At 37.0% G+C, this 231,212-nt stretch overlaps 2 protein-coding genes across 8 annotated transcripts in view; one reads left to right on the forward strand and one right to left on the reverse strand.

Moving 5' to 3' along the window:
- The first annotated feature begins 2,267 nt into the window (after positions 1-2,267).
- Positions 2,268-144,986, forward strand: LOC149798373 (la-related protein 1B-like). 7 transcript variants are annotated; one of them, XM_089963526.1, is made up of 20 exons: positions 2,268-3,094; positions 38,188-38,252; positions 58,118-58,171; positions 63,405-63,591; positions 83,336-83,530; positions 88,755-88,913; positions 96,326-96,464; positions 98,265-98,409; positions 100,517-100,712; positions 102,873-103,039; positions 103,474-103,598; positions 106,260-106,473; positions 110,620-110,755; positions 112,868-113,046; positions 113,658-113,779; positions 118,925-119,070; positions 119,512-119,656; positions 123,063-123,172; positions 125,809-125,933; positions 129,246-144,986. In XM_089963526.1, the coding sequence occupies exons 1-20, from the start codon at positions 2,809-2,811 to the stop codon at positions 129,690-129,692; spliced, it is 3,342 nt and encodes a 1,113-aa protein (XP_089819652.1). In that variant the 5' UTR covers positions 2,268-2,808; the 3' UTR covers positions 129,693-144,986. The 7 variants fall into 7 exon arrangements, with proteins under 7 accessions (XP_089819652.1, XP_089819655.1, XP_089819656.1 ...); XM_089963529.1 differs by having other exon boundaries at positions 83,336-83,437; XM_089963530.1 differs by having other exon boundaries at positions 83,336-83,425.
- A 46,094-nt stretch (positions 144,987-191,080) lies between these two features.
- The window catches only part of LOC149798374 (heat shock 70 kDa protein 12A-like), a 45,254-nt gene continuing 5,122 nt past the window's right edge, over positions 191,081-231,212 (reverse strand). The window contains exons 3-7 of the mRNA XM_089963534.1: positions 221,264-221,370; positions 214,811-215,155; positions 202,877-203,101; positions 195,623-195,749; positions 191,081-195,049 (exon numbers count right to left, since the gene is read on the reverse strand). Coding sequence (XP_089819660.1) covers positions 193,998-195,049; positions 195,623-195,749; positions 202,877-203,101; positions 214,811-215,155; positions 221,264-221,370 — 1,856 coding nt within the window. The 3' untranslated portion in view covers positions 191,081-193,997. The remainder of the gene's footprint in view (positions 195,050-195,622; positions 195,750-202,876; positions 203,102-214,810; positions 215,156-221,263; positions 221,371-231,212) is intronic.

The following is a 231,212-nucleotide window of genomic DNA, read 5'->3' on the forward strand; positions in this document are numbered from 1 at the left end:
ATATATATATATATATATATATATATATATATATATATATATATATATATATAACCTGCATTTTCATTTAATAAAATCCAAATTTTACCCGATTTACCTACAGTAATAAATAGACAAAGTCTTTCATTAGTATGCATCTTTAAACCGACTGTAGATGGTTCATTCATTATTCACGGGTTTTTATTTACTGTTATAATTATCCTCAGGGACGTAGCTAGTATATGATTGATGATTAGGCATGTTGAACGGCGAAGCCTCGAACTGCTAGAGGAGTGGGGTGTGTGTGGGTACGGGGCAATATTGTTACAATCTAGAGGCTCTGAGATAGCATTTCAGGCATCTTGTTGAGACTTTGTGAACCTTGATACTGTTTTAATACTGTAAAAATAAAAAGAAAACATCAAATTCTTATGAACAGACTCAATAAAATCGAGTTTGCTACTATCTTGTTCGTGTTTTCGCTTCTAATGAATCCTCTTTTCCGTATGTATTGTATTATATAAATATAGATTTCATATCGGTTTCGTGAGTGAAACTTAAAAAAATCGTCAAAATTCTGTGTAGGCAGAGGCAGCTGCCTTGTAGGCAGCTACGCTCCTGATCATCGTTAATATACTGTTCAGTTGTTTATCTGCCCTGTTGAACCTTGCGACTTTACCGAAGTGAAACATAGTCATTCATTTATCAGTTTGTCCAATTTGTCCAAAGCAAAGTTCAGCTATTTTGAAAATGTTCGGCATTTTGGGACATTTAAAAAAAAAAGTAAAACGGAGAGAATTACGATAGTGACAGATTAACAACATTCTATTGCACACAATTGTTTCCTTAAAAGAAAAAGAAAAAAATTAAGAAAGACACAGCTCAGTGAGTAATAAGTTGATTTTATTTTAGAAGTGGTTCAAAAAATCAACGTTGAGTTTTGATAACAGAACATTTTACCCTAAGGTCATAATTTCACCTGAAAACGGTTCGTTATTTAACAGAACATTAAAAAAGGGTCAGTTTTTAACGTGAAATTTTGATCACGTTGAAAAATTACCGACCGGGTCAGAATTCAACGAGGGTCAAAATGTGATGCTACAGCCGGGTCGTTATTTAACAGGACATTTAAAAAGGGTCAGATTTCAACGTGAAATTTTGATCACGGTCGTTGAAAAATGACCCGGCGGGTCAGAATTCAACGAGGGTCAAAATTTAACACTACACCGGCACTGCTCATAATAACCCACAATTGTAAACCTACAACGTAATGTTAACTACCGTATGTTCCCCAATCACCCCATGAAACTACTACTGTAAAAAAATGTGTCAGTGAAAAAACGATCAAGTTGTTAAAAGCGAAAACTAGTGTAAATTTATCTAACAATGGTGCACATTTACATTTTTTAGTGTACATCTTTTGTTACATGCATGGGCTCTCGTTTGGGCAGTCACCAACCCACTCCCTCGTTTTCTAAAAAAAATCCAGTGTGCTGAATATAAATAGTTGCCTTTGATTATGGTTTTGATAGACCTCTTCGGATTATAGCTTCTCCACCCCACCCCACCCCCATAAAAATTTATGCCGACCATGAGCGCCCGCAGATAGCGGCGGGGGCAGCCAGGGGTGTAGTGCTTAGGAACGGCGTTCCCTTACTTTTTTGCGCGTTCCTTACTATCTTTTATATTGCACTCGACATTGTATCCCACACCGCGTCTGAATAACAAGCGTTTTCTCACTTCCTGATTGCGTTCTCTCGCTTCTTTATTTAGTACTACAACATGGGGGGGGGGGACACTCCATGGTTACATGAAACTGTTCCGTCTTACATATGAGTGTGCAAATTGTCAGCTATGCAGCGCAGTAATAATGTTAAACGATAGCAAAATAAATAAATATTGGAAAAGTTGATAGTTCTTTTACTTTCAGAGATCCCCACGTAATGCACAACACTGAAGGGATGTCAAGCATATTGGAGTCAAGAGTAATGTCAGTGTGTTGCAACACAATCATAAATATTAATAAATACACCATTCTTCTTGTTCAATTGTTGGATATTTTAGATTTTCTATCCTTATTTTGATCCCTAAAACCGTTTAAGATAGTGTGTCTTTTTTTTATTCTATTGGAATGGCAGTACCATTTGCTTTGGGCAAACAAGGTATGTTGCTCTGTATCTTTAATCCCATATCAACAAAAAGCATTTATTTACCCAACAATTTTAACTAACCAGATCACGGTAAACCCTGCGGCCTCTATTTCACTCACACATGCGCACTGGCGTTGGAACAGTGTAATGGCGACATGTGCTCGTTTGGACTGTGTTGATCTTTATAGCCAGTGGATGTTTCTTCTTCTCTCCCCCGACAGTTTACCCGGCAGTTTTCGCATTATTTTATTTCTAACTCAGTAATTGTCACGTAAGGTGTCTCCTTAGGAACTGTGTAACATAATACAGACCAAAGGAAATTGTTCTTGACGCAACGTGGCTAGAACAAACCGTCAACATACTGGAGGTGTTGCAATCATTTCCAAGCTTTGTTAATGCTAGTGCAGTTAGCATAGACGACCAAAGAATTTTGTATTTTAATGTTTTAGACCAGGTGTCGATATTAAATCCGCACTTGTGACAATATAAGTGTGTAGGCAAGTGTCCTTTGGTCTTTATTTAACAAAGTATAGCCCAACATCTGGCCTGTTGTTTTAGGAAAACTGATGCAGACTTGTTTATCAAGAACTGCATTTCGTTATTTTATGATAAGTATGATTTGTCATAGACTTTGATGCCAGGTATTAGGCAGTAAGTTTTGTCAGCTGTGCATTTGGTCATGGCAACAGCTTTGACCAGTTCAAGTCTCCCAGATGCAACAAGGACCATGAGTGAAGTGCAGCTTGTTGATTGTCCTTCACCAGAACAATCCACATCTCCAGCAGAGAATGACGACAATCTAGTGAATGGACCAGAAACAAATTCCAAAGCTTCATCAACAAAAGAAACTAAGGAAAAGGTCAAAATCTTTGACAATAAAAACTTTGTTGAGGCGCCGATCCCAAAGACGAACCCATGGAACAAGGGGAAGCCAGTACCTGAGAGAACCCAGAGTTTGGAAAAAGGTAAAATGCCGAGAACAAGAAGATTCCAGTTATTATGTTCATTTCAGTTGGTCTCCATAAGTTCTTTGATGCATTGATTACTCACTGGTCTTCTGCAAATTTTAGATAATTGCTAGTACTACATGTAAGACCTCGATGCTGATATTTATATTTTAGGTGTCAGGGTCTTGCTGCCTAACTAACAACACTGTGTAGTGTGTTTTAATGTTGACTAACATCATGTCAAAAGCCAAATTTTCAGGAATATCTCACAAATGGCAGCTAAAATGACAACGCTTTTCTACAAAGTAAAGTCATAATGTTTTAGTCAGACTTTACTTACTCTGGTGTCTTTTCTCTAATAAATTTAAATTCTCACAAAAGAAATGGACCGGTTTTCAAGCTTTCTTGGCTTACATTTCAGTTGGCTGCAAAGCAATGAAATCTGGGAATGTCGAAATTGGGTTAAGTAGAAATATTATTCTTTAATGAAATGAAAAAAAATTGGAACTGTAAGCAAATTTTAGTTTTGTTCAAGAAACATATCCCCCACGTGGACCTACTTGAACATACTTCGGTATACCTCAACTACCATCACATTTTAACAAATTAAAATGTATGTCAACGGAACATGAAAATGCATCCATTTGCTAGTGTCAAATTTTCATGCCACCAGGATAACAGCTGCACAGTAAGTATATTAATTACATATCAGTTTGTGGGAGTCTGTTGCTATGGGCTGAAAAGTGTGCGAGATATTCCTGAAACCTTGACTACTCGTTTTGATGTCAACTGACATTAGAACACGCTATATAAGCACGTTACTTGGATAGTATGACATAGCACTAAAGCAGAAATAACATGTTCTGTTTTACATTGTCGGACTAAGATAATTGAATGATATGGTTTTGAGGCTCTCCCATTAAAGAATGAATAATTTTAGATATTTTGTACCAAATTGACACATGTTGGAACAAGATAAATAAGGAAATGAGAAAAACCTTAGGGGCCATCCATTTAGTATATGCACAAAAATCAGGCAAAGCTTGACTCATCCCTGTACACATGCATACTTTTCACACATCCCACCTGTGTATGTATGTTTGAAGCACCCACCCCCCAGTTCTCTAGAACTGCCTATATTTAATCCATGCAGAATCCATAAAGGATTAATATTATCGTGTTTAATAAAACAGTCCACCAACATTGTCTGGCTACATCAAAGAAACAATCTGCTTAACTTTAAACAGTTTGTCTAGTGTCCACTAAATTTCAAACACTGACTGAACCCAGTTGAACAGGTTACATATTAGACAAAATATTATCGAGGTTTCATTCACTCCATACACAGGCATATGCATTTGGGTTAGCTTCCTCCATGCTTATGTACTAAATGGATGGCCCCTTACAGCTGGGAAGATCAGCTACCTAATGAATTAACATGGGCGTTTCTTGCTCTCATGTATTGCACATCATGTCAACCAACAAATAAAATGGTCATTTTATTAGATGCATTTGTAAATAGCCTATCTTCAATTAAAGATAAGGAATACATGCCACTAAAACACTTGTGTGTTCATTAGTACTTTCAAGACTGGACTATTGTAACTCAATTCTGTCTGGTTCATCTCAATATCTCCTCCAGAAACTTCAAAAAATTCAAAACACAGCTGCTTGGATCATACTTAGAGTACCACGATCAGAGCACACCTCCCGCTGCTCTGTACCCTACACTGGCTATCCATTCGATCCAGAATCAAACACAAAATTTGTTCTCTGTGCTACGTTTCACTGTCGGACTCCAGTCCAACATACCTATCTGATCTCACCCGTGTGTACACACCAGCAAGATACTTAACGCTCCTCTTCTGACAATCGTATACTCATTATTCCCACTATGAAAACAAAGTCATATGGACAGCATTCTTTTTCATATCAGGGCCCAGCAGCGTGTGATGAATTGCCCACTGAACTTAGACACAAAGACACAGTGATCACATTCAAGAGGGCTCTCAAAACTCACTTATTTCAACTGCAAGAACAAACTTAAAGACCTAATAATGTTTCCTACCTGAAATATTCTCAGCATGTTTTTTATTTTTTAATGTTTTTCTAATTTCATGGTGTTTGTTTTTGTAATGATATTATGTATTTTTATCTTATAGGTGTTGTCTAATGTTGTAAAGCACTTAGAGCTTCTAAAGATTAGGCGCTATACAAAGTCCTCATTATTATTATTATTATGTCATCAGTCTTTATCGGTGTTTTTGAAATCCATTCTAACATTATGCTTTTTCTGTAGCCATTCCGACTTTATGCTTTTTATGTAGCCTAGCACCATTTTTCTGGCATCTTCTATTGCCTTGTTAAAGTTGTATGTTTTGAGCTCATTCTCAGCTTGGAGGGTGTTGACTCTGTTATTGACGGTTAAATTGTTTAGTTTTGGGGTCTTAGAGATTAGAAATGTCATTTTTGGTTATCCTAAGTTGAGATGCCACCTTGACAACTGTTAAAAACATCCGTCTCAGTCTACATGTATTTGGACAACATACATGTGACAACCATTTTCCTATACAGCCCTTATTTCCTTATGGTCACCTCATAAGGCATTTAACGCTTTTTACTACTTAAGATATTTAATCTGAATTAGTTGATTTTTTATGCCGCTTGATATATATTTTTTTTATCATTCTTTGTGTATGTGTTTTGCATTTTTAATGTAGCTTTTTAAAAAAGATCAGTCATATTGCAATGTCTGCAGTGGCAGTTTATTGTGATGTCTAGCACTGGGGCACGATGCTGCAGACATGTAGCACGATGTCCCACCCAGTCACATTATCCTGACATCAGGCCAACCAGTTCTAACACTAACCTCTTAATGCTGGGTGCCTGGCAAGGCAGCTGTTTGCACCATTTTTAGAAGTCTTTGATATGACTTGGCCAGGGTTCAAACCTATGACTGCCCGCATCCATGGTGGATGCGCAAACCACTAGGCCACCAGAACAGTCTCATTCTTTCTTTGTTTAATGGTGGTAATTCATATTCTGTGTAGTGTAATGCCAGGTGTTTACTAGTGCAAGTTTCTTTGGTTAGAATGGTGGTGGTTGTTTTGTGTTCGATGCCATTTCTCAGTATAAGGTTGGTTTTACATGGTCGCCAGTATAATGGTGGTGGATGAACCCAGGAAAACCTCAGAAGAACCACTAATCCATGGAAGCAACTGGCAAGATTTCTCACATAAACCGGAGTTGCTGAGACTTAGACCCATGCAGAGAGCGGTGAGTTGGCACTAATTGATAAAGCAAGTGTTTTTGATGACTTGGCCACTTGTGGCTCCTTGGTGGGAATGGATATGCAACTTGAGTTGTAGAGCTAACTACACAGCATCCTAGTTAACATTCTGTGAATTGTTAAGTTTTATTCTTTTGGTTTATTTTGTTTGTAGCATTGTTCTAGGGGTAAAAAAAAAAAACACCCATAAATTTACATGTATAATCTTTAAACTTGACATCCTATTTACTGAAGAAAAAAGTACCTGCTTTGTAATGTGATGTTATAAATAGCCAAGTATTCAATCCTGATATTATTAAAATAATGAACATGTTTATTGCATTTCCATTCTATCCTTCTGAAAGTGAGGGACTCTGCTCGTCTAGAAAGTTTGTTGAGAACCTTGTGTGTGTGCGAGACAACAATACAAGCATAATTTTCTGAATTACTGCATGGAAAAAAAAAGGTTATGTTGTTGGGTCTCCAGGTATTATGGTGGGGCTGCATCATTTTCCTGGGAAGGGGTCTTGGGCTGCAACTTTATGAGTCCTGTGGAGAACCCTGATTAAATTGAATTTCTACCTTTTGGAGAAATGTTGCGGCAAGTAAACTTGGTCTGGTTTGTATCGTCTGTGATACATTTATACATTTGTAAAGTGCATAAAACCAGTAGAAAACTCCGGAAAGAACCACTGACCCATGAGAAGCTGCTAGCAAGTTTTTTCACATGCACATGTTGGCTGAACTCGAGACTCGAACCCATGCAGACAGAGGTGAGATGGCGGCAGTGATCATTACTGGTGAGCGCTTTAGGTCACTCAGGGCACATTCATGTTTGTCCATGTAGTGTTCATTCTCATGTTGGTCCATATAGCAATGTCCATATTGATGTGCTGGCCATATTCATATGTTGGTACATAACATCTTGGTCAAGTCAGTGTATCCCCTAGGGGTGCAAGACTGAGAGTCAAAAATCTCCTTGGTGTTAAAACTGGGGGTCAGACTGAGTAAAAAACATACATTGGTATCAAAACTGGGGGTCAAATTAAAAATTTGGGGGTCTCTGAAGTGCAAATGAGGGTAAAGGGAAACACTGAGTCAAGTGTCTTTGCTCCACCAACACATATCTGATTTTTTTGTATATTGTTCATACTTGAAATAGGCAGGCGTTTCTGTCATAGATTGAAACACAAATTGTGTTGTATTTTGTGTACTTTCACCATTAGGCAGAGCATTTTTACCGATTTTGATCTGCACCAGCTGCAGTTACCAAACTTTGTGGATGGTTTGCACTTGTGATGAGGAAAAGCATATCAGTACTGGATGAAAAGGTCAGAAATTGAGGTCACTGACTGAAAGAAGGAACATGGTTACCACACATTAATTTTAGTTATATATCAGTGTTGCACTTTTGTAGCACAAGATATTACGCTTCCCTTCAGTTAATGGCTCTGTGTCCCATATCTTGCTCTTGGTGTGCTTTTTGGGTGCTCATTTTATTAAAAACATTTTTTACATTTACTTTTTTGGTACACAGTTATTTGTCCATTTGACACTTTTTGTCCACCCAGGTTTGGGTAACAATTGCACACAGCTCACTGGATCCTAGGTTCATGACTTCCACATTAAATACCTAGACCAACCTGGATTGCTTGCACTTTTAGTAAGAAGAAACCTACTGATTTGGTAGTGAAGTGGTAATAGGGCAAGGTTAAACTGGCGTTTGTACAACAACAGTAGCTCAACATCACAGACTTGGACCATACTTCACAGATTTTTTGGTTAGGAAGAAGCCTATTACTCTGGGGGTCAAAGGTCACCAAGTCAGAAAAAGGGTTAGCATGAACAGTTTTTGAAAACTTTCCCAGAATTGATTTATGCATCTAATTGAACAGGTTTAGCCAAGTACTTGAAGAGCTGAGTACATTTTATATACTAATCATTACAAGATACATAATGTTAAATTTTTTAAAATAAAAGAACTACATACCGATCTAATTTAAAACCAGTGCAGTATGAAACACATTTAAATCACCATCAGCGTGTGGTTTTGTAAACATGGTGGAGGAGGAGGTGCTATTGGTGTATCATATTGCTTGGTTTGGCTCAGATTTCTTGACAATATATTGCCTAATGGCTCAGACATCTTGGTTTCATCATGTACTTTTGGGGTGGGGGTGGGGGGGGGCACATTCAGACCTCTTCTATTTGATTTGGGTGTTCTTGCTTTGATTCTCTAATTGTTCTGTTTTGAGCCTAAGTTATATATCAAAACAAATTTGTACACCCCGCAGGTATTACACCTATATGCTGGCTTCCTCACTCAATGTGACAAATTTCTGTGATCCATTGCCATGGATCAGTTTTGTCTTTTTTATGTACATGTATGCAAAAGTTATGTTATATTTTTGTATAAAAAAAGAAGGCATTTATGTAGATCAGATCTGTTATGAATTACCGTATTATTTGTCATTTATTATAAGATAAAAAGGATGAAATTATTTTAGGAAAATATGAAAAATTTGTTTGCCATGTATCAGCATACCATAGGCTACACATGATGGTTACTATAACTGGTGGAAGAAGAAGCAGAAAATCCCAGTAAGAACCACTGACCCATAGGAAGCTACTGGCAAGCTTTCTTACATTGCCACACTGGACAAACCCATGACTCAAATGAACAGAGGCGAGATGGCAGTGATTACTAAAGGCAAGCACTTTACACCAGTCAGACATCCAAGGTTCTGACTTACCATTTGTTGTATGTTTTCAGCTCCCACCATCCCCACCAATTTATTTGTTTATCATTTACTACCACCAGGTTCATTTTACTTACCACCAGATTCATTTTACTAAGTCATTTCTGAAGTTATATGTTCACAATTGGGGTGGGGGTTCAGTGACTCGGTGGTTAGAGTCCTTGCCCTGTGGCTGCAATGGTGCAGGTTTGAATCCATCCATTGAACCAGCCTGGGTGTCCTTGGGCAATTTTCTTCACTCCAAATGCCTTGGCACTAACAAAACTTGTGATGATGTGCTAACAAGAAGCAAACAAACAAAAAACATATTGGCTTTTGTGTCAAAGAATTTAACAGATTTATAAGGAATTTATAAGGCATACAAAAACTAATAGGAATGTAAGTTTACTTGGTCATATGAATCAAATATTATTAGCATAAATTAGTGATATTTTCCCCAAATTTATCATTTTTTAAAGTTTTGTTGGCATTTGTCTTTCTTGTACACAAAATTACATTGCATTGTTAAATATCTCATTAGCTTGAGAAAAGTTAGACGGGCTTGGATGTGTAGTTTTTAATTGTCTAAATACACAATATGATTTATTTGTCATTTGGTATCTGATTCTAAATCACTTTGACATCTCAGTCTTTGATAGATTAGCCTTCAAGTATTGGCTATTCAAATGTCGATCACTAATGCCTTAGCTGGTTGTTGTGGTTATTTAGTATATATCTACCCCTTTACCGTGGAGCTTCATTGCAGCGCAGATGTGGAAGGTATTAACTGCTGGGTGAATATCTAAAATAAGTGAGCTGGTTGATATCGGCAGAACAGTGGTGCATGTGATTCACTTGCAGAGCTCTATGATTCATTATGTCCTTTTTTTGCCACCACAGCTTTCTTGCCAAGCATTGGCTGCCTTCAGAAGCCCATGAACCAGCTGAAATTCCTAGTCTGTGCTAGAGATGAGCAAGATAAACTTGACCTGTTAGAACCTGGCATTTGTATCTAGCTAAATCGAGGGAAAATAAATGGGCAAAATGACTTTTTTACCATCACAAATGACCCTCTGATATTTGGACAGCCTCAGGGGTGATCTCTCCCTCCGACCCTAGAATTGGGAATTTTTCATCCCAAAATTAGTATTTTGGGGCATTTTTAAATATAGGCTTATGACCTGTAACCTCCTAAACTGTGAGACTCGTACTTTTCATTGCAGTCTGTTTTCATATGCCCCTATATAGCAAATAAAAATGAAAACTTTGTTAAAATGAACATATGTTGGAGAATTCCAATCCTTGCATTGTCAATTCCAAGAGGTGAATTGGGTGAAAATGTCAAAAACTGTTCTGTCATTTCATCCAAACAGGCCCAGAAGGTTTACTTTGCCTTTCATTGATTCCACTACATTACCCAACCCTGTTTTGTTTCAGTACAATCAAAACATCAACTGCAGCATCAGACTACCCTTTTAAGAAGAGGGCAGAAAGATGGAAGAAGGTGTCATTTGCTCTGTAGTCAATTTTGGTGCTTATTTTATACTATAAATTACTACAGATCTGCCAAAAATTTAATGTTAGAAAAAAGTGAATTTTTTTGGTGCCTAATATAAAGCAAATTACAGCTTACTGGATGTATCCAGGTTGATTGTTAATAAAATTAATCATTGTATCCATCATATGTAAACAGATAAAAAGGGATCTTCTGCTACAGCAGATGTTGCCAATGGTTGACTATAACCGTTGCCTTATTTTGTTCGTAATAATTTTAATAATGTGATGTAAAAATACACCAAAACGTTAGTCTCAAGTGACTATTTTGAACTTTCTATGCATTCCAGTTTAGAGGTCAAGATATTAGGGTCAAGATTGGACCCTGACTTGTTGAGATTAAATGTACTTTGCAAGCTTTTGCATGATTGTGATGATTTCTGGTAAGGAAAATGGTAAAATTACAGTTCTGATCTAGTAATACATAAAACAACTGTAGATAGAATGAGGCAAAAGTTCTGGCCAGCACAGAGGTCTCGGAAACGCATAATTACATGTATTTGGACAGCATTTTTTAAATCTGGGACACAGAAAATCTGTGAGGTGGGAGTCCTCCGTACGCAGCCACCTGCTTTGTGGGAAAATGTGTTGATCAGTTAGCTGAGCTGACATTTACAATGACAGAATTCAGTGACTGAAACACCCCTTGATGTAGATATTGCCATCGTAAGAGCATGTCAAAAGAACATGATGCCGTAGCTGGACAGCAAGTTTAAATGCTTTGACTGGTGGCTGAGTGGGAAAATGTACTGATGTTTACAGTGATTGAATACAGAGGCAGGAAGACCCATAGATGTACATGTGGTTATTTATAAGAGTATATCAAATAAACAACTTTAGCTTTCATTTTTGTGTTAATTTCCAAATGTAGTGGAATAATCAGTGCATGTGACCTCAGAATCAAGACATGTTGAGACTTAGACAAAATGCCACAAAGTATTGGGGGGATTTAAATGGAAAACTTACGAAGATTGTAATGAGATTCATTAGAGTGCTAAAGCTGCTAGAATGTAGGTCAGAAACGTATGGGTCATTGCTATGTTGTGGAATTCGTGAGATGCGTTGTAAGGTCCAAGTTGTTTTCTGACTTTACACATATTTGTGAAAATACAAAAAAAGCAGCAAAGCAGATACTATTTAACCATTGCCTAAATTTACTACAAGTACGTAGACAAATAAATAAACCATAAATTTGCAATCCTGTCAATGGACTGTTGTAATGAATCTATATTGAAGTGAGTGATTGCATTACGAAACCTCTCCTTCTAAAAATACTAATATATGCTAAAAAAATAAATACACCCGTGTCTGTGTTGATTCTGTAGGAAAGAAAGGTTTAGTTCATATACCAACTATAAAGGAGACATATATGTAGTTTTATGCATTTTAGTGTGTTATGTATGAATGGTTACGGTAATGTTTTATCTGCAATGAAGAAATGAGGACGAACAGTACAATCTGAAGACACGTGTGCATTTTTTGCCCTCATGTACATGGTACAGGGGTTGTTTCAAACAGGTTTAGAAATCTTTGAAAGTGCCATTATTGTGAACTTTTAGAAAGTATAAAATAAGTAAAAGAATTTATAAAAATTGATTAAGGGTAGTTGATTGAGCATTTTTACTAACTTGAAATCACAGTAATATTATCTGGTTACTCAGTTAAAATTTGTTACAATGTAGTTTGTGTTATTCTCTTTTAGAGTCATTTTGCCAAAAATTGTCTACATGAAAATAAAGTGTTGCTTAAATCCAAGGTTAAATGCAAATATGTATACCGGACAATAGAGGGCTTAATTCAAATAAGAGAACATATAAGTGTGTGTGTGTGTGTATATATATATATATATATATATATATATATATATATATATATATATATATATATATTGCATTTCTTGCTTTGCGTCCACTTCTTCCTGTTGAGCTCTCACTTCTCCCTGTTCTGTCCAAAAGGAGAAGTCACTTCTACCTGAAATTAAAGTGTAGCTTGACCCTTGTAGGGGACTGCATTGTTTGCTGGTGGGACTCCTATTTTTACCAAAATGGGAGTCCTGGACTCTAGTTTAAAATCCTAGCAAGACCTCTGCCAACATAACTTGCTGACCAATTTGGGATATTTCAAAATAAAGATTCTGGGACCGCCAACAAATTATGGGATCATCAGGTGGCCCAAGTATAGTGGAATCGTTCCTGAGCATTGATCTTGAGATTGATTATTGTATCTGAAGAAATTATCAGTCTCACTGAGAGATATCTTCCTTTATACTAATCAAAGTACATGAGATTAGGGCTATTGCTTCATCTTTGAAGTTTCTTAATCATTCTTCTCTGGATGATGTTATAAAAGATGGTCTCAGTCCACCATCTCTTTTGCTCAATCGTTGTTACATGACCACAAGGTCAATTCATCTTTTGCATTAGGCTTGAGTGTGTCAGCCCAGCCCAGCAAGTTGCCGAGACAAGTGATGGTATGTTTACCGTGGCAGATGCTCATCAGTGTCGATCAGGACCATTAAATGTCAGCAAAATAATAACAGTTGTATTACAGCTACAAAATGTTGTTTTTGTTATGGTGATAAAACTTATTTTAATGTAATACCTGTTTATGACTATTACAGTGGTCCACCTCTTTTAACTCATTTGGTCCAGAGATTTTTATAATTTTCACCTGAAATTAGGGGTTGGAAACACATTTTGGAGGTTAATTCTGAATGTATCCAAATACATTTGCTTCAAGATTTTTTCATTTATAATGTTGCCTAGTTGGGCTAGAATCGCTGTTTTTTCATTGACTATTTGAATCGCGCATGTGCAGAAAGGTAAAAGTTGGCATTTTTTTGTGTTATTTTTGCTTATGTGACCCATCATTTTTGTTTCCTGGCCACTTCTTAATCTCAATCCCCAACTAATCCTACTTTATGCCTTAGATCATGGGCCAAAAAGTCATAAATCCTGACACAAAATCCGAATGTTACAACTGGCGGAACTTTTGTTAAAAACGTGTCTCAAAATATACATTCTTCTCTCTGCATTTTGTAGTGTGAGTAGAAAGTCCAGATTATTTGGTATCATGTGAGAGCTACATCTGTCTGCTTTTTTGTAATGCCACCCATTTTTTTTTGTATTTCAAATGACCTTGATGCTACAGAGCTCTGAAGTAGGTGTACAGCTTCATCATGCCTACAGGCAGAATTGGGGCTGAATGAGTCATGGCCACTCCTTCCACAGCATGAATGTGGCCTTATAAGAGCAGTGGCCTTTATAGAGGGGGATCACATAGACATGAGTAATACCAAATATATAAAATACGAAGGTCATTTTTAATATTTAATGTCTGGTGATACAATTGATACTAATGTTATTTTTTTTTAAACAATCATAAATCATGGTACAAAACCACCTTAACAATAAAATTGGGGTTGTAACTATTCCAGCACATCATTGATTTATAATAATAATAATAATAATAATGACCTTATTTAAAGAAGGTAACACAATTAGCTAAAAACTAATCTACCTTGAGGCCCTCATACAAAGGAATTTATTTATTTAAGCTGCATCTCTGAAGCCACTGGATATATTGGGTTTGGAAGAAGGAAATAGAGTGGGCATTTCTAATCTCAGCTGGAATACTATTCCAGAGCAGAGTTCCAGAGTATTGGAAACTTTTTTTAAATAACTCCTTATTTGGTTTGGGAATTTTATACTGTTTGGTAGACATGGATCGCAGGTGGGGAGTATTACCAGGTAGCCTATACTGGAATAGTGATTGTAAATATTCAGGAGCACTATTCTGAGATATCCTGTACATTAATTTGGCTTTTCTCGAACAGATTCGGTCTTTAATAGGTAATATTTTTAACCTACCAGCTAAACTTTCCTTGCTTTCTTTCTGGATTGATATTAGCCCAAATGCTCTTTTTTGAAGATGTGCCAGCTTTGCTATGTTTTTATCATTTGAATTACCCCATACTGTACTACAGTAGTCCAAATAGGGTTGTATGTAACTGTTATAAAATAGTTTCCTGTGCCTTTCAGGGAGAAAATGTCTTATCCTACTGAGAAGCCATAAACTTGAATTGACTTTTTTACTGGTATGTTTGATATGTTCAGTCCATGATAGGTTATTATCTACCAGAACACCAAGTAGCCTATCATGACAGACTATTTGCAGATTTGTATCCTTCCATGTTAGACATAGTTCACCACTATCAAGATTTGTCCTTCTTTGCCGTGTTGAGATAAGTAATATTTTAGTTTTACCAGTATTTACCACCATGCCATTACATGTGCACCAGTTTTCCAGTTTGTTTAGTGCATTCTGTAAAGAAATTTCGAGCTCATGCTTTCTGTTTTTGATGTCTGACAATGTTGTGTCATCTGCATAGAGATCTGTAGATGATATTGAGTCTCTTAGTAAAAGTGGTAGGTCATTAATAAATAAAATGAATAGTAGTGGACCTAGAATTGAGCCTTCATTTTCCTACTCACTGCAGTTGAATGTATATTGATAATGTTTCTTTGCATTTTTCTGGCTTCAAATTTCACATCAGTGATCTTTTACTTTAGACAAAATGGTTCTTTCTTTTTCCAAAAGACCCTGTTTACCACATAAAAAGTAGATTGAAGCTGTGGGATTGAATAGGGTGAGGGAGGGAAAGTTCTAAATCCCGTAGAAAGCTCAATGGTGCATATGAGAAGAGGGATAGAAAGAGCATAAGTAAAATATATTAAATAAAGAATTCAGTACAGTAATGTTACTGCAGATGTAAAATATTAATGTTTAAAATAATCAATACATTTTGAACATGCAGAGTGTAGCCTTTGATCAAACTCTTTATTTAGCATTATTATAACCAATATGAACTTGAGAGGATTTTAAAAAAAAGAAATAGGAGGTATTACTCTGGGACATTTATCATTTATAGGTGTATAAGACTGTAGAATCAGCAATAATACATATACCTTCTTTACCGTATATATTGGGACACAATAAAATAAATTTTTCCTATCCCAGAACTTACCGTGAAATTTTTTTGGATCAAGGTATATGTTCCAAGACTTAAGAAAAGACATAATTTTGTGTTGAATTTGTGTCTCCCCCCCCCCCAATGGTACAATAAAATAGATAAACAAAACACTTGTGTGAAAATATGAAAGAAATTAACCTTGCATTGTTATCATTTATTCCTTCGTTTTTCATCATGCGAAATTTTTTAAAGAAAAATATATCCACGAACTCTATATTTGTAGCAGATGCCAGCTGGCATATACATCATTACTGTAGTGTGTATCGCTTATGTCAGATAATAGAATCGCAAATGAGACGGAAATATCACCCAATTGCTTGAAGGCTCCTGCCATTTACGCATGATACATTACAGGGTGTAAAACGACCAAGATTGTATTGTATCCATGTTACCTAGAGGATGGTGTCTCGCAAATAAAAATCATTATTTGTAAATGCATTCGCTGTGAGTGCAAATGATAATCTTTTTGCTAGCATGGGTTACAGAATTATTATTAAAGCAAGTTATTGGTGTGTTTACTATTTACCCTGTAACCATCAGTGCCTCTTTGTATCAATTATGATTATATATGGCAAACAAATAGAAGCCCAGGTAAAAAATATAAACACATCTGGCAGCCAGTAATAAACTCAGTGCTTAAACTTATCGACAGAATATTCAATACAAATGTTATTTTATTACAAAGTAAGGTAACCCAGGAAACTGACTTTAGATACTTTTAAGTGTGCCGTTGTTGTGTTTTTTCTAAATGAAGTCATCCAACATAAGGAAGCCAACTTTGGTTCCTTTGTATTTTAAGTTTGCCAAATAATTTTTTAGCCATAGGGAAGCCAGCATTGATTCCTTTTTACCTGTATTAACAGGAATTTTCAAAATAAATTGATACAATGGAACAGTTTTGAAAGCAACACAATCTAGTGCATTGTGTACGTGTATTGATATAAGGCTGAACAGTCAATTAGTTTTCAATAGTTTCATCTAAATGTTCCCTATCCATAGTTTATAGTGTTTTATTTTTGACAGCAAGAAGCAGCTACTTCATCCATTATAGGTGTCAAATCATAGCTAAGGGGAAGTAACAGCGTTGTATACATTTGTTTTGAGTAATTATTGTTTCTTCTTTACACATGATAATTTTTTTGTTTTTGTGTGAGTATAACTACTTTTAATCATGTAATGCAAATCTGATGTACATAGAAAATTTTTAAAGTCTGGCCAGTGACCTTAACTCATTCGGCCCTGATCCCGTCTGTAGGTGTGATCAGGTTTCTGCATTCATTGGCCGATCCCGCCTGTAGTCATGAATTGTTTGCTGCATTCAGTAGCCGATCCCGTCTCCAGGCGTGATGAATGTATGTTAGATACAACGTCTCTGATTGGTTAGAAATGGTTTATTCCAAGAACTAAACAACTATTAAACCAATCAGAAATGATTTTACTTTATTTGTGGAAATTGGATTTGTTCAGAAGCAAAAGACTAAAGTTTGAGAGCGGTTTTTCTACACGTGTTCTGTTCATGAAATATCGTAAATGATGGCGGATGGAAGAGTGATTTTTGATGAGAGCAAAAATGTGGAGTTTCTCGGGTTTGATCTTGAAATTATTGAGCAAGCTGAGGAAAGATATGTTCAGCAGTTGAATATTTTGTGAGATTTAGATTTGGACATAGAAGTTTCTGAGATTGAATTGTCCGAAGATGATGATGCTGACAGCGATGATGACGGTGTTCTTGCAAATAAACGTTGCACATAAGTTTGTAAATGCTGTATAAATAAGTTGTGAAAGACTTCGACAAATAGGTAAAAAAATTACATCAATGTGTTGACAAATTCATTTGAAATAAATGGTGAAAATTTCGTGGATTTTGTTTGGATATAAGAAGAGAAATTAAGGTAAGAGTGAATGCATGTGCACAATGTTTTCAAACAGGTAAAAACTGTGGGGCACAAGCAGCTAGACACAGCTTTGTGCTTCTGAGGCATATCAGCAGAGATACTAATAACAGTGCTGGGGTCGAATGAGTTAAACCCACAACATATTCAATCTTCAGGATATCAGTATTTTCAATACTTTGATTGCTTTCACATTTTTCTGCTTCAGCAAGTATTACCTGTTATAGGCAAGCTCATTTCTGCCATATGTACATACACTGTTTAAACACATCTTAAAACATTTAAAGGGGAATAGTTTACAATTTAGGCACCATGGGTTAGGTAAATAATGCTGTAGGTATATTTCATATATATCCCAAATCATACATGGACAGCATATTCTGATACTGAAAACCTGGAACATGATCATTAGAGTTGGCTCCCTTGTTACATTGCCTGTGGGAGTGGTCTTCAGTTGTCTGCCTGTTAATGTGCTGTAATCATGATGGACTGTCTGACTGCTTAATGCACCATATGGAAGAGAAAGCTGACATCACTTCTCACTAGCTGTCATTCCAGGTAACACCATCTTGCAGTCTGGAACAGTTAATTTGATTAATTAACATTAATTATTGCATTAGCTAGTTATATTTAAGTGAATTTTTGGCACATTGTTCAAAGAAGCATAGTCATATACTGTAGTTACATGTACCTGTAAACACACTAACCTAGGACAAGACTTGTGGCTTGCAAGTTTGACATATTACTGGCCTCCTGACATTGCCAGAAAAGGAGTTAAGTTTAATTTCTTCTTCTGAGATAGACAAGTGTATGGATAATTTGTAAGTATGTGACTTTACCGTGTACATGTGGAGTTTCCTTATTGAATTGATATAATTTGTCACTTTTTGACTGATGTCTTCAATATAAATTTAGTTGATGGATGAATCTGTCAAGAAGGAATCGGATGAAATAGTCTAATTTGTCTTGTCCTCTTATTTCCCAAATTTTTTATTCTGCAAGATTGGAATGTTGCTCTTACTTTTTTCTGTGTGTCAGTCTGTCCATCTGTTTATCTTGTTTTCTGTCCATCACAGAGCTAGCTCCTGGGCTGGGCATGTTTTTAATGTAGTTTCTCAACAAGGATTTGTTTTTTCAGCTGCCCTGTTTTGCACGGAAATTTCTTGAAAATTACCAAGAAGATGTTATATTTTGAGAACATTGTCTGTCGTTGTTCTCTTAAGCTTTTGAAATGATTTTATTTATACTTGTTATGATGGTGTACATGTGCAAGAAGTTTTTTAAAAACTTTTTTAGCTGCTTCACACGCTGCTTTAAAGGAGTAGCTTGAAAGTTTACTTTTGAGAATAAGCGTGTCATTCTTTTCTTACCTTACTTGAAGGATTTTTAACTTGCACTTTATAGGGTAAGTGAGTTTGTTGCGGATGTTCAACAGTCACTGTTGTATTGCCTGTTGAGCTGGTGTAATCCTGATAGGTGATGTAATCCTGATAAATGAACTGTGTGCTCAATGCACCATATGGAAGAGAAAGTAGACATGATTTTGACTGGTCGTCATTCCAGATCACACCAGCTTACAACCTCAAACAGGGTAGGTTCATTTTAGTAATTAACATTAGTTGTTCTAGATGGATTTTATTAAAACTTTGTGGGCAAAACAAGTGTGTGGTACAGATGTGCAGTAAGGTCTTGTATTCTTTTTTTCTAATACACCATATTTGGGTAAATTACTTGCAATATGGTCCAGTTTTTGTAAGCCAAGTTTGTAAAACAGATATTCCTCACTTTTCTCTCCAAGCCGTTTTACAGAAGACTGTTCAAAAGAGCGTACCTATGATAGAATAACTTCTGTTAGTTAATAAACACCATTTTACAAGCTGAAGTCAAATATTGGAAACTTTTATATCAATCCATGCTTTTGCAGTTGAGAGAGAGTGCCATGTATTTTGAAAGCTTTGGGTCGGGTTGTTGTGCTTTGTTAAAATCAACTTATGATCTTTTGTATGGAGTCAACATTTCTGCCATATTAAACTTATTCCTTGTTCATGCTATTCAGGGTGGTGTAGCGAGAGTTGCAGGATGAGATGCGGCATGCAGTTTAAAAATTACATGGCTAATAAAATATATCATTTGTGCATGTAAAAAGGGGATTATGAAAATCTTGTATATTAAATTGAGTAGTGTTTTAACAGTTGGTGAGCGAAGCATTTGTTCTGATTTTGGCTTTACTTTTTGTTGGTGGCACATGGTGTTTTGTGGAAGTTTTCAAGGTAGGAATTCCATATGTACATTTTCCTGAAGGTACCTAAACCATTGTATGAAATAGATGTGTGTGCATGCAGTCCCATTTGTGGCTTTGTTTTTGTATCTGCTTGCAGTCCTACTGTGTCTTGCATGTGGTCCTACTTGTGTCTGCATGCAGTCCCATTTGTGGCTTTGTTTTTGTGTGACTGCATGTGGTCCCACTTGTCGTTTTGGCTGTGTCTGCAGTGTTTCCCTTTGCCATTATATGTTGGAGACTTAACACCCCACCAGATTTTAAATTTGGGATGGCATAGTAGTGCCCAATATACCCTAAAGGTAACATTAGGTTTCTTTATCATCTGTTGCATTCTACTTTAAGCAATCTAACTAAAAGTTGTTGGCAATTGATTGGTCAATTTTTGACAGGCACTTTCAACACATTATTGTGCCATGGAAGTGGGATCTAAGTGGCTTCACAAGGATACCAAGGCAGCCAAAAGAACAGTTTTGTTATGTGTTTTTATTATATAAATCTTGATCATGTACTTACTGTTGATGTATCAATCAGGGTTGGTGGATTTTTACTAGTTCATGAATGCTAATCTTGGACTTCATGTGTTGTTGTGGGGGTTTAACGCCATTTTTCAGCACAAGATAGGCTATACATGGCGGCCAGTATTATTGGTGGAGGAAGAACCCGGGAAAACCCCGGAAAGAACCACCGACCCACGAGAAGCTACAGGCAAGCTTTCTCAAATACCCACATAGGCCGAACCCAAACCAATGCAGACAGGTGAGATGGCAGTGATTTGTAACGGTGAGTGCTTTGGGCCACTCGGCACATCGAGGCACCTACTTGATGGGTTTGAGATGGTTAAATCTTTTTGTGTTCTGAGCAGGGCCAGTTAATGCTGACAACCACAGGCCTATGAGATAAGTTACATTTCCATATGTCATTAGTTTTATTTCTTTATGAGTCCCAGTTGATTTTCTGCCATGCCAGTTGAATTCCGTGTGAGCTGGCCCTGTTGGTCACTGGAAAAATGTTGTGTTGACCCCTGTCTGCCAATGGAAAAATACGTTATGTTGACCCCTGCCAGCCACTGAATAAATATGTCGACCCATGCCAGCCGTTGGTAAAATGTTATGTCGACCCCTGTCTACTGGTAGTTGGCTATTTTTATTATGTAGATTTTTATTTCAGTAATGGACAATGTAGATATAAAATCATTCAGTGGCAAGCAGTTGTTTTGGCTACCATATATATTCACTTATTAAACAAGCCCAACTGCAAACTGCAGAGACTCAGATCATCTGTTACATAATGTACCAGCAGATCTGGATCTGCATTTTGTTAGGAGTAATCAGTAGAGCAAACAACATAGACCCTGATCTGCAGGTGCAATATGTTATGGCAGATCATGATCATTGTTGTTTGCAGTTTAACTTGACTATACAAGTATACTGTATACTTTTACACTACCTGTCCTACTAACCGGTAAGTAGCAGGGGTATATCTTATACAAATTTTACAGACAAATCATAAAACATATGAGATCCATTTTAGAAGAATAGTTGATTCTGCAGTCTAGGTGATGGTCAGAACAAGTGTTCTGCAGTCTAGGTCATGGTCAGAATGAGGAGTCTTTGCTAAATCATTAAATTAATCTTGGAGACAATTACAGTGTAGTACAAAGTAGACATAATGCAATTTGGGGAGGGTGGGTGTGGGAAGAGGGTTTATTTCTTTGATTTCAACAATCTTGTTCACTTCTTGCTCCACTTCCTTTATAAGGGATTATTTCAGGGACTTTCAGGAGCCTAAAATAGGTCCCATGCCCAATGTATCCCCAATTCCAATGTACACCATTGTGTTGACATGCTATTATTCATAAATACCCAATGTACATTGTTTCAGAATCACTCTGACTCTTCTGATACTTCTGAATGTTTTATTTGCTCAAGGTTCAACCCTTTTTTTTATATATAAAAAAATGGACATGGACCTTAATCCCAATTTCCTTCAGAAGAAAAGCCCCTCCCTGTGTATAAATGTAGCCATTTGCTTTTCTTTTGGATTCACCTTGAACTAATAAAGGAGCTTTGTTCATTACCTTTTGTTCTCCCATCTTTCTAGCACACACTTATGTATATCAACAATGCAACACTACAAGGGTTACTACACACTCATAAGATCTTATCTACCAAGAAGTTATTATTAAACACTTCACTAGTATTACCTGTATTAAGTATAATATCTTGTCATATGAACTTTACATGCAGGGTACACATATGACTAGTGTAGTGTCTTTATGGAACGAGGGCCAAATACGACTTGTGCCTTATGACCTTGACCTTAATGTTTCACAAACTGCCATAGATAAAGCATGGGAGATGACAGATGTTGTAAGCCACGAACATCATGTTATTCATCTCACTTCTGGTCATGTCTACAACATCTTTAAAATGGGTATATATAAATATGGCTATGGGTTTAATTTGGAGTTGAAGAGGTTTTGATGTGGCTTTGTCATTTTTCACGACAGAAAGCATGCCAATGGTTCTATTACTGTATAAAAAAAGTCAGTAATTAATAACACAATAAAACTTAAACTGATGTGTAAAATCTTATTGCAGATTTTGTTAGTAATTTTTTTTTCCTTTTTGGAATTGCTTTGGCATATCTGGAAACTTTTTTACTTTTTCTTTCTAGATCTTTAATGAATAATTGCTTGAACATTTCACCAAATCACAGACATATGATTTGAAAAATCGAGATAAAAAATTTTCCTCTTTACACATAAGGGTGCTCAGTATCAAGCTAAGTTTTCTCTTCCTCATCATGTACTGACCACAGATTGAAGGAAGAAAAAAACATATAAGTGAAATCTCAGTATCTATCCAGGTGTTATGCTGGACACAAATATTGGCCAGAATGACTTCACTCGCTGGTCTAATGGGGTGAAATGTTGCACATGTAGTGGTTTATAAAAAAAAAGTTTTTTGCTCACATTTTGATGAAATTACAAATTATCATTCATTTATGATTTTAAATAACCATATCTGACTAAAAGAATGATTTCTATTCTTTTCTCAACTTTAATTTCATGTGTATCATGATACATCAATGTATTGTCACACATGATGCAGTCTGTATCATGATACATTGATTTATTGTTACGAACACAATGCAGTCTCAATTGGGATACATCAAAGTATTGTCACCAACAAAATGCAGTCTGTATTGGGCTACATCAGTGTATTGTCACTCATGATATAGTCTGTATCGGGCTACATCAGTGTATTGTCACATGATGCAATCTGTATCAGGCTACATCGATGTATTGTCACAAACACAATGTAGTTTTTACTGGGATATATTGATGTTTTGTGACAAACACACTGCAGTCTGTATTGGGATATATTGATGTTTTGTCACAAACACACTGCAGTCTGTATATATTGATGTTTTGTCACAAACGCAATGTAGTTTTTACTGGGATATATTGATGATTTGTCACACACGTGTTGTTTTTACTGGGATATATTGATGATTTGTCACACACGTGTTGCGGTCTGTATCGGGATATATTGATGATTTGTCACACACGTGTTGCGGTCTGTATCTGGATATTCCAGCAGTAGAACATGTGACTCTTTGTACAGTCAATTGTCAGATGCTAGTGTTTGTTGAAAAGAGGTCAAAAGTACATCACTGATTCAGACTTTAATTGCCTATAAATATTATTATATATGTTCATGTGCCACTCTGATATTAAAGACAGTTTGAGATAGAATGTGTTTGTTAATTATTAATTTCCTCTCTCATTTCCAAGAACATTACCTTCCAGACAGATTCAAATGAGACATTACTCATCTACATTGAAAAAAATTAAAACAGCATTTTGTCATTGCAGTTCATAAAACTATTGATACATTTTATTTACTTGTATATGCTGTTGCTGCTTTTATTCATTATGTAGGTGTAAGTAATAGATTTATGTTAATTATTATCCAGATAATAAAAGAATCATCAATTAAATATCAGAGTTGTTCATCCTGTTATGCGAGTTACAGTTTAATGACAGCAGTGCTTTGACAAACAATATTTGGCAAGTAAAACTGACAGTTATCTTCCAGCTGTTATTTTATAGAAGGTGGGACTAGACCATTGATCCGTAACAAATTTGATGTGAGAATGAAGCATTTAAAATTGGGGGTATTTGTACGGTAGGATTGGCTGTAGACCATCATGTTAGTCCTGTATCATTGTATCATATTGGCTGAGAAGGTAGCACAATGTCAGTAGGTATTATTGAACCGGTACTTCTCAAGCTGTTTTGATACTTTCCCAGAAATACAAAGATCCATCTATCGCTAATGTTTCTGCAGACAAAATTTCTGTTATTTACATGGTGTGGATATATCATGTACAGTTGTTGTTAATTGCCTAATATAATTTATGAGTATCTGCTTGGACCATAACTATGACATAGCTTCCTTTTTAAAAACATCAAGTGTCAAGGTCGCTTACTGTCAAACACAAAAGTGATTCTGCACAACAACAGTCTTATTTATTTCAGACCTGAATCAATTTTTGTGGATGTCACTGACTGAAAGAAGAAAAATGTTTTTTTCACAGGATGGTCAGTTATTGACCATGTACTTTACGGATTTAATGGATGACTTAAAGATTGGGCAGGACTTGATCATGTTGATTATGGTGTCGAAAGTTAAAACAGTCTAGGTCACTGACAAGATTTTAAAAAATGATTTGGTGCTTGCACTTGAAGAGTTGCGATATAGAAGAGGCCAGTTAGTTTTGAAGTCAAGGTTATAGTCTTTGGGGCTGGACAAATTTAAATTTTTACCAAAAGAAATTGATTTTTATGCATGATTGTACTGTTTCATGCCTAAAATTGTAAGTTTTACTACTGAAAACTGCAAGATTCATTTTTGAGGCATAATACAGTATCATTGAGCTAATAAGGATGGGTCCGGCATTGGAATAGATGAGTTTTTTAGGAGCCATTATTTAAAATCAGATTTTTATTATACTTATTAAATAGACCTACATTTGTGTCATGAAGATCTTGTATGATCATGAGCAAAATTTGTGCAGAATATTTTTACGACCTTGCATCAGTCTTAAATTATCAAGAAGTTGCACCAGTGTTACAAAGTAAATCCGAGTGTAATGATGAGGTAATCATGTATCCTTGGCTCCGCTTGTTATAAATGTTAACTGAATTCCAACAAAATTTTGCTATGTCTTGGTAATTAAGTTTACATTATCATTGTCATTGACGGGTGTTTTAAAGTGAGGTCTTCCTTGCCTCTGATTGAGTGAGTTTGTTACCAGTCTAGACCCAGAGGCTATGTGTCATCCAAGTGGTATGGACTTGGTAAATGGGTTTTTATTGTCAAAATTTTGGATGACTTCGATTATGAGCAGGGTCCTATCTGAATTATTTTATCATTAGCAATGAAATGTTTTATCAGGATATGGTAAAATAGGTCAGATGAACATGATATTAAGTTTGGGAGATAGTTTACACGGTCGTATTCTTAATTCGTAACCTGCTTAGTGAAATGGTCAACTCTGTAGTTACAGAAGTGGGTGAGTTATATTGTGAACATTTGTGTCTCTTATTTCAGCTCCTATATTTCAGCCCTGATGCTGCAAGAAGGGCTATGTTTAATATGTCAAACTTCGTTATCTTGGGAATTTTTTTATTGTTTCTTTCTTGAGGCATTTCGTTTTATAGAGTACCATAGTGTGCTTTCAAGCAGGATGTGTCATTATGAAGAGATAAGTGCTTCAGGAACTTTGCTCAAGTTATGTTAAGTAAAATGCAATATTTAGAACACAAAAAAGCTAGATGGATAGATGTTTAGAACACATAAAAGCTAGATGGATAGATGTTTACAACACAAAAGCTAGATGAATAGATGTTTAGAACACACAAAAGCTAGATGGATAGATGTTTAGAACGCATAAAAGCTAGATGAATAGATATTTAGAACACATAAAAGCTAGATGAGTAGATATTTAGAACACATAAAAGCTAGATGAATAGATGTTTAACATGTAATTATTCAGTTCTCTTATTATTGTGGCATATAACAATAGTAACCTGTTGTCAGATATATGGAATATATGGATCTTGAAGGTAATATCAGTGAAAATTTAGGTTTAAAATTACAAGTCAGAAATTTAAATTTTCTGGGATCGGAATCCTTAATTTTAAATGTCTTGTTTCCTCCATAAAACTGATATTCAGATAACAGTTTTGACAAAATTTAAGTAAGGAGTTTGTATTGTCAAGATTATGGATGGGTTCAGTAGTAATAAAGGTCTGATTGGTGGACTGACCTCCTTGGAAAGTCCCAGTTCAGATCCAATTTTGATGAGATTTTGAATATATGTTGATATCCTTTTAAACATTAATGATGATGTACGCATGTTACTGAGTTGATCGTCTGATTGGCTGAGCTTATTACCAGTCTAAAAGAAATTTCTTACCTGATTTTTGGCAGACTCAAAAATCAAAATGTGGGCTTACAGCATCATGATCTTGAGCAAGAGTCATTTGTACTAATTAGGTGATGCTACCTCTGGTTGGCTGAGCTTGTTGCCTCTGTAGTCTGTATTAATGATCCGATTTTTATATGCCTGGCATTAGTCTAGTGTATTATTTTGTGATGTCCATTGGCAGGTTTGGTTTGTGCACAATAACCTGAGTTGCCAAACATCGACAGTTGCCAAACTTTATGGATGGCATGTGCTTGTGGTGAGGAACTTTAATAGAAGAAATGGTCTTCTCATGATTTCCTGGCAATTCAATTTGGCCAGTAGAGCATCAGTTCCTTCAAGGGATTCTTGTTATATCGAGCAAGACCTATGCATGTATATGAGGTGATCTTGGATTGGATGAGTTTTATTTAATACTTGAGAACCATTTTTTGGGATAGGCTTTTTGATCAAACTTGATACATAGGCCTACATGTATGCCATCAAGATCTTTTTTGAATATGATCATGACTGAAATTAGTGCATAACACTGTACCTTGCATCAAATTTACTTTACGCTAATAACTGTATTTTGGATCTGATTTTGATCCAACGTGTCTTATGTTATCAAGCAGTTACATTATTGCTATAAAGATCTCTGCATAATAATGAGGTAATCATGTATCTTTGGCTAAGCTCGTTATAACTATGGAGAGCGAATTCCTACAGGAGTTTGCTCCATTTTGGTAATTAAGTTTACATAAATCAGTGCCATTGATGGATGTTTTAAAAGTGAGGTCTGCCTTGCGTCTGATTGGCTGAGTATGTTGCTTATCTAGAGTAGCTCTCGTAAAGTTTGTATGGACTTTTATCATCAAAATCTTCAATAACTTTGATTATGAACAAAAGCATGTCTGAATAAATTGCTGTATCTTTAGAAATAATTTTTATCCAGATATGGTAAAGTATGTCAACTGGGTATGATATTATGGTTGGGAGATAGTTTCATTGTGTTCTTCATACACATGCTTAGTGAAGTGGTCAGCTGTGAAGTTATATAAGCAGGTGAGTTGTTTTAGGACCACTTGGGTCTCTTGTTTTCAGCTACTGTATCATTGGAATTTTTTAATTGTATTTTCTTGAGGACATTTTGTTTTATAGAGCAACCTAGTTTGCCTACAAGCAGGATATGTCAACATTGTAAAAGATAACTATTTCAGGCTGCTCAAGTTATACTATTAAAAGCAATATTTAGAATACATAAATGATAAATGCATAAAATAATCATTTGTTTCATTATTATTGCGGCATATAACCATAGTAACCTATTGTCAAATATATGGATCTTGAAGGTAAGAACAATGAAATCTCAGAATTCATAACAATTTCAATTTATAAATTACAAGTATGTGATTACATTTACTGGAAAAGAATCTTTGGAAATCAGGATCCCTAATTTTTAAATGTGTTATGTTTCCTCCTTGAAATTAAAAACTACTTTCCATGGTTCCATTTGGTGTTTTGCTTACCTGGTGGCATTTCTTTTATCTAGGTACAGTGCAACTCCACTATAATGCGCCCTGCTGTAACGCGAATTTGGATATAACACAGTTGTGGCATGGCTCCTGAAATTTTGTATATTCATTTGTACATGAAAAAATATTTTTTGTTCAAAGTACATGAAACCGTGAATAACAAATTTATTATCATTATGGGGAAGAGATCGCGTATGAATTCAAATTTAATATGATTGTGGCGTGTTTCCTGATATTTTAAATACATGTATGTGTATATTTCTCGTATGGGGAAAAAATATTCGAATATAATACGATCGTGGCTTGGCATCTGAAATTTAATAATTTCATCAGTTTCTTGAAGTGTTATGCCAAAATAAACATTATCGGAAATGTTACTTGTTACTGATCCATGAGTAAAGCCAGTAAGTCGTCTTTGTGATTGTCTTCAGTTAATTCTGTATACCATCGTTGCTCAAACAATAGCCGACATGTGTTTCTTTAAGTGCATACACAAACAAGCATCAGACAATGCATTGGTTGATAAAAGATTCTCACAATTTAATAAACATAAAAAAATGAAAGCTGCCAACATGTTTGCTGGGCTTGGCAGTGTTATTAGATGCAATCAGTTGACCAGTAAATAATGTCCACTTTATTAGCTGGAAATTGAAAGGGTATGAAATTGTACATGCATTCAGCTTTTTTTAAAAAGTGACTCGTGACCGTTGCAGGCTTACTGCACTTAGTTCTCTGGTTTTACATGGGTATGGTGTTCGTTTATAAACTCGTAATTAATTTCTTATTTTTTAAAAAATATTTTACCGTTATGGAAAAGCAAGTTCACAAACACAAATCATTCTTTGCACTTTGCGCCATGATTAGTTGAGTAGTTTTCACACGTTTCTTTTGATAGTCACAAAATTTGAAGTAAAAGTTATATGCACGCTGAAAGCATGTGTTGATTTGTAATTATTCTTGTTGTAGTCATTCAAATGAATAGGCGTACAAGCGTTAATTATTGGAAATTTGCAATGGATAAATGTACACGGAAACGCATATGAGAAAACTTGAGCAGTATGAAATTTATACTGACACCATTCATAGACCCTGGAACATAATGAACTGTACACGTGCTTCATCTTTCTTAACCTAATTTTGCTGTTAATTTTTCCATTGAATTCAGACACATAATGATGTGTGACAAAATTATTGAATAGTTTAAATATATATGTAATTTTTGCAGTGGAATTACATATTTTATGGATTAATTTCAAGCCCTGATGGTACGATATCAGACGGCAAGTAAACGGTGTTGTTACTCTGTTCATGCTATATGTAGATGTTGAATTCAGATACAATGATCAGAGGAGAAAATGTTGAATATTGTAAATCTGTGTGCAGTTTTTCAATGGAATTACATGCATTATAGATGACCTGAATGCCACAATGGCACGATAGTAAACGGTGTTGATACCCTGTTCATCATATACCGTAGACATGAATACATGTATATGTGCCAATGAGTTGTTCTCTCAAAAAAGTAAAATACTGTAAAACCCTGCATTAACGCGACCCCAATATTAACGCGATCCATTTTTGTGGACCCCAATTATCGTGTTATAGTGGGGTTTCACTGTATTGCAGAGATGTACATGTGATGTTGTGTTGGTCATGTATAGGACAAACAGCATACCTTCTGAAGGGTCAACCCTGCCAGTGTCCACTCACTGTGGAACAATTCTTGTGGAGTGTACCAAATTGCAGCTTGAGTGATAAAGTTTGTTCATGTGAAGTCAATTAGGGAACTTGTATACCATATGAGAAAATCTTTTTTGAGAGGATGCACATAATTTCCCTTTAATTTCCATATTGTTTAAGTACACAAATAAAAAAAACCAAAAGCTCCAAATTTTTCAGGAACACACAATATGATCATGATCTTTATGATTTATTGCGTTCATCATTTCTTGGGTTCGGCCAGTGTGGGTATGTGAGAAAGCTTGCTAGTAGCCTTGTGGGTCGGTGGTTCTTTCCGGGATCTTCCCAGGTTCTTCCTCTACCATTTATACTGGCCGCCATGTATAGCTTGTCTTGTGCTGAAAAATGTCGTTAAATCCTACAACAGCAGCAGCAGCTACATTCATCCTTTAGACAAGATTTATAATCCAGTTTATGTCAGTAAAAAGCAAAAACAACTTTATCAAACATCAGAAAAAAATGATCTGTAGCTTAATTTATAGGATCAGAAAATGACAGATTATTTTAGAGTATGACAGTTTTTAAAATACGGGCCATTTATCTACACTGTATTGAAGATGTCATTTTGAGTGGCTGTTGGTGACATCAATAAAGTGATGCTATTTTGTCACGGTTTTTGTGAATCTATCATCCAGCACCACCAAGGAATGACATTCTTCTTTGAAGTCAGCCGATGTATTTGTTAACAAAGGTCAGTCTAGAAGTACATACACTTGGTTCCAAACAGGCATTGAATGGTGCTGACCTTTGATGGTGGTTTAAGGGGTGATGTTTCAAAAGAATATTAACTTCTGAATGTTCCAAACAGGCATTGAATGGTGCTGACCTTTGATGGTGGTTTAAGGGGTGATGTTTCAAAAGAATATTAACTTCTGAATGAAAAAGTTTCTTCTTGTAACATAATAAGGTATTGTAAAGCAGATAAGACATTAGATTTTATATTTAAAAAAAAACAAACAAATATTGGACTTCTAATATGGACTGAGAAAGAGTGAGGTTAAAGTGATATTTTCATGTAAAATTGGTTTATAGCATTATATAAAGTAAACCATAACATTTTTATTTTCTCATTAATTCCATGATGCTGCATACAGAATAGGAAGTCCAATGTTTAGCAGACATAGCTATGACAAATTTTATTAATACACTACAAGCATTCCTTTTATTAAAAAAAATGCATCCTCCATATTTTTGATGTAAAATGAGTTTATTATATGCAAATATGTGAGTATGCATTGTAATTTTTAAATTTACGTAACCCATGACTTCATTCTTCAGTTTGAAAAAATTACATTAGAGGGTGTGCATTGCAATTATCTTCATTTTGAAAACCATCTATGGACAGACTGTTGATACTGCTTTTTATTCTGGAGCAAAGAAGCAAATTGCTGCTTAGCAGTGCCTTTTTAATTGAAATTTTTAAAAATGTAATTGGGTTATTAACCTGCTATTATTGTGCTTTTCTTAACTTTCATATTATTTCTGTTTTAGTTGTATAGTTCAGTTTGGTCATTAACATAAATGAACTAAAAGCTTTAGAAATATAATAGATTGAGAGTAACAATATGTACATGACTGCATTGGTAGCATGTGTCACATGTGAAACATCTGCCTGCTATGTCCAGCTCATGTACAGTAATTTAAGCTGGTGCATGCACAAAATAATGACAGAGAATGGTATTTACAGCTGGGTATTGCTGTTGCCCAGTTTTCTACTAATTTCAGTGATAGTAAAGATAACATTATCAAACACAGCTGATGTGTGCAATTTTATGACACCTGACTGGCAAATCTTATTCAACATATTAACCAGGTGTGAATTGGCTCCTGGTCTGTACTGAAGGAATATCCTTTCAGTACACAGTACAGATCTAGAAATCAACTTTGATTGATTGATTGGATGATTGTATTTTTACAGCACATTAGCACTGTTTGGCTATTTAGAGCCATACAAAAGGTTATATGTAGGATTAATTAAAAGTGATAAAAGGTTTCTTATCCACTAGTGATAAAAAAAATCAAGCAGTTAAAAGCAAAATGATAAGATGGTAAAGGTAATATATAAAACTTCCCAATCAACAGGTAATGTAAATGGTATATGTTAATGAATATTTAGGTGAAAAGGTATTGGATATAAAGGATGGCATATACATTACATAAAGATGCTCAAGGTGATAGCATAAAAATTATACTTTAGAATAACTGTTTACTTCTTTCAGGAATTTTTATAATAGAAGAGATGTTTATTTTATCAAAAAGTTACTTCATGCCATGCACATTTTTTTACTGATTGCATGTAGGTTGGAAGTCGAAACACTCATAATGTGCTTTACAATGGATGGTTCATTGCAAGAAACGCACTCTGGTGGGTCTTCGCCTTTAAGCATGTAGGAGTGGGTTATATAAGTATGGCCAATTCTAATTCTTGAAGAAACTTTGAGATTTTTTGGGGAGTGGCACATGTGACTCCTGACTTAGAAATTAATAGAGGCAGTGATAGTCCTAAAGGTTTTTTGTATAAAGAAAAAGTTAGACTAACTTAATTCTGAGGAAAAAAAGAACAGGAAACTTGTATTATATTCGGAGTTCTTAACACATTAACCCCTGGAGGTTTTTGTCGTTTTCACCTGTAATTTGAGTAGGAAACACATTTTAAAAGCTATTTCTGAATAAATGCTAATAAGTCAACTTCCAGGTGATTTTCCAATAACATAACGCCTAGTTGTGTAAGAAACATCGTTTTTCATTGGCTGTTTTGCTCGCATGAGCAGAAGGGTAAAAGTTGGAGTTATTTTTTATTAACGGACCCATTATTTTTGTATAGAGACCACTCTTTATTCCAAATGCCCATCTTATCCTACTTTTTGCAAAGGTTCATCTGTCTTTTTGCGGTTCATATCAGTCTGTCTTAGATCTGAGACCAAAAAGTCTTAAAATCCAAACACAAAATCGAATTCCGACCACGGGCAAATTTTGGGTAGAAAAATATCTGGATCAAAAACTGACATTTTTTGTCTGTATTTTGTTGTGCAACTAGATATTCCAGATTATTTGATATCATTGTAGCTACATCTGTCTACCTTTCTATAATACCACCCACTTTAGTGTATCATGCATGGCCATATCGCAAGGGGTTAATGTGTTAAAGAATGCTTCTGATCCTATTTTGATCAAACTTGTTAAATAGGTCTTTAAATGAGATTATATTATTCTGGTCAACTGGTTTTATAATAAATGAGATCTTTGCATATTAATGAGATGACCAGTCTGTTACCTCTCTAGATCTAGAGACTACATGTCTCATCCAATTTTTACAATACTTCATAAATGGGTCTATATCATAATGATCTTGCTGTTTGGGAATTTTTTTTTATCAGGCTGTAGGTCCAGTCAACATATCAAGTTTGGGGGCTTATTTATGTAAGTGTTATAAATCTGCTTAATGAAGTGGTCACCTGCAGGCCAGATGAGCAATATCTGGCAACTTGGGCTTCTTGTTAAGGGTTTAGTATATCTTGCATGATTAACTGTTGTTGAACATTTCACAAAGATTGTACCTAACCACCTTAGCTGGTAAAAATAAATGATTTCTCCTGATCATTAATCAAAACTTGTCATGTATTTGTTCTGACAGCTCAGGAAGTACATATTAACATTTTATATTTATTGCTTATAGCCTTTAAGCATGTCTGAATTTAGCTGAACTTGATTAAGATATCCAGGTAAATTTTTCTGTGAGATTCATTTATGATTGATTGTTGAGATCTGAGATGGAAAAATAAAAACGTCCAAAATTGTTACAACAAGTAAATGTGGACAGCTCTGGTCTAGATCTGATATTTCATTAGGTTCCAACAGGTTTGGATCGACAGTAATAATTCTGCTTTGTAAATTCAAATGAACATTGAGTTCATGATGCTATGTAGGGTCAATTCTAGAACTCACATTTAATTGTCCCCTCCATTTGATATTATTGGGGTGGGTGGGATTTAAGTTTTAAAAAATATCGTATTTGCAGATATTTTGCATGATCTTTACACATTTGGTTGGATTTTATATGCTTTTTTTTATACGAGCTGGCCTGAATCGTGCAGTTGCATGGCCCAGAATAGACCCAACATTACCATTTTATATATGATATTGTAGGTAATATAAATTCAGCAAGTAGACAATTTGTACATGTAGGGTAATGCTAAAGTAAGCATATGATAATGTCAGATTATGTTTTACTGAACCTGTCAGACATTGTATTATTTTGAAATGCTCTGTGATTAATTACATCCATGATGTGTTATGAATTGTTAGGTACATGCACTGTGCAATCTGCTTGACAGATAATGTTAAACTATTAAAGCAAGAATTGCATGTTTGCTTGTGGAGTTCTGTAAAATGTACTTTTTCCCCCATCAACAGCTCAGCAAAAGTCAAATTGCATTACATGGCTCCCACTTGTAATGTTTGGTAGGTGTGGATCACATATTTCATATTAAAAAAATTAACTGAAAAAATAGGCCCATATTTGCCAAATGAGACTAAAATTGCTTTAAAAATTGGAAAATTAAACCATGAGATATATCTTGTTTTCTCATAAATAATGGTGGTTTGTGCCAGTATAAATTAAAATGAAATTCATCATGGTGACCATCTCGTAAATCTTGTAGAAGTTGTATCTTTTAATTACACTGACGCTAATTTAAGAATTAGTTATTGCACATGAATATTGGAGATACTAATAGCTTCATGAATAAATGGTATTGAACTACTAGAAATTCACTTTGCCTATTAGAGTGACAGTCCTTCTTTTGTAGATGTTGAGAGTGTGTGTCTGATTTGGATTTGTAACCTAGCTTTAACAAGTTTTCCATCATATCGCTAAGCACTGGGGCATCATGCCGCAGACATGTAGCATGATGTCCTACCCAGTCACATTATCCTGACACCAGGCTGGCCAGTCCTAACACCAACCTCTTAATGCTGAGTGCCTTGCAAGGCAGGTTTTAGTACCCTTTTTATAAGTCTTTGGTATGACTTGATCACTGACCCATGAGAAGCTACTGGCATGTTTTCTCATATCCACATTGGCCGAGCCCGAGACTCGAACCCATGCAGACACAGGTGAGATGGCAGTGATCGTATTGGTGAGCGCTTTAGGCCACTCAGGGGCCCCTGCTAAATGTTTTGTAGGTATAGTTGTAGTCTGCTGCATTGTTTTGTGGCTATGATTAATTTTGCTGATAGTGTTAAATGAACTTGGTAAGCAAATTTCTCTGTTGGATGCTATCTGCTGGATTTCAAAAGCCAGGTCAGAGACTAAACCTTGTACAGTCAAGAAGTGCTTCCCTATTAATGCAGACAATGATAAAGTCACTTAGGATGATGATGAAGATGATGCTCCTTTGGCTCATGAATTACAACTGGACATTGACCCTGTGTTCCTTAATTTTTGACAGTGATGTTCCTGTTGGGGAAAATTCCAAAAGCAATCAGGCCAATGATGAAAGCGATGAAAATGATGATGACAAAGTTATGTTCTGAGCCACCTGGCAATGATATGACCCACCCCAAAATTTTAGAGTTTAGAAAGAGATTAAAAACTTTAGTGATTGCAAATGATGACTGCTATTTGGATATGCCATTAGAAACACAAATTTAGTAAATTTTCATAACTGCATACTCTCTATCTCTGTTTCTTCCTCTGTCTGTCTCTCTCTGTCTCTCCCTCTCCTGTAAGCACTCTGAAAGAGATTTTTCACGTCGGCAAAAGCCTCAGTAAACCGGAAACTCTAAATCAAAATTCAGTCTCAAGGGTGTTCAGTATTGAGGAGTTTATATATATATATATATATATACATATATATATATATATATATATATATATATATATATATATATATATAAAATTGTTATTCTGCTTTTCTAGATGTTCATGTGTACACAAGTAATTTCACTTACCTCTTCCTATACCATTAAAGATGAGACCTTAAACCACATAATTGGGGGTTGGTGTGCAGACATGCACATAAGTTCTTTTAATTTGAAATAGACACTAGCATTTGGGCAGAGGTAGTTGGGATCAATGGTTATTTATGTACATACATTCAAATTTACTCCCAAATTATGAAACTGGCATGTCTGAGAATTTGTAAATTATTTATACAGGGTCAACATATATAAGAAGTTTTATTTTGGACCCAAGTGGTTTTTCATGCCAAATTTTTTTGGGTTTTGTATATTAATTTTAAAAAATCTTGGGTTCTTAGTGGTTTTTTTTGTGCCTGTTTGTATATTTGTAGTTACTACATGTATTTCAGTTTGTCGATTAACCTCTCAAGGGGGGGGGGGGGCTCATGGCTCAGTACTTAATGAATACAAAAGAACAAAACTATGTAGATAATAAACAGAAATCCTGTCAATGTTTAAAACAAAACCACCTGCACGAGCACAAATCAAAGACCTGTTGAGATCAATCATTTGGACTAAACATCAAAGGCAGCAGAGGCAGTCAAGAAAACTAAACTAATTGGTTATTTAAGTACATGTGTATAATCATTCTAAATGACGATCCATAAAGTTGCACCATCAATTACTTTCTGATGACCATGATGTTAACACAAGGTCTTAAGAGTTAATAAATTCAACTTTGGTCAGTTTGGATAATGTCATCATTTCACTCATGAACCCTTGGTTATTGCAATTATTTACCCGACAGACATTTGTGTGTACCATCAGACTTGATTGATGTGTGGGTGATCCAGTCATTTTTTGAAAACTTTGAGCTTTTATACTCTGCAGTATTTAGTGTATATAGCTTGTGTTTCATTAGTACTTGTGCTTCAAAACAATAGTACAGATAAACATTAAAGCATTGCATTTTCATGTACTAGTATCATTTATCAATAATTATTCCTTTCATTTTCAGTAATACTTGTTTTCAAAATACCTTAATCCTTTTCTCCTTTTTCTATATCCTTATGTTACAATATGTTCATTTAAGGCAGTGAGTGGAAATAACACTACTGGTGACTGAATGGATAAGTGTGCATCGAATAATATAATATGCACTATAATTTATTCTCTTTGAAGAGTTAAAAGTAAGATGTGTAAAAGTTAATATATTCTTACCAGATGACTAAAATGATGTTGAATGCTTTGTTCATCTCTACAAATGAACACAGTAAGAAAATTGGGGGGGGGATGCAGGATGGCTTTTTTATCATGTTTGGCTCAAGGAGTCTTTAAATTCATTGTTATGGGGAAAATCCATGATGAAAAATTGGGAATGATATAGTATATTCAATTTTGCTTGTGAAAATACAAATCCAGATATATGGTATTTGACTACTATGCACCTGCCACAAGATTATGTGCATCATTTTATAATGTTATCCATTCATCTGACTTTTCCTTCTCTTTTTTTTTTGTTTGCACAAGATAACTAAGTTCTCTACCATCTGTCATTTATTTGTAAGTAGTTTGCATTTGGATAAGGAAAGAAACCTATTTCTGGCTCAATGTCCAGGGTCAAGGTCATGTGGACTGAAAGAACAAACTTTTGCCACAGTCAATAGGTCAAAGGCCAGGGTCATGGATACTGCAAGAAGACAAATATTCTGCAGAAAACAACTTCATGTTGGGCATATGATGTACATAACACATGGTCAATCTCCTATAGTGTACTGTACTTGTGCAAGTCGTACTGTGTGTTCCTAAAGAAACATAAGAACAGGTTTTGAGTGATTCATCTTGTTTGTTTGCCATAAATAATTCATCCTGATCACATGTGAGCCATAGGTTCATTGATATTTGCTTTGCGGGTATTTTATTAACACACTGAAGTTCATGGGTGTAATTTATCCAACAAAGGAATGTAATCCATATAAAAAATAATTTAACAATTGCCCTGAAACCTCCACCCCACCCCCACCCCCATCTGCCCCTCCAAAATGAAATGGAAGAAAAAGGATGTTGGCGTAGTTGATTGCAGTGTCCCAGTTAATATGGAATAAGATAGTGATACCATTAATATTCATGAAACTGGATGGATACCATTAATATTCATGAAACTGGATGGATACCATCAATATTCATGAAACTGGATGGATACCATTAATATTCATGAAACTGGATGGATATCATCAATATTCATGAAACTGGATGGATACCATTAATATTCATGAAACTGGATGGATGCCATTAATATTCATGAAACTGGATGGATGCCATTAATAGTCATGAAACTGGATGGATGCCATCAATATTCATGAAACTGGATGGATACCATCAATATTCATGAAACTGGATGGATACCATCAATATTCATGAAACTGGATGGATACCATCAGTATTCATGAAACTGGATGGATGCCATTAATATTCATGAAACTGGATGGATACCATCAGTATTCATGAAACTGGATGGATACCATTATTATTCATGAAATTGGATGTTACTAACAAAGAAAAATATGATGCCAAGGCATTGATCTGGCTTTATCTTATTAGTGAATTTGACATGTGCTCTACATCGACCTATAATATAGTACTATAATGTCTTGTACAAAGTCAAATTAATGAACCTTTCTTTCTATTTGCAGAGACGAAGACAGACAGTGCAACAGTTCTGAAAGCCAATGTGTCAAGTCCACCTCCGAAAGAAAAGGTTTGTGCCCCCCCCCCCCTTTCGTGTTTATAGCTTTGGCAGTAATGGTAAATTGAGAAAATTGGTACGAGTGTGTATGTGTGTGATTTGGATTTTTAACTTAGCTTTAACAGTTTGTCAGTATATCACTCCTGCTGGGTTTGAAAATAGTATACAAGGGCAGCTCCAGGATCCGCTACCCTCTGAGGGATCCAGGTCCGACATGCATATTAGTAAGCTCAAGGAATGTCTGTTTTTTGCATGAGAATGAATTGAATCAAACTTTACTTTGTATGTACCATGGTAAAAATCGCTTTTATATTCAATCCTCTAAAAAAAAATTTTTTCAAGTGTTCTTGAACTCATTCAGCCCCAGCACTGTTATCAGTATCACTGCTGTTACGCCCCAGCAGCACTAAGCTATGTCTAGCTACTTGTGCCCCAGAGTTGTAACCTGTTTGAAAAATTTTGTAAACATCATGCACATGCATTCACTCTTACCTTAATATCTCCTGTTATATCCAATAAAAATCCACAAATGTTTCACCAATTATTCCAAATGAATTTGTCTACACAGTGATGTATTTTTTTCCCCTGTTTGTCCAAGTCTTACACTATTTACAAAATTATGTGCAGCATTTTTAGAAATATCATGTCATCAGCCCTTAATATCATTGAAATAAAGCAGGAAAATTTAATGTGATATGGTTTGAAACATTTTGCACATAAATTTACTTGGCATTGTTCACATCCAGTTGTTGGTTCCGATCGAACTTTGTTCATTGAACACATGTTGCAGGTTTTTTTCTTTGGCATGACCACTGGCCAATGTTGTCCTTGCTGAAGCAGGGGTTGAACTTCTACTTCTCTTTTCCTTTTACCTACAAATCCTCCAAGTATTTGATGTGCAAGATTCATTCTAAACTCCAAGTCGGTTCTAGCTCTTTCCCTGTTGTTTTTGTTGATGATGATATGGTTCCGCGATTCTTTCATCAGCAGATATGAATTTACTACTGAAATGTTGAAAAGGATAAAAAAAAGACAGGTACTCCCACCATTTGAAGGACTGTCTACAAGTGCTGTAAGTTGCTCACATTTGATCTGCATGGTCAGTTTTAAAGGCACATATTGCTTAACTCTTTCAGCCCCGATCCCGTCTGTAGGCGTGATCCGGTTTCTGCATTCATTGGCTGATCCCACCTGTAGTCGTGAATTGTTTACTGCATTCAATGGCCAATCCCGTCTCCAGGCGTGATGAATGTGTGTTAGATACAATGTCTCTGATTGGTTAGAAATGGTTTATTCCAAGAACTAAACAACTATTAAACCAATCAGAAATGATTTTACTTTCATTTGTGGAAATTTGAATTGTTCAGAAGCAAAAGGCTAAAGTTTGAGAGCGGTTTTTCTACACGTGTTCTGTTCATGAAAACTCATAAATGATGGCGGACGGAAGAGTGATTTTTGATGAGAGCAAAAATGTGGAGTTTCTCGGGTTTGATCTTGAAATTATTGAGCAAGCTGAGGAAAGATATGTTCAGCAGTTGAATATTTTGTGAGATTTAGATTTGGACATAGAAGTTTCTGAGATTGAATCGTCCGAAGATGATGATGCTGACAGCGATGATGACGGAGTTCTTGAGGATAAACATTGCATGTAAGTTTGTAAATACTGTATAAATAAGTTGTGAAAGACTTCGATAAATAGGTATAAAATTACATCAATGTGTCGACAAATTCATTTGAAATAAATGGTGAAAATTTCGTGGATTTTGTTTGGATATAAGAAGAGAAATTAAGGTAAGAGTGAATGCATGTGCATGATGTTTTCAAACAGGTAAAAACTGTGGGGCACAAGCAGCTAGACACAACTTTGTGCTTCTGAGGCATATCAGCAGAGATACTGAAAACAGTGCTGGGGCCGAATGAGTTAAAGCCCAGTCTTCATGAAAATCCAATCACTGCTTCATCAATGGACACCTCACGATGTGGGTTGTATCAGGGTTCATACAGTCTTTGAAGGTCTTTGAGAGTTTGGGCAAAAAGAGGTAGCATCTTCAAGGCCTTGAAAGTTTGGGAGAATTGAGCAGATTACCCTGAGGTCTTTAAAAGTCTTTGAAAATTGAAATAAGCCCCAAAATTTTAATTTCTTTACATAATCACAAATAAAATTGTCCAAGTTTGTTATAGTCTGACTATGCCAACTTGTTTGTTTGTACCCCCCCCCACCCCCGATTGATTTCAATAATGGAAACTTTTAATGTGATAAAAAGTGCAAGGAACTTAGTCAATTCATTCAGTGATTTATAATTTTTAACACCATCATCATCTGCACGTTTCATTCTTAACGGAAGTTTTCAATATAATAGACGGACATGCTTGAGATGTTTCTAGTTCCTGGACAAGTCCGTTTTCAGCAAAGGGATGTGTGCACGACTACAGATGTACATACATATGTTGTCTGCTTCTGATATTTACAATGTCGAATCAAGCAAAGGAAAAGAATGACTACAACAAATTTGCCTTTCATGTGGATTTAACAAGTGATGTAATTTCTATGTTCATGTGTGCAATGGGGATATAATTCCAAACTCTCAACGTTATGGTAATTTACAGAATTATATGGCAGCTACTGAATAGGATGAATTATGTCATTATGTTGTCTGATGGAAATAAAGTAGCCCATAGTGTACACAATATAGCGCCATGTTATTATGGAAAGTCTGTTAAGCATGTAAGCTCCAGGGGATGCCAGTATTAGTGCCTTTCTCATCACAGTCAGGTTATTAATTATAAATCTTAGATTCAAATGACTTAGTTTTATGCACATTTTATCACATTAAACGTTTTTGTTATTGAAATCAGTAGGGAGCAGGTGTTAACAAATGGGAATGTATAGCCAGAATATAGTAGAGTTTTCCTGGTTTCTTTCATTTGAGGACCCATTCAGTTTCATTGCTGCCACAATAACAAATGAGCATTTGTTTGGCCATCCGAAGTTGGCCTTGGCGGCGGCTTCAATAACACATGCACTCTTCATCAAAGCAAGCCGGCTACACCCTTTATCAAAGGAAGTCAGCACCATAACCATTTTCAGCACTTTTTTGTTTTCAGTTCATGGTGTTTGTTTTTCGTAATAATATCATTATATGTTTTTAGGTGTTATCTAATGTTGTAATGCGCTTAGAGCTTCTAACGATTAGGTGCTATATACAAAGTCCTCATTATTATTATTATTATTATCATTATTATTATTATTATTATCACAAATAAAATTGCCTAAGGTCGTTAGATTTGGATGTAGTCAGTTTTCCTGCCTTCTTTATTTTGATGAATCGTTCAATTTGATTGGACGAGTCCATCAGCTTTGGCCAATCAAAATGTTCATTACACTAATTCATGATTTTTTAAAACAAGACTGTTCGCCAGTTGAATTTTGGTTACATTGAACAAGCACTCACTCTGTGTAGAATGTGTGCAAAAGTAACACATGCTTGAGGATTCAAAATTTGTTCAGTCGATTTCTGTCTTCAGTTATGTTTCACCACTAGTTTAAAAATCCAGGTGTTTGCTCTTTCAACGATGTCTGGCTTGAACAAGAAAAATACAAGGAATGCCTGAAAAAGGATGAAAAAAGTAAACAAATGGTGTTTTGTACATTGTCAGATAAGAAAAAGGAAGAAGCACAACTGCATAGGGTCCTCAGAATTATGTCAGAGGCAGGAGGAGAAGCAGAGTCCTGATATGATTTAATATTGACTCATTATGGAAAATTAGTGGATGAAGTTACCAATCGGACAATCATCCCTTAAAATGCTTTAATAGAACCGATAACAGCCTTGATGAAGTGTTTTATTCCATCCTTTCCAAAAGAAAGGAATATGTTGAACGTTGGAATGTTCTACAGAAAATGTTGTCACATGGGCAGGCAACAGTAGAGTGAGGATTTTCTGTCAACAAACATATGTATGTTGAGAACCTCAGCAGAGAAAGCCTTAGAGCTCAAAACTAATTATTGACGCAATGATTTTCTCATTGTGTCAGTGATTAGCCTTTGAGCTCTGAGGCTTTCTCTGCATCTGCAGGTGGACCTTTGGAAATCATCATTAGCAATGAAATGATGAGATATGCCTCCTCTGCAAGACATAAGTACCTATCTGGATAAGAAGAAAGCAGAGGAGGAGCATAAGGAGAACATCAGAAAAGGAAACAAACATGGATGAAGTGGAAGAACATAGAGCCAAAAATCTGCTTCTTGAAGCTGACATTGCCAGCCTACTTGCTTCCTCTGTTCTGAAGGCAGAAGAAGCAGAGTTACAAGGACTCACTGTACTTGTCACAGGGTCAAAAGAATAGAGGAGAAGATGACAGTGGTGGCTTCTCTTTCCAAATGATTGAAGAGAAAAAACTGCAACTATAATAATGCATTTAAAGCAGTGCTGATGTCTGTTAAGAGAATAATTTATTTTGTATTAAATCTGATGCACAAGTTACATATTTCTGATCATTATAAAGCAATTTTAGGAAATCAATTATAGTTTGAATTTCATCATTAAACAGTATTGTAGTATTTTGCATTCGTTGTTTTCTCATATAACCTGTATACAAAATTTTAGATAAAATAGGTCTTGGAAATCTCTGTTTGTGGTCTTTGAAAGTTTGGGAAAAGTCTTTGAATTTATCATTCAGAGTTCAATATGAACCCAGTACATTCTCTAGTGCATGTGTTGCGAATACACTCCAATATTGGTCAAATGTGGGCTAGTTTGTTGTGACCAGGTGTTCTTTGGGGTGGGTTGTTGCTGGTGTCATTCCAGTGAAAATATTTCTGTAGATTTTCAAATCTTGCTCAACTAAATTTAACAAATGAAAAAAATCAGTTTCTCTTTTTTCCTTGTCCATGTTTGTTGTAGATCCAGGATTTGGTCTACTAAAATCATCGATTTGGACAGGCCGAAGGTGATCGCTCCAATCTGCTAGATCCACAAGAACTCTCATCATTGCTATCAGCATCCTCTCAGTCTCAGAAACTTTTATGTCCGAATGAAAATCTCTCAAAATATCCAACTGCAAAATATATCTTTCCTCTGCTTGCTAAATATTTTCAAGATCAAACCTGAGAAACTCCTCATTTTTGTTCTCATCATCATCAAAAATTACGTCCGCCATCATTTACAATTTTTCTTGAACAGACTACGTGTAGTGAAACTGCTCTCAATTAGTAACCCTTGGTTTCTGAACAATTCATATTTGCACAAAGGACAGTAAAATCATTTCTGATTGGTTTAATATTGGTCTGATTCTTGGGGGAAAAAAACATTGCAACCAATTTTAAACATTATATCTAACATACATTCACCACAATTGGAGACTGGATTGGCCATTGAATGCAGTAAACAAACCACGACTACAGGCGGGATCGGCCATTGAATGCAAAAACCAGATCATGCCTACAGAAGGGAACGGGGCTGAATGTGGTTGTTAGTCATGTCCATTGGATTTGAACCACGTGTAAAGATAGTTTTAGTGTTTTAGTCAGCAGCTAAATTAACGTCATGATTTGAGTACCAGTCACACAATTATGCACCTATATTTTGTATTAGGTATTTCAAGTCTCGTATCAGACAATGTGCACATATAGTACGTATATTTTTTATTAAGTATTTCAAGTCTCACTAAAAAAAAAAGCTTTAGGTGGAAAACTTGAACTGTAAGAAGGCAAAGTTTTTTGAATGAGATTAGACTTTAGGTCTTGTGGTTCTTATATGCTTGGAGACAGGCACACAAATCCAGAAGCAAGAATAGCACACTCGTACTCTATTCTATACATGATGTCCTGGTATGACTGTCTTCTACACAACAAAACACTGTACACTTTAAGTAACGTAAAATACCTCTGTTGACATTTTACACTACAACCTTTAGAGACAGATGAACACTTTTTCCATTTCTTGGAAAACGGGGAGGTATGATTGACGTTTGACACATAGCTTTTATGTCCTGTGGTGAATATTGCAAGTCCCAAACCGCTGACTACCACTATTTTCAGTACCTGTCATTTAAATAAGACGCACTGCCGTGTTTGACCTTAAATAAATGGGCCTATTACATGTTTGCGTACATGTTGCAGGTTTTTAGCCAACAAGTTTTTGATTTTTGCCGTTTATGTGATAAATATACCTGGATTTTAAATTATGAGGTCAACAAATGAATATTTCAGGGAAAAAAATCAGACTAATATTGTATGTCAGCTTGAATACTACACAAATAAAATGCCGAGAAGACTTGTATAGGAAAAAAAATGCAATTTATACTGTCTAAAACAAGGAAATTTAGCACCAGTAATCATGCACAACAGAAACCTAAAAATCGTAAGCTAAACGATTCAACAAAACCTAGGGTACAAGTTACATTATGAGTTTCTTTTTGGCATATTCTTGGGAGAATATTTAGTAAATTAACTATGATGATTCACGCTATAGAAAATTATTTAAGTCCTTGAGAAATAGAAAAGTCACTACAAATTGAAGCTATTGACTGTCAGTGGGGAAGTATATCCAAATAAATGGAATATTCATGGTAGGTAATAAAATATTGAAACGTAATAGCTTGTACACTTCAGTAGTAATCATGCACATGCAGACAACAGTGGTAATCCTGTCACACGTGTCAAAATCGGCTGCAGCAGGTTGTCATTATTTTCACCATAGTAATTGTGTCAATCACTGAGTTACAGACATTGGTTCATCAAATGATTACCATACAACATATTTTAATGTTAAAACCGAAACAATAGAAGAGATTGACCCCCAGGCAGTTCAAACAGAGGCAACTGACCTTTGATCTCAACACTGCTGTTGGCACATTGACATTGTTCACACACATGAAAGAACCATGGAAATAATGTTTTAACTTGTTGGGACATGTTTTGTACATAGATTGGAGTGGATTCTTTTATGTCATGTCAAGACTTAAACCTGTTATGTTTATATGTGTAAAAGAGTTTAATTTAGTTGACTGCCAGTAAACATACAAAATCACAAATATGTATGTGGCTGTCACTCACACAGTAACTACGTCATCTTGGCTTAATTGGTTCTTGTTGTTGTTATGGGGTTTAATGCCATTTTTCAGCACAAGATAGGCTATACATTGTGGCCAGTATTAATGGTGGAGGAAGAACCCGGGAAAAACCCCGGAAAGAACCATTGAACCACGAGAAGCTACCGGCAAGCTTTCTCACATATCCACATTGACCAAGCCCGAGACTCGAACCCACGTAGACAGAGGTGAGTGGCTTAATTGGATTGTTTTGTGTGATTTTTGTTTTCCTTGATGCTGAAGCATGTACCATTTCACATAGAACATGTCATTACTATGAATAAGTTGACAACAGTGTGTTGTACCTGACATTACACAGTAGGCTGTTTGACTTGTAATGGTTACACAGTAGGCTGTTTGACTTGTAATGGTTACAAACCATTCCTTAACCCCATTATTTACCTCCGAAAAATAAATTTGTTAACAGGATCTCTGATGTAAAACTTTTTTAAATGAAACATTGTTTCAAGTTTATTTATTTCAACACTGCACAGTTCTGTAGTTATTCTTGATCTTATAAAAGCAAAATTTGTATATTTCCAAATAGTATATATACAGAGCTGCTGCCAGAATGCACAAATGCAGGAATCTTGGTAAAATATATAAATATATAAAATGTACATGGCACAGTATACAATTATTATTTTTCTATTAACCCTTAAAAAGCTTGCCTGGACACAAGTTAAGCCACTGGTAGAGGTATTGTGGTGCATGTGACATCCATTTTTTTCTCTTCAGGTTTGGCAGCAGTTCACATATCTGGCCACTTTGGTTTGACATGAATGATTGCTAATCTAAATTTGATTGGCACCTTGGACTCTGGAACAAGCATGCTATCGTAGTTTGAACCTTGCATCAAGAAAGTTTTACAAATACGTGTTTATAATACAGGCTATATAGAACATCAAATTGGCTGCTTCCCATCTGGGTTCATCTTAAGATGATGTCATTCAGCAAATAATGACTGATGCTAGTGACAGTGTCAGTGATTTTTAAAGTTAATGAACTATATCAGATTATTGGACTGGGGGGGTGGGGAGAGTTTTAATGAATAAACCAGTGTGTGATTTTGAACCCCAAAATGATGTTGACTAAGAGTCCAATGTATGTACTTCATGGACAAAAACAGATGGCATGCAGGTCAACCACCACCACCCTTTCAGTCTTATTTCCAAACTAAATGTAGAAAAGGTAGAATGCCAATCCCAATTAAAATATAAAAGTAGAGTGCTGTCTTCTGATCTTTGCCCTGCAGGATCTTGTGCTACAAAAGTATAATGGCCAATATGGTTCAAGATAAACTGAATAAATAAGAATCTAAAAGGAAAGATATTTATATGATCAACATCATGTCTTGAAAAGGACATGATTGCATTGATGGACCTTACAAAGCATTATAGGGCATAATATTTGGCAAAGCATGGATTTAATAAAGTGTAGCTTTGGCAGAGCTAATGTTAGTGAAAAAATCTTATTTTGGAACACAAGTAAAAAAAAATTAAGACAATACCTATGTGCTGTGGAAAATTGTACGTAACAATCAAGAACAATTTCCCATCTTGTTCAAGCTGGCTAAGCTAGCTATGTATATGCCCCTCCAGACATCTGACTGTAAAAGAGGGATCTCAGCACATAACAGTATTCATACATGGGAAGGGCGCAGATTAAGCTCACAGTCAGCTGATCAGAGCCTATGCAGCTAGAGGCAACATCAGTAATATACTTAGATCATATACATACAGTACAGCATATGTAACAATGGGATGAAATAGCACAACATTCTTAAGGATATTTTACCTTATTTGGCCGATACACCAGAATTCACTAAAGATCTGCAGATTGAATTGTAATTAAAGACACTTGTAGCACAGAAAACAGTTGGTAGGTTGAGCAAGACCACTGTCTTGCCTTTAAACGGTTGTCAGAAGTACATTGAACCTAGCAAGTAGATAATGAGAAGGGACAATTTTGGAATCGTTTTGAAAGACATTGTTTGGTTATTATATTATGCTGTGTACATGCTTACAAATTTTGGTAAACATTGCAGCTTTATTATAGATTTTATTGTCTGCCATGTAAAGTTGACATGTTTTTTGATGACTTGGGCTTGGGATGAACCCTATAGATTTTGGGCTTAAAGGTAAAGGTCACAATGTCTGAAAGAAGGAAAATTATTTCTGCAAAATAACTCATTCACTACCATCTACAGTTAACAAACTGTAGATGGCTTGAACTCTGGGTAAGGAAGAACCTTGTGGATTTCAGGGTCATTAGCTCAAAGGTGAAGCACACTTAAGAAAAATTTTCTGCACAATAATTTTAGTTCATCATCATCAGCCATGATAACCAGACTGACTGAAATAAAAAAATTTAAAAAATGGTTTCCACACAATAACATTAGTTCTATGAATGACATACCTCAACCACACTTTATGGATGCCTTGCACTTGGCATAAGGAAGAAGCTATTGCTTTTGAACATCAAGGTCAGTGACTAAAAGAAGAAAAATGGTTTCTGCACAATAACATTGGCTCTACATTACAGATCTGGCCCAGACTTGGTGGATGGCTTGCACATACGATAAGCAAGAAGTCTGTTGAATTCAGAGTCAAAAGGCAAAGGTCATGGGCACTCTTATTAAAAGAATAAGTTTCTGTTCAACAGTTTTAGTTATATGCATAAAGGACCATTAAAGATAGAACAGGCAACGACTGCATTTTTATTATTCTGTAATAAAAAACAAATTAGAGATTTAAATATTACTGGGCATAATTTTCAACTTTGCTTTGCTCAGTGAACATGTCAAAAGCAGCACTTTAATAAAAATTACCTATTAAATCAGTTTTTTATAAAGTGAAATTCGTGTTATAGTACTATCTTTTAGTTCGATTTAAGTGTAACTATCATAAATACAACATGCCCTGTTGTATCCGAAGATGATATATGTTAATCTTCCATAACAGCAAAGTCTGCAAGCATTTCTGTGACACCCTAATTAAGTGCTGATGGTGTTTTGATACCGGGTTTGCTCAAGTATTTGCTGTATTGTTGCAATGAATTAAAAGCTGACCTCATTGTATTACCATGTAAATTGCATCTTTTGTATTAAAAAATGGGGAATGGAATTAAAAGGCATGCAAATCTTACCTGCATAAGAGGTAGCGGCCAAGTGTCAAGTCAACTCATTTCAAGTGATCAGACTCTTACAATTCTTTTGTTGATGTAATATAATTAAACTACCTTATATTAGCATACTCATTCACAAATGCTATTGCAGATAGCAAGACGACCAAGCAAAATGAATACTTGATTGGAAAAAAAAATTTGTTGCACTTACATTTTATTAATGAGAAGTTTATGGGTAACTTGTAGTTCCTGAATTGACATTCAGAGATTTCCTGAGGGATGAGAAAAACTTTGTTACATGCATTGAAATCATGGCATCAATATTTGACTAATAGTGCAATAAAAAAATTTGGCATTGATGGCTGTTTCACTGTCTATTCGCTATCTAATTGTAAATAAAGGAATCTTGTTTGATTGTGAATTCGAATCAACAACTAGTCTGGTTCCCTGCTTCATATGCTCCTCGAATTGTATTCCACTATGGTAAAGAACAAAACGGGGAGCATACGGAGTAGGAAACCAGACTACTCAGCTAGGACATAAAGCTGTGATGCAATACACATGAAGGTTGTTGAAACCAGTCGGAATAATGTTAACAATCTCTCCATTGGTTGAGTATGTATAAAATAAAGGTCATGTTTACAGAACAACGAATAACTTATTAGGAAAAGCATTTTATTGGCAATTATTCCCAATGCAATTTTAAAATGAGTATTCAGCCATTAAACAGTTCAGTTTGCCCTCCCCCGCCCCCTGGGGCAGTTTTCTTGATATCTAGCAATGTCATCATTTCATATTGTTATGGAGTTCCTCTGTAACTCGCTCTCTCTCTTACAGTTTGATTCATGTTTTTGGACACCTTTGTGCATGAGTTGTCAGGGAAGAGGTGTACTAAAAAGCCAGTGCTAGTGGCAACAATGAATATCATAGTGAACTGTTTGATGACATCTGTTCATTGACATTGGGAAGTAGATCAAATGAAGACTACCATTTTTATGTGTGATATTTGTATTTTCTAATGGGAAGTGACTGATACATGGATTTTCTAACAATGTGACCTTGACTCAAAGTCACAAAATTTTCATATGTACAGTATTTAATGCATTTTGGATTATATACACAAATGCATGTTGTCAGTATACAAGCATATTTCAGACATGATTTGTCTTCATTCATTCAACATTTTTAGTGTTTATTTTCACTCAGTTTAAATCCATTTAACCGACAACTGGTCACAAATTTCACTTGTATACATAATTTGAATTTTTTTCTTTTTTCCACTTCTCCCCGCAGCACTTACCATGACATCCGTTTATCTCAACAATATTACCTTGGTCCCAAGGATGTCAAGATAAACAAGTAGTACTGTAGTTGATAAATGGGCAGGAGATGTCCATGCCATCATTTTGACTAATCTTTGTATCGACACATAGAGAATTACCTGTACTGTGCATTTTCAATTTCAAGGATTATTTCATTGAGTTTTGTGTTGTCCTTGTGAGTATATTCATTTTAATTTACTTGTTTTCATCTGCCATGTTTGGACAGATCTTTTTGTGTGTCAGCGTGGACCTAATATTATTTAAAGAATGCCTGGACATTCTGTTCATAACCCATTGTGGGAAGAAACTAATAAATTTAAAGCTTGGATAGAGCCTTCCAAAATAAAGATCAAAATGCATCAAAGCTTCATATCAATCAAGATAAGGTTCCATTATATCCATTATTTCATTCTTTTCAATGAAATCCTCTTCCCTCGTGGCGGTCTCCCTGAATACAGCCTCATTAGTTGTCATAGACCTTGTCACATTGTTAGGTCAGGAAATTTGTAATGCTTGGTCTGGAAAAGGTCTAGAACCTTTTTTAAATTTGTGGCAGGAACCGTGATGAATGAAACTACAGCAATGGAAGATAAAACAAAATTTATTATATTGGGGACATCACATACACTAGATATATTAGTGAATGCTAAACTATTTTTTAAAATAATTATCATCAGTTTAAATAATGTCAAGATGAGATCTTTTTTGTATCAATTAAAAATTGGATGACCATACTGATAACATTTGTAAAGTACTTGTCATCAGAAAATAGAAGTAGAATCAAGAAATGTTTACCTGCAGAAAACTTCAATATTACAGAAAATTTCAATATTACAATTCATATTTCTTCCAGTTCTGATTATTGTTCCATGTTGTAGGGAAACTTGGCCAGATATTCAATTCATTGGGTTTGTTAGCTTAGAATAGGGCAGCTTGTGCTGTTTTAGATGCAGCTATTGATTATTCTACAATTAATGCATTGTTATGGAAATAAAATGGCTTACAGTACGTGAAGGATTGATTTTCACCTGGCAGTGTCTACATGGAGCTGGGCTAAATTATGGTATCATGATTTATTTAGACCTTACTCAACACTTGGCTAATTCAGGTATATAAAAACCTGGAACCTTCATACACTGATATGAACAGTGCAATTTAAGAAAAGCTTTCAGCACTCTGGTACAGTTCATTGGAATAAGCTTCCATTAGCAGAATATATTGCAGTGTTTAACGACCTCTCCGGTGGCCTAGAGCATCCACCTTGGATGCGGGAGGTCACGGCTTTGAATCATGGCTGAGTCATAATAAAGACTTACAAAAATGGTACTAACAGCTGCCTCGCTTGGCACTCAGCATTAAGAGGTTACTGTTAGGATGCTACATGTCTGCGGCATGATACCTCAGTGCTAGGCATCGTAGCGATATCACTGAAAAATTGTTAAAACTACATTAAAAATCTAAATCACACACACACATACAATGTTTAACATCGCTTTGGTTTCCATGTAGTTAGTGTGTCTACCTCCGATGTGGTAGGTTACAGGTTTGAATGACAGCCGAGTCATACCAAAGACTTATAAAAAATGGTACTAACAGCTACCTCATTAGGCACTCGGGATTAAGATGGTTAGTGTTAGGACTGGTCGGCCTGGTTTCAGCATAATGTGACTAGGTGGGACATCATGCTACATCTCTCCCTCGATAACTTGAGCACAACAGGGTCCACAAACATAGACCGCACTATAAGTGAGGCGTGAGTTACCGAGGAACCTACAAAAAAATGGGAAAAAATCTCTTTGACATCAATAAAACCATGGGGGGGGGGGCTGTTTTATGGAACTGGACTGTTTATTGACTGAATCATCATTTTACAATCATGTTGATAATGTTTAATAATGCGCTTTTTCTAATGAAGTTGTTCGTTATTCTGTTTAAATAACAGTTATTTTCAGAATGTCCAACATTTGAAAGATTGTTCCTTATAATTGTTTTCAATAACCATCACATGTACGCAAAAAAAAATCTTTGTATTACATCGCTTCTTTTTGTTTTTTTGATGAGTCTGGTTCCCATAATGGTGTTTAATATGATCCTGCCAAATCGGAAGTCCCAAGAGTAGGGAACTAGACTAACTGTTGATACACCGCCAAACAAGATTTCTTTTTTACAAAAACATACGACATTTATTTCATGTGAGAATCGTCTGCATTGAAACTCAATTTTTGTATTGTTCAGTTAGTACAATATTGATGTCGTGATTTCATTGGAAGTAATAATAAAATGTCTTATCATCCTTGAGTGCCAGTTCACGAATTCTCTGAAACTCGCTTGCCCACAGTGGAATGTGTCTGTGAAATAAAGCTCTTTATGATAGGAAGTATTCATTTTGCTTGGCTGCCTTGTTATCTTTGATCACAGTTATAAAAGAGCCGGTTAATTTAAGGTAGTTTATGTAACATACACAGTAACATTTATAAGTGTTTGATTTATCAAATAAAGTGGTTCACCTGACATACGACTGGGGCTGCTAGATTTTAAGTTTGTTGGATTTTCATTCCTTTTAACTTTTCTTTTATTCCACCTCCTTTATTTGATTCAAAAGACATAATTTACGTGATAATACAAAGGAGGCCATCTTTTAGATCAGTGCAACAATACAACAAATACTTCTGGAAGTCAGTTATCAAAACACGGTCAGCACTTAATTAGGGTCTCGGAAACACTCTCGGACATAGCTGTTACGCTAGATTGACGCATTTCATGTTTAATTTCAAGAGAACACATTACATTTATGACAATTACACTTAAAAGGAACTATAAAAATAGAACTAGAACACAAATTTCAATTGATAAATAATTATTGAATTTCTATTTATTAAAGTACTGCCTCCACTTGGCATAAGTGACATTTTCAATGATCGAAATTTCCTTACATACCATTAATTGCAGTGTACTAGGAATGTTGTTTGGAAAGAAAATGTAAAAAAATTGTATGGCCTATTTTTAAATTTGATATTTCATAGTGTTGATAAAAATGTCCAGGTTATATCTACTGTTTTACGACGATAAAACGAGCGATACACCGTTACCAATTTTGATCACAATTTTCTTCAAGTTCAACAAATAGGGATCAATTTTTGGGGTATTTTCTGGTTTAATAAATGGGATCTACGCCTGACCCCGCGTTATAAGCAGGTTTGCGAGTTATCAAGGCGGGAGTTATTGAGGGAGTGGTGTATATGTCTGTGGCACGATGCCCCAGTGCTAGACATCACTATAAACTGCCACACTGCAGACATAGCGATATGACTGAAATTTTTTTAAAGCTACATTAAAAATCTATATCACACACACATAGTGTTTAAGAAGAGATGACATGAACATGTATTGGTAATAAATTATAATAGAATTTATTATTTATAATACATATACCATAAAGATTCCTAACTAAATAGTAACTGTTAACTTTTTGTATGATGTACATTATTGTACATTTTTGTAAGAGAGCTTCAAACAAAGTAGTATATGACAAAAAAATGTCACCCCTTTGAATAAAGTAGTACAGTATTATTCACCTTGGAAGGCAACTACTCTTTATGGGCAGAAGTTGGTCATGGGACTTGACCATTATGCTCAGTTATTACCTTGGGCGTGCATTTAGCGGCTCTGCTGACACCATTTTATATAGTCATGAAACTTGATAGGTGTATTCATATTAAAAGGTACCATTCACCATATGGACAGAAGTAGATTACACTGACCTATTGTTGTCATACCAGTGTTTTTACTAAGAACTTGATAGGTATGGTTTTTCTTAGATGGTTCTACTTGCCAGTGAAATGTAGGTCACAGTGACTAATCCTTCTTGTTCTACTGACCTTGCAAGCTTTTTGGATTGTACTATAATATAAAAAATATTCATGATGTCACAATTTTTCTAGATTTTGTTTTTGCCCACCCCATCCCCCAAATTTAAAGACCCAACAAAAAATGAACCACATAATGTTGAAGGCACCTCTCCTTTTTTTATTATGCTTCATTCCTGGAGGTCAACAGAGATATTTTATAAATTATCTGGTAATCAGATGTTAACTTTTAAATGTGTTTGTTTTATTTTAACTCTTAAAAATAATTATAAAGCATTTTATATTGTTCCAGTATACACATTTATAAAAATATCAGGCAGCTGTAATATTCACCTACTGCCTTAAATCATTACTATCTTTTGAGATGAGGAAGTTATTGCATCTAACCACCCTTGCACAGAATTGGAGGTCATTTGGTTGGTGGCTTGCTTATTACTGTACATGCAGGGCATTTACTAAACATTTGCTGCCAGGTAATTTACATCCCAAATTCTTCCAGGGCAGTTGACTGTATTTTCTAGTTTCAGTACTACTGTTGTGGAGCAACTCTAAATCCCCATTACTTCAAATATCTGTACCTGCTAATGTACTTGTAGTTTTATGTAATGCCCTGTATACATGTCCTTTTAACAGTTTTGTCTTTTAAAGTTCTGTTTTGTTAAGAGTTATTGCCCCTTTTCTGTTACATCCACTTCTTAAGAGTCCTGTAACAAGCATAGCTCAGGAACCATTCCACATAGTCCATTATAGTGTTGCGAGTCCATTATCTCACAGCCCTAGATGTACCCTTAACCCTTTACCTCATAGAGCATTGTGACAAAGTGCAGCTCGCTGTACATAGAACACAGGTTACCTAGTCGACCGCATACGCATAGCTTGCCTGTGAACTATTAAGCAATGTAGTGTATGTTACGTTTAACAGCAATTTTAACCATTTTACATTTTTGGTACACATCTATTACATGTGGAACAATTTAAGAGTAAAGTCCGATTGTTACAGCTGTGTAATTATTTATCACGGAAGAATTTGTTATGTGCTTTAAAATCTGGAGAGAATTCGTTCACCGTCAGATCAGTGAGGCCGTGTGACCAACCGTAGAGCTGCCATTTCTCATACTCGAAATTTACAAGTTTTTCATCTGTGTCTACATCACTAAGTCACCTAAATTTGATAATTTATAAAAACTAATTGCAGCCTATATCAATATCAGAGCCTTTACCTAGGTTATTGAATCTTTCATAGTTGTGATTCTAATCATGAAAACTTCGTAAGTACTGAATGAAATCCGCGACCGCCATTTTGGAGAGTGGAGATTACGACCCAGTTACTTTAAATAGCAGATATCGACCAGTACATAAACAGTGACCACGTGATCTGACGTAATTGTCATTCACAGAAATGAATGTAGTATCTAATAAGGGGTTTTCCCCGAAGGTGGCGCTACGAAAACCGGCTTAAAATGGCCGTTGTTTACAGCAGACGTAAAAAGGCGCTTCTATGGGACTTTTGTAGAAGCGTCAATAGTCGCTTCTATGCGACTTTTGTAAAGGCGTCCAAAGACGGTTGTATGAGGTAAAGGGTTAATGAGTTTTGTCTTGTCAACTCCATTTTGGAAGGAGTTACTGCACTTGACAATTAAATTGTTATCATTACATGGTGTAGTGCTTATAACTACCATAGTTTAAGAACAATTCCACGCATTCTTTTGCTGTTTGGGATAGACATTCTTTTAATGACTTGTTTGAGCCAATTATGGCCAAAACAAAATGTGTTTCCTATTGCACTGCATTTAAAATCAAGGTTAGTCGGTAGGTAGGTGTTTTTATTTATTTTTGTAACAGTATATATTATTATTATTATTATAATGATTACTATATATACTGTGCTAAACATATCAAGTACTGGGCTAAACTGGCTCAGTTAGATGCACAAATCATATTTTGATTTTTTTAAATATAATTGTTCTTTTTTCTTCTCACCCTGGGTGAAGAAAGTACTTGGGTTGGCAACAAAATCCAGGTATGGATGGCAGACCAGAAAAACAGTTTGTTTTGCCTGATAGATTTAGTCTTGCCTAGAAGAGCTGTTGGCCTCCAGGCTGCTTGTCCTTCTGAATTTGACTTTATTGAAAGTTCTAGGATTTGGACAAAAGCTTAGCATGTGATTTCAGATTGTTCAGACATTGTGCAGGTTTGACTGAAAGAATCCATGAAATTTTCAGGAGTTATGGCCCCTAATTGTAGATCACATTTATTCTGAATTCTGCAGCAGTACTTAATTATGCTTGGTTGGATTCAATCAAATTTACTATGCAACTTTTATATTGATTACCCCTTCAACGTGTTTTATTTTCAAGTGTTATTTTCAAGTGTTCACTATTATCTTCAAGAAGAGTTGCCTTTCCTCCTGAGTTGGCTTTCCACATCTTGACTTTACTAAGGAATAGTGCATTTCTGCAAAAGTTATCATGCACTTTCTTCTTCATAAGACTTTGAATGAGTTGAATTTCCATCATTCCCTATCATCAAGAGTTACGGCTCCTGAATGCCCATTTTCTCACAACTTGTGTTTTGGAACAGAAGTTTTTGCGTTTAAGATCCAGCTGTGCAAATTATTATGGGGCCTTCTGCGATGCACCAGTTGCTACAATGCAAACTATAATTATTATAACTAGTACTGTATATATTCACAAGTCCAACTGCAAACAGCACAGACCCAGATCTGCCATTGCATAATGCACCAGCAGATCTGGGTCTTTGCAGTTTGTTAAGAGTAAACAGTAGGACAAACAACATAGACCCTTCTGCAGATGCATTACGCTTCAGCAGATCAGGATCTGCTGGTTTTCTTAATAGTTTGATGTTACTTGTAAGCAAAAGTACAAGTAAAAAGTATTTCCTTAAAAAGGTATTAAACACTTGATGAGGTGCCACATAATGTAGGCACAAATGCTTTCTGATTTCTGGATACACATCATGTATATTTTCATTAATGTGTTTACAAAGAATTCACATGGTGTCAGTGTCAATAATTTGGGAGAAATTTTTATTCATACAGAGGTTGTTAATAATGTTTCAATTCATCAGTTGTTTTTTTACTGAATCCTAGCTATGAATTCACTATTCAGACTTGATGCAGACTATTTAAATTTGACATAATAGCTAGTTCAGTATTGCATTACAATGTTGCCTAAAAGACTGTTCCACTTAGCTGCTGTACAAACTCTGAATCTATACATATTTATATCGAGACTAATGCATTGTGTACATGTTGGGATTCTGTAACTAATAATGACATTTTGAAAATCAGCATGGGATGAGTGTCATTCATCTTGTCATAAAGAGTTCTAGCTTATCCTGGTGAAGTGAAAGTGGAGTAGGTGATCCAGATGTTTGTGTCCAGTGTTTTGAAAATGATTACTTGCAGCAATTTATGGGTAGATCATAAAAAGTAAATACATGATGGTGAGATCATTGTTCATTTTAGGCTTTATGATTGTGCTGTTGACCCTATTCATTGCAGGTGCAAGAAATGGTGCCCACATATTGCATAAAAAAGAGCTTAGAAAATAAAGTTAAAAAATTTGTTTCTGTTGGTTTTAAAATGATTGAATTGAGGCATCCATTGCTGGCTTACTGGATAAAGTGCACTCTTCTCCAAATAAAGGCAAGACAATCTATGTCATTGGCTGACTTAAATCTCTTATTGATTTTGATTGGCTTAGATACAAATTAAGAGGACAGGGTTGATAATCATGGATAGAAAACCAAAATCAGAGAAGATAAAATCATCAGCAAACCACTGCTACATTTATTCACCAATTAAGAATATAGGGAGGAAAAAATGTACGTGCAGGATGGCAATGACGAATTTCAAATTCTAGCATGGAAAATGTGTGAGAGGGGATACTAGTAATGAACCTTATTTTTTGAATAAACAAGAAATGGGTTTGGATATTTAAGACCCTTGGTAAGGGCCAATGAATCCCACTTTTTCCATTTCTGGAATAAACCGTGGTTGATGCATGCACCATCAGGTATAATCAAACATGTGACATGTTGCGACTAAAGATCCAACTTTTAATATCTCATTTATAATGAACCAGTCAATAATCATTTTCATATTAAGACTAGCTGTCTGTTGGCTGTGTTCATTTGAATGAATGAATTTATAATATAATGTCTTTTCCATTAACATGCCCTAAAATACAAGTCTTTATTGATGCATTAATGCTTCATTAATCTGATGTTCAAAATCATCAACTTGTGCGTACAACAGATGTACGTCATGTCATTAAATGTTATTTTGCCATCTCCTTTGATGATGACATGATTACTGATTGTCATGTCATTAAATGTGTTATTTTGCCATTTCCTTTGATGATGACATGATTACTAATTGTCATGTCACTAAATGTATTATTTTGAAATCTTATTTGATAATTAGATGATTATTTATTTTCCATTGCAGAATTCTGGTTCCTTGAGTGATGAGAACTGGCCAGCCTTAAGTGAGGTGATAGAGGTAATTTACACGCTTAAATGCACCATGAAAACATGATTGCCGCAGTATAGTGTACACCCAACTAGTAATAGCATAAACCCAGATCTTCCATTGCATTATGTGACAGCAGGTCTGGGTCTTCATAGGAACAGATTTGCTGCTGAATTAGCCATACTTTTTTTCACACATAAAATATATTCTCTTAAAACTTCTTGTCAGCATGTTTTTCCTAAAATTAATTTGCGTAATTTTAACTAAATGATTCATTTTTGTTTGTTATCACTGCTAAAATTCTGGCAATAATGAAAACAAATAGAAAGATTAAAATTATGATAGAAACATCGAAATATACTGCAAGGAGTGCTTTTGCTTTCATCAGCAACACTGAATTTATCATAGCATACTCCATTTTTATGGTCAAATTGAAAATTTATTATAGTACACTTCATAATTATTGTCAGACTCAAACTTTATCATACAGCATGGTCCATATTCATTGTTACTTTCAAATTATGATTACCTTGAAAATTTATTATAGCACACGATAATGACTGTCAAATTCAGACCTTATCATAATAGACTTTATAACCATGGTAACACTCGAAAGTTGCCCAGGCAGTTGTTATCTTGAAAATGAAAATATGTCTAGTGCATGATCCTCCTCCCCCCCCCCATTTCAAAATATTGCATCCTCTAGTAAATGAAGTGCAGACTTGAAGTATGTGCAACACAACATTCTATCTGTTTAGTCTTGGCAGGACTTGATGTAATTCTGCTCTAATTGAAACTGATTTGGTTTCTGTTTCATTTTATTGGGGCCTGGCACTTTTGATCAATAACATTTTCTGATTGAAATACTAGAATTTCTGTTGCTCTGTTATTTTATGTCAAAGCAAATCCAATATTTATTTGTACTTTGGCATTGGAGAAACTAAGTGATATGTTAAAAATCTATTGTGGCCAATGGTAAAGATATATCCATATATCCCTAGCACAAATGAAGTCCAGAATTTTTCAGTATTATTTATACTACTAGAGTCCATAAGTCTTCACGCAAGTTAAGGGATTATGACTAATTGCTACTTTTAACTTCTCACATGTTCAAAAATTATTGTTGATTTGTCTTTTGTCACTTGTCAGATGAGAAACCTTGAGACACATTTATAGATGCCATTGCCATTTGTTCCTGCCAGCAAGATCAAGAATGTAGTTTTGGTCTGATGCATGCTTATTCATGTCATTAGAGGCAACTAATGGAGACCACCATTTTGTCCTGGGATACATTCAGCAATAAGGTTTTGCTAAGAAAGTCTTATATATTTAATTTTAAGAACATGGTTTATATTTTTTAAAAGTTGAATTTGTGTATCAAGGATTTTGCCTCTCTTGCTTTATTATGTAACTTACTCTGGGTTATATAATGAAAATTCACTTTGCTGCAGTAATTTTTATGATCTATTGGTTATATACTAGAAGAGCTTATGGGATGGTCTTTGTCATATATCCATCCATTACCTCAAGTTTGCTATTACTCTTCTAAATTATTTGGAAGACTGATATGAAACTTTATATACTCGTTGATCCCATGGGCTGGGTCAAGCATTGGCAACTTCTTCCAGGGTACAGGCCAGACAAGTGATTATTAAAGCCACATCCTGTATTTTTATTTATTTTATAAAACCTATTTTGGCCTATGGTCCTAAATGAAAATCATAATTCTCAGACATCCAGTGTGGGTACTGTGTCCATGTTGAAAATCTTGCTCATGGGGTGCTGTACAGATACTGTGTACTTCAGAAACAGTGATAGGTACAGAATTGTACTTCCAGAAATTGTACATGATCATACGACATGGCTACCTTGAATGGTTGCTCCAACATGCTCCAAAAAATCGGCCTTAATTAGTGAAGCGGGTTTTGAAAATGGAGAATGAATTTAGCCAGAGAAGGACCAGCTTCCAAAAAGACAATTATTGAATTTCAAAATATATAAAAAGTATATTTTAAAAATAATTATTGACTTTTTTCAATTTACCTTTGAAGTCCACTAACTGAAAATGACCACATTGAGCTGTTTTTTGATAAGTGCGCAGCTGAAGTACGGCTAAGCTGTATACTGTATAATCCAAATTGCATCCTAAAAGAACCCATAAGATATCAAATAGCCAGTATAACTAGTGACAAAAATCAGGGATTTTCTATTTCTTAAAAAAAAAAAGTAACCTAATGCAAAATATGAAACTGTAGAGCACCACTTATTATCCTAGATGGCTGGTCATATTGATACTGTACTTTGACCAAAAGATTTACCGCTATGGTGGCCTAGTGGTTAGAGTGTTTGCCTCAGATGGGAGAGGTTGCAGGTTTGAACCCTGGCCGAGCCTTACCAAAGACAGAAAAATGGTTCTAATAGCTCCCTTGTTAGGTACTTAGCATTAAGAGGTTAGTGTTAGGACTGGTTGGCTTGGTGTCAGGATATTGTAACTGGGTGGGACATCATGCTATTTGCGGCATGAGGCCTCATTGCTAGACATCACTATAAATTGGCACACTGCAGACATCATAGTGATATAACTAAAAAATTGTTAAAGCTAAGTTAAAAATTCAAATCACACACATGCACCAAAATACTTCTTTGATGGTCATAAATGGAAACTGCTTGTCTGATGGCCACTATCACAGTCATCTAGAATTTTTTTTTTTTTATTGTTACTCCATCAACTTCAAGAAGACATCTTATGATGTCTTATTGATCCTGAATGAAGTCATGTTGGTCTTGAATGAAAATGGTACCAAACTGCATTCACCACAACAGCTAATTTGATATCTTGTTATTGCTGAACAGCATTGGTGATGGTTTCAACACTGAAGTTGAAAGGAATTTTAAAAATGTATTAGCTGCACTGGTAAATGATCAGACAAGCTTATGGGATGATATGTTGTCCATAATTTGTCGTCCACTTGTTAGCACAAATTTGTTACTGCTTCTCCTCCTAAACTACTTAGATAATTGCCTGGAAACCTTAGACATTTACTCCATGGTCTAGTTGGTCATAAATACAAATGATTCTGTTCGGACATCCAATAAGAGTGCCACAATGGCCATATTGAAAATATTGTTCTTGCTACACCTCGTGAATGATGGTCATATCAACATTGGGTTTTCACTGAAAGACTTCCTATGATGTCATACTGGTCTTGATTGAAAATGTGGCAGTTATTAAATCCAATATGGCAACTGCAGTGGCCATCTTGAAAACTGTGTTGCTAATCTTCTACATTGATGGTCATATCAACACTGACTGACTCCTGTGATATCTAGCTGGTCTTGAATAAAAATGGTGATGGTCTGAAGTCCAGTATGGCAGCCATCTTGAAATCTTATTTCTACTCCTTACGATGTCTAGTTGATCCTCAGTAAAACTGGTGCCAATCTGATGTCTTGAAAATCTTGTTAATATTGCTCCAAAATGGATGGTCCTGTCATCATGGGGTTTTCACTAAAATACGTGTTAAGACATGTAGCTGGTCCTAAATGAAAATGGCAGTTATTTTAAAAATCTTGGTATCACAACTCTGCTTAACCAAAAGTCATGTTGCCATAGGGTTTTCACCTGAAAACTTGTGATGTCCAGTTGTTTTAACTCTTTTACCTTTTGCTAATTCTTATATACTACGCTATTAATAGCCTTGTATCCCCAGAGACATATATACAAGTTGCTAACAATACTTTCTCTGTTCCTGTTGGCTAAAATATGCATTTCCAGCCTAGGTCTTTTAAACCCCAGAGACATATAAACGTTTCATATTAAAGCTTTACATTGGAAGCAGTTGCGAACATCAGTCTTTTTAACAATATTTAGCCAGTGAAAGTAGTCCTTTCATAAAATGATGAAAGCATTCTATTAGTAGTTCTGCAGCCGGTAAGCAGGAATTTCCACTGAAAATGAGGTCAGCTGTGTGACATTGAAACCAAATGGGAACATTAATGTATTCAGATGATTCCGGCTAAAGTTTTGAAGGATTTGAATGTGGTGGTATTGCAAATGACGTAGACTTTAATGATCAGATTTAAGACGAAGGATCAGACATTAGTTTAAGTCCAGTTTTGACCCTGACATTTCAGATTTATCTGAATCTGAGGATGAAACACTTGAATCGTTGGAACACGTAGGGCCAGAACATTTGGACAATTTTACAACAGATTCGATGCCAGCATTTCACTTAAGTGAAAATGCAAGAGAGATGGATTTCTTTTTACAATCTTTTCCCAAAGAAATATTCCAGTCATTGGTAGCTAAAACAAACAGATATATAGTGAGAAGTCTGATCTGTACTGGTCACCTACTTCAGTTTGAAGGCATTTCATGGACTACGTGTTGTTTTTATTATAATGCAAATTCAAGAACTTTAGCGAGTGTTTAAATTTTTATTTTCTTTAAATTACATAGTTTGCTTTGGAAAAGATTGATATTTAAAACCTAGACATAATGAGCACTAACTCAAGTAGCTATTTATGATGCCCTGGTGTTTAGCCTACAAACAGTGCTGTACCGCTCCGGTGGACTAGTGGTTAGAGTGTCCGCCTCGGATGCGGGAGGTCATGGGTTCGATCCTCGACCAAGTCATACCAGAGACTTACAAAAATGGTACTAACAGTTGCCTCGCTTGGCGTTCAGCATTAAGAGGTTAGTGTTAGGACTGGTCGGCCTGGTGTCAGGATAATGTGACTGGGTGGGACATCATGCTACATGTCTGCGGCATGATGCCCCAGTGCTAGATATCACTATAAACTGCCACATTGCAGACATCATAGTGATATGACGGAAAAATTGTTAAAGCTATGTAAAAAATCAAAATCACATCACATCACATCACAAACAGTGCTAGAAGGCTGGCAGCTTAGCAGGCTTCTGTGCGACAACACTTGGTACTTGCAGAAGGTAAGGAGTTAGATGAAAATGTTGCCAATCTGACATGCAGTATGGCTGCAAAAACAGCCATCCTCTACTAAATGCAATATATATATACATATATATATATATATATATATATATATATATATATATATATATATATATATATATATATATATATATATATATATATATATTGCATTTTTTGCTTTGCTTCCACCTCTTTATTCTCTAAATTCAGCTCTAACTTCTCCCTATTGTGTTCAAAAGGAGAAGGCGCTTCTCCCTAAAAGCTAAAGTCTAGCTTGACCCCCGTTTATGGGACTCTTTCTTCTGTAGCAGACTGTTAGAAAGCCCCCTCAGATGAAGCCACCTGTAGCCAGTACTGTAAACTCTACTAGTAACAACACCGGTTCCTCCTCCCCACAGGCCTCCCTCAGTGACTCGGGCGGAGATGATTCTTCAAAGGAAAACAAGGAGAACACCTCTAACTCTGAAGATGCTCAAAAGACACCAAAGAAGAAAGGTAAGAGGAGGCGTTAGAGTCATTGTTCACAAAACTCGTTCATTTAATTGCATTTTTAGGCACAAATATCTGGCACCATATTGTCAGTTTTATGTGACCTGTATGTAACGCAAAAGTTGGTTTGTGATGTGTGTCTCTGTCTGACATTGTCCTGCATCCATCATGTTATCCGTGCACATTGCTATTTTCAAATTCTCAAAAACATTTCAGTCAGGCTTGCTTAAATGTAATGCAGGTCATGCTTTACCAGCTTTTATTTCATGATGCCTCCCCCAGCAACAATATGACTTCCTTAGCAACCAAAATAGAACACCTGTTTTATCATTTTGTCTAAATTATCTTTGCTAATTTGGATTAGATCCTTTAGGAATGTTTTGAAAGACATGCTATTCTAAATTGTTTCTATGGTGGCGGCTGTATATTCTATGTGGCTTCCTTAACCAGTTTGAAAACCTTTTTATTGGTTTTCTTGAATAGTTGAGCCAGTTTCAAATAAACTTGTTATGAATGTTACTTTTCAATGCAGTATCAAAGATTGTCTGCATTGATTCCTGAGCGGTGTTTGTAGCTTCCATAGCAACCATATGGGTAGTCTTTTTCAAAGTCTTTGCCAGACATTTTAAGCTAGTTTCATTCAAACTTGGTAGGAGTGTTTCTAGCGGCACACTCTTTCAAAATTTTATATTGGATGACTCCTTAGAAATTAAGTGGAAAAACTATTTTCGACACCTTTAGAACAGTCGAATCAAAATCTAGGAAACTTGGAACATTTTAAACATGATCTTTTTAAAAAATTTGTTTACGGTGACTCATAGTATAGGCGTGGTTTACATAACCATATGGAAAGCTTATTTTCAGAATATCTGAGCCATTTATGTCAGGTAGGAACTTTTCTTTTCTATCTGAATTATGTTTGGGATGGCTTCCATAGCAACAGTATGGCTTTCATAGCAAGCATATGGAAACAGTTGTGACACTGTCTCTAGAATGGCTGATGCAGCCTTGATCAGTAACCACTCAGTACTGTATTTAGGTTGGCTTTGTAGTAGTTGTGTGGTTTGTATAGCAACTACAGTGGAACCACGTTAATCCGGACACCTTCATTCCCAGTGAATATGTCTGGATTAATGAGTTTGCAGGATAATAGAATCAAGTCCATCTTTATTTTGCGATGTCATCATACTGTACACATATGTGAATTTGTTAATTGTACATGTACTGTATATTCACTAATGCTTTAAATGAATTATGACTTGTGTTTATCACATTTTGATTTGTTATGTGCAGTTGGTAAACAACAAAGAGACTTAATGACACACTTGATTTATTAACCATTTATTATGTCAAAAGTGTTGACAATTTGATCCCATTGTGTTTATTTAGTTATTAGGCCCCCATCGGTAGAGGGGAATAAATCAACAATTTATCGATATATCGATGCAATACCTTTGCTTTACTGATACACATATTAATGCAAGAGATGGAAGATCAGTACAAAACAATACCTATCTGCAAGTTATTTTAATCTTAATCAGTCGTTAATAGTCGTTTGCCATGTTAATTAAATTGAGAATTTATTGGAGACAGCTGCTCTAGGCACAGGTATAAATTTTTATTATTAAAAACAAAAAAGACAATAACACTAACTTGCCTTCTACAAAATTAACACAGTGACATGGTTTGTAAATATTACACCCACCAATGCCATGCTAATTATTTTATCCCAACAGCTTTTTCAGCACAGAGTATACATTCCAAATGTGTTTCACAAGAAAATCAAGTACCTTACTCATTATTTATTAAGCATTTGTATATGAAAATCAAAAAAATATCCAGGTGACTCCAAGCAATTGTAAAAAACTAATGTTCTACTTTTGTGCAGAACACCTAAGCCATTTTCTATTGACTTTGCTACAAAGGGTTTCTTGAGATAAGTTCTGTCAAAGTTTTTTTGTTCTTGGCTGCCTTTGCAAACATGAAAACCTATTTTGATAGCAGTACAGTGGAACCCCGCTATAACGCGCCCCGCCATAACGCGAATTCGGATATAACGCGGTCGTAGCATGGCTCCCGAAATTTCGTATATTCATTCACACATGGAGAAAAAAAATTTGGAGAAAAGTAAAAAAAACAAAACAAGAAATTAACTTCATTTTGGGCATGAGATTAGTTGTGACTTTTAAAATAATATGATCGTGGCTTGGTTCCTGAAATTTGAAATTCATTTACGTGTATTTTTATCGGACCGTGAAAATATTTGTTTAACGTACGAGAAATAGTGTGTAAAACGTTTATTATAATTTGGTGGAAGAATTCGCGTATGACTTTTAATAATAAACGATCGGAACTTAACAATTTATCTAGGTTCTTTAAGTGATTTTGGAGAAGTGATCGTGTATGAATTCTAAAATAATACGATATATATAACGTACGAGAAATAGTGTGTACAACGCTTGGCTTCTGAAATTTATCAATTTGAACAGGTTGTGGTGAAGCTCCGTATTCTACTCTAGAAGAGAAAACTGGTTTCATTAGGTTTTTGAATTGTTAAGCCGAAGTAAACATTATCGGAAGTGTTACTTATTACGGATCCATGAGTAAAGCCAGTAAATCGTCTTTGTGACTGTCTTCCATAAATTCTGTATACAGTTGTTGCTCAAACAATAGCCGAATGGGCTTCTTATTTAACTGCAATCACAGCCAAGCAGCAGACAAAGCTGTGGTTGATACAAGAGTCGCACAATTTAATAAACATCAAAGGACGAAAGCCGCCAACATGTATGCTGTGCTTGGCGGTGTGATCAAACAACAAACAGTTTAAAGTAAATAATATCCACTTTATTATCTGTAAATTAAAAGGGTATGAAATTGTACATCCGTTCAGCTTAATTTTGTTTTATATAAAAAGTGATTCGTAACCATTGCAGGCCTTCATTACTTAGTTATCGAGCTTTATCTGTGTACGTTGTTTGCTTATATAAAAAAATATTTTACTGTTATGGAAAAGCAAGTTCAAAAACGCAAGTCGTTTTCTGCTAAAGAGAAACTGTGTGCCCTAGATCAACTAAAGAAGGGCAAACAACAAACTCAGCTTGCCAGAGATCTAGGAATCAGCGAGTCCACTTTGCGAGGGTGGAAAACAGATGAAGGAAAGCTCCGTAGTCTACCCAACATTCTTGAAGAGGAAACTGGTTTACAGCGTAAAAGGGTTAAGTTAGCTAATGACAATGTCCTAGATTCAGCTTTGTACCAATGGTTTGTACAAGCTCGCTCAGAAGGTATTCCAATTTCTGGCCCAATTCTGAAAGCCCAAGCAGAGAAATTTGATCGCCGTATCAATGGAGATGATTCCAAATTTAAGGCGAGTAATGGCTGGCTAGACAGATTCAAGAAAAGGCACGCTATCAGCCAAGTTCTTGTGTCTGGGGAAATCCGCTCCGCTGACAAAGAGGCTGCCAATTCCTACCCGATTGGGCTTAAAAAGTTGCTGGAGGACGGTTGCTACACAGCCGACCAAGTTTACAACTGCGATGAGACTGGTTTATGTTATAAAATGTTACCCGATCGCACCCTTGCAACCAAGACTGACAGTCACAAACGAGAAGGTTTCAAGAAGAGGAAGGACAGAGTGACTCTCTTATTTTGTGTTAACAAGTCTGGCAGCCACAAAGTCAGACCTCTGATGATTGGAAAATCGAAAGCTCCCAGATGTTTTCATCATGTAAATATGAAGGCACTTCCATTTCAGTACACTAACAGCAAGAATGCTTGGATGAATAGCTCCATATTTGACGACTGGTTTCACAAAACATTCGTTCCAGATGTTCGGGCTCATTTACGAAAACTCAAGCTGGAGGAAAAAGCTCTCCTCCTGCTGGATAATTGCCCTGCCCAACCCCCAGCGGAAAATCTTGTCAGCAGTGATGGCAAGATCAAGTTTCGTACCTCCCAAAAAACACTACGTCAGAAATCCAGCCAATTGACCAAGGCATAATTTCCGTATTTAAACAAAATTATCGCCGTGAAATGATAAAGGGAATGGTAGCAGATAATAACGCATCCGTCGACACATCATTGGCATTACTCAACTTAAAAGAAGTATGTCACCTTGGAGGTAAAGCCTGGGATGCTATCACTGCACGCTGCATTGAACGATGCTGGATAAAGGGTCTTGGGCCAGCTTTTACGCCCTCGACACAAAATGATAGTGACGATGAGCTTGAATTTACAGGATTCACTGAAGACGACGTACGTTTAGCAGAAGAAGCACTCAAAAAATACGAGCACAGTCATCATGATATCCTTAACTGGTATTCAGTAGATGACATCTGCCCTATATACGAACACATATCAGATGACGAAATTGTTACAAATGTCAGCAGGAAGAATGAAGCTGCACAATCAGAACCTGAAACCAGTGACGATAATGATGACGATGACGATGACGATGGCACCCCAACTCCCCCACCAAAAGTGTCTGAAGCAGTAGTACATTTAGAAGCAAGTTTAAGGTGGCTGGAAACACAAGATGTTGACAGCGTCAAAGTCCTTCAATTAAGAAACATTCTTGACTTTGCTAGAACCCAACAGTTCGCGGCAAAGAAGCAAACGTCATTGGATATATTTTTCAAGAAATGATGAAATTTAAATTTGGAACCACACTGACTTTGCACTTTGCGCAACGATTAATTTAGCAGTTTTCACATGTTTCTTTTGATGTTCACAAAATCTGAAATAAAAGTTATTTGCACGCTGAAATCATGTGTTGATTGTTAATTATTCTTGGAGTTGTCGCATATGATAAAATTTTAGCGGTATGAAATTTGTACAGACACCGTATGTAGACCCGGGAATAGCTGCATGCAATGACCGTACGATATCAGACGGCAAGTAAATGGTTTCAATATTTTGTTCATCCTATATTTTACACGACGAATTCAGACTACTAAAAAGTTATTGAATATTTTAAATCTGTACGATTTTCAATGAAATTACATCCATTATGGATGAACTGCATGCCATGACGGCACGGTAGCATACGGTGTTGATACACTTTTCATGATATAGCGATAGTCTGGTATTATCGGTCAATCTGTATTATCGTTCAAACAAATAAAAATTAGTAAATGTTTTTAATGCACAGTAATAACCTATAAATATATTAGCCATCGATTATTTTGAATATATCTTAATTAATGCATTCCAGTTAATATTCATCTGATGATAAGCCGACTTTTGATCATTGTACATGTATACACGTATATGTTCTCGGAAAAAAGTTAAATATTGTAAAACCCCGCATTAACGCGACCCCGCTTTTAACGCAATCCGATTTTATGGACCCCGATCATCGCGTTATAGCGGGGTTCCACTGTATTACAATTCCTGTTACTATATCAATGATTCTCTATTTAGGATGCCAAGTCCCAAGTCCAGGCAAAGAATTCCCCAATTAGTAGAACTCCATTAGTAATTGGAGTACCAGAATTGAAAAGAATATGATTCCAGTCTGATTTATCAGTCATAACCAGCATACAGAATGGTTTCCTCATTTATTTTTTGGACATTATTAGAATGTACACATGTGATGAGTTGCTCATCAAAATTCACCTTTATTGTCATTTTTAAATATCTTTTTGGCCAATTTTGTACTGTTTTGTGTAGAATGAAAGATTTTTCTCCTTAGTCCCTGCATTATTTGAATGTTTTTTGCTAATTTCAAACGGATGTTTTCTGATAACAAAATTGCAGAAAATATGTATTTGCAAGAACAAAATCATCTAATATTGTTAGGTGTTTAGCAGAAGATAATTCAATTAAAATTGCAGAAGATATGAAAACTGGGCCGTTTAGTATTGCAACAGACAGGAGCAGTGATTATGATGACAAAAAGCTGTACCCAGTCTGTGTAAGAGACTTTGACAATGAAAAGGGCAAAGTCAGAGTGCTCGTCTTTCATTACCAGAATTAGCAGTAGATTCCACTGGGGAGAAAACAATTTTTATTTGCTTGATAATGGTTTGTATAAATATAAGTTGGCAGAACTGTATGGGGTTTTCAGCTGATAATGCATCATTGATGACTGGAATTCATAAAGGAGTTGCATTCTGTATTTTGAAGAATGTCTCCATCAGCGTACATATCAGGTTGTCCCTGTCATATAATGCACATTGCTGCAGGAAAGACTGCTGATAAATTAGAAGGAGAACCCCTGAAGTATGAAGTTGGCATTCTACCTGACAATGTACTTCATGCGGACAGAGTTGATTTGCAATGGCGTCTTATTCCCAGCCAAAAGATCCAGTCACTGGAAGATATATATTTCCTCTTCTTTGTCAGGTTATGAAGGGAATATTGGTTCTTTACCATTTTAATGCTGACAGTGAGAGATTGTTCAGTATTGTTAACAAAAATAAAACTGAATTCAGATCCAGGCTCTGTAACCGAGCACTTGGTTCTCTACGGGTGTGCAAAACATTCATAATCGCAGCTTGTACAAAGTGTTTTGAAACGTAATATGAGAGACTGTTGCTTTTTAAAGCTCAATGTGCTATGTATGAAAATTTGAAGCAGTAATAGATGTTAAAAGACCAGATGGGGTAAATAAATCATTTTGTACATATGCTCATTGAATTGTATTATGTTATATGTGGATTACTCTTTTTCTGCTCGGATTACTCTTGCTTGTCCACTTGGATTACACTTTTTTCCTCACCAGGGGTTGGCATGTATGCTACCCGCATCTTCTTCACCATCATGCATGGCTTTTGATCCACCAGTAATAGTTTTTGAGCAAGGTTGCATTGCCCAAGCAAGAAGGCAGTCTGCTTCCAGATTTTAAGATGAAACCTGGAGAATTTTCTATAACTGGTACAACATGTTGATCATAGCTGTCCCGTTTTAAATAGAGTTGCAGAATTTCTTCTTCCTTTTTCAAAGGAATGAGATTATTATGTTTATGCTATTAATTATTATAGGGCAGCCCTTTCTGAGACTCAAAAGTTCTCTAAGGGTTTCACCATTGGGTAGAACCATCATCTTTCTGATCTCACAAGGTATTTTGAGCTTCAGAGATTGTTATCTTGCTTGTTAATGCCTAGATTTCTCATTTGGGCATATTTAAACCCGCCAAATTCCTTTCAGTGAAGCTTCCTTTGAGAACCTTGACATTTAGACAGCTGTCTTTAGCAACAGCAAGGGGAAGAAGTGATCTTGATGCCTTATCAGTAGAATAGGGTCTTTTATTGTTAAGTTGTAACAAGGGTGGGAGGGTGGTGGGTTGGCTTAAGAATCAGCTGCCTTTATTAGTTTCTATTGAGATCCCAGTCGCATCTTTGCATGGGATGTTCAGGATGTCATCTTGGCCAAGTTAGGGCCTGGAGGTTTTATTTGGCTTCCTCTAAAATAAGATGAAAGGGTCCAAATAATGTATTTCAACCTCTCTTTGGTTCCTGATACTTTAATGACCATCATTTCCAGGTAGATTGTCACAACATCAAGAGAGCTTGTCAATCCCACATTGAGAGGGATTTTCCTTCCATGAGAATTAAACCCCTTGAGTTTTGGGCCATTGCTGGATCTTGAGCCTGCTTTAATTGATCTTGTATGGATTTTTTGGGGGTCTCGCAACTTTTTACTCATTTACCTTTTATCTTTTGGCACACCAGAGTGAAGGCATTCACTCCTTGGGCCAAGTTAAGACATCACAACACATGGCCATGCCCTCGACCAGTTCACGGTTATGGAGTTCACTTTTTCCAAATTAATCTTTGATGGCACTTAATAGCAATTTTTATGCTGCAGTACCTTTAAAAAAACGTATGTCAGAAGATGAGATGATGTGTGAGATCTCCCCACTCCTTTTTTGTTATCTTTAACTAGGAATGATTGCCCATGGTGTTTGTTTGGGTCAATTAAATAATGAAATAAAATAGAAATTAATGGATGGAATAACAGATATCTGAGCAGGTATAGAATAGAGCAACATGATCCCCCATATGTAAAATATAACAGTTTAATCAGTTACATAAAAAAATGAATCTGAGACTGATGCCAAGGTGATAGAGAGAGAGAGATATATATTTTAGGGAAGAAGAGAAATGACACAAACATTAATAGAAAATGCATTGATTTTCCCTCAACAGTTTAAACTTTTATGTCCATTTGCATTCAGAATCTCATATACATCTGCAATCCAAGTGAACAATATCAGGCCAAACCTTTTGTTACATTATTGGATTTGTGGTTGCATTTAATTTTTCGTAAATACAGTGCTGTAATTTGCATTTGATGCATTTATTTATTAAAGTACAGATTTAATGTGAAAGCTTTAGTTTTATCCCTTGAATACTTCAGAAAACAATAAACTTAATTTTAGTAATGCATTTCTATTTCTTATAAATGAGCAAAAACAAAAGTAAATGAAGATTTCACTGGTGGCCTAGTGGTTAGAACATCCACCTTGAGAGCCGGATGTCGTGGGTAAAAACTCTGGCCGAGTCCTACAAAAGACTTATAAAACTGGTACTAACAGCTGCATCGCTAGGTGCTCAGCATTAAGAGGTTAGTGTTAGGACTGGTTGGCCTGGTGTCAGGATAATGTGACTGGGTGGGACATCATGCTACATGTCTGCAGCATGATGCCCCAGTGCTAGACATCACTATTAACTGTCATGCCCAGATATCGTAACAGTTTGACTGAAAAATTGTTAAAGCTATGTTAAAAGTCCAAATCACAGAAGGAAATGATAAAGTGACATGCAAATCGGAGAATGATATCGAAGATTATAATTGAAAAGCAAGATATATGAAATGCAAAGATAATGCAATGGATCTCATTTGAAACAAAAACTTGCTAAAATTACTAATGGAGTCTGTTTTTTTCATTGGTTGATGTGCTGTGTGGCAGTTTGTTGCAAAGCAGCATGGGTAGATTATGTAGGGCTGGGGTAGATTATGTAGGGCTGATTAAGTTAGAGTCAAGTGCCTTATCCAAGGCAGGTTACACTAGCTGATCCAGTATGATCCATTGGTAGGATTCAAACCCACACCCTTTTGGTTGCAAGCCTAGCATTCAAACAACAGAGCCTATGCAGCTCCTTGTCTTTAGGACTGTGTTATTATCTTTAAGCAGCACATCCAAGTGATTTTTTTATTATTGAAGCAGTGACCTGCTTTCCATACTCCATTTGGTTTTTGGTGCAAGGTAGCATCATACAGTTAATGTTTATAGTGAACAGTTCTTTTGCTGATTGAATACCTTTAACAGATAATATGCAGTAATCTGGTGCATTACTAAGTTGACAAGTACTGTGGTAGAGAACTTCCTCATTCTGTTCCTACATTGTAGGTGGCATGTATCAAGGTACTGTCCTGTCGAGCTTATACCCAGAGGGGTTATTTTTCATCTTAGATTAACTTCACTGGACTGTCAGCAAAAGATAATCCTTTGACATTTTTGGGGAATTGACTTTACGTTATGTGCACAGTTGACCTATTTTGAAATAGACATAAAAGTTCTACTTCCATTTTCTGATGTCACAGCACTTTGAACATGATGTACATTAATATGGAAATGTAGTTCACATGTACACAAGGATGTACTTGTATTGAATTGTACATGCATGTTAGGAAAGTGTCATTCAGCAAATCATTAGACACTTGCTGAGTACATTTATACACGAGGCGAAATAATAAGTATGTGTGGCTCTGTTTACCCAAACAACCCTATTTTTTTCATCATTCTGATCATATATTTTTAAGAGGTTTTAAATCGGAAAAAAGAAAATATTCAGGAGAAAAAAATTTGACAATGGGATGAAACTAAAGAAAAATAATTTGTACCAGCCTACCTACTGGTACCCAGATTTTTTTCTCTCAATGTAACTAGAACCACACACTTTATTATATGACCTTGCATATGCTTCCAAATTTTGTTTGCATTATATAATTACAGCTGTTTCATGAACATGAATTTGGTATTCATACTGTTTCATTTTTCTTAAAATCTTGCACATGGAACTTCATGGCACGTGATGGCACAAGTCGTCTAGGTCATGGTTACTTACTTATATGCTTCAGTGATTATGCAAGCTTCATTTCTTGGATAGTTTCCTGCCCATTGGTACAGTATATATGTACAGTACTTCCTTGTTATTCCACAGGAACCATGGAGTATACTGCCTTACATTGAGAGCAACTTGTAATGAAGTACATGATGCATGTAATTCCACTTCCACCTAATGAAATATTACATTGAATGGCCTTATAGTGAGGTTGCACTGTATCAAATGCATTCACTTCCATAACCTATATTTAGACCTTTGAAAGTAGGTCTCATTGACCTTGTTTTCTTGTTCTAGTGACTTGGGTTCTTATGTGCACAGCATAAGACAGTCATTGTTATTGTCTTGTCTGTTTATATTTTAACAGCTTGGTTTGTGTTCATTAACTTGAATTCGTTTTCAAGGTGAGTTACCTTATAGAAATAAACTGCACTTTTGATTTTGGGATGAATTGGCCAAATGTCAAGGTCACTGAGACCAAATGCAGCCAAGTAATTTCTGTGCAGTTCAGCTTACATACCTTCACCTAACTTTTGGGGGGTGATTGGTATTATGGTATAGAGAGAATCCTGTAGATTGGGGAGGGTCTTTTAATGGAAGTCACTGTAAGCAACCATAGCGACAGATTATTTTCAGACAATAAGATGATCTATGCTTCATATACCCCCACCAATAATGGGGTGGGGGGCGTTTGCTCAGTAGACAAGAGAAGCTGATTTAGTTAACAAAGATAAAGGTCCCAATAGACTAATAGCCTTTATTGAAGGTCGCTGTGATTTAAATCAAGTAGAATGGTTTCTGCACAGGAGCTTTATATTTCTGCTCATCATCCCTTAACCAGACATAGTAAATAGGTTGCCATTCATGATACAAGACAGCCAGCTGATTAACTTCACAACTAAGAGTCAAACATGAAGGTCACTGTGATCTGACAAAGAGAAATGAGCTTTTGCATGACAACGTATGAGATCTGACAAAGGGAAATGAGCTTTTGCATGACAATGTATGTGATCTGACAAAGGGAAATGAGCTTTTGCATGACAATGTATGTGATCTGACAAAGGGAAATGAGCTTTTGCATGACAATGTATGTGATCTGACAAAGGGAAATGAGCTTTTGCATGACAATGTATGTGATCTGACAAAGGAAATGAGCTTTTGCATGACAACATATGCGATCTGACAAAGGGAAATGAGCTTTTGCATGACTTGTATGTTCAGCAGAGTATACATTCACCAATGTTCACAGTAGGTTATATTGGATGAGACCAAAATCCTGATTATTTCAGTATTAAAAGGTCATGATCAAGGTCACAACCTTTAAACACGATAGGCAGCCACATATTATTTTTTGTTTTTTTAATGTACACATTGTGTTTCCAAATTAAATGTATCCATGGTTATGCCTGAAAGGCATCTTGAACCGTTGCTCAGATGCAAATATGCCTGACGATCATTATTGATGGAGGTCACATTTTTGTGAAAATCTTGGAGTCCTTCACACTTCTGATAAAAATTCTCTCAGTAACTTTGTTTTATCTGCACATAAAATGCATGACCAACAGCCCTTTTTTTCTTACCCTTGGCCAGATTTAAATAACATTAACTTTTGAAATATGTTGACTTTAACACCACACGGGTGATATCATTCATTGCTTTTCTTGTGAAATCATTGCTTGGCTCTACTTCATTATTTCCATCATTCATTCAGTCCTGCGGATATTGTCTCAAATCTTGGGAGTCCAGCCTGGATCATTCTAATTGTTCCCATCATTCATTCAGTCTTGCGGATATTGTCTCAAATCATGGGAGTCCAGATCTGGCCTGGATCATTCTAATTATTCCCATCATTCATTCAGTCTTGCAGATATTGTCTCAAATCTTGGGATTCCAGCCTGGATCATTCTAATTGTTCCCATCATTCATTCAGTCTTGCGGATATTGTCTCAAATCATGGGAGTCCAGATCAGGCCTGGATCATTCTAATTATTCCCATCATTCATTCAGTCTTGTGGATATTGTCTCAAATCTTGGGAGTCCAGATCTGGCCTGGATCATTCTAATTGTTCCCATCATTTATTCAGTCTTGCGGATATTGTCTCAAATGATGGGAGTCCAGATCTGGCCTGGATCATTCTAATTATTCCCATCATTCATTCAGTCTTGCGGATATTGTCTCAAATCCTGGGAGTCCAGATCTGGCCTGGATCATTCTAATTATTCCCATCATTCATTCAGTCTTGTGGATATTGTCTCAAATCTTGGGAGTCCAGATCTGGTCTGGATCATTCTATTCCCATCATTCATTTAGTCTTGCGGATATTGTCTCAAATCTTGGGAGTCCAGATCTGGCCTGGATCATTTTAATTGTTACTGAACCTGATCTGTAACAAAATTTTGTGGCACCAAGATTGAATTGCACAGATCATGCATTAGACTGGTCATTGTTGATGTACACGTCAAGAACTAACATTATTTTATATGCCGTTGGTCAGACATGTCATTTGTAAAGATGGCTGGTCGATATAGGGACTGGCAGTTATTTTGTGAGTTAAATTGCATTTGCTAATTGTGTTTAGTGCAAAATGTGGTATATACTTGTAGTGAGAAAGTGTCATTTTTCAATATTGTAATTTTTAGGTTGTCAGGCAACAGCAGTTACTTGATATTTTCTCTGCCAAATGCCGAAGTTGACTTACAAATGTCTCCATTTGACTCACAGTGGAGAGGATTTTAAAAAAAAAGCCACTGTCTTGATATCTTGATGTTGTTGCCGTGGCAGCTCATAGGAAATAGCTCAGTACACAAAATTTTCTCATGGAGTCACTGCAGATGACCACTGCAGAGTGGGCATGGTTTACTATTTATGACTCCAGCAAGTATGCTCTAATGATGATGTGTGTGTGTGTGTGTGTGAGAGAGACAGGTGGGCTATTAATATTGGAAAAAAATATGAGGGTTTAGCTATTTATAAACATTTCCTAGTTCTAATATAGATAATGTAACAGGGCCTTCTGTTACATTTAAAGTTGGAGGGTGAGTTACCAAAGTAGGCAGTGGACCTCCCTCAACAGGGATACAGGTTTGTTTGTTGGGTTTTTTTTAGAAGCTGGGTGTAAAGTAGAAGTAGCTAGGTAAATTGCCTGGCCCCTGGCTGCTAATGAATGCCTTGATATGATTAACATAATGCCAAATCAAGTGTTAACATAATATTCACAGAACATTGATGCCTTGCAAGCTGTATTAATATTACATTTTTAACAATGAATCTTATTTTTTTCTTCACTACTACGTTATCAGAATGTACACATTTATATCCTTAATTTGGTTGCAGCATACTGTATTAACGAATGTCACTGATATACAGTGAAAAGAGTGATTAAAAAAAGTCCCCAAAATTTCTTTTTTAAAAAATCACATTCATACCAGACTGAAGTTAAACAAGTTCTGATAGTTGCTACATGCATGAGTTCTGATTAATGTAATATATGATTTCTTCTGACATCCAATCACAAGATTATAGAGGTTTGATTAAAACTTCTGGCAGTTTCTACATGAAAATACAAAACCAAAAATTACTTCCATAAACTAACTGACCATATACAGTGTGAACCGACTATAATACAGTAGTTGGGAGCCATAGAACCTGACTGTGTTATAGACCGAACCCTGTTATACGCAACCAGGTAGGTAGCTGGAGAAAATGATGCATGTACCCCAAACAAATTGTGAGGGGGAGGGGGCAGTTAGGTAATAAATGCATGTGCAAAAATACATGCTTCAATGGCACAGTTACCATCTTAAATCAGTGCATATATTAAATGAGAAATACACCTAGAGTGAAAACAGAAGGCATATATAATATTTTACTTTATTCAGAGAACCAGTCATTGGTACAATTATACGTGTATACTGTTTATATATGCATGCCTAATGTATAGCATGAATTGAGTATCAACACTGTACTCACCCGCAAATCTCAGCACATACATTGAATCCACAGTGCAAGTAATTCCATTGAAAATATGCACACACACACATTTAAAATATTCAATAATATTGTCACAGGTCATATAGGTCTGAATTCATTGGGAAAAAATAGCACAGTCACATCATGAATGATGAAGCACAGTTACTTTTCATTACGTCCTAAGTCAGTAAAAGTTAGTTTGCATTTTTAGCTGCTGTTGGTAGCGTTCGTAAGTATAAACTTTTTTCCTGCAAAAAAGAAACTTTCACGGTACAGTCACATTGGAAAATGAAACCATCGTTCAGATTCCATTGCTTTTATTTAAGTTTCATATGGACTTCCTTTGAAGAAAGGTTCTTTGTTTTCTTATTGAAGACTATAAGTGGCTTTCTTTGATGAAGGGTGCATACATTACTGAAGTCATCGCTAAAGGACACTTTGGAGAACCAAACAAATGCCCGTTTCTCATTGTGGCACCGATATCAAAAAATTGTATTGCATGATTGAGACTGATTTTATTCCCATTTGCTTAATACATTTTCATAACAATCGGTGCTTCAAAGATAATGTTTTCTTTGAAATTTCAGCAAACTATTTTATCTGGGCATATTTTTAAAAAAGGAGTTGGCCATTGTTTGGTCGAGTGTAGTGTTCCTCCCTGCCTATTGAATAGACCAATAAGTAAGATCTTGTTTTGGTTTTTTTTTGTGTTTTTTTTTTTTTACATTTGTGATAGTGGAGTGATGCTGCATTCCATGCATGCATCAGAAATTTTACAAAAAAGGGTCAACAGACGATAGAGACGGAGGTGTTCTGGTCTGATAACAACGATTACTACAGAAAATGTGTGTGTTCTGAAGGATTTAATTCTGCGTGAAGAGGAATTATCCTTTCCATCCACATACAAATGTCAGTCTATGCAGATATATTAATTACTTGGGAGCGGCCTAAAATCTGATGAAAGATAGGTTATGAAATAATGCCTCGTCTGGTTGATGCTACCAGAAATGTAAAAAAAGGCGGATATCTCACAACATACAGTACTAATGCTAGATGTCAACATAAGCGGATTATGATATAACAATGTACTGTTAAGATGGTTTGTCAATATGGATAAAGAATTTGTTTATGTAACAATAGGTAAACTTCAGTGCATTTTATATAAAGTTTGTGGCTTCCTTTCATGGGACCTCTGAATTTCTCCACTACAAACCAGTGATTGTTTATACAAGTTTAAACAGCCAACAATGTTGCCAAGAAACAAAGAAAAACGCCAGATGGTATATTTTGCCACCAATAAGGAAAAATGATCACAATTTGCAACATTGGTGGAGCCCTGTGCAATCCCTGAATAAACTTTTTGTTACACATTATTTTTCTTACTTTTAAGAAGAAAGAACTATTTCTTCATGTATGATAAAAATACATATAAAATTTCAGGAACCACGCATCAATTGTATTATTTATACGTGATCTCTTTCCCAAAATGATAATAAACTGTTTACGGTTTTTTTGGTACTTTTAAGAAAGAATTTTTTCTTTTCTTCCGTGTACACGAAAATTACATGTATATGAAATTTCTAGAACTGTTATAACAGAACGTGCTAGAGCGAGGTCACACTGTGCTGCTTCGGCATAATAAAGATGATTACAAAGTTGAGCTCACTCTGGTACTGAATTTCTGTATGTTGTAAGAAAATAAAACATCGACTTAATAACAGATATGTGGGCAGGGGAATTGCATAAATAATTGTATGTTAACTCTTTAACTACTGGTGCCAGATATATCCGCCACGTAAATATGAGTTGCCTTGAGAGTGACTGATTCATCAGCCGCTTAAGAAATCCAGTACTGGTTCTGGTAACCAATACGTACGCAGGCATTGTTTTGCATTCTGTACCCCCATGACAGATAGGTCTGCACTGTATGTTCATGTTACAATTGGTCATTGCTTGGAGGGAAAAGAACATTCAACCAATCAAAATAGAGTTAACAAATGATTGTTCTCACTAAATCCGAGGATTTTTTGCAGTGTTACAGCGTCATTTTGTTAATACATGTGTTTGAAGTTTACAGTAGTAACAATGGCATCCGCTTATGAGAGTGATTCGGGTTCCAACTTTTCAAGGTTTTCAGAAGATGAATTTGACAACTTTGAGTTAAGAAGTGTTGGTAGTGACATTGGGATATCATCTTTGTCAAGTTTGTCAGATATAGAGCCCGATTCCGACGATGATGATACTGAAGTATGGTCAAGTGAGCCCCGTGCTCCAAAAGTCAGAGTTTATGGAAAATGTCAGTCATACTTTTGTTTTAGATCAGGGGAAGAAAAAAATTGATTTTTTCTGGAATTCTGTTTCCCTGGCATTGATTGATACTATGAGGAAATACTTTGGAAACAGTAGAATATAGTGACTAGTTAAACATTTTTTTGTAATTACATGTACATGTATATATTTGACCAATAACTTCCTATAAAAGACTGACATAAATTTTAGGGTTTACAAACTGTTTTGTGTTGTATATTCATGGATTTTATAGCAGTATTGTGGATGTTAGAAGGATACAGGAATCAAACAGACATAAGGTAGTTATAGCATTTATTTATGCATGGTTTTAGTCTATAAATCAGTTTATTATACAGAAAATAACTAACACAATTAGCCCATATCCCCACATCATCAACTAAAAAGTTATCATTTGGCTGCAGCAGCATTAGGCTCTAGTAGTAAGCCCACAAATCAGATACAGTAGGCTGCAGTAGTTACCCCAGCAGCTAGGTATAGCCAGGCCATAAATCAGATACAGTAGGCTGCAGTAGTTACCCCAGCAGCCCGGTATAGCCAGGCCACAAATCAGATACAGTAGGCTGCAGTAGTTACCCCAGCAGCCAGGTATAGCCAGGCACAGTAGTGAGCTATATATTGGCACCAGTAGTTAAGAGTTAATCTCAGGTGTGTGTGTCTGTGTGTTTGTGTGTGTGTGTGACAGAGAGAGAGAGAGACAGAGCATTGTTAAGTTTGTATCTTTACCTTAATTTAAACGTTACTATAAAATTGTATTAATTATTATTTTTCTTTCACAAATGGTCACAAAATAATCATCCTAGGTGCATGTAGGTTTACAAATACTTTTTGAAGATAGATCTTTATGTGCAAAATAATAACCTAACACAACCTAAGCCATCACGATGGTTTGTTTCCTTTGCCACTGATGTGTTGATTTCATGTGAGAATTGATCAGCCAACAGTGCAACAGCAGCTCATTCGCATGTTTGTTTTCTTTGCTATTATGTTGACAGTAAATAACTTACTTGGAGTTTAGTGACCATAGTGAATGAGCATTTTGTTGACTCATAATATATACCCACAGGATATTGCATTGTTTGATTCTCAAAAAAGAAAAATCAGTTATATATAGTAAGAGGAACTTGTGGACTGTTCAAAACAGCTAGTATCAGATTTTTGGGTTTATCTATTGCTTGTGTTAGTCATCATATCCTCTGAGAAAAGAATTTGTGTTAAGGGTATTAGATAGTGAGTGCAAAACAATATCAGTTGTTTAAAATAAATAATGATCTTGCACAGAACTACCTACACAGATGTAATTTGACCATTTGTTTTTAACACTACAACACTCAATCATTCGCCTCCCTTGATTTAGAACTATTTTGTATCGGAATTTATTTCTGCTTTTTACAGTTCAACAGTGGAACATGTTACCAACAGAAACTATAAGTAACCCATCTATAGAAGATATCAAAACTTACCTGAACCAGGACGAACATATTACTCCAAAGTGTTCTAATTATAAAATCTCAGCAGTAATTACATACTCAAATTAATTGTGTACAGTATGTATTTATGTGTAGTTATGAGCTATCTACTTTGTAGAGTAGGTGAATATTGATTATTAGAATACTGTTACTTTTTAATAAACCAGCTTTCAAGTGAATCCCCATATATTGCATTATAAATTATACATGTGAAGATGTTTTCTTGAATAAATATTGTATAGCAGCAAAAAAATTTTATCTGTTCAGTCCTGTATATCTCGATGTATTATTGTATGTATTTTTTGTGATGTTGTTTGCAGTAAATACAGTTAAAACCAAATTACATGTATAAAATTGTATGCATGGAAAATGATACAGATTTAAAATCTTTCCCCCAGTCAAGTAAATAGATTAAATAAAAATGATTCAGATCCTTGTGTTTCTTTTCAGGATTTTTCTTTCTAGTTGTTTGAAAAAATACATGAAAAAATGTAATGAAGAGGGAAATAATGTAATGTAGTCTCAGTTAACCATTTAATAACTTGACTTTTGGACAGTATTATTGACAGTGCTAAAACAAGTGGCACTCGATGTAATTAAAAGAATAGTTTTGTCAGTATTCTTGTATTCAGTGTTTTATTTCACTGTGTTTCATTTTATAAGAGTGTGATGGCAGCCTGTAAACTAACCAGAGAAGATTCAAATTTCTTTGTTTTCTTCCCGAGTGATATGACTTGGACCAAAGTATCTAGGTCCAGCTCACTTTCACAGCAAAATTTATTTTCTCATTATTATTCATTTCAACAATAAAATTCAGGTCAGATTAATTAGGAACAATTATCAAACTTCATTGTTAATGGCATGACCTTAATTAGAGCTGTAGAGTACAGCATGCTATGTCCAATGGCTTTGTGTGATAGAAATAAAGCATTCTTTTCTTGCTGCTATTTTATGACTTGGCAGCGGTCACTGCCTTAATTTCCATGAAGCACCTGTGAAAGTCAAATTTTTATTAGTGAGAGGCCATTTAATTTTCTGAAGGGTTGGATACGGGTAATGCTTGGAAACAACTTTCTCTGATTTGTAGTATACAAAAGGACTGCAATTACAGTTTTACTTGTAACAAATTTATCTTGTGATGAATGAAAGAACAAAAAATATCATGGTTGGAAAGAACAATCTAACCCCTTTAAAGTACACCTGCAATCAGAATTGAACTAGTTCATAGTAGTGTGCATGTATATTTAGCCTTGTGCCAGCCATTACCATTTGCAAAAGTGGTTATCATTGTTCATACCTTAGATATACTGTTCAGGAGAAGCTCAACAAGGTGTGCCTCATAAATCATGAAGTTCATTCATTAATTTGTTCAGATTTCTTTGAATAAAGTAAAAGCGTAAACTTTCTGAAAAAGAAGTCTGTCAACATTTTCTAAAGGTACTGAATGTACAAGACATCTTGAATTATTTTTTTATCCAAATATATGATTGAAATAAAGATCACTGATTACTGAAATGGTATCTGATTGTAAATCACTCTTGACATCTCAGTCTTTCCAGGGGTGATTTTCATTCATTGATTGTTCAGATGTCTATCACAAATGTTGACCAGCCCCTTCACAGTGGAGTTGACAATGGTGTGCTGAGGCACGTTGGTATGTTTGTTGGTATAATGCTTTGTGGCAGAGCAGAAATGGATGAAGTCCCCCACCGTGTGAGTTATCTGTGGGCCATTTGGAGTTCTATGTTCTACCATTCTAAGTTCTTTTTGTTTGTACATCTTGGCCCATGTTAGTGTTATTGTGCTTAACCAGTTGAGCGAACTTGTCATGGAAAGCTATTCCAGTGGCAGTCGTAATAATTTTATTTTGTTATGAATAGGTGACTTTTTCAAAGCAATCTTTCTAAATGTTTTCCTTTTTTTATATATTCCAGGTTCAAAGCAGAAATGGGTACCACTCGATATTGAACCACCAAAATCGGGGCGCAGTGGTCGCCGAAGTCGGAGTGCTGGACGATCACCACGTAATACCTCAAGTAATTCAGAATTGAAAACTGCTGAGAAATCTTCCAACCAAGGCGAAAAAGCCAAACTGGCAGATAGAAAATCAAACTCCTTTGACAAGAAAGGTACCAGAGGGTTCAGTGATGGCCCTCACAGACTGAATGAGATCTGTCTTGAGTTGTACCCAGCATTTGATGACAGTATTCAAATGAAAATTATAACAAGTTTTATGAAAATGATTTGGTCCAGGCGTTTCATTTTTAAATTCATTGGGCTGCAAGGCAAAGTAAATTTGTGGTATGGTCTCGTGCATCTCAGTCTGACAATATTTGCTACTTTTAGCCTCTCAAAAACCAATTGACTCGTTTCAAACAGTCATGGAAGATAACTTCCTGTTATAAATGCATTATAAACTAGTACAAATCATATAATCTGCTATCCAATATGACCATGGTAAATAAAGCTGAAACTGGTACTTTGAAGCTGGCCATATATGATAGCATCCAAGCATAAATGTTTTTAAAATTTGTACAGACAAGTCAAGTATGACATAAAAAAAATGATCATGACAGAAATTTTACAGAAAGCATCCTGGCATGAAGACATCTCATTCTGGTTTGAAATGGTGCCTTTCAAGTACTACAATTTGTATAAAAGAATATAATTAATGTTTTTGGAAAAACTGAAAGTACAAGTTTGTTATCGCTACTTCTCATAAATTGCTTTAAGAATGACCATGAAACTTTGCACATGTATTCACTCCATGGTCTGGTTAGTCTTAATCAAAATGGTGCAGCTTGGACATCAAAATCATATTATATGTCCACCACAGTGTCCATCTTGAAAATGTTGTTTATTGCTAATCTTTAGGGGTGCAATGATGTGCCAAAAACTGTATTTCGATATATTGTGATATACCAAACCCATAATGCAATACAGTAACACTTAATGAAAAACAATAAAATAATCACTATAACATTTACTGCTTGAAAAATAGAACATCTCTAAGTGATGTTACCATGTAAGACTTCAGATGGTAATCATATGAACATGTATGATTAACATAAAAGTGAACATGCTTACAAACATCTGAAAGCAGTCCAATTATCAGACAAATAAAAATCTCTGCCACTTTTAGTCTCTTTTTAAAAAATTCCCACCCTGCACTTTCTGCTTTTTTGTTGGGAATAATTTCAAAATATATTGAATGCTCCTGTGGCCTAAGTGGTTAGAGCATCTGCCTAGGATACGGGAGGCTGCAGGTTCGAACCCAGAGAAGACATTCCAAAGACTTATAAAAATGGTACTAGCAGCTGCCTGGCTTCACGCTCAGCATTAAGAGGTTAGTGTTAGGGCTGGTTGGCCTGGAGTCACGATACTGTGACTGGGTGGGACATTATGCTACATGTCTGCTGCATAAAGCCTCAGTGCTAGACACCACTATAAACTTTAGATATCATAGCGATAGACTTTAATAATTTAAATTTACATTAAAATTCCAAATCACACACACATTCAAAATCCATTATGAAAAAATAAATTTCAGAAAATTAAAATTCGTTTTACAAGACTGTGAACTTAATTTAAGAAGTGAGTTGATGTTAATCGATATTTGGAGACAAGGAATTTAATGTGATGTAAGCACTTTGATTTGACCTACCATGTATTTCAGATGTTTTGCTTTCTATTTTATCTTTGAAGGTAAAATATCAATCATAACAGATGTTTCATGCTTTGTTGTATGTACACTCCAGGGCATTGGATAAAAGCTTTAATTATTTTAGATGAATTTATATATTTACGAATATGGACTCTCTGAGTACTGTTCATTTAGTGTCATTACAAGAGGACATAAATATCTGAGGCAAATTGAAGTTTATAAATTATTATTTATAACTGGAAAAATGTACCTTGGTCTTTCTCGTGCTAAGCGTGCATCTAGGAAAAAATATGGTTCTTGAATTAAATTGGAAAAAATGTGCAGTATAGACAGAGTTGTTGGATGAAAGCAAGACTGAAAAATCTTGGTCCAGAAAACCATATTGCTGTATGTATTGCCAGTACAGCAAACTGCAATATACCGGTACATCATTGCACCCATACTAATCCTGAAATACATCTTACAATATCCAGATTGTCCAAAAATGAAAATGTAGCTGAGATGACATTCAATATGGCTACTTCTCCAAAATAAAGTCATATTAACATGAGGTTTCCACAAGAAGACTACTTGTGTTGTCTGGTTGGTCCTAATTGAAATTGGTGACAATCTGACATCCAGTATTTCCCCCACAGCAGCTGATTTGAAAGGAAGAAATGGTCTTATCTCAAATTACTGGAAGTTCTTTCTGAAGATAAAGCTTCAGTCTTTCATTGGACTTCTGTTTAAGTTTGTGCAAATGATGCCAACTTTCCATCAGATATGGTTGCTGTTACTAAAAATATAAAGACCTTGACCTGATTAATATCCACTTAAGGGACTTGGACAGACTCTGACAGTGACCTAGTTTGAATGGCTTTCAGATTTTGTCAAATGCTGCCTTTCTGATATGGCTGCCATTACTGAGTCTAGAAAACATTTACTCTGAATTATCCAGAATAAAACACTGTACATAATTTGACTAACTTTGACACAGAATGTCCTGTTGGTATTGATGCAGATGTGTGAACAGATACAGATGACGATACAAAACTGGAGAAACCTTTAAATATTTGTTTTCATAATATATGCAGTAAAGACATTGAAGAAATTTGAACATAAATTATCATACTGACCAATTTCATTGGCCAGTTTCTCATATATGTGGTCATTAGGCAGATGTGAAATAATGAGAAATTTTTTTTGTTGTACATACTGAGGTGAAGATTGATATGGGTTTTCATATTTGACTTTATATTTTGTCAGACCATGGTTGATACTGACTTATTTGTTGAGACTGAGTATGGGGAACAGCTCAGGACAGGTCAAGTTCAGACTGCAGCTTGTCTGTGATAAATGCAGAAGAAGCATATATCAGTGCCTGATATTTCTGCCTCATGTTGGTGAAAGTTTTGTTTAGTTTCAAAACTAAACAACTTTTCAAAGGCAAACACTTGTTGAAAATTGCTAAATTCTTCTTGGTCAGTAATCAGAGTCCACTGATTTTTCACAATGTTTACCTATTAAATTTGTGCCATGGCTGTCTCCTTACAGAAAAATGCAGGAAGAAAAACTTTGTGGTTGTGTGTTGTTGTTGTAAATCAAGCATGTGGTTGCTCATCCAAGATGGGTAGTTTCCTCAGGGTTTATCCATCAATATTGATACGACTTCACGAAGGAGTCCTGCAGTTAGAATAAGTTGCATGACTGGGAAACTTGGTCTGGTGATTGAAAAGTCTTTAAAAAGAAATTGGTGCCTTATTAAATCGGTAATGTAGGGTTTCAATTAATTACAGCTGTTTTACTCTTATTGTGAATCTGGTCCTTGAAATAATAAATACCGTACATATATGTTTACAGTTAGAGTCAAACTGCAAACAGCAAAGATCATGATCTGCCATAGCATCATGTGCCTGTAGATCAGGGTCTGTGTTGTTTGTTCCACTGATTACTCCCAACAAACTGCACAAACAGAGATCTGCCAGCACCCTAGCCCCCAGGCAAGTAAAATTTATGGTTTGACTATAATGTTTGTAGCCCTCCATTCAAGTAATAATTTCTGACTGCATATCCATATTGATTTTTTTGTAACATTTTGGCAGACATTTGTAAGTTTCCATAATTCAGCTCTATTTTCTTTTCTTTTTTTCTCATAACAAGACAGTTTGAATCAGTTCTATGAATCAGATCAGGGAAAAAACCTAACAAATAGGATTTTATGGAACATTCAGGTTTTGTACTACAGTAAATGTTTTGTCAACAAAGCAAAAAATGGACCAGAAATAAGGTGATCATCACTGGATAGATTCTAAGACTGCAGTTTTACCTATTCCAAACTACACTTGCATTCTTTTCCTCAGACCAGTTTAACTGCTTCAGAGTTCACAAACAACTTGTAAGGCAGCTGTGTTTGAGACCTGAATCCCCTGTTGATATTTACATGAATTTGCCCTTTTTGTTTGAAACCTGAATCCCCTGTTAATATCTACATGACCTTGCCCATTTTTGTTTGAAACCTGAATCCCCTGTCCATATCTACATGACCATGCCCCTTTTTGTTTGAAACCTGAATCCCCTGTCAATATCTACATGACCTTGCCCCTTTTTGTTTGAAACCTGAATCCCCTGTCCATATCTACATGACCATGCCCTTTTTGTTTGAGACCTGAATCCCCTGTTGATATTTACATGAATTTGCCCTTTTTGTTTGAAACAAGAATCCCCAGTCAATATCTACATGAATTTGCCCCTTTTTGTTAATTAGTGTGCTATCATATGTACAGGACTGAACATTTTTTGCAGCAGTCTTGATAACTAATATCGGATGACTACTAAAAATTTCAAAGACAAGCAACAGACCTGCTGACCAGAAAGATTTGACTCTTAAAATATGGACCTGCAGAATAAAAGGAAAACTTAAAGATATGATTGTTGCTGTAAATTCCAGATAGTGGTTTGTCCTTGTTTGATTCACATCTGAGTTTCATATTAGATTCAGTGGAGTTGGTTAGGGAACCAAACTAACTTTAGAGGAGTACCTGAGATGCTTTAAAACTGCACATAATTTCTTCAAAATCTTTGCATTTTCAAGCTGTTGTTTATAGAATTTTCTAAAACTGGCATCCAACAAGCTATATATATTCAAGATGAAAGGGACAATAAGACTTATAAAAAAATGTTTAACAAGTACAGAAGAATGAGGGGGGTGGGTAGGCAGGGCAGCATTTACATTTATTGGACGTTCTGTTGATTTGAGTATAAAATTGAAGAAAAACAGCCATGGATTTCTTCCTGTTGAAAGATAGCAAGAAGCTTTTCAACTCCATAGGGCTTGGAATTGCAGTTTTAGGAACTGTACTAGAGATAATTAAGGTCCAAGTTTACTTTACAAAATTTTTAGTTGAACATATTGCAGTATTGGTAACCCAACTTGAATTGGACTTATGAATTTTTAAATGCCTGTTTTCCAACTTGATGAGCAGTATATGATATTTTGTTACACTTACTGAAGAGTGTTCAAACTTCTGGGAAAGAATCAACAGCAATTCTGCGAAGGTCTTGTTAGGGTTGGCGGCTCTGTAGGTTTGAAAATTGAAGAAGACAGGTAATCAGGTTTTTTCAGTAATGTAGTTAATTTTATTTCATATTAAAAATCCAGTAACTGGTAATGAGATTTGTGGCCACCTACAATATAGTTAATTGTATTTCAGGCTCTGAGTCCGACAACTGGCGACGAGACATGCGGCCACCAAGTCCCAGGGATGGCAGGGGTCAGTTTGGTCATAATAAGCGAGGAGTTCGGGGTGGTGGACGTGGGCGAGGTGGTGGTAGAGGAAGAGGTAGAGGAAGAGATGTGGAGAGTCTAACAGGTTTGTTTCTTTTCTTAAGGTAATGTCATTATTTTTGTACCCAGATATGGTTGTGTTGTTTTATTCATCCATACTGCAGCAGAGTATTTCATTTTACGGACACTCACCTTCTAACCATTTTGGCTTGCACGTGGTATTCTAGACACCCTGACTTGACTAAATATGGTGGTTGGCTAGCTTATTATGCAAGGAAATCGTAACAAAGTTATTGTGCAGAAACTTCCTTTCTTCTTCAAGCCACTAAATCCTTGACTTTTGACCTTTTCCAAGCAAAACAATTTCACTACCCCATCATGGATTTGGAAATAATGAAGTTGGGTGTGAGAGAAAACCATCTGACTTGCCAGCTCTAATGGAAGTGCTGATATTGGCCACAGCAAGGACCATTCTGACATGATGTACAGTTTTGACATAACCAGATTACACTCACTCACTTTGTTCATTCTCCAAATGCAACCCCCTCCCGTGTATTGATATGGTTCAACTCATCCAGTTTCAAGCCCCCATGTTCCACTTCAAGTCCTTCATAAGCGCCTTGCAGCCAAGATTGTTCACTATGGCATCCAGGGTACTACCCTCACTTAAGGTGTACCCCAAGGAAGGGTTCTCTACTGTTCTTGAACTACGTCAATGATTTGGGACTGCTCTGGTGGTATAGTGGTTAGAGTGTCTGCCTCAGATGTGGGAGGTTGCAGTTTCGAACCCCGGCCAAGTCATACCGAAGACTTATAAAAATGATACTTAGAGCTGCCTTGCTAGGCCCTCAGCATTAAGAAGTTAGTGTTAGGACTGGTATGCCTAGTGTCAGGATAATGTGACAACAGCCTGCTTTACAGAATGGTCAGCTTGGATCAGAAAAACTGTTACAAAAAAATCTAGACCAGCTACAACGATGGGAAAAACACTGGCAAATGAAGTTCAATCCTGACAAATGTGAGGTCATCTGAATCATAACAGGGGATGGATCATCCCCACTGTTTACACCATCCATGGGCAGAAACTGACGATGACATTCAAGGCCAAATATTTGGTAGTCCCCATTGATAGCACTTTATCATGGAACAACCACATGGACTCTGTTACAAAGAAGGCAAACAACACAAGAGCATTCCTTCAAAGAAATCTGTTTACATGCCCAAACAAGTAAAGGCTACATACTATAAATCCTTAGCACGCCCACAGTTGAAGTTTGTGTCAACGGTTGGGGACCCATCGATCAAAACAAACAGTGCCAAACTTGAAGCAGTACAGCGAAGTGCATCAAGGTTTACTGTTGGTGATTATCGAAGGAACAGTAGTATCTCCACCACGCTCCAGCATTTGGGATGGGAAGAGCTTCAAGCTCGATGCCAAAAAACAAAAGCTGTTATGATGTACCGGATTGTACACCAGCTGGTCCATACCTCTAAAAGACAGGATCCTACACAAGAGGACATTTATGTAGATTTGTAGTCCCCCCTTCACCTGGGTCAGTGCATACAAAGACTCCATCTTCCCATCAGGAATCCACCTGTGGAACTCCTTACCAGCCACCATAGTCAACGCCATTTCCATTGTTGCTTTCAGAGCAGGGTTGATATGGGGATTGCTTAGCTCCAGGCCAGGAATGTTTTAACCTGTTTTTAGCTGAATTTGGACCTTCCATCACATGTACATAGTTCACACCATATGCGAGTATGTTTCAGAGGAACCCAGCACATTATTGGAAGAAGAAGGAGCCTACATACAGTAATTGGTTTGCGATAGTGCTTTCTTCAGCATGCAGGGTGAGCTAGATCATTCTGTTGACACTACAGACAAATATTTGTGCTCGCTGTCTCTCTGGTTCCTTTCTGATGTTCTGTTTACGCTACCAACAAATATTTGCACTCTCTTGTTCTCTCACTCTCACTCTCTCTCTCTCTCTCTCTCTCTCTCTCTCTCATCAAGATGACATACTGCTCAATCTGAATGGATGGTCGTATCAACAGGGGCTTTTCACTAAGACTTCTTGTTTTGGTTAATTTGTCCTAAACAAAAATAATGCCAATCAGATATCCAATATGGCTTATAATGGCAATCATCTTTAAAATCATGTTATTGCTACACTAGAATGAAAAGTCCTGTGAGGATTTTCAATGAAAAACTTTTTATGGTATTTTTTTTGATCATACATGAAAATGGTGCCAATCTAATATCAGTCAGTGATCAAGGGGTGTTTTGGATCACCATGGTTGTAAAACTCCCACAGTGACTAGTTTTAATGTAGATATTGTGAGCTTACGGGGACTAGCACACATCACAGCCTTGTTTTTGCCATCTATTTGTCAATACATTCATTATCCAGGCTTCTGTTTCAGATTAATTTTAAAACCATTTAAGTTGTCTATTTGAAATTTAATACATTGAAATTGTAGTCAAGATGTATCTTGGTACACAGATTAGTGATCCATTTGTGTCTTGGTTTACATTTTAGTGATCCAAGTGTGCCTTAGTACTTAGACTAGTGATCCAGATATCTTGATGTACGCATTAGACTAATGATTGAGATGTTCCTTGGAACATATATTTAACTAGTGATCCAGATGTGCTTTGGAACACATATTAGACTAGTGATCCAGATGTTCCTTGGTACATGTATCAGATGTAATCTGGATGTGCCTCAGAATATAGATAGTGATCCTTATGTGCATTTGCACACATCAGACAAGTGATCTGTATGTGCCTTTGTACACGTCAGACAAGTGATTCTTATGTGTCTTTGTACACATCAGACACATGGTCATTATGTCTTTGTACACATCAGACAAGTGATCTTTATGTGCCTTTGTACACATCAGACAAGTGATCTTTATGTGCCTTTGTACACATCAGACAAGTGATCCATATGTGCCTTTGTACACATCAGACAAGTGATCCTTTTGTGCCTTTGTTCACATCAGACAAGTGATCCATATGTGCCTTTGTACACATCAGACAAGTGATCTGTATGTGTCTTTGTACACATCAGACAAGTGATCCTTATGTGTCTATGTACACATCAGACACATGGTCATTATGTGTCTTTGTACACATCAGACAAGTGATCTTTATGTGCCTTTGTACACATCAGACAAGTGATCCATATGTGCCTTTGTACACATCAGACAAGTGATCCTTTTGTGCCTTTGTACACATCAGACAAGTGATCCTTTTGTGCCTTTGTACACGTCAGACAAGTGATCCTTATGTGCCTTTGTACACCTCAGACACATGGTCATTATGTGTTTTTGTACACATCAGACAAGTGATCTGTGTCTTTGTACACAACAGACAAGTGATCTTTATGTGCCTTTGTACACATCAGACAAGTGATCTTTATGTGCCTTTGTACACATCAGACAAGTGATCCATATGTGCCTTTGTACACATCAGACAAGTGATCCTTTTGTGCCTTTGTTCACATCAGACAAGTGATCCATATGTGCCTTTGTACACATCAGACAAGTGATCTGTATGTGTCTTTGTACACATCAGACAAGTGATCCTTATGTGTCTATGTACACATCAGACACATGGTCATTATGTGTCTTTGTACACATCAGACAAGTGATCTTTATGTGCCTTTGTACACATCAGACAAGTGATCCATATGTGCCTTTGTACACATCAGACAAGTGATCCTTTTGTGCCTTTGTACACGTCAGACAAGTGATCCTTATGTGCCTTTGTACACCTCAGACACATGGTCATTATGTGTTTTTGTACACATCAGACAAGTGATCTGTGTCTTTGTACACAACAGACAAGTGATCCTTATGTGCCTTTGTACACATCAGACAAGTGATCATTTTGTGCCTTTGTACACGTCAGACAAGTGATCCTTATGTGCTTTTGTACACCTCAGACACATGGTCATTATGTGTCTTTGTACACATCAGACAAGTGATCTTTATGTGCCTTTGTGCACAACAGACAAGTGATCTTTTTGTGCCTTTGTACACGTCAGACAAGTGATCCTTATGTGCCTTTGTACACATCAGAAAAGTGATTCTGTGTCTTTGTACACGTCAGACAATTGATCCTTATGTGCCTTTGTACACATCAGACACATGGTCATTATGTGCCTTTGTACACATCAGACACATGGTCATTATGTCTTTGCACACATCAGACAAGTGATCCTTATGTGCCTTTGTACACATCAGACAAGTGATCCATATGTTCCTTTGTACACGTCAGACAAGTTATCTGTATGTGCCTACAACATTTTATTAGACAATGATCCAGATGTTCCCTAGTACACATACAAGACTAGTGATGCATATGTGCCTTTGCACACATATTAGACTTGTGATTCTAATGCAATTTGGAACACTGACTAGTGATCCCATTGTGACTTTGAACACATATTTGATTAATGATCCCAGTGTGTCTTGGTGTACATATTAGACTAGTGATCCCGATGTGCTTTAGAAATTTGTGTAGGTTCTGGTAAAGTTTTTCTCATTTGTTTATGTATCCTAAACTTGATGATGGATTTTATTCATATTTTGGATGAGCCATTATAAAACTAAGACCATTCATTTTGCAACATCCTGGCTTGAACTTTGGGATGAAAGTGACACATTTTACAATAATGCTTTGATGGTGAACTTGACATGGCAGATTGTGGCCTTGAACAGTTTGATATGTAGAACATTAAATTATCAAAATTTGTTTGACTCATATTAAGCAATTTAGTGACTCTGTCCAAGGATACATAAAATGTGAAACCCAAATAGGGCCATTGCTAAGAGATGTAAATGCCCAGATATTTAGGGAGCTTTTACATGGCTATATCTGTCTGGCCATAGCATTATTTTGTATAAATATTTACCATGGACATCTGGAATAGACAAGTGTTAGGTTTTGAATAACGGATTGACTTTGGAAATAAGACCCTTTGAAAAACCTAGATTAATTTTTTATTGGCTTAGCCTGTCCAAAGCTAATGGCATGATGTTTAATTGCCTTTACTAAGGATAGTTTTTATTTCCATTAAGACACTTTCTGTATTTTGCTCATCCGGCTTTTTAACCTTAAAAGGCCAGTCAAGATATATAAAGGGACATAACTAAAGCTCTAATCATGATAAAAAATGAGTGATCTTGGTGCTTGCTTTCCATGATATAGTTTCACAGCTTCTATGGAGCATTTTAAACAATAGCTGATTTATCGAGAGAAAATCAGAGGTCATTGTTCTCAAAATATTTTGTGATTTTTTTTAATTGGTTCTCTATTGAAGGATAAGTTGAAAAAATGATTTGAAGCATTTTATATTTACGTGTATTATTTGGGTGGATATTGGTGTTTGCTTTTGAACATAAGAAAGGAAAAGCATTATTAATATCTTATAAGCTATGTTCATCCCTTTGATCCTGGTAAATGTAGTATGACTTGAACCCTCCAAGCCATCTGTATTAATACTGTTTTTAGGATTCTTGTGCATAAATTACTAGAATAATTTTAATTTTTCAATCAGATTCTTTTGTACAGTAGTATGCATATTTTGTGAGAGTAGTAGATCTTTGGTTTCCAAAAATAGAAGGCAAATCTGGTTTTATGCAATTCATTTTGATGTTTGTCGCAGAATGGAAAACCGAGTAGGTCTTTGGACTAAATGAATATGACAAACACAGTGTGAGAAAGATGGAAATTTATGAATGAATTAATAAAGAAAAATATATGATATAAAAATACACTGATTCTCTCATGCTCTCAACATACTATTTAGTCAAATCACTCTACACAACATTCACACATCGAAAATAAACCAAAAATATTAAATTAATATGAAGTACAGATCCAAGAAACCTCATGGACTGCTCATACACTTCAAACAGTATTTTACACAATAAGAGATTCACATAATCTTGAATATGAATTCTATTAAGATTCAAAATAATCTTAAGAACACAACTAAGATTCAAAATAATCTTATGAACATAACAAAGATTCAAAATAATCTTATGGATGTAAAAAAATGCAATGGAACAACAATTGATCCAAAGGTATGCTTCTAGACCCCTTGTACAGTCGCACGATTCCTTGGGTTGGTCCACACTCTTATCGACCGCTCGCACCCTTTGTGAATCCACCATGAGTACAGTCATACGTTACATGTACAGACAGCATACAGCACTTTTTTCAATTTGCTACGTCTACGTCCGTGGCACAGACATATGTACATACATACGTATCGACAGCACGTAGCATTAAATGTTCTGGAAACTCCAGATAGCTCTAAGCAACTTTAGATGGCTTCGGACAGCTTCAGACCGCTCTAGTCATATTCACAGTCACATTGACAATCACACTTCATAGCGACAGACACAATCACAGTGACAGTCACAATCAGCTACAATAACAGTCAGCTACAATAACAGTCAGCCACCATAACAGTCAGAATCAGCTACAAACACAGTCAGCTACAAACACAGTCAGCTACAATAAAACCAAATTGGTCATAATAATAGTTTCTGTATAGTCTCTAGATATATGATAATACTTTAACCTCTAACAGTTACTTGTAATTCAATACTTTAAATCTGCGTTGTAATAAATGCATTATTACGCGATAAGACATTACAAACCGAATAAGCTTCGCATGTCAAATGAAAATGTAAATTTAACACTTACCCCTGTGGCTGGAGAACAATGGAGAGCATACACTCCTTGACGTGATCCAAAAACGACCAGTGTGGTTTTAGAAATAAATCAATAGGAGAGTGAGTACAAGTCAGGGTAGAATACCCATGCATGTCATGTTAGTCCTGTTACCTCGTCACAAGTAATCTCTGTGGCTAGGTACATGTTAATACAGTCGCTTACCTGGAAAAACACATTCACCCTAGATAACGTTGATGCATGTACAACGAGAAATAGTCGAATAGTTTTAAGACAAAACCAAGTTATTTCTTTGCCTAATTCTGTGACAATGTTATTGTTGTTGTTGTGGGGTTTAACGCCATTTTTCAGCACACGATAGGCTATAGATGGCAGCCAGTATTAATGGTGGAGGAAGAACCCAGAAACCCCAGAAATAACCACCGACCCATGAGAAGCTACTTGCAAGCTTTCTCACATACCCACATTGGCCGAATCCAAGACTCGAACCCACGCAGACAGAGGTGAGATGGCAGTGATCCATATCAGAGAGAGCTTTAGACCACTTGGCCATTCAAGGCCCCAATTCATTTTGAAGTCCTTTTGATATTTTGGTGTGAATGCAACTACTTTTACCCATCACAAGGAGACTTGACATAAATTTTATCAGCTACAGGGTACAAACTATAAAACCTTTATCAAAAGGTTTATGAAAAACTTGCTTAAGATATAAATTTATTAAATTTATGATTTCTGACTCATTTGTTTACTGAGTACTTAGTGTTATTATGTATCACTTCTTTCAGGGAAAGATATGCAATATTCAAAGGATGAGCAGTTTTTTATGGACAGTGGAAGTAACCCCGGTGGACCAAACTTTGGAACAGTTTATTTCCCTCCATATCTTGATGATGGAATTTTAAAGGAATATGTCCGGAAACAAATGTAAGTATATGCTGAGTTTATTTTGCCATTATACAGGTTCCCCTCATAAGAGGCCAGTCTTTTTAACATAAAAAAAATGAAAATGTTGTCTCAATAGAATGGTGACCTGTCTTTAGAGTGACACAAAATGGGAGCCATGATAGCTTGATGGTTGGCTTTCTGGACTTCTGACCAAAGGTTGCAGGTTTGAATTTTACTGTTTGATTAGCCTGGGGCAGCTACTATCGTGTCCCTGGACAAAGTAATTTACTCCAGTTGCCATGGCACTAAATAACCTAGTTGTGTTTTTGTGCTCTAAAGCACCAAACTAAAAATGCTGTTCTTGGGTACTAGATGAGTTGGCTCTTATAACGGGGTGTGTGTTTTAGAGTAGTCTGTATAATTTGGGATTAGACATTCAATCATTTAGCATTGTACAATTTAAGCATTTAAGGTCATTTGTCTTCTAACCTTGTCTCTCATTGTGTGCACATGCCTAATTAAATTGAAATATTAAGTATATGAGCTGGAGGATATTCTAAGCGTCATCAAAATGTAATCATGATATTTCTTGGGAACAAGATTCATCTTGTCATCGTTTCACCACTCTGTTTCGTTAACTAAGTCGAGTGTTTCATTATTGACATTGGAGAAATCAAATTTACTGAAGTTGTATTACCTCATTCTTTGATATGTAGTCCTTTCTGAAACAGACAGATAATCTTACAGAGATCCAAAACTGTAAATCATATCTTGAGAAGCACCAGTGTAGGGAAACTATATATCCCCTTTGACATACATGCGTAAGTTCTGTCTTGGCTCATCTTTGTAAAGAACATAAAAATAAAAGGAAGTTTCAATCAAATATGAAGTTTTCCATTTTATTACATGATATAAGGACATAAGCACCACAGATAAAATAATTTGTACATAAGGACAACTGTACATCATTTAAAAAAAGTTTGCAAATAATATATGGATGAAAATACTGTATATAAAGAAGTGTATGCATCATATAAGGACAAAAGCATACCAAAAAAAAGCTGTTTGCATATAAGAACAAGGGCACATCATATAAACAGGTTAGTACGTCATATAATTAAAATTGTCATCTTAAGAAAAGTCTGATGTTTCGTATGAATAACTTGCAATTGGGGTATGGAAGAATGTGACCATCAGTCCAGCACAATCTCATCAAAAAAAGAAAAAAGATTTCCACACATAACCATAGTTACCAGACTTTATGGATTGCATGCACATGAGATTCTAGTTGTCCAAATTGACTTTATAGTTAAAAAAAAGTTCAGGTTACTTGAAAATAAAAATGGTTTCTGCACAGTAACATCATTTATACACCACATATCTCAACCAAACTTTGTGGATGGCTTTCACATGGGGTAAGAAAGAAGCCTGTTGATTTTTGGATCTAAAGGTCAAGGTAATTGGCTAAAAGAAGAAAACTGGTTGCTGCACAATAGCAGTTATTCTACATCACTTATCTGGATCAGACTTTGTGGATTGTCTGCATTTAGAAGAAACCTTTTTATTATTGAGTCTAGAGGTTACTGACTGAAAGACGACAAATGATTTCTGCACAAAATTTCAGTAATTTACATACAGGACTATTAAACATAGGGTTGATATATATGTACTCTTCACGATACATTTCTTTAGCAGTGAACCTAAAAAATGTATTCAGGGGTTTAAAAACAGCGGATCAGTAATCATGTTGAAGTCAAAAGTTTGTCAATACTTTTAACTAACTTTTTTAAAGACCTTTTAGATTTAAAATGTAAGAGATTTTCCTTCCTATGATTGCAGAGAGTATTATTTTAGTGATGACAATCTGCAGCGGGATTTCTTTTTGCGGCGGCGAATGAACAGTGAAGGCTGGATCCCTATCAGTCTGATTGCAAGTTTTCATAGGGTGCAGGCCTTGACACAGGATGTGGCTCTTATAATACAGGTAGGAAGATTTTCAGGGTTAAATTTACTATGAATCGTCTCTCTCTTTCTCACCTACCCCCCCGCCAACAAAAAAGAAGTAAGAATAATGTTTTTGATCTTGGAGGTAGTTCAGTTAGCAGACACCTCCATGTAAAGGACACCTGCTTTTTAAGGGCAGTAATCGTTGGATCCTTTTCTTAGCTCTGAATGTTAGCTCTACTAGTCCTAAACCCGACGAGTTTATGTGATGGCCTGGTGTGTCCAGCATCTGTTATCACAAGTTTTTCATTACCACCCACCATTACAGAAGCATTCATCCCAACATCTGAAAATCTCATTGTTGCTACTACTCCTAAACAGGAGTTATGTTATATTACCGTAACTTGTGATTTTACTAAAAGACTTGTCAGGTTTGTTTTAAATGAAAATCTTGCTGATCTGACATCCAGTATTGTTGCCGTGGTGCTGATCTGACATCCAATATTGCTGCCATGGTGATGATCTGACATCCAATATTGCCGCTGTGGTGCTGATCTGACATCCAATATTGCCGCCGTGGTGCTGTCTTGAAAATCTGGTCACTACTCTTCTAGTCTTATCAATGTTAGATTTTAACAAAAAGACTTAAAATGTCTATTTAGTCTTAAATGAAAATGCTTCACTTCCGATAGCCAATTGAGCTGCAGTGGTTGGCAACCTGAAAGTATTATTACTATTTCCAAACAGATAATTGTATTGACTTTATCTGATTTTGGTTCTAAATGAAAATGGTATTGATCTGAAATCCAGTATGGCCACCATAGTGCTATCTTCATAGTCCTTCTGAACACATGGTGATATTGACATGGGTTTCAGCTAAAGACCTGGGATGATTCTAAATGACAAGCGTGTTGATCTAATGTTCATTAAGACTGCCATAGTGGCCGTCTTGAAAATCTTTTCACTAGTCCTTCAGAATGGATGATCATATCATTATGGAGTTTTCACCAAAAGGCTTCTTATGATTCTGGTGTTCGTCTGACCAATGTGACTGCCTTCTCCAATATTCTAATGCTACTTCTCATAGACGGATTGTCAGTTTTCACCAAAACGCTAATTGTGATGTCCTTAGTTGGTTCCTAATGAAAATGGAAAGTTGTACTGACAGGTTTTCACCAGAATTTGTATAGTGTCTCGTTGGTCTTAAAAGAAAATGGTGCTGATCTGACCCCAATATGGCCATGGTGGCCATCTTCAAAATATTTTTAATGCTACTCTTGCTGACATGTGATTTTCACCAGGGGTCATCAAATGATGTATGGTTTGTCTTAAATGGAAATGGTGCTGATATTACATCCAGTATGTCCACTGTGGTCACATTCAAATCTTACGACTATTCCTCCAGAATGGATGGTAATATTAATATGGGGTTTTCACTAAAAGACTTCTTATGATGTCCTAAATGAAAATGGTGCCAACAAAAAGGTTTCACTCAAGACTTGGTTACTCATAATGTATTTGTGCTGGAGGACCCGTATTCAAGATCAGAATTGTAGAAGGCAAAATCAGAAAAAATCACATTAAAAAAAACCAACTTCTCTGCCATATATTCAAAGCAAGTACAGTAGGAAATACATGGGGGAACCTAATTGCAGCACAGTATATCTACTACTTACAAACTAAAATTTTAACAAAATGTTCAAAATACTTTGTAATTATTCGTCTGTTAGAAAAGCTTCACAAAATATTAAACATTTCAGTGCTCATGTTCTCAACCTCACGATCCAACCGACTATATTCATTTTTTATATGGTGCAAGCAAAATTATTGTCTACTACATTTTTGAGATTGGTTTGACCTTATGCCGTGTACCTTACTACACCTGAACTTTTTGTTATTTGCATCCAGTAATTTTACTACCACAGTTCAGTATTTCTAGACTATAGTGCATTTATGATATTTACACAAAGGCTATAAGTGTAAACAACATGTAACTTGTTATCATAGAGGTAATTGAGTAAAAACATGCATAAGGGTGCAGTTGACTTGATCCATACCAAACCAAATGCAAACACAGTACATTAACTATAACTTTCAATTCAAATAAATTGTCTTTGACTTCAAAATATAAATTATTTTATTTTCAGTCTCTACATGATAGCACGGTGCTAGATCTATCAAAGGACCAGCTCAAAGTCCGTGCGAAGATAACCCCTGAGAAATGGCCAATACATGAGCAGCCAATGTCTGTTCCCCCGGATATAGCACGGACTTCAAATCTTCATGCTGATGTTCCAGAGTTTGTTCCTGGTCAGCTGTATAATCCACACCCTACTCAGATAGGTAAAAGACAGTTTTAAGGAATTTTAGCTCACCTGTCCAGAGGCCCACAGTGTCCGAGTAGTTAAAGCACTCACCGTTTCGGATCACTGCCATCTCACCTCTGTCTGTGTGGGTTCAAGTCTTAGGTTTGGCTAACATGGGTACGTGAGAAAGCTTGCCAGTAGCTTCTCATGGGTTGGTGGTTCTTCCTGTGGTTTTCCAGGGTTCTTCCTCTACCAGTTATTCTGGCTGCTATGTATAGCCTATTTTGTGCTGAAAAATGGCGTTAAACCTACAACAACTCACCTGACCATAAGGCCAGGTGTAAAGTCAAGGGCCTTTATGGTAATATCCATTCATTAGCAATTTTCACCTGCATCTCAAAACTACTGACACACTTTCAACCAAACTTGACATTCTGGCATGAAGACCTTTTTAAGTTTATACCAGTCCATCAACAAATATGGCCCTTGTTACTAATGACTAAAAAATTGAAACAACTTCTCAAAAACATTTGAAAAAAAATTTGAGCAAATTTGACATAAAGCATCCTAGCACGAAGGCCTTTAAAGCTTGTAAAATGATGGCAATACAAAATATGGGATAACCTTTAAATGACTTACTCATCAAAATTGCTGAATAGAATCTGAAAACATTTTGAAAAAAAGCATCCTGGCATGAAGACCTTTTGGACTTGAACAAATGATGCCAGTCCATGATCAAATAAGGCCACAAATACTGAAAAATTAAAAAGCACAGCTGTAAATTAAGTCATGCTGCTCTGCCATCTAGTTTGGCTGACACATTATTTAAATACATCATATTGACCCAGATTTCTTGGCAGACTGTCCTTGCATTAGGTAGATGTCAACAGGTGGGCCACTTGGGCCTCTTACTATCAATAGTCATGATTGATCAAATTGCAGAATTTGAATGAGTGAAATCCAGTACTGATTGGTCAACCACAACATTTTTAATAGCGAAATTCACTAGAATCTATCAGAAATATTCATGCAGGTGTGCACTGTTGACACTATTTTACAAACTTATGCAGACATTTTATGAACAGAAATTGTGCCAGTAGAGATAACAGTTTTGGGACATAAATGGTTATTTTAGTGTAATGAAAATTTTTAATAATAGTAACATATTGAAAAACCAATATGTGACTGTAAAACTACCAATAAAGTCATCAAACATTAGAACATTAGGTACTTAACTTTAGGGCAGTTCCATTGAAACATACACGGTACCCAGGGAAGGCAGTTTTAAAAAAATAGATGCCAGGCTACATTGGTTTCAAAGAGTTTATATTAAAATTATAAGAAAATTTTAAATTGCAACTATGGGTGAGTACCCAACTTTAAAGGTGCCTTCCCCGAGTCTCATATATGTTTTAGCATAACAGCCCTTTGAGTATAATACTTTTTGAATTGTTAGAGTACCATGGTAGCTTGGTTGTGCATAGGTTTAGTTTGGTTTGGTTTTGTGGGTGTAACGCCATTTTTCAGCATATTTTAAGCTAATCGTAGCATTTGGTGGAGGAAGAACCCAGAAAATGGCTGGGAAGAATCACTAACCCGTGGGTAGCTATTGTCAGGCTTTCTCCAATATCCACACTGGACAAGCCAAGACTCTTAATGCATCTGGACAGGGGCGAGATGCCAGTGAGCTGTAAAGGCAAGTGCCTTAGGCCACTCAGCCACCTGCGACCCTCAGTTGATCATAGTACTTGTAAACAATAGATTTTGTGGGTTCAGTACCTGCCTTCCAGTCTAGGTTGATTTTCCATGAGAAATGCATGTATTTGCATATACTTTAGCATGATATTGCCAAGCTTTTTCATATTTTCCCATTTTATAGAAAGAAAGTACCTGTTCTGACATTTGTGCACATGTGGATTTATTGTTATAAATTTGGAGATGACATTTTTCCTGCATCAAAACATGTGTGATTGGTGTTAACTAATGTAAGACCTTCAAAAAAAACAGCAAGCGAATGTGTACAAGTCTTCATAAGATTTCTCAGTAGTATTTTCTGTCTCGTGTACTGCAAGCATAACAACTGCTGTACTTAATACTTAATAAATATATTTGGACTTATTTATGTCCAGAACTTTTAGTTAGGGATTAGAGTCTGTACTGTTAATTTATTTTTAACAACTTGCTTTCTGTGATACAGCATCCAATGAGGAGGAGATGGATGAAGACACAAGGTCTGAGAATGGGGAAGGCCATCGATCCAGTTATTCAGATTATTTGTCCACCCCAGTGCTTTCATCAAGTGCACCTGAACTGCAAGGAGAGTGGAGAGAGGTCAAACGCAGAGTTAAACTGGCTAAGAAAAAGGTATGATTATGTTCATATTACCTGTTTACTAACAAGTTAAAGTTACTAAAAGTATATATTGTGGGGCATTTCATTTATGTACAAAACTGGAGTGTCGTGGAAATTTATTATTTTTAAAAATGTACATTATGTCCCCCTTAGATTTAAGAGCAAGCTGATATATTTAACATAAATAAAATTAAAACGATAATTTTGCACAATTCACATAATCATAATAGGATTTTATGTTCCATTTTGGCATTTTTTTACATGAGTGAGAGACAGCTGTATTATCTTAACAATTTGTACATAGGCAGTTTAGAGATGGTGTGGTTAGGCCTTTGCTAGAATGACACTGTACGATTCAATCTGTTCTTCTGCCGTCTCATCCATGTGGTGTTATGAATATATATATTCATTTATTTTTCATTCATTATTAACACTGCTTGTTGTAGGAGGAAGATTCTGCAAGTTTCGGTGAGAAGAAGAAACAAAAAGAGGAACCAGAGGAGTTAGACTTCATGTTTGATGAGGAGTTAGAACTGGAGGGAGTAGGCAGAAGAAACAACTTTTCGGAGTGGTAAGGCACAGACCATTCTCTGCTACAGAACAAAAGTGTTGCGTTCTGGTCAGCCCATGTGTGCTATATTATCTGTTTTTAAAAAATGTACTTGTACATACATAGTGTTGCTTCAAGGTTTGCAATATTCCTGTAATCCATGACAAGCTGGCCCAAATTGAATGAACCAGTGTACCAAAGTCCTACAGTTTGAATGATGCTGGCCCAAATTGAATGAACCAATGTACCAAAGTCCTACAGTTTGAATGATGCTGGCCCAGATTGAATGAACCAATGTACCAAAGTCCTGCAGTTTGAATGATGCTGGCCCAAATTGAATGAACCAGTGTACCAAAGTCCTACAGTTTGAATGATGCTGGCCCAAATTGAATGAACCAATGTACCAAAGTCCTACAGTTTGAATGATGCTGGCTCAAATTCTGTATTTGAATGTGGGATATTTTGTTTAATCAAAAGAATGGGACAGAACTATTTACCAAAATAATCAAATTATCGGGGCCTTTCAGACATGCAATCCATTTGACTTTGAAGCTGTCTTCATATTTAATTTGTGCTTAGCTAACCTGTCGAGTATCGCCTCCACCCAGTACCAGATTAGGATGGTAGGAAGCCCAGGAGCAATTTCAAACAATGCGCCCCAACTAGTGTGTTAATTACCATTTCAATGTCGGGGGGTTGGGGCAAGGTCAGAACACAATTTTTTCCTTGTAATGGGATTTGTGAAAAGTATTTTAATTTTCATGCCTGTGCATATATTTAAAGTTATTGTGATTGTGGGTATTGCATTTAGTATTTTATCTTATCTCAAAAATAAAAATGTTCATAGTAGCATGTACAGATCAGTGGACTGTTGCATTGCTTTTCTGTCAGTGTGGTTGTAGCATGTGCAAATTGTTTTTGCGTGTCATTGTGCTTTTAATGTGCAGATCAATGGACTGTTGTATAGAGATGTCAAAATTTTGTGAAATTACTACCAGGTTGCCTTCAGTCCTAACAATCAATTACCTGGGTACCCAATCAAAGGGAAATTGTATTAAATGTGAACCTGAACTGCTTTGTTGTAGGTTCACACATGCCAACCACCAAGAGAGGTATGAGGGTAATTATTGTTAATATAAGTGGCAAAATAGTGTAATCTGAGCATTAAAAGAGCAATCTATATATTACATGCAATAATTACAGAAAACTATCAAAAACATACATATGTACTTTATTTATTGCACATTTATTTTTGCTACTTACCTGGATTTGCAGTTAAAATTTTTGTCACAAATTGGCTAAATCCATGTGGATTAGTAGTTAGTACAAACAAAAAGGAAATTTATAAATTATGCATAACACTTGCCTTCAGTAACTTTTGCAAATAGTTAAGTCCACAAATGATGATTGTTTTAGCATCATTGACCTGCCATGGTTTGTCCCTTAACAACTGTCTGGTGCAACCTGTTTATAAGTTTAACAGTCCCTCTCCTTACATTTTTCAGTCTTATAACATCCACAAGTCACATCGATACAGCCTGGGATTTTTATGATATCTGGCACCATTTAGTTTCAATTTAGACTGCTCCACTACAGATGAATCTGTTAAAAGTGGTTTCATGTTCAAGAATCCAGTCTGTTTTCCTGGAACTGTTTCATGTAAAATGAATGCAGACATTATCACTTTACACATGAATTTTTATTAGATTAATTTTTTTACAGTGTTATTAAATAATAAAGATTTCCCTTAATATTTAAATATTTCAGTGAAAAATTTCATTCTGTATAGTTTTCCATTTCAATATTTGTTTCCTAATATTGTTCATGTTACAGTAACCAACTTTTTGTGTTGCCTTTGCCAAGACAAAAATAACTGTCATGGGTTTCTCACTCATAAAAGAAGAGTCCAGTAAACAAATATGTCAATAGCAGCCTTGAACAGCTAATACTGACTTCAGGGCCACAAACTTTAGGCAGAAATGGCTTTAGTTAAACCGGCCATTTCTGTTGTGCTTTATTTGAATTATAGTACGTATTTAAATTTTATTTCGTCTAATATTTCTTAATTGGTACTTAGTGTCGCTGTCGATGAAAGTTATTGACCCAGTTAATGTCATCAGGATCTCAAAACAAGCACATTTAAGTTGCAAGAACAATGGCACATAAATGCATACAAAGTTAAGACGGTCTAGCTTGAAATATCAGCGTTGATTCCTAAATGGGTCATGTGAGAAAAGAAGTGTCCTCCCTCGTATTATTGTATAGTACATGTATGACAAGTAAATTGTAAGGAACCATACGAGCCCATGTACTGATGAATAAATGTGCACATGACATGAGCCTCAAACTGTATATGTTATTCTGTGTCTTGATCTGACCTTTAAAAACTTTTTTTAAAACAGGTACCCATTGTTCATTTTATTACCCTGGTTATTATCAACTGGTGGGTACCTGTTGGCATCTCTACTGTTGTATTGCTTATGCCTGTCATATTGCTTGTAACGTGCAGATCAGTAGACTTTTGCATTGTTTGTCTGGCAATGTGTTTGTAACGTGCAGATCAGTGGACTGTTGTATTTTCTTATGCCTCTCAGTCTGCTTGTAGCATGTGCAATCAGTGGATTGTTGCATTGCTTGTCTGTAAGTTTACTTTCTATTGGTATTCTCTAAATGTCTTTTCAGGTCTGATGATGATGATGATGATTACGAGATCCCCGACAGTGAAATTAACAAGATTCTCATCGTGACACAGACACCACCAGCATTCCGCAAACATCCAGGTGGCGATCGCACAGGTGGTCATGTGGCCAGGGCTAAAATAACAGCGGACATGACTAAGGCCATCAATGATGGCTTGTATTACTATGAGCAGGACCTGCAGGAAGGAAGCTTGGAGGTATGTAAACGAAAACAAAAATCAGGAAACAATTTTAAAATAAAATTATTTTGAATTTTTGTAAAACTATTTTATACAAATTAACTCAAATGCCCTGGCCTTGAGGTTATACAAACATACTCATGCTTGCACTGTTTCAGCAAAAACTGTTCTTACATCCTCTGAACACAGCTCAGGCATCAGCCAATCAGAAATTATAATTTTGGCTCTGAGAATGAGAATGTTTTTGTTTCATCTTTGAATGGCTTGAGTAATTGAATCTAGGTTGCAGTTCACAGCGAGACAAAGGTCAAGGGATTACTATGTCTTTGGCAAAGCTCAGCCATGCTAAAGACAAAATTACTTAAAGACTGTGATTCCCCGTCTCCATGCAAACTCTTAATTATTTTTCTGACCCATTTGTTTGACAAAAACAATAAAGAAACAGATAATGTTTTATTCCATCAAAATTCTTGACTTGCTTTTCTAACAAACATTTGAGCTATTGGATCATTCATTACTGTGATGTCATGAAACCATCATGTGATGACCCAAGAGAACCACACAAAGCACAGTAACGGTTGCATACACGTGCGATTTCTCTGTAACAAGGGTGTGAAACAGGTGTCACTTTTCCAGTGGCAGTAGAGGTGCATTGTTTGTACAACACTGACATAGCCTAGAATTTGAAAGGCTACCTTGAAAAATTCTTGGATTTCTTGAAAAAGTCTTTGAATTTTGCTCAAAAAAATATTCTCCTTGTAAACTCTTCAACCGTTCTTTTATCTTGCAAACCAGTGGCCGTACTTGGCTGAAACTTGTAAGAAAACTGAAGAACCTTGAGCATTGGAAAATGCCTCTTAGACTTGGAATATGCACAAGATTTAAATAATTATTTGCTAATACCGTGAATTCAGACTTTAAGAAACAAATATAATAAAACAGTAACAAAATTCTCCAATTTTTTGTATCCCCCACCCCCATCCCAACTGTGTTCTTTTGAGGGTTTAGGTAGTTTTGCCAATAGCCTTATTTTATAATTTATATTATTAAATTTAATCAAAGAGAGCTTGGGGTTGTAGGATAGACCTAATGCATCTTCCTTCATCTCATAAGAGTCGACTAATGGAGACACCTGATTGCCATTGGTTACATTCCGTGTCGGTGGAGAGGATCCGGCTGCTTTAACAGATTAGATACCTCGAGTACTAATGTCAAATGCTTTAACAGATTAGATACCTGGGGTACTAATGTCAAATGCTTTAACAGATTAGATACCTGGGGTACTAATGTCAAATGCTTTAACAGATTAGATACCTGGGATACTAATGTTAAATGCTTTAACAGATTAGATGCCTGGGTTACTAATGTCAAAAGCCCAGGATTAAAACAATTTGTGGCAAACAATGGGAAGCAGGCTGGAAGGTCTTGCTCTGATTTTGCAGGACTTGGCAATATTGAAACTGGACTATGGCTTGATTGTGTATAGGTCAGTTTGCAGTCATGCCTACAATTCTTACACACTAGGGGATTCAGACTTTTGCCAGGAACATTTTGAACTTCCCTGTATGCCGAGGTAAAGTAACCACCATTTTATTTTAGATGAGCAGAACTGTTTTTTTTTTTTTTACCAAACTATCCTCTGACTATCCCAACAAACCCACCATTAGGCTCAAATACTGAACCATTTGCAATCCGAAACCAAATTTGATTCCACCATTTCCACCATCTGGCAGCAGAAAAATCAGTCTTCCCATTACTGCGTTGGTAAATTTGGTGATACTTGAACCTTGTTTTTTATACAGGTGGTTTTGTAACACTCCACAACACCGTCTCCAGCCAGTTATCAAATACAGCCTCCATTGTTGTCAGTAAAGTGAGTCACGCTTAAATCTTTGCACTATTTGAAACAATTACGTGACATCCCTTGTTACATCAAGTCGTACATAAATGTGATCTGCTTATACAGTTGGGATGAAGTACACTATGGTCTACCCAGTTACATCGGCATTATGGAAATGAGAGAGCAGCTAATGCTGCCCTGCAGTCACTCTTTTTTTTTTTTTTTTTTTAAAGGAAGATCCCATATTGGTTCTTTAAGTATGGTATCAATTGGTCTGTTCTGTATACTAGAGAAACTTTGTGGAATGAAAACTCTAAACACAACATCCAACCCACCATTGCAGAGTGACATTGTTCATACAGATTTTTTGTGTGCAAAGATGAGATGGTATTGTGTTAGGACATAACATACCTGACGAGTTTATACATACTAAGGGATACACATTGATCAGAATGCATGCAGTTCTAATGTCTGCTGGCAGTGGAGCACATTTTTTGTTGAGTATATCAACTTGTGACTGTGAGACAAGTATTTTATGATATCAGTTGGCATTATTGGTTGGAGTATCAGTGTCACATTTCAGATCCTGAATGGATTTTAGTCCAGCCAGTATATAATGAATGTCTAGGAAGCAATTTCACCTGTTGTTTATTTTTCACTCAGTTGGACAGAGTAAAGATGAGCTTATGGGATGGTCTTTGTTTGTTGACCATCCATCCATCTGTGTGTCCATTAGCACAAGTCTGTTATTACTACTCCTCCTAAAGTACTTAAAGGATTGCCAGGAAACTTTCTTACATTTATCCTATGGTCTAGTTGGTCCTAAATGAAATTGGTGCTGATGAGACATCCAATATGGCTGCCACCATGACCATCTTGAGAATGTTATCAACACGTCTTCTTAATGGATGGATATAGTAGTAGCATTGTGCTTTTATTAAAAGACTTGTTACAGTGTCTCTCTGGTCCTAAATGAAAATGGTACCAGTCTGACATCCAGTATTCCCAACATAGCAAGCTGCTTGAAAATCTTTTTATTGCTACCCCTGAATGGATTGTCATATCAGCATGGGGTATTCTGCAAAAGACTTCTTATGATATCTTATTAGTCCTAAATAAAAACTGTCCAATCTACATCCAGCATGGACACCAAAGTGGCCATCTTGAAAATCTTGTTATCATTACTCCTCAGTGGATGATTTTATCATCATGAGATTTTCACTAAAAGACTTCCCATTATGTCTGTTTGATCCTAATTGAAAATGGTGCCAATTTAGTGTCCACTATGTCTGCCACATCAGCAATCTTATCACTGTTCCTCCATATTGACATGGTATTTTCACCTGAAACTTTTTTACAATGTCTAGTTTGTCTTAAATAAAAATGGTGCCAGTCTGATGTCGAATATGGCTGACATAGTGGCCTGCTTGAAGATCTTGTTATTACTACTATTGAATGAATGGTCATATCAGTATGTCTATTCCAGTAAAAGACTCCATACTGTTTGGTTTTATTTTTTAGTTCCGAACTTAAAATGTTGATGTTGTGTCTAATTTATGGTCATCTGGAAAACCATATTTTGCTAATCCTTTTAAATGAAATGTCATTTTGACGTAGCTATTTTTTCATCAGAAGAATTCTTGTGGTGTCATCTTTGTCATAAATGAAAATTACTAGCTCTCACTGCGGTGACCATATTGGATATCTTGCAAATATTATTTCAACTTTACTCTGATGGATAGTGTATCAATGTTAGGTTTTGACCACTAGACTTATAATGATACCCAGTTGGTCCTAAGTTTTATATGGTGCTAGTTGCACTTCCAGTATCGCTGCCTTGACGACTGTCTTAAAATCGTATTATTACTACCCCTTGATTGATGATCATTATGACATTGGGTTTTCATTCATAGGCTCATAATAATGTACGCTTTGTTGTAAATGAAAATGGTGCAAATTTGGCTTCCAATTTGTCCACCACAGATGGCGGTTTGAAAATGAATATCTGAGCTGTTTCAACATTGAGAAATTAATAGGATGAAATGGTCTATTCTTGAATTGGGACCTACACAAGCCATTTATCCAGTCACTTCTGGGAGACGGTTTGTCTGGAAAATTGGTTTCTTTATCATTGATTTTCACCAAGTTTGAATTTAATTTTGGGGTGGGGACATGGTGGGACATAGACATCTAGGAGAACATATTGCAAGTTTGTACAAGTGAACTAGCTGAATAATAGACATAAGCCATAATTAGAATATTATCATGAGTTGGTTTATAATGAACTGTATTTCCACTGTAAACGGTCTTTCAATCTTTTAAAGAGCAAGTTTCAGGATTTCAAGACGGTGAACCTTGTTAGTGTGGAAGAGTTCTATACTATGACGACTGCAGCGGAACCCAAGTTTGAAAATCCTCAAGTGCCACCACCGCCTCCCCCAGTTAGCATACCCACACAAGGTAAGCTGCCAGATCATTTAAAAATAAAATAAAAATCGAACTGATTTGATCCTCAAATATCCACTTTTGTGGATATATTGTAATCTGTCCTGTCTGTGCATCTGTTGAGTCGTCAGCCAGGTTACCTTGTAAACTAAACTTGGAAAAACTGAGGAGCGACCAATTGGTATGCTAAATGAGGAGTGACCAATTGGTATGCTAAATGAGGAGTGACCAATCGGTATGCTAAATGAGGAGTGACCAATTAAGATGCTAAATGAGGATAAGCAGAAAGATGAATGTTTCAGGCCTGAATGGAGCCCCATAATGTTAAAAAGGGTGGGGGTAAGATGTGGAATAAGATCAATTATATTACATATCCACACTCCTCATGGGGCACTGACCTGGAAATCATAACCTGCAGGCTGTCATATATGGTCATAATGCTATGCCTGTAAATATAACATTGTTATTAAAAATATTCAAATGTCATTGAAATTTTCAGTAAATTTGACTTTTGGACTCCCACCCAATTATCCCAGGGGTAAAAGCTAAAACAGTTGACCTTGTGTACATTTGTACAATACAGACGAGTAAGATAAAATGTTTGGTGAAATTCTACAGTGGGTTTAAAAGACAGGATAATAGCTGGACAGACAGTTGAACATTTTATAATTGCCATGGCTTACATCACCAGTTATAAATTTGAACAACCAATAATCCACAGAATGTTATATATGGTAATCCATGCATTTTATGTAACTTTTTAGGCCTGTGGCAGGGCATCTTTGAACACACTTCTTCTTGTATATTTGAATGATGTTTTTTTTGGTCTGTGACGGGACATCTGTTTCATGGATAGACTTGTAGTTGTATATTTGGATGATGCTTTTAGGGCTGTGATGGGACATCTGTGTCATGAACACTCTTGTATGTTTGAATGATGCTTTTAGGTCTGTGATGGGACATTTGTGTCATGAACACTCTTGTATGTTTGAATGATGCTTTTAGGGCTGTGATGGGACATCTGTGTCATGAACACTCTTGTATATTTGAATGATGCTTTTAGGGCTGTGATGGGACATCTGTGTCATGAAACACTTGTATGTTTGAATGATGCTTTTAGGTCTGTGATGGGACATCTGTGTCATGAACACTCTTGTATGTTTGAATGATGCTTTTAGGTCTGTGATGGGACATCTGTGTCATGAACACTCTTGTATGTTTGAATGATGCTTTTAGGTCTGTGATGGGACGTCTGTGTCATGAACACTCTTGTATGTTTGAATGATGCTTTTAGGTCTGTGATGGGACATCTGTGTCATGAACACTCTTGTATGTTTGAAAGATTCTTTTAGGGCTGTGATGGGACATCTGTGTCATGAACACTCTTGTATGTTTGAATGATGCTTTTAGGTCTGTGATGGGACATCTGTGTCATGAACACTCTTGTATGTTTGAATGATGCTTTTAGGTCTGTGATGGGACATCTGTGTCATGAACACTCTTGTATGTTTGAATGATGCTTTTAGGTCTGTGATGGTTTTGCAGTTTTATGAACAGACTTCCAGTTATATGTTTGAATGATGCTTTTAAGCCTGTGGTGGTGACAGCTTTTTCGTGAACACACTTCTTGTTATACATTTGAACGATGGATTTTAGGCCTGTTGTTAGCACAGGTGCTCAACGCAAACTTGATGTTGAGAAAAAAAAACAATAATCTGAAGGAAAAGATGGTCCTATGTCAGAATGGGTCATGGGGGTAATCTAAGGTATTTCTGTCACTATGTATGATTTATTTTCCTTAAGATTATTGTTGTTTTTTTTTCTTCTCAACATCAAGCTCACGTCGAGCACCTGTAGTTGTTTGGCCTGTGATTGGGACATCTGTTTCATGAAAACACTGCTAGTTCTGTATTTCAGGGATACATAAACTAAACACTAAGAACCTTCCTCAGAAGTTTTGAGAATTGTTGAATTTATGTAGTCTTGATAAAAAATAAAGATGATAACATCTTCTGATATGATGTTTGCTTTTCTTTGGTTGAGTGTACATCTTCGTTTCTGTAAGATTTGAGAAAATACCTCTTACGCTTGGTTTTCAGTATTTGTCATGTGATCTTGAATTTACAGTGTTGACTGTGCCATCTCCACCACTAGTACAGGAGGTAGCACGATCCCTTCCCGCATACGTTCCCTCTACACCAGGACGACAAGAAAAGGGCCCAAGGACTCCAAGAGAACGAAAAAATTCAGAAAAAATCAGATTCTATCCCGTAGCGAAAGATTCTACTCGGCCGCCTGATCCACAGGTCAGAAACAAAACAAACCCTTAAAAATTTATATGTTTATGATAATAAAAATGGTAACCTGTGTTTTTCTCTATTTGAAATGGATGAATTTGGACATTCTTTCCATAAAATCCTGCAAAACGAAGTCATACAAATTGTGAGAAATACATGGCATGATTAACAGAATCTTTGATATTATTGTCAGATTCAGTTTTACAATGAAATGCCATAACAAATAAAATCCACAAGTTTTATGTGACCAAACCCTTATAAAAAGAATTGTGATGTTAAGTCTGCCTTATCACATGTGAGGGTCGTTATTTTTCAGATTTGTTTCTTAAAGAATGCCATATCAAATAACATAATCCAGTTATACAAACATTTATTCTAGCCGTTTATTTTGTTCATAGAGTTGTATTGTAAACTGGTGTATATATTTTGTACATCATTTGTTTTCAAAGATGTTGGTTGTGCCTGATTGAAAATAATTTTATGTATGTCTTACTTCAAGAATGTAACCAAAACAATTGCTTTTTTTTTTTTAATATACATTTTCTGCCCACCATGTCATACACAATTCACTATGGTGTGCTGAAGAAGTGGAATATTAATGTTGTTTTTACTTCATTTAGACGCCTCGCAAGAGAAAGACAAAACACAGCAATAATCCACCAGTTGAGGGTCATGTAGGCTGGATCATGGACTACAGGGAGCATAGGCCATCACGGTCTCGGAATAATTCCACATCAAACAGGTATAGAATATGCTTGAATTATGTGTTTTTTTAGTTTACCCTACACCGCTCTAGTGGTCTATTCGTTAGAGCATCCGCCTTGGATGCAGGTCATGGGTTCAAACCCAATTGAGTATGACGAGAGACATACATGGGAGAACTATTGTACTGCTGGCATTGGCATCTGCACACATAAAATCACACATTTCCAGCCTTATGGCATTTCACCGTTCTTTTTTCCATGGTCCTTTGCAACGATTTCGAGTGGGGTTCTTAGCAACTTGCCCCATGGGGAGAGGGCTAACTATGTATATATATATATGTACCTTTTTGGTTAATTGTTTGCATTTAGGTCAGGGATTTTAACTCGCCTGGTCATAGTGAGCTTATGGTATTGCCCTCTGTCCATCATGCACTATCCACTACGCATCTATCTCTGTCAAAAATTGCATGTTATCATTCTGAAGTCCATATTTATATCCATTTTCAGTCAACATGAGCTTGTATCATAAAGTCTCACACAAGTGGATATGAGCATGATCTCACACAAGTGGATATGAGCGAGATCTGTGCATGTTGAAGAAGTAATCTGCATCGATTGGTTAATCTTGTTGACATTGCTTCAGCTTGGGACCATAATTTGATTGAACTTGGAATGTGTGCTTGTATCATTAACTTTGTGAATGAGATGAAGACCAAGATCATTGCATGCTAATGAGGTGATAATGCTTGTAATTATTTGAGCTTCTTACCAGTCAGCATGTTGGGGGGGAACTGCATTTGTGGTATAATTCTGATAAAACTTGGAATATATGCTTTTATTATTCTAGATCTTGAACAAGTTTGATAATGAGTGAGATCCATGCGTATAAATTGGGCATCTATATCTCTACTTTTCCCGAATGGATGGCTATATCAGCATTGGAGTTTTCACCAATAGACCTCTTCTGCTAGGTTCTAATATATTCAGTACGGCTGCCTTGGTGGTTGTCTTGAAAATATTGTTGTCATTACTCACCATCAATGGATGGCCATTTAGGCATGGGGCTTTGACAGAAAGACTTCTAATGATGTCTGCTTGGTCCTAAATGAAAATTGTTCCAATCCATTGTGCCCACCATAGCAACTAATTTGATGTTGTCACTGAAGAAAGGTTGGAGATGGTTTCAACACACTGCAGTTAAAGGAAGAAGTGGTCATATCTTGAATTCCTGGAAATTATTTTCTGCCAGTAGAGATATGTCAATCAAGGAACTCTTATTATCACCAATTTTGTTAGGTGAATGATGCAATTTGGCAACCAAGTCCACCAAACTTTTCTTCCAAAAGAAATCTCACTACATGTTGAATTTGCTGTATCAAGCCTGCAGTTGTCAGTTGCCCAGGTGAACAATATCATTTGCACTTTGTATACATACATGTACTTTAGTACCTAGTATATTCATGAAACTTTGTGAGGGTATGCATCTCGAGTACACCCAGATCACAGAAGTATGTCTCTGTGACTAATGTTTCATGCTTCACTAACTTTTAACTTTGTAAGCATTGTGTTTTAACTGTTTAAGCTAGAATTATTCACCTAGATGACTGTGTACATCTCTGATAGTACCCATGTGCAGAAATGGTCACAGTATTACCATTTAGGTTTTTTGCATGTTTTGTTTATGCTGTCAGTTGAGAACCATGAAACTTGGTGGAGGGATGCATGTCGGTGAGCACTATACCTTCATTGCAGAATAAAATGTTTATTGCCACCAATATTTATTATTTTGCCAGATTAGTGCTTACGTATATCTCAAGATCACGTGTTTTGGGCATTCTGTATTCATACAAGTCTTTCCTAAAATCAAAAAGCTATTTTGAGGGATGCATTTGGGTACATACAGTTGCATAAAGAGGAGGCTGGCCTTTATTTCACGGTTTAGTGATTTTATCAAAATCTTGTGTTTAAGCATCATTTTTTGGGTGGTACTGATGTTAGAATGATGAAAGATGATAATTTGAAGCATCTTCTTTAGTGTTTCCTATCAAAGGTCTCTATGACATGTATTTTGTTTCAGTAATAAAAGTTAAATTTTTATCTTTTGCTCATAATTAAAGAATTTTCCATGCTATGTACGTTTCACCCTACTCAGAAAGCTATCCCTGTCCAGCATCATTGGAAGTATTAATAAATATGTTTATGCAATGGTAAACTCTATGTATTAATGACTTTTCTACATAGGTTTACGGTCTTTTAATGTAAATAAATAAAGGAATTGGAGGATTGGACTATATGCCTTGACTGCTGGCTAATTGATATAATTAATGATGTATGAATTATATTTCTTATAGTGGTTTTACTGGCTGTCACTTCAAGGTTACTTGTATTCTGTGATTTGGACTCCCAGGCTTGTTTTGGTGTACAATACTGCTAGCTTGTGAAGCATTTTTTTTTTAAGAACAAAGATGTTTTTATAAATAAACTCCAGACAATCAACTTTGAAGCTCGGGTGGTGAATAAACACAGCTGGCAGCAAGCAGTAAACTCCATCTTTGAACTTACCGACAAGACGTCGAAGACAGTTTATTTTTATTACCTCAGAAGCCGACTTTGGATACTCTGAGGCTGGTTTGTTGTTTTTTTAAAGGATATCAATACAAAGGTTATTTTATTGCAAAGCAAGCTGACCTTGGAGGCCGACTGAATTCTTTTAAGTGTGCCCAAAACAAATTGTTTTTTTAATATAAAATGACGGCCAAGATATGGAAGCTAACTTTGGTTCCTTTTCACCGGTATTCATGGTAATTTTGAAAATAAATTGAAACGATGGAACAATTTTTAAAGTGGCACAACATAATGCTTCATGTACGGACATCGATGACCCAGCATCACCCAGAAGATCTGGAGAAAATCAAATCATGTGATGAATTCATGAAGGCCAGAAGAGAAGCAAATGGTTTCGCCAACAATATGATCATCAACATGAATGAAATTCTAGTGTACTTTAATCGCATTCCTGGATGGACTGATGATAAAATGGACGTCAGAAGTGTGAGAATGTGCTAGACTGGTGCAGATTTGAAAAAATCTGACTTTTGTCCTTGCAGTTTCCACTTTAGGTGATGTGTTGCCTCTATAAAAAAAAGTCACGGCATGAGAAAGCTAAAAAAAATATTCTTACACTGAAACAGTGGATCATACTTATGCAGGAGAAGGATTGTGTTGATTAGATCTGCTGCAGTGGATTAAAGAATTTTATTTCAAGTACAGTTGTATATTTTTTAAAATAAAATTTCAATTGGAGTGCATATTCCGACATGTAATTTCCCAATGATATAAAAAGAATAGTTTTAAAATGAATTTATATTTCTGCCATTACCGCTGATGGTGATCTTCATCAGATAATTTTACCAGTACCATTGATGTTGATCATCATCAGATATTTGTCATGACCATTGATGCTGATCTTCATCAGATAATTTTACCAGTACTGTTGATGTTGATCTTCATCAGATATTTCTGCCGTTACCATTGATGCTGATCTTTATCAATTTTACCAGTACTATTGATGCTGATCATCAGATAATCTTACCAGTACTATTGATGCTGATCTTCATCAATTTTACCAGTACTATTGATGCTGATCTTCATCAATTTTACCAGTACTATTGATGCTGATCTTCATCAGATAATTTTACCAGTACTATTGATGTTGATCTTCATCAGATATTTCTGCCGTTACCATTGATGCTGATCTTCATCAGATAATCTTGCCAGTACTGTTGATGCTGATCTTCATCAATTTTGCCAGTACTATTGATGCTGATCATCAATAATTTTACCACTAATATTGATGCTGATCTTCATCAGATAATCTTACCAGTACTATTGATGCTGATCTTCATCAGATATATCTGCCGTTTCCATTGATGCTGATCTTCATCAGATAATCTTGCCAGTACTATTGATGCTGATCTTTATCAATTTTACCAGTACTATTGATGCTGATCATCAGATAATCTTGCCAGTACTATTGATGCTGATCTTCATCAATTTTGCCAGTACTATTGATGCTGATCTTCATCAATTTTACCACTACTTTTGATGCTGATCTTCATCAGATAATCTTACCAGTACTATTGATGCTGATCTTCATCAATTTTACCAGTACCATTGATGCTGATCTTTATCAGATAATTTTACCAATACTATTGATGCTGATCTGCATCAATTTTACCAGTACTATTGATGCTGATCTTCATCAGATAATTTTGCCAGTACTATTGATGCTGATCTGCTTCAGATAATTTTACCAATACTATTGATGCTGATCTGCATCAATTTTACCAGTACCATTGATGCTGATCTTCATCAGATAATTTTACCAATACTATTGATGCTGATCTGCATCAGATAATTTTACCAATACCATTGACGCTGATCTGCATCAATTTTACCAGTACCATTGATGCTGATCTTCATCAGATAATTTTACCAATACTATTGATGCTGATCTTCATCAGATAATTTTACCAGTACTATCGATGCTGATATGCATCAGATAATTTTACCAGTACTATTGATGTTGATCTTCATCAGATAATTTGTTATTTTTAAATCATGAAGAAAAGATAAATCCTTAACCAATTGGGTCAAGATTTGTTTTGTAAACAGCATTCTTCTTGAAGGTCCAAAGATTTTCTCTGGAATTAAATCATACAAAATTCTGAATCAAGTGACGATTGCCGTGTCTGTGGTGTCAGTGTTAATGGGTGTTTTAAAAGTTTGGTCTTAAGTTTCTACAGTTAACAGATGGTGCAAACCATAATATATTTGTGTATAACTGAGTGTGACATAAACCCTGATGTGCTGTCACATAACATGCTGGCAGATCAGGGTCTGTTTTTTTTTCTTCTAATAATAATTAGTCCTAACAAAGTGTGTAAATCCAGATCTGCCAGTGCTGTAGATCCAGATCTGCCAGTACACTATGTGATGGCAGATCTGGGTCTATGCAGTTTGCAGTTGGATTCAACTTAAGAAGTAAATACTGTGCACAGACACAGATGAGACAGCAGGGTCTGCAGAATACTTGTTCGTATAAACATTGAAACATTGTCTATTTTTGATAACTTACTTATATCACATGTTTATAGTTCCTTTATTATTGCATATATTCCCAGTGAGCCTGACCTCTCCATGTTGTCCTCAAGTTACGGCAGCACACCCCATTCATTCCCGGCATTCCAGCATCCTTCCCATGAACTGCTTCAGGAGAATGGATTTGTTTGGCACGTGTACCACAAGTATCATGCCAAATGTCTAAAGGGTAAGAACAGGCCTCCACATCTGCATTTTTATCAGGAAGTGCTTCGTGTTTTATGCTTAACAATTCTAGATTGTACAGGCCTTCACATCTGGATTGTACAGGCCTCCACATCTGCATTTTTATCAGCAAGTGCTTGGTGTTTTATGCTTAAGAATTTTAGGTTGTACAGGCCTCTACATCTGCATTTTTATCAGCAAGTGCTTGGTGTTTTATGCTTAAGAATTGTGTGGCAGAGGTTTTAATTTTGACATTTCGTTCTAGTGATGTTTAATCAATGTATTCAATATTTTGCACAGTTCTCATTCAGAATTGTTGGGCTTTATATAAAAATGATGGACAAAACATGGATACAATGTTAAGAAAACCTTTTGGTTTCTGCGGGTAGTGCCTGCTGTTTTTAATTTCAATTCAACACTAATATAGCGTCCTGTCTTTTTTCAGATCGTAAGAAGATGGGTGTTGGCCAGTCCCAAGAGATGAACACCTTATTTAGATTTTGGTCTTTCTTCCTGCGCCAGCATTTTAACAAGAAAATGTATAATGAGTTCAAAACTTTGGCTGTAGAAGATTCCAAAGAAGGATATAGGTTAGAACTTCATGTTTTCATTAAAAAAATTCATCCATTACCTTTTTCTTTTAATAATTGCAGATGGAAGCATTTCCAATTTTTATATTAAAAAAAGTCTTTTTCTTAAAATGCCAAATTAAATAGGCTTTCAATTAAGAAACTGTCCTTGTAATGTTCTTTAAAGATTTCCAATTACAACCATTTTTAATACAACCCAATATTCATCTGCCAGATTTTCCATACCATTCATGTGCTCGACATTTCCATTCTGTATCTCCTTTTATCAGTGACATGCTACCAGGAAAATGTGCTTTCCAATCTGCATATTCAGTATTATTGTCCTTGTGGAAAAAAGAAAGAACTGGAGCATTTATAAGAAGAAATATCAAAATCCTAGATTTGAAGAACAAGGTAAAATTTAAATGAGATAAGGTAGGTCTTCCCCCTGGTTTCATAGCATCAACTCAATGCATACAGACCCTGAAACTGGTAATTTTACCAGTGGAATAATAAAAAAAAGGGCACAGAATGAATGCAGCTGAAATCATGAATGCAATTTGAAGAAAATGTTTGTGCAAGTGAAGAATGATGAAAGATATACAAAAATTTAATGAAATGCAACATGCATTTCATTAATGATTTTGACAATCAATTAAGCTAACTATAAATTTCCATGGTCGAAGTATTTTGCAGATATTCCAGGATGATCTTTACATGGGCAGTTTTTAGATCACCTGGTTGAAAGTTGAGTGATCTTGAGGTAATGCCCTGATTTAGTCTCATATTGTGTATCGTGCGTATTTGAAGACTTCATATTTGTACAGATGATGTTCATCTACCATTACTAAACAAAATAGCAAAAATTTTAAACAACTTCTTCAACAAAAGTATTGAATAGTATTTGACAAAACTTGATAGAAATCATCCTGGCATGAAGCCCCCCCCCCCCATATTTGTACAGAAGATGTTGCTGTGCCATCAGATATGAACCAAAAATTGAATGGAAAGATGGCATTTGAGAAGTTTAAAGATTTGTAAACTAATACCAATCTACCTTCAAATATGGCTGCCATTACAACAAAAGAATTTTTACGAATCTTGAAATAAAAACATGTTGGCATAAAGACCATTAAACTTGTACGAAAAAATTATGCAAATCTGTAATTAAATATGGGTACCATTACTAAAAATAGAGAAGCATTGAAATGACATTCTCCGAAAGGTACTTGACTGAATTTGACCAAAATTAAGGAGTATTCTAGCGAAAACCTATGTGTATGCAGTCTACCACTAAAAGTTGAAAAACGTTTGCGCAACTTAATCTGATGAGCGGTATTTGACCAACTTCATCACTAGGGCATAGATACCTTTCAGTTTTGGACAAATGATCTTGATTTGCGGCAGTATTTAGAAAGTACAACTGAATAAAACCTTTAAACAATTGTCATAAAATGTGTAGTCATCACCTAATATGCACATATCAACAAATTTGCACTGCAACTGATTAACTGGTTTTAGACCAGGAGATCCTATGGAATGGCCTCTTGTCCAGCTTCCTTTTGTCTGTTAGCAGAAGTTTATTATTAAAACTCCTCCTAAGCTACTTGGAGCATTGCCATGAAGGTTTGGGTGCACACACACACACACAATGAAATTGGTAGTATTCTGACATCCAATATGACTGCCACAGCAGCCATCTTGAAAATTTTATCACAATTCCACCTGACTGGATAGACATTTAAACCTAGGGTTTTCACGAAAAGACTTGTTATGATGTCTTGTTGGTCATGTATGAAATGGGTGCCTAACTGATGTTCCATATGGATGCAGTGGCAGCCATCTTGAAAATGTATTACTACTCAGCCTGAATGGATAGCCATAACAACAGGGTCTTCACAAGAAAACTTCTTATGATGCCTAGTGGCCTTCATTTACTTACATACTTATGGCCTTTGTTTACTTACAGACCTATGGCCTTGTTTACTTACAGACTTAAGGCCTTTGTTTACTTAGAGGCTTTGACCGCTCCAGTGGCCTAGTGGTTAGAGCATCCACCTCGGATGCAGGAGGTCGTGTGTTCAGTCCCTGGCCGAGTCATACTAAAGACTTACAAAAATGGTACTAACAGCTGCCTCACTAGGCACTCAGCATTAAAAAGTTAGTGTTAGGACTGGTCAGCCTGGTGTCAGGATAATGTGACAGGGTGGGACATCATGCTACATGTCTGCGGCATTATGTCCCAGCACTAGACATCACTTTAAGTGCCACACTGCAGACATTGTAGCGTTACGACTGAAAAATTGTTAAAGCTAAGTTTAAAATACAAGTCTCACACACACTCTCACACATACACTTACAGGCTTATGGCCTTTGCTTACTTACAGGCTTGTGGCATTTGTTTACTTACCGACGTATGGCCTTTGTTTTGCTTCCAGACTTACGGCCTTTGTTTGCTTACAGCTGGAGACAATATATAACAATTTTATGAATGCAACTACTCTTGCAGTTGTTATTGGACTGTTGTAAGACTTGGTTATGTATATTAATTGTGCCCATTTTCTGACTTTATACTTCCCCATGATGGTGTAAAGGTGGAAGAGATAGGGATGTATTTTACACAAGCATTCATCTGTTCACTTCTATGACATTTTATTTTGCCTTTAATCAACATTGAGTTGATGACATCAACAGGCATTGTATATGTACCATTTTTAGTTGTATTGAATGAAATGAAATAAGAACTAAAGTTTACTGATAAATAATGATGGGTATATTTGCACAATTTTTGTATTGTATGCATTTGCTGTGTTACTAAGCACACTTGTGATGAGATTCAAATCATGATGCATTTTCATGTAGGTTCCGAACAAGGATTTCAAAATTTTAAAGAATAGAAGCAATAAATGAATAGAAGAAATAATGAAATGCAAGAATGAATTGTGCGCATATGGAACACAAATAAATTTCAGAATTAAAAATGCACAAATGAATGGCAAACCAAAAAAGCAGATTTAATAAAATTACCTGTTGCAGGCTCTGGAGTTGATGAATCCATTGGCACTTATCATGCAATACTTGAAGTTTAAATGTAGATATGATGAAATAAATGGAAATTAACTATGATAATATCTGCCATGTATTCTAGCATTTTATTGCGAGAGGGAACAACAGATGAAAGTTAACAGTATGTAACAACTACTAATTTCATCCATTATGTTGTGTTTAAGGTAAGTGTTCTGTAACATAAGCTATACAGAACCAGAGTTATCGATTTTGCTTATTTATCTTCATATATATATATATATATATATATATATATATATATATATATATAAAAATTTGATAGGGTATGGAGCTTGTGTTTGTGATTTTACAACCATATGACACCTTGTGAAATATAAAGCTGCTTTCTGTCATTTTACAGATATGGCCTGGAGTGTTTATTTAGATACTACAGTTATGGTCTTGAGAGAAAATTTAGAAGTGACCTGTTCAAAGATTTTCAGGAAGAAACAATAAGAGATTATGAAAACGGTAAGACTTGTTGTCCAAGGTACAAACTGATAATTTCATTATAAACAGGTTTAAATATGAACTTGATTGATGAAACACCTCAAAAGATTTGCAGAATAATATAAAATTTTGTGTGAGCCCAACTTGGGAGACGTTGGTCACTATCATATGTGTATATTTGTATAGATGTTTCCCTGTCCACGCACTAGATTAACCTTAATTTTTACGTTGTTTCTCCGGTACAGTTGGTCACAGTTTTGTTATTTGAATGCATAATGATGTGTACAACACCAATTTGCAGGGGAGGGGGAGGCTTAACAGTCATATGATGACCAGTTTCTTCTGTGGTAGTCAAGAAAAGTATTTTACAAGCAGTTATTTGTTAGTGAGGAATTGTGGTTTCTAAAAGTTCTATGCATTTCATCTGTTCTTCTGTAATAAAAATGTATTACACCATAAACTTTATTTCTTTGTTCAAGTTCAGTACTGAAAGCGTGACCTTGTTTGACTTCCTCTTGCAGATAGTTGTAGTGCTCCAAATATAGCAAACATTTCCTTCTTGGTCCAAAATAGTCATTCTATCCCTACCATTTCCCAAAATAGTCATTCTATCCCTGCTTTTTCCTAATTAGTCATTCTGTCCCTACTTTTTCCAAAATAGTCATTCTATCCCTACTTTTTTCCAAAATACTCATTCTGTCCCTACTTGGTCGAAAATAGTCATTCTATCCCTCCTTTTTTCCAAAATAGTCGTTCTATCCCTACTTTTTCCAAAATAGAAATAGTCATTCTGTCCCTACTTTTTCCAAAATAGTCATTCTGTCACTACTTTTTCCAAAATAGTCGTTCTATCCCTACTTTTTCCAAAATAGTCATTCTATCCCTACTTTTTCCAAAGTAGTCATTCTGTCCTTACTTTTATCAAAATAGCACTGCTGCCTATATTTCTTTATCATTTTTATGTTGAAAATCTTGTAACTGTTGAGCAAATTCAAATGTTGTCTCAGATATAGAGCTGGGTGTTTAAGAAGAAGGTTAGCCTGAAGGGTGTTTATGAAGAAGGATAGCCTAAAGGGCATTTAAGAAGGATAGCCTAAAGGGTGTTTAAGAAGAAGGATAGCCTAAAAGGCATTTAAGAAGGATAGCCTAAAGGGTGTTTAAGAAGAAGGATAGCCTAAATGGTGCTTAAGAAGAAGGGTAGCCTAAAGGGTGTTTAGGAAGATGGATAGCCTAAAGGGTGCTTAAGAAGAACGATAGCCTAAAGGGTGTTTAAGAAGGATAATCTAAAGGGTGCTTAAGAAGTAGGATAGCCTAAAGGGCATTTAAGAAGGATAGCCTAAAGGGTGCTTAAGAAGAAGGATAGCCTAAAGGGCATTTAAGAAGGATAACCTAAAGGGTATTTAAGAAGAAAGGTGTTTAAGAAGGATAGCCTAAAGGGTGTTTAAGAAGGATAGCCTAAAGGGTGTTTAAGAAGGATAGCCTAAAGGGTGTTTAGAAAGAAGGATAGCCTAAAGGGTGCTTAAGAAGAATGATAGCCTAAAGGGCATTTAAGAAGGATAACCTAAAGGGTGTTTAAGAAGAAAGGTGTTTAAGAAGGATAGCCTAAAGGGTGTTTAAGAAGGATAGCCTAAAGGGAAAGTTAGTGTGCATATGCTTTTGGTCAAGATTATAATGGCAATGTTAATTTGCATAAATTTTAATGGTTTTGTTTTCTTTAAAAAAGTATCCGCCTTTTGCCCAATTTTTTTTACATTTTTTTTAAGGTAGCCATACTTTACCCATATTTTGTTAACAAAGGTACACTAGAAAGACTACTTTCATTTAGCCTACTTTTGTGAAAACTCAGTATAAATATTCTTTTTTGTGTGTCCATCATTCCACACTAGATTAAGGTCAATGTTAATGGGTTTGTTTTAGATTACGTTCATTGGGATATTTTCTAGCTAAATATAAGGCAGCTGGGGCAAAAATGGAACCGCTTGTTTTATAATATAATTATCTCTCTGGTTTTAAGCTTCTTGACATGTAATTATATCTCGTATACTGCTTCATGTGTAATTACATAACATGACTTATTCTGTTTTAGGTAGCTCTTTAAAGATCAATTATTGTATAGTTGTTGTAATCAGTATTCCTGCATTACGTACCCACCCCCTGCAAAAGTTATTTGGAAGTTCAAATATTTTAATGACCACAGTAGTCACATTAACTTCAATTTTTGCAACTTTTCATGTGAGAGGAGTAAAATACTTAAATAATAATACCAATACTTTATTATTTATTGATGGTGATGTGTTTAGTCTATGACAATCTTCCTTTGAGGCCCTTTGTGTAATTGTTTATGGGTGGGCTACCAAAATTATTTTTTTTCTCACTTTTTTTTTGTTCTTTCTTGCTCATTTGAATTTTCAGTGGAAAATACATAGATATCATTTCTGGCAGTTGTGACCATCAAAGTGCCACCAAAATTGACTACCGAACATATAACTTGTTTTTCTAATTTGACACCATCTTTGCTGAAGGAAAATTGACCATGTAGTTGACATTTTATTTTATTTTAATTAATAATGCATTATATTGAAACAAAAGAGTGGGGGAAGTTACTTGAAAGTATACCTTCCTTTTAGTAACAAAGCTCATTCTATTTTAATTTGCAGGGCAACTGTATGGGCTTGAGAAATTCTGGGCATTCCTCAAGTATTCCCGCAAATATGTGGATATTGATCCCAAGCTGAAGGAATGGCTATCCAAATATAAGAGATTAGAAGACTTTAGAGTGGAGGTGAGCAGATGACAATAGACCTTTCAGAACAGCCTTATTGAATTTAGATGAGGGGCAAACGGACTGCCCTGAGTTGCATAATGGTACCGTGGTGGGCTAAATAAAAGCCTCAAGTTGCATAATAGGTACCATGGCGGGCCAAGAGTTTTGATTTGTATGAATGAGGATATCATTACACTGGTGGGCTGACTAAAACCCCTGAGTTGCATAATGGCGGATATCATTACATTGGTTGACTAACTGAGGGACATGACTTGCATAATGGAGAATATCAGTATGGTGGTAGGCTAACTGAGGGACATGACTTGCATAATGGAGAATATCAGTATGGTGGTAGGCTAACTGAGGGACATGACTTGCATAATGGAGAATATCAGTATGGTGGTAGGCTAACTGAGGGACATGACTTGTATAATGGAGAATATCAGTATGGTGGTAGGCTAACTGAGGGATATACATGACTTCTATAATGGAGAATATGAGTATGTTGGTAGGCTAACTAAGGGACATGACTTGCATAATGGAGAATATCAGTATGGTGGTAGGCTAACTGAGGAACATGACTTGTATAATGGAGAATATCAGTATGGTGGTAGGCTAACTGAGGAACATGACTTGTATAATGGAGAATATCAGTATGGTGGTTGGCTAACTGAGGGACATGACTTGTATAATGGAGAATATCAGTATGGTGGTAGGCTAACTGAGGGACTGTCGGGACAGAGGTGGACAGACAGAGCCCTGGCTTGCATAATGGAGGATGTTGGTACATCATGTTGAAGAGTGAACATGGGTGTGCCATGAGCCACAGCTTCTTTTGCAAATTTTCCATGCCCTTCTTGAAGGCATGTTTCATATAAATGTCTTGTCCACTAAAATAAGAACAGTACCTTGTATACTTGCTTATAAGTAAAGTCAAACTGTAATAAACAAAAATCCTGATGTGCTGTTGCATAATGCACATGCAGATCAGGATCATTGTTGTTTATTCTACTGATTACTCCTAACAAACTGCACAGATCCAGATCTGCTTATGCCTAATGCCTGGGTCCTGTGCAGTTTGCTGTTGAACTCAAATTATAAACAAGAACATATGGTAAACACCTTGCAAAGGTTAACTTTGATTCTGGTACAAGTGAGCTGATTGTACCATATTTATTCTTAATTTAAACCCAGCTGTGGAAAGCATCTGCCCAGATCTCCATTCACATAATATACCAGCAAATCAGGGATCTCCCATTTGAAGTGTTTGTTTAAATTGAGCAGAGGAAGACTGACCTGGCAACTCAGTCGGGTTGTCTTTAAACTCAGATAAACACAGTATGTACAATATATACTTGTGGATAAGTGAGGTCCAACTGCTGAACAGATTGAACCCTGCTCTGCCTACATGTAATGAACTGCCAGATTAGGGTCTGTGTATGATCTACTGATGGCCCTAACAAACTGTATAGACCCAGATATGGTAGATTTCATTTTATGCGGTTTGTAGTTGAGTCCAACTTGTATGCAAGTGTTCAATCAGACCTCTTGCATGGCTCTGTTAATCCCTGATTTTCTTTTTAAAATTTGTTTTTATTTTCATGGCAGAGCAGAATGAGTTGTTTGTTTTTTAAATTGGGAAACTGGATTGATTGGCTAATGAGATAATATATCCCAAGTTCCCAGGGATCCTGAAAAAGTTTAAAAATATTAAAAAAAAAAAATTTCAAGGGCCTTGAAAAGTGAGAATTTCTCAAAACCTTGCGAAGGTTTGGAAAAGTCTTGGAATTTAAATGTATAATGGGTAATTTCAACGAGCACCAAGCACTGATTAAAAATCTTGTTTCGAACATGCCACATTTATGATCGATAAAGTTAACAATGCAAGATATTGTGCTCCTCGAGTTTTGTGAAATGGCCCTGGAAAAGTTTTGGAAAGTTGTGGAATTTTTTTTTGTTATGTCTGCAGGAACCCTGTATATCACTGTGATGATGAGATCATGTTTTGCATAAACATGGATAGTTCTTGTTTACTGACAGTGATGCCTCCAGCATTAGTGCCTGTTTAAAAAGTGACTTTGCATGTTATCTTTTGAAGCTTACAGGAGAATGTGGTAAGCTTTCAATAGAATTGGGTAAGCTTAGACTGGAATTTGATAAGTTTATAGTAGAATTTACAATAAATTTTGGTATCTGATAAAATGGTTGGAGAAGTATGTGAAGATCAATTTTGAGATGGGGAGAAATAATTGTATAGTCTTGCTTGTAAACAAGTTTTATTGAACCACCTACCATCAGTAGCATGTATGGGGTATGATGTCCCACTGCTAGACATCACTATAAACTGCCACACTGTAGACATCGTAGTGATATGACTGAAAGACTTGGCACTCAGCATTAAGAGGTTAGTGTTTGGACTGGTCTGCCTGGTGTCAGGATAATGTGACTGGGTGGGACATATGCTACATGTCTGCAGCATGATGCCCTAGTGCTAGACATCACTATAAACTGCCACACTGTAGACATCATAGTGATATGACTGAAAAATTGTTAAAGCTACGTAAAAATTCCAAATCACACATGCATGCTATCAGTAGCAAAAATCAGTTAAGCATTTACTCTCATTTAACTGAGATCGTGTAGTAGTTTGATTGAAAGAAACTAACATGGTATATTCATCTTTCAAGACAAAAGTATTGGCCCTGAAGATGCATTGTTTCCTTTACAGTTTATCCATCATCAGATATTTATAAAAATCGAAGCTTTATCATTGATCAGCCATTATTCATCATTGACATACCAAATTGTCCGAGTTGGGTGTCACTGCAAATATTAGAGTTGCACCTGTTTGAATGAGCACTAAGGGTTCATCTGGATGTGGTCTTTTAATATACGGTTAAAATGTACTGTGTATTGGCCGTTATGTACAGGTGGTGCTTACATGGTGGTGGGTACTAAGATGGGTTTGAGTGTACTAATAAAAAAATGTTACTACAGTTTTGTCCTAAAACTGACTTTATTTTATCCAACTAATATTTGTATATAACAACATGAATAGGACAGTTTAAATACAAATATTTAATTTTCAACCCATTAATCTGAATTTAGGGTTTATCTGACATTTCTGATGTTATGTCTGTAGTTAACTGTACATTCTGGTCTCAGCAGTGCCTTACTGTGTGGTACTGTACTTGCCACTCTACAAATGCAGAAGGGGGCATATGGTTTATTTTTGTCAGTCTGACTGTTTCATGAATGACACTGAATGGGATATTCATTTTTCCATGAACATATTTCCAAATTTTTTCATAGTTTTTATTTCTATTTCAGCCTCTGGAAGAGGACAAGGATGGAAGTGGCATACACCACGTATCTAGTCTCTCATCTACTGGTAGAAAGTCCCGCCATAATTCTGGACAGGGGGCAGTGCACCCCAGCCAATCAAAGGTAGGGGTTGGGGCAGCTGCCCAGTCACATGGTCAGTCTTCCTCAACCACTACAGCCCAGTCAAAAACTTTGAGTGGTAGCTCATCAAAAGGGAAATCGAAGGAAGGCACATCTGCAGCTCCCTCTAAAAGCAAGACAGCTGAAAGTACTACAGCTAGCACTCACAAAGGCAAATCAAAGGACAAGCCTGTGGAAATTACTTCCTCAAGCTCAGCAAAAGGTACTTCAAAAGATAAACCCAAGGAAAGCACCAAGATAAATACAAATGATCCCAAGTCCAGTGCGAAACCTGCCGAGATCACTTCAGCAAGTTCAACAGTAGACAAATGAAGAGGTGAAGACATTTTTGCAGGAGTAACTTTAGCTGAAAGTTGACATTTTTATTGTTGTTTGAACCAAACTGTCTTTCATTAGTGCCAGAAAACTGGAATGTGTGTTGTAAGTCAACACTCAAGAATTTTATGCATGAAATTTCCAAAGTTTGGCTTTCCATTCTAGAAGGACCATATTAGGAGGCAGTTCTTGCTAAAGGTGCTATAATTTGAGGTTGGCTTGATGTGGTTATAGCAATAATTTTGCAGGTCAGATTTATCCAGTTGATGTTATTAGTCCTGAAGCAAACAAAATCAATATCTCATTTGGTCTCAATCTACTCTGCCTTTGGCCACATTTCAGCCAGGACACTTACCTTGCAGGATTTGCATCAAAAACTCCCACACAAGAAATTTAATGCACAAATAAATCGAACAAGGTGCATTTTGTACCTGTAATCTAATACCAGTCATGAAATGTTTGAATTGCTTGCTGATTGTTTTTATGACTATGAACAACGTCATCAAGTGGTCCTTCTCGATTGTACTGGACACTATGCTGCGACTATTCCCCCCCCCCCAAATACTACATATAGCAAGGCTTGAGATCATCTTGGAAATAATCTTATACTCTGTGTATCCCATGACAGTTCTGTTAAAAGGTTACATATACACCTGTCATGTGACCTAAATGTAATGGTCATGGTAAAATATATGAAACCAATTTATGTAACGTATTGAGATAAATTGCAGTTATTTTTTATTAAAACTTCACAAACATCATGTTGTAATGCACATCATGTTGTAATGCCATTTTAAGGTCCAATTGTCATAGCTCAGAAGAGCTTGTGGAACCGTCTGTTCATCGTCAGTTCTTAGTCTGTCCAATGTCCATCCACCCGCTGGCATGTTTTAGCTTCTTCTAAACTACTTGGAGTATTGCCTTGAAACTTTGCACACATTCATCTTATGGTTTAGTTGGTCCTAAATGAAAATGGTGCTGCTCAGACATCCATTATTGCTGTCATAGCAACCATCTTGAAAATCTTATTATGTCCATTATGGCTGCCAAAGTGGCTACTCCCCCAGTATGAATGGTCATGTGAACATTTGGGTTTTCACTACAAGATTTCTCGTGATGTGTACTTGGTCCTGAATGAAAATGGTACTGATATGGCCACCATGGTCATCTTGAAAATCTTGTCACTCCTCCTGGATAAACTGTGTATCAAACGAGGTTTTTACTAAGCTACATCCTACAGTAGAATGGTGCCAATTTTAATCCAATATGGCCACCATTGCAGCCATCTTGAAAATCTAATTGGTACTCCTTCATAAAGGATGGTCACATCAGCATATTCTCCAATAGACTTCTTAGTCTAGCTGGTCTTTAATAAAGTGATTCAAATCTGATATCATATGACCACAATGGTAGCCATCTTAAAATCTTGATATGAATATCTACTTGAACAGAAAGTAATATTGATGTGGGATTTTCAACAGAAGACTTCATGTCATGTCCAGTTGGTGTTGGATGAAAATGGTGCCAGTCTGACTTCAATAATGGCTTGAAAACTGTATTATTGATACTCCTGAATGGAAAGTCATATCATAAAAATACTAGCATTTTAAAAGTTAGCAATTGCTTTATTTTGTGACTTTCATTTGTAATGGCAGTGAAGTTTCAATCAGAGGATCATATGGAATGATGGATGCCTGATTCCTTTACCCCCAGTATTATGCTCACATTGTGAAAGCAATAAAATGACTATTGATATGATCACTCTATTGAACAAGCTGGTTAAACCCACAAAAGCCAAAAGTCAGACAGAAAGTAAAACTTCAGAATTAGATTTTAAAGTTTCAGAACCAAAGAAGAAAAACATTAGACACTCAAGAAATCATTTAGTAGCAGAAACTTCGTAAAGGCTGATTCCTGTAATGTTGAGGTGCATACAATGAATGCGAAAACTTCTCTGGATTTGTTACAATGAGGTTGGAGACTTCTAAGAGGAGAACCCTAAAGTAAAGATTGTTGTTTATACCCTTTTTCATGTACATATAAAACAGACTATGTAAATGATATTTTGTTTTGTGGTGAGGAGTGCTTTATGATCACACTAATTGAAGGGTACCAATTGGGCATTTTCTTGGCAAACCTGGCTGAAATACTGCTTTGGTCAGAACCCAAAGAGAGAAAGACTTAGTTGCATGGGTTAATGCATTTAAAAATTAAACAATTTAGCCTGAAAATTAATTATTTGATGACTGACTAGTGCACTTTTTATATACCCACCATAAAGTGGAATTTTTATGTTGTGATGTTTTTTCGTCTGTCTATCCATTAGTTAGTTGCCAGTTTTCTTTGTGCATATTAGCTCTCCACCGTCTACAGTTACCAAACTTTGTGGATGGTTTGCACTTGTTAGGATGAATCCCAAAAGTTATTGGTCAAATGATCTAAGGGCAAAGACAATGCGATTTGGAAGACATTTTTTTATGATAAAATAACACAAATTTTGCTTCCCAAAACCTAGATCAAACTTGGTGTAAAGGGGGGGGGACTTGATTTCAATGTCAAAAGGCCAAAGGTCATGGTCATTGTGACTGAAATTTCAAATGAGTTTTGCTTAATGACATTATTCTGCATCACAGATCAAGACCAAACTTTGTGGATGGCCTGCACCCGGTGTAAGGTAAAGAAGCATAATGATTTTGAAGTTGTATGATTAAAGATCATGGTCACTTACTGAAAGAAATTTGTTTTGCACAAAAGTTTCAGCTCTTTAATGTGCCTTAACCAGAAGCTTGTGGATGAATTATTACACCCTGTTGATTTTTGGGGGTCAAAGATGAGTCACTGACAGGAGAGAAATGGCTTTTGAAAAATTACTTTAGTTTAAGCCCATATACCTTGACCAAAGTTTGTGGAGTGCTTGCACTTAAACTTGTGTGAGGGCTATTGATTTGGGGTAAAGTAGTCAAATGATGAGTCATTGCAACTCGGAAGAAAAATGGATTTTGCAACTTTCATTCTACATTATGTTCCTTGACCAAATTTTGTTGATGGTTTTCACCTCGGGTAATAAAGAAAAATACATAATCCTGGGATCTAAAGGTTAGAGGTCACAGTCATTGTAAGTTTGATGAGAAAATAATGATTTCTGCACATATCATTTAGTTCCGGCCAAGCACCTTGACCAAAGGTCCAGATCATTGAGACCCATTGGTCAGTATCTCAAGTGCCCAACTGTGCCTTCATAGGGGACTATCAAACATGAATTGGGTTGTACAGTACTCCTGCTGCATTTCTTTCTTTTTTTTGTCTTTGTTATCAATTGATAGAAAATTAGTATCAGACGATAGTGAAAAATATTAATCCTCATTGACAAAGAAAAGCCAAATGTTGTGAGGTCTCTTCACAGACCTACATCTGACATGCACCTTAATGCCAGTGGAATTATGCATCAACAATAGTTGTTAGTGTTGAACTTTTACAAAAAGCACGAAAGACATAGATGGCACATGGAGACTGGTGCAGTATAAATGATGATTATCCATATTAGTTTACAGTCTGGTCTAGTAAACTCTACACCAGACATTTGACATTATCTGTTTGGATCCTGCTTACGATGCTGTGAATGGAAACTACCATTTACATGTAATTTCAGATCTTTTTTTCCATCTGGAATTCAATGTTCTTAAAAAAGGAAGAGCTTTGTTAATGACACTTTATTATATCATATGTCATGTTTTTGACATTGGGGCAAAATTTGGGGGGGATTTTATGTCAGTAGTGGTGATATTTTCGAATTTATTAATTTGGCAGATTTAAGTAGTCATAGTGAAATACACTAGTAACAAAGTTGGAAACATTTTTTGTCATTGCTGCCATAAAGCCAGAATGAGCTTAACTTCAAAATGCAGTGAATATATGGTATTTGAAAGTGATATCATCACTAATAAATCACTTGGGGTACACTCTCAGTCATATCTAGTAAGGAAGCAATTTTAGAAAACCTCATGGAAAGTTCAAGGACTGCCAAACATTAACTTGATGTTTGAGTTTTGTGGTGCATTGAAGTGCTTGAATCTAAAGCCCATCAGAAGCAGTAAAGTTATTTTTTGGGCATAAATTTAAGAGAAATAACTAACAGGTATAACAATAATGTTCTGAAATGGTTATTGACATCATTTTAGACCAGTCTGTGAATTAATTAAAATGAAAGGATTGTTCGACTTAAAGTATCACTCTGATTTATTTGTCTGATTCTTTCTTTAATGTGGTTGATGAGCAGCATTATTAAAGTACATGTAATTCAAATGGCTTTTTGACTCTTCAGAATTCAGATCTAAAATTGCCATATTTGTGGGCCATGTCTGACAAATGTAAAAGTGTATAATAACTGTTTGCCTATATACAGTGGACAATAGACCTAAGGTCACTGTAACTATGCCATGCATTGGTTTGGTCATTATGTTTCCATGTTCGTTTAAACACTCTATAGCAATAACAACAAAAATGACTGACACAGGGTCTTATCTATAGAGAGAGGGTAAAACTCCATCAACGTGGGTATGTGGGTCAGTTGTTCTTCCTAGGTTCTTCTTGCACCAGATATATTGGCCACCATGTATCATGTGATAAAAACGGTGTTAGAATCACAAAACCAAACCAAATCAACCCTACCTAGAGAGAGTTTACATCTATTCCCGTGCGGCATGTCAACACATTGGGTATTTAGAACAAACTATGTGCAGCCTAGGCCCCAAAGATGAAGAGAGAAAATAGAAGATAACTTGCAACAACAGTTAAATGTTATCCCACTATACTTTTTTTTGGACCTGATCAAATGAAAACTTAACCATCAGACTTAACACAAAATGCCCACCATCAGACTTCACACAAAATGCCCATCAGTTAGTCCTTACATGTTTTCAAGGTAGTAACTCGGCATGTTGTCAGCTAAAAATAACATTTAAGAAGAAGAGTGGAATAAAAAAAAGTCATTAGATGAAATTCTGTTATTTCAATTTTTCAATAAAGAATTACTTTTATAAATAATTAATTTGATGGGACACTATTAAATCATGGAAGGATGATAATAATGCTGCAAGAAAGAACAGATCTTGAACCAAGAATGAAAATTTTCTGGTAAATTTAATAATTAAGTATAAAAATGTTCTTATTTTTTTTTGCAGCAACTTGTTTGCACCTCTGAATGTTTTAATATTAAATTTTTGGGACTACATGGCAAAGAATGGGGTAGGTTAAAAGTCTTTCAGATATTAAGCCACTTTCAAAACTTCTAACAGTGTAGATTTAAGGAATGTGTTGGTTCTTCATAAACCACATGCATTTCTGTGGGTATCAGAAAAAGTTTACAAAATATTTAGTTTGTAATGCTTGTCTGCATTTCAGATTAGGACTTCAGGATAGGTACTAATTTTCTTCCCTTCGCCAGTGAAGTTTGGAAGAGATGTAGTGTTTTACACATTTGTTTACTCATTTATTATTCATTTGTTTGTGTGTGTGAGTTATGCCTTCAGTATTTTAGATCCTATTTCACCTTAACTTATGGCAACTGTTAACATGGATTCATCTTGGTGAGAGTAAGTCGGCCATACCAAAACTAATATCCTTTGATCTAAGTTGCACAACTGAGCAGCTTTTGTATTTCAGCTAGTCATTCTCTACCCCCTCAATATCTTGGACCCTTTTTAGCCAACAATCACGAAATCTACATGTTCTTGAATAACACGTATATTTTTGAACTGTTAATTGATTACACCCTCAACATCTTGGACCCTATGTCACTAAAGGCAATGTTATTTTCTTTACCGCGTAAATCTATTAAAGTTATAGCACCGATTAATTAGCATCAGATCAGTCAATGGATAATCCTTCATTGGACGTGAGCCATTGTTTTTGAAGGTTTGCAGGCTTCTTGCTATACTGTATGTAGACCTCAATATCCTTGGCATAAAACACTTAGCAAATTTTTACAACATTTTTCCTGATCATTTTATTCATGTTTGATAACTGTACATAGAGGAATACACAGATTGACAGAGTGAATAACATGAATGCTGTGCTGTGGAAATATATTTTTCTTCTGAATACCAAAGTTTGATGATGCTAAAATATGATATACACTGTATAGGTGTAGCAGTTAATTGATGCAAATTGATATCGTTATGTGTTTTATTTAAGAAATGCATGTATTGGCTAAGTCATCAGGATACAGTACATGATGTATTCATACATTTCATAAAAATATACAAATACAAATAACATAGCAGGTTTTTAAAACATTTTTATCTTTTCCCACAGAAAATTATCTATCACGATAGATTCAGAAAACAGTAAACATAATGTTATAGTTAAGAGGGTAAAGTTTGGCCTGCTCTGTGAAGACTGTACCAGTCTAGCATTTGGAAATTTGTGTATTATGATGCAGTGCTGATTACAAGTTCAGTATTGAATTGTGCATCACATCCACTTCCAAAGCAGTACAATTTGTGATAAATGTAATTTCAAATACAGATGATTTACTAGTCTCATTTCCAGTAGGTTATCAACCTTAATGTAAATGATAAGTCTGAAGTATTTGGGGACATTGTAGGGTGAATATTGTCATATGGGGTCATCCATTTAGTATGTATGCGTGGAGGGGGGAGGGGTAACCCAAATGCATACACTTGCATATGGGGAGGTTCTACTAATAATGTACATACGCATAGGAAATGGGGAGGGTGAAACCTCGATAATAATTTGTCTAATACATAATCTATTCGACTAGTTCAGTCGGCATTTGTATTTTAATGGACACTAGACAAACTGTTTAAAGTTACATAGCTTATGTCTTTGATGCAGCTAGACATTCAGCGTTGGTGGACTATCTGTTTTATTAAACACATTAATATTATTAATCCTTTATGGTTTCTGCGTGGATGGAATATAGGTGGGAGTGGGTGGGTGTCAAGCTTACGTATGCAGGTGGGGGTGTTAGTAAAAAAAAAGTAGGCAAGTGTACAGGGAGAGAGGTCAAGCTTTGCCAGATTTTTGCGTACGTACTAAGTCGATGGCCCCTATGCTTACAATTGTTTGGGAAAATTGTCAGTCATATTCTTTGATGTTGCAGCTGATTTTGCTCTTTGAAGTAATCTGGCTTTTTGGTAAGACCCAACTTTCCATGGGGTTTGGTGATTATGTGAGTGTTATTTACCCATGGTTTGGTTATTATGTGAGTGTGTCATTTACCTACGGTTTGTTGATTATGTGCGAGTGTTATTTACCAGAACTTACAGTTAATTATTCAGTTTGTGTATATATGTTAAAATTAATTTCTTAACAAATACAAGTACATAATTTGTGATTATATATATATATATATGAAAATTTTGCTCTAATCTTAAACAAGAAAAAATAATTGATAATGATCCATTCTGACTTCATTTGGCATGGGGTTCATTTTATATTTCATGTTCTTGATGCAATATGTATTAATATTGTTATTTAGTATTCACTGGTATGGGTCTCATTCGGAAGTCTTATTTTCCTCATATGTATTATAATCATTATATTCTTCAAATTTGTCGGCAGAAGAAAACAAATGCATTATGTTGTTTTCCCACAAGATATTGAGGCCTTCTGACACAATATTTTCAATTAAATGTATGCCTTTATGAATTCTTACTTTGCATCGGGCCACTGATCTTGTTCCTTCTGTTTCCTGCTTTCTCAGCATGACAGAGTCTTTGCCTACCCCTCTCTTACCCATTTCTGTCTGTTAAAGAAAGAAAAATCAATAGCATAGGGTATTTGGGCCAAAATTCAAAACACTTTCACATGAAAAATTTGTTTTTCTTGTAGTCAAAGAAAGCAAGACATCCTTTGTTAGATGGCCCTGCTGTGTATGGGCTTATTATTTTCATTGCTTGTAAGACCCTGCTTGTAATATAGGAATAGATTCAGTCCGATACAGCTAGTTTTTTTATGAAAATTGGAATAAATCATAAGGACCTGCAAGTGACTTCGCAGATCAAATCACAGCTTTCAGTACCATATAAACTCGCTTATAAGTCAAGTCAAACTACAGACAAGAAAGATCCTGCTCTGCCAATGCATAACGTGCCTGCAGATCCATGTCAGTCTGTTCTACTGATTATTCATCTCAAACTGCATGGACCCAGATCTGGCAGCACATTATGCGACAACATATCTGGATCTGTGCAGTGTGCAGTTGGACTTATAAGCAAGTATATAATGTATATGGTTGACACGAGTAAGATTTGCTGAGATTGATAATCGTTGATATAAATGAACTGGTTGTTTTTAATACCACTTTAATGCCACAAAACATCACTGTGAATATGTACTCCAAGTTAATAAAGCTGATGCGCATCCAAATTTGTATTTTGGGACGATGAAATCGCTCAGACTTGAATAAGAATATATCGGTCAACTATGTCATTGTAACAGCATTTTCAGGATTTTATGTTATCTGGAAAATTCAAAACTTGCAAGAAGGTGCCAGAACTTGAAATCTCAACTCACATTTTCCACAGTCAACAAAATTTTTCAGATAAGCGAGCATTAAATTTGAAGACATATTTTTCAGAAAGTGGGTTATGTGCTTTTTCCAATCTGGCAGATTTTTTTTAAATTGTCAAAACTTTTGGTGTACTGCACTTCATTGTTTATTAGGTTGATAGTAAAGTAAAAGCCATTCCTTCACAAGACATTTGCCATTTAGATGAAACATCATAATCATTAAAATGTTCAGGGAGTATAATAATTTTTTATTTAAAGAAACATTCTCATTGTTAGGACAGTAGTGTCTAATCTTTATGGGTATTACTAAAACCCACACTTGTAGCAGTCGTGGATCAAAGAATTGATCTCTCTTGTGAATATTTATTTACAAATCATGCATTCAAAATACTCTCAGCTAATGTGCATTTTATATTATTTTAAATTTACAAGCATTGGATGTAATTATTTTTGTGATTTGCTTGTTGCCAATTTTAGTACTGCACCACATTAACTAGGATTGGTTTTATAATGAAGAATTGTACTCGACTCGAGGATGATTGCATGTTAGCTGTGATGTGTGGATCTCTTAAGTCTTCACACCATCATGTTATTTTGGTTATAAGTTATGCGTTCTGGATACATAGAAAGGAATATCTATCATTTGAATATAGCTTAGATACTGTAATTGCTAAACAAGCACCAAGTGACAGATTGTTATGAAGCAATTACCTTTCCTGATCATTGCCATCCCACCTCAGTCTATGTAGGTTCGAGTCTCGGGCTCAGCCAGTGTGGGCATATGAGGAAGCTTGCCATTAGTTCCCTGTGGGTCATTGGTTCTTGCCAGAGGGTTTTCTGGGTCTCTTCCATTTATACTTTCTGCCATATATAGCCTGTCTTGTGCTGAGAAATGGCATTAAACCCCAACACAATAACAACAATGAAATTGTTAGAACTGATTGACAGTTTGTTTAATGCCTCACAGAGTCAGAAATTATCCCACACGTTCATCGGCAATCAACATATATAAGGAAATAGAACCTCACTGGCACATTACTGTTTTATGTTTATATACATTTAAGAAATTCTAGCTATTTTAAAAACATTTATTTTTTAAAACTGCAATTGAATGTTACTTTAAGAAACAATATCTGTGTCTTTTGAATGATTTATTGAATAACATCATCATGCTGTGGGGTCTATAAAAATGGAATTAAGTTATTGAAGCAATTAATAATGAATGCTTATGTGGACTGACTTTTGGAGGGACCCCTGTCAGCCACAAGTTTATTTTAGGGAGGTCAGGGGCACTTTTCAACTTAAGCATATCAGAGAAATGTGGTGTTAGATGTGTTTTTTAAAGCATGTTAGACCTTATCAGGGTTGTCAATATTAGATTTGGAGGCACAGGTACACATATGCAATCAGTGACTGGAATTGCATTATACAAATGCAAGCAGCAACTAAATATTTTTTGCAAACACAATTTTCCTTTAACGATAATTTGTTAAATTTTGTTGTCATGGATAAAGAATCCTCGTAATGTGTAAAACCTTTTATGTTATGATATTAAAATTGTTGGCACATGCTTTTTCAGCCATCTTAAAGACGAGTTTATTGTCATCAGATACGTCCCAACTTCAACTGTATTGTCAGTTTGATGAGCAAGGAACAAGAGTTCCATTTTAGGAGATCTTTTCTAATTAAAAGCAGGTGTTGTATGGGTCTGTAGGCAATGAGTATGACTATTGTACTCGCTCCTGTGGTTGAATTTCATTACCAGTACAGTACTTTTATATTGCCTTTAACAGTAATGTTGTTGTTGTTTGCATAATGCCATTTTCAGCACATGATAAGCTATGCAGTATGTTTGGTGAAAGATGAACCTTGGAACACCCCGGTAATTACAGTAACGTAAAATTTGTGTAAAGTGCATAGTCACCCACATCATTTGAAATGTGTCAGTTCATTGCATTTATCAAGTTTATGTTGACCTAGCTTTTTTGTTGCTTTAATCTATATTCTTGTTTGTTTGTTACTATTTTTAAAATTCTGCTTTTCTGTTATTTAACGTATACAGATAGTCAGTTACAGCAGTCCTTAATTTTTGCTGGCATTTTAATTGACAGAATAGTTGTTAATCAGGTCAGCAGCGTTCTTTCTGTCTGATTCTCAGTACAAAACATAATTTTGTTGTGAGTCTTAAATGCCAGTAATAAAAGTCTTGTACTTTTTAAATTGTTGAAATATATTGCAACTTGTCAAAATGTTAAGAATCCTTTTGACTGTGTGTTTCTCTAGTCATTTGGAAAAAGGGAAAAACAATACACATGATTTGTATTGAACATGAGGCAGATACTTTAAGAAAATGTTTTAAATTTTTTCTTGAACATCACAAGCCTAGCCTTATACTCTTGTATTTACATTTGCTGGGGGAAAAAAGGAGAATAAGCTGCAACATTAGGGTCATATGCTCTATTTCTTTCACTTTTTCTCGGTGTAAAAAAGAAGCAGTTTATACGGCAATGTTTTTGTAAAGAAAGGATACAACCTTTCATTTAAAATTCCAATAAGTATAAAATAGCCTTCTGTGTAAAGTCGATTTCATTTTTGTTTGGGGTACAGTACCTTCAAGACCATTGGTAATGGATTGACAGGTGTAAAATTTTCTTAATTTTTTGTATCGTATGCCGAGATGATTGATTCTAGATGGCTGTGAGGTAGAAGTGTGCTTTGGGAAAGCAAATCTAGATGGAACTTCCGCATTTATTGTATTTAAAAAAATGTGAAAAGTATTAAAATTTCCGTTTTTAATGTTGATTAGATTTTATACATTTGTATTTTATTAAAAACTTTTCAACTTTTGGTATGCATTCATATTGTGCACTATGAGTCAAAATCTAACATTATGCAACACACAAAAAAAGCATATAAAATATACCTTTGTTTTGTATTTTTATGTTCAGGCTGATGTTGAATTTTAATTGTACTCCATATTAATGGACATTTGAAGTCACAAGTAATCTATACAGCTGAGCATTATTTAACCAAGTGCCAGAAGAGGTTTGACACATAGTTGGTCTGTCCATCTGTCATCAGAATTGGTTAGTATCATTATTGTGGTCAGTCAGTTTCTTTTTTTGACACTGTTGCCTGTAGCGTTATGCAACTCGATATGTGAATTTAATATGATGATGTGGACAAATTGGTTCAGACCTATATGCTTATGGACTTGTGACCCAAATGTTGTGGATTGCTGTATCTTACGTTTAAAGATGTCATTCATGACTTTGTCCGAATGCATCCTGCAATAGCATATTTGTGTGGTCAGTATGAACGCCTTTGTGTTTTGGGGAAAAACTACAATAAAGATCTAAACTGCAAAATTCACGGCCCACATTTTTGCATTAGATTTGTTTGGATTGTTCAGGAAGTATTCAAGAGAACTCTGCATTGGACATGGCAAATCTTTAAAGTAATTCAAATTTTTCCAGTGATGTTCTGTTTATCAGAATCCTCATGATACTTTTAAATGTGGTTTGCAAATACACAGTAAGACATTATTCTTTTGTATACAGAAACCCGATTTCAAAGACCACGGTGTTGGAAGACCATGTATCTTGAAATGATAACATTTGTCCTACACAGATAAACAGATTTGTATGTTAAGACATCTTTTGAAGTGCACCTGTCATATTTTATTGGAAAAAGGTTTGGCCTCTCACTTCATTTATTTAGAATATTTTTAGAATTAATATATTTTGTTCGGTTCATTTTCTGAAAATTTTGAAAGGAATTTAAATGGATTAATATTGGAAATATGGCAGTTCACTTAAAATTAAGTTGATTTTGTTATTCTTTGGTGTATTGTGATTGGCATATTCTGGAGTAGGCAGTCCATAACATTAATTCTTAAACATCTCGATACCTCATGGTTGGGAACTACTTCATTTGCCTATATGTTTTCATGATAGTTTTATGAAATGAGCTGTTATTTGAATATATATTTATATGCGATGTACCTGGTTTGTCTTAATATCAGTTGCATGTACTAATTAGTACTTGTATACTTCTAGAGTTAATGTGATGTAAAAATACAAAGTGATTACCAATAATTTAGTTATTTACTATGTGTACATTCATTAGCAAATAAACGATGGGAATTAAGGGCTCTAGCAAAATATTGCTTAGTCGTATATTATGGATAAATTTACATAACATTCTTTGACTGTTTTAGCAAAGAGGTATCATTATAACACAAGATGTGTTCATTATTGTATATCATGTTACTCGAAAAAATGTATCAGTTTTGTAAAATTACTTCTTAATTATTGCACACAAAAAAAATATTGTAAATAGATATGTATTGTTCCTCCTTCCATTCCTTCTTATATTGCCACCATCAAAAGACCTCAGCTCAAACACTGAAATCATATTTAATTATGACTAAAATTTAAAGTTGTTTGATCCCCCTCCATACCCTGAAGAGAGTCCTTTATGAGGCTGTTACGTTTATGAATCCAGTTATGTAATAGTAACATTATGTATAATGTACCCCATTATAAAATTACTACTTCTGTAATGCAGTATACTTGGATGGGTACCTTTGACAGTAAATATAGGGAGGGAACGTTTTCTGGTTTCTTGTATAGTAATTTTATTGTTGTTGTAGACTTGGTCAGGCATTCCTGGCTCAGCTGTTTGGTCATCTGGCATAGCTGTGTTGACATAGAATGTCATCAGCATAGCTGTCTTTAAATGGAATGTCATAGGAGATAGCTGTGTTTACATGGAATGTCATCTGGCATTACTGTTTACATGGAATGTCATCTGGTATAGCTGTGTTTACATGGAAAATCATCTGGCATAGCTGTGTTTACATGGAATATTACTACTGGATTTACCAGTTTTTATTGTGTATCAACTTGAGTCCCTGCCAACTTTGATCTGCTGTTGCATGTAAAAGCTGATTTCGGTTAATGTTGTCTTATAGTTGTATGCATGTTACATTCAAGTAAAGATGTTTACTTTAACAACAAACTTGCCCAGGTTCAAAAGTTGGTTTTTGGAGATGATTGGATGAGGATGGCTTAAACAAATAAGTAGAGATTGATGGGGATTAAAAGAAAATTGAGATTAATATCCCCAGCTTTAATATTTTTTATATATATTTTTTTTTTGCTTTGTAAATGCAGTAATCCCTCGTTATATTTCTGTCATTGGTAGCCATGGAGTATGTCATTGACAGTGAAACTACATTTTAACAAAGTGCACTATATTGTAGTCCCTCATTATAACACCGTTCACATGAGATTTATATTGAAGCTGTGGTTGTGATCGACTCCAAGGGACAATCATTCATTCATATTGATACTACCATACAATGACATAGAATTTTACCACCACTTCATAACATGGAACTTGTGACCATACATCCCTAATAACAGGAACTGTGTTATAATGAATGGCTTTATAGTGAGGGAGTGCCATATTGGAATTAGTCTACATGCGCTTGCTGCGTTGGATATCTGTGCATTTTCTTAATTTCACTAAAGAAATGTTTGTTTTGGAGGAAATACACCCAAAATCTGCCCTATTGATTCATTAATGGCTTCCGTTGAGGTATAGATAATGTATGTACTCCACTGTAAGTCCAGTCCAACTGCAAATTGCATTTACCCAGACATGCCATTGCATAATGTGCAGGCAGATATAGTTGTATGCAATTAGTTTGAACTAATTAGTAGAACAAGCAACATAATGGAAATTCAGAGTCTGTGTTGTTTGCAGTTGGACCCAACTTATTAGCATATATATATAGTACATATCTAAAGCTGTTTTAGTTGCATAATGACATAAACATTTGCAGATTATGTTATTACAGTATTTCTCCAATGATAAGCTCTAGTTCTTTCGAAAAGATTGGAGTTGACTTGAAAAAAGACAAATATAATTTTAGTAAATATTGGTCCGAATATTTGTGAAAGTGTTGGTGAGCTTATCATCAGATAAATACGGGTAATTATCAGCCATATGTATTCATTGGGTGATAAAAATAAGCTGTTGCACAGCGTTTGACATAATTGTCAGCCATATGTATTCATTGGGTGATAAAAATTTACTGTTGCTGTGTTTGACACTTTCTTAGGTCTCGATGCAAGGTGTGCACATCTTGTGTCTTGTATAATTTTGATGTTTCAAAGGAATGCGTACCATTCCCATTGAATGAATTTAGCAGGAAATACCATTTTACCTTTCAAGTTGGTTTTCACAATGTAACATTTCAAATGATTCAGCTGTTATGCATAATAGTAATGGATTACATCTGAATGCTTGTGAGTAATTTAGAAGTCTGGGGATAGGTATCATTTGTTTTTTTGTTTATTTGTTTTGTTTAATTTTTTTTGCATGAAATGTTTCATTCATCAAGTCCTTGATCATTTCTTTGTACTCTTGATTTTTAATAAGTTAAACAGCCACTTGTTTATTGCCAAGATTTTTGAAAATGTCTCTAAATTAATCCTGTTTTTTTTTTTTTTTACTCTTAGTGTCGGAATCTGGTGCTTGTACCTATAATCATATGAGGATTATTTTGTGATTTAAACAGATTGTAAATTTTATGTAAGATATAAGACCAGGCTCAAAATCGCAGAAAGGTTTTGGAAACCAGACATTGTATATTGTTTTGATTTTGAGATTTAATACTGCTTCATTTAGTGTAACTGCTTCATCATGTAGCTAGTAGGTACAATAAATTAACAAAAACCTCCAAAATATCTTCCTTGTTTTTAATGAAAGACTCCCTACATTTTGTTGTTCGATTGTTTGAAGGCCATAATGCATGCTGCCTGGGGTGGTGCTGGTGGGGCCACATTAAGTCTTAACCGTGTCTGTTACATGAGTAATTATATATACTTACTATTTAGATTTGCAGGAATCTTGTTAAATAGCCCTTTTTGTTTTATCAACGATGTGATACTAGATAACATGTAATAGTAATGTCCATCTGGTGTTGGCTTTGGTTTTTAGGGCAATATCTTCTGTCAGACTATCCCACAAATGCATCTGGGGGTAGTAATATTTCCAGAGATTAAAGCCAAGGAGGTCAAGGTCACTGAGAGTAATTGTTTCCATTTTATGTGGGTGGACAGTGGTTAAGGTTTTAATAGCAGTAATGTAGCTGGTTCCTTTTGCTTTTTTTTTTCTCCATCCTTAGACTCCCAAGTCCCTTAGCCAAGCAAAGTGTTCCATCCAGTTAGTATTGGAGAGCCAGAATTAAATAGAACATATCCAAGTCAGACTGCTTGGTCACATTGAACCCATGGAATATCTGTATCGTTTCCTTGTACTACGTGTTGGCTGATCACTTGTCAAAATTTGCTTTTGTATTTTTGTGTTGATTGTTTATCTCCGTCCTTGCTTTGGGGTATTTTATGTGTTTCTTTTGTTAATTTTGAAGAGAGTTTTCATTTTCCATAGCAAACAGTACATCAGTTAATTATAATCCCTATCACAGTTTTTTGGTGCTATGGTAAGTATTGCCTACCTTATTTGAGTATCCAGAAGTTTTTGTTCATTTTATTTCTTTCAGACTTTATATGTCATAGTGTAAGTTAGTGGGCACAGGAAGACTCCGTGGGACATGCACCCCACCTGCCTGTTATGTACTAATTATACATTCACCACATACATGTGGACCTCGAGGACAGGAGGGTATTCCTCCTGAGATGAGGTGTCTCCCATCCTTCCCATCAGTAACTGAAATCTCCCATGTAAGCCAGTTTATTATTTAAATTTTTTAATTTTCCATGTTTTCCACGCAGTTTATAGTGTAGCATGGTGGCAGTCAACAGTTTTCATATTTTGCATAGGGTTAGAATTTTAAAGAAAACAATTTCCCCAGGTTTCCTCACTGGTTATACTGGCTATTTAAAAAAGACCTTGTATACCTTAGGTATTGTTCAGAGAACCTTTAATTCTCTTTATTTTGGTGTATGATTGATGGGTGTACTATGGGTTATAGAGTATACAGCTTGGCCTTAATCCAGATGTGCACCTTTCATAAACTGCTAGTTCCGCTTGATCATCTTCACTTCCTGGACTTCAGAGGTAAATTGTTATATATTAAAAAAAATGTGTCAATAACTTCTTTTTAACATTTTATATGTAGTAAATGATCCATTGTTCTTTCAGAAGCTGGTGTTGTCTAGTTGGGCAAAATTCATTTTCCCAATTTTAATAGGTGCTAAAGATGGTGTACATTAGACTAATTCAGGCTGATATTTTTAGCATAAGGGAGCAGTCATTTTAGACAGCAGTGTGCTTGGATCAGGTACAATTTCCATAAGTACAATATCCAAAGAAATGTCAGAAATATTACATCAGAGTAGCATAGAGGTATGCCAATATTCTCTCCACTGTGCAGGTTTCAAATGCAAACAACTTCACCTTAAATACGTTACACTCTCAAAAGTACATAACTACTGGTGAGTGCCCCCTATATTTATGGTATTGTTGCTAGTGATCACGTGACAATGAACTGGTTTAAATGGTGCCAGACAATCTAGTTGATAATTTCAGGCAACGTATAGCAATTAATATCCCTCTGATTCTATCGATAGGGTCCAGTTGGGTTCAGTGTTTGAAATTTTTTGACATGGATGATACTGTTTGATGAGAATTTTGAAGGATTAGAGATGTACTCATTATAGTTGGATTACTAAAGAGCTCAGTCATTATAAAGCAGGATTGGTTTGATTTCGGTGTTAAGTTTTTTGAGATGTCTAATGGTGCATTATCTTTGGTGCTGGGAAACCAGAATCTAAACAATCAAAATACTACACAAAATTCAATGATGGATGGGCATAGGGATTTAAGTGTTTGAATTCAAGCTCAAAGGACATGAATATGCATTCTTATCTTCCCATTAAGCTGATTTAAAATCAGATTCGGTGGCAATAATGTCCGTATACGTTATGCAGCATTTTAAAGCATATTAAATAAAACAACAAATATGCAACCACTGAGATTCATGTTCGCCGATTATGCAACAAATGTGGATAAAGATGTATGTGGTGGCACACTTTACCAACTTTATAGCCGAATATAATCTCACATTAAAGGCAGCAGATCGTTTCTTAGATTAGTCAAAATGTTTTCTGCGTCGGAAATCGCACAGAACGTTCTGATACAAATGGACGAAAATTACTCAAGTGATCACCTCCGTTTGTATAAAGAAAGTCCCAGATGTGCCACAATGAAAAATTGGTCATTATCTATGAAAATCCTCAAGTCAAAACACCCTATCTAATTTTGCAAACCTCCCGATTTGTCCTAAGATGACTTATGTTCTGTTGCATGTTCGGCATTGACATATGTCTGATTTGTCTCTGGACAGATCAAGTGTGGGACTTTGTGAAAAGTCAGCAAATATATAAAAGAAGAAAAAAGGGTCCCCTCATCATCGTGACGCTCGCTACGAAACCGTCATTGAGGGATCGACCCTTGAACCCTGCTAAATAAGGGAAACACCTGAGAGCTAATTGCACCTACCGTATAGAGGCGCACAAGGTCGGTACCCAGGTGACAGATAAGCGCATTGTAGCTTCCTGAGAGGGAAAAGAAATTATGTCGGTCAGATAGATCTGAAGGAGACTCGTCTGTCAAATTGTGATTGCGGACCGATCTTTCACCAGTGACCTTGCACTAGTTATCCACCAGTTACTTGGCTTAGAGCACAGGTCAATGCGCTTTGATTATCGGTTTGGGGAAAGGGATAAGATAGACACCCTCCCACCCTCGTTTCTATGTTCCTATGTAATCCCTATGGGCATGATGAGATGTATTTGCTTCGCTAAGGAGTGGGATCAGTTCAACATCCTTCCCTATGTTCCCGTTCAGTCCCAATGGGATGTGCAAATCCTCCTTCCTACAGAAAGGCGATTTTCGCCCCCCCCCATATCGTCATCGATCACGCTAAGATAGGGCGGATATGACAGGCGGTAGACCTTCACTGCGTCAAGTAACAAAAGGAGGGGAGACACCAGTCGCCTTCAAGACGGTCGAGAAAGTTCCAACATACCCAGTGAGGGATTACGAGAAGACACAAACCCCATTTTGAGGTCAAGCTCCAGAAAAGTAATGTCTGTCTTAAGCAAGCTTTCTACGGGAATGTCCTTCCCATCATGGGAGATTCAAATGAGTACCTAACCGGTAGCGACGGTTCACTTCCTTCCATTGGGTCAGGTGTTGGAGGAGGAGGACGTTTGGATGTTCGATACGCGATGAATGAAATTTACGTTTTCTGGTGCTGAGTCTGGAGAGGTTTTCTGGCCTCGTCTCATCCAGATGTTCCGCAGATTCCACTTTTGCAATGGTCCGGGAACTAACACAGATTTTTCCCTGGACCAGGACATCGCCTGACATCAGAAGAGTAACGTGTCTCTACATGTACTGTCCGGCCACTGGTCTCTGCCTCCAGCTATCGAGTTTTTTCTCTGGTTTGACCCCTAAAGCAACCCCTCCCCTTAGGATTCAGGTGCGTCCCAGTGTGAATTCGGTAAAACCTTGGATGCCTTGGAGTTTAGGGTCCGCACACTCGTGATGATCTGCTTGCATTCTCATCTCTTTTGAAATGCCCCCCCCCCCCCCGAGTAACGCGAAGGAGGAATCATTCTTTTCAGCTTTTATTTTTAGCCGTAGCGAAAAGATCGCATCGTGCGCTCTCCGTGTCAATGGCACTCTTGGCGAAGTTTCTTCTGCTTAGCGAGGATGCCGCATTGCACACATCTAGGATTTTGCTTGACCACATCAAGAACACTTGAAGGGTTGCGTTGCTTGAAGCGGAGACACTCTTCAAGAATCTCATCCACTTCAGTGTGTCATAGGATTTGAGGTACCGACAACATAGGTCCTTGGCAACGACTACGGTCTTTCAAACTCGGTCAAGAACCACACCCATTCTGACCTTCCTATGCGAACTTTCTCTCAAGTTATTCAATAGTCCCTCCTGCTCGTCGGTCATAAGGCAGAGCGGTTGATAGACCAAGTGAGAAAGTAGTCTTACTCCTCCATTATCACCAACGACAGATGTGACGGACCGAAGGAGTTTCGCACTTTTCTTCAACGCCTTCTCTTCCCAACGTCCCATCAGGTGCTGACCTAGTCATATTTTCACGGGTTTGGTCGGGCATCCTGGAAAACGTGTGGGTCCATTCGACTTCAAATAATGGATACTGTCTTCTTTTCCTGGAACATCCTCCCTCATCATGGACCCCCGTCTTCTTTCACCAGCCCAAAATGGATCCCTTAAGGAAAGGGGGGGTACACACCCTTCCACGAGAGGACGCAGTCGAGAAGATGGATAACGACCAAGGTCAGAGTTTCTATTCCAGGATCTTTTAGGTGTCGTAAAAAGGCGGAAAATTTCGGTTCATATTCAGCCTTGTTGTCTTTAAACAGATTTCTTTGGAAAGAATGCTTAAAGATGGAGACTAACGCTTTATATAGGAACGCCATGATGCCTTGCGATGAAGCTGTCTACATTAATCGTCACATAGCTTCACATCACTATCTCACCATAGAAAATAGATCCGGTTTTGTCTTGACCAGGAGGTATTTCCTCGCCTCCACCATGAGCCTTTACCAGGGTGATGTAGGTAGTATCAGGCTATTTTAAGTTTTTAGGAACCCCCATCCTCCAGTATTGCAACGACTGTTTGATGCACAATGTCCTCAGAGATTCTCTTCTGAAGGACCTGTCCGACTTGTCTCGATCTAATCTTTAACCTAGATAGGTTGAATCTTATCCTTTCTCAGGACTTCGTATATGTGGGGATGAATTTCCTATGTGTTCCTCCAGAGAGGATATATCAAATTCTGTCTCACAACAGGTCTTCTTGCGGAACCATTATCGGCTCGCCTTTACCTCTCTCATCAGGGTACTGTGAACTCTACTGCAGACTTCATTCCCCTAGAACCCTTTTCCGGCATCCTCTCAAGTTCCTGCTTCTAGCAAACTGGAGTCTGCATTAATAGCTAAATCGAGACCGGTTTTGGATCCGGAGTGTCCACTCCTTTCTGTACACTGACGCGCCAGATAAGGATGGGGTGCTCATGTGGAGCCAGAGAGGATAGTTCTTAACAGATTTTGGCCTCGGAAAGTAGTGACACTTCATATAAGCAACACACGGAGCCAGAGGGGATAGTTCTTAAAAACGTTTGGCATCGGAAAGAAGCGACCCTTCATATAAACAACTTTGAAATGTGGGCAGTGTTCATATTCTTACAGGCATGTGTCAACCGCATAATGCGTTGTTGTGTTAGGCTCGTCATAAATAAGACGTCGGTAGTACCGACTGACTGGATGTACACTTCCTCCTTTTTGCTTGTAAGTGGAGAAAGCCCCAGAAGAGATGCCTCTTCAAGTCTCGAAAAAAGGAATATCTCGATGGACAATCTGTCCATACGGGACCGTGTGGTCCTCACTGTATAGTCTAAGCACAAGTCTGTATCAGTCGTTTTTCCAAATATAGAAGGAAACCATTAGTGGACTCGTTCTCACAGAGACTCATTACGTATTTCTATTACTAAATCAGACGGCCTGGACGGTGGACGCTTCTCGTCTGAAGAGGAATCGTCTATACGAGTTACGGTTTCGTTTGTTTTGGTTTTGACTTTAACGTCATTTTTAAGTAAATGGTAGGCTGTAGATGGCGGCCAGTATATTTGGCGGGGATTTGAACCCGGAAGAACCACCAACCAACTGGAACCTACTAGAATGTTTTCTCTCTTACATTGAACGAGACTGGACTCGAATCCATGTAGACAAAAGTGAGATCAGTGATCTGGACGGCGTGCGCGCTTCTGACCACTCAGCTATCCGGTGCCGACTGTACGCGTGTATCTTTATGCCTTTCAAATAAATCTACAGGTACTCCACCAAACTTCAACTTAAACTTATCCAAGTACCACTTCCACCCCCAACCTTCCGGTTGCTTGAACAGTCGTAGTTCAACGACGTATTCAACCTATTGGTATATAAGTCCAGACTATTACCACGAAGAAGGGACCCGTTGTTGCACCATAGTTGGTTACTTCTTCACTACAGCCCACAGATTCTCCAACTTTCTAGAACTGTTTTGAACTGCATATTCTAGGTTAGGTAACAATTTACTTTCAGGGTCTACAACGCAGTAGAAGAGGCAGTGATTCTACCTGCCCCCCCCCCCCTTCAGATTCATCAGCTACATACTTTCTTCTCTTCTTGTTAAGACGAAAGAAAATGTTATTTATCCTTAATTAAGGGCTATAGGGCCGCCCTTTCTAACCTTTTCAAGCTTTCTAGTGGTTTCGTCATCAGTAAGTAGGTAGAGCTTCAGAAACTGGTTTCGCAAGCACTAATGCCTAAATGGAATCTTTTGTGTGTTCTTACGTCGTTGTCAAAACCTTTTATGAAACTTTGAATGGATCTTCCGTCGAGAACTTTACCCTCAATACAGTTTTCCTTCTCTCCTTAGCGTCAGCGAGAAGTAGCGAACTTTATGCTTTGTCAGTGGAATAGGGTTGTTTATTAGCTGAACTTCCAGTTTAGTTTCCCAGCCTCAGTCGTATCTGCGAGGCAAATGATCAAAATAGTCTCTCTTGTTCTGTAGGGCTTCAATGTTTCATTTGACTTCTTCTAAAGGGAGAAGGAGGAGTCAGAATAATCGCTTCCTAGATCTTGAGGATCCCTGTGATATTACGGCTGTCACGATTTCAAGGTGGATTATCCTTACTATCAAGAAAACTTGACAGTCCCTCATGGAAAGGGGCCTTTCATTCACGAGAATTAAAGTCCATAAAGTTAGGGCTATTGCTACATCTTGGACCTACTTGAATCGCTCATCTGCAGATGATATGGGATGATGCTATGAGATCAATCTTCTGGAGTTCTCGCAATAACTTATCTTGGTTAGCTGGTGGCCTAACATTCTGCCAACCTGCAGTTTTGAACACTCCGTTCGTAAACTATTTTCATTCAGTTTTGTTTCAGTTATCGGTCTCCCTTCAGAAAGGTAAATTAAGTAATGCAATAGTAAATGGTAATATATTGCTACTATTAAAGTGTACTTTGGTTGGAAGAGGGATTGACGGTGATTAATTTTAATTAATTAATATTTACTCGCTACTATTGCAAAGCTTCCCTCCTCCCACCCCGCTGTGATGTCTTACACTCTCTGTACAAGGCAAAATAAAATAGTATTATTTCAGCCTTCCAAAACATTAGTATTTTATATAACTTAGTATTATTTCAGCATTTCAAGACATCAGTATTCATATATAAATTAGTATTATTTCAGTCTTCCAAGATATCAGTATTATTATATAACTTGTATTATTTCAGCTTTACAAAACATCATTATTCTTATATAAATTGGTATTATTTCAGCCTTCCAAGACATCAGTATTCTTATATAAATTAGTACTATTTCAGTCTTCCAAGACATCAGTATTCTTTTATTAATTAGTATTATTTCAGTCTTCCAAGACATCAGTATTCATATATCAATTAGCATTATTTCAGCTATACAATATATCAGTATTGTTATATACATTAGTATACTTTCAGCCACATGTATGTATGTATTCATATATAAATTAGTATTATTTCAGCCATACAAGATGTCATTATATATGTTTGTATGTATGTATTCATATATAAATTAGTACTATTTCAGTCTTCCAACACGTCAGTATTGATATATCAACTGACATTATTTCAGCCATACAAGAGATCAGTATTCTTATATAAATTGGTATTATTTCAGCCTTTCAAGACTTAAGTATTCATATATATATATATATATATATATATATATATATATATATATATATATATATATATATATATATATATATATATTATTTCGGTCTTCCAAGATATCAGTATTCCTATATAAATTAGTATTATTATTTCAGCTTTCCAAAATATCAGTATTCTTATATAAATTAGTACATTTTAAGTCTTCCAAGACATCAATATTGTTATCTAAATTAGTGTTATTTCAGCAATACAAGACATCAGTATTCTTATATAAATTAGTATTATTTCAGTCTTCCAAGACATCAGTATTCATATATAAATTAGTATTATTTCAGTCTTCAAAGATATCAGTACTCTTATATAAATTAGTATTATTTCAGTCTTCCAAGATATCAGTACTCTTATATAAATTAGTATTATTCAGCCTTCCAAAACGTCAGTATTCTTATATAAATTAGCATTAACTCAGTCTTCCAAAACATCAGTATTCTTATATAAATTAGTATTTTTCCAGCCATACAAGACTTCAGTATTCTTATATAAATTGTTATTATTTCAGCCTTTCAAGACATAAGCATATATATATATATATATATATATATATATATATATATATATATATATATATATATATATATATATATATATATATATATATATATATATATATATATTCATTCTGTACACTCAGTCGCTCTTAAGTGTCATAGATCATCATCCAGTGCCTCACCATTTGTACGCTGATGACACCCACATATACAAATCTAGACACCCAACTGAAGTTGATGCTACCATCCAAGGTGTAGAGAGGTGCATTTCTGATGTGAAATCATGGATGACATGTAACAAGCTGCAGATGAATGATGATAAAACTGAGGCCATTCTGATCACAACAAAAAGACTTTTTCATTCACATCCTTTACCTCAAACAATAAATATTAGCAACGCCAACATTAAATTCACACAATCAGTACGAAACCTAGGTGTTACTCTGGAGAGTACTCTCACATTGCAGCAACATATCATGAACATATGCAAGGCTGCATATATTGAGCTGAGACGCATCAGCTCAATTCGCAAATATCTTTCAGTTGATGCCACTAAAACACTTATGTGTTCATTAGTACTTTCAAGACTGGACTATTGTAACTGAATTATGTCTGGTTCATCTCAATTTCTACTCCAGAAACTTCAAAAAGTTCAAAACACAGCTGCTCGGATCATACTTAGAGTACCACGATCAAAGCACACCTCCCCGCTGCTCTGTACCCTACACTGGCTATCCATTCGATCCAGAATCAAACACAAAATTTGTTCTCTGTGCTACGTTTCGCTGTCGGACTCCAGTCCAACATACCTATCCGACCTCACCCATATGTACACACCAGCAAGATACTTACGCTCCTCTTCTGACAATCGTATACTCATTATTCCCACTATGAAAACAAAGTCATATGGACAACGTTCTTTTGCATACCAGGGCCCAGCAACGTGGAATGAATTGCCCACTGAACTTAGACACAAAGACACAGTGATCACATTCAAGAGGGCTCTCAAAACTCACTTATTTCGACTGCAAGAACAAACTTAAAGACCTAACAATGTTTCCTACCTGAAATATTCTCAAGATGTTTTTTTTATTTTTTTTTAATGTTTTTCTAATTTCATGGTGTTTGTTTCTGTAATAATATTATTATATGTTTTTTTATCTTATAGGTGTTGTCTAATGTTGTAAAGCGCTTAGAGCTTCTAAAGATTAGGCGCTTTACAAAGTCCTCATTATTATTATTATTATTATTATTATTATTATTATTTCAGCCTTCTAAAACATCAGTATTCTTATGAATTAGTATTATTTCAGCCATACAAATAATGGTTTTTAATATTTAGGATGAAATCTTTCCATACTGCTCAAATGAAAAGCTTCTTAGATTCCGCAAGGATAATATCATTGCAGTTTTAGGTTATGCATCACTTGGATCCCAAATCCGACCACAGGCAATCACAAGTTTTAAAAAATACGGAAAAGACATTTCTGCATCTTTATTTCAAAAAGTCTCTTAGATTCCTGAACCAGCTAACTTTTCCCTCGCAAATTTCAGCAGTGATAATTTTATTTATATACTGCTGTCAACATTTACTAGCTATTTAGTAAGTATATTGAAACGATGTATAATTCTCCATTTCTTCTTTTATTCTTTTTGAAATTTAAGAAGGCATTACTTAGTATATAAAACAAAACAGAATGAAAAAATGCCATGTCAAGCAATATAGACAATAATGTGAACCGACATTGTAATAATAAAGAAAAATAAAAATGACTGGATAAATCAATTCTTTTCCTGAAAGTTAAAAACCTTAATTCTCGATTGTTGTTTAATTTGAAAAAGATAATTCCGCCTTTCTAAGGGTCTAACCTTTGATTGTAATTACAGGGCTAGACCAGATGACGCAATTGTCCTTGAAGATCCAGTAGTGACAAATATCGCCTGAATTTAAAAAAAAATAATCCCGGCTAGGGTATGTATATTAAAACTGTCTGTCTGTCTTCAAATTCAAAAATTAAGTTGAAGAAATAGTAATTACTAGGAAAAACATTCGTTGGTAAAAGCAACTATACGGGGACCACGAATTTCAGATTATAGAATTATCGTATGATCTAATCATATGTCATCACTTCATTCTTCATTCTTGTAGTGAGCAACTGTGATCTTAAGCATTACTGCTAATTTTATATTAAATATGGGTGCCGTAAGTCGCGTATTCACATTTAATTCTGACTAGGAAACGAATTTATATTCTCTGCCCACCCCGTCAACACACACACACACACACACACACACACACACACACACACACACACGTACACACACACACACACACGTACGCACACTTTTAGAAATTGCCTATATGGTGTAAGATTCACTACCATCCAGTCCAGTATCTGACGATATTATGGTTAACAACTTTATTTATGTACAAGTTCTTTTGTTGTTGTTGTTGGGTTTAACGCCAATTTTCAGCACACGATAGGCTATGCAAGGCGCCCAGTATTAATGGTGGAGGAAGAACCCGGGAAAACCCCGGGAAGAACCACCGACCCACGAGAAGCTACTGGCAAGCTTTCTCACATACCCACATTGGCCGAATCCTAGACCCGAACCGGCGCAGACAGAGATGAGATGGAAGTGATCCGTAACGGAGAACGCTTTAGACCGCTCGGCCACAAGGTCTTTTGTAATTGACGCAATACAGTTGGCAAGAAGAACAAAATATGCGAAGCTGACCACTCCCAGTGGTCAAGAATGAATCTGATGCTAAAGTTGGACAATATATATATGTGTCTCACCCAGTTAAATTAACCTGACACCAGGCCAACCAGTTCTAACACTAACCCCTTTGTGCTGAGCACCAAGCGAGGCAACTGCTAGTACTATTTGTATAAGTCTTTGGTATGACTCGGCCGTGGATCGAACCCGCCACCTTCAGCATCCGAGGCGGACTTTCTAACCACTTAGGTCACCGGAGCAGTCTTTAAACAGTGTAATGAAGCTGAAAATAGAATGTAAAGAAGAATTCACTGTTGCTTTATTACAAAACTAATTCTTTTTACGGATACAGCCAGACATGTTTCTCCGTCAGGTCCTTCAGCGGTGGGGTTTACAGAGAGGATACGCTGTGTTTTTACGGATACAGCCAGACACATGTTTCTCCGTCAGGTCCTCCAGCGGTGGGGTTTACAGAGAGGATACGCTGTTTTTTTACGGATACAGCCAGACACATGTTTTACCGTCATGTCCTCCAGCGGTGGGGTTTACAGAGAGGATACGCTATGTTTTTACGGATACAGCCAGACGTGTTTCTCCGTCAGGTCCTCCAGCGGTGGGGTTTACAGAGAGGATACGCTGTTTTCCGAGAGTGTTCCACCAGAGAGAATTCGGGCCAACATTCAGGTAGGTATATACAATTTTAGTCAGTTGTGTTTATTTAATTTTGTCTCTCTCTCTTCACTGATGGTTGGTCTTGCTTCACAAAAGCTCATCTTCCCAGACAAAACACTCAGTCAGCTTGGTCGATTGTCGAATAAAGCGTCTTCTCGTCTCATCTCGAATTATGATAAACGAGAATCACAATTTGTTAATATAAATCACATGTAAAATTCAAGTTCGTTTATTCGGTCGCAAGAAAACTGACTCCTAAAATTATATAATTTAAGTTTATTCTGTTTCACACACAGATGAAGGTTTCAACCATAATTAATTTGAATATATTAATATCATATGACTAAGTGACTGACCAAAAGTCAAACTCACTTTCCAAATGAACGACCGATTAAATGTTAACTGAACAGTTAACTTTACAAACTAATTAACTCATGTGCACTGATTTTGTTCCAGAAGCAGACTGACCATGTAATTTTGTGGGTGGGTTGGGTGTGGAAGCTTTATTTTTGTTTAAAAAAGCCAATATCTGGACCTTAAAGCACTGAAAGTTGTTTTTGCTCCGATTTATAGAAAAAAATATTATATCCATTATATTGGGAAAATAATTCATTACCTAGAGGCAAAAAAGAAAAATATATCCCTGCTAAATGGAGAATTCCTGTCCCTACCCCCACCCCCATTAAATGATATATCCCCAAAAGCCGGTAAAGTCAGAAACGTCAACAAATATGAAGTATTAAAAGCCAACATGCCATACTCAGTATATCAAATTAAATAATGAAAAGGTAAAAAAAAATCTTGACATATCTTCCAGTTTTGTTGCGTATCTTTCTTTTTAGCTACCCTGGTCGTAAGACCAAGTAATTTATTTTATGGCATTGTTCCGTTAAAAACCACTTGAATACTTTCAACCAAACTTGAGGGGATGCATCCTAGGGGTTTCGATTTATATAAATTGATGTTTATCCAACTTAAAAATATGACCACTGTTATTTCACAAAATGTTCTAGCTCTTCTGCTAAAAAACAAACAAAAAACAATTAACAGAATCGAATCAGATTTGAGAAATATCATCGGGTTTTTCACATTTAAACATATGATATGATGCCAGTTCGCCATCAGCTAGGTAATTAGCAATAAAACTATTATATATATATATATATATATATATATATATATATATATATATATATATATATATATATATATATATTGATACAAATAATACTATCATACAGGTCCGCGAGCAAACGGTACCCGTTACCTTGCCAGCACACACAAGCCGATATTCCCTCACGACTAAGCACACATCACCAAAGAAATGATGCTACTCAATATATTTACCAAATTTGAAAAGAAACTGTCCCACATGAAGTTTTAACAAATATGCTTTCTTTTTAAATAATTCCGTTAAATATGGTTCCTGTTAATTAAAAATTGTATTACCTTAAAACAAGTTTGTCTCAAAAGACGTCTTAACAGAATGTAACCACTTTGACAGAAAAGAGGTACATGGACCTTTCAATGTTGGATAAATGATGGAAGCATGAGATAAACAATATGGATAAAGATTTTTTTAAATAAATAAAAAAAAAAACAGACAGAGAAATAAAGCTTAAAACAGTTATTTTGATAAAACATACAATCAACACATTTAGAAGAAATTTCTACAGAAAGCATCCTACTGACTCCTTTGTTTTATGTTCTTGGATTTGGCTAATAGGCGCATGTCAGTCAGACAAGTAATCTCATGCCTACTTATGGCTATTTTTAGAATCAGTATTTTTTAAATTTATTTTTTCGTGTGGTTTTTTTAGCATATGATAGGCTATACATGGCAGCCAGTATTATGGGTGGAGTTAGAACATGTGAAGACCCTGGAAAGAAGATTTAGTAATTAATAATAATTATAAGATCATGTCCAATGTTCCTTTCATATTTTTTATTGCCATCAGTCTGAAAATGACACCAGTGCCATATCATCACATCGTGCTTCTCTCTCTCTCTCTCTCTCTCTCTCTCTCTCTCTCTCTCTCTCTCTCTCTCTCTTATAGCCGAAGTTGAAATTGTGCGAACATTCGAAGTCATCTTCCTGACACACGGACGATCAACTGGTGTCTACTTACAGGTGCCCATATGAACTAGTTAAAACTAAACTTTTGCGAACACAATGTGAATGAATTACGGTTGCCGAATTGCAGTTTACAATCCTGACTCTGTCCTTCACCGATTGTTCACACAATTTTCGACTGAGGTTACGTGTGTATGGTTATTCATTTATCTAAATACAGAAGCTGAGTGGAGACTTCACAGATTTGTTTTGTTGGGTGTATGGAAGGGATTACCGCCATAATTATATGGATGTATATTCTAATCTTCCTTGGTGCAATATTGTAAATGGCTGCTTGCAAGTGTTACTTTCATAATTCTATCAATGTATATTGAATTCTTCCTTGGTGCATTATTGTAAATGGCTGCTTGCAAGTGTTACTTTCATAATTCTATCAATGTATATTGAATTCTTCATTGATGCAGATTGTACGTGGCAGTTTGCACGTGCTACTTTCCTTCTGCATTATTGGCAATGGCTGCGTGCTACATTCATGTCAGTTATTACAAGTTTTACCATTCTATTTATAAACATTGTTACGTATATCTGATTTAATTCATATTTTGTTTTAATTTTTATGATTTGTCATTTTAAATTTTTTATTCTATTATATGCTATTATAATGCAAATTTATTCACTTGAGATGATACTTTTTCAGAAAATTGTTTGACCTTGAATGTTAGTTTATAAACACCATATGTTGATCTAAATTCTAATCTTGTTTCAGAACTTGTAGCTACCTTTGTAAACAAGTTTATTTTATTTTAAAATGATTGGTTGTTTCCAAGGTCATGATGGGCCTACATGATTTAATGAGTTGAACAATTATTTTTATTTTTATTTCTTGGAGTTAAACAATTGGTTGTCATCAGGGTCATTTTTGGTGTACGTGACATAAACACGATCACCTAACCCCTTTCGATTTCGCAATTGCGGTTTTTCCATTACGCGCATTTGTTAGTTTTAATAGAAATGCCTTGAGAGAGATTTCGCAGTTTTGGGCTTTTTACACTGATGTCAAGTTATTTTGTTGTAGCCAGATTTTAAGTTATAATTTTCTTCAGATCAGTTGGATTTCAAAAGGATTAATTCCGTTTTCTCTGGAAATATTTTGAGCAGTGCATACACAGAAATTTTGGAAGGACTTTGATTACAAATTTAATTTGGATTTCCAACACCAGAGTGCCATTATTTGCATTTCACAAGGAACTGTAGATAAGCACAGTACTGACTACGCATACGTCATCGTCATCCATCTTGGATTTTCCATCAGGATTCGAACTTGAAATTATTAGAACATTTATTACTAGGACTTTTGCAATTTAATTCGTGGATTATTCTTAGATTATTTTTGGATTTGATTCTTGAAACCGTAATTTCTTTTTTTCATTTTTACATAATTTTTCAGGAAAATAAATTATTTGTTAAATTTTTAAAAGCTTGTTGTTTTCACTCTTTCTGTGTTACTGTTTATTCGAGCCTAAACACGTAACAACATGCTATATCACAAGTTACACAGATTGCACCTTCTAAAATCATGATTATAATGTAGCATCAAGAACGTTGCAAGTTAGCATCATGGAAGTTAGCATAAAATAATGCCTCATTATGACAATAGATGGTGCTGTGACACGCTAATTTCTTACTGACATAACGACGTTTGCCATACGACAAACTACAGAATCAGTTCAATAGTTAGCATACTGCAAGATACAATGACGCAGAAGGAAACTTGATCGAAACACTTGCAAGCAGCCATTTACAGCTTGTTTCAGTGAAGAATATAAAATTCATGACTAGAATTATGAATGTAGCAGTTGCAAGCAGTCATTTACAATAATGCATAAGGAAAGTGTCACTTGCAAACTGCCACGTACAAACAATTTGCATCAATGAAAAGACATTGTACGTTTAAAGAATTATGAAAGTAACACTTGCAAGCAGCCATTTGTAATAATGCATGAAGGAAGATTAGAAAATACCCGCATATAATTATGGCGGTAATCCCCCTCCATACTTGGGAGCCACCAGTGATATGTTTTAAGTGAAGTCGTCTTACACTGAGCTATTTGCTAACAAGGCTGTGTTATAAAAGTCAACAAACCACAGATAATATGGTATTTAATGAAGTGAATACATGCTGTGATTGGTTCTCCAAAAGCCAGGAATGAAAAAGAAAGAAATTAAGTAGCAATAATATAACAAAATGCAGTCAATTTAATGGAATCTGTGACCGTGCAATTTAATGGAATCTGTGACAGTGCAAGTTAATGGAATCCGTGACTACACAATTTAATGGAATCTGTGACAGTGCAATTTAATGGAATCCGTGACTACCCAATTTAAAAGAACTAACTGTGGATGACAATTTATTGAATAAATGAAGGATGACACTATGGAATAAATTACTGATAGCCTTGCAGCCATCTGAACAAGTGTCAGTCCATTGTACGCTCATTCTAGGATTTCCCTTTTGTAATCAATTGTGGAGTTTGCTAACTAATATTATTGTTTGGAAACCATTTTGGAGTTGGCACTCACCAATTCACACTGGGCTGGAACAAGAATGCAAAGCAGGCAAACATCGAGTACGGTGTCCATCCAGAGAAGCCTAAGGCAACTCGTTGTCAGTTAGGGGTACCTGTGCGTTTGTTGTCGAAACTAACATCTAAAGCAGTGTCCTCAGGGCTGGGTGTTAAAATGTCAACGTAGTATTTGACAAAATCGATTTGAAGCCGACCACCATTCCTTTCATATAATACTTGGCTCACCAAACTCAAAGTCCATGTTATGTTCGAAAACGATATGCTCTGTCGCGTCAGATTATTCCGAAGAAACACAACAAACAAACAAAACTGCAGAAAGAACGCGCTCTGGTCGTGACTCTTGGTGAGCATACTCTTCCTTCGTGTTGAAGACCATGCCATTTCTGGCTTGAACAATATCAAAGAAACATAGTAGAAACGTGTCCGTAGGACAGCTTAACCCACCCCCTATTAAAAGTTGTTGCCACACTCTTTTAAAGAGAAATTATAATGTCCCTATACCCAAAACTCTAAGACCCACAAGGTTTTCGCCGAAAAAAGATCAGCGAGGATGAAGACTTCATACGGGCATGATTATGGTTGGCATAGGGATTCTGTGTACGTCTGTGGGCATCAGTATGGCTGGCATCGAATTGCTGTTTACGTCAGTGGGCATCCGTATGGCTGGCATAGAGATCCTGTGTACGTCTTTGGGCATCAGTTTGGCTGGCATCGGGATTCTGTGAGCGATCATTGCTGCCCCCGTGTTACGAATCTGTGCACTTAAAATAAGTAACAGAAGAGAATAAAGACAACAAAAATTATGTAAAATTTAACAAATAATTTATTTCCCTAGACTAGAAAGTAAAACAAAATAAGAAAAAAGAACTTACGGTATTGCGAATTAAATCCAAATTGTAATCCAAGAATTAAAACATCCTATCAATGAAAAGTTCTAAGTGAACCATAGTTCAAATCCCGATGAAAATCCAAAATGAAAGGCGATAACGTATGCAATAGTCAGCGTTGTAAAGATGTGTTAACAGTCTCTTGTTGAATCACAGAAAATATTATTCCAGTTTTTGAATTCCGTGTAAATTCCGGTAAATGTCTTTGTCCAAGAATTATCAGAGCACTTTGGTATTTCCAGGGAATACAATCACTTGAAATTCAATGATTTAAAGAAAATAAAAATTCATCCCCAAACTGGACACAGCATAAAACAACTTGACTTTTCAAGTGTTAAGGCAAGATGATAGAATTCTTATCATAACATCAGTTATAAGATTAACAAAAACGCAAAACAGATTCCCTGATGGGGGTCAAGAGTTCATCATTCTAGAAATAATTGTAGTTTGTTTACTAATTAAACATGCCTCATCTCACTTAGTCCAGGTATGACCTTGACTCAACTCGATATTCTTACTCTGAGACAGATAAAAAAAATTAAAACAAGTCTTTTACCAAAACTGTCACTGAACAAAGTCAGCAACAAGATACAATGTTTCAATTCTGGACAATGTCAGATCCAGTAAACAATGTTATATTACAATAGCTTGTAATTGAATAATAAATATTTTAAAACTAACAGACAAACAATTAATTTAAATATACATAACACCCCGTTTAAACTTATGGTATATATAATAGTAATAAAATAAACATACAGTTTCTATCAATACATGTAATCATGAAAACAATATATAAACTATTGTTTTTGCGGATTTTACGCTCGAGGTTCTGACTGAATGTGGTAACGGCTTTCTTGCTACAGTATAATGCCGGTTCCTTGGAAACACAGTCGCTGAAAACAACTATTTCGCAGAAGTCACATGGGACATACTCGGTTTTTTAAAATATTTTTGTATTATTTTTTAATTTTTTATTTGATTTATTTTGCTTATTGCGTTTATCTGGAATTCCGGCATGACCGTCCACTGGCAAGTTCAGTGCCTTGAAATCGACATAAATAATGTACGGGATGCACATCTGATGTGGTGATTCTGGGAGAATATAACGTTATTGTCTGGCTCCAGTAAGATCACACGGTACGCTTTTCGCCTATTCCGAGGCAGTCTTTGGTGTGGGCAGCCAGCAAGTTGACCCGGTTGAAGATGTGGAGGCACCGGCAGCAAAAATATTTATTTTCCTTGTGGCCGTAATGCTTGTAAACCACATGACTTATTTTCTTTATCCGGGCTTATTGGCTGTTTTCACCAGCTGGTTTAATTCGTGTGGCCTTACTTTTTCGCTGAGACATAGCGGGGAAATGACATTTTCCCTGTCAAAGACGTATACCGCGATGATCAGTATGAGACGATCTATCATGGAGATGTCATTCATCTCGACTGTGAAGTAGATTCTTTGAAGTTTAGCTATCCTGGATGATGGCGTCTCTTGCCTGTTTGGTCATTTTGATCGCCTGTTGAGTATTGGACCGACTGAATAGCCCACTGAAAACAACTGTTATCCGTATTTCTCACTTTAATCACGGGTTTAGACGCGTTGGAATGCAACTTCGCCATCAAGGCAGGCAGTACTGTGACATGTCGAAATCAAATCTCACCTCAAGAATTTCCATTCAGAGCATAGACTGTTCAACATCGTTGATTCGCAGGGCTAACTGGCGTAGCGCTGGTCCGAAAATAGGACACCAATTGGCTGGTTCTTTTTGGGTCAGCTTCGTCAACTTAGACGTTCTGCTAGCAGGGTGCATCTTTCTCCAGCTGTGTCATTAACAGCGGACTAAACTTCAGGCTCTCTAGTTCCTTGAGTTCACTAAGCGTCGTGGCATTGAGAAACACTGGATGTGGGGAACTGGATGTTGGGCTGGTTGGTGAGTAATACGTCAAGTGCGTCATATTCACCCCGAATTAAAAGTTATCTCCATAGCAGCTTGTTCAAGCGAGTAATAGAAGACATTGCTTGATACTTGTAACCAGTCAGCCATTAACCGCTACGCCTCTTGCTACACTGTGTCTTAGTATTTATGTCTCCACATAACACTGGTATAGCATAATTAAGTGTACGTTCGACGCATTCGTACGACAAAAATACTTCACCGCATGCATGCTAATAGGGTTCAAACATTTCATCGTATTCTAGTTTGGCGAGGTATTCTAACGTGCGCTTCCAGGTGCGGCGTTCACCTTTCCAACTTCTCATAACCAGCTTGAACGCCTTTCTACCTTTCCTTTTGTATTTTGAAACAACTTATAATTTGGCTCCTTTTCTCCGCGTTGTTGGCTAAACCCTGTTCCTGACTGCGTCCCAACCCCACAGTTTGGCCCGTTTGGATTCGTATTACCACAGAAATATTAAATCACTAGTTGCAAAACAAAATTGCTGTAAATTACTGTCAATGTCTTTGTTAAGAAAAACAGGAAACACAGCTTTATCAGATTTATTCAATTGTCTGCTTAATTTAATTTCGATCCTTGTACTGTTGAATTTTTTAAAATTGATTTGTAATTATATTCGGTAACTTTTATGAAAGTACTAACCTTCTCTTACTCATGTGGCGAATTATCATTACTGGTATAGTTAAGGTGGTTAGACCAAAATCATTTTTAAAATACTGACATTCAATATCCGTTTTAAATATCTTTCAAAATTGTCAGTGCGTATATTGCAAATATAATAAAAAGAGTTTTACATAATATAATAAATACTTAAATCAAACAGTTCTGTTTTTCAAAGGTAGTGCATGGGTGAAAATATTCATATCCTGTTTGAAACCACGTTCTATCCAAAAAATGTTAACGCATCTATTCGAATAGTTTAAACAGGTTTTGAGAAAGCATTTAATATTTGGAATGGTCATACGTATAGAAAGTGATTTTTTGTACAGATTTTGTTCTGATATGGATAAAGCTATTTTACAATAATATACAATCACTTGTAATAGTAAATTGCAAAGTTTCAACATGTTTCGATATAAAAAGAGGTTGCAAACAGGGTGATCATCTCTCCTTGTATATTTTCTTATCTAACCATAGATTTTTGTTTCTATAATCAGAAAAGAATCCAAATATTAAGGGTATTAAAATAAATAATACAGATCGTCTACTATGACAATATGCTGGTGACACCTCACGAAGCTTTAGCAGGCAGTAAAGAATCTCGAAAATCTGCAATAAATATCAGTCTGCATTAGATCTCAATCTGTATTTCAGTCTGCATTGAATCTCAGTCCGTATTAATCTCAGTATGTGTCTCAGTCTGCATTGGATCTGAGTCTGCATTATATTTCACGTATCATTTTACAAAGTCCGTATTAGATCTTAGTCTGTATCAGAGTCTGCATTGGATCTCAGTCCGAATTAGATCTCAGTCCGCATCACAGTCTGCATTGGATCTCAGTCGATGTTAGGTCTCAATCTGTATCTCAGTCTGCGTTTGATCTCAGTCCGTATAAGATCTCAGTCTGTATTTCAGTCTGCATTAGATCTGAGTTTGCATTATATTTCACGTATCATTTTGCAAAGTTCTCTCGACATGGCGAAAACATTGAAATGACTAAAGCAATTTTGTTGTGGAATAAGACAATGTGAAATATTATACACTGCTCAGAATAAAACTCAGAGTAAAACACTGTTCCAGACACAAACCTTTTGTTGAATTTGTATGATATGAGAAAGCTAGATTATGTATATGATATTAGAAAGATAAATTATTATAAGAGAATTATAGAAATAACAAAATCAACTACTCCAATGGGCGAAAAGATTACACAGTTTGAAAAAGATGATAGCAATATAATCATTGTCTGCATGAAATCTGGCTTCACCAACTTTAATATATATATATATCTAACGTACATACATACATACATACATACATACATACATAATGAAGTGGGGCACTTTAGGGACAATGGGACTTACCATTAAAAACAGGGTCCCGGCACTTTGGGGACTATGTAAATTTAACATGGGGAAAACTGGCCCGGCACTTTGGGGACAATGGGAATTTAACATGGGAATATATTTTGGGCTTGTCTAGGGACAATGAGAATTGAACATGGGAATATATTTTGGGCCTGACTAGGGACAAGGGAAATGGAACATGGGAATACATTTTGGGCCTGTCTAGGGACATGGGAATGGAACAGGGGAGAGGGATACAACACACACACACACACACACACACACACACACACACACACACACACACACAATAGACAATAGACATTTTTATTAAAAGAAATAAACAGAAAAGGTAGGCATGAAAGTGAATGTCTTTTCGAGGCATGGGAGTGGCCCTGAAAAGGGCCTTTGGGTTTATGTTAACATACCGTACTGTTAACATAGAGGGCATCTTTGAGATGTTCTTCTTTTCCTTAAACTACGTCTGACTTCAGGACCATACACTAACACCCTCTTTAGGCATCCTTGCCTCTCCACGTAAATCCTTCTCATCCACAGGCTTGTTTCTGTCCTATGGACAATAGTCCACTTGGATCGAACATACATTGGTATGTCCGTCCGGAACATCATTGATGAGATTAAAGTAGACGATTCAACTGTGGTCCACATGTTGGGGTGCTGAGAACAGGTGAAGGAATGCAGTGAACTGCGCTTATTTATAGGGAGAGGAAGGATTGAAACGGATTGAGTTCATTGACCAATCCAAACACGCGTTACAAAATTCAGTCAACCTTTGTCCAATAGGAAGAAAGCAGTCCGTGATGTCACATGTCCTATACAGAGGCACTAGCGTTTGTGCGCAGTCAATCCATGCAACACAGTGAGCAAAAACATGTCGCAAACTCAGAAGACCGTCAATTGGGGTGCACCAGTCGTGGAGACCACCCAAGGGAACCCGGACTTACTTTCAGAAGAGGTAAATTGGGATTCTGTGGATTTTCTTTCGCAAGAATTTGTTCCGGAACCTTCGCCACCTTCTCCTTCTTTACCACACGTGGAGAATTTTAAACAAAGACAGAAAGAAGAATTGGAGAAATTTATACAACAGCAAAAGGAAGCGGAACAAGCTTTTCTCCTACAGCAACAGCAGCAAGAAGAAGAGGTAAGAAAGAAACAACAAGAAGAAGCAGCAAAGAAACAAGAGGGTGAAAGTCAAACGGTCACGATACTGTTGGACATTTTAGCGGAGTTAAGAAGTCTGAAACAAATGTATCAGACTTCTTTATTACGACCGAAGAGAAAACGACCTTCAAGAGCTAAACAACCTAACCCTCTAACAACACCTACCCTACCACCCTTAGTGATTTCTACCAAATCATCATCATCGACAGTACGCAGTCCAGAAGTAGGCCTTGGCCGTGGCAAAGGCTTAAGGCAGTTAAAGTTGATTGCTTCCTAAATGTTGTTGTTTAAAACCCACCAAGACCCAAAGGCCCTTTTCAGGGCCACCCATGTCTCTCGAAAAGAAATAATATTTCAATAGCCAGCATCAATTAAAACTCAAAAACCCATTTTTTACCCTAGTGTACGTGTGAATGATGGAGTGCGTTTGAGTGTAGATTCTTATTCTAAAGATCAAAACCAAGAGACACTTACGTTTTATAGACTGTTTATTCTGGTACAAATTTTACAATTCAATTCACAACACCACATAACACTTTAAAAAGTCTATAATCTTCTTTTTCTGGCTTCACTCTCTCTTTTTTTTAAATGTCTTCACTTTCACAGCTTTTTCCTCCTCTTCATTCTCACTTTCTTCCCTTCTTTTATTCTCCTGTTTCTGTTTCTTCACCTGTCTGCTTTCTTCCTCTTCTTCCTCTCCATCACTCCCCTCTTCTTCTTCTTGCTCCTGTTGTTTCTTAGGGCAGTCTGGAGACCAGTGTCCTTTTTCTTGACAATGATAACAGGTATCTTGACCTTTGTCTCTTTTAACCCCTGTTTTTCTTTTTTTGACGGTCTGGACACTCTGAAGACCAATGCCCTTTCTTCTGACAGATATAGCAAGTATCTTGACTTTTATCTCGATAGGAAGGTGAGTATTCCCTCGGCTGGTCTGAAGAAAATTTTCGAATGACCCCTCCCAATGCTCTGATGAAAAGTTCTATCTGTGTAGTCTCGTCCATCGTTGTGCTCGGTATGAGAGTGAAATGAATAGTGGAAGGACAAGACACACACCCTTTATATACGCTGGTCTGTCATGGCTATAAAGTAACCCATGGTGTTTAAACTTTAGTCATTTGACTTTTTGCAGTCAAGATGAAACGATCCAATCCAATCAAGAAGAAAGAAGAAGAAGAAAGTAAGAGGCAGAAACGTGATCTATCGCCTCATATCAGGGCTGAAGTCTTGGCACAAATTGATGCCAGTGATTTTGAAGAGGACATGAGTGAACCAGAATCCAAACCCAGAGAGTTTTCCTCTAAACAAAGTTCACCATCCTTAGTCAACCCTGAAAAGTACTATTCCATTCGAGAGACGGAAAAGTGTCCCTCTAGAAAATTTAGAACCACGGCTTACAAATACACGGTGAAGTTTAAAGATTTCAAGTCCGAAGTACCGTTAGAGAAAGCAGAAGGGTTCATCACCGAGATGTGGGATTCTTTGCTCACCACACTTAAGCGACAATGTCAACCCAAAGAAGACGATCGCTTGAGACTTTCTATACAACACGACAGCTTGAAATCCCCTGTTTGGATCGATTTCAGCAGCCCTGCAGAATTGACCGCTTCCAAAGTCATGGACAAGATTCAACACGTGCAACAATCCAATGACCAGTTTGACATCACTGATGGAAAAGCCACACTGGACATGACCCACGTCTCTCCTCCTCAAGGGCTAGCCGCAAAAAGATCTTTTTGGTGAACGGTCTTCGCAGCACCAAAAAGAGCCTCGTCCAAATTCACCTTTTTCAAGACCAGATGTGTTTAACCAGGGCTATCGTGGTGGGATGAACCTATGCCGACAAGAACGACACGGCAGAATGGAAAAGAGCCTAGGAGAATATTCGAAAACCGGACCGAGCCAAACAACGAAGTGAAGCAGAACTCCTGTTACAACAAGCCGACTTGCCCAAAGACACACCCTGTGGCATTCCTGAAATGCAAAAATTGCAAGATGCCCTAGCTTCTCGCTACACCTTGAAAGTGTACCCTCAAGAAGTGCGAGGGCCTCTGTTGTTTCGAGGGAAAGACTTTAAGGATGGAAAATACATTCACGTCTATCATCACGATGACCATTTCGATACCATTACTAGTATCGCCGCATTCCTGGGATACAGTTATTACTGTGAGAAATGTGACAATGGCTATAACAATCGAGAGCAACACAAGCACTGCGGATCGAAATGATCAGGTTGTTGTTTGGCTTCTCAACCCTGTCTGGACGAAGGACAAGAACGAGTGCATTGTTCAGCTTGTCTGCGCACGTTTGTCAGTCCTACCTGTTACCAACAACATTTGAAGACACAAGGTTCACAGAAGAAATGCGCTTGTCAACTCCTGAGATTGTGCCCTACATGTGAACAAGGCATGCTTACCAATAATGCCAAGGCGCACGTATGTCGAGGAAAGAAAAAATGTCACATTTGTCACCGAATCGTGGACTTGGAACACCAATGCTACATGCAATAATACCAACCCATACAAGAGAAAGAGGATGGTCACAAGAAGAAAGGCAATTTCATCTTTTTCGATTTCGAATGCATGCAAGAGACTGGCATTCACATTCCTAATTTCTGCGTGGCTCATCGAGCGTGTGAGAAGTGCATTCAAAAACCTATCTTCAGTCATTGCCCTCACTGCAGTAAGATTCCTGGAGGGCGTGAAAAAAATTTTCGGGGACCGAACACGCTAGCCGATTTCGCCCGATGGGTCTTAGACCCCATCGACGAGACATGGAGCCAAGAGGACATCGAACGTTACGGAGATTCTCATCGTCATGCCACAGTGATGGCTCACAATTTCTCCGGATACGATGGACAGTTTCTTTTGAGATACTATACCGAACATGGCACTGAACGTCCTAAAGTCACTTTGAACGGAGCCAAAATCATTTTCATGCAAGTGGGACAAGTGCAGTTTAAAGATTCGATGAGCTACTTGGCCATGCCTTTCAGTTGAATGCCTAAAACGTTTGGAATGACAGAAATGGCTAAATGATACTTTCCACACTTTTTCAATACCGAAGCCAATCAACATGCCGTTCTACCCCATTTGGCTGAGGCTCACTATTATGACCCCGACAACATGCTTGCCGAACAACGAGAAGCTTACTACGCTTGGTACCAGACCCATTCCTCGGACCCTTTTGACTTTCAGGAAGAAATGTTAAAGTATTGTCGTTCCGACGTGGACATTTTACGGCGTTGCTGTGGAAAATTTCGAGAACTGTTCATGGAACACGGAGGGGTCGATCCTTTGAAAGAAGCTTGCATCATTGCCAAAGCATGTTCCTTAGTGTACCGACAACGATTCATGCCTGAAAACACCGTGGCTGTCATCAGTCCTCAATCGACCAGCTATGTCAAACGTCAATACTCGGTCAAAGCCCTACGCTGGTTACATTACTTGTGCGACAAGGAAGACAAATGGATTCAGCATGCCCGCAATGGAGGGGGCGAAAAGACCATCGGAACGCATTCGGTCGATGGTTGGGACTTAGAAAACCCCAAGATTGTGTACGAGTTTAACGGTTGCTTATTTCATGGATGTCCCGTCTGTTACCCTGATCGTAACACTAAAAATCAGTTTTTACAACGAACCATGGAAGATTTGTACCAGGCCACTTTTCAGCGACGCCTAAAGTTAGAACAGGAAGGATACCAAGTGGTGGAAATGTGGGAACACGAATACGATCACCGTTTGAAAACCGATCCCGAATTTAAACGCACCGTGGAAAGTTACCAGTTCATGGACCCCTTGAATCCGAGAGATAGTTTGTACGGAGGAAGGAGCAATGCCACCTGTTTGCTGTACCAAGCCGACGAAGAGAAAGGAGAAGAAATCAAATACTTGGACGTGTGTTCGCTGTATCCCTACGTATGCAAATATTACACTGGACAACAAATTTTTACAAAAGTCATGTTACTGAAATAAAATTAGTCAATTCTTATCAATTTTTATGTGCTGAACACGAATATGACAGTCAAATTGCAAAATTGGCTCTAGTTTTTTTGTAATCTGCAAGAAATTAATGTTTACATAACGAAATGCATTCCAATAGTAAAAGGTCAACTGTAATAGCCTACCTATAAAAAATCAAGTCATTGACTACATCTTAGATTTCTTCGCCTGTCTCTTGTACAGCTGTTCGGGAGCATCTCTGAGGAGTGTCCAGCAGTAGTCAGCCAGCATTGTAGTGGACCATTTTCCCTGGTATCTTTGTTCCATTGTTGCGATATCTTGATGAAAACGTTCGCCGTGTTCATCACTAACAATACCACAGTTGCTAGGAAAGAAATCCAAATGGGAATGAAGGAAGTGAATCTTTAGAGACATATTGCAGCCAAGTTTCTTATACTTCATCAACATGTCTTCTACTAGTTCCTTATAGTTTTCTGCCCTAACATTTCCGAGGAAGTTTGTAGAAACTAGGCGAAAAGCATTCCATGCTTGTTTCGCGTCACCTTCCAGCAAGTTGTTGAACCGGTCATCTTTGAAAAGCTCTCGAATCTGAGGACCCACAAAAACTCCCTCTTTAATCTTTGCTTCGCTGAGTCGAGGGAATTTTTCATGCAGGTATCGGAATGCTGGCAAAGTCCGGTCAATGGCTTTCACGAAGTTCTTCATCAAACCTAGTTTGATGTGAAGGGGTGGTAGCAAGATTTTCTGAGCCTCAACCAGAGCTGGGTGTTGGATATTCTTCTCTCCAATGGCTACATTCTGCCTGTGAGTCCATTCCTTCCTCATGTAGTGCATTTCCCTTGCTCGGCTATCCCACTCGCATAAGAAACACATGTATTTTGTATATCCTTGCTGCAGTCCCATTAAAAGGGCAACTACCTTCAAATCACCACAGAGGTGCCAGCTGTACTTGTTATACTCAATGGAATTCAGTAGCTGCCTTAAGTTATCGTATGTCTCTTTCATGTGGACAGCATACGCTACTGGAATAGATGGAAGAATGTTTCCATTGTGCAAAAGCACAGCCTTGAGACTCAGTTTCGAAGAGTCCACAAATAGTCTCCATTCTTGTGGGTCATGAGTGATTTTTAAAGCATTCATGAGGCCCTCAATATCGGAACAGAATATCAGATTACTTTCCTTTCTGAAGAAAGGCTCCAATTGCTGGTGGCGCTTTCGATATGCAGTAATTGTGACATCTTCTTCTAGAAGATTCCATTGTTGGAGTCTTGATCCTAGCAATTCTGCCTTGTTCTTTGATAAGTCCAAATCACGAATCAGGTCATTTAGTTCTTCCTGTGTTATTCTGTGTGGGGTTGATGATGCACCACAGTGAAAATCTGGATCACTGCATGCTGATGGACCAGGAGAAGAACAGGTCGACTCACCTTTGTCTTCGTCAGATGAATCAAGAGAATATTCTGCTGGAGGTTCTGGAATAGGAAGTCCCTCACCATGTGGAACTGGTCTCAATGCAGACGGAATGTTTGGGTAGACTATTCTCGACTTCTTTCGCTTCGTTATTCCGCCGGAAAGAGGAGGAACCAAGCAGAAGTAACAGTCATTTAGGTGGTTGCTTGGCTCTCTCCACACCATTGGGACTGCAAACGGCATTGATGACCTTTTGCAATTCAACCACTGTGAAAGCTGTGTTGTACATGTAGCACAGCATATATGCGGAGCCCAAGGCTTGTCTTGGTCACCAACCTTGCATCCGAAGTAAAGATGATATGCCTTCTTCACTTGAGAATTGATACTTTTCTTCTGGTTGGCAAATGTCACTTCCCCACAAATATAGCAAAAATTGTCCCCGGTATTAACACACTTTCGAGGCATTACTGTTCTTTATTGTACGTAAATGGATAAAATAATAAGTTTTATGTAACAGTAGCTTGAACTGTCTCGCACAACATCTAAAATATTTTAAATGCTGAACCTATCTGATTGGGCTTTATATAGTACACTGCTTACGTCAGCTTCAGCAGCCGCCTGGCATTAGTATAATAGGCCTACACATGTATAGTACACTGCTGACGTCAACTTACTTCAGCAGCCGCATGGCATTAGTATTGCATTGCATCAGAAAATGATGCAATCAACTGTGGATGATGTGAGCATGATGGTATTATGCAATGTTACATCATTATTCCGGATGTTGCTGCAGTCCTACTGGAGAAATTTACACAGTGAAACATAGAAAATGAGGTATATGAATATCTTCAAAACGAGAGCCAATACAAATTTTTCACGGTTATATTCGTGTTCGGCACACCAAAATACTACAGATTAGGGCCTTTTCAAGTCAGTAATGATTTCACTGTTGACCAGTGTTATCGCTTTCCTGCAGGGCACCGGCAATTGTCAACGGAACACATAGACCTGAACCACATTCGACAATACGAAGGCTTGATCAAGTGCAAAGTTTTGCTTCCCACCGACTTGTACCATCCCGTCTTACATCACCATTGTCAAGACAAACTGATGTTTCCTTTGTGCCGTACTTGTGCCGAAACGTGCAACCAAGACCAACCTTGTCAGCACACCCAGAAAAAACGTGCCTTGACGAGGACGTGGGTCAGCGTAGAATTGGTCAAAGCTCTGGACATGGGATACCAACTGTTAAAAGTGTACGAAATTTGTCACTTTCCCAAGACACAACAATGCCACAAGGGTGATCCCACGCAGAAAGGCATTTTCGCAGACTACGTGGATGCCTTTTTGAAACTAAAGCAAGAAGCCAGTGGCTATCCGTCCTGGTGTCACACTCCCGAAGACGAAAAGACATTCAAAGAGAAATACTGGGCACAAGAAGGCATTACTTTAGATCACATCGAGAAAAACGAAGGCAGAAGATCGTTTGCCAAAGTGATGTTAAATTGCTTGTGGGGTAAAATGGCACAACGACCGTGTTTACCCAAGACGGAATAATTGACAGAACCTTCCTGCTACTTTCACATGATTCACGACAAAACCAAATTTATGAAACACGTGGACGTCGTTCGCGAGGATTTGATCTTAGTCAATTACGAAGAAGATCTGGACTTTGTAGAAGCCGACCCCTTTGGAAATGTCATCATTGCGGCTTACGTGACAGCTCATGCTCGCTTAAAACTGTACGAAGCTTTAGAACTGTTAAGGGAACGTGTCCTGTACTTTGACACGGACAGTTGCATTTACATCGATCACCCGAGTCAACATCACCCTGACATCGAAGGAGACCGTTTAGGAGCCTGGATAGACGAGCACCCCGACGAGAAAATTTTAAGTTTTGCAAGCGGCGGTCCTAAAAATTACGGCTACGAATACCGGGACAAACACGAAGTGTAAAGTGAAAGGATTGACTCTGAATTATCGTACCAGTCGAGTGGTGAACTTTGGCGTATTGAAAGAAGCCTTGCAGTCTGGAAAAGATGAACACTTTAAAGTGACCACCTATCAACCAAACAAGATTGTACGTTTACCCACTCACCACATTGTTAGTCGACCCTTGGAAAAAGTCTATTAAATCGTGTACCAGAAGCGAGTGCGACTTCCCAATCATTTCACGTTGCCGTATGGATATGTTGGTGTTGGTCTGTATATAAAAAGGGACCATAAGCAAGATCGATAGTTCATTGTGACTACCAAGACCAAGCGAACAAGATGAATCCTTTGAAAGAGACATCGTTCTAGTTTGGGGATTGTAAAAAAGTTTTACCTTCCCCTAGTGTGACTAATATTGGATGGATAAGACCCATACATTGCGACGGAAAATGTCCGGAAGGAAACTGCAAGTGTCCATGTGGTTACCATTGTAATTGCGTAACGGAGTTTGGAGACGAGTGCGATTGTGAGCCTTGCGATGGGAACGATGCTGTACGTTGTGACCTTAGCGATGCCGTAAAGCATCATGGGAACTTTGTTCTCTCTACCCCTATCATGGAAAGTGATGCTGTGCGTGTCAAACCTGATGGATGCAAAATCGATGTCCCTGGTCATCGTGGACACTTTATTGGGTTTCATGGTCAATGTGGATGTCAACCTTCACGTCTACCACCCTACGGATGTCATCCAGCCCTGAGCAAACTCCTGTTCATGTCACCCTTCCCTCATCGAAACGAACCTGTGAAAGACGAATATTCGTTTCCTGTGCGTTTGTCGGAATATTGCGACTTTGAAAATCGTCTTCAATCGTTCAAAGGAAAATGGTCTAAGTATCTGGGAGGACCCACCCCCGAAGAATTAGCCAGAGCCGGATTTTTCTACTTGGGTGAAGGGGATAAAGTCAAGTGCTTCAGTTGCGGTGTGTCACTTCACCACTGGGAACCACAAGATTCGGCCTACCTAGAACATGCTCGATGGTCACCGAATTGTCATTACTTACCCTTAGTGGGACCGAGGCATTCAAGTAACTTATCATGTCGTTGAAGAAGAAACCAGATTGGCTAGAAGTCAAATGCTGGACATCACCGAGACCAGTATTTAAACTCCATTTTAAAAACGATAATGAATCATTACCTAAAGAACTGCAAGAGAAGATTTACAAGGAAGTTTGGCAAGGACTTGCTAGAGTGAAATCTCAATGGGTAACTGTAGAACTTTTGTGCGAGAAATTCACAAGAGGAAAGTGAAAAAACTCCACCAATCTGTTAGATTTCTCTGGGTCAAGTGTGCATTCATCCTATTATACCGCTTTAGACCGTTTACATCAAAAGATTTCAGTGACATTCTTGGACGTTATCCTGAGTGGCAGTGGCCGGAAATTGCTTGTTATGTGGATTACTTTTGCTCTAGGAGAAGATTGTAAATTCTGACTGACATATTCATGGATACTTTGCTAGAGAACATTCGTGGCTTGCCTGTGGAGTTGAGAGAAAGCATTTACCGAGAACTGGTCAAAATACAAGTCAAACGTAAAGAACAACTGCATCCGTTACGTCACCGGTGTTTGAACCACTGGTACCTGAATGCTATAAGAGAACTGATTCGTCAGAAATTGTTTCAGTGGTCAGACCTTGTTCAACACTTTGAGTTAGTGAATGATCGAAATGTTCATCATTTTTGTTACTTCGAGATTCACCTAGAGCAACGAATTGAGGAAGACGAGTTAAAGGATTACAAAGGTACATTACGTGGAATCTGCTTAGTGGAAGAGGAAACTTCTAAACGAAGTTTGAACTGTAGGTTACAGTTTGGAGCATTTAAATTTCCAACTGGAGAACGAAGATCTCTGGCTAGAAAGTACGTGTATAGCTTCCGAAACAAAGATACTATAAAACAGGCTGCCATGCCACGACTTTTATCACATGTGATTAAACAGATTCCGTGGAAGGAACTCAATGACCATATTCAAATCCTGGATCATTACCATCAATTATTTACAAGAACGGTTTCCGTTCAATTTAGGTCGATAAGTGGTGTGTGTCTTGGTGACTTGTTTTCTGGGATTTCGTTTGCCACCCGATTCCTTGCGGACTCTTTACGAACAGTACTTACCACCCAAATGGTCTTAAATGTTCACGAAAGACTCATTTTGCTCAAAACCTTGCGTTTTCATTTGGATACGTCTCGACCTCTACGGGAAAAAAAGATTCGTCAACTTTTAGCTACCGAAGACGTGTATGACGATATGTGTATAGCTTGTGACTTACACCCCCATTGGACAGATGTACGTGACTGGAAAAGTTGGGGTTTTGAGGTTTGGACTCAAGAAGTAGCCCAGTATGCCCAAGAGTTGTGAACCTCCAGTCAAACGTGCAGTGAAAAGGTAACTTTTGCACCTGTGTTAGTGACAGTACCAGAAGAAGAATCCGTTACTGAGAACAACTCTTCTCTTCAGGACAGGACTGTCGTGGACATTCCAGAAAGACCATACCGGGAGGATACTTGTGTGACTCTACCTCATGTAGATACTGTTAGAACATTACACACTATCCCTACGACACTTATGTTACCCAAAACATGTTGTACAGAAACTTGTTTATATTCCACTTTAATCGTTATCATGTGCATTTTATTGTTGTACTTAGCCATTTGGCTTTTATGTGTTTTTGTCTTTCGTGTGGTTGCATTTTAAAAACAATCAATAAACGTGTCCTGAAAAAGTATAAAACTCTTGTCTTGTCTGTTTTCGTGTCAAAAGTGACATTCCTACACAACTATGGCTACCTCTGCTGTCTCTGCTCCCTCTTCCTCTACTGTCAAAGTCATCGACGAACACTTAGATCGTGCCAGTTGGGAGGCTTTGTATCTTCGCCATCCATTTAACATGCTCATTGCTGGACCTAGCGGTTCAGGCAAAAACGTTTGATCGAACATAAACATCATTTGATCGATCGGCCACCTCAACGCATCGTGTGGTGTTAGACAGAGTGGCAATCGGCGTACATCCTCTTGCGAGAAAGTCAAGGCGATTCCATCGTGTTTGTGGAAGGCATTCCTAAAGAAGATGACGGAATCGTATCTGACTCCCGTCAAACCGATTTGGTCATTTTCGACGACATGTTAGGAGAAGACGAAGAAGAAATTAAACTTTGGTTTACACGCAAAGGGCATCATAGTAATGCCAGTGTCATTTACATCACTCAAAATTTGTTTCAACAAAGTAAAGCCCATCGCACCATCAGTCTCAATGCTCATTAGGTGGTCTTGTTTAAAAGCCCTCGAGATAAATCGCAAGTGCAAGTCTTAGCCAAACAGTTAGGAACGCCTTGGCTGACTCAGGCGTACGACGATGCCACTCAAACTCCACACGCTTATTTACTCGTCGATTTGAAACCTACTACCCCTGATGGTTTGCGCTTTCGTACCCAATTGTTTCACCACTGGTGCCAAGACGGAGGGCCTGTCCTGTATATGTCTCCGTCCTCGACTTAACCCCTACAAAAAATCTATAAAAACCTCGGACACTTTTCGTCTGTCTCACACAGTTTGAACATGACGTCCCTTCAGTTGCATCTTCCCGTCAAATTGATTCGTGCCTTGTATGGCATCAGTCGCGAAAAAAATCCACAAATACGGGCTCGTGTCTTAGAAGCCAGTCTCAAAGAAGTCTTACGATGGTTCACGGTGACAGCACGTCAATTACTGCAAGGGATCATTCAGATTCCTCATCAAACCAAACGCTTTTTTGATCGAAACAAAGTCGCTTTGACCCAACTGGCCGATCCCCGCATCGACACTCAGACCAAAAATCAAATCATTTTGAAACCTGGAGGGAACGGTACTCTAGGAGGTGTCATCATTCATCTCTCTTAAGATGGGATCGTAATGCTCCCACAATTCTCCCCAAGAAAAAAGTCAAACGAAGCTCCAAGAAGAAGAAAAAGAGTCACGGTGTCAAGACCAGGTCCCCAAGGAGACCCGTCTCTCCAAGAACTTCTCCAGTGGCGGGACCCTCCTCTTACCAGTCACCACCCCGGAAAAAGAAAAGCCCACAGAAAAAGAAACAGAGAAAAAGTCCCCAGAAAAAGAAAAGCCCACAGAAAACTAGTCGCTAGAGAGGTACTTCGGCCAGGACACAACCTTGCACTCGCAAACCACGACCTGCAAGGACGGTGACCGCGTCTCCGGTAGCCTCAGGTTCATCCACTTCTCCGTTGATGACACCAAGAACAGAGAAGTACTTGGAGACGTTGATCACACCAAGAACTTCTCCGTTGATGACCCCAAGACCTTCCTCTTTAGCGGCAGTGGCCGCTGCTCACAAAGTACCTTCTCCCAAAATCAAAGTCCAAGAAAGGGCATGTTACAAAGTTTACTGGATTTGTCCAAGCAAGAACTGGCTCGATTTAGTCCGTTGCGTACCCCTGCACGACGTGTCATGCCTGTCCTCAAGATGATACGACGTAAAGACAATCAGTGGCGACGCGTTCCAGTATAAAAAAGGCCTGCGACAAAGTAGGGGTATCAGTGAACTTCCAAAAGATGTCACCTCAAAGAAGTGCACACCGTCACTATCGTCAAAAAAGAAAGAGACAAAGGCAGACTCGTCATCCGACAAAGCGCTTAGCCACGCATCGACGTTACCCTAAGAAAAGATACAGTCGTTCAAAGAAAAAGAGGCGTCAACAAAGGGGAGGATTCCTTGGCGATTTTGGAAAAAACATTGTCACCTTTATGACAAAGCGATAGCCCCCAAAAAAGATAAAAGGGCGTGTGTTAAGTCATCGACGTTAGTGTATGTTTGGTGAATGTCCCTGAACCCACAAGCAAAGATGTCACCCTCCAGAAAACATTCCTCTTCTAAACCCCAAGAAAAGAAAAGGAAAGGACTGCCTCCACGTTTAGTCAAACATGGGGACATGTTATCTGTCCTGTCCATAGCTTCTCCACCCTGCGAAAATAAACTCATTCAAACGGCCTCCAAAGAGGTCATCGATACCGTGTGCAAATGTTGTTTGAACGTGTTGAAAGGCACGATCCCTTTGTCCAAACACCAGAAACAATGCTTAGGCAAACATCGTCACGTTCAAATGGTTCAAAAGAAAATTCCCATCGGACAAAAGAAGATGTTGGTCCAACGTGGAGGAATTTTACCCCTCTTGCTAGGCCCATTACTGAAAGGAGTCTTGGGAACCATGTTGGGAGGACTGGTGGGAGCAAGATAAAAAGGTCCTCTGGAGTCCCAAGATCTCAGAATTGACCCCTGACATCCCATGGAAGGACGAAAACTAGCTTTAGTGCCTTACAAACGATGGATGGAATACCATCGTTGGCAAGAACAACGGACCCCGCATTTACCTCCCAATCCCAATTTGAGCGAGATGTCCCAGTTACAACACGAATTGCAGGCCTTGATGGATCGCCAAGATTTCTCCGAAACAGAAAAATCCCAAAAGTACGGGCAACTCTTGCAACGACTGCAACTCTTTCAAGAAAAAGCTTTAGACGAAACAGCTCTACCCACTCTGAAAGATTTTAAGACCTTGATGAAAAGTTCAGCACCATCACCACTACCACCACCACTACCAGTGACCAAGACAGAAAAAGGAGAAGAAGAAGAAAGGGTTTCAAACTCCACCAGAAAAAGTACGCAAGTTAACAACACCACCTACCTCCAGAATTGGATGGATTAAGAACATGATGACCACCCCTTCTTCATCAAAAGAGAAAAAGAAGGTGAAGACAGAAGTGAAACAAGAACCGATATCCCCTGTTCAGACATCATCCCCTTCGACACCTATCGCTGGTCGCACACGTAAAGCATTACAAACCAAGAAAATACCCCACGAGAAAAAGAGTAGCATCCTCTAAGAGTGGGTGCCTTATTAACAAACAAAATGGAAAAAGTGTTAGCCAGCATTTACTACGATCCATCCCATCCTACAGGTTACGGAGGAGTTCAAAAATTGTATCATGCTGCCAAAACGCGACTGAAAAGTCTCCGTTTACCTCAAGTGCAACGATGGTTAGAAGAACAAGCTACCTACACTTTACACAAACCCATTCGACGCAAGTTTTCCAGAAGTCGCACCCAAGTGGAAGGCGTCGATCATCAATGGCAAGCCGATTTAGCCGATGTCTCTCATTTGGCTAGCTACAATCGCGGCTACAAATATTTGTTTTGTGTCATCGACGTCTTTTCCAAATTTGCCTGGGTAGTACCCTTGACTTCCAAATCGAGCAGTGAGTTAGTGCGAGCCCTACAACAGGTGTTAAAAGAAAGTGGTCGTCACCCTCTTCGATGGCAAACGAACAAAGGTACCGAATTATCGAAACAAGCTTTCCAGAAAGAATTAAAGAAACGTGACATTCATTTTTTTACCACTGAGAATCCTGAAACCAAAGCCAGCATCGTGGAACGTTTTCAACGCACTTTGAAAGAACGCATGTGGAAATATTTTACGCATCACCACACTCTGAAGTACATCGACATCTTACCGCACCTGGTGCAAGCGTACAACCAACCTTACCATCGAAGCATTGGACCTGCTCCGCAAGAGGTGACTCCCGACAACGAAGTGTTGGTGTCTGATCGCCTGTATGGTACGTTCCCGACGAGGGCTGTCCCCAAGAAAAGTGGAGTGTTGACCGTAGGAGATTGGGTGCGCATTGGCAAAACCAAACGCACTTTCGACAAAGGTTACTTACCTAACTGGACCACCGAATTGTTTCGTGTCACTGGACGAGTGCATGGTCGTCATCCTGCCGTCTATCAATTGGAAGACATGAACGGAGAAGTGCTCAAAGGAACGTTTTATTTGCAGGAGTTACAACGTGTCACCAAAAAAGAAGACGACGTGTACGACATCGAAAGCATTCTCGAACGCAGAACCCGTAAAGTAGATAAACGACGTGTCAAATAAGTCAAAGGACGTTGGAAAGGATATCCACCCAGTTTTGATTCTTGGATCGATGCTTTGCAAGTCATCGACTATAAAAAGAAGTGACTATCATGCCCTTTCACACAGACTCAGCTACGGCGACCACTCCTTCACCCAGTTCTTCTCTGCATGATTTACAGAAACAACCCTTGTGGGTGTGGTGTGGAGAACGTGTGCCTAAAACGCAAATCGTCTTTTTCTGCCAAATCTTTGTGGTGTATTGTGTCATCGGTGCAGCCATTGCAAATTTCAGTTTGGAACAAGGAGACAAACAATTGTGGACCATTTTATTGGGCAGTTGCATCGGTTACCTGCTTCCCAATCCCTCCCTGAAATTCACCTCGAACGGGAACAACGGGAACCTTGTGTCCAGTACCAGTGCCAGTCACCACTCCAACAACAATAACCCCATTTTGGGCGGAGACACGCCTCTGACTTCCAGTAACCCCTCGGACAGTCACAGAACTTTGGAATTATGAGCCACCATAACCAATTTTACTTAACCTTACTCAGTGACAGTTCCATGGAGGTGTTTCCCAATAACACTTTGTGCTGTTACACGGCCAAATTACCTCAGGCCATCCAATTAGATCACGAAGCCCATTGGGAAGTGGCTTTAGTGGAAATGATTCACCCGTCCCAAGTCATCAATATCCTTCCCAATCAAAATTATTTTACGGTCGAAGTTCATGACGAACAATTGCAACAGTACTTGAATACCCATGTCAAATATGATAACAAAATATATAACTCAGAAACTCAAAAGTCGACCTATCGCTTGATCATTCCCCCAGGCTATTATTTTAGTGGCCAACATTTGGTCAGCACCATTACCTCCAGGTTTCATGTCGTGTTTCTTAAAGCTTTGGAGAGTGTCAAAAAAGTGTCACCCTGGAGTACCACAAAGTAGCTCGTCGCTTCTTGATGAAATTTGACGGGGGTAAAATCATGTCTTTCTTATTTTGTCCTGAACTGTTTGACATGCTAGGTGGGGACATGGAGATGAGGATGAAAATGATCAGGAAAAAATAATTACCAGTCATTTCCGACAACGATTCTTTTAGCAAGTTTTTTCGTGCCCCGGTAGAACTGAACCAAGGACTGAATTTGATCTTTGTGTACTCCGATGTGGTGGAGTATAACGTGGTGGGACACACCTCCGTACCGTTACTGCGTGTCATTCCTTTCAAAGTGGATTCTGCCACGAACGCTGACGAGGAAGGTGGAAACACTTATCACGTTCACCGCGAATTTGTACATCCTCATTATTTGTCCGTCAGCAGATCTTATTTGGACACGGTCAACATTGCTATAAAAGGAGATCTGGGACAAAATATTTCATTCACCAAAGGGAAAGTGACGGTGAAACTCCATTTTCGAAAACGGTTCTCTAACGATTCGTAAGCCATGTGTCCAGTGCACCGAGGCATTGCTCGACAGCGAGGACACGGTTTAGGAGATATGTTAAAATCAGCTTTTCGTTTTGTGGCCCCCGTGTTGAAACCGATGGTGACACGCGGATTGCACGCCTGGAAAGATGCGGCATTGACACACGGCAAAGAATTTCTCCAAAATGTCATCATCGACAAACAAAACCCCAAAGAAACTTTCTTGAGAGCAGGCAAAAATGTCTTGTTGCAAACGGGTAAAGACCTTTTGGGTCGACGAGAAACTCCTATAAATGCCCTGAACCCTACTGAGTCATGCATTCCAACTTCCCTGACGAGACAGCAAGGACAAGGCAGAAAGAGACGAAGAAGAAAACACCCTTTCACCAGACTTCACACTTCTAAAGCTAGAAAGACAAAGAAGAGAAGAACTGTTCGAGACTTAGACGTTTTTGATTAATAAAATATTGAGAAACAGAAGAATGATGCACCAAGAGTCTTGCGCCTGTTCCAAGTCGGAACTGGTTCTGTTTGCCATGCCACCCACCATGATGACCATGCAAGAATCCCAATGGGTGGAATTTTATCCCGTCTCCTCTCTGACGGATTCCGCTCCCATCGAGTTTGAAATCAAAGGGCAACCCGAAGATTACATCAATCTGAACGGTAGTTACTTGTACCTGAAAGTCAAAGTTCTAGATAAGACTGGAGGTCCTATAGACACTGAAGCAGTAGCTCCCGTCAACAATTTCATGCATTCCTTGTTTAGTGGAGTGGACTTGTACTTGAATAACAAACTAGTCAGTAACAGCATGGATACTTACCCTTATCGAGCGTACCTGGAAAATCTCTTGACGTACGGAATAGACGCCAAGAACACTCATCTCAATGCCTGTGTGGTATGGGAACCTGACGATGAGGGCCAGTTTGAAGAATTGGAAATTGATACAGCCAAAGCACACAATGAGGGATTTGTAGAACGAAGAGACAAAATCAAAGATGGAAAGAGTTTAGAACTGATGGATCATTTGCATTTGGATATGTGGTTGCAAGAGAAGTATTTGCTGAACGGTGTAAATGTCCGCTTGAGACTGAATCGTAGCAGTGCCACTTTCCATTTAATAGCTGATAGTGCCGATTACAAAACCATCATCCAAGAAGCCAGACTCTACGTACGACGCGTGGAAGTGTTACCTAAAGTGGGAAACGACATCAGTCACACGTTGAGCAGAACGACCGCTAAGTATCCAATACGGCGTGTGGAAGTGAAAACCTTCACCTTTCCCACTGGACAGCATTCCATGATCGAAGATCATCTGTTCCAAGGACAGTTACCCAAACGTTTAATCCTTGGTATCGTCGAGAATACAGCCTTCAACGGAGCCTACAATGAAAATCCTTTCCACTTTCAACACTTTAAAGTGTCCAAGATTGAAGTCAGTCGCGATGGCAAGACCTTGTGTACCCGACCTTTCGAACCTGACTTTAGTGATACGAAGAAGAATTACTTGAGGTCGTACTTATCCCTGTACGAAGCCACGGGACAATTAGGAACTAACACCAGTCACGGCATTACGTACGAGGATTATGCAGGAGGCTATGCTTTGTGGGCGTTTGATTTCACTCCCGACCAAGGCAGCGACGAGGGACATTTCCACCCTATAAAATCCGGCCAGATTCGAATGGAACTTCAGTTTGCTAAACCTCTACCCCACACGGTGAACGTCCTCCTGTATGCCGAATTTGATAATACAATAGAAATCAACAGTTTGAGAGAAGCCATTCTAGATTATTAGAAGCTATGGAAGACTGTCATCCCTCTTTACCTAGTGGAGAAACTTTGGACATGGAATGTGAGGAGACCGTGGAAGAAGAATCCCAAGACAAAGACGAAGAAGTCATCATGATAAAGTCGAGATGGCCAGAACAAGAAGCCCATTTAGTCTCCTGTTTTGCTACAGTCCTGGAAGAAAAAATGAAGGAATTGATCAAGAAAGATTGCTATGGTTGTCACAACAATCATCCCAGTCAAATTCAACACGATAAATGTCTGATGCTGAGTCAAGAAGAAATATTGGACGAGTATCTGGACGAAGCTTGCGGTCTCATCTCGAAAGAAGTCGTGTTGCATCAGTGGTATAAAGGCTTGCGTGAACATTCTTGTCCTCCATTAACGCCTCTGGAGATCCGTCGCGTCGAAACTCTTGTGGTTCAGGGTCCAAAGTCGGAGCTAAACGCCTTTTACTTGTCAGACATTTTCCAAGAGAAAGTCAGGATCGAATTGATCACTTATCATTACCTGTGAAGAATAAAACCACAACACAAATAAATGGATAGCTGGGAACTTTATTATCTCTTGAACCACAGTTCGTACACTGCTTCTTTTAATCCTGTCGTCTGTGCTAAAGATGAACTCCCTCATCGCAAACCGCAAGACCATCAAGCTTATGTGATCAACACGGACGACAATCATCTCCCAGGAACCCACTGGGTAGCCGTCTACTTTCCTCAAGAAGGATGTGTGGAATATTTTGATTCGTATGGATTGCCCCCTTTGGAAGACGATATGATTGACTTTATGAGAAGAAATGCTCAGAGCACACGATTCAATAATGTGAAATTACAAGGCACAGATTCCTTGGTGTGTGGACAATATTGTGTGTATTTTCTACATCATCGCAGCCTGGGATATTCCTTAGAACATTTAGTGACTCATTTTGATCCTCGTTCTTCTTCTAGAAACGATGTGAAAGTAGATCGATGGTTCTGTGACCATTATACTTATCTTTTGTGTCAAGCTAGGAAACGTAGTGTCCATCAATGGCCTAATGACTTCCAACAGTGGAAATCACAATTTCATTCATAATGTTGTCAGCCCTGTCCAAAATAATGTGTTAGTTAAAAAATGTTTGTTATTTGAAAAATATGTTTAATGTTAAATTGAATGGTTATTGTTAAAATGTTATAGTTACTTGTTAGTATTAAGTAATTTTGAATAAAAATGTTGTGTTTTGAAGAAAAAAATGTCTTTGTGGTTTGTTTTGCTATATGTATCCTGATTCATGCTCTTTGACTTCTTACTATCCCTCCCATGACACTCATTGAACGTTCCGACTCGAAAACCGTGTAGGGATGTTTTCCTTCACGTCCGCGCTTAGACCATAAAACCGGGGTTAGTCTCCAGTCTGACCATCCATTGTCGACTCATCCTCCTACGAAGATGTGCTCCAGACTAGCTAAGCTAAACGAAGCCTACGTGAATTTGCATAGGGTCAGACACAGTGTGATACCGAAGCCTGAAGAGATAGAGAATGTGAGAATGTTAAAAGTCACTGAAGACCTGATAGAAGAGCTCTTCAGAGAAGAAATGAACAGGGAGAAAGAAGAATGGACAGAGAAGTACAGACTTCAGAAACAGCAGAGAGAGCAGCAACAGCAACAACAACAGCAGCAGCAGCGGCAACCTGAACCTGACAGAGGTTTTGTCGACTGTCGTATCGATGCCAAAGAGTTCTTCTTCTCTTTCCGAAGAAGCAGACCTTATCCTGGGAGAAAGCCTATCGTCAGAGGAGACCGCAATCTTAGAACCTAAAAGATTGCCATGGCTTCAAGTTCACACACAAAAAACAGCTCTTTTCAGGGCTACCCCAACCTCTAGAAAAGAAATAACAATCGACTGCCTATAATAAGTTAAAAAATAGAAGTGCGTGTATAAGCACATGACTTCTTTATCTTGCTTGGAAAGTGTGTGTGTGTGTGTGTGTGTGTGTGTGTGTGTGTAAGTATTTTATTTAAGTGGCTTGTCAACATTTTTTAGAATAATGATGGGTAGTATAAAAATGTGAGTGAGTGTTTCTTTTAGGTCCGCGCGTTTTGGGTCATGATCTAGGTAATATAAGTTTTGGGTTTTAGGGGATGTTTTCCTTCACGTCCGCGCGTTTTAAGTGATGATCTAGGTAATATAAGATTTGGGTCTTCTGGGGATGTTTTCCTTCACGTCCGTGCTTTTCGTATAAATTGAAAACCTCTCGGCAATCTTGCTACTCTTGTTGATTGATCAACACTACAAAATGAGCAGAAGGCAAGCGAAACTTCTTGAACTTCATGTTCACCTGGAATATGCCAGGCTCATATTGAATGAGCTGGCTGCAGAGGCTATAGTGGAAGAAGGAAGGATGAAAGAGGAGGAGAGAAGAAAAAAAGAAGAGGAGGAAAAGGAGAGAGGAATGGCTGTACCACAGCCACAACAATGAAATTTCAGAATCCCAGAGACAGAAGATTGGGATTCTGAAGCCACTCATCCCGCCTCTGCACTCCCAGCGAAAAGAGTGAAAGGAGACTGGAGTAGGAGATGCGTGTGCGGTGCCAGGCCGGGGTGGTGCAACCACTAACAGGTGTGTGTGGAGTTAAAAAAAACAGCCCTTTTCAGGGCTACCCCAACCTCTAGAAAAGAAATAGTAATCAATTTGCCAATGTGCCAATGTGTGTATGTAGAGTAGTGTGAATATAAACACTGAGTCTTTTTTCCTAGTGTGAGTGTATGTGTTTGTGTTTGTATGCGCTCACGTACGTTTGTGTGGATAGTAGATTATTGGGTTTTGTAAGTGCTCAAGTACGTTTGTGTGGATAGTAGATTATGGATATGTTTTTGCTGCTTGGCGTGTGTGGATAGCATAGTTTGGGTTTGATTTGGCTGCTTTGCGTGTGTGTGGATAGTAGATTATGGTTATGTTTTTGCTGCTTGGCGTGTGTGGATAGTATAGTTTGGGTTTGATTTGGCTGCTTTGCGTGTGTGTGTGGATAGTAGATTATGGTTATGTTATTTATCTAGTCATTACTGTGTGAATAGTAGATAATATGAGAAGAGAAAAGTAGGGGATGTTTTCCTTCACGTCCGCGCTTTTTATATAAGAACCCACAACGTTCGTCGTTCGCACCAAACTCTCCATTTATGAGAGGCGAGTGTGATCGACGAGGGAATCTAATCCGAATCTAGCCAAAAGTATTACAAAATAAATACACTCATAAACAAGTACCAAATTCAATTTATCAAAACAAGCCCACTGACTGATCAAACTATACAAATAAATAGCGTAAATTAAATAACACCAAGTTCAAATACCAGGAAGGAATATACAGGGGGCAGGTGGTGTAAAAAACAACCCTTCTCCACTTCTCTTAACATACTACTCTCCTAACACCCTAACTAACAGCTCCAAAAGTCTATCTTCTATATAGGTGACAGCTATGACAAAAACTAGATATAACCATATAATCCCCAAATAGAACGTATAAGGTGGTCGCAAGAATAGACCATCAGGGATCCCCGTATTAAGACCCTAAACTTACACATATAAGGTAGTCGAAAAAACCCAACGACTATCAGGCCCGGCGGCACAATGCTGCAAATATAACAAATATATAGAATACTACCCCAAAACATTACTCGTATAAGGTAGTCAAAAAATCCAATGACTATCAGGGCCAGCAGCACAAGGCTGCAACCAAAATTTACAATTAGAAAAATAGGACCCAAAATAATTACTCGATAAGATGGGAAAAACACCAATTCCATCCAGGGCCAGCAGCACAATGCTGCAAAACCAACCGACCAAAATGCTGTCACCTATTAGCTAACATCGACCTCAATAGACTCTATCTCTCTTAAAAACAGCACAGAGTTTCTTGTTATTCAAATTCCAATGACGGAAATTTAGAACAAAATATCCTGGATCGGAAAAACCCTGCTCACCTGTGGCAAGACAACTCCGCCCGAGCCTGACCACTTTCACTCTTTACCACGGACAGACATCAAAACCCATACGTGCAGTGCACGCATCATAAAACAAAAATACGAACTAGATCGGGTCCAATCCCACTAGTCGCTAATCAATGCAAATGAATGACAGAGTGCGTGCTGGGTCCAATCCCACTCAATCAAAAATATAGGCCTTACAATCAGATCGATATGTACACAAAAGTACCTCGACCTGACGGCCCAATCAATAAGTGTTCTGTGAACACATAAATGCCTGGAGGAAGCGGCACCATTCCTTCCCCCAGAAGCAATCAAAAAGGTGCCTGTGGCATCACAAACCAGTGGTACATGCTCAATGCGAGCGCACACCACTATAATTCAACTCAACAACAACAACAATCGTTCGCACCATTCTACAAAGAATAAAAAAAAAGATGGCTTCGAACCACCTTGACAAAATGAAAAAATTGCAAGACGTTTTGGACAATTTAGGAATAATGGAACAGATGTTAGTGAAACTGGACGAGGATCGCTATTCTTATAGTCCACATAGAATAAAGATGGAGATCAACAAAATCAAAAAGCTAAAGGAAATAATAAGTGATCTGTTGAAAGAAATAAAGGAGGAGAAGGAGGATGAAGAGGAAAAGATAAGGATGAGAGCTTGGAATGAAAAAAAAATTGAAAAGGAAAAAGAAAATGAGAAGAGGAAGAAAGAGGAGGAGGAGAAGCAGAAAGAGAAGAAAAGAAAGAAAAAGGAGGAAGAAAGAAAAGAAAAGAAGAGAAAAAGTGTAGGACAGAAGATAAGAAGCTGGTGGAGGAATAGAAGAAATTAGAAGAAGAAGAAAACCAAAGGCCCTTTTCTGGGCCACTCATAGGTCTCGAAAAGAGATTCCCTTTCATGCCTAACTTTTTAAAAAAAAATCTATTGTCTAGTGTGTGTGTGTGTGTGTGTGTGTGTGTTGTATCCCTCTCCCCTGTTCCATTTCCCTTGTCCCTAGACAGGCCCAAAATATATTTCCATGTTCCATTTCCCTTGTCCCTAGACAGGCCCAAAATATATTCCCATGATCCATTTCCCTTGTCCCTAGACAGGCCCAAAATATATTCCCATGTTCAATTCCCATTGTCCCTAGACAGGCCCAAAATATATTCCCATGTTAAATTCCCATTGTCCCCAAAGTGCCGGGCCAGTTTTCCCCATGTTAAATTTACATAGTCCCCAAAGTGCCGGGACCCTGTTTTTAATGGTAAGTCTATTGTCCCTAAAGTGCCCCACTTCACTACATACATACATACATACATACATACATACATACATACATACATACATACATACATACATAGATTTAGTTTCAAATTTAGTTTATCCGCCACCCCCACCCCCAACATTTTTATGTGGAACAGACATGCATATACGAAATCAGACATCTATTTGTACTGACCATTTGTTAATAAATCAAAGTAGACAACTTCACCCTTTCTTGAATCAGAGGATTCTATTAACAAACTTGATTTGTAGCACAATGCAGATTTCTTTCATTAGTATCTTTAAATGGTGCCAGAATATATAGCACCAGCTTCGTTAGCAAAAATTGTCTATCAAATTCCAAAAGTCATTTGACATTGAGAAGAAAACTTAAAATTCTGAACGCTCCCTTAGTCTCTTACTATTACATTGAAAAGAAAAGATAAGCTGTATGCAAGACAAGTACATTACTTCATATCTACATTTAGTTTATCTGGTCAATATTAAAAAGATGTTTATACGCTGTAAAATAGCCCTAAAATGATCTAAATCTGGAACTTGTTTGTATAATTTTAATTTGAAACCGAAGAGCCATCTACACTGACAAAATTCCCTTCTTTACTCGAAGCCGATAAAGCCGATTAGTTTCTCCTCTGTTAAATATTTGCATTGTACGTATGCCTGAAGGTCTTCTTATTACACATTTATAATTTACGTAATAATTGAGAAAAGCATCAAAACGGTGATCAAAAATTTATTGAGTTCTCTGTAGAATAATTTAATATAGATCCGTGTACTGATTAATTTGTTAAAAGTCTTTTTGAATTATATTTGTTTGTGAAAATACCCATAGCCTGTCTGTGAAAATAACCCTAGCGAACGAACGTTATTGAAAAATTGATAAATACGATCAGATTTTAGACATAGAAATACATATACAACTACAATATCCTTCAAGCTTACCAACTTCATACAATTATAGAATTCCTGTCGTTTAGAATATAATGTAAATAATCGAATATCGAATAAATGAACGATAACCAAAAGTGTGTAAAAAGTCAATCATTTTGTAGAAAAGTATTTTTACTGAATTTTACATAAAATACCAAAATATCATTCTTTAGTACCTAAAGAATATTTTATTTTTAAATTAATTAATACTAAGTATGAAGCTGGTAATGAACTCGTTTTTTACAATACTGAATAGTATAATTAGAAGTAAATATAAATTCTTAATACAGTTCAAACCTTCCAATACATTGTAATAAAGAATAGTAAAGGAATAATCACACATTACAAAACTGTTGCAAATGTATCGATCTCAGATAGAACTCTTGCACAAAACACATCACTTTAACATTCTGAACATTCAAAATCCCTATACCCTAGAGAAAATCTTACAAATACAGACAGTTGCTTGCCGGCAAGAAAGACGAGCTTTGAGTTCTAGCGAATTAACTAATTTACACAAAGCCGCATCTCGCTTATATGCGATTTGGGTGAATACCAAATAAGAACATAAGTTTTGCTGACTGTACACTTTCTCAGCTTCCACCAGAACTCAAGGGTTCTAGAACTTTTCTACTGTCTGTTTTCTGGATCTGAATACGTCATTACATAAAAATCTGCAGTAACAGCTTTTTCCATGAAACACGTGAAATTTTACTGATATAGTCAGCAGAAAAGAAATTGATTGCTCAACACACCTTGTTACTGAGTCTGACTTAGAAGAAGAAATGCGTTATGAAACTTCAGGGGACTTTACAATTCCAACAATAAAAAGCACAAACTTTATATAATACATACTTGCATTACAAGAATAAAAAGTTGTTTTTAATACAATTTGGTGAAAAATTAAATCATGACAGGTTGTTTTATAAATTTTATTCTGATATGACAAATGCTACAATAATGTACAATCATGTGTGTAGTAGTAAATGGCAAAGCTTTAGCATGTTGCAATACAAAAGAGGCTGCAAACAGGGTGATCACCTATCCCCATATATTTCCGTTATATCTCCAGAGATTATTGTCCACATAATCCGAAAAATCCAAATATTAAAGAAATAAATATAGATCATTTAATATGAGAAAATTCCGATTACATCCCGCTAAACCTTAAACAGTAGTGAAGACGTTTTAAAGTCTAAATCTGATCTGTATATCAGTTTACAAAGTACTTTCAACTTGGTGTACACAATAAAATTACTAAAACGATTTGGTTTTGGAATAGGATAGAATACAACATTAGATACTGCTCAAAATAAGATATAGATTGAACCTCTAATGAATTCATCGCTTTTGGCATAATATTTGCTTCGATTTATATGATATAAGAACAAAATTATGTATATGATATTAAAAAAAAGAATTATTATCACAGAATTAGATATATAAATCAAATCAACTACTCCAATGATTGAAAATATTGCTTACACAATTGGGAAATAATAATAGCAATACAAAAGGTTGCCACTACCTAAATTAACTCATCTTTAATTTACAGAACCAAAACCCCTTTTAAAAGTGCTACAAGAAATAAATTCGCTTATTAATAAATGTTTTGCACTTTTGAATTCCACTTTGTCGAATATGTGACACAATTTTGACGAATATAGAACTCACTGCTAACGATTAATGGACGGGAAAAAGTGTGCACTATTTGTATGTTAGTCCCAGCTGGGACTCTAATAAATGCAAGTGTGCACTGTTTGTTAGTCCCAGTTGGGACTCTAATTTCAGGTGTGGACTGTATGTATGTGAGTCCCAGTTAGAATACTAATTGTGAGTGTGCACTGTTTGTATGTTAGTCCCAGTTTGAATACTAATTGTGAGTGCACACAATTTGGATGTTAGCCCCGTTTGGGACTCTAATTGCAAGTGTGCATTGTTTGTATGTTAGTCCCAGTTTGAATACTAATTGTGAGTGCACACAGTCTGGATGTTATCCCCAGCTGGGACTCTAATTGCAACTGCGCTCTGTTTGCATTTTAGTCCCAGTTAGAATACTAGTTGTGAGTGTGCACTGTTTGTATGTTAGTTCCAGTTGGGACTCTAATTGCAAGTGTGCATTGTTTGTATGTTAGTCCCAGTTTGAATACTAATTGTGAGTGCACACAGTCTGGATGTTATCCCCAGTTGGGACTCTAATTGCAAGTGCGCTCTGTTTGTATGTAAGTCCCAATTAGGATATTAATTGCAAGTGTGCACTGTTTGTACGTTAGTCCTAGTTGGAACAATAATTGCAAGTGTGCACTGTTTGTATGTTAGTCCCAGTTCGGACCCTAATTTCAGGTGTGACTTCTATGTATGTAAGTCTCAGTGAGGATAATTATTGTGAGCGTGAACTGTTTGTATGTTAGTCCCATTTTGGGTACTAATTGCAAGTGCGCACTGTGTGTATGTTAGTCCCAGTTATGATATTAATTGCAAAAAGTGTATAAAGTTCCAAACATATTGTGTGTGTACAGTGATTAATTTCTTTCTTCGAATATAGCTCTATCATAAAATACATGCACCGTACACCGTCTGTCTAAAACAAAGTGTAAATAGTAATGTAAATCCAAGCAATCCAACATTTCCATGTGTAATCTTATCATGTAACTCTGTCCCTGTATCTTTACATCATCTGAAAATTCAAACTTTGATTTGATCAATTATCCAAGAAAGTTAACACACCCTTGTATGATCTTGCCTGTCCTCTCCTCCCGAATTTCCACCGTCAACTCCGTTCCAGAAAAAATCAATTTAACGAGGAGTTTCATATCAGTTGACAGATCGAATTCTGTCAGTTCCGCATAGACATGTCCGAGGCATATGCATCCTTTTTCATCCACAAATTGAGGATTGGTTTCGGTAGAGGCATACACAGGAAGAAAAACTTGCCTGACTCCTTTCCCCGGTGGATAATATTCTTGGGCCCTCGGATTATTCCCAATCTCGACCACGTCTCCGCGTGTGATGTGCTTGTTGAATAAGTTGTCCACATATTCAACCCTGTCAAATATGAATTTTCTCCGTGCTGGATGAACTCCTTCCTTAAAGCGCATCATTCTTTCAATGCCATAAGTATACCTACATACACGCTGTGATATTACGTCTGGGCTATGGCCAAACATCACAGCTCCTTTTACTACTGCCTCCGATGGCCCTGGTGGAATTAAAATCTTGTCACCGAACATTATACGCATCTTTTTCTGTAAGTAGAGCGATTCGGAAAATCCACCCACCATCAGAATGTACGAAATCTGGGGTAACTTTCGAAGAAGGCTTTTAACCTCATCCTGGATGTTCAAAATAGCCCCATCAAAGAACGTCTGAAACAATTTTGAGGAGATGCATAAACTTCCATGTTTGAGTGAAAATTGGCCTATTTTGGGATGTTGCCTTATATAGTGATACACCGATTGGTCTATCTCTTCCTCAAACAATTCGACTAGCTCGGCCGGGATTCGTATCGAAATATCTCGTTGACTTGAGCCGTCAAAACATCTTTTTTTTCGATCAAAGATTTGAAGTACCAGTAAATAGTCATCCAAGTGCTGATCCTTGTATTTCTCGATTATATCTGCACCAAAAATGCTTCTGAATAACTTTAAGAATTCACTGTCGACCATTGTTCCACCATAATCTCCACCGCACGCCTGATACACTTCCCCTAAGCTTCCGTCACCCAAAATCTTGTGACATGTGATGTCTGCTGTTCCGCCTTGAATGAAAAGAACATATTCCTTTCATATGCAATATTCGCCTTTCTTTTTGAAGGACATATTCAATGAAGATGACTAACAACAATATGGAGTTCTTTTAAAATCTGGATACAGGGAAATTTTATATTCGTTAATCAGTTATTTTTAATATGTAACGTCCCTGTAAGCAAGAAAATATATCTTCTAGAATTAGACTACCTCCTAAATGAGACCTTTTTAATTAGGGTGCGAACAGTGGTTGTAGTGCTGATATACTGAATTAAAATATTGGCAATGCGTTAGTGATAGTTTACTTGTTGTATGCTGAATCAATACCTTCTGTATACATTATAATGATTATCCCAGTGAAACCAATATGTTGAAATCAACGTTGTATTGAATTTTGTGTATACAATTAAGGTGTAGCAACTGTAACATACATATTAATAGCAATATCTGCAAACACTTTTTCCCACAAACTGAAACATGTCAAGGGTATACGCAAAGCTCAATAAAACTCTCTCTCTCTCTCTCTCTCTCACACACACACACACACTGCCTCCCACCCTCCTCAGAAAGAATTCGTTATTTACCTCCAATATCAAGCACCATGTATTTCGTGCTTCTGGAAAGTTCTTGTAGTGCACCACTTTTCCTACAGTATAGCGATGCTGCTTCCGGCTCAAGTGCCAAGGTCAAAAGGTCATTAGAGATACCAGCCTGAAGAAAACTAGACGTGAGACTGTGCTGGATAGATATATAGTAGCATCTAGCAGTCATATTAATAATCAGATACTTGGATCTGTTGTGGTCAGTAGCAATCATAGTACTATTTATCTCTCTAAGTCTATAGTAGCCTGTAGTAGTCACAATAATATTCATATACCTGGATCTATATTAGCTTGTAGCAGTCACATTAATAGTCATCTACCTGGATCTATAGTAGCCTGTAGCAATCATAGTACTATTTGTCTATCTGAATCTATAGTAGCCTATAGAAGTAACTGTAATAGTCAGCTACAATGATCTATAGTAGCCAGTAGTAGTCATAGTATTAGTCAACTACCTGGATCTATACTAGCCTGTATTAGCCATCTACCTGGATCTATAGAAGCCTGTAGTAGTCACAATAATAGTCATATACCTGGATCTACAGTAGCCTGTGGCAGTAACAGTAATATTCATATACCTGGATCTATAATAGCCTGTAGAAGTCATAGTATTAGTCAACTACCTGGATCTATAGGAGCCTGTAGTAGTCACAATAATAGTCATATACCTGGATCTATAGTAGCCTGTAGCAGCCATATTAATAGTCATCTATCTGGATCTATAGCAGCTTGTAGCAGTCACAGTAAAAGTCATTAACCTGCTTGTATAGGAGCATGTAGCACTCATAGTAATATTCATCTACCTGGATCAATAGTAGCTTGTAGCAGTCATATTAATAGTCATCTAGCTGGATCTATAGCAGCTTGTACCAGTCACAAACATAGTCATATAATTGTATCTATAGCAGCCTGTAGCAGTCACAGTAAAAGTCATATAACTGGATCTATATTAGCATGTAGCAGTCATATTAATAGTCATATACTTGGATCTATAGCAGCCTGTAGCAGTCACAGTAAAAGTCATTCACCTGCTAGTATAGTAGCATGTAGCACTCATAGTAATATTCATCTACCTGGATCAATAGTAGCTTGTAGCAGTCACAGTAATAATCATCTACCTGGATCTATAGTAGCCTGCAGCAGTCATAGTAATATTTATCTAACTGGACTTATATTAGACTGTAGCAGTCACATTAATAGTCATATACCTGGATCTATAATAGCATGTATCAGTCACAGTAATAGTCATCTACCTGAATCTATAGTAGCCAATAGTGGTCATAATAATAGTCATCTATATGGATCAATATTAGCCTGTAGTAGTCATATTATTAGTTATCTACCTTGGTATATAGTAGCCTGGAGCAGTTGCACTGGATCTCTAGTACCCAGTAGTAGTCACAGTAATAATCATATACCTGGATCTATAGCAGCTTGTAGTCTTCACAGTAATAGTTGTCTACCTGGATATATTGTAGGATGTTTCAGTCACAGTAATTGTAACATAATAGAGTGTAGCAGACATAGTAATGGTCATCTATATGGATCTATAGTAGTCTGTAGCAGTAATAGTAATAGTCATCTATATGGATCTATGGTAGCCTCTAGCAGTCACAGTAATAGTCATCTACCTGGATCTATATAGTAGCCTGTAGCAGTCACAGTACTATTCATCTACCTGGATTTACAGTAGCAGTCACAGTAATAGCCATCTACCTGGATTTATAATAGCCAATAGGAGTCACAGTAACAGTCAACTACCTGGATCTATATTATCCTGTAGCAGTCATTGTACTAGGCATCAAAATTGATCTATAGTAACATGTAGCAGTCACAATAATAAACATCTACCTAGATCTATAGTAGCTTGTAGCAGTCATAGAAATAGTTATCTACTTGGATCTATGGAACCATGTACATTAATAGTAATATACCGGCACTTATAGTAGATTGTAGAAGTCACAGTAATAGTCATCTACCTGGATCTATATAAGCATGTAGCAGTCACAATAATAAACATCTACTTGGATCTATAGTAGCTTGTAGCAGTCATAGAAATAGTCATCTACATGGATCTATGGAACCATGTAGCAGTCACAGTAATAGTCATCTACCTGGGTCTATATAAGCATGTAGCAGTCACAGTAATATTCATCTTCCTGGATCTATAGCACCTGTAGCAGTCACGATAATACTCATTTACCTGGATGTATAATAGCTTGTAGCAGTAATAGTAATATTCATCTACATGGATCTATAGCACCTGTAGCAGTCACAATAATATTCATCTACCTGGATCTTTAGTACCCTGTAGCAATCACATTAAAAGTCATATATTTGAATCTAAATCACCTGTAGCAATCACAATAATAGTCATCTACCTGGATGTATAGTAGCTTGTAGCAGTAGTAGTAAGAGTCTTCTACATAGCTCTGTAGTATCCTGTAACAGTCACAGTATTAGTCATGTAACTGGATATATAGTAGCCTGTGGCAGTCATAGTAAAATTCATATATTTGAATCTATAGCACCTGTAGCAGACACATTATTAGTCATCTAAATGGATCTATAGTAGCCTGTAGCAGCAATAGTAATAGTTATCTTCCATGGATCTATAGTATCTTGTAGCAGTCATTGTAATAGTCATCTATATTGATCTGTAGTAGCCTGTATCAGTCACAGCAATATTCATCTACCTGGATCTCTAGTATCCTGTAGTAGTCATAATAATTGTCATCTACCTGGATCAATAATATCCTGAAATAGTCATTGTAATAGTCATCTATGTATAGTAGTCTGTGTCAATCACAGTAATTGTCATCCACCTGGATCTATAGTAGCATGTAGCAGTCACAGTAATATTCATCTACCTGGATATATAGAATCCTGTAGCAGTCATTGTAATAGGCATCAACATTGATCTATGGTAACATATTGCAGTCACAATAATAAATATCTACCTGAATCTACAGTAGATCACCTACATGGATCAATAACACCTGTAGCAGTCACAATAATAGTCATCTACCTGGATATATAGTAGTCTGTAGCAGTAATAGTAAAAGTCATCTATATGGATATATAGTAGCCCTAGCAACCACAGTAATCGTCATCTACCTAGATCTATAGTAGCCTGTAGCAGTCATAGTAATAGTCATCTGCCTGGATCTATAATAGCTTGTTACAGTCATAGTAATATTCATCTACCTGGACCTATAGTAGCCTGTAGCAGTCACAGTAATAGTCTTATACCTGGATCAATAGTAGCTTGCACCAGTCACAGTAATAGGCATCTACATGGATCTATACTAGCCTGTAGCATTCACAGTAATAGGCATCTACATGGATCTATACTAGCCTGTAGCATTCACAGTAATAGGCATCTACATGGATCTATACTAGCCTGTAGCATTCACAGAAGTAGTCATCCACCTGGGTCTATAGTAATCTGGAGCAGTCTACCTGGATCTACAGAAACGTGTAGCAGTCACAGTAACAGTCATCTACCTGGATGCATAGTAGCTTGTAGCAGTAATAGTAATAGTCATCTACATGGATATATAGTATCCTGTAGCAGTCAAAGTATCAATAATCTTACTGGATACTGTATCAGTTATAGTAATAGTCATCTGCCTGAATCTATAGTAGCCAGTAGCAGTCACAGTAAAAGTCATCTATTTGAATCTATAGCACCTGTAGCAGTTACAGTATTAGTCATCTACCTGGATCTATAGTATCCTGTAGCAGTCATTGTAATAGTCATCTATATTGATTTATAGTAGCCTGTAGCAGTCATGATACAATTACAGTGATCACAGTCAAGAGTGCTCTCAAAACTCACTTATTTCGACTGCAAGAACAAACGTAAAGACCTAATAATGTTTCCTACCTTAAATAATCTCAGCATGTTTTTTTTAATGTTTTCTAATTTCATGGTGTTTGTTTTTGTAATCATATCATTATATGATTTTTATCTTATAGGTGTTGTCTAATGTTGTAAAACGCTTAGAGCTTCTAAAGATTAGGTGCTATACAAAGTCCTCATTATTATTATTATTATTATTATCTATCTGGATCTATAATAGTTTGTAGCAGTCATAGTAATAGTCATCTACCTGGATCTTTAGTGGCCTGTATCAGTCATAGTAATATACATCTAGCAAGTTCTATAGTTGCCTGTAGTAGTCATAGTAATAGTTATCTACCTGGATCTATTGTAGTTTGTAGCAGTCATAGTAATAGTCATCTGATCTACCTGGAGCTATATTAGCATGTAGCAGTCACAGTGATAGTCACCTACCTGATTCTCTAGTAGCCTGTATCAGTCAGAGTAATAGTCATCTAACTGGATCTATAATAGCCTGTTACAGGCATATTATCTTTTATCTGGTTCTATAGTAGCTTCTAGTGGTCATGGTAATAGTCATCTACCTGGATCTGTAGTAGCCTGCATCAGTCACAACAATACTCATCTACCTGGATCTATAGTAGCTACTAGCAGTCATAGTTGTATTTATCTATATGGATCTATAGTAGCCTGTAGCAGTCACAGTAATAGCCATCTACTTGGATACATAGTTGCTTGTAGCAGGCATAGTAATAGTCATTGACCTAGATCTATAGTATCATGTAGCAGTGATTGTAATAGTCATGAATATTGATCTATAGTAACCTGTACCAGTCACAATAATAGTCATCTACCTTTACTTATAATAGCTTGTACTAGTTATAGTAATAGCCATCTACCTGGATCAATATTAGCTCGTACTAGTTATAGTAATAGTCTTCTACCTGGATCAATATTAGCTTATAGCAGTCATTGTAATAGTCATTCATACTGATCTATAGTAGCCTGTAGCAGGCATAGTAAAATTCATCTACCTGGATCTATAGTAGCCTGTAGCAGTCAAAGTAATAGTCATCTATACTGATCTATAGTAACCTGTGGCAGTCACATTAATAATCATCTACCTGGATATATAGTAGCTTGTAAAAGTCATAGTAATAGTTATTCACCTGGACCAATAGCACCTGTAGCAGTCACTATAATAGTCATCTACTTGAATATATAGCTTCCTGTGGCAGTCACAGTATTATTATAAGCCATAGTAATAGTCATCTACCTCGATATATAATAGCCTGTATCAGTCATATTAATCTACCAAGATCTGTAGTAGCTTGTAGTCACATTAATAGTCATCTACCTGGATCTATATTTGCCTGTAGCAGTCACAGTGATAGTCACCTACCTGAATCTATAGTAGCCTGTAGCAGTCACAATACTAGTCATCTACTTCAGTTTGTAATAGCCTGTAGTAGTCATAGTATTTTTTATCTATCTGGGTCTACAGTAGCTTGTAGTGATCATAGTTATAGTCATCTACCTGGATCTATAGTAGCCTGTAGCAGTCACAGTTATAGTCATTTACCAAGATCTATAGCAACATGTAGCACTAAATGTTTATCCAGATCTATAGCAGCCTTTAGCATCACAATAATAGTCATCTACCTGGATTTATATTGTCCTGTAGCAGCCATTGTAATAGTCATCTTTTTTATTTATAGTAACCTATAGCAGTCACAATTAAAATCATGTACCTAAATCTATATTAGCTTGTATTAGTCATAGTGATAGTCATCTACCTGTATCTAAAATAGCTTGTAAAAATCATGGTAATTGTCGTATACCTGGATCTATAGTAGCCTGTAGCTGTCATAGTACTATTAATCTACTTGGATCTATCCTTGCCTGTAGCAGTCATAGTAACAATCATCTATATGAATATATAGTAGCAAGTAGCAGTCATAGTAATAGTCATCTACGAGGATCTATAGAACCATGTAGCAGTAACAGCAATAGCCATCTACCTAGATCTATAGTAGCCTGTAACAGTCATTGTAATAGCTATTTATATTGATCTATAGTAACCTGTGGTAGTCACAACAATTGTCATCTGTCTGGATCTATAGTAGCCTTTAGCAGTCATTGTAATAGTCATCTAAACTGATCTCTGGCAACCTGTGGCATTCGCAATAATTGTCATCTACCTTGATCTATAGCGTCCTGTAGCAGTCACAGTATTAGTCATCTACCTGGGTCTATAGTAGTCTGTAGCCATCACATTAATTGTCATCTACCTGGCTCGATAGTAGCCTGAAGCAGTCACAGTAATAGTCATCTATTTGAATCTATAGAACCTGTAGCAGTCACAGTAATATTCATCTATATGCATCTATAGTAGCCTGTAGCAGTCATATTACTATTTGTCTATCTGGATCCATAGTAGCCTGTACCAGTCACAGTTATAATCTTCTATAGGGATATATAGTAGCCTGTAGTAATCATTAATAGTCATCCACCTGGATTTATATAAGCTTGTAGCAGTCATAGAAAACGTCATCTACCTGGATATATAGTAGCCTGTAGCAGTCACGGTAATAGTCATCTACCTGGATCTATTGTAGCCTGTAGCAGTCATAGTACTATTTATTTATCTGGAACTATGGTAGCCTGTAGCAGTCACAGCTTGTTGCTGTCATAGTAATAGCCATCTACCTGGATCTATCATTATAGCTTGTAGCAGTCTTGGTAATAAATACCTGTATCTATTGTGCCAGTGTTAATCATAACGTTAGTTATCTTATTTAATTAGCTCATGACTTTAATTTTCGAATACTTCATAGGCTACAGACTTGATTTGCAAGAACTGCACGAAGATATTTAGATAAATTTATATATTTTTATTTGTTATCTTCTGTTCTTCGGGATCGATACCATGCACTGTGCAGACACACTGGGTTAATAGAAAAAAATACCCAGAATTCTTCTCGAATGAACACAAATAGTACTTGGGCTCTTCTTTTTATTTTTCTATAATTATGGTCAATTTATGGGTGGATGGTATTTATCTGACTGTTGTCCTATATCTTTCATTACCCATGTTTATCGGGAATGGCCCAGGTGACAACATTTAATCATGCTTATTTTAGCATGATACATATAATTGCAAAACATGCAAGCACACGACATACAACATAATCTGTTGTACCCTTGCCAACTTGATAATATATACATACATACACATCACAATATAACATTGCCAGGGTATAACCACCACGTGGTTAGAATTATTGTTATAAATTCATGTTGTAAAAGCAAGTATCGTTCAAAGAACCAAATATTTAATATTATTGTAATATGTGTGGTACTATATCATGCTACAAAGTCTTTGATACCTTGTTGGCTGCCTCCCTCATGAATTGCTTAGAACTATCGTTCCAAATAGCTGGGACCGTCAACACCCAGTGAATATCCTCCAATGATATATGTACATGTTCTTCCCCAGAGTTAAGGAAGTCAAGAAGATGCCGTTTCAGGAATAAGATAGCAAGGGAAAACACTTCTAAGGCGTGCAGATTCTTTCCATTGAAGTCCTCTATTAACATGTCTCTATATAATGCCTGAATAAGAAATAGAGCGCATGCTATATATTGTCTACATGATAATGTAGAACAATTTTCCTAATGCAGATTTTTTCAGTATATACAAGTACGTGGAAGACTACTTTGCTTCCATTGTAGACATGTATTAACATTACAATTGCGGAATTTGGTCGTCTCACAATGAATGAACATCAGAAGCTACTATATATTCAGTATTCGATATTTTTGTTTTGGGGGTAAAATTTATGATTTGCATTTACATATTCTTTTTTTTTTTTCTTCGTTAACTTTACATTATCATAATCGTGCAGTATTTTTTCTTACTGCACGGCTTAATATTCCAAAACACGTGTAACTCTAAATATTATTGTTTATTGTGAACCACTTTGATTGTAAACCAACAATGTACGCTCATGTAGAAGACACATTAGATTGGTTTGTAAATAATCTGAACAAGCTGATTCGTCTATTTGAAAGTAGAGATGATAACGTTAACGATGCGGACGAGTTCACTGAGTCACAAATGAAACTTTCAAACAAGCAAACGAATGCAAGTGATATTCACACTGTCCCCAACAAACGTGATAACGCAGTATTGAAAATACCATTCTGATCATTTAAACAGTTATTTAGAAGAAATGTTTGTATCCTTTCCCAAATATAATGGTTCAGACTATAACCAGTGCTGTAGCGTAGGAAAGCGTATTGATATCGCATATCAATAAGATACGAATCAAACATCATAAACAAATGAAAATTTCTGTACTTACCGATCAGAGTGGTTCACTCATCAGTTCACGCGTTATTGGACAAGATTTCCATGTAGGATATCATTGCACTAGTAACAACATTACTTGCCATATTTCCAGGACGGAATTATTTTTCTCCCAAGAATATCATATATTAGAGATCTCCTCGCAATCGTTACACACTTCGTTAGACTGAGTTGTGAACTTTAAAGTACCGCAGTTTACCATAAAACTTTTTCCAAATTAGAACTAATGAAAGTTAAAAATCAACCATATAAAAGATATTAATTACTTATACTTATTGTTATTTTCACATGACATCCATCAGTTAAATGTAATAATACAGTAATAATATCAAATGATTTTATGTTTCTGTTTTCTCATTCGTAGAACTGGGGCCCCGAGTGGCCGAGTGGTCTCGTAGGTCGGTGGTTCATTCTGGGGGTTTCCCGGGTTCTACCTCCATCATTTACACTGGCCACCATGTATAGCCTATCTTGTGCTGAAAATGGCGTTAAACCCTACAACAACAACAACAACATTCGTAGAACTAGTGAACTTAGAGTCGACTGGGCACTCCATTGTCCTCATTAACATAATCGTATTAATGCGCGTTTACAAATATAAAAACTCGTGGTTCGAGATGCTCATAATGCAATATTTGCAACACGCAACAAGTAGAGCTTGTTTTTTGTTTTTGTTTTTTGGAGGGGGTCTTTTTTAAGAACAACATATATAGCTAGATTCTATTGAAATAATTATTCAGATTTTCGTTAAAGAGTACAAAATCTTATGACCATTACACAGAATGATAGGCAATACCTAATGAATATTGTGTTTTGAATCTGCTAACTATATTGCAAAAGTACCGGATTATTTTAATTTAAATTGAAAAAGATTGGGTAAGAAAAATAATCTGTCGGTGTTTACACCAAGATAAGGAAATCCCAGTCGGGGGTTTGTGAATACATTTTTGTCTCCCTACGAGGCGTTACCGGGGTGTGTGTGTGTGGGGGGGGGGGGGGCGTATGTAACCCCGAGACTGGGATTTCCTTGTATTGGTGCAAACCCCAACATAGATTCTCTTAACCTAGGCTGTAGCCTTTTACCAAAGCAGGGCAGAAAGTTCTTGAGTGGTAATTTGCAATCCTCTGTTGTGTACTTTACCATTTTACTTTCCACACTAAATACTGAATTGTCACATTACTTGTTCGTGTTTTGAAACGGACAAAAATGTTTCTCACTTAGACATTGTATTCTAAGGTCGGATCGAAACGGATTGACGTGTTTTACCAACCCAAAGTCGCTTTACAAAATTCAAGCAAAGCATGGAGTCTCTCTTCCAATCAGAAGAGAGCGTTGCATGACGTCAGAGGCAGTATATAGGTGCCAAATGTTCGTGAGCAGTGAATCGAAACGACATAGTTTGAATATGACTGAAGTTACGAAGACGATGTATTGGGGTACGCATGCTGCGGCTACGAAAACCACGATCATGCTTCCAACAAAGAACGATTTTTGCTTGGATTTAGCGGATTTCCTATCGCAAAAATTGTTACCGCTATTCAGCTAAGAGATAAATAGAAGGAAGAATTGGACAAATTTTTCCAACAGCGGAAAGAATCAGAACGAATCCTTGTGATTCAACCACAGCAAGAGGAGGAAAGAATAAAACGAGAAGAAGAGAAGATAAAAGTGCGAAGGAGCAAGACAAGAGAACGAAGGTGAAAACCAAATGTTGGGTGTGCTATAAGACATTTCGGCAGAGTTAAGGTATCTGAAATAAATGTAACAAACTTCTTTAACTTGACCGAAGAGAACGAGATCTTCACGAGCTAAGCACTCCAAACCATCCATCACTACCTCTACGCCATCACTGAGATGCCAGCAGCAATGACCACTACCAAAACAATCACAGTAGCAGGAGAAGAAGTAAGACCTGGTTATGGGAAGAATTTGAGACAGTTACAACTCATGTCCAATCTATAAGCTAGTCAAAATGAACAAATACCGTACTGTCCTTTTCAGGGCCATCCACGTCTCTAGATAAAAGATACTACTAAAAGATTGCCAAATGAAGTAAAACTTCAATCCCTTTTCCCATCATGTTTGAAGGATGTGCATGTTATGAGTGGGAGTGGGCAACGCAGAAAAGTATTATTGATACGCAGTACCAAACGCATTATACCACAAGCGAGTATTGCTTCCAGACCACAACGCTTTACCGTACGGACACGGCGAGCGCCAGTATACAAATTTTTCAAGACGACAGTCACCAAGAAAGATGATTACTTCGACACAGCAAAGAATACTAATTTCCCGTGTTCTTGCCTGATTATTGCGATGGTGCCAGTCGATTGAACACATTTGGAAAAATGTCCTACGGATAGGACACGATTACCTACTCCAAACGTTTCAGCTAAAACATGATTTGTCTACTTTTTGAACCTGATGCCTGAATAGGATACGAAGTACATTTTTTCGGTTGTGGTTTGATGGACCTATCTATCCATAAAGATTCAACTATCCTGGAACATGCTAGGTGGTCGCCGCACTGTCCTTACCTTTCTTTGGCTGCTCCACCAATCACACTACGGTACATTTATGGCGGCAGCTTAAAGAAGGTAGTACCGGTATCAAATGAAGAGCAACAAAAAGACTTCAAAGACCAGGTATAAAAGGGAAAGATTTACAAGACTGAAACTTCCTCATTCAACAAGAGGACGTCGACCAGTGAACGTCGAAGAACGGGGACGAGCTACCACGTGCGGCCAGCGACTTACCATACGATATGGAGAGAATGGCACCAGCCCTACATGGACTATTTGTACGCAGTGGATAGCGAGGACACTGCAGAATTACTTCACTGGAAAGCAGCCTTTGGTGAATGACGAACAATGGTTTTCTACAAAGCCATGGAGGGGTTATTTCAGATCCCTAGCTGGTACTTTGACGATGTTGCATGACGGGAGCATGAAAAACATGCTGCATGAGCGGATACGGGGAATCGCAGAATTGTGGAAAGAACACAGACAGTTGTCCGTAAATACCTACATGACAAACGGTCTCCACTATTGAATAATAGTGGAGTATACTGCTGTAGTAAAAGGAACCTTACTCTGCAGTACTCAAGCAAATACTTACCAGCTGGGAAGTAAGCAGTCCGGTCGTCGATTTGGACTCTGAGGAGAGGCCTTTCAAGAGTGGGACCGGCCGACGAATGTGGGACTAGACGATATTACACTGTGAACCAAGTATTGCCATATTTCTGAAGACCTTTGGCATACTCGATACTGAAAAGGTCGAGCAACTTAGCAAAATTGCCTTAGAAAATCATGCAGTTTCCATCTGGCTGGAAACTGCTTTAGATAAAATCTTTATATTTGAACCTAATTTGATCTTTTCGATACCACCATCAAAATTATTATTCTTCAATTTGTAGTATGCGTGATACAAACTATGCATAAGTCATCTTGACTTTACTAATTGGTTTTTAATTAGTTTATCGTATGTACACTTTGTACACTAAATTCCAACTTCTTAAAGAAGCATTTTCAATTTTTCTTTTTACTCAGTTGATTTGATTAATTGCACAGGTGGCTTACACAAACTTGATACTTTTATTGTCCATTAAAATAACTGGACTATATTTGGTTAAGTACGGGCTGGCGTTTCAGGGCCCTGTGCGCTTGCGCCTGCTGCCGGGTACCTCTCATCCCTTGCCTCTCCCGGATTTCCTGTACCGTGACGAAGATGTGGAATCATTTCCACCCGTCTAAACCCAGATGTCCCGATATGACGTCATAGTGGCGACCAATTGCTATGTGCGTCACATACTGCTTTGGTAGACACCTGGCTCAGTGGATAACGTTCTGAAATGTTATATTTTAATATGAGTGGCTAAATTAAATAGTGCTCTGTGAGCATGTAAATGCTTGGGGGATGTGGCACCAGTTCCTTCCCCCAGGGTTAATTAAATAGCCTGCATCGTAGGCAGAACTTAGTGGTACATGTACTTATGTACGAAAACCACTTAAATTAGTCAGTCAGTCAGACAGAAACTTCGCTGATATGCAAACAAGAGGTTCAAGTTTAGTAACAAATTCGAATGCAATGTTGTGCCTTGCGATGGTATCGATGCCGTACCCTGCGACATCCTCGATGCAGCACGCCATGACTGCTTCTCTACTACTACTACTACTACCACCACCACCAAAGAAAGTGGTGCTGTTCGTGTACCACCCTACATGTGCGAAAGAGATGCATGTGCGAATCTACTAGCATACCTTTTATGCATTTACGCGTACGGGAGTGTAGCTCTTGTTCCATCCCTTACGATAAATTAAATATCCCACGGTGTGGTCATTAACTAGTCGAGCATGCCCGAATGGGCGAATACGGCTCAAATCCCAAGATGATTCAAATCAAGTCTGGCCATTCTTCGTTGACTCGTCAACCAGTAAAGATATCAGAAAAGACTGTTTAACTGAAGACACCGAATTAGGCAGAACCTGATCAAGAAGCCAGAGGAACTGGAGAACGTGAGGATGTTAAAAGTGGCCCAAGACCTAATTGAGTAAAGAAATAAAGGAGGTAGAATCGAGAAAGTAGACGGAGAAGTATAGACAACAGAAACAGCAGAGACAGTAGCAGCAAGAAAGTGGCTCTGTAGACCTAGAATGGACACAAAGAAGTTTTCATACGCTTTCTTTAATCTCAGCGATACGGGGCCGTTCTTGCTGACATTAAAAGGAATTGCCTACACAAAACAGCCATTTACATGGCTACCCAGATCTCAGGGAAAGAGACTTATCCATTTGCTATTTTGTATAATGTATTTTGTTTGTTTGTGAGTGTGTCTTTGTCTTTTTCCTCAGCAAATATACCGTTTCCTTCTCTGGTGTGTGTTTGTTTGTAAGAGTATAATAGTGTGCCTATAAACACTTCCTACCCTTGCTTGAGTGATACCCGGTGTTTTTGTATGTTTATGTATGTGTTTGTCTTTGTCTTCTTCTTCACCAACAAATATCCTTGCATTCTCTTGTGTGTGGTTGTATGTAAGGGTATAGTGTGCTTGTTTGTTGTAATGAAAAAGGTTGAGAGAAAAAGTTTCTTTTAGGTCCGCACGATATATCTTTTCCATGTTAGGGTCTTGTAAGTGGTGTGTAGTTTGTGTAAAGAAAATTTTCCTTCACGTCCGTGTTTCTCGAAAATAAAGCGATGTTTTGGTCAGTCTGGCTACTGCGTTTCGGGACTGTGACTCCCTCCCGATGTGGAAATAAAGCCGTCGCGCATACCCAAACGGGTGATTGCGACGATGATCTGTCCGTCGATCTGGCTACCCATCGTTGAAGGATCAACATCCAAGGAACGAGCAGAGCGCAATCGTTAATGGAACTCCAGATGCACCCAAAAACTGTTCCTCGCCTCCTGGACGAGCTGTCCATTGACGTTTTGGCAGAAGAAACTTACCTAGAGGAGGAGGAGGGATAAGAAGAAGGAAGAGGAAATGGGCGTAATCCTTCTGATGAGCCCATTTCGCCATGTGAAGTATGCGATGAGGACACCACCGGAGAAACCACTACACACGTTCTCGGTACCTCAGACCGAGGAGTGAGACTTGGAGTTGGAGTAGGAGCGCCGAGAGTGTGAACCTCAGCGACGACAGCAGCATCCGCAAACACTCCAAGTACGGACTAGGGATATATTCTTCACAATCCTTCAAATAGAAGATTGGGAGAGTGAATCGAATCAACCAGCTTTGGAAATCCCGATATTCACAATTTCATGGGACAATTACTGAAGAACGTCGCTGTGTTTGGAGCTTGGTCTGGGAGTTGCGCGCATTACCCAGGTGCACTGGAGGAAAATGAAAATGGCCCTTTTCAGATCTAACGAGATCTCCAGAAAAAAAGACTCATCATTTTGCCAAAAATTATGTGTGCATGTGTTTGTGTGCGTGTGTGTTTCTTAAAACAAAAATACCCATTTCCTTCTCAAAAATGTTTGTTTGTATGAGAGGATTTAGTGGTGTGGCTATAAGCACTTATTAACTTGTGTGATAATGTGTGTTTTTTTAGGTTTGGTGTATGCATGCGCTTGATTGTGTATGTCTTTGTCTTTCCTCACAAAAAGTTCCTTCTCGAATGTGTTTTGGTATGGAGTATAGTGGTTTTTTTAAATAGTGTGTTGGCATGTAAAAAAGCTGAGAGTTTCTTTTAGGTCCCAGTGATAACATTTATTTTGGATGATTTGGTCTTGAAGATGATATGTATTTCGTGTGAGGGGATGATGTCCTTTACGTTTGTACTATAGGCACATAAAGCGACGCACTCATCATTGGGTTTAAACAATTCCAAGATCAATGAAGAAACTACTAACAACAGTAGTTATACAAGTCAGGAAAAAGAAGAGAACCTAACAAACCATCCGAAACAACTAAGGAATAAGAATCAAAAAGGTCAGAAAAGGCATAAAAAGCCCCCCAAAGGAAAGAAAAAGAAAGAATAAAAGCTGAAAACCAGGTCAAGAATAAAGAACTTTACAATAAAGGAAACGGAAAATTCTCCCTCCATTGCAGTCAAGAACCAGGGACATCAAGATCAACAAAACCCCACAATTAATCATAAATAGAAGACGAAGAAACAGAAAAGCTAATCAAACAATTAGAATCACAAAATTGGAAACTCTCATCAAATGATAAAGAGTACCTAGATAAACCAATTTTCACATCTCCGAAGGTAATGGTAAGAAACCAATTAAAGGCGTACAAATACTAAATGGACCAAAACAAAGGATGCAAACAATGCCATTATGGTGATAGAAAGGTCGCGCAAGGAAAATCCTGATAAACCAAAAATGTCTGACAAACACAATCAAGAAAACACAAAAGAAAGAAGAAGAAATCAAGAAGACAACCAATAAAGAAAACTGAAGAAACAAGGCGCAATATCGCCGAACCGAATGAATGCTATACGTACATAGTAAGAACAGGAAATTTACAAATCTAAGCAATAAAAGCTTAGCAAAAGAACTATCCAAACATCATTTCGGATAATACAACATCATCAGGACAAAACAAGTATACCTGATAATATGGTGCAGTACTGCACAGCAACTGACCAAATACTTTGAAATCACAAAATTAGGAGGGATAGAAGTAAGTATTACAAAGCCTAACTCTCTGAAAAGGGAAAATATATCAACCGCCCCAACAGGAACTACCAGCCAATTTGAAGATACCGACGAAAATGGCGAAGAAGAAAACACACCGTGAGGATATAAATCTATACTAAAATTACAAGGACGACACAAATACAAAAGTATAGAGGAATTAGGTGAAGAGTTGACCTACTACAGGAATACTATTAAAAGCGCCGTTAATCTCAGAAATGGACAATGCTTGGAAACTTCGACAGTCCTGCTAGAATTGTATACACCACCGCCGCTGAAGGTTACACTAGGACCGTATGGTAGATCATAAATGTTAGAAAAATACGAAACCAAACCCCATTTCTGCAACAACTGCAAAAGATGGGGACATTTTAACAACCAAATGCAGAAGCAGAAATAGGTGCAACCATTGCGGAAAATGCCACACAGGAAAATGCACTAATCAAATGCCTATATGTGCTAGCTGCAAAGGAAATCACACTCCAAAATCAACAGTGTTTATTCTACACCAGGGAAAAGGAGATAATCAACCTCATGAACGAAAAGAAAATAGATTACAAACAGGACAAGTACATATTTGATCAGACAAACAAATGGACATCAAGAATGAGGAAAGAAGATGACCAAAATGAAAACCAATGTAATGTACTAGAAACGGATTAACCCTAACTATTCATTGATCAAACAATCGATAGTGTCAGGTAACCACTTAATGACGAGTTTACATTACATGAATGGAAAAGCAATATCTAGCAAAACAACTACCTCTCCCGGTAAAGATCAGTTAAGATACAAAATTTATATAAAAAGCCTACCAGAAAATATGGAAATAATTACAGTAGACCTCTTCAACCAAATCTGGAATGCAGGACATATTCCATCTAAATGGAAACAGGCACTAGTTATAGCAATCCCAAAACCGGGAAAAGACCCATCAAACCCAAATTCCTACAGATCACTTTCCCTCACTAATAATATATGTAAGAGTATGGAAATAACGATTAGAAATAGACTCAAATATCACCTTTAAAAAAAAACTTTATCACAACAAATCAATGTAGATTTAGAAATAAAATGTCAATAATTGATTAACTAATTCGATTAGAAACTAACATCAAATTAGCCTTCAACTCCAAACGTAAATGCGATAGACATTTAATCGCTATATTTTTAGACCTAGAAAAAGCATTCGATCTTGTTTGGACTAGGGCACTTATTGTTGCCAAACTCAATCAATAAGGAATTACCGGTCGAATGCACAAATGGATTGCTAACGTCTTAACAGGCCGGCAAACTAAAACAAGAATAGAGAATCAATATTCGGACACATACAACGTTGACAATGACACCCCACAAGGAAGAGTTATCAGCCCAACCCTGATTAATATAATGATTAACGATCTTGGCAAATCCAAATAATTTAGACTTATCCCAGTTCGATGATGACAATGGAATTTCGAGACAAGGTAATCCGGACAACTACAACATCATCAGTGAAATTCAAGTTAACCATCACGCTATTGGAGACTGTGCTGACTAGTGGGGATTCAAAATTTCGACCAATAAAACTGTAGGAATGCTTTTCTCCCCCTCAATACAGAAGGTAAAAAGATACCCGATTTTAAAACAACAAAACTCCCAAATACAATTCGTCAAAGTAACTAGATTCCTAGGTATGCTTAGAAGAACACCTAAAATGGAAAAACCATTTAAAAGACCTAATAAGAATATATAATCAAGACCTAAATTTACTTAGGAATATAAGAGGAATAACCTGGGGTGCTGACCAAAATAACACTACTCAAACTAAATAAAGCTTTATTTAGATCAAAATCTGAACATGGGTCTCAGGTCTACAACTCGGCAAGCCCATCAGTACTAAAAGAAAAAGTAGACAATATCAAATACCAAGCCCTCAAATTATGTACGGGATCCTCAAAAAGTACCTCGAGGGAAGAAATTCAAATACTTACAGAAGAACTCCTACTGCAACTAAGAAGGGACGAACAATTACTAAGGTATGCAGCAAGGACATTGATCCATGAAAACAACCGTCCTGGAATAAAGGCTATACAAAAATGTAATAAAGACTTTAGCAAAAAAAACTGGTTCCTTTCCCACCGGGAGGAAGACACATTGATGACATGCAAAGATAATTACAACTAACCAACTTACAAGCAGATTCAATAATATACTTAGATCCGACACCATGAAGAAATCAACCACCTAATATCAATTTACAAGCTCTAGACATAGGGAAAAAGCAAGACAATGCATTTGCAATTCTATCAGACATTAAAAGCACAAAAGAATAAAACTACCCGAAGTATAATACTATTTAAACAGATGGATAGAAAACTATCGAACTAAATCGAACTGCCGTTGCAGTTATCATCCCTGACGCCAATATTGAGTTTGGAAGCAGACTACCTGGCGGAAGTTCCATCTACACAGCCGAATTCTTAGCGATAATTAAAGTCCTTAAGTGGATCATCAACTTAACCGATATAACCAAAGACCACCTTATAATCACGGACTTTCTAAGTGTCCTAAAATTCATAGAAACAGATAACTTTAAATAATGGCAGAACGAGTTTTCTTCGACATGTAAATATATATGCTGAATTGAATTGTGCTTGTCACTTAGCCTATTTTGGCAATGCAGTGTGTCATGGAAAACATAGTTCTACCATTCGATCTACCGTTTATGAAAGTTGACAAAACAAACAAGCACTCATCTTTTCAAGGCTGACTCAAATGTAACTACCCGGTATGACCCAACCTATAATATACTCATTGTATAGAGTTAAAAACATGCGTTTTGGGGAGAACGAATGTAACAATGTCCGACCTATTTTCTCTCAGTTGCTCGAAGAGTGCAATAGAACAAGACTTTGTTTTGGTGCTGTTTTCCCGTCTATGGTTTTAGGGGAATTTCGTAACACTGCTTGTAGCATAAGGCTTGTGCTTCAAAACATGAGATCTCTTAAATTTGAGAGTAGTTTTAAAGCGAATGTTACTTGCAGTCAGTCGAAAATAAATATAACACTACCCTCTATGAAATTGATGAATGAAAACAATTGCCCATGAACATTTCTAATAGAGAATGTATTACTGTCTTTAGAACTACAAGTAAATTTATCCTTGTCCTATAATACCGCAAAAAAAATAAATAAATAACAAAACCAAAAATGGTGCCAGACGTTCCTTTTTTTATACTGTCCTCTGCAGTCTCTCCCCCCCCCAACACCCTTCACCAGACAAAAGTACCGTCCCTTCTATCATCACTCAATAAGTTTTTGCAATTAAGTACCGCTCCCCACCAATTGCATTTTTGTTCCAATTGCCGCAATTTGACTGGAAGGGTCACCAAGTGCAATTTGTGACCATGTTAATTTCCGTTAACGCTGTAGTGTCTGTTTGTGCTTGCCTATGTTTATATTTGTGTATACTAACGTTTTCAACTCAACCTTGACCCATCCATTTCCTTTTGACCCCATCAACCCCAAGCGACTCACCATGTTAACTTCCCTTGTCCCCTGAGTGTATATCGCATCTTAAATTCCCCTTGAGGCTTAGAGGTTCTCCCAATTTTAATTCACCTTGAGGCTCAAGTGCCCCTCCCAAGTTAAATTCCCGTTTGGGGCTCAAGTGTCTATTCTGGGTCTCAATTATCTCATATTATTATTTATTGTTTCCCGATAAATTGCTGATTTAATTACGTTGCGGATGTTAAATGGCGAGCCTAAATTACTAAAGGCCTGATAGGTTTCTAAACGCGTACCTGCATCCAATGATATCCTACCTGATTTTGCAATTGGGATTTGATGTACAGCTGCATTTTAAATTTCTCGAAATAGTACCACCTCTTTGCCGCTCTTTCCTTTGCCAGACTCAAATACTTATTCTCTGCCTTCTTCCCAAATGAATCAAGTTTTCCCGTTGGGTCCAGAAGCACAGCTGTAGGTGTCTTTATATCGCCATTCTCCCATTTGAAAGCGAATACTTCCTTCGGTTTAGATCTAAACGAGAAGGCATATCCGCTGAATGTAGTTCCAAAGTCTATAGCTGCAACAACGAGGGTACTACTTTTTCTCAATGCTGGACTCCTGTCTTCGGTAGCATGTGTAAATAATTTTTCATTTCGCTTCTGTGAAATAAAATAAAAGCAAAAACAAAACCAAGCAAACAAATAAAGAAACAAGCAACAACACAAGCACAATATATACAACAAATGCTAGAAAGAACTTTTACAATACGCAGTGGCTAATATTTTACCGCTAGCGCTAAATGTAAATAGGTCTCTAGTTAGATTATTTGTTTTAAAAAATCCCCTCTCTTTAAGACGTTACTTTCACAGCAGCATACGAAAGAGTGAATTGTAATTCTTTCTTCTTTATGAGCAGGCGGGTCAGGTTGTGTCGAATTATTTTAAAATAATTCATTAGATGATTGATTTATTTTGATGTGATGATGTAAAAGGCCATAACTATTTTCCTTTTGTGATAATTCGTCTCTTTCTACAATCGTTAGTAATGATAGACGATGAAGTGGTGTCAGTGGGAATCAACATTACGGCCGTCGTCTTGGAATGATGACCATATGGCTTCAAAGGTAATTTACATTCAGGCGATACGTTTTGTTTAAAGAAATGGCCGTGTGGCCTCAAGGAGAATTTAACTGATGGGTCTGCTTAGGGTCAAGGGAAAATGTTGAGTTAAAACTACACTTGTTAACCAATATATCATAGGACTGACCAACACCACATTTACTATCCAACACCCGCGCTTACTAACACGCCGTTGTAGTGGCCAACGCCCACATTTATCAACCAACGAAAAGAGTAGTAAGGAACACACACACACACACACACACACACACACACACACACATTATTCTTACAATCATACTTATATAACAAACACAATTTACCCACAAACATACTTATAATATAAGTAGCTGTAAAATGGAGAATTTGCACAGTCAAAACATTGTTGCTCCGCATCAAACACCCCATAGCCATGCCATTATTGACAGAAAAGGGTAGCTATTTTTACCCCGAAACGACACCCTGACCCTGATCATAGACACATTATATACTCAACACGCCAAGACCAATACCCCACATGTAATTTCCAACACACTGTACATAATGACTAATATCCCACATACACTATTCAACACACCATGTATAGTAACCGATACCCGATCTATACAATTTAACAGGCTGTGAATGGTGATGAATACTTAGTCATGTACTATTCATCACCTCACACTATACTATCTACATACCGTGTGTTGTGACAAAACCCTATCAACATGCCGTGTGTAGTGACTTCACTATACCATCAACACCCTGTGTGTAGGGACCAATACCCCTTATATACTATCCAATACGCTGTGTAGTGACAATACGTAATCATCTACAGTCCATCACCCCACAGTATGCCATCCGCACGCCATGAGTAATAAGCAATACCTCACATATACCATTCAACATGATGTGTGTAGTGACCAATGCTTAATAATCTACTAACCATCCACACGCCGTATTATTGATCAATACCCCACATATAATTGCCAAACGCTTTATGTTGTGATCAAAACCACACACTATGCCATCAACACGAAATGTAGAGCAATAAACACCCACATATACTATCCAACACGCCTTGTGTAGTGACAATTACCCACATATACAATCCAACACACCATGTGTAGTGACCAAGACTAAATCATATGTTATCCATCACCTGCATTATGCCATCGACACGCATTGTGTAGCAATCACAAACAAAATAAGTCATCTACTATCCAACATCTCACATTACACTATCTTCAAGACATGTGTAGCGACCAATACCACATACACATTACCATCCACACGCTATCTTAAGTGGTCAATATTCAGTCATCTGCTACTCAACACCCCAACATTATACAATCAAAACGACGACGTGAAATGACCTGCTGTCTAATGCCTATTCGTGTGTATCGGAGATTTATAAATAAAACATTACCTATACCTTAGATCATGTTCGTGGTGTGAGTAATTTTTCATATGTTTCACTGATTTTATTAATAGCTTGAATAAAAGTAGTACTAAATGTCTGTAACTATCCTAGCCTCCAGCGGAGATTATACAGATATTTAAACCTTCTGTTTGTTTGTAGGCATAGTGTGCATACCCTTCCCATTTTTACCGATACACAGAAAATTACTTCTTTTTTTTTCTCCGTCCTATTTTCTGTCTATAGAAGACTATGTTAAATTAGTTTAAATTACCGTTTCAATCTCATCAATAAAATATTACTTTCTCTCTGTCAAGCTTTCGTTTGGCACAACAAAAATGATATACAGAGCAACATCATCACCCTAAAATTAAAACTAAATATTGACAATGAAAGTTAAGACATGAAAATTAAAGAAATAAAATTGAAAATGAGTTCGAAAAATGATCAATTGAGAATTAAAATTTTTAATTAAGTTTTTAAAGGCGGAAAATTTAAAAGAAAAGTAAGTTTTAAAACCATAACTCAAAATTATGGATTGAAAATTAAAAATAAAAATCCAAATTTGAACTGGAAAATGAAAAATGACATTGTGAGGGACAGAGTGACTAGTTTCGTAGAACACAACATGCGCTGCCATCAAGACGGCCGCATAAGCTGCACACAGCATTGTCGTGGGATTCGGCTGAGAAGGACGCAATTTACTCAACAATGGAAATTAGGCCTAATGCAGAATCTCAGATAGGAGCGGAGATAAGCTGCATCTTGAACTCATGCTAGTGGCTGAGAATATAGTCTGCAAATATTTTAAGAAGCTGAGCGTCACTCCTCCACGTTTTAAAGCACTTGTTGACAGTGGGGCCAAAAAATCTAATGGGGCATCTCTTGGTAGTGGCGGCGGTGCCATGCAAAACTCCAAATTTCAAACTATATGTCCATAGCCACCTTCACGTACTGGCTATAAGATACGGGGAATTATTGGGGGAGGGCAGAGAAAATATGCCCTAGCGTTTCAGCCAATGCGTCTGTTCTCGACCGAATTTTTTTATAGCCCGGTATAAACAGGGAGCTAATTAAAAGATCGAGTCCATCGCAAACTGTGGAGACACTAGATGTTTACAATAACAATTTTTAGGTGTCGTAGTATAACCATTCGCTAAAGAGTGTACTGGTTGTTTTGTTATTGATGACTTTGTGTTTTTGACAATGTTCTTTGTCACGGATTTGGTTATGGTTGGGTCTGGTATATACGCATCTCCAGGACTGACAATGTTAACCGCAATATAGATAGTTCACAACCTTATAATTCAAACACGTAGGCAATATCGTATAAGAGCAATGGCTTATAATTTGTCTACGATTCTTTATAAGTCCTAAAAGCGGTTAAATACATAATTACAAATGCATTTTTTGCCACTCGTTACGGAGAATAATATGATAGAAAAGGAGTGCATGGGATAGGCCTTATGCTGGCAGAGCAATAAAGATGTTGTCCAGGCGACTACAATGAACACGCTGGAGGCAACAGACCACACAGCTGATTATGAATTCCAACCTGCAGTCAGTTTTTGAGGAGTACTGAGCAAGTCTAGTCCTTTGCGCGGACAATTACCGGTTTGTTTTTTTTCTTCAATTTCGTCCATGGCGACAGAAGCGTCGGAAAGGTGTGCCCCCTGCTCTGAAAACCTTATATCGAACTTGTCATACTCGTCGAGGATGAGCTTGAATTCTTCCTTGGAGACAGTGCGGTCGTTTAATACATCAAACAAGTGGTCGAGGATCGTATTTAGCTCAACTTCGGCCAATACGTGTATCTAATGGTGTTTTATGACCTTTACTCCTCGTCGATATCAAAATTAGTAAAATGTATTAATAATTCGTATTTCTTGTCTGTGTCTGACTGTTCATCCGTGGATTTATTTTGCCTTTAGAGAGATTTCTAATTTCGAAGGCCAAAAATGGTTATAGTGGCTGCGGATCCGGTTGGCTGTGCGTTGACGTTTAAACCATCACACCTAATAGTATCTCTAGCTGCAAACATAGATACAAAGCTAGGTGTAATGCTTTCGTACGAAAAGCTAGTCGGAACAGCAGGACTGCCATTATGTGCCATTAAGACCCCGTTAACACGGATGGAAAGTGATCTCCACGATTCACCACCTCGATGCCAGTAGAGGTTAATGATGTAAAAACCAGCACATCGGACGGTGATAGTGTTGTTGCTGTTGTTTATTGCAAAACCACCAATGTTTTGAAAATCCACCAACGTACGTGTCGGCCGCTAAGCACAAGGCCTTTAAGGCGGCGCTAGTGCCTGTGCTGGACCTGCTAGCAAGCTCAAGGCTGGGAAGACCTGCTTTTCAGGAGCCGATTGCCATAAGCTCTCGCATTGTCGCCTTATGGAAAGTTAGGACCTTGCGGACTCATACTGTGTAATCGCTTATTTTAAGTGTCATATTACACTTCAGTATATTACTATTTTTATTTCATTTTTGGGGGGTCTTAAACACGTATGGTAGAGTTCATTGACACGGCCTTCACTTAATCGGCAGGAATGTTTGTTTCCAAAGGTGTACGTGTGTCAGCGTAGGCTGCACCACCCACAGGAATCACCTGTAGCAACAATATATTTGTTTTGTTAATCCGATTAAGGTGAACAAAAGGCAGTGTTACGCTGATGAATGCCAGTGGATTTGTTGCTATGAATGTGCGATCTTTCAAAAAGGATGAGTATAACGGATGAAAGATCTGCCTTTGTCAAACTTAAAAGTTTTGAGTTAGCGAGTCTTCAACTCCAAAAGTATACTAGGGACATCCGTCAGAGGACTGGTAGTTAGTTGGGTTGGGTTAAGAAACGTGAATCGAATGCGGCCGATTGCCGAGTTATAGTCCACAGTCATTTCATAGTTTTCGCATAGGAGGCACGAGATATCTTTTCATGTCACCTGTATTGTGAATATTACCAACTCTTTTTATTAGTAAATGTGGTTTTGGTCAGTAGATAAGTGGGTGATTGTCAGTCCAATTGAGTATTGGTTGGTAAGTGCCGTTTTAACATTACATTTTCCGTTGACCCCACACAGACCCAAAAGTGAAATTCACCATGTGACTATAGGGTCATTTTCTTTCACAAAAAGAATAGCCTGAATGTTAAATTCCCATTGAGGATATATGGTAAATTTGGAGACAAAGGGTCATTATTCCGAGATGGCGGCCTTAATGTTTATGCCTAATGAGGTCATATGGTCATTTTTGAGATCATATACTCGTCTATAACTACTATTGTTTTCACAGGTCACAATTAGAGTGTTTATGTAGGTCTCGTTATATCTTTACTTTCAGTTTAAAAGCCTAGGTTCACAACCTGTCAGTCACTATAAAAGATATATTTAGCATAATTGACTCTAATTGGTTCCGTAAGTTAGCTTAGCAGATGTGAATAGACAAACATTTATTGGTCAGTAAAGTTGGTGTAGAGAATAGCAGGATAAGTATCCGTTTTAAGTACATGTGATCTATGTGATGTTAAGTTTTATCCACCAATGACTCTGTCCTGCATTTTCAGTGCCTAACAGCGGATCTAATCTCGATAGAGCAACTTTCCTCTACGACACCTATATTCAGACTGAAGAAAATGGTAACTGGTGCCCATTCCCTTTTATAGTGGAGTCTCAGCCTTTAATGAATACATTTTGGCCTCAATATCTGGACGCAAAAACAAAAGTCACATAGAAGTATAAAATATTTAAATTGTTTTCATGTTGATTGTTCTATTGGTTTTCGTCTGTGACTGATGTCCTGGAAACTCTACAAACGGTATCAAACAAATTCTGTCTTGGGTAATATTGTACAGACCAAACATGTTCTCCGACAATCACAATCTCTAGTGGATTCAATGCCACTTCAGTGCTATTTGCAATATGATTTGCTCTCTCTCTCTCTCTCTCTCTCTCTCGATCGATCGATCGATCGATCGATTGATCGATCGATCGATGGATGATCGATCGACTGTACACCATGAAAATCTATTTCAGACTGACATTACTGAAAATAACAGTTCTTACACCTGAACATATGATTTTTTTTTATCTCGTTTCTGTGTTAATCGAGATATGGTTCCATTGGAATTGGTGATTTCTGAAAGAATATGGTTTTATAGGTCTTAAACATGTTTAGTATTTATTATCGATTTACTTGATGGCGACTGTATTATGTTAAAACGCTACTATTGTAATAAAACTACTTACTACTGCTTCCGCTCCCTTCGAATTTAAGTCCGCGGGTAGCGTCTTTTTATGAAAACCAGCTGGTCGTGTCCAGTGCTGGAAACATGGTAATGACTCCTCTGCACCATCTATAGGATGTAAATAATCATTGCGATACCATTCCTCAGCATCAAGTACGTGTACAGCAATGTCTTGATATCTACTTTAATTTAGATACAGTTTTCTTTTATTGTGTGTTTTTCCAAATGATATAATAAATACAGCGGCCGTGTATGTATGTATGTATGTGTATGTATATATATATATATATATATATATATATATATATATATATATATATCTGTGTGTGTGTGTGTGTGTACAAAGAGAAAATATAAATATATTGGCGCAGATTTTGATACACGGGTAAGAAGATGACTCAGTCTAGGGAAAATGGATATATAAACCAAAATATATGTATTATTTTGCAATTCTGATTATGGGTGAAGGTAAGTAAATATTGTATAAACACCGAACACAGTAGAAAACTTGACATCTCTCTGTGGAGGAATGATAAGCGATACAAATCAGTATAAAAACTAACTACCCACATGTGGTACATACATATAACACTTACAAAGGTGTGAAATTCGAGAGTCCAACATTGTCTCAGTAAAGTTATCGTACTATAGTGTGTCTCATCAAAGTTATCGTACCATATGTATCTCATCAAAGTTATCGTACAATATGTATCTCATCAAAATTATCGTCCAATATGTATCTCATCAAAGTTATCGTAGCAATATGTGTCTCATCAAAGTTATCTTACTATATGTATCTCATCAACGTTATCGTACAATGTGACACGAATGCTGCTTCGAAAGGATTCATAGTTTCAAGCCAAGGAAATAATGTTAAAATTAAATGATTTGATTAATTAAAAGTTAAGTCAATAGATAATAATTGCTTAGCGATCGTCTTGTTTGGCTTCACATTGTCGTTTCAGTGTGGTTAACAAAGAATCCCACACATCGGTGATGAACTCTTCTGCTTTCTCCAACGGTACTTCGGACTTGAAATCTTTAAACTTCATTGTGTACGTGTAAGCCCTAGTTCTAAATTTCCTGGAGGAGCGCTTTTCCGTCTCTAGAATATGGTGGTACTTTTCAGGGGCTATTGGTGGTGAACTTTGGATGGGTGTAGACTCTCTGGGTCTGGATTCTGGCTCACTTTTGTCAGCTTTAAAATCGATGGCATTAATTTAAGCTAAGACTTCAGCTACTGTGCGAGGCGATAAATCACGTTTTTGTCTCTTACTTTCATATTTTTTTCCACGAAATGATGCAATCGTTTCATCTTGACTGCAAAAAGTCAAATGACTACATTTTAAACCCAATGGGTTCCTATATCCATGTCAGACCTGTTTCTTCCCTATATAAAGGGTCAATGTCTTCCCTCCCAGTATTCATTTTACTCTCAAACAGACCAGAACGATGGAAGTAGTGAAGTGGGTCACCCTAGCGACAATGGGAATTAGCATTACAGAGACCCCTGGGTCACTCTAGCGACAATGGAAATTTAACATGGGGAAAAATCGTGGGTCACTCTAGCGACAAGGGGAATTTAACATGGGAATAAATCGTGGGTCACTCTAGCGACAAGGGGAATTTAACATGGGAATAAATCGTGGCTCACTCTAGCGACAAGGGGAATTTAACATGGGAATAAATCGTGGGACTGTCTAGCGTCAAGGGGAATTTAACATATGGAAATTGAACATGGTGGGTCTGTATAGCGTCAAGGGGAATTGAACATGGTGGGATTGTCTAGGGACAATGATGGTAGAGGGTCAAACACAACAGAGACAGAAACATACATACACTAGTACAAGCGTGAGATTTATATATAAAGCATTACCAAGACCTGAAATCTTGCTGGGGTGTTCAAAAATTTGCATAATTGTAATGATGCTATAAATAGCTATAATCAAGGAAATGCTCAACGACAAAATGGATGTGACTAAAAGTAACGCTAAAATGACGAAATTGTCCCAGAATTTAAAGGAAAATAAACATATCCCCGAAAATTAAGTTACAATGGTTTAGACTAAAATGGATAAAATTAGTAACTACTTACAATATCAACTTCTGTGACGATCGTGGATAAATACCTATGTATCTATAATCAGCTGAAATTCCTATGAAATCCCACTATCTATTTATAGCTCCAACTTGTGGGTTATTCCTTTGGAAAATCCCACTATCTTTTTATAGCCTCAGCTTGAGTGACGTTCCTGTTTATGAATTCTAGTATATATGTATAGCTACAAAATGTGGAAATCCCCAAGTCGATATTTATAGTCTCAAAATTTCCAGCGTCCGTGACGTCACTGTACTGAACACTAGGGGATAAATGGCAACAGTGTTGCAAGTGGCTGACCTGAATACGCGCTACTGTAGGTAGGTAGGTAGAGTGTATCTGATAGGGATAAAGTGAGTTTTATAGGGACAAACAGAGACCAATACACACACACACGCAACATACGCGCGCAGACACACACACACACACACAGAGGGAAGAGGAAAAAACAAACCCCAAATATACTATCAACACAGAGGGGAGATAATACAACCCCCAAATAAACTATCCACACAAACGTACGCGAACGCATACAAACCCCAAATATACTATCCACACAAGGTCGCTAACGCATACAAACCCCAAATATACTATCCACACTCGGGAGGAAGAAAAACAAAACAACCAAATATACGAGCTACACAACGTACGCTAACACACACACACACACACACACACACACACGCACACCACAGAGGGAAGAAGAAAACCATTATACACTATCCACACGGAGTGAAGAAATAACCCTTTATATATATACTATCAACAGAGAGTGAAGAAAATAACCCATTATATTCCATCAACACAGAGTGAAAAAGAAAAAGTTTTTTGAAAGCACCTAAGCCCTCACCTGCAATGACCAACTCTGCCAAACACCTACACCCCACCCCCACCCCCACTCCCAACACTACAAAACCCATTTAACCCGTGATTTTATGGCATCAGTGTGTGCTTTAGGAAACATCAAGACACAAAATGATGGATGAATAGACTGACTATTGTTTACGGACTTGCATGCCTAAAGAGCGTGCGTGAAGGAAAACATCCTTCCATTTCAATTCTAACTAAAACATGATCCAGAGGGATAGAGAGAGGTGAAAGAGCACAATTTCATAAAGTGTGAGTAAAAACAAAACACGCCATCCTTATTATACAATGTCAAGACCAAGAGACACTTACGTTTTCTTTCTGGTCTATTCTCTTTTAGAAGGTAGTATGAAATTTCACATCAGGGCCAACGCATCGGCTCACATTGTCAATTTTTCCATTTCCATGTCTTTACTGGCACAAGTTCTTCATCATCTTCAATTTCTTCTTCTTCTGAATCCCTCTTCTCTGTTTCGTCTTGTTTCTGTTTCTTCTCTTTTCTCGTAGGGCACTCTGAATTCCAGTGTCCTTTCTCCTGACAACGATATTAGGTATCTTGACTTTTGTCTCTCTTTCTTAGACGAAGCAGGTATTCTGGAGACAAATACCCATTTACCTTTGCAGATATAGCAAACTTCATTAGCACACACTTTCGTATGACTCTCATCAAATCAACGACCAAAAGAGTAAGTTTTGTTGCCACTTTCGCATGTGAATTATGCTTTCGTATGACTTTTAGCAAATATTTGACCAGCAGGTCGATCTGTGCTGACTCTTCCATCTTCTTGATCGTTTGAGAGTGGAATGAATACTCTGACGCTAAGACACTCTCCTTATATACAGGGACCTGCTGCGTATGAAACCTAGTCAAATGTAATTTTGCAATAAGATGAAACGATTTCATTGAGGAAGTAAAAGGCAATGATGTACCGTATCGCCTCACACAAAACCTGAAGTGTTAGCTCAGATCCGTGTCAGCGATTTCGAAGACGACATAACTGAGCTTTCATCAATGCTCTCCAATTATGCCACAAAACCACGAGTCCTGATTCACCCCAAAAGAAATTTCGTTCGGTCCATAAAAAATAGTATCACATCTGAGAAACGCAAAAATGAACTTCCAGAAAACTGAGAACGACGGCTTACACCTACAACGTGAAATGTATGAGTTCAAGTAGTGCGTAAAACTTAGTCAAATTAAATTTTTTATAGTCAAGACGAAACGATTTCTTTTCGAAGAAGAAAGCAGACACCAAGCGACAATGGCGATCTGTGTCACACAACACTTTTCAAAATGTATATGATCAGAGGTTTGTTCTAGCGATCTGCACGGTTAAATTAAATGTTGATGTATTTTGTAATAAGACGGACACAATTTCCATGGGATCGCCCATGGAACCATTGTTCGTGCATTAGTTTAATTTTTTAAAATATTTTTTATATATAAATCGCCTATAGGATAGACCCAGTAAAGCATGGCCATTCTCGTCACTGTGTGAATAGCTACTCAAGTCAATTCGAAGTGAACGCGGTAAGAAAATAAGTATAGCCAATGAAATGGCTTACAACGGGTGATGCATTGTTTTGTTCTCGGACTGTGTGGCATAATAATCCCTATGTTCTTGCGTTGTTACCATTACAGTACAGACAGACTGAAATGTGAACTTACAAGCCCTCTTTGTGTGTGTTGTACCATTTCTTCTTACCACATCAAAATACTGAGCGTCACAGTATTGGTTCGCGTTTTCAAGCTGACCATTTTTTTTTTATATCTCACTTAAACATTTTAACATAAACACTCACACTCACATCGGTAGAGTCAGAACAGATGTGTTACAGTATTGAGGGGCATGTTATCTTTTTTTTCAAACTAATAAATTTGGGGTTTGTATGAAGTAAAGAACCGAAAGTACAGTGAAACTCAAGGATGATGACCCAATCTGTCTGTCTATTGATGCGTGTATTTACTTAAGAAGAAATATGACCTCTAAAACACAAAGAGATACGGCAAGCATGATTAGAATGAACATAACGATGTTTTCCTTCCCGCCCGTGTAAGTTAGAGCTTCAATCCTCTTTGAAGACAAACTTGGTCTCCTTTTGTAGGGCTTGAAATAATAAAAAACCTGAAAAAATCTTAAGCACTTTGCTATAGATAATTTCATCAACAGACTAAACAACATAAATACCGTTACAACACTAGAAAGCCTTAAATCTTCTATCAAAAAGAAATGCATCAAAAAATTAAAGATTAACGATAACTAACCAATGAAACCGAATTTAACAAAGGCAGTGACATGTGAAGAAATGCCTCTCACTTTGGAAAGGTAGGCGAATGTACTCTGTCATGCACCATCAACTTGAAAAAAAAAATATAAACAGAGAGAAACCTGAATTCAAAATTCAGTTGTTTTTTTCTTCAAAATTGTTTCGTTTCTTTTTTCTTTTTTTGGAACAAATCTAAGCACTAATATAGAGTGGAAAAGGGAAAATGCACATACAAGCTTTGATATTTCTGAAAAAATGAGGGGATATTCCTAACGTTCATAACCACCTATGGACTTGGACTTGTCTGTGACTTATCCACAAAACAAGATGTACATATTTCTGGTCAAGCTGCAAGTGTGTGCGTGTTTTTGAAAATGGTAAAAATTGGATATACAATTTTCTCGTGACACTTATAAAGTGAAGAGTCTGTGCAAGTGTCAAAAGCCAAAGTCATATAAGTTTTGTATTTTGTACGGCTTGTAAAGATTTCCACTTTAGAAAATGTGAAGTATCACAAGTTATTATCACAAACAGAAGTGGAACATAGGGGCTTGCAAGAAAGAAAATAACCCAGACAGTTGGTGTCATCAAGAGTGCTAGAGACGGTACCCGAACTTGCTTGCTTGCTTACTTGAATTAAAGTGATTTTCGCTCTAATGGAGCACATATCACTGGTTTAATAACGCACCGCGTGATTTTTAATTACTCCTGGGGAAGGAAAGAGAGCCTCATCTCCCAGGCTTTTATGTACTCACAGACTACTTTTAAATTTAGCCACTCAGGTGTAGGACTAACTAGTCCTTAACAACCTGACTGAAAGGCTTTAAACATGAGTGGGAATAGTCTCACCACACACTCATTTTTCTGTCCGAGCGTGGTAAAGGAGGCAAAAAGGTGCTCAAAAAGACAGCCATGGGTGTTAAGTACTCAACAAAACGCTAGCCCGTACTTATTTCAAATCAAGTCCCGTTTTTGCTAATGGACAATAAAAAGTACCAATAATGTGTTAACCACTTGTGCAATTAGTTCAAATCTAACGAGTCTGTTAAATTTCCTACTTCCTAACATATCTATCTAATATTAGTACTTAGTGTACATAAAAATAGCCATACTGATCTTATTTAAATTATTATGTCTAAGAGACATATACCAGTTTGGTCACTGTTAGGTTTAAAAAGTTAAGTTTGTTGCGGTGTTCCAATGGGTCAAGTTTGTTTCGAGAATAGTTTAGTCAAGGAGGGATACCAAGCCAAATATGGTTCCCTAGTTAATAAAAAGCAATCTTTTGGAGCCCTAAAAAAGGCTGTTTTTTTCTGTTTGAAGGTAACACGTCTCTCTTTTGCTTTCACGTTCTTTCCCGCACTCCTAGTTTCATGATTCTTGATATCAGGAAATGCGTAGCCATGATGGGCGGCAATGTAAGCAGCGGCTTCTACCAGTTGACTGAGGGGGTATCCAGTGTAGGTTTGTCTGTAGAATTGGGGAAGAACTCTGACCCTAATCCCCATTGAGAAGGTCTTGGTTTAAAGGTGTCTAGAGATTTGTAGGCAACGTATTGTATGGCTCTAATAAACTACCCTGCTTTGTTGACGTCATACAATGCTTGATCTAGTCCCATTTCGGTGTACTTCTCAACGAGTGTCAGCGTCCCCCTCCTCCTCCTGAACCGCCTCAATTTCCTCTTCTGGTTCTGATACTAATTCTTTAGTTGAGGTAGATAGTTTCAAATCCGCTGCTATGGTGTCTGTCGCTGTTATTGTTGTTGTGGTTGTTCTTTCAGCTGAGATTGCCTGTAGTATCGGAGTGAGAAAAGAATGTTGTTGTTGTTGTAGGGTTTAACGCCATTTTTCAGCACGCGATAGGCTATACATGGCGGCCAGTATTAATGGTGGAGGAAGAACCCGGGAAAAACCCGGAAAGAACCACCGACCCACGAGAAGCTACTGGCAAGCTTTCTCACATACCCACATTGGCCGAATCCGAGACTCGAACCCACGCAGACAAAGGTGAGATGACAGTGATCCGTAACGGAGAGCGCTTTAGACCACTCGGCCACTCGGGGCCCCAGAAAAGAACGTAGTGCCTCCGATAATTACATTTGAGTTTGCCATACCGTTTGTCTAACATAATTGGCCCTTTGTTTTGCCACCACTCTTTCCGGGGCAGGTTGATTGTTAGGTATAGTCGGATGTTGACTAGATGTTATTTGTGTTCTCGAGGTGGGTGGAGTGCTAACTGGCTAGGTCTGCATTTCTTGCTCCCGCTACTGTTGCGTATATTTCTTCCCTCCACACCGAGTTCTGGGCCTAATTCTTTTAATTTCGTTGTACCCGAACTTACATTATCCATATTATCACCAACAAAAAAAAAAAAAAAAACGCACAAACCTAAAAGAAACACTCACTCACTTTTTTACAGAACATTACTATTTTTAAAATTTTGATAAGCGACGGAAACGAAGGACTTAGAGTCGCACTTTCTAACCAAGATAAAGAAATCATGTGCTGATAGACTCACTTCTGTATTTTTTCTTCTAACTGACTAACATATCATAGGCAATGGAATGTTATTTCTTTTCGAGAGTATGGGGTAGCCCTGAATTTTTTTTTGGAACTTGAAGCTATGGCGGTCGCTTAGGTTATAAGATGGCGACCTCCTCTGACGACAGGCTTTCTCACAGGACAAGGTCTGCTTCTTCGGAAAAGAGAAGAAGAACTCTTTGGTGTCGATACAACTGTTGACAAAGCCTCTGTCAGGTTCATGCTGCTGCTGTTGCTGCTCTCTCTGCTGTTTATGAAGTCTGTACTTCTCCATCCATTCTTCTTTCTCCTTCTTGAATTCCTCCTTGAAGAGCTCTTCTTTCAGGTCTTCAGTGACTTTTAGCATTCTCACATTTTCTATCTCTTCTGGCTTCGGTATCAGACTGTGCCTGACCCTATGCAAATTCACGTAGGCTTCGTTTAGCTTAGCTAGTTTGGAGCACATCTTCGTAGGAGGATGAGTTAACAATGGATGGGCAGACTGGAAATTTCCCCGGTTCTTAAAGTCAAAGCGCGGACGTGAAGGAAAACATTACTACACGGTTTTCTAGCCGGAACGTTCAAATAGTGTTATGGGAGGGATAGAGAAAAGTCAAAGAGCATGAATCAACATTCCTATAGTCAAACAAACCACAAAGGCATTTTTTTCTTCAAAACACAACATTTTTTTTATTCATACTAACAAACAACTGTAACATTTTTTTTAACAATAATCCAACACTATAACATCAAACATTTTTTTTCTAATCACAAACATTTTTCAATTCACACTCTACTTTAAACAGGGCTGACAACGTTGTGAATGAAATTGTGATTGTATAATAAGGATGGCGTGTTTTGTTTTTACTCACACTTTATGAAATTGTGCTCTTTCACCTCTCTCTATCCCTCTGGATCATGTTTTAGTTAGAATTGAAATGGAAGGATGTTTTCCTTCACGCACGCTCTTTAGGCATGCAAGTCCGTAAACAATAGTCAGTCTATTCATCCATCATTTTGTGTCTTGATGTTTCCTAAAGCACACACTGATGCCATAAAATCACGGGTTAAATGGGTTTTGTAGTGTTGGGAGTGGGGGTGGGGGTGGGGTGTAGGTGTTTGGTAGAGTTGGTCATTGCAGGTGAGGGCTTAGGTGCTTTCAAAAAACTTTTTCTTCTTCACTCTGTGTTGATGGAATATAATGGGTTATTTTCTTCACTCTCTGTTGATAGTATATATATAAAGGGTTATTTCTTCACTCCGTGTGGATAGTGTATAATGGTTTTCTTCTTCCCTCTGTAGTGTGCGTGTGTGTGTGTGTGTGTGTGTGTGTGTGTGTGTGTGTGTTAGCGTACGTTGTGTAGATCGTATATTTGGTTGCTTTTTTTTCTTCCTCCCGAGTGTGGATAGTATATTTGGGGTTTGTATGCGTTCGCGTACGTTTGTGTGGATAGTTTATTTGGGGTTTGTATTATCTCCCCTCTGTGTTGATAGTATATTTGGGGTTTGTTTTTTCCTCTTCCCTCTGTGTGTGTGTGTGTGTGTGTGTGTGTGTGTGTGTGTGTGTGTCTGCGCGCGTATGTTGCGTGTGTGTGTGTGTGTGTGTGTGTATTGGTCTCTGTTTGTCCCTATAAAACTCACTTTATCCCTATCAGATACACTCTACCTACCTACCTACAGTAGCGTGTATTCAGGTCAGCCACTTGCAACACTGTTGCCATTTATCCCCTAGTGTTCAGTACAGTGACGTCACGGACGCTGGAAATTTTGAGACTATAAATATCGACTTGGGGATTTCCACATTTTGTAGCTATACATATATACTAGAATTCATAAACAGGAACGTCACTCAAGCTGAGGCTATAAAAAGATAGTGGGATTTTCCAAAGGAATAACCCACAAGTTGGAGCTATAAATAGATAGTGGGATTTCATAGGAATTTCAGCTGATTATAGATACATAGGTATTTATCCACGATCGTCACAGAAGTTGATATTGTAAGTAGTTACTAATTTTATCCATTTTAGTCTAAACCATTGTAACTTAATTTTCGGGGATATGTTTAGAAATACCGCGGTATACTGGGGTACAAAATTTGTCGTGCTACCCAGATATAGTTGAAGGTAAGGAAAAACAAAAATAAAATCAAACATAACTGATGTTGTATAAACGCTGTATACGAAATAGCAACAGAAATA

Source organism: Sinohyriopsis cumingii, chromosome 6, assembly GCF_028554795.1.
Source record: "Sinohyriopsis cumingii isolate HCF-2022 chromosome 6, ASM2855479v2, whole genome shotgun sequence".
NCBI classification, from domain to species: Eukaryota; Metazoa; Mollusca; class Bivalvia; order Unionida; family Unionidae; genus Sinohyriopsis; species Sinohyriopsis cumingii.

Excerpts from the sequence above, each read along its gene's own strand:
- LOC149798373 (XM_089963526.1), top strand. The coding sequence starts at position 2,809 with ATGGCAACAGCTTTGACCAGTTCAAGTCTCCCAGATGCAACAAGGACC. Across the intron at positions 63,592-83,335 it reads AAAGACACCAAAGAAGAAAG|GTTCAAAGCAGAAATGGGTA; the intron begins GTAAGAGGAGGC and ends TATATATTCCAG. Across the intron at positions 88,914-96,325 it reads AGATGTGGAGAGTCTAACAG|GGAAAGATATGCAATATTCA; the intron begins GTTTGTTTCTTT and ends CACTTCTTTCAG.